The sequence below is a fragment of the Vipera berus genome (genome assembly GCF_964194415.1).
Source record: "Vipera berus genome assembly, chromosome: 3".
In the NCBI taxonomy this organism is placed as follows: Eukaryota; Metazoa; Chordata; class Lepidosauria; order Squamata; family Viperidae; genus Vipera; species Vipera berus.
The window spans coordinates 89,527,090-89,815,447 of record NC_138204.1 but is presented as its reverse complement, the minus strand read 5'-3'; the positions used below and the strand labels follow the sequence as shown (position 1 = coordinate 89,815,447).

At 39.5% G+C, this 288,358-nt stretch overlaps 5 protein-coding genes across 13 annotated transcripts; 2 read left to right on the top strand and 3 right to left on the bottom strand.

Annotated features, from left to right (window-relative positions):
* Nucleotides 1-75,184: 75,184 nt before the first annotated feature.
* Nucleotides 75,185-81,759, bottom strand: S1PR1 (sphingosine-1-phosphate receptor 1). Of its 5 annotated transcripts, none has more exons than XM_081322552.1 (2): nt 81,160-81,759; nt 75,185-77,596 (listed from the first exon to the last, which is right to left on the bottom strand). In XM_081322552.1, exon 2 carries the CDS (start codon nt 77,468-77,470, stop codon nt 76,331-76,333), a length of 1,140 nt encoding a protein of 379 aa, XP_081178678.1. In that variant the 5' UTR covers nt 77,471-77,596; nt 81,160-81,759; the 3' UTR covers nt 75,185-76,330. The 5 variants fall into 5 exon arrangements, with proteins under 5 accessions (XP_081178678.1, XP_081178679.1, XP_081178680.1 ...); XM_081322553.1 differs by having other exon boundaries at nt 81,454-81,554; XM_081322554.1 differs by lacking the exon at nt 81,160-81,759 and adding an exon at nt 80,588-80,685.
* Nucleotides 81,760-97,050: 15,291 nt separating this feature from the next.
* Nucleotides 97,051-179,671, bottom strand: LOC308665855 (putative oxidoreductase ZK1290.5). 2 transcript variants are annotated; one of them, XM_081324164.1, is made up of 8 exons: nt 179,461-179,671; nt 158,516-158,764; nt 148,599-148,700; nt 128,447-128,538; nt 124,347-124,529; nt 123,056-123,115; nt 115,982-116,084; nt 97,051-97,628 (listed from the first exon to the last, which is right to left on the bottom strand). In XM_081324164.1, exons 1-7 carry the CDS (start codon nt 179,543-179,545, stop codon nt 115,989-115,991), a joined length of 867 nt encoding a protein of 288 aa, XP_081180290.1. In that variant the 5' UTR covers nt 179,546-179,671; the 3' UTR covers nt 97,051-97,628; nt 115,982-115,988. The 2 variants fall into 2 exon arrangements, with proteins under 2 accessions (XP_081180290.1, XP_081180289.1); XM_081324163.1 differs by lacking the exon at nt 115,982-116,084.
* DPH5 (diphthamide biosynthesis 5) lies at nt 179,251-217,211 on the top strand. Of its 4 annotated transcripts, none has more exons than XM_081324159.1 (8): nt 179,251-179,314; nt 183,709-183,890; nt 184,959-185,083; nt 189,278-189,386; nt 205,550-205,670; nt 211,842-211,881; nt 214,032-214,135; nt 215,856-217,211. In XM_081324159.1, exons 1-8 carry the CDS (start codon nt 179,287-179,289, stop codon nt 216,059-216,061), a joined length of 915 nt encoding a protein of 304 aa, XP_081180285.1. In that variant the 5' UTR covers nt 179,251-179,286; the 3' UTR covers nt 216,062-217,211. The 4 variants fall into 4 exon arrangements, with proteins under 4 accessions (XP_081180285.1, XP_081180286.1, XP_081180288.1 ...); XM_081324160.1 differs by lacking the exon at nt 179,251-179,314 and adding an exon at nt 179,719-179,775; XM_081324162.1 differs by lacking the exon at nt 179,251-179,314 and adding an exon at nt 179,726-179,779.
* An 864-nt stretch (nt 217,212-218,075) lies between these two features.
* On the bottom strand, nt 218,076-255,266 carry SLC30A7 (solute carrier family 30 member 7). The gene is made up of 11 exons (XM_081324959.1): nt 255,093-255,266; nt 254,151-254,252; nt 250,177-250,290; nt 247,931-248,018; nt 246,661-246,787; nt 245,144-245,281; nt 241,865-241,915; nt 237,619-237,754; nt 225,271-225,361; nt 224,338-224,487; nt 218,076-222,368 (listed from the first exon to the last, which is right to left on the bottom strand). The coding sequence occupies exons 1-11, from the start codon at nt 255,170-255,172 to the stop codon at nt 222,321-222,323; spliced, it is 1,125 nt and encodes a 374-aa protein (XP_081181085.1). The 5' UTR covers nt 255,173-255,266; the 3' UTR covers nt 218,076-222,320.
* A 3,919-nt stretch (nt 255,267-259,185) lies between these two features.
* Nucleotides 259,186-282,162, top strand: EXTL2 (exostosin like glycosyltransferase 2). The gene is made up of 5 exons (XM_081322465.1): nt 259,186-259,520; nt 261,075-261,141; nt 271,397-271,824; nt 276,673-276,743; nt 279,887-282,162. Exons 2-5 carry the CDS (start codon nt 261,137-261,139, stop codon nt 280,376-280,378), a joined length of 996 nt encoding a protein of 331 aa, XP_081178591.1. The 5' UTR covers nt 259,186-259,520; nt 261,075-261,136; the 3' UTR covers nt 280,379-282,162.
* The last annotated feature ends 6,196 nt before the right edge of the window (nt 282,163-288,358 follow it).

Genomic DNA, 288,358 nt, shown 5'->3' with positions numbered 1-288,358 from the left:
TTGAGTAAATTCCACTGCAAGGCATCAAACTGAATTTGCTGTTCTTAGGAAAAGGGAATCAGCTGTATGATGCTGATCCCCACTTCTCTCCCACTCATTTTTTTTCATGAATCCTGGTGGCCACATTACTGGTGTCCATTGTCTGAAGTTATTAACAGGTCTATCCATAACAAGATGTTGTTCATCCACATTATAGTGGTGGTAGAAGAGATGGACCTGGAATGTCATACTAAAATCACATTGGACAAGGCAGGGGTAGCAATGTTGCCCTATAAAATAGCTATCTTCCTGGATTGGGACCTATAGCAACTGCAAAATTTCTTGCCTTTGTCTCTAAGGGGCAGGATGACATTACATGTGTATCATTAAGCTATAGGGGTAAAATAGGGGGTCCCTTTCTAAGCTTTTGAATGTAATCTTGGGGCAGGTTTTAGAGTCGCCTCATCTGCTGATAGCACTTAGACTTATATACCACTTTACAGTCTAAGCAGTTTACAGAGTCAGCCAGTGGTGGGATTCAGATATGTGAAAAATCAGTTCTCTGTGTGGATGCCACTTCCAGAAGTCCATTCTGGGCCTGGGCAACAAAAAATTAGCTACCGGTTCTGCTGAACTGGTGTGAATTGGCTGAATCTCACCACTGGAGTCAGCATATTGCCTCCAACAATCTGGGTCCTCATTTTATGCACCTTGGAAGGATGGAAAGCTGAATCAATCTTGAGCCAGTGAGAATTGAACTGCTAAACTGCAGGCAGCTGGCAGGCAGTAGAAGCAGCCTGCCTCCATGGCAGCCATTGGTTTTTTTCCAAGTATTCTGTGGTGTGATGCTTACAGACAGATACATTGGACCTCATTTTCGTCTCAGAGTAGTTGCACAATTATCTAATACAGAGGATATCATACACCTCACTTTGCCATAGTGAAATAATTTCTTGGTCCAGATGAGATTAATTATCACCTTGGATCTCTATAGGATGAAAAATAGATCAGAGAAGTTTGTTCTGACTTTTCATAGATCCGGATAGATTTTGATGGATACTTGGAGAATTTGATAGGAAGTTCCAGTGGTTGCCTAGATAATCATGGCAACAGGAAATTAGTCAAGGTCTTGAAATGATTGCTTCCAAGCAATCTCTTTTTGTTTGCTGAACTTGTTGGTATCTTGGTTTACTTAAGAACTCTGGAAGATGGTGAGGAAAGATGAGAAGTGAACCAGATTGAGCATAGGAACAAGCACAGCTTCAGGCTATATTGTGGTAATAAAAAGTTATCTTATTTCTCCCATATTATGTTGGCATGTGGTCAACCAATGGTCTTGTTTAGAATATCTAACTCTCTCAAAGTAAAAGGTATGAATGATCAGCACAGATTCAACAAAGAATATTGCAGATATAAGTAATCTTATCCTGCCTTTTCTCCAAGAGGCACAATTAGTGATTTTCTCTTAGCATCATACACATAAACACACACACACACACACACACACAAGAGGATGATTAGTTTAGGCTTATTGCATATGATACAAGGCTAAACAGCTTCAATCACAAGACAAAAACGTGCTGTGGAATGGGCACAATGCACGTCTGCAGAATAGGATTCAGCAGTAAATTTTTATTGTGTGACTTCACATACAGTAGCTTAACCAGGTTGCTGGGTTCAGTTTGGCTAAAACCTTTCAGATACACAGTACACACAGTAAGGTAAAAGTCTTTATTATACTCTACACTGAAACTACATTAAATAGTTGCTTGTGCCTTGTCAATGTGAGGGTGCAGTTCCTCTTTTTAAACCTCTTACTGTTTCTTCTAGCCTCTTCAATATTTTGACTCTGTCCAGTTTTTTTATAGCCTTGAAACTCAGCAATTGTGGGTTGTAGACATATCTGACATCTGAGAATCACTGGCTCCCAGCTTATCTCTCACAAACTGGTTGAATCCAAAATTGTACTTCAAGTACCTAGGGCAGCTGCTTTAAAGATTCCATGTGAATGCCCCATTCTCCAAAATATTTTTTTGCCAATGAGTCTACGTAAAATGCTACATTATCTTAATATGAAGATTACTAATCCCAAAGCACTAGACTAGAGAGTTTGGGGAGTAACATACAATTTCTTATCTGCTGGGGACAAAAATGTGAGAACGTACATTAGGTAAGTGAATGCCTATCTACTGAATACATTAGCAAGGATGACATGCAAAAAATGAAAAAGCAATTGTTTGAAGCCTCCACCTAAGAATTTACCTCAAGGGTTTAGTATATAAGCTTTCCCCGACAGCCTTTTACAAAATTATTGAAGTATAACAGTAGAAATATATTAAATTCAGAAGAGATAATTAAGTATCCGTAGGTACGTTTTATATGTGTGCATCTGTATATTCCCTGGCTCTACTTACACCTGTGGGAAGGCAGCAACCAGTTTGCAATTCTGAGTCTAAAATATCTTTCAGCCTTTTCAGAATTATCTGTTTTGTGCAGATTCTAGTCTTAATCAGCATTGCTTATGGTGGGGGAATGCATCTTGAATACTGGCATTCATCCTAAGCTTGGAGTATCTGACTGTTTAATCAAAATTATTTTTTCTAGTAAAAGTACTTAGACATATATACTGTTCCATAGTGCTTTACAGCACTCAATGAATGGTTTACAAAGTAAGCATATTGCCCCCAAACAATCATGGCTCTTCTTTTTACTGACCTAGGAAGGATGGAAGGCTGAATCAACCTTGAGCCAGTCAGGATCAAACTCCTGGCAGTTGGCAGAGTTAGCCTGCAATACTGCATTCTAACCACTGCGCCACCACGCAGAAAATATTTTTTCTATTTTTGATACCATTAAATAAAAAAAAGTATGTTGGCCAGCATGTTAAAAAGTATCTCCACAAACCTTCTAATATAAATTAATATTAGTGGAAAGCTCATTGTGACTATGGTACATAATAAGATATTCCTCGGGAGCTATTTATCCAATGGAGTTCCTTCAGTCCTCCCTATCTACCAAATTATTTCCTTCATAGTACAGAACAGAAGAGTATCACCTGCTGTCCAAACTTCTATCTCTATTCTGCTATTGTTAAGTACATTAAAATTGGATTAAACAAAAGCCCCTCTGGGACTGTTCATACTAATTATATTCATTATTTTTTCCAGTAGTCCTGGACAGTTTTGTTTTTTTTTCATACAGAGCTATAGAGATAATGTAAAATCTTCCCTGTTCATATCTTTCTTTCTTCTTGTCTTTTTCTGGTCTTTTTTTAATTGAAAAGTTTTATCATACATTTTATCTTTAACAATCCCCCCTAGCCCTCCCCTATCCCTCCCTCCCTACCCCTCCCCCCCCTCCCCCCCCGACTTCCCAGAGCTAAGTACAAGGTATAAAAAACCAAAAAAAAACCAATCGTAGACATTCATATGCTAACAACCACAAACTCTGAAATCCATCTCTCTCTAGCTCATATAAGGTAATTACAAACACTATTAATATAAGATATATAAAAAAAAGGGAAAAGAGAAAAAAAAGAGGAGAAAAAAAAAGGAAGACTTATTCAAATGCTACATGAAACTTCTTAGTCCCATATTTGTTCTGGATATACTCAATCCATTTTCTCCACTCCATAATGTAACGTTCTTGCGAGTGATCTTTCAAATAAGCCGAGATCTTTGCCATCTCTGCCAGGTCAGAAACCTTTAAAGTCCATTCTTCTACAGTCGGCAGTTCCTCCTTCTTCCAATATTGGCCTATTAAGAGTCTTGCTGCCGTAATTAAGTTCAACATCAACTTAGTGTCTACAACCGTAGCATCTGTAATTATTCCCAACAAGAAGAGTTGCGGACAAAACTTTATCTTTTGCTTGAAAATCTTCTGCATGTTCCACCAAATTTTTATCCAAAAGGCCTTAACCTTTTTACAAGTCCACCATATATGAAAATATGTTGCATCTTCTTCACCACACCTCCAACATTTAGGCTGATAGTTCGGATACATACTTGCCAGCTTTTTAGGATCTAAATGCCATCTGTAAAACATTTTATAGAAATTTTCTCTTAAATTTTGAGCTTGTGTGAATTTTACGTTCCTCACCCAAATCCTTACCCATGTGTCCATTGTAATAACTTCTTGGATATTTTGGGCCCATTTAATCATACAATCCTTAACGAGTTCTGTTTCTGAGTCAATTTCTATCAAGGCAAGATATATCCGTTTAATATGTGCTGGACCCTGATTTCTGATTTGCTTCATCAGATTTTCATCAGTCATTGTAAAACCATTTTTCTGATCTTCTTTCCACCTGGCCCGTAACTGAGTATATTGAAACCAAGTCTGAACAATCTTCTCATCTCGCAAGAGACTATATGGTTTCAAACACCAGACATTTCTTTCCAAGCTTAGAATCTCCTTGTAGGTAGTCACATCGTGTTTGAAACCAGCATGTATATTTTCTATTGCGTGTTTTGGGATTGCCCACAACGGCATCTTGTAATCTAACTTATGTCTATACTTCTTTTTCTGGTCTTTTGTCCTCTTTTGCCAGTCAGTTTGTTTTTAATGTTTGCTGAAGTTTAATAAATATCAAGCGGGGGTGGGGGGGTTCTAGCTAATCTAAGTGTAACATGTGCTTGCTCTGATCTGGATATAGGAATTGACTGGGACTGTGCTAGGTATAAAGACTAGAAATTTAGTTACTTTTCAACAAATTAAATCCTGTGGGGTCTTTGGTGCCCTCTGAGTTTGGTTGTTTTCTTGCAGATGTTTCATTACTAAACTAGGTATCATCATCAGTGCTAGTATGGTAATGAAATGTCTACAAGAAAATAACCAAGGTCACCAAGGATCCCAGAGTTCAACCCTGATCTACAAATATCCTTTTCTATCGAGATCAGTTCCTACTTCTTTGCAAGACCACACTGGGTTTCGCTCTACAAGGGTATTATTGAGGCATAGGGATAGGTTGAGGACCTATCCCTGAGGACAGTGAACAAAAGGAAGCCATTTCGCAAAGCTGTCAGAGATGAGTGCATATTTGTGTGTATTAAAACCTACATTTCTAATTCTAGTTCTGTGCTTAGCAAGTATGCCCTCTGCAGGCTCTAATTTGAAACATGACCCCAATTTTGGGAAAGATAACTATTCTCTTTATAGATTTCAGGAGAGGCAACTGAATTGTGTTTATGGACATGCCAAATGTCTACAATTAGTATTCAATGAAGCTGCTATGCTATTTGCAGAAACCTTGTGTAGTTCTCCACAGCTTTGGATTGTAAGTCTCTCAGGTGTTACTAACAGATCAGCTCACATTCCCAATTCAGGAATCTATTTAAATCAACAGCCTGGCCTGGCATTCATAGTTAGCCCTCCCCCCCCCCCCCGATTCCAATTATCCACTAATTTCCCCCAACATAGCCAGGAAGTCTAGTTTGTAAAGATACCAGGCATCGCTGTCAAATATAATTAAAGGGGGATTGTTATCCTTAGAGGTCTACAATGGGAAACTAATCTAGAGATGCTGCAAGACTTAAGTTATAGTTAGGTCCGAGGACATTTTTTTTTTAAAAAAAAACAGTTACTAAGCTAAATGAATCAAGAAAAATAACCTCAAAATGAATAGCCCAGCAATTAAAAAGAGAGGAACAGAATTAGGATATTAAACAAAAAAAACCTTTCCAAAAACTTTGATCGTATTGTTTGAAAACCTTTCTCTTTGCTGCTTGTTTGGGAAAAAAACTGCTATTCAAATGATACCTACCAAATATTTACTGAGATTAATCAGGTACAGGTTTCTCCTTTCAGAGTCATATAATAATTCTTTTAGCCAATTTCCTCACAATATCTACAACATATGCTATCAATTTCATTGACTTCTTTAGCCTTCTAATAAAGACATACTGCTTTAGGACCCACAGATAATCCCTTCAAGATCATTAATGGACCAAATAAAATGGAGTATAAATTACCAAGAAATACCCTGAAATAAATCATTCATCCTTTAATTCTACACACACACACACACACACACACACACACACACACACACACACACAGAACTGAGCAGATCCAAATTAATAATACAATAACTAGAGGCCTGGTTTACTCCCAAAGTCAGATTTACACACTATTTTTAACCTGTAATTACAATGTACAATGTAAATTTGTCATGGGAGAATAGATTGAGGTTTATCTATAACCTCATATTTGAATAAAAGGTAAAGGTAAAGGTTCCCCTGCACATGCGTGCTAGTTGTTTCCAACTCTAGGGGCCGGTGCTCATCTCTGTTTCAAAGCCAAAGAGCCAGCGCTTGTCTGAGGATGTCTCCGTGGTCATGTGGCCGGCATGACTAGACGCCAAAGGCACACGGAATGCTGTTACCTTCCCACCGTAGTGGTCCCTATTTTTCTACTTGCATTTTTACGTGCTTTCGAACTGCTAGGTTGGCAGAAGCTGGGACAAGTAACAGGCGCTCACTCTGTTACGCGGCACTCGGGATTCGACCCACCAAACTGCCAACCTTCTGATAAACAAGCTCAGCGTCCTAACCCACTGAGCCACCGCGTCCCTTCATATTTGAATAGGGTGGCATATATATTTAATAATAAAAACCTTCGGACTTCCGGTGGCGCCGCAGCGCCGGAGACAGCCTTTTCGGGCTGCCCGCGGCTCAGCTGTGTAGTTTTCACCCGAAACAGCGCCGATCAGCTGTTCGGGTGAATTTGAAGCCCCCTCCTCGGGAGAAGAGGAGGGGGTGAGGCCCCAGGTAGGGGTCGAGTTCTCCGGGGCCGCCTGAGTTTAAAGCTTGGGCGGCTGAAGGATCGAACTCCCCTGTAGCCTGGGTTGCTCCCAGCTGGTCAGCGTCTCTGCTCCGGATTTCTTGGAGCAGAGCCAGGCGTTTGCGACCACCCCTGCCAGAAGGAAAGACTCTGGAATAAAAGGAGCAGGCAGAGCGGTACAAGAGGAAAAGGTGAAGAGGATCTTTATTTTTACTCTCGAGCTTAATGGACTTTTTAAACTTAAAGTGAAAGTGCGTCACAAGTGAAAGTAAAAGATGGCGGCTAAACCTCCCTCAAAAACTCTTCGGAGTGCTGGAACTTCTCCGGTGCAACAGACATCGTTGCAAGCCTTGCTTCCTCCTGCTGCATTGACATCGAAGGATTTACAAGATGCCCTTGAAAAGCATGCCCAGGTAATTTTAGAAACATTGGGTGATAAATTGGCAAAAATGGAGGAGAGAATAGAAGAGAGGATGGAAGAGAAATTTAGTGCAATGAGGGTAGACATTTTGTCTACAGTGGAAAGTGTGGCTGAATGTGTGCAAGGTTTGGAAGAAAAAGTGGAAGATTTGACTCAAAAAAATGCTGTACTAGAAGTAAAGGTATTGGAGAATGAAGATTTAAGAGACAAAATGGACAGAGAGTTAAGCCTTGTTCAGTTTCACCAGATGCAGTATGCTGTTAGAATCAGAGGCTTAAAAGAAAATATTAAAGAAGACTTAAAGCAGCTGATTTCTGAAGCCCTGGAAGCAGTATTGGGTCAGCCAGCATCTGAAATAAAGGGATGTATGGATAAAGTTTTTCGTGTTAACTCATGGATTGCCAGACAGAGGAAGTTACCTAGAGATGTGGTGGTTTATTTTACAAAGAGAGAAATCAGAGATGAAGTTATACAAGCTGCCTATGATACTAAAGTAGTGGTTGCTGACCAAGAAGTTTTGGTTTTAAAGGAAATTCCTCCAAAGATTTTAAGGAGAAGAAAGGACTTTGCATTTCTTGTGCAGGAACTTAAGCAACGTGATATAAGGTTCAGATGGGAGATTCCAGTTGGGCTGGTGGCGATGTATGAAGGTAAAAGATACCGTCTGGTTACTGTGGCACAGGCGCGTGATTTCTACAATAATGTTTTAAAAGCAACCCCACTATCACTTCTGGAAGCGGCAAAGGGATTTGGTGAAGAAAAACCTCATGAGGCTGAAGATGGTCAGACAGAGGAGGATGGTGCTGGAGGGGATCAAATTACAACTTTGTTGGCTGATGTTGGAGAGCTAAGGGTGACGCGTGCTGCTTTAAAAAGAGCAAAACAAATAAAAGAACAAGACCAGCAGAAGTTTATGGAACTTTCAAAGCGCACTTACAGCGAGGCAGTGGGAGGAGCGCGGCCCAAAGGAGACAGGGCCATTGAAGAGGTGCTCCAGAAGCTTCGGGGCGATAAGTATGGCGACTAAATTTTTAACTTGGAATGTTAATGGATTAAATTCGCCTCAGAAGAGAAAGAAAGTTTTTCAATATTTAAAACAATTTAAGACTGATGTTATATGCTTGCAAGAAACGCATATTAGGGCTATGGACCAAAAGTTTTTACTGAATTCAAGATTGGGTAGGCAATTTGTTGCCTCTGCAATGAATAATAAAAATGGAGTGGTTGTTTATGTTAAAAGTGCTATAACAGCGGACTTAATTGAAGTAGATAAGCATGGAAGATACGTAATGATAGATTTGTTGCTAGAAGGCAAAAAAACACTTTTAGTTGGACTGTATGCTCCTAATCAACAACAACAACAGGCTGACTTTTTTAGCTTACTTCATACAAAGCTTACTCAGTTGGATTACAAATCGTTTATTTTTATGGGGGATTGGAATGGCGTTTTGGACGTACAGATGGATAAGGCTGGTTTTTTTAAGCGTATTCCGTGTCATGCCAGACTGCCTAAGTCTTTTTTTGAAATGAAGGATGATCTGGAATTGCGAGACATTTGGCGTGACACACACCCGCATGAAAAGGATTATACTTTTTTTTCTGATAGACATCAATCTTTTTCTAGGATTGACTTTATTTTGCTGACTAATGATTTTTTTTCTAGGATCAAGAAGGTAAAGATTTGTGCAAGAGCTATTTCTGACCATAGCCCAGTATGGTTAGAGATTAATAAGGACAACAGAGATAGGCGCTCGTGGCGCGTAAATGAGAATTTGTTTAGAAACCAGAAAAATGTGGAAGAGTGTAAACAGCGAATGAAGGACTTTTTTGAAATTAATATGAATAAGGATACTTCTATGGATATGGTTTGGGATGCTAGCAAGGCCTATATGAGAGGAGTGTTGATATATATGAATAACAAATATAGACGTACTTTGGAAGCTAGAAGGAAAGAATTGGAGAATGAAATTAAGGAAAAAGAGAATGCTTTGATTTTGAACCCATTGGATGTGAAGACTAAGGAGGCTATCAAGCTATTAAGAGGACAATTTGATAAATTAATGGCTGATCAAGTGGCAACCAACTTGAGGTTTGCCAGGCATAATACTTTTTGCAATGCTAATAAGCCAGGTAGATGGCTAGCTTATAGACTAAGGAAAAAGCAGAGGGCTTCTAACATAGACAAAATTGAACATAAGGGGAAGGTAGTGTTTCAACAGGACTTTATTAAGGAAGCCTTTGTGGATTTTTATTCTAAATTATATGCTAAGGAGAAGATTAATGAAAAAGACATTGATGAATATTTGGAGAATGCTAGCATCCCGGTTCTTACGCAAGTACAAAAAGAGGAGATTAATCAATTGATTACAGAAGAAGAAATATTTACAGCAATTAAGGAGTTGAAGGTCGACAAAGCGCCAGGTACAGATGGTTTGACTGCGGCCTACTACAAAAATTTACAATTAGAGATGGTTAAACCGTTAAAGGAATTGTTCCAGACAATCCAGAGAGGGGGAAAGGTGCCTCCATCTTGGAGAACTGCTTTTATCTCTCTGATTCCGAAGGAAGACCAAGATGCTACTCAAGTAAAAAACTATAGACCGATATCATTATTAAATACAGACTACAAGATATTTGCCAAGGTGCTGGCTAATAGATTGATGAGGGTTCTGCAACGGGTGATTCATGGGGATCAAACTGGGTTTATTAGTGGTAGGCAAATGAAAAATAATGTGAGGCATATAGTTGATGTGTTGGAATTTTTGGAAAGGAACAACCAGATCCCTGCGGCGCTATTTTTTTTAGATGCTGAAAAAGCTTTTGATCAATTGAATTGGCAATTTTTGATGAAAGTTTTAGATAAAATGAATTTTGGGGATAAATTTTTGCAACCAATTAGGGCATTATATCAGAAACAAACAGCTCGAATAATAGTTAACAATAGTTTGTCAGAAGTATGTAGTATTGAGAAGGGCACAAGGCAAGGGTGCCCGCTATCGCCTTTGTTATTTGTGTTAACATTGGAGATATTATTGGTAAAAATACGAAATTCGGAAAGAATTAAGGGTATACGGATTGGAGATCAGGATTATAGATTGAGAGCGTTTGCAGATGATCTGGTTGCTACAGTGACCCAGCCGGAGAGCTCTGTTGTGGACCTGATGGAGATAATAATGCAATATGGGAAGGTTTCTGGATTTAAAGTTAATGTACAAAAAACTAAAATCTTGGCCAAAAACATGACAGCATCGCAAAAGGCCCTTTTAGAAGGGTTAACTGGATTTGAGATTGTCAAAAGGGTCAAATATTTCGGGGTGCTTTTGTCGCCCTCTAATACAAAATTATATAAAAATAATTATGAAAAATTATGGGGAAAAATCCAAAAAGAAATGGAGAGTTGGGAAAAATTGCAATTGTCCTTGTTGGGGCGAATTGCAGCAGTAAAAATGAACGTCCTGCCTAAATTCTTATTTTTATTTCAAATGATACCGATTCTTAAGAAAGATTCTAACTTGGAGGAATGGCAGAGAGGTATCAATAAATTTGTTTGGGCAGGGAAAAGGCCACGAGTTAAACTTAAGATCATGCAGGATACTCGTGAAAGAGGTGGTCTTAAAATGCCTAATCTTAAATTATATTATGAAGCTGCTGCGTTAGTAGGTATAAGTGATTGGATTAATTTGACACAAGAGAGATTATTAAATCTTGAGGGCCACGACTTGTTGTTTGGTTGGCATGCATATTTGTTGTATGATAAGAAGGTAGATAATGTGTTTAGAGTGCATATTTTAAGACAGGCATTGCTGAGAGTTTGGAAGAAGTACAGACATAAGCTAGACTGTAAGATACCATTGTGGGCAATTCCAAAACACGCAATAGAAAATATACATACTGGTTTCAAACATGATGTGACTACGTACAAGGAGATTCTAAGCTTGGAAAGAAATGTCTGGTGTTTGAAACCATATAGTCTCTTGCGAGATGAGAAGATTGTTCAGAACTGGTTTCAATATACTCAGTTACGGGCCAGGTGGAAAGAAGATCAGAAAAATGGTTTTACAATGACTGATGAAAATCTGATAAAGCAAATCAGAAATCAGGGTCCAGCACATATTAAACGGATATATCTTGCATTGATAGAGATTGATTCAGAAACAGAACTTGTTAAGGATTGTATGATAAAATGGGCCCAAAATATTCAAGAAGTTATTACAATGGACACGTGGGAAAAGATTTGGGTGAGGAATGTAAAATTTACACAAGCTCAAAATCTAAGAGAGAACTTTTATAAAATGTTTTATAGATGGCATTTAGATCCCAAAAAGCTTGCAAGTATGTATCCGAATTATCAACCAAAATGTTGGAGGTGTGGTGATGAAGATGCAACATATTTTCATGTATGGTGGACTTGTAAAAAGGTCAAGGCCTTCTGGATAAAAATTTGGTGGAACATGCAGAAGATTTTCAAGCAAAGGATAAAGTTTTGTCCGCAACTCTTCTTGTTGGGAATAATCACAGATGCTACGGTTGTGGACACTAAGCTGATGTTGAATTTAATCACGGCAGCAAGACTTTTAATAGGTCAGTATTGGAAGAAAGAGGAACTGCCGACTATAGAAGAATGGACTTTAAAGGTTTCCGACCTGGCAGAGATGGCAAAGATTTTGGCTTACTTGAAAGATCACTCGCAAGAACGTTATATTATGGAATGGAGAAAATGGGTTGAGTACATCCAGAACAAATATAGGGTTAAGAAGTTTCATGTAGCATTTGAATAAGTCTTCCTTCTCTTTTTCTTTCTTTATTTCCTTTTTTTTTCTTTTTTCTTTTCTATATATATTTAATATCATTAAGGTTTGTATTATCCTATATAAGCTAGAGAGTGATGGATTTTAGAATTTATGGTTGTTAGTATATGGTTGTTTATGATTGTTTTTTTTTTCTATACCTTGTATTTAGCTCTGGGAAGTCGGGGGGGGGAGGGGAGGGGGGGAGGGGTAGGGAGGGAGGGAGAGGGGAGGGGGAGGGAGGGAGGGAGAGGGGAGGGGGAGGGGGGACTGTTAAAGATAAACTGTATGTTAAAACTTTTCAATAAAAAAAAATAAAAGAAATAATAAAAACCTTCATGATGTGATTGTGGGCCTTGTGTGCTCTGAGGGAGATGACAGAACCTATGGCAAAGTTTCAATCATATTGGACAGATGAAGATTGTCTCTCCATAAATAATATGGTGAGACATAATTTACAGAAACCCATACCAAATAGGGTCATTACAGAGGACAAGGATGAGACTAAGTGTTGGAGTACCTGGACATCTGCTGGAAGAAAAGTTTTTTACTGATAACAAATATATGAAGATTGAAAATAAAGAATTAATGATTTGCTATTACAAATCAAGTCTAATAAGATGATATCTGCAAATAATGTCTATTGAGATTCTCAATCATCCAGGTCATGGTTGTCCCAAAGGTGCTTTTTCAAGAGGCAATGGGACTTCCTTGCTTTTCTTTGAAGATGTTTAGCTTCTCATCTCATCTGAAGAAGAAGCTTCTTGAATGAGAAGCAAAATGTCATCAAAGAAAAAGAAGAAAGTCTAGTTGCCTCTTGAAAAAGCACCTTTGAGACATCTGAAAATAATGCACCAGTTCTGGAAAGAACAACACTCAGAATCAGAAATAATGAAAACAGATCGATGTTGATTTATAATAAATACAAACTAAAATATTCACAGAAGAAGAATTTGAAGAACTGCAAAGGACTACCCAGAGCAAAGAAAACAAAGCCTTGACAGAAATGGCTCCTACTATATAGACAAACCAGGAGAAGTCAGCAATAGAGGAAGCCAACATAGATACTGAATCATTTTTATTCCCATACAAAAATTGATAGGACCACAAAGCTGATAATGTCATAGAAAATGAAAAACCTAAAGTGTTCTGGGTCTTAAGAATTCAAACAGGCAGCCACCTTTCACATAGCACTCCAGACTTAACAATTTGTTCTGTAGTGGGTGCCACGTGTCATGACCAGAGAGACAGCAGTCAGGGTTTATATCTTTATTGAACACAAGATGGAACTGAGTCCTTCTTCCCCAGGTGCCCCTTTTATAGCTTCCCCACATCCCCGCAGTCAGCCAATCCGCTGGCTCTATTTTCCCGCCAGACAGGTGACACCCAACCCGGTGTCCTGCTTTTCCCGCCGGACAGGTGAACCAATCGGATGCCTGACTCGTGCCACCAGGTGTAGGGTGGCATACACAACACCATTGTTGATAAGACAAAAAAAAAGTCTGGATAGGAGACATGGAGAGACCAGAACAGAAAAAAAAAGAACTGGAGAAAAATCACAAAATATAAACAGCTGCAAATAGAACAATTTTGGTAAAAGAAAGTAAAGATAATACCAATAGTAATAGTCTCATTGGTGCAATCCTAAGACATCTGGAACACCACTTGAACATCATCGGTATTGACAAAATCGCCACCAGTCAATTGCAAAAGGCAGCTTTTACTCGGAACAGCTTACATCCTGCAATGATACCTTTAACACCATCAAACAGTAACATTTGCCTATATCAGATCTTTGGGAAGGACTCAGTAGATGGATAAAAATTCCAGATTCAGTCTGAACATCTAGCTCACTGTGTGATGAACCATAATAATAATAATTCCCACATATGCCTTTCAGCATTACGTGGAAGAATCTAAATCCTCTCCAGGATTTTAGTAGATCAGACAATAACTCCTAAAATAAGCCCAAAGTGAGGCTGAATTCTAAAGTTCTGTATTTAAGATGGTAATTGGTCTGAAAACATGTAATCCAGAAGCTTCCATGAATGACTCCAAAGTCAGACATTGGGCAAATTTAAATATGTCATAGGTAACCAGATCATCAAGGCTGCAACAACCACTCCACACCTAATTTTAAAGAAAATAGGTTCCCAAATGTGAGTAGCAGATTAAGTTTCAAAAATCAGATAATATTTTTGTCAGTATCTCTCCAATGTACTGTATGTATCAGAGCAGGAATAAGCCTGCCCCCTTCTTTAGTGGCACATCTTCAAAGACAGCATCTGATTGGTTTATTCACCTGCCACACTCACTTAGAGTGTATGGGTTGGTTTTTTTCAAATGGCAAGTGGGTAATTCCTGACAATTTTGATTGGTTGACCAATAGTGCGATATTTTACAGCATATGGTGGTGGACTGACTGGCTGGACAATGGGCAGACAGCCAAGCCCACAAGTCAAAATAAAAAGAATTGAAGGTGAAAGTAGTGCTGTTAACATTACAAACAAGACAAAGCTATCAAAAAGAACTAGATTTTAGCAACAGTTTTTAAAAAATGATCTAGGTTGCAGGATAATCAAATTCAATAATTGCTTTAAGTGGTTCCATCATTTTGCAGTAACATAGCAAAGGTGAAGGCAATTTCCCAGTATATATATACTATTTTAAGCTATGTTGCAAGATAAAATGAAACATTTTCATGCCACAAGCACCTAATTCAATTTCTTTTTGCTTTCTCCACGTAATATAAAAGTCATGTATTAATTTTGTCTGGACTCACTCAATTTTTTAACAGTAATGTATCCTTTTGATCTAATCAATAATATGACTCGTTCACTTTCCTAAAACAAAACATTCTAGCTTCCTAAATACTTTTTGCTCTATCTTTAATCCCTGACTCTTTATCAGATTACATAATTTTGAATTCATTACAAAAGTGTACAGCTACCCTTCTGAAGTCTTGAAAAAATGTATACAAGGATGTGATATACTCATGAGACTATAATTTTGTGTTCTCATCTCCTGTTCTCATTAGTCAGCTTAAAACATATTAAAGCAGATGTCATCAACTGTGCTGTCCTGCTCACACACACAACATATTGAGTTTTTATCAAGGCTTCAAGCCTGAATTGGTATTCCACAGCAATTCCGTATGCTAGCACCAGCATAGTTCCATAGGCTACTCAAATGAAGCCAACACTACTCCTCAAGGCAAAGGCAAGTCCAGTCCACTAAACAAAAGCAAGTTCCCAAGGCAAAGGCAAGTTCCATGACAATGGTAAGACCACAAGACAAGGCAAATCCACAGGGCAAAGGCAAGGTCACAAGGCAAGGCAGGGCAGGGCAAGGCCACAGCTGAAGAGACACAATCTGAAGTTCAAGGCAAAAACACACAGCTAGGAAATGAACACATTCTCAGCATCGGCTCCATACGTCTGCTGTGCTAAATAGCCAGCTTCTGGTGCAGCCCTTTCTCCTCACAAGTAATCTGGCTGACCTTCTTTGCTCCTGCCTTTTCTCTGCCCTATGTGTTCTTGGATCAGGTGCAGAAGGAAGTTCCTCTTCCTCATCCCTAACCAGCTGCAACTACATGCTTTCCCCAGCTGAATCCTCAGGGCTGTCCTGCTGCAACTGTGCTTCAGCCAAATCATTTCAGATGGCTGTTTGGAGCCATGGACCAACTCCTCTCCTGATGTGCCCAGAACTGGTTCATCCTCCTCCAAACTGACATCTGGAGAGGTATCTGGGTAAGCATCTGGGGGAGTCATCCCATCAGCAAGACAGATAGAGTTTGAATGTCTTGCTAGGAAATGCAAGCTTAGCACTGTGAGATGTTCTATGTGTTTATTTATTCATTTTTCACTTATTTATAATTCACCTATCTGCCCCAAAGGATACTCAAACCAATATATATCTTTAAAAACAGTCCTCAGCTTACAACTGTAGTGGACCTTGCCCATTACAGTCATACGTTGTGGCGGTCATAAATCTGGTCAGCCTGCTTTTACCACTTTTTTGTGGCAGTCATTAAGCAAATCACCATGATTCAGTGAATCCACAGTTATTAAGTGAGCAATATTATTCACTACAGGGTGCTTTTCAGCAAAAAATGTCATAAATTATGCTCACATGACTGAGATGTTGCAAACTACCATAAATTCAAGCCAGTTGCCAAGCATCCAAAATAAAGTCACATGACATGGGATAGGGCCCTGTTGTAAGAATTCAAAACCAGTTCATAAATACCTTTTGGGGTGTTTATCATAACTTTGAACAGTCACTAAGCAAGTTGGGAATGGCCTGTACCTGAACTAAAGAAGCAGTGAAAATCATTTTTCAAAACAATATAAGCATATTTAACAACTTGCCAAAACCAACATAGATTAAAACAACTTAGGTTAAACATTGTTTAGATTAAAACAATGCAGGTCATTCTCAGGGCCTCTACCCACATGTGAAAGACTGATGCCTTTCAGATGTGTTTAGATTAGGGTTCAGCAATTCAGAAAACTGTAGTCCAAACACATCTGGAAACCAGCAGCTTTGGAAAAGCTAGTTTAAAGACACCCTTTAAAGACACCAGGAATAAATTGAAATGTTTTTCTAACCCAGTCCTTTCACATAAGAATGGAGAATGTTGTAGCCTCAATGAAAAAGGGAGAAAATGGCATGCAGAAGTTCTTATTTTCTTCACATCATATGATTTTCTTCCCACATCAATTGCCCAACAATATTTTGTTTAGAAAAATGATACTGTAGCTTCCTTGATCTCCTCCAAAGGCTGTGTTTTCTTCTTCAACTATACAAAAGAGACAACAGAAAAATCTAGCTCAACCAATAGAAAATACAAAGAAAAAGACCAAAGGAACCTCTGGGATAGGATTTTTTTTTCCTGTGAATCAGATTGCATGTTCTAAAATACCAGATGGTTTTCTTTGGCTGCTTCAAAATGCTGTCGGGAGGGAATGCCACAAATTAACTTCTCCGCAAATAGATAGCCACCATATTTTTTTTTATAAAAGGCAAAAATCATTCTTCTTATTTTATTGGCATTCTGGAAGCAGTAGGTGATTTTTTTTTCCTGTCTTGCAATTGGAGGTTATAGACTATGTTATCTTCCATCACCTGTAATCTGGAAAGCTATACCCTAGAACAGACATGTCAAACTCATGACGTCATGTGATGTCACGCAATGTATCAGGACAGTTTTGCCATTGTCGGCAATGGAGTGGGTGTGGCTTCCACGTGACACGTCCGGTCCGTGGGCCAGAAGTTCGACACCCCTGCTCTAGAATGTAGTTCAGTTACATAGCAAAACAAACTCTAAATTCACAACACCACCCCAGCTGTGCCTCTACTCAGCTTTTATAAGCAACAGTTGTTGTACTGGCTAGAGACCTTAAAAATACAGGGCAACAGCAACACAGAAGTCGGCCATTTTGTAAGCAATCTGTTATCTCACATTCACTCAGATTCACTATAGTTCACCTGACCATGTTTGTTTCTCTGGCTTATAGTACTAAGAGTAACAGTGGTACAGGTAGTTCTTGACTTACAACCATTGAGCCCAAAACGTCTGTTGTTAGAGACAGTTGTTAAGTGAGTTTTGCCTCATTTTATGACTTTTCTTGCCACAGTTAGCAATAGCAATAGCACTTGGACTTAGATACCGCTCCACAGTACTTTTACAGCACTCTTTGAGCAGTTTATAATGTCAGCATATTGCCCCCAGCAATCTGGGTCCTCATTTTATCAACCTCGGAAGGATGGAAGGCTGTGTCAACCCTAAGCAAGTCTGGATTGAACACCTGGATGTGGGCAGAGTCCACCTGCAATACTGCATTCTAACCACTGTGCCACCACGACTTAGTTGTTAGAGAAATCACTGAAGTTATTAGGTTAGTAACAAGGGTGTTAAGTGAATCTGGCACTTTGCTTGTCAGAAGGTCGCAAAAGGTGATCACATGACCCTGTCATAAATATGAGTCAGTTGTCAAGCATCTGAATTTTGAACACATGACCATGAAGAAGCTGCAATGGTCACAAGTGTGAAAAACAGTCATAAGTCACCTTTTTTTAGTACCGTTATAACTTTGAACAGTCACTAAATGAATGGTTGTAATCCAAGGGCTACCTATAGTATTTAACCGCTTACATTTAGAATAACCGTAAAAATCCAAAGCAAAATCATGTATCTAAATTTGCAGGGATTTCAGTACCAAAGACTGCTGGAGCACAACATATCATGTACTAATTGGCTCATTGTTACTCATCTTTTAAATACATTATCCAAAATTTGGCTATGTCAAGCCAATATAAAAGAAGGAATGGGAATCCAGTTGTGTCAAAAGATGGTTGCAATTATCAGATTTTGTTCTTGAAAGACAATATTGTACTTTCAGTTCAAGTCTGTTATTGATTGCTGCTATTTGTTGCTATTTTGGTGTCCAACCAGATCATGAACAATGCAGTAATTTTCAGGACCAGGGAGATGGTACATTTTGATACAAATGTGTTTTATTCAAGGTCAAAGAAGAAACAAAACAAAATTAGGCCTATCAGACCATATTGACAGAAAGACTAGTGAAGCCACTGAAGGAAATCATCAACATTGACTAAATTACCAGCACATCTTTTTTTTCAATAGCACCAGTTAGAAGATTAAGGCTTTCTAAGTGAAGCGGTCAATTGCTAAAAATCCAAATTAGGTTCTTTCACAATCAGCGAGGCAGAATTCTATCTGATTTATAATTGCTGCAATAGGATTGTTCGGGCCACAATTATGTTATTATTAGGAAACAGAAAAGTGAAAACTGTGCTAATTATGCCATAGAGCTGGGGTGGGGAACCATGGCCCTTTTATGACTCATGGACTGGCTCAGGAATTCTGGGAGTTGAAGTCCACAAGTCATAAAGGTTTCATAGTTCCCCACCTCTGCCTTAGAATAAAAGACTGCAGGACACAAACTTCCTCCTACAGAAACCTCCTATCCCTTCCTACCTGATCTTTCCTTCTATTTTGGGAATAGCAACTTGGTATTTCTCACTGCTACTGCTCTCTTCCAAAGGGCCTTGTATTCACCCCTAAGCCCAAATCGCAAGGAAAATAGCTTCACATCCTTTGCTGCATTTCTACCAATTAAAAAGTCAAAATTGTAAGTTGACATTTAGCACCATTTTCTTACCATGTAACATAGAGGCATAGTGACTAGACAGGATTCAGTCTTCCTTCTCCAAACCTCAGGGAGATAAACCATTCTTACAAGATGCCTATGGAGATTCTCAGTCATCCAGGTTATGATTGTCCCAAAGGTGCTTTTTCAAAAGGCAACTGGACTTTGTTTTTCTTTGAAGACATTTCACTTTTCATCCGAGAAGCTTCCTCAGGAACTGAAAAGCTTCTTGGATGAGAAGCAAAATGTCTTCAAGAAAAACAAAGTCCAGTTGCCTTTTGGGGCATTGTCACAAGAATTAAACAAAAATCAAACTATTTTTAAAAATGAAATGTAATTCCTCCCCCCCCATCTTTTCCATTTATAAACTTTAAGTGTGGAAATCAAGTACTGCTACCGATAAAGAACTCTCTGCCCCCGAACTGAATATACATATTACTTACTTCTATAGAAATAAAATGTGGGACGCAGTGGCTCAGTGGGTTAGGATGCTGAGCTTGTCGATCAGAAGATCGGCAGATTGGCGGGTCGAATCCCGAGTGCCGCATAGCAGAGTGAGCGCCTGTTACTCGTCCCAGCTTCTGCCAACCTAGCAGTTCGAAAGCACGTAAAAATGCAAGTAGAAAAATAGGGCCCACTACGGTGGGAAGGTAACACCATTCCGTGCACCTTTTGCATCTAGTCATGCTGGCCACATGACCATGGAGACGTCCTCGGACAAACACTGGCTCTTCGGCTTTGAAACAGAGATGAGCACCGGCCCCTAGAGTCGGAAACGACTAGCATGCATGTGTGGGGGAACCTTTACCTTTACCTTATAGAAATAAAACAAATCTTGTTGCTTCTTTTTCTGGACTTCTCCGGCTTCTTGGAGATTCCAAATGTTTATCAGAGGCTGTTGGGAAGATAATAACCTTTTTCTACAGATTTCTCCTGATTGTTTTTTTAAAAAAGGAAATGTTCTATATATCCATAGGGGAAGAGTCTACATATCTCACTCATGGGGATATAAAATTGGACTTTCTGGCAGACTACTTTCCCAAGAGATTTGGCTTTTTAAAAAAAAAAAAGTTCATCAGTTGGCCAATTCCAGCTTTTATTATTGTGAAGTATTAAATGAAACACATTGCATAATAGAGGGAGTCTATAATTGCTTGCATGGCTGAAGCATTCCAAATCTCCTAGCAGATGGCTAAATATATACATACCCATTTCCTTAAAAAAATGAATAGATCTTAATGCTACTGTTTTTAACTATCCATACAGATGGTAGAGCCAAGCAGAGACAACTAAAGCTTTCTTTGCATTCTCATTTAACTCTCTGCAGTAATGTTGGTAAGATATAATTTTACCATGTATAAAAGTTTTAACTGCATCCCAGGCAGTCTTCACATTTGCTAATCATCTATTTATTTGAAAATCAAAATCATTTTTTATTGATCGTTAAACTAAGGATCATCTAGCAACGCCATTTGAAAATACTACCTTACATCAAAATGGATTTTCTTACCCCAACCCAATAATATTGTAAGTGAATCAATACAGATACAGCAGTCCTCGATTTATGATTGATCACTTAATGACCATTTGAAATTACAACAGGAAAATTACTTCTGGCCATCATAAAATATCATACCTCTAACTCACTCACACATACATACACACACATGGGTTCCCACTTATGACCAACACATGGGTTCCCACTTATGTTTACTTAATGACCATGGTGGCTTGCTTAACAACACCATGATAATATCATGAAATTGGTTCTGATCACATGGGCACCTTGACTTAAACTGTAATGAGTTACAACTACTGTATAAATCTGGTAAATCTTCATAATTCTTGTCTGTTAATTATGAACTGAGGTATTTAGAAATAATCTAAATATAAACATACATTCCACAGATCTGATGAAATTCCTAATTAAATTTGTCTTCATATACAGGATTGACCAAATTAATTTCCTGAACATATGCATAGAAAGCACTTCAACTCTGGGAGGGTTTTTCCCAGAAATTTTGTCCCAATTGACTAATAGATTCAAAACTAAATTAAAATCCCTAGCTACATGCTCTACCCATAAGCTAAAAGTTGTGCAAAATGTTTGGTCATCCATTGTTACACTATAAAAAATTACATAAGCCATCTGACTGTTTCTATAATTGATCATCAAAATTATATAATAACCATTAGTATTCAAAATGTCCACTTCACAATTAAGATTCCATAATTAATATTGCTACTTCTCTATCATTTTTCAGTTTCCATTTATTATACATGAATCTGATCCACCCAATTCTTACCCAGTAGATCTTTTCATCAGGAAAAATATGAGTATTCATGCAAACACCAACAATAAGTCTTCCCCCTTTTAGATGTACCTCTCAGTCCTTTAACATTCCACAATACACAGAATGTCATCATTTTAAGTAAGAAGAAATATTAGAAATATATAATTTTATACTGAAAAAACTGAACCTGATCCCATGTCAAGGTCAGAAAGCAAATTACAATCTGGAAAAAATGACTTATACTGTATGGTGGTTGTTAAATAGCAGGTTCTTTGGCGCAGGAATGAAAACGAGGAACTGAGTACAGGGTAACTCATAGTTTATTTCATGAAGAAACTGTACTGGGGAAATGGCTGCAACTAGCCGCAATATATAGTCTAGCCTAGGCGGCAGCCAATAAATTTAAATCAACCATTGCCACCTGGATATAGCCAATTGCAGCACAGGAGACTTGTAGTCTGGGTTGCTGGAGAGCCGTTAGCTGCTCCAGCAACCCACGTGGTATTCCTCAAAAGCCCAGTACATAACATTGGTTGGTGTGATTGTTCAGGTATGGTTTTGCCAAACCTATCAAGTTGTCTTTCTGTTGCTCAGATTTGGGGCTACCATTTATGTTGGTGAATCATTTCTTGCTGCTGATGCTCCTATCCTGTATTATGGCTTTAACATGAGGCAAAATACAGATTTATTATTTTTAATCTCATTTTGTCCTGTCACTTCAGGGTTATTTTGTTATGATGAAAGGTAGGTAATAAATTTTCTAGATTTCATTTCACCTAAAGACTGGGACTGGAAATTCTTATTGCTGAAGGTAGAGATTAAAGTACCAACAGCTACTGCCATTAGATAATTATCTCCTGCTTTGGAGATAATTGTTGACATTTATAGCCTTGTAACCACAGAGTTTCCACTGTGCGCTGTGAAAATATCTTGAAATGAATCCCATCTTCGGTGTGTTCTTGACTTTTGTTTCTCTGTTTAAGGCTGACCTTGGTTATGCCGACACTTTAAAATAGATTGACCACGATAACCATCTCAGGTAGCTTTCACACATGCAATGGCAAAGTCTCTATTAATAGATATTCATGACATAACCAGCCCCACAAGCCCCAGCAACATCATCAGTGGAGAGGAATGCTGGGAGTTGTAGTTCAGTGAACCTAGATGGGTGGCTATAGAGAAATTAAACCTTACAAAAACTAGTGTGGGTAGAAGATTAGGCTGATATCAGCAAGGTCTGAATTCAAAACCCTGCTCCACCTGGTGTCTTGGATCTCTGTGCTCGCTGCTCAGAGGAGCAAGGAAAAGGAAAAGTTATAAAGGAAAAGTCAGACCGTTACTATTTCTTCCTGAATTCCTTTGAGGTTGGGTAGAAATAAAAATAGAATGTGGCATTAAAAATAGCAAAAACCAACATTTTCTGGAGAATAAAATATATAAATATGCAAATTCTTTGCCTTTACTCATTGTGTGTGTCTGTGTGTGTGTGTGTGAGTGTGAGTGAGTGTTGCAATTTATGCTCCCAGTTAACTGAGTAGAGCCCCAAGCCCTCAACTATGTGAAAGAAAGTGCTTGCTAACGAAAAAGTTTCAATTGCTCTGTCTCCTGCTTGTCATGATAACTGCTGTGGTCTAAATCTGTGAATCTTAAAACCACAGCTATTTTTAGTAGAGCTTTTTGTAACCCCCACCCCATCTCCATCACAAATATCAGACTAGCATTTACAGCAACCTGTCATGTTTAGTAGAACAACCTATTCATTTGTTGCTTGATACCCATACAGACAGCAGATTTTTCTATAACAAGCATTATTTCTGTCAAGGTAATTCCAGGAAAGGTGGAAAAGATTGGGATGAGAATGGCATGCTTGAAAATCATGTTATCAGTTCAAGTAGACAGAAGATGCTTACGGAGCGTTAATGATACTATTGAGGGAATACATTGTTGTGAATATATGAACACTGATATAGTAGGGGAATGGATATTTGTTTTGTTTTTTTCTTAAGCCACAAACATCCTCCTTCACCAGGTCTTTGCTTTGATATCCTCCAGTTTCTTGAATTTGGATAAGGAGGACTGAATAATGTCTGAACAATAGTAAAATTAGGCTACTCTCAATACGAATGCAGTCATAATTGGACAACTGATGCCACAATAACCATAAATCAATGCTAGACTTCATCATTTGCATGCAGAAGATTGCAAATTTAATATTCAGCATCTCCAGGTATGGGAACAATGAAAGCAAAGTAAGTATTGTATAATGATTAAAAAACAAGAGCAGATTAGGGAGATCCAGCTTCAGATCCATCATCAATCATGGATGCTCATAGGGTGACTTCAGTCTAGTCACTATCTCAGTTCAATCTAAATTGTCCTGTTGTATAGAGGGGGGGAAGAGTATGTAGTGCTAAATAGGGTACTTTGAAATCTGGAAGGAATAGCAAGATGTAAATCTAATCCATAAATAAATTAGCAGCTTGAAATCCCAAAAAATCACTGCTAATCAACTGTAGAAAAAAAATTGAGTTAGATGAATCAATAATTTGATTCAATATAAAGCTGCCTCATTTATCTACTTATAGCAGTGATGGCAAACCTTTTAGAGACTGAGTGCCCAAACTGCAACCCAAAACCCACTTATTTATCGCCGGGTGCCGGGTGGGCATGGCCCACTGGGTGGGCGTGGCTGTGGTGGTCATGGCAGATTGGGTGGGTGTGGCCAAGGTGGGCATGGTCACCTCAATGTTGCTTATGGGGATGGATGCCTGTGGGTGGTGGGCATGGATGGAGGAGATCCACGGGGTCTCTGGCAGGTGGGGTGGTAGGCAGGAGGCTCATCCTGCGGGGTGAGGCGAGGCAGGGTGGGGGTGCCATTGCCATGGGGCAAGGCAAGGACAGGGGCGGCTGCTGTCTGACACCATTGGTCCCCACACACAGAGGCCAGTGAGCGCATGGGGGCCAACGGTGTCCCTCAGCAACCACAGCCTGCCGACTCCTCGACTGGTGCACTCTGGGGCTCCGCAGCCCACCGCCAGCAGTTCAAAGAAGTCGCCTCTGATCTGAATTGTATCAGATTAAGCATTTTAAAAACATGCTTAACACTGAATTGTTATTCATGGTTATCAAATACTAACTGCTTCAAATATGTATGCATATATAGATAGATCCATCTGATTGGGCACGTCCTTCCACTCCTGTTCATCATTGTATTTTCACTTGAGGAAAAGAAACAATGAAGATCCCTGATGGTGCAGTGATTAGAATGCAGTATTGCAGGATAACTCTGCCAACTGCCAGCAGTTCAATCTTGACCTGCTCAAGGTTGACTCAGCATTCCATCCCTCCGAGGTTGGTAAAATGAGGACCCAGATTGTTGGAGACAATATGCTGATTCTGTAAACCACTTAGAGAGGGCTGTAAAACACTGTGAAGGAGTATATAAGTTTAAGTGCTATTGCTATTCTTCCTTTTAATTGTCTGATTGTACCAAAGTATAGGACAATCTTTTGAATGAAAAGGTTTAGCTCCGGGCCCTCTATGGTGAAGGAAGCAGACCAAATTTAGTGACATTAAATCACACATAAAAGGTAAAGGTAAAGGTTCCCCCGCACATGCGTGCTAGTCATTTCCGACTCTAGGGGCCAGTGCTCAACTCCGTTTCAAAGCCGAAGAGCCAGCGCTTGTCCGAGGATGTCTCCGTGGTCATGTGGCCGGCATGACTGGACACCAAAGGTGCACGAAACGCTGTTACCTTCCCACCGGAGTGGTCCCTATTTTTCTACTTGCATTTTTACGTGCTTTCGAACTGCTAGGTTGGCAGAAGCTGGGACGAGTAACAGGCGCTCACTCTGCTACACGGCACTCGGGATTCGACCCGCCAATCTGCCGATCTTCTGATCGACAAGCTCAGCATCCTAACCCACTGAGCCACTGCGTCCCACATTTTATTTCTATAGAAGTAAGTAATATGTATATTCAGTTCGGGGGCAGAGAGTTCTTTATCGGTAGCAGTACTTGATTTCCACACTTAAAGTTTATAAATGGAAAAGATGGGGGGGGAGGAATTACATTTCATTTTTAAAAATAGTTTGATTTTTGTTTAATTCTTGTGACAATGCCCCAAAAGGCAACTGGACTTTGTTTTTCTTGAAGACATTTTGCTTCTCATCCTCTTCTTTAAGCTAAAAATACCAAATTGCACTCACAATTCTTCAAAGGATTTAGCTTCCAAATCTTCATGTTCATCATCATTTTCTTTGATCTTTCCAGTTCCTCAAAGTTCTCCTTATATTATGATAACCAGAATTGGATTCAATATTTCAGGTGTGGAGCCTGAACAGGGCAGCAAACAGCTATCAATTATCAATTCCTGTGGACAAAAAAGCATGTATAAACACAATCTAGAACTTCTACATATTCCAACATGATCTTCCTTTAAGAAAAGTATGCCAACCTCTACATTCAGACGACCTACCGTTGTTTTATCCACATCTACAAAGTGAAAAGCTATAATGCTCAAAATATAAATTGACTCAGTTCTGAAAATAACTAAGAATCATGGCTACTGGTCAAAGGCTGTTAAGTAATGATGTCATTGTTGAATTTTCAGTACAGCACTATGCCCTTGTAGCCTTTGGAATAACTGGACTTGTGAATGCATTCAAACTCTAAGAGGGGACAACCAGAGTACAGTTTTGAGCAAAAGAGTTGGGAGGAATACAACCTAACAGAGATGCACCGGGGGGGGGGGGGAATGAGCATTAAATCTAATTCAGTCTCTTACTTGTTGATTGGGAGAGAACAGTCAAGCCTGGAGATCAGACAAATATCCTTCCCATATCAGTCACAGGACAAAGTTAAAGCAGCTCCCACACTTTAGAAAATACTTGTTTATAATTGACAGCCAACCGGATACACTTGATCCACAAAGAGCCCAAGTGGAACCTTGCTTAACAACTGGCAGCTTCTGAATTAGCCATCGAAACTCTTCAGCAGTCATCACCAACTGTGAAAAACCTCAAAGCAAGCTTTGCAGCAAAAATGAGAGCAGGCGAGAGAGCCTTAATTCATAATTTAATGCGATTCATAACAAAACCACCCTTGCAAGATACAAGAAGCCACACTGTGCCAACTTGGCTATTCAAAGCCCAATACAAATGAAGGTCTTTCGGTCCTCTTCCTCATGTGGAAGAGCAGGGGGCAGCGCGTGACTTTGCATTAAATCCACTTCACGTTGTTTCTGTCACACTGCAGGCAAACGCCAGCGTTGTGTAAAAGAAGATAGCTCAACCTGACTGTAACAAATCTGCGCTTCTCTGTAACACTGGATGATTTTGCCTCGGGCAGACTTTTTCATTTGAAGTGCTTCACCACTACCAAGGAAAAACAAGTGGCAATTTGAGGCACATTTCCCCAAAGATGGAAATTTTAGAGAAGTCTCTTCTCTGAAATATAGGAGCCCTGTTCATTCAGTAGAAATAGTTCAGCATTGTCGGCCAGCCCCAGGACATATATTGTACTCTTATGAGGGTTCTTCCAGAATATCTCCCACAGAGAAATACAAAAGAAAAAAAGAAAAGAGCTAAGTTGAGATTGAATTTTTCAGGCTACAATGTTCTGGAAAGCAAAAAAAAAAAAATCCTCTGTAGGTGGCTCGTGAAGAATTGCAACCTGGAGGGGTATTGTTCAGAGTTGAGACATCAGGTCCCATTGGAACTCAAGCCACGAAAAACACCTCCATCTCTTTCAGTAATTGTGCAAAACAGTTCTTAGGACTCCACTAAGCCTGAATTGCTATACCAAATAAAGTCACTTCCCTTTCTCTTTATCCAAACAAGGCCGTCAGTCTTTGGTGGAAATGCTCAGTGATGATCAAAGGGCATCAGGTTTATCCGAATCTCATTTCAACGTTCTCATATTCTTCCCCACTTTTCTCTCTCTCATTTATGCCAGTATTGTCTGAGATTCTCAGACAATGATTCTCCACGCCGCATAACCTTGCATCAGGTTCCCTCGTTGTGGAAAATAAATATGGTGAAATAGAGTGATTATTTCTAGGGTGGTGAACAACTATAGAGGACCGGTAAGCAACAATACTTGCTTTTTAGCTCAGTGATCAATGGACATACAAAATAGAATTTGGCATTTTTGGAGATGAAACTCGAGAAAGGAAGGGAAGTCCAATGGCAGGCTGTTGCTTTGAGAAGTGTTTGAAGATTCTCATTACCCAGTTGTCTAATCCAAAGTATATGAATATTTTCCACCACATTCCATTTAGTTTTTTTCGCTTAAGCGGCATAAAAAGTGTGGGTATGTATGCATATGTGCATATGTGTGCAGATATGTACAGTATGTGTTTGTGTGTATCAAAGATAGTCAGATAAATAGATAAATAATAGACAAATAGATCTCATCACATTCATGTTGGAAGCACCGAAGCGCTTTCGAGTTGAAAGGATTAGCTAGTGACATCATTGTTGCCCAGGAAATGCCCAGTTATGAACTCCTTTCATATCCCTGCCAGGAGCAGTAATGAAGGACAGGAACTTACCCGCCCCACCGCAACGCACAGATCTCAAACACAGGCTTGCTAACTTGCAATTCAGTGTCCTAACCACAAAAGCCACTGTGTTCCTAGACAAATAGATGATCTTCATTTATTGCAGAGCATGGTACTACAATAGTTTTTTTAGAAAAGATTTCCATACAAATATCAAAGAGAAAATAATCTGACTTTCCAAGCAATGAAATTGTCAGGGTTTCAGTGTTGATTCATCACAGTTATTAATTTGCTATTGAAAAGGAAATCAACAAAACAATATGGCACTTTAAGCAACCAATATATAAAATGAATTAAATATAAGTACTCTGGTATAAAGGGATGCGGTGGCTCAGTGGGTTAGGACACTGAGCTTGTCGATCAGAAGATCGGCAGTTTGGCGGGTCGAATCCCGAGTGCCGCGTAACAGAGTGAGCGCCTGTTACTTGTCCCAGCTTCTGCCAACCTAGCAGTTCGAAAGCACATAAAAATGCAAGTAGAAAAATAGGGACCACTCTGGTGGGAAGGTAACAGCGTTCCGTGCGCCTTTGGCATCTAGTCATGCCGGCCACATGACCATGGAGACGTCCTCGGACAAGCGCTGGCTCTTCGGCTTTGAAACGGAGATGAGCACCGGCCCCTAGAGTTGGAAACAACTAGCACGCATGTGCAGGGGAACCTTTACCTTACCTTTACCTTTACTCTGGTATAATTTTTAAAAAGTTAGACAAGGCTTCTTTATACAACACACAAAAGGAGAAAAATTGCTTTGATAAAAAAATGTGATTTCAAGAATTCCTACAACATTATTATACTATATTGATTTGCAGAATCACACTGTTAACACTTTTCTATATCAGACAGTTCTTCCCATTGTTTTTGGATTGTTAGATAAATTAACAATTTTATTTTTAAATGTCTATCAAGTTTTCCTCTACCAAAATCAGTGTACTGCTTTTTTTCACTGCTTATTTGGGGAAGAACTGGTACTTAATGTTGTTAGTCACTGCAAAATCTTCTATCTCCACACGCTCATGAAACCCCATAATATAAATAAGATGAAAATAGAACTGGGGTACTCTAGGAGCCTTAGAAGTAATTCATGGATTTTTTTTCCCCACAGCCTAATATACAGGAAATACCCCAAAGAACAACATAGCTAACCAATCGGCATAATCTTTAAACAATCTGGACTTCAGCAATCTTTGCAGTGCTAGACCAGTTACTGATTTATTACTCTTGACAAGCTAGAACATTTCCCTTAATGCTGATTGACACATCGTAGCTGCATCTTTGTATTCCTGGCCTTCCAAATGAATCACCTATTTGTCCTCTTAAATAAAGGGAAATGGAGGATTATTCTCCACAGGTTTGTGGCTGCATACTGAATAACCAAAAGTTGACTCTTAATGAGGCTCCGTGTATATAATTTTTTATTCTTTCCATTCAATGGAACTTCTGGAGAAATTGCCCAGAGGGGCCAAGGACTCTGTTCATCAGCAGCATAATCCTCCAAAACCTGAACAATATGAGACCAAAATGGAGATGGGGAATGGCAAAAAGAAAGATTGAATTTAAAATGGGCTGGATCTGATTGGGGGCTGCAGAGAAAACAATTCGGGGGGGGGGGGAGTCTACCAGTGCTTCCCTAGGAAGAGACAATTGGCAGTGGCTTGGAACACTACCAACAGTTTAATTATTAATTCTACCCATCATCTTTCTTTTCTTTCTTTCTTTCTTTCTTTCTTTCTTTCTTTCTTTCTTTCTTTCTTTCTTTCTTTCTTTCTTTCTTTCTTTCTTTCTTTCTCTCTCTTTAATTCTTTCTTTCATTTTCTATCTATCAAATTACTGTATCTATCTAATTTATATAGTAGCCCATCTCACAAACAAGTGACCCAGAACAGACCTGCTATTGACTACTAATAAGTTAGAAAGAATTCCAGAAGCCTGCATAAGATCTTCTTCTCTATCTTGTTTTCCTTTGCACATCCCCAGGCCTCTGGATTTAGAAGTTAGTCCAGCCACTCTTGCTGGAAAGGCTCCCTCCAGCTCATGATTTTACTTGTTCCCTTCACCCAGATATACAAATATGCAAATGTTGTCTCTCTTGCTTGCTTCTCACCTGTAGGGCAGCCCCAGTACCCTTTTTTGGGAATTGGAAGGTTAAATCAAAGAATATAGACTGATTTGTCAACACTGCCTTGCAGCTACTTGTTTGCAGAAAGCAAAACAAAAACACCAGGGTTATATAGCCTGACAAGGATGAAGGAGCATGAACAGCAATTGATGGATTGATTATGCAAGTTGGTGTTAACGTAACAACCTTATAGATGCAATAAGTCGTCTCCAGGATGAAGATTTCTCAACAAATTTTGGGGGTTCCAAATATCACCACTGTAACTAAGTCCTTCCACCATCTTGCTGATCAACCTCTTATTCCCTTTCTTTTCATCTTTCCCAGCCTTATGAAGTTCTTAAGAAAACTGGGTTTTTGAGTAATATGTTTAAAATATGACAATTTGAACATGATCAAATGAGAACTCTGAATTAATTTCTTCCATTATTTGTTTATTTCTTTACTTGGCTGCCCAACTCTTGGCTGTTCTCAAGAATTTTCTCCAACACAAAAGTTCAAAAGAGTCAATACTCTTCCTATCCATGTTAGGATGTCCTCAAAACGTACTGGGAAGAACAAACCCACAAACACTTGTAGTTTCCTCTTTGTGAAATATAAATTCCAGCTGTTAATATTAAATCTGTTGCTAAAACATCAGTCTTGATTATTTAAGAAGCCTTTTTTTCCTTAGTCTAGTGTTTTCCATTCTCAACACCAGTAGGATGTGTGGACTTCAACTCCCAGAATTCCCCAGTCAGCATGCTGATTGGGCAAAATATATGCTGTCTGTACAGTTCTGGGAGTCAAAGTCCACAGTTTTTAAAATTGCTGCAATTGAGAAGCACTGCCTTAGTCAATGATAAATCTACTGGGGAGGATCTTTGCTCAAAACCTAAAGAGGAATGTCCTATAAACAGTAGCTCTCTTCATGCAACACCAACTGAGTTATAACAATTCCTCCCCTAGTCAATTCACTCACTTCTGTGCATCAGCAATGTACAAGCTGAGATTTCTGGATCATTCATCCCTTAACTATTATTGTAGCCCCACCCAGCTGTTTGATGGCCTTAATTTCTTTTCCCACTTGACTTTAATTGCTGGAACAAAAATCATTGCTGACAAAGTGGGGGGAAGGGGAGATATCAGTTTTTGTGGATCCTTTATACCTCCTAGTTTTCTATAGAGAAAGGAAAATAGCCTCAAGAACAAAAAGCCTAAAGATACTCTATGCATTTATCTTTGCTCCAACGAGAAATGGATTAGTACATCTAGCAACTGGCTGTTCAGAAGACCCAAGTGATTGAGGAAGAGGAGTTATTTAATTTCAGACAAACTCAGGGCTATTTGGGGCTATATCTAACCCCATTAGAATTATCCCCATCAGACTAGTTGGCTGATCAATTGTCAGACATTTCTTTTTACATGTCACACAATTCCCTCCAATGATGAAGTCAAGTGGTTGTGCAAACAAAAAGCATGTCCATTTGTCCTAAAAGAACAGAAGATCTCCAAAATCATGAATGTAATTGTCCAGGTTTGCCCCTTTTCACAGGCTAAGACGTAAGGGTGTTTGTTTTATGAATCCAACTATTGTGATAGGTGAATCATGGTTTATAGCTTAATTATATGAACTTAGCCACTTGTGGAATACCTAACAAAGCAAAGTTAAAAAAACAATGTAAAGTGTGAAATAAGCCAAAACAAGAGCCGATTGTTATCATAAAGGCCTTCAAAACAAGAAACCTCCAGATGAATTGAAGCTGCTATTCAAGAATTGACATTGATAGTTGGTAAGCGACATTCTAAAACATCTGGAGGATACCATACTGAAAAAATCTGGTAGAGTGATAACTGTATTGTGGCATATGTTTTCATGAGGTAAAAGATCATTCATGAGGTGTTCCTTGTTTATTGGGATCACTGTTAAGGTATAGGGCAGGCATGTCAAACACATGGCCCACTGGCCGCATCTGGCCTGGGCAGGCCACGACCACCCCAGCCCTGCAAACAAATCGCAATACGTATCCCGTCACAATAAGGCCCATGATGCAATCGGGTTTGACACCCCTGGTGTAGGGGATGTTTACTAAGAAGGGAAGAAGATGAAATACCAAAGCACAATGAGCTCTGTTAGATGTCAGAAGTTAGCAGAACCAACACAGCAGCAAAACATACACTGATGGTAATGCAGGAGTCCTACTATTTAGTATTTCACCTATGTTTAAACTTGAACATAATTATCACTGGAGGTATTTCATGCATTTCATTTCCTCTTACTTTACAGCTTCCACTTTCCCTGTCATCTGATAAAGTGCCCTTCAGTCCATGAAAGCGTAGGTGACAATAAATTGGTTTAGCCTTTATGTTGCCACAAGTCTCTTGTACTTCTAAAATACTTCAGATGAGGACTGCTCTGCAAATATAATTCACTATGTTCCCTCCTCTCTCTCTCTCTCTCTCTCTCTCTCTCTCTCTCGTTATCTTTCTCTGATGGGCACATACAGACATCCACAAACACACCATTCTGGGACTGCTCACCTTAGATTGTGGGGCAATTCAAACTGACAGATGAATTTAGCTGTAGCATGATGTGGCCATTTGGGCTAATTAAGAATACAGGAATTGTTGACAATAACATACATTCCCATCACATTGTTCCCTTTCTGGGTAAGCAACGTCATGCAAAGGGCAGGCCAAGAAACAATAAGCAAAATAAAGGTAGGATGTAAAAATAAAATAAATAACATAAAATAATAAAATAAAATAAAATAATGCTAAATCCAAGTTCATATATTACATGGCCTGGGTCCGGGCTATTTGAGGGAACACCTGCTGCCGGCATCAAACGCCCTTCGCCCAGTGCGCTCCCACAGGGAGGGTCTGCTCAGGGTGCCGCCGGTGAGAGATTGCCGGCGGGTGACACCCAGGGATAGGGCCTTCTCGGTGGGAGCGCCTGCCCTCTGGAACCAGCTGCCGGTGGAGCTGAGGACTGCCCCCGACCTCCGATCATTCCGCCGGGGCCTGAAGACCTGGCTCTTTGAGCTCTCAGGCCCAGGCTGAGGAGAAATTTTTAATTGGGGTTTTAATGTATACAGGGTAATTTAATATTTTTTAATTGGTTTTTTAACTTTTGTATGGTGGATTTTAATTCCCTGTAAACCGCCCTGAGTCCTCAGGGAATAGGGCGGTATATAAATGTAACTAAATAAAATAAATAAAATAAAATATATTATATCTCTCTATAACTTTCTGTCTTTGACAATTATTCTTGCTGTCCCATGTCCATACGCATTGCCTTTTTGCTTTAACTTGACGCACTTGTCTTTTCTGAGACTTATCAACTCAACGAACCAGGATTTTCTCACTATTCGCCTTTCTTTGAACCCAACTCCATTTCTTTACATATTTGTATTGCAGTTTGATCTACATTTATTCACTATATATGAGCAAGCCACAACAATGCTTTTCTTTAATGCTCACTTTTGTATTCAGTCCACATTCATTCAATATCCATTCATTCTTGGCCCCATCTTTTCTTGTTGTAGTCATGCACTTCTTAAATAACCCCGATGCTTTTATGCTTCTCTTTTTTTTCCCTGTAACAGAGTAGGCAGAGACATGCCTACAGATATCCTGTAATTTTCACTTCTTATAACAAATATTCATTTCTCACAATAGATCATATACTACCCATTACATTTCTAACAGCCTTTACCCATCTCAAAATGTTTTGATCCATTTTCCTGTCGTTAGTAAATACTCTACCAAGGCACACAAATTAATCTGATTGCTTTAGTTTTTCTCTGTTTCTGGATAACTTTCAATCATTCACTCCATTTTCCCATCAAAAACAACTACCTTAGTCTTTGATAAATACATTTTTCAGGTTCAAATTCCTCCTTGCATCATAGTGTTCATCTAACATTAGCTGCAAATCATTTCCATTTTTATCCAACAGCACCGTATCATTTATGTGCAAGATGATACCTACATTGAGATATTCACCAGCACAACTCTATATCACACAAACATTCCTAACACATCTATCCATAAACAAATTAAACAACCAAGGAGACATGATTCTTCCTTCACTTATTCCCAGCTCAATGCTGAACTATTCATCTAGTATTACTTATTCTGACCATACTTTATTTCCCTCGTAGCATATTTAGCAAACCAACCTTCAACTCTTTATTCATGGAAACCATTCCATAATTTATGCCTTGTTTCTAATATATATATAAGTATACGAAAACTTATTTTATATACAGTAGGAGGGAAGAAAGGATAGAGGAAGGAATAGAGAGAAAGGAATCCCAATGCATCCTTCCTGATCCCACACAATTTTGCCAAGCCATGCCACTCACCTTATGACTTCCACAACCCGCACAATCCCCCACATGCTGAACCTGATTTGAGAAGCACCTGCTACATGCCCTATTGACATCCATGCCCTTTTCTTGATCCATGCTGTCCCTATGCACCTGACCTGACACGCAGCACTTGCACATATCCCCAGGCTAGATGAAAAGAGTTAAACAAGACTCCTTGTTTGGCCCCTTTAACCACATCCAAAATAACTTTTAATTGTCATCAATAAATTGGCTCTGCCTTTTTTAATCTTAGAGGGCAGTGTCATGGCTCAATGGTTAAGGTGCTGGGCTTGTTGGCTGGAAAAGCCAGCAGGCCAGGTTCAAGACCTGAGCACCATGTGACAGGGTAAGCTCCCGTTCCTTGTCCCAGCTTCTGCCAACCTAGCAGTTCGAAAGCATGCAAATGTGATTAGATAAATAGGTACCACCTCTGTGGGAAGGTAACAGCACTCCATGATGTCATGCTGGCCACATGACTGCAGGAATGACTTCAGACAGTGCTGGCTCAATGGCATTGAAACAGAGATGAGCGCAGCCCCCTATAGTCAGCAATGACTCTCTTTTTTACCTTTTAATCTTAACAATTCCTTCCTTTCTTTACAGCTATCTTTTTCCTCTACATTTATGCTACACGATATCTTTATTTCATCTTTATTTTTGCAACAACGGTTCTCTCATATAAGTATCCATCCATAGCATTTTACATTATTCCATCAAGTATTTCTTTTCCCGCTATTACTCCTACACTTCTCTGGCACTCTATAAAAAAAATAATTGTAAATAATTGTCTTCACTCTGTTCCAAGAAGCTTCTACAGTCTTTTTCCTCACATCCATTTTCCATTCACCTTGTTGGGAAATTTAACTATTTTCTAATACTATTACATACAGGATATTCTCTTCCTATGGTCCTTCTAATTTTACTCTTATTTCTTTCATTTTTTTTCTTCCATTCTTGACATTATGAAAATAATGTCCAGCCCTCATTCAGAGTCACTGATCTTCTTTGTAAGCTTCATTAATTATATCACTCTTTCACTGTAAGCAGTCAAACCAATTATGCCTTTGAATCCATCCCTTTTCTATGCATACACACTAATGGCTTTATGATTAAACCACATATTAGAAGCAAACTGACATTTTTCTAAGGAGATACTCAACAATCATCATAGTCTTTCATTGTTGGATCTCTGAATGCCCTAATCATTTTTTTTCCAGTACTATCTTATCCCCATTTATGCTCTTGTGCCATCTAACAAAATTTGTTTTCCTTAGGTTGCATTCATTCAAAACAGTGCACAGGTTTTACCCCTTCCAAATTCACCTCTGGTTCTTTCACAATCATCATTTACTGGAACATAACACACAACTATCAGTAAACTCTATATTCTTATTTTCACATGCAACCCTGCAATAATTTCCAACAAATATTCCAGTCCTTTTATTCACATCTACACCTTTATGTGCCTCCAATCCATAGGACTAAACCACCTTTACCCATTCATATTTTCCTTACTTTCATTTTACTCATTCCTTTCCACTTTCTCATATCTTTCATAAATGCACCCAACAAATATATTTGTCTTTTTCTTTCATTTATACTTTCTGCCATCCTAGATTCTAAATTCCACTTTTCTGGATCATATATTCATTCATCAGGCCCATAACTATTGGCCTCTACAGGCAGTCTTCAACTTACAACCACAATTGGGACCAGAATTTTTGTTTCCAAACCAGGTAGTTGTTAAGTGAGCCATGCCTGATGTTATCACCTTTTTTGCCACCATTGTTAAGCAAATCATTGTAGTTATTAAACGAATCATACAGTTGTTAAGCAAATCTGGCTTTTCCCATTGACTTTGCTTGCTGAAAAGGTTGCAAATGAGGATCAGGTGACACCACCACCACCACAGATATTGTGACCTTTGTAAATTCATGCCAATTACATGAATTTTGATCAAATAACCGTGGGGTTGCTATTATGGTCATACGTATGAGGACCAGTTGTAAGTCCATTTTTTTCCAATGGCATTGTAACTTCAAATGTTCACTAAACAAATGGGTGTAGGTTAAGGACTATCTGTGTGGTCCATCTTGGCTTTACATGGCTTACGGTGGCTGCCTGATCAGAGTACAGTGACTGAACAAGCCAGATGTGGGGTGGTGGATATTCCCAGTTCTTTGAGGCAGTTCCAGAGCTTGTCATGGTCAAGACAGACAAAGGCTTTTGTGTAGTGGACCAGAGGAATGCTGTAGATATAATTTACTTGGATTTCAGTAAGGCATTTGATAAAGTAGATCACAACCTACTACTTGATAAGATAGAAAAATGTGGGTTAGATAGCATCACCACCAGATGGATTCGTAGCTGGCTGACAGGCCGTACTCAGCGTGTGGTCCTCAATGGAACTGCATCTACATGGAAGGAAGTGTGTAGTGGGGTGCCCCAGGGCTCTGTTCTGGGCCCAGTGCTCTTCAACATCTTCATCAACGATTTGGATGAGGGGATAGAAGGGGAACTCATCAAATTTGCAGATGACACCAAGCTGGCAGGAATAGCCAATACTCCAGAAGATAGGCTTAAGATACAGGAGGATCTGGACAGACTCGAACACTGGGCACTATCTAACAAGATGAAATTCAATTGTGAAAAAAGTAAGGTTCTGCATTTAGGCAGGAAAAATCAAATGCACAGGTATAGTATAGGTGGTACCTTGCTCGATAGTAGTAACTGTGAGAGGGATCTCGGAGTCTTAGTGGTCAATCACTTAAATATGAGCCAGCAGTGTGCTGCAGCTGCCAAAAAAGCCAACACAGTGCTAGGCTGCATTAACAGAGGGATAGAATCAAGATCACATAAAGTACTAATACCACTTTACAATGCCTTGGTAAGGCCACACCTGGAATACTGCATCCAGTTTTGGTCGCCACGATGTAAAAAAGATGTCGAGACTCTAGAAAGAGTACAGAGAAGAGCAACAAAGATGATTGGGGGACTGGAGGCTAAAACATATAGGGAACGGTTGCTGGAATTGGGTATGTGTAGTTTAATGAAGAGAAGGGTGAGGGGTGACATGATAGCAGTGTTCCAATATCTCAGGAGCTGCCACAAAGAAGAGGGAGCCAGGCTGTTCTCCAGAGCACCTGAGAGCAGGACAAGAAGCAATGGATGGAAACTAGTCAAGGAGAGAAGCAACCTAGAACTAAGGAGAAATTTCCTGACAGTTAGAACAATTAACCAGTAGAACAACCTGCCTCCAGAAGTGGTGAATGCTCCAACACTGGAAGTTTTTAAGAAGAGACTGGACAGCCATTTGTCTGAAATGGTATAGGGTTTCCTGCCTTAGCAGGGGGTTGGACTAGATGACCTCCAAGGTCCCTTCCAACTTCTTCTTCTTCTTATTATTATTATTATTATTATTATTATTATTATTATTATTATTATTATTATTATTATTATTATTATTATTATTATTATTATTATTATTATTATTATTATTATTCAATGAAGCACCTATAAAGATCTTTTTAGTAGTCTTTTGGGGTTTTTTTCTGTCTTCCAGTATAGATGGGCAATATGATGACACATTCCTTTTCCTTCCCAAAATCCTGCTTATACATCAGGCAGTTCTCTGTCAGTGGTTGAATTCCAATGTTGCTGGATTATCTTCAAGAGAATTGTAATCACCTGTGGTATCAAGGCTGTGGTTTGCAGGCTGGAACCTGGTATCATGATAGATGTTGACTTTTCCCATTCTTTTGGCCACTGACCAGACTTCGACACATTTTGGCAAAGCACCGTCAGTGCTTTCGTTGGCAGCGGTCTCAGCAACTCTGCAGGAATTCCATCCGATCTTGGGGTTTTGCAGTTAGGCAACTGGTTACACTACCTCCTCCAGGATAACTGATTCCATTTCTGGTAGGTCATTTCCCCTCTTTTGCCGTGGTCTTGTTTTTTGTTTATGTAAAGTTGTTCTGCATATGCCCGCCATCTTTCTCTGATTGCTTGTGGGTCATGCAATTTCTGCCCATCGTCTATTCTGACCATAGCCTTTATTGACATAAGGGTGTTTCTGGCCTTCTTCACAAAAGTGAAACACTCTCGTGTCTGCTTCCTCCAGTTTCTTATATTGCTCAGCCCAGTACTTTTCTTTATCTTTTCTTGCCTCTCTCTCTCTCTCTTGCCTTTCCATTTGGTCTTTCTTCCCTGTCACCAATGGCTTTTGCCTTCCTTCTCTCTTCTGCACTCTCTATTGTAGCTTCTGATATCCATCTGGCCAATTTTCTTGATTTCTTGTATGTAATATGTTCTTAAACTACTTCAGAGATGGTTGTTTTTATTTCCTCCTATAGCTCATCTGGTTGTTGTTGTTGTTGTTTGTGATGTTGAGCAGTTCAACTCTGATCTTAACTACAACTGCGTATGCCGGGCGAAATCTTCTCGGTGTCAGATTTCTGAATCATGGGTGGCCATTTGACACTGCAGCCCTGAACTTCACCTTGGCAGCTAACAGTTCATGGTTTGACCCACAATCTGCACCCAGGAATGTTTTCACAGCGAAGATGGAACTTTTCCACTTCTTTTGGCATAGTAAAGGTAAAGGTAAAGGTTCCCCCGCACATGCGTGCTAGTCGTTTCCGACTCTAGGGGCCGGTGCTCATCTCCGTTTCAAAGCCGAAGAGCCAGCGCTTGTCTGAGGACATCTCCGTGGTCATGTGGCCGGCATGACTAGACGCCAAAGGCGCACGGAACGCTGTTACCTTCCCACCGTAGTGGTCCCTATTTTTCTACTTGCATTTTTACGTGCTTTCGAACTGCTAGGTTGGCAGAAGCTGGGACGAGTAACAGGCGCTCACTCTGTTACGCGGCACTCGGGATTCGACCCGCCAAACTGCCGACCTTCCGATCGACAAGCTCAGCGTCCTAACCCACTGAGCCACCGCGTCCCTTCTTTTGGCATAACATGTAGTCAATTTGCTTTCAGTGTTCTCCATTTGGTGAACTCTAAGTGTATACCAAGGGACACGGTGGCTCAGTGGGTTAGGATGCTGAGCTTGTCGATCAGAAGGTCGGCAGTTTGGCGGGTCGAATCCCGAGTGCCATGTAGCAGAGTGAGCGCCTGTTACTCGTCCCAGCTTCTGCCAACCTAGCAGTTCGAAAGCACGTAAAAATGCAAGTAGAAAAATAGGGACCACTACGGTGGGAAGGTAACAGCGTTCCGTGCGCCTTTGGCGTCTAGTCATGCCGGCCACATGACCACGGAGTTGTCCTTGGACAAGCGCTGGCTCTTCGGCTTTGAAACGGAGATGAGCACCGGCCCCTAGAGTTGGAAACGACTAGCACGCATGTGCGGGGGAACCTTTACCTTTACCTTTAAGTGTATACCAATATTTGCTGCTTGGGTTGTTCATACCGTGTGTTCATTATGCTTAGCTGTTGTTCACGGCACATCAGATGTTCTCCTGCCTCATTTTGTTCACCAAGACCAAAGTTGCCCATGATCTCTGTTTCTTCTATGTCTCCCACTTTTCCACTGAAATCTCCAATAATATAGGTAATCTTTCTTTGATATTTGTTTCAAAATTTCCTGAATTTCAGCATAGAATTCTTTGATGTTCTCTAATGCTGAGTCCCCAGTGGGAGTGTAAACTTGTAGCATTGTCGTGTTGAAAGGTTTTCCATTGATACGTATTGCCATTATTCTATCACTGACTGTTTGAAAACTTTCTATGGTTCTGCCCACTTTTTTATACAGTAAGAAACCTACTCATCTTCTTCTGATAGTTTCATTGCCAGAATAGTATACAATGAGAATTGAAGAAGCCACAATCAGTCCAATGAACTTCACTGATGCCTAGTAGATCAATACTGAGCCTATTCATTTCATTCTTAACAATGTTTTGGTTTAAGTCATTGACGTTCCATGTTTCTAATTTGAAAATCTTTGCACAACAAAGAGATCCATTTTCTCTAGGACAGGGGTGTCAAACTGCCGGCCCATGGGCTGGATGCATCATGCTGAAACCACGCCCACCCCAGCTCCAACAATGGGGAAAAAGTCACAATATGTCGCGACACATCACGTGACGTTGAGAGTTTGACACCCCTGCTCCAGGAGCTGTATCAGTGGGTGGAGGGCCATTCAGATTTACCCCATTCACATCATGGATGATCCTGCTACTATAATAGTCTCTTTGCTCTTCCCCTGTAGTTTTATTGGTACCTCCCAGCCAGGGGGACTCACTGCACACCATCATATCTTCCACATCTTTGAGTCGATCCATAAATGTTTCTTGGCGGGGAAAACTGGAGTAGATCACCAGGTCTTTCTCCAGGCCAGAGATATGTTGGCTTATATAACAGGCTTATATTGTTTACTCCACCACTACAGTGAGTTATGGTTGGGCTATGGCGGGGTCAGCTAAATTCCTGCATGTTAAATGGTGTTTAAGTGTCCTAGAGCACCATTGTGTTTTTGTTTTAGGAAGTACAAAAGGCTTAAAAGACAATGTAGCTAGAGACTCCCCTTCTTTCTGTCTGTCTCTCTCTCTCTCAAAAAAAAACCCTAAACAAAAGCAATTCAATAGTGATATCAAGCATTTTACATTTAATCCAGATACAATTACAATAAATACAGTGCCACCTAGTGGCTAAATAATTTATCAACATAGGCAACAATTCCTACTAGAAATATATATATATTTCTAATACAATTCCCAGAGGTGGAGGTGCAAGTTTCTTCCCCTGAACTTGGTTGTAGGAAGATTGTAGGAAAGCCAGTCATGAAATCTCAGTGACTAAGAAAAGTATACCAGATCAGATGCTCATGTCTTAAACATCTCCTGAAGCAATTACTGCAACACACTCCACATGGAGTTGCCCTTGAAGAGTATTTGAAAGCTTCAGCAAGTGTAAAATGTGGTGTTGTGGTCAGTTATGGATGTCGATCATTTGGCACATGTGATATGTTTGTTCTGCAAATTGCATTGGCTACCAGCTTATTTCCAGGTCCTGGTGGTTTCCTTTAAAGTTCTTTGTGGTTTGGAGCAGGGTTACTTATGAGATTGTCTCTCCCCAGTGGTGTCTATCTATCTAGTTATATTTGGCAGGAGAGACGTGCTCCAGGTGCTCTCTGCAAGACAGCATTTTTTGTTGGACCAGGAGAAGAGTCTTTTCTGCAATGGGATTCACTCTGTGTAGTAACATCACCTCCCAAAATTAGACAAGCCCTACACTACTGACCTTTCAGAAGATACTAAAACCTGGCTTTGCCATTGAGCCTGGATACTTCACTTGATCTTAACCAAAAGGCTGAGAAGGCTGGGCCCCTGATAGCATAGATAAACCCGTATCATAGTTAGTTGAAGTGATTGTAGGTCTTCTTGGTTTCTGGTTTTATGTTTGTGTTTTTAACTCTGGTTGTTTTTATTGTTTTTTATCCTGTTTTAATTGTGAGCTGCCAAGAATGAGGCAAATGAGATGGGCACCCTATAAATTTACTAAATAAATAAATTTACTATATATTCAGAAAACCAGATAATGCAGCAAGCTCCATTCTCAACATAGCCCCAAATCTGAACAAATTTAGATTTGGCAGGGCAAAATCAGAAATCTCCTTTGGGGAAATGGACAGATTTTTGGTACAGAAATGGACAGATTTTAGCTATACTAATACCTTCTGACAAATAGCCAGGAAAAATAGAATAAAGCTAGAGATGATGCCCCAGGACCCAAAACTGGAGCCAGCAGTGCTTTAAAAATGGCACTGGATGCATTTCACATATTTTTAATATTGTTTCTGGGGACAATATTTTGGAAGATTCATTTTAATTCTCAGAAGGAAAATAAAAGTTCTTTATCCACAACTGAATTTGGTTGGTTTCTCCCTGCACCATTCATGCTCCACTTCTAACTTGGCAGAATGAAATCACCAAGAATTGTTGACTTCACTTATTTTCCTTCATGTTAAATACTTGGCTTCTAGCTGTGCATGGCATGCTCATTACCTTCACCATTCTCTACTCTATCATTTGCTTTAAAAATTAAAATTCAGTAATTGCTACATAATTCTTCTTCAATCCAATTAACTCAATTAACTATTCTTAACAGATGGCTGGAAAAGAAGGTTGCATAAAGTGCACCTTTCAATAGCAGAGAACAGAAAGGATAAAAAACCTCTATTTCATTATATAATGTTATGATGGAAGACATTGCACTCAGAAGACATTAGTCTTCCTCCAACAGACAAAGCAAAGTGGAAAACAGCAGCTCCACCTACATTTGAAGATATGTCCTTTCTTGGAAAATGTCCAGCATGCAAGACTGGGATACTGAAGAATACAATATTATATTACTTCATCAGGGCATTGTTTAAAAAAACAATGCTGACAGTGATCACCGCATCTAAATGTAGAGAAAATTGTAGAAGGGAGGTATGGAATTGGAGGTTAGCACTGGACTTCTGGAGAAAGGGTCTAGAGTCCCCAACCCTCGGTTCATGGATTGACACCGGGCAGCGACATGCCAGAACCCGGACTGCATAAACAAGCAAAGCCCCATCCATGGGATGCAGGTAGCATGCAAAACCACACCCCTTCTGGTCCACAGAAAACTCCTTTTTCTCAGAACTGGTCCTGGGTGGCCAAAGGTTCAGCGCTACCAGTTTAGAGCACTATTTTTCAACCTTGGCAATTTTATATATGTGTACTTCAACTCCCAGAATTCCTTCCTCTAGAAGCAGAGTGATGGAAAGGGAGGATATTAGAGAGTAGATGTAGGCAATCTGGCAAGCACTCACCACCATGGCCAATGATTTGAGATCATAGAAATTACTTTAATACCTTCAAGAACACAGTGTAGTTTAGGCCTGGCTTTAAAAAAAAAGCAATTAGGCTGAAAAATAAATATAAGGAAAGAAAGAGTGCCTGCTTTAACGCCATCACTTGATTTTCTCTGTCAAATGGGCTAGATCTAAGATGGCGGCGCCTAGGATGGCTGCGGCTGCATTGGCTCTTGAAGGCGAATAGTTTTGGGAGGGATTTTAAGGGATATAGTCCACATGATCAGGAAGGTTTTAATGTGTTTGAGCAACATGGTGGAACTCAGGTAACATGCAATCCATAATCTTTGCTGGCATGGCAAGTTTCTAGCTGTTTTGGAACTGTTGGTGAGACCGTTAAACCGTTGGCACTTCTTTGAAATTGTTCTGCCAGCAGCAAGATCTGACTGCTGGCCCAGCAATGGATTCTATTGCAAATTAGGGCTGTTTCCAAAGGAGGCCGAGGAGGAGAGGTCCTAGGGCTTATGGAGTGAAGGAACTGGATGAGGCTCTCAGCAGGCCCAGAGGAAGAGAGAGAAGCTTTTGGAGGAGTTGGTGGCAGTGTATATCGGAGGTGGTGACCCTTTGAAAGCTGTATGCAATGAAATTTCATTTTGATGTATGCCGATTGGTGTACATTCAAAGTGACAATAAAGTTGTTGTAGTATAACAAAAATGAGCTTATAGGTTGGAACCTGACATCAATGATAGCTTTGCTGTTCTGGGTGGAAACTGGAAGCATATAGGTGTGCCTGGTGACCTTAGGTTTCCTGCATAATGTGATGTTTATATGTCCACTGTATAATTTTACGGTGGCCTAATGGAAGTGGACTGGTTCTGTAAAAGGTTCTAGGCCGAGGTTGATGGTGGCAAAGGTTGTTGAAATAATGATGGAATTTGGTGACAAATTCATTTCTGTGAATGTAGATGGTGAATAAGGAGAAAGTCAAAAGCCTGGTGGCAAGGTGTGCCATTTGGGCATCAGTATGTATGTTCCAGATTATTGAAATCCGTGTCTGTGCAGGATATTGATTTATAGGGCCTCAAGACCCAGAGTGGCTAAAATGGTGTTGTTAGGGAGATTGCCTTAGAGTTCAATTTTTTATGAAGTCTGTCTTATCACTTATTTATTTATTTTATTTTATTTTATTGCATTTATATACCGCCCTTTCCCTGAGGACTCAGGGCGGTTTACAGGGAGTTAAAAATCAACCATACAAAAGTTAAAACCCAATTTAAAAAAAAATATTAAATCAACCCTGTACTATTAAAAACCCCAATTAAAATGAATGTCTCCTCAGCCTGGGCCCGAGAGCTCAAAGAGCCAGGTCTTCAGGCCCCGGCGGAATGATCGGAGGTCGGGAGCAGTCCTCAGCTCCACCGGCAGCTGGTTCCAGAGGGCAGGCGCCCCCACTGAGAAGGCCCTATCCCTGGGTGTCACCCGCCGGCAATCTCTTACCGGCAGGACCCTGAGCAGACCCTCCCTGTGGGAGCGCACTGGGCGAAGGGCGTTTGATGCCGTCAGCAGGTGTTCCCTCAAATACCCCGGACCCAGGCCATGTAGGGCTTTATAGGTGATAACCAGCACCTTGAATTTCACCCGGAGGGCAACCGGAAGCCAATGCAGCTCGCGGAGTAGAGGTGTTACATGGGAGTATCGGGAAACCCCCATTACAACTCGCGCGGCCGCATTCTGCACCAGTTGAAGCCTCCGAGTGGTCTTCAAGGGCAGCCCCATGTAGAGAGCGTTACAGTAGTCCAAACAGGAGGTCACAAGCGCATGAGTAACTGTGCGTAGGGCGTCTCGGTCCAGATAGGGACGCAACTGGCGCACCAGGCGAACCTGTGCAAAAGCCCCCCTGGTCACGGCTCCTATGTGATAAGAGTGCTGGTGACACAATGTATTATTTATTCAATACATTAATTCAATACATTTCAAATGAATAAATAATACAATAATAATAATAATAATAATAATAATAATAATAATTTCAATCATGCATTATTATTTATTCATTCAATACATTCCACTATGATCAAAATTACACCTAACAATTTACAGACTATATCAAACAACAGTTTACAGACTATATCAAACAAGAGCTAAATCATCTTTATTGAATGGTCAGTAAATGAACCGTTGTAAGTCGAGGACTATCTGTAGTCAAGGAACTGCTTTGCCTACTGAAGGCTAACAAGTGAGGTGAAGGACCTCTACCTAAGACTTGGAGAATGAAATAAAGGCATTTTTTAAATAAAAAATCCCTTGTTATGCTTAGCATTGAGCTGAAGAAAGCTCAGTTGCTATTATTCATCCTGAGTTTATCCCCTTTCTTTGTGGACCATAGATGACTTGCCACTGTCAGCACTCTGACTGAAATGTGATTGATCATTGTAAATCCATAAACAATTAATCAGTGGACACAACCTCCTCCAGAAGCTGTGAATGCTCCATTCACTGGAAGTTTTTAAGAAGAGACTGGACAGCCATTTGTCTGAAATGGTATAGGGTTTTCTGCCTGAGCAGGGGGTTGAACTAGATGACCTCCAAGGTCCCTTCCAACTTTATTATTGTTGTTGTTGTTATATGGTTGGATTCAACCTGAAATATTACTGCTATATTGACAAGCTTTTTTCAATATGTGAATGAAAGGCAGATAATCCAAATTTGGCAATCTCCTATTTATTCATGTCATTCAGTAATTTATTATGGCCCATCACCAGGATTAAAATGCTCTGTATTCATTCTGCAAAGAAATTTCATTAAAAGGCAAGACTTGTTCACTCCATCAGATGCTGCTCACAAAAGCATCAAGCAACTCACAGAAACATAGGTTTTTAGTAAAATCTGTGAGTCAGAAAAGGTGCTATCAGAATCCTGATTTTTATTTTTATTTTTGCCACCATAAGCTAACATAACTGTTCTTATAACATATTCTAGTGCTTAACTCTTATCAGAAGTTTTGTTTGGAGCAACTCAGTATAATACCAATCATTTGCTGATAGGACTTAAATGAGCTAAATCAATTCCCCCAAATGGCTTAAGAATAAATTCCATGCAACTGGGCCAGCAAGTAGTATCAGGAATCTAATTGTTAATAGGACCTAATAGTTGAATGTAAGAGTCAGTGTATAGCAATTAAGCATTCACTTAAGAGCAGCTAGACCCAGCCTTTGAAGCTCCCTGAGGCAGTCAGTCATTCTCAGCCCAATCTGCCTCTTAGGGAATTGATAGGAGTGCTATATACCACCTTGAACTCCTAAAAAAAAAGATGCAAGAGTTTGGGGTGTATAGCATTAGGAAAATGATCTTGACAGTGATATTGAAGCTCTGTTGCCAAAGCAAAAAGACAGACAGATCTCCCCAATTACCCTGGAACATAAAAGGGAAAGGAGCACAATCAGAATTGCAAGATTCTCTTTTTATAGTCAGTCTCAATAAAAAGTAGTTTTTGCCTTCCTGTGAAGTTGATTTCTTCATCCAATGTACCTAGTGAGAATATAAGAATATAAGAGAATTCACTTTTACCAATGATTCCTTACAAGCCTCAAAGAACAGATTTTGAGCACCCTTGGCTTTTGTGAACACGTGGGCACTGATAGGAAATGGCAGTCACAGATGACATGCCCATTCACAAACTGGCTGCCACAGTGGATTCCGTCAATCAGAACACATCAATTTACCCGTGTTTGAGGATAGTCCTTGCCACTTCCTCCAGTCCTCCAGGATATTTATTGTTTTTTGTTGATTTGGGGATGTTTTGTTGCAGAGGATATTCTAATTTTGTTTTTACTGTTGTAAGCTTCCCAGACTCACATTTTTACAAGATGAGTGACTGCATAAATCCATAAACAAACAAACAACTCCGGAATCTACAATATGTGGAATTTAGATGCATTTGTGGAGTATGGTGATTTGCTTTGCAGCATGCCAGATTTTTCTGTAATTGTGCTTAAAATTAAAATATTTAGAGCAGGTACCAAGATTTGGCCACCCTTGGCTCTGTCCCCAAATCCCAAATCTATAGTTTAGATTGGCATGATGGATTTACCAAAAAAATTATTGTTTCAGGAAATACTTTATTTATGAAATTAAAATAATATAAAAGGGAGACAGAGACAAGGAGGCTGATAAATACAAAAAAGAAGTCTTCAGGCAGATGGAGATTAAGCAACTCCCATATTGGGGTTCTAGTTCTAATTATCAAGCAATTCTCTAAGGTTTCATTTAGGAGCCAGGCTGTATAACCATATTATTCTGACTCAAACACATGAAATTCCCCAACCCATATTTCTGGCACTATTGCTTTGCGCTATTTCTATTTGGTTTTGTTTTTCTAAATAAATTTTATGAGGGTCCTTTGGGCAAGTATGGTTTCCCTGTACTTCTGGAAAGAATGTGCAATATTATAATTCTTATGGGTGGAAGTGAGAAAAATAAAGAGAGAAACATAAAAGCCATTTCAGAAAGCCATTATCTAAAATGCAAGATTAAAACGCAGGATAATAACAGTAACTTGCAGCCCTAAATACACTTATTGGACTAGTAGGCCTATAAAATGTAATTCTGAGTAAAAGTGTGCAGGGATTTACTTAGTTTTTTTAAAAAAAAAATGGCATATAATTATGGTAATCATAGTTTCTTGGAAAAAATAAAGGACAAATCTGGAAAAGGGGCAAATCTGAAAGAGGTTCATAAAGATAGAAAAATTAATTATTAATGTTTAAAGCTTTGCTTTACAAAGGAAAATTCAAGAGCAAAGTTTACAAAAATGCATATTCTTATAATACAATGTTTAAAATGAAATAATACACGTAAATTTATTTTTTAAAGACCATTCAGTTTCCCAGTATTTCACATGAATGTGAAAGACTATGTATGAAGTGGTACTATTTATGCAGTAAAAGTTAAAGGATCAAAATAAAGGGGGAAATTGTAAAATAAATCAGTCTAAAGGAGAGCTTTCTGAAATAAAGGACTGCCCTTTATAATAAAGGATATATGGTCACCGTATTAGATAAGATTTTTTAATATCATTATTTTTATAAACAACTCAAAATAACAAACTACTCTTTTCTCTTCCTGTTTTCTATACAATAACAACCCCGTGAAGTGAGCTGGAATGAACCAGCCAGCTTTCATGGTTAAATTGGGACTATTCAGCCATGAAAGTCTCCTGGTTTCTAGTCTTGATACCTTATACACTAGACCAAACTGGCTCTAACTAAACCATATTGGCTCCATACAGTATCCAAATGCACAGAAATGCATACATTACAACTCTCTCCAATGATAAAACAAGGTATTCTATTAAAAGGAAATATCACCATGGTCTTGCCAACACATTTCCCAAATTCTGGTTAGCTACACTCCATGTTTCTAAACCTTGGCAACTTTAAGATGTGTAGACTTCAGGTTCCCAGAATTCCCCATCCAGGCAGGCTGGCTGGCTGAGGAATTCTGGGAGTTGAAGTCCCCACATCTTAAATTATCAAGAGAAACACTACACTACAGTGCTCCCCCATACCTACATCTGCCTTCTGCCATCTATATCTGGAGAAGAGGCCACTGGTGCATGGAAGGATTGCTCTCTTGCAGGAGCTCATGGGATACCAGGAAGAGCAAGAGGAAGTATGCAGAGATTCGTTGTTTCTTCGAAGGGCACCCTTTAACTTAGTTAATGCAATGGTGTGCTGCAGGTTCAGGCACAAGTCATGAAGACTGGGCTAAGGGATTTGTTAGATCAGAATCCATCTAATGAGGGTTTAAACAAATCATGTTGTGAGAGATGCAAGATGATTAAATCAAGGCATGCTGTGACACCTTTTCTATAATATTGAAAGATTCCATTGCAAGACTGAAAAGCTTTTATATATTGTGCTGAGGTATGGGATATCATATTCTTTAATTTTTTTTATTTTTTTATTTTATTTTAATTCCATTTATATCCCGCCCTTCTCCGAAGACTCAGGGCGGCTTACAAGCTTAGCAGTAGCCTTCATTCTATGTATATGCCTGCTTATTAGGGCTTTCACACAAACCCCAAGCGGCATTATTACAAAGTCAGCTTAACTGCCCCCAACAATCTGGGTCCTCATTTTACCTACCTTGGAAGGATGGAAGGCTGAGTCAACCTTGAGCCTGGTGGGACTCGAACCTGCACTAATTGCAGGCAGCTGGTGTTACTTAAGGAGACATTAGCCCACTGCTCCACCAAGGCTCAACATTATCAAATGTTTAATAATGTTATGAAATTTTTTACATATATTCTTGACTTTCTTGGAAAGCCAAGTATAGTTCTATTACAACACATGAGGCAAATTCACACTTGCCTGTAGTGAATTTAACCACCCCATCAGAACCTTTTTTTGGGTAGTTGTTACCCAGCCGGGTTTCTAAAGTTTCATTTTCTGTGGCCTAAACCACGGTTTTGCATAGAAGTACCGCAATCTCTAGCGCATTTATTTTCTCATGTAAAAATGAAATTATTAAATTGAAGCGTATGTATGTTTGGTTCTGTCAAAAAATTAATTTGCAATCAGTCCCCAGAAAATAAAAACCAACAGCCCTTAGCTAGGGTCTGTGGTATTATCATCTAAGAAATATGGAATCTCTCACAGCAGTGAGCATATTCTCATAGCATAACTAACCCACTCATTGAAGACATGCTCGCTACCATTTCACCTCACTTCATCCTGCACTGTAGCTTAATCATAACTGATAGATAACCTGAGATTAAGTGTGCCACCTGAATTCAGAGGAACATCTGTTGCCTGTTAACTGATCAGAATAACAGAATAACAGAGTTGGAAGGGACCTTGGAGGTCTTCTAGTCCAACCCCCTGCTCAGGCAGGAAACCCTATACCATTGCGGACAAGTGGCTATCCAGTCTCTTAAAAACCTCCAGTGTTGGAGCACCCACAACATTCGGAGGCAAGTCGTTCCACTGATTAATTGTTCTAACTGTCAGGAAATTTCTCCTTAGCTTTAGGTTGCTTCTCTCCTTGATTAGTGTCCATCCATTGCTTCTTGTCCTGCCTTCAAGTACTTTGGAGAATAGTTTGACCCCTTCTTTTTTGTAGCAGCCCTTTAGATATTGGAATATTACTATCATGTTACCCTTCATCCTTCTTTTCATTAAATTAGACATATCCAATTCCTTGCAACCATTCTTTATATGTTTTAGCTTCCAGTCCCCTAATCATCTTTGTTGCTCTTCTCTGTACTCTGGCGTCTCAACATCTTTTTTACATCATGGTGCCCAAAACTGGATGCAGTATTCCAAGTAGGATCTTACAAGGTATTATAAAGTGGTATTAACAGGGCTTTTTTTCTCATAGAACGCTCAGAACGGAGTTCCGGCACCTTTTTTGGATGGAAACTTGTAGGGTAGGCAAGGCAGGTTGTATGACATGTGTGAGTTCCGGCACCTTTTTCTTTTACAAAAAAGCACTGGGTATTAACACTTCATATGATCTTTATTCTATTCCTCTGTTAATGCAGTCTAGGACTCTGTTAGCTTTTTTGGCAGCTGCGGCACACTGCTGGCTCATATTTAAGTGATGGTCCACTAGGACTCCAAGATCCCTCTCACAATTACTACTAATGAGCCAGGTACCATCTATTTTGTAACTGTGCTTTTGATTTTTCTTGCCTAAATGTAGAACCTTACTTCTTTCACCACTGAATTTCATTTTGTTAGATAGCGCCCAATGTTCAAGTTTAGCTGAAAGTCTCAAATTTGTTTTAATGCTGCCTGCAACTGTCTTATGTGAGTCTCCGGCCATGAATTAAAAATCACAGAAGATGGATCTACACAAATTCCTATTAATCAACAAGTTGGCAGACAGTTTCACTTGCCAAAGGGAAGTCAATATGGAACAGTCAAACAGGAACCACAGCTCAATATAAGGTGCTCTTCCAGACAACAGTCCTTTCTGTCTCCCAGCTCTTCTGTTTAAAGCACACTTAAAACTGATCTGGACCATTTCAGTTCTTTTCAGATTTATTTAGACATCCAGCTACTATGAAGATGAATTGGTATGTGGGTCTATAGAACTCACAGAGTATTGCCAGACACTCAGCATTGCTCCATTCTAGCCAATAGTCAGTGAATAACTATCGACCAATCAGTGCTTGTTTGTCAGCCAGGAACTGAATAACACATCCCTTTCATTTTTCACCCTAAAGAACAGACAAAACTATAATAAACATAGCATTTATCCCTGTTACTAGGTTTACTATAGTGACAAATCTCAAATTTCCTTCAAAACGTGCAAGGCTAATGTAATGTATTGGGATTTACTTGAACTGCTTTCATGTGTCTTTTGAATGCTGCTTAAGGTTGCTCAATTGGTGTGTCTGTGGCCAGACATGCATGTCTGAGGCCAGACATGCAGCCTCCAAGAAGATCATTGGATGATTTGGGGCGGGAATGGGTTCCTTTAAACCTATTGGCCGCCGCCTAGTGGCCAACCGTATAAGTAGCTGTGCAGAAGCGTCTGTTTCAGTTCTGTTCCTGTTTGCCTCAATAAAAGCAATGTTCCTGTTTGCAACCTCTCGTCTTGCTTACTGCCTCCAAAGAACTCACTACACAACAGCTAACACATTGGTAGCTTTGCATTTGATCTTCATGATTGCATCATGCTGATAACCTACTTTGATGGATCCAAGGAAATGAGATCAGGGCAGGCCAAGAATCTCCTTGATCAAGAGCAGTAACTACCTTCTGAAGCCTTGGATACCCTGCCATTTCTGAAGTGGCATTTTCTTCCTTGAAATAGCAATTCTCTATCCATGAATACAATGCCACTTTCACAGGAATATAATGAAACGACTTACATTCACAAGCCCTACCTACAGGCTCATTTCTTGTGGACCCTGCAAGAATTGCTTCATCTGAAAAAAATCAAAATGACTCTTTCTTTTCTGATGAACTTTGGATATTTGGGCATGTGCATCAAAATGTGAATTCTGGAGTAAAGCAAAGACGATCTGTTATTCATTATTTCTTTCTCCCACTTTGTTTCTTCTCCAGAAAAGATAACTACTTCTGAAGTGCAGAGATTTTGCTTAGATTGTCACATTTTCTTTTAACAAAACAGTGGAAAGGGGGGGGGAGGAAGTGGGTTAAACTGACTGGCCACAGTTTAACCATAGATAATACTAGACATGTCACAGTATATTGTTCAAATATGCTTTAAACATAGACTAACTTACCTAAATAGGGAAAGAAACTGTTAAACGACCCAGTGCCTCAGGTTTTATCTGGATGACTGCATTAGACAGAAAAGATATATTGTGAAGGAAGATAATACCTTTCAACATAAAAGTCTCTAAATTGTAAAAATCAAATAAAGAGTCTGAGCCCACTTGACAGATGATTAAGTTATTTACACTGCATTAAGGAGCTGAAAATATGAAATATGTCACACAGAGGGAGACAAACTCATTTTCCATCTGAAATGACAGTTGGGCATCTATTGTTGCTATTGCAGGTATTATGTGCATTTTGACAATGATCACATACTTCAGTTGCTTCTGTTTAGAAGCTATAAATTTTTCTAAAAATATAATAGAAACAGGTAAATTGCTATTCTTAACTATCCCTTTCCATGAATGTGCAGTTAGAAAATATTCTAGCACATAGAAAAATATCATTGTCCTGCCTTTGTGTCAGTTGTGTCTAGGCCAAGAATTCCCATAAGCTTACCTACCCCCACCACCCAATTTATTTATAGTAGTCCTCAACTTATGACCATAACTGAGCCCAGAATTATATACATAAGTTGTAATGGTCATAGATCAAGGCACAGTGTGACTGGAAGTAATTTTCCTGCCTCTTTCGTTGCAGTTGTTAAGCAAATGCAGAGGTTGTTAAGCAAAGCCACTAAACATTGTGACTCCAATAAGCAAATCCCAAAACCAAAGTAGATCACGGTAACGTAACTACCGAATGCCAGGACGGATCATAAAGCTGTTCTGCTCAACGTGCAGTCACATGACCATAGAGGGACACTGTGACCTTTTGCAATCACTAGGAGTGCTTTATGACTCCTAAGTACTGGTTCTTTTCCTGTCATTACTTCAAATGGTAGCTTAAAAAAAAAGCTGTTAAGCAAGATTTACCTGTATTATGGATTTTTAAAGTGGTTAATTTTCTTAATCCCACCATATATATAGTCAATTCAATGTGGCAAACATATCCAACAACCTTCCTCTTCTTATTTTCCCCACAACAACAGGTGTAAGGTGGGCTGGGCTGAGAGAGAGAGAAAGAGAGAGTGACTGGCTCAAAAGTCACCAGATGGCTTTCTTGCCTGAAGGAGGCCTAGAACTTAAGTCTCCTGATTTCTAGGCCAGGATCTTAGTCACTACACCAAACTGCTATTTAAACAAAAGGTTTTGTACTAAAATATGCTTGCACAAGCATTTACAGTATGTTGTATAATGGGTCTCATAGGGGAATTACTAGATGTTCCACCCACAGACTTCCTTCCCCCCCCCCTGGGAACTCCTGAAGGAGACTGTATTCAGGTAAGTGGTCCTCCATTCTCTTTATTCCAGAGAAAGTCCTTTTGCACACCATTTATTCAAGGGCAAAAAACAGCATGCCTTCTGCTTCTGCTTCTCCTTTCTTTTTCTTTTTTTTTCTTTTGTCTTTTTCAGTAGCTTAACTTAGTGTGTGTGTTAAAATCCTTTCAGGATAACATGCTGAGTCAGTAAGGAATGCAAATCTTTATAATATATACCAAGGTTAGAGAACTAAAGGGCGGGTGAAAAGCAGAAGAAGAAAGAGAAGCAAAAAAGAAAATAGCAGTAGCACTTAGACTTATATACTGCTTACTAGTGCTTTACAACCCTCTCCAAATGGTTTACAGAGTCAGCTTATTACCCTCAACAATCTAGATCCTCATTTTACCGACCTCGGAAGGATGGAAGGCTGAGTCAAGCTTGAACCAGTTAGGATCGAACTCCAGACTGTGAGAAGAGTCAGCCTGAAATGTTGCATTCTAACCACTGTGCAACCAGGGCTCCAAAAACTATTGATATCTACATAGTTTTCCATCTCAGAATACATATACCATTCATACATACATGCAGAGACAGAGGCACCTAGCCAGTGGTGGGATTCAAATATGTGAACAAACGATTCTGTGTGGATGCTGCTTCTGGAAGTCCATTCTGGGCCTGAGCAACAAAAAATTAGCTACCGGTTCTGCCGAACTGGTGCAAACTGGCTGAATCCCACCACTGCACCTAGCTCTAATTATTTCAATTCACTAACTTGAAAAACCTTAAACCACCCCAGTTCTACTATTCTCTAGAATGCTACTTTTTTTTCTTTTTACTGTATCTCCAATCCCAGTTTCTTGAGGGCTGGAATACTGTTTACCTGACTTAGAGCAGATGTGGTGGAAAAATGGAGTTAAAGTTCCTTCAAGTTTGCTTGGAAGGAGTATCTTGCTCCTGATTTTTAAGAGTTTGTGCTTTGACTAAGAAGCAGGCGAGACAGCTAGTTAACAGTTTAACTTTTTATTCTGAACCAGGCAAAGAACAAGGGAACATGACATCTATTTATACTGACAGCTGCCGGCGGATCGACCAATCCGGGGTGAGTCTGCTCCCGCGCCGTGGTCGCCGCCAATCGGGTTCGTTTGGTTTTGACAGCTCGGAGCTGTCATCTGTAGCGCGTGTTGAGCTGTCAATGGTTGGCGCTTGCGCGGTTTCGCCCGGCAGCTTTTGACAGCTGTCAAAAGCTGCCGCGGTTTTACCTCAGCTCTGTAACTTCTGTTTAACTTAATGTAATAACAATTAGTAAATACACAACACCCCTTCCCCCTCCCTCTGATTGAGTTGATTTTACCCCAACTGTTTCTTTTTTGGTTTTCCCCATTCATAGTCTTTCAGGTATGTGGGAGGTTTCCTTAATCTCTCGGAGCGCCGGGGGGTAGCCTCGGTAGTATGTTCTGGTTCTCTTGGCGCTTCTTGGGTTGGCTCCGGGGGTGGGGGGTTTGGCTCTGCTGGATCTGCGTTGATTGGAGTGGGGTGTTGAAATGGTATGTTCCGATCAGGGGAGTCTTGTCGTGCCAGTCTTTGCGCCGGTGCTTCTGTTGGTATTTCGTCGTCACCCCTTCCCCCTATATTTTGAGGACTGCGTTGGCGTAATTGGTCTATGTGTCTGCGGATATGTATATTTTGTCCAATGTCAATGATGTATGACAAGGGGCCTGTTTGTTCGATGACCACCCCTTGTGTCCATTTGTTCCCTCCCCCATAGTTTCTAGCCCAGACAGCTTGCCCAGTGTTGAGAGTTCTATGATGGAGGGGCAGTTCTGGGTCTGGAGGGGATCTGTCTGGGTGGAGACGGTCCAGTCTGGTGGTCAATCTTTTGCCCCAGCGAAGCTCTGCTGGGGACTTTCCGGTAGTTGTGCAAGGCGTGGTGTGTTGGGAGAGAAGAAATTGTGCCAGTCTTTGGTGCCAGTTGCCGGAGATGATCTTGCGTAGTGCCTCCTTGGTTGATTTTACCATCACCTCTGCCAAGCCGTTCGACGATGGGTGAAAGGGAGCCGAGGTGGTGTGCCTAATAGAGTTCGCCGTTGTGAAACTCTGGAATTCGTAGGAGGTAAATTGGGGCCCGTTATCGGAAACTATAACATCAGGGAGGCCATGTGTGGCGAATAATCCCCTTAAAACTTGTATAGTGGCCGAGGAAGTTGTATTGGCTACTGGCGCCACTTCTAGCCATTTTGAAAAGCTGTCTACGACAATTAGGAATGATTGTCCCTGGAACGGACCTGCATAATCTATATGAATGCGAGACCAAGGTGACTTTGTCGTTTCCCATCTATGTATGGACGCCTGTGGCTGGGCTGCTCTAACTAGCTGGCAGGAATAGCAGCCAGCTACGTGTGCCTCAATGTGTTTGTCTATACCCGGCCACCAAACATAGCTCCTGGCCAGAGCCTTCATTTTGACGGTGCCCGGGTGCCCTTCGTGGAGGCTCTCTAGTACTTTAAGTCTGTGTTTGTCAGGGATGATTACTCTGCTGCCCCATAAGAGACATCCCTGATGGGTGGATAATTCTTTTTGTTTTAAGAAGTAAGGTTGGAATTGTGGTTCCCGGGGTGAATATTGCCAGCCCGTTGTGACATAGCCTAGGACTCTGCCTAGGATTTTGTCTGCCGTGGTAGCTGCGGAGATATCTTTGACAGATAAGGGGCATTCTGGCAGCTCTGAGATAGCCAGTATTCTTCCAGCTGGTGCTGGGTCTGGGTCCACAATTGGTTGCGGCAGTCTGCTCAGGCCGTCTGCATGGCCCATGGTTTTCCCTGGTCTGTATTCTAGTTTGTATGAATAGGCTGATAGAAATGTAGACCATCTTAGGATGCGGGGAGACAATATTTGTGGTGTTAGCCTGTTTACTGTAAAGAGTCCTAACAGGGGCTTATGATCAGTATAAATAGTAAATGGTCGGCCATACAGGTAATCATGAAATTTTTTTACGCTGGCTACTATAGCTAGAGCCTCTTTATCGATTTGAGCGTAATTCCGCTCAGGTTTTGACAGCGTTCTCGAATAGAACGCTACAGGGGTCTGTATTCCTTCTTTAGTTAAATGGCTTAGGACCGCTCCGATGCCGTACGGGGAGGCATCGCAGGCGAGACATACGGGCAGCTGATCGTTAAACAGGGCTATCGTTGCGTTGCTGGAGAGTAAGTTTTTTAGGAGGTTAAAACTTTTATCATGCTCAGGGGTCCACGTCCAGGGTTTGCCCTTGTCTAATAATCTATGTAAGGGTTCTGCAATGGAGGCTTTATGCAGTAGGAAGGTGTGGTAAAAGTTGACTAACCCTAAGAAAGCCTGAAGTTCTTGTTTGTTTTTGGGGGTCGGTGCTGCTTTGATAGCTTTAATTTTTGTGTCCGTGGGGTGAATTCCCTTAGCGTCTATTTTAAACCCTAAGAACTCTGTTGAGGGCACCCCGATGGAGCATTTGTCTCTTTTTAATTTGAGACCGGCCTTCCTGAACCTTAGGAGTACCTTGGTTAGTTTGCCAGCCAGGTCATTTTCTGATTCCCCTGCAATTAGGACGTCGTCAAAATATGGGCAGACCCCGGGAATTCCCTTAAGTGTTTTCTCCATGATTTCCTGGAAGATTCCCGGGGCTGCAGAGATGCCAAATTGAAGGCGGTTAATTTTGAATGCTCCCTTGTGGGTGACTATTGTTTGAGCCAAAGCGGTGTCAGGGGTGACAGGCAACTGTAAATACGCCTGCGCCAAGTCTAACTTGGCAAATATGGCGCCTGACTTAATGGCCGCGAGGATGTCTTTGACAGCCGGGACCGGGTAGGCATGTGCGTTTAAAGCGAGGTTGAGGGTCGCTTTATAATCGGCACATAATCTAATTTGGCCGTTTGGTTTAACTGGGGTCACTATGGGAGTCTCCCACTCGGCCCCTTCTACCGGTTCGAGGACCCCTAAGTTTGTTAATCTGTCAAGCTCCGCTTCTATTTTTTCCCTCAAGGCGAAGGGAACCCTTCTGGCCTTGATTCTGACAGGCACCACATTTGGGTTCAGTTTAAGTGATACGGCCGGTCCCGTGTATTTCCCTAGTGAGCTGTCAAAAACGTCCGCGAATTGTCGGCAGACGGATTCCAATTTTGACAGCTGAATGGCGTTGACACCTGTCAACGCTATTCCTAGTGCCTCGAACCAGTCTAATCCTAGCAGGCTTATTCTGTTTTCTTGGGTCACCAAAATAGGAAGGGATCCTTTAAATTTTTTGAACTCTACGGGGACGGAAGCTTTTCCCCGGAGTTTAATGGGCGTTTTCTGGAAGTCGGCTAGGCGGAGTTTGGTGGGTCTAAGGGCGGGCCCTTTCCTACTTCGGTTACAAATGTCCCTGTACGTTTGCCATGAAATTAGTGAGACGGAGGACCCAGAGTCCACCTCCATCTCACAGGGAATTCCCTGAATCCGTACGTCCACCTTGATTTTGGGCTTAAGAATGCTGTGGACTGTATGTTTCTCCGCCCTCCCCCTTACATTGGACACTGGGGTTCTGGGGCTGTGCCTAGCTCTGAGTGTATATGGGGCCATACCTTCGGCTGTCACCTCCAGGTCGTGCAGGTTTTCCCGGCTCCGGCTGCGGCACACTGCTTTGAGGTGGCCTGTCTTCCCGCACCCGTGGCATTTGGCACTGCGGAACCGGCACGTTGCCCTAGGGTGGCTTCCCCCGCAGCTGGCACACTTCGCCCTGTTAGTCGGGAAGTTGGCCCCCCTCTGATTGTTGGCAGGGCCCCCCTTGTAGTTGCGTTGCATCCTCAGTTTCTCGAACCGCCGTTGCACCGCGTCTATATCTGTGGGGCCGTCGTCGTCCTCAGAACCGCTGAACCTGCCGTCTTCCTGGTGCACGGACCCCCGTGGTCCGCTGTCCGGTACCCGTCGGTCGTCTCCGTGGCAGTCTTCGTATGCGATGACTTCTCTAGCCACATCGGTCATTGTCATTTCAGGCTTGGCGATCAGCTTCTTCCTCAGCCGTTCGTCCTTGAGCCCTATGACAATCTGGTCCCGGATTCGGTCTTCCAAATCCGGGAACCGGCACCGACGTGCGGCATGCCTGACCCTGGTTATGAAGTCATTTGCTGGCTCGTCAGGCAGCTGGAGTTTCCGAGCGAAGTTCACTCTCCAGTAGAGTTCTGACTTGAGGGGCATGAAGTATTTACTCAGCCCCTCAGTGAGGTCTGCATAGGAGATGGTGGCGACCGGCTCCGGGGTGAAGATCCCCACAGCGGCATCATAAACAGCAGGGCCGCTGAGCCAGAGGAGGGCGGCCGCCTTGGCCCGGTCATCTGTGATCTTCTTAACTACCAGGTACCCTTCTACCTGGCCCAGATGCGATTCCCAGCCTTCTGGGTGGCGGGTATCGAATTCTCGAATGTGGCCGTGGTTCGTCATGCTGTCTGTAATTGAGGTGCCGCTGCTTGCGTTGAATGGAAGTTTGACTTCCAGTGACTTCAGCAAGTGACCAGCTCAGCTAAGGGAAAAAATCTCTTCTCCCCTTAGGTAGTGACTTCAGCTAAGCAAGCAGCATCCCACCTTCGTCGCCAGTGCTTTGACTAAGAAGCAGGCGAGACAGCTAGTTAACAGTTTAACTTTTTATTCTGAACCAGGCAAAGAACAAGGGAACATGACATCTATTTATACTGACAGCTGCCGGCGGATCGACCAATCCGGGGTGAGTCTGCTCCCGCGCCGTGGTCGCCGCCAATCGGGTTCGTTTGGTTTTGACAGCTCGGAGCTGTCATCTGTAGCGCGTGTTGAGCTGTCAATGGTTGGCGCTTGCGCGGTTTCGCCCGGCAGCTTTTGACAGCTGTCAAAAGCTGCCGCGGTTTTACCTCAGCTCTGTAACTTCTGTTTAACTTAATGTAATAACAATTAGTAAATACACAACAGTTTGTACATTGGGGGATGAGATTTTTCCCTATTCGCTACACTAACAAAAGCTTGAAAAAAATATAAAAGCATAACACAGAATTAAGAAGCAAACCAAAAACAAAATCTGAGGAACACAAATTGAGAGGTACTTATAGCTTGATGGTGAAAAGCAAAGTTTTAAACATCCTTATTCAATATCTTTGTCCAAAAGTTGGATTTGTTTAGATAGAGATAATATATTTATAATTACTTCATTAATGTAACTAGGAAATGTAAAAATCTTAACTGAAAAAGTTTTCAAGATTCTGGGTTGTATTGATTATTCAGCCAGTGCTATTCCCCACATATTCTTTGATTTGAAGAAAAAGCATTTAATACAGTCAAAAGTCATAACACCTTTAGTGTCAGGTGCAAGAAACTAGGACCCAGGATAGAGTTCAAAAGTACTACGAGTTTATCCCATGCAATCTATGCACAAGAACCTGATCTACTAATGGTCAATGCAAATTTGCACCAGATAAGAGTCAATGGACTTCAAGGGGGTGGGGGGAATGGACTTAAGTCTCCGGACAGAAGATGCATTTGACCCCTCCCTTGGGCTCAGCCTAGTCTTCTCCTACATTTAGCTTCAGACCATTTCTCAAAACCAGTATTGCTACATGGAGACGTTTTGCAAATAAACAATTGCTTGCATGCTTATGGTGACTTGCTAGACTAGCCCTATTGCACCAGATATGGTATTTATGTAGACAATCCCCCAGTCTCTCTCTTCAAATCAATACATACGCTATCACTTACTCCCAGAATACATAGAGCTCACAGATATGAGGACCGACTACAATCCATACCCTTGCACAGAAATGATAGTTTGCAAAAATAGGAAATTATTTTCTAATCCACTTCTTCGGACATGAATTTAGTAAAATGCACTCTGCATTTTACAAAAGGATAAACATGATATTCTTCTAGGCTGTCAGTTGGGCACCAATGTTCTGCTCTAATTTTATATTGATGGATTCTTCTTTTGCTTTTTTGTCATTCTGTAAAATATAAAAAAGAAAAAGTATTTGAAAATAAAATAAATCCATGGAGAATCATCCAGGAAAGAATCTAATAATAAGCCCACAGAACTGAAATGGTATTGCATATAAAATTGGAATAGATAAATGTACTCATATCCTACTGCTTAGAGTAGGCAGGAAGACGGAGAATTAGATACTAATTTAGTACTGCAACCTTTTGAAGAAGGTAATACACCCTCAATGATCTCAGAGTCTATCAGATCATAAGAGATCATGCCCAGGACATTGAATCTGCTATTCTCCCATTGTAGTGCAATTATTAACTTGTTGAATTGGACGTGGAAAGATCCAAGTGCAAGTTCTCTCTTAGCCATAAAAACCAAGCTAGGACAAGTATAGTCAGGATGGCATGCAGAAAAAAGTTCTGGGAAATTATTATTTATCTCATTAATAACTCATTTTTCTTCAGAGAACATGAGGGCCTCCCTAATTTAATGTCCATAATAATGTTTTTCCCCAAAGGTAATGATTATTGTTGTTGTTTATATGTCACCTCTCCTTCAGCTGGTTTATTGATTATATACTTTTTTATATATATTTACATGTATTTATTTGGTATTCTTTTTTACCGCTATTACTTTATCTATTGCAAGCCATCCAATGTTATATCATTGGGGCACCAACGAAAAAGGGTGAAAGAAACCAATTTGCAGAAATTCACTGTCACTAGCAATCTTTGGTATAGGCTTCTTCTGGAAACAAGCTGGTATAGCAAAAGCCTGAGCTTATTTTACCAAGGTCTTTCAAGGCTTTTTAGGGTCACCCAGCATTCAAATTGTCCCTGAAAGGAAAAATCACCACAAATGGGCTGTCTTGACTGTGGCCTTCATTTTATCTTCATAAAGGTTCTGCTAATCAGAGATATTATTACCCTCATGCATTATGTGCCAGTATTTGTCTGGTTGGTGTCCCAGTTACGATATCCAAAAGACCAATGACTTAAAGAGGTCATACCAACCCTTTCTACATGACAAAGCACATTGCTGGTCATACTTTCCAACCGCTCTCAGTTCTTTGGAAAGAGGGTGTAAAGGACAATGGGTTTTTCCCACCTTCTGTGTCAACCGAAGCAGGAAACAATAAATACTTTTGGGAACATGGAGAATTGGCATAAAACTGCTTAAAGTCTGGGAGGGAGATAAAGCTGGTGTTGTGAGATCAGAGAGAAACATTTCAGTTGCCAAGGGATTCTGGTGCCAGTGTAAACGTCAAGCAAGGAAAGGGCCTCAGTCTTGCAAATAAGCTTCAGCCTTTCAAATCCCCTTGTTGTGTTCAGGAGAGAAAGAGAGAAGAGAAATATGCTTTACTAAGCACTCTTACTCCGTGAAAAGCTGTGCCCTGCAAGACACACGCCAGCAGCCTCTGCACTCCTACGTCCGAATGGTACAAGAGCCCGACTGTAATTGGTGAATTCCACAAATTTGCTGAGATCACAGGGGCACCGATACTTCAAAAGCACCCTGCTCCTTCCCTCTTCGCCTCTCTGATGCAGAGATCAGAATTCCAGGAGGAAATATAAGAGAACAGATTCAAAGAGAATAGCTGTTGGGGAGCAATGGGAATTGGTACAATAGAGTGGAGAAGAGCAAAGGAGCTGGAGAGAAGAAAAACACAAGACAAAAGGCAAAGAGAAGGGAAAACCACCAAGCAGAGAAAATGTGTGGGGGTGGGCGGGTGGGAGGGGAGAACAAATAACAAAATAGAAAGAAAAATCCCTTGGAGAACAACCAAGTCTGGGGAGGAAAGAACAAGGGTAGGATTGCAAAAGGATTGCAGGCAAAGAGAAAGACCAGATGGTGTCAGTATTGTTAAGAGGACTAAACCATCTTACCTTCGAATCTAATTGGATAAATACAGCTTTACTTGGAATGACTATCACTGATACCACCTACGCTTTGTGCATTACGTTTTCTTTCATCCCTTCTAATGACAGAATTATTCACAATGTTTGTCATTTTCCTTTTTTTTAAAAAAATACACTTTAAGAGGAAAAAAAAAACTGTGCAAGGCTTCAATCAGGAAATGGACACCGGCATTCCAATTCTTTTAAGAGTGATCACTCATTAACCCTCATTCACATTATATCCTACTGATACAGAGCTAACAGATCTACTTGACTACATATTACCAAACAAACTTTAGGGAAATATATTATAGAAAGCAAAGCAATGAAGAACACTTCTAAATAAACATCAGTGGACAAAGGATGGGGAGGCCAGCCAGTCTGCATAAGGTCCATGTGTCTATATGAACATATATTAGAGACAAAATATTTATTGCCAAATGAAGGTGCTAAATATACCAAAAAGATAGTTAAATGCTGAAGTGCCTCTCTTGCAAACCCTTTCATCTTTCTGGAAAGAACATAGAAACATAATGATCATTTATCAAAATACTTTACAAATGTCCACCTAGATGGCAGCACCTAGCTAACTTGTTCTGATCTTGGAAAGTTAAGCAGAGGCAGACCTGATTGCTACTGTATGTGGATGGAAAATAATATCAGGACTACAAACCAGACTAGGAACTGTAAAGAGCATTCCATAAATCATCCAGGAGACTTGAATTGTTGCCAAGAAAGTTATATGGACATGTCCATACAACTCACCCAGAAACTGGCCTCTACACAAAACAGATTTTATCTTTCATCCCACAGAATAAGTTGAAACAGGAATTGAAAAATAATTAGAGTTGGGTCTTCAGATGAACCTCTCCTATCCAGCTGAGAGACATCTTTGCTGCTTGGATGACAAAAGTCTTATTGATTCATCAACTGATTGAGTGATTGAGTGATTGAGTGGTGTGATTGTGTGCCATCATGTCACTGTCAATCTTTATCAACTGCAAACATAGATTTCCTGAATGTTAATCTATTCCTAACCTTGTCTTCCAAATCTTCTAATGTTCTCAGTGCACACATTGTCACTACTGTATAACTAAATCAGTGGTGGCGAACCTATGGCACGTGGGCCAGAAGCGGCACTTGGAGCCCTCTCTGTGGGCACACGCACTTTCGCCCCAGCCTCGCCTCATCCCACGGCCCTCTTCTCACCAGCATCCCCCCCGGAGGAGAGTCACCCCCAGGTGCAGCCCAGGTGAAGCAGCACAGCCAAGGACATGGTAGCCGGACAGCGGGGACAAGACTCTGCCCTTGCAGTCCATCGCACACAGATGAGGCTGTGGGGCACGACCAGAGGACGTGGCCGCCATGGTGCTGCTGGGCCACTTGGGTGATCTTTGGCAGGTCGTGGAGTTGGTGGGTGGCCCAGCGGGCAGGGCAGAGTGAGGATGGCGGTGGGGGGCAGTTTTTGGGCACTCAGTCTCTAAAAGGTTCGCCATCACTGAACTAAGTTGTTTCTTCTCTTTCCTTCTGCCTTTCCCAGCATTACAGATTTCTCCAGAGAGTTAGTAAAATGTGTCCAAAATAGGACAATTTGAGCCTTGGTGGTCATTTGAACCTTGAGTGAGAATGCTAGGTTGATTTGTTTGATGATCCATATGTTTGGACTGTGTACCTGTCTTTATTTCTTATTGGATTTATTCTATTATGAAGAAAAATGGTCTTGGTCCTTAACAATTTTTAATATTTTAGCAAGTACTTTTTAAAAAATATTGAGTAACAAGAGGAATGTGTAGCATTTTCATATAACAAGGTACTTTTAATGTAGGAAGTTAAATTAGACATCATCAAATACTTAAATAGGCACTCAATAGAATTTCATTCTATGATCTTTTTATCAAACAATAGAAATATGCATGTTTTTGAGAGGTAACTCAAGCAAAAGTATTTAGCAACTAAAGACAGAGAGTGAAAGGGCTAACTTGATACTAAAACCCCAAAACACCAGAATGAAATGTGAGATATGGAAGCTAATAACTATTTTGCATGCCTTGAACTTCTGGGGTTTTAAAAAAGGGTAGATTCCCCCTCTGTTTTGAAACTATAGCATTAGCAATAAAAGGAAGTACCAATCATGTCAATGTTAGAGAATTAAAAGAAAAAGCAGAACATGTCAGAGAATTTGTAGATCTGCTCAATCTGATCCTTTGGTTGGATGTTAACTATAGGGGTTGTTTGGTTGGTTGTTTTATGTTTGTTTTCTGAGATAATACAAATTTCTGCAGAACCCATCATATGCTCATTGGGAAGATGCCTATCAATAATTTGTGCTGTGATGTTAATTGTTCAACTCTACGGTGTGAGTTCCTGCAACAGGAAACTGTATATAGATGATCCTAAACCATGAACTATCTGCATGGAAACTTACATAGGAGCTTTCACATATATAAACTCTACACCAGAGGTCCTCAACCTTTTGAGCACCAGGGATAGGTTCCATGGAGAGAGAGTTTTCTGCAGACTGGAGGGTGCGTGGTTTTGTGTGCTGCCTGCATCCCTTGGATGGCGCTTTGCTTGTTTGTGTGGCCTGGTTGCTGGCATGCTGCAGCCCAGTACTGGTCCACGGACCGGGGGTTGGGGACCCCTGCTCTACACAATAATACTTCTCACTGCAGACAATTATACTCATGAATAAAAATAATATTGTTATTAAAATGTCATGTCAACAGTTTAAAGGGGCTCCTAAAACTACTTGTGTGAGATTTGATTTATCTGTTAAATTGCAATTAAATTGCAATCTCCATGCCAGAATCAAAATTCCTGTAATATATAATATTATTCAATAGCTCCCAGTTTGTAATACAGTGAAACCCCAATTTTTCACACTTGGATGCAACAAGGAATGGACTACATTTCACTGCAATTTGCTCAAGGATCTTGTTACACAAATGATGTAAACTGAGGATCTGAGAGAAATGGCCGGTTCGTTGGTGTATTTAAATATATCTGGGATTGGAGATCAGAGATTTAACAGAGGGAATAGGCCATAGGGAATGTCAGTAGTTTGTAGATTCAGGAATTCCATCAGAAATTCTCAGAATCTTCATTCCTTCCTGCATTTGGAAGTCTTTTTTTACTTTGTGAGGACGCTATTTATTCCTCAAAATGAGAGTTGGAATAAAGGCAAAGGCAGCCTCCCGAAGAGTTAGGTGTCTATAAAGTAGAGTTTGCAGACCACTTCTACAACTAACTTAATTTCGGCAAAGGCTTGAAGTCAAGTGCTCAGCTTCAAAGTCTTTTTTTTATGTACGCCTGAACAGTATTCTGAAGCACCATCTTTGTCCGGTCCATTCCCATTAATTCATTGGAAGACAAAAGAATGGCATTTATTACTGCTCAGATTTTGTTCTCACTTCAAGTTCTAGTTTGCTGGATTGAGTCCTCTGCTTTCTACAGCAATTTGATCTAGAGATGAATTTTTCTATCTACTTCAGTTCAATAGTACAGTATTTTTTTTAAAAAAGGAAGTGTTTCTTTGTGGGTTTTATATGACAGGTGGCTTTAAATTAACTAAAAAAACCCCAACCCCAACTCTGAGGGTTTTTTTTTTCTTCTCCCTTCCCCTAGAACAGGAACAAAGAAAAGTAGGGGAAATACCTATTTGACGCCCCTTTTTGTTCATTCAGCTATCCAGCTGACTGGAGAAAAAACTGTTGGCCATTAGCTTGGAATGAATGTTCTCATACTACACAGCTGACAAAACTTTGAATGGGGGGGGGATAGAGGGAAACTTTTTCCATTCACTGAATGAGTCTCAAATAATGAAACCTATAATTAGAAGCCATACCAAGGGATCAGCCAGGAAATAAAATTGGTAATGAGTTCAGATTGAAAAAGGTCACCTGAAAAACTGGCTCCTCGGGACTTCAGCATGTCCTTGAAAGAAGAATACTTGAATAGGATAGATTTGAAAAAATGACAACCATTTTTCCCCAAAACAAAACAGGACAAAAACCACTGAACAAAACTTTTTTTAAAAAAAATACATTAAGTACATGATTTGTACTTAATTACTGTGCCTACTGACAGGCAGATGCTCCGTGAAAGGATCCACTCTTTCTTCTTTCTTTCTTTCTTTCTTTCTTTCTTTCTTTCTTTCTCTTTCTCTTTCTCTTTCTCTTTCTCTTTCTCTTTCTCTTTCTCTTTCTCTTTCTTTCTTTCTTTTTTTTTCTTTTCTTTTCTTTCTCTCCTCCCTTCCTTCCCTTGCCTGCTGATCTTTTCATCTGTGCCATTTGGGCCATGTTGGCTGGGAACTTTGAAAATGAATTCCTCAATTCCAGGAGTAGCATTTGATTGGGAAAGCTGAACTAAGTCTTCTTTGATTTCAAAAGCAAATGCTTTTTCTTGGGAGGGCAGGAAGAAGGAAGAGAAAGAGAAGATATTTTAGTAGCAACAAGAAAGCTGCCTATGTGAAACACTCTTCTGTAATTCAGCCATGTTCCCCTGTAACACGAGCAGGTAGATAGGATATGCAAACCTATAAGCAAACCACTTATGGCTTTTTGCTTATTATCTTAATATTTTTAATTATCTTATTACCTTAAGCAGAGAACTTCTGCATTCCATAATTTGTTTTTCCATGATGGGTCAACCACACAAAATATCTGGGAAATTCAGATGACTGTTAAGATTGTCAAGATTTGACTGACTGCTTCGAGTTCTCTGAACATATTACCAACATATGCTTAGCTAGTTCGTGTTTAACCTGAGGTTTACTTTCCTCTCATTCCCCAAAGAGATCATGATGTCAGCGAAGCAGCATTAAAGAAGCTAAATGTGGCTTACAATAACACACCTAGCTGTTGAATGATTCCTATAGTAAAGCAGGATAAAGCAATGACCATGTCACACTGACAATGCCAATCTTGATCCTGGATTTAAATCAGAGACGTCATAAAGGTAAAGGTTCCCCCGCACATGCGTGCTAGTCGTTTCCGACTCTAGGGGCTGGTGCTCATCTCCGTTTCAAAGCCGAAGAGCCAGCGCTTGCCCGAGGACGTCTCCATGGTCATGTGGCCGGCATGACTAGACGCCAAAGGCGCACGGAACGCTGTTACCTTCCCACCGTAGTGGTCCCTATTTTTCTACTTGCATTTTTACGTGCTTTCGAACTGCTAGGTTGGCAGAAGCTGGGATGAGTAACAGGCACTCACTCTGTTACGCAGCACTCGGGATTCAACCCGCCAAACTGCCGTCCTTCTGATCGACAAGCTCAGCGTCCTAACCCACTGAGCCACCGTGTCCCTTAGAGAGGTCATGGTTGATGGTAAATATCTAGGAAAATGATAGAACCCATTTAGAAAGCAGCCATAGACTGTGGAATCCACAGTCTATAGGCAGCTGTCAATACATGCAGTAAACAAGAGCTCAACCCTCCCAAAGTATTGGATTCTATTGTTGAATTGTTATTGATGTGTCTTGTTGTTTTCTAATATTCAACTCAATTCTAGCTTCTTGTAGTCATTATTCCATTTGTTGCACCCTAAGGAACAGGCCATGGCTAACCTTTGTCGAAAAGAGGACTATTACATCCTTTCCTCAGTCATCCTTTCTGAAAGCTAAACACCTCTTCCTCCCTAACTTTTCTTATCCTATTTATTTTCCCATGCTTGTTTTCCTTTTCTGAACCCAGTTCATGATATCAGAATTATTATTATTTTTTTTGAGATTTTTTTTATTTGTGCAAAGATTTATTTTCTACTCTGAAATCAACACATCAGGCAAAATAATACATTTATTTCAAACATTTGTCTTGCTTCCCATTTAAAAGAAACCCAAATACAGTAGCTCACCATTAAAATAAAACTGATCTTAGGACCAGAAGTTAAAATTATCATAGTATGGCGCTGAAGGGGTGAGAGAAATCTGTAAGTAGGGATAGTCCCTATTGTCAATGCCCACTTTACCAATCCAAGAATATGGAAGAGGCTTTCCAAGGAAGATTTCAGTGTTAGATCAGGTAGCCAAAAAAAAAACAACAACCCTTGATAGGGAGGGATCAAAGTAGGAATCAGCCAATTATTGTCACTGACACCATCCCTACTGATGCAACTGATGCATGAGGAAGTTGACACTCATGCAGGCAATTGCCAATATGGCAGGTAATAAGCACATTTGCCAGCTTGCTATCCCCCATTCCATCAATCAATGCAGCAGGATTCAGTTGAACATTATGGTTCTTCTTTTGTTTTCCATTCCTCCAGAGGCAACTGGTAACAGCCTTTTAAACTTGCATTTGCAGGTGGTCCAGCAGCCAATAGAGCAATACGAACGTTTTTCAATTAGACATTTTCTTTGTACAGATAATCCCATTTGTTTTGATTTTGTCATCTTGAGAACTAATTTGAGATCTTGGCTGAACTGAGCTGTGTTGAAAATCAGTTTGAGATGTTGGAAGATTCTTAGCAATGTGACGGTAGTCCTTGTATCTTCTTTTTTTTCCATATATTTTATTGATTTTTTTTAAAACATAGATCACTTAATGGTGAACAGTGTGTTTGCTGGGTTTACATTTGTAAAGAAAAATCATTAACAATTGGTTTCTATAATCCATAATCCACATAGTACATTTAGTCGATTTCCTCTTTTCCCCAAAATGCAAACCTTCAATTAATACAGTTCTTATTATTTTGATAAATAACAGTTACATATATGATTTTTCCCAATATTCCTAGAAATAATGATCACATCAATATTTCTTTTCTATCTAATCATTCTGGTTGCCTCATCTTATATCCTGTTACAGTCCTTATTTAAATTTATTTCTCCCATAAAGTTCAAAGTATTCTTGCTGGTTAAGATCTTCTCAACAGTTAATTACACTTAAAGATTTAAATCCATTTTTTCCATATAAAACATCTCAACATTTTTACATTTCTTAAAGAATAGATAAAACAGTAAACAAAAGGAAAAGAGAGCAAAAGTAAAGAACATAAAAAGTAAAATACTACATAAAATATATATTCCTAAGCTAATATATACTGCTCAAAAAATAAAGGGAACATTTAAACAACACAATGTACTGTATTTAATAGTAGGATGTCTTATCTTGTGTTCCCTTTATTTTTTGGGCAGTATATATTCATTCCTGAAATTTCTTATTCTTGTTAACCATAATTTTAAAAAAAAATCTTTAAATATTCAATTTAATGTCAAGTCATCTAATCCTTTAACTCTTATTCAAAACATTTTTTTTCTTTTTTATACATTATAATTTCCCTAAATTCAAACACATTCAGTTATCTAAAACATTTCCTTCATCTAAGCCATTTCAACAGTATTATATTATTTATATCTGAGGGAACACCTGCTGCCGGCATCAAATTCCCTTCGTCTTGTGCGCTCCCACAGGGAGGGCCTTCTCAGGGTACCGCCGGCAAAAGATTGCCAGCGGGCAACACCCAGGGGGAGGGCCTTCTCTGTGGGTGCGCCTGCCCTTTGGAACCAGTTACCCGTAGAGCTCGGGACTGCCCCTGATTTTCGTTCGTTCCGCCGGGACCTGAAGACCTGGCTCTACGAGCTTTCCAGCCAGGACTGAGAATTTTAATTTTTAACTTATTGTAATTGGGTTTTAATTAGAGTTACAGGGGTTTTATATTTTACTCAAGGATAATTTAATTATTTTAATTGTTATTAACTTTTTTGTATTGTAGTGTTATTTTTAATTGCCTTGTGAACTGCCCTGAGTCCTATGGGAGAAAGGCGGTATATAAGTTCAATAAATAAAATAAAATAAATAATAAAATAAATATATCAAGAAATAAAATAAAAGGGGGGGGAAGCATACAGTATTATTTAAGGAATTCATCCCTCTTAGAATGACATATGTATTCCAAATCTTTTCTATTTCTTTAACCATATTCAAACAAATATTTCTTTTTTAAATATTCTCTCTGGTAGATCCCATCATCTATTTTCCTAATTTTCAATTTGCACCAAACCCAGCCAATCTGGCTATGATTCAATATATTGTGTTTACCTAAAAAATGTATTTGTTCATTAATGAAATTACGTATAATTTGCAGTACAAAGCTGCCCATTTCTCTGAGCATTTGCATTTATTCTCATTTTTCCATTGCATATTTATTAGAAATTATAAGCATGATTATAAATAGAATAATAAAACCCAGGCTTTTTTCTGTAGCCTAGATTTATAACTGTCTCTTTCTCTCTCTTTGAAGTTTAGATTGGTATCTGTTTTGTTATATGTTAGATAAGCCATTGAAATGATGGTGTTATGGTCATTGAAGAATGGTTCTTAAAGAATTCCAAATTTCAATAATTCTCTTTTCTCTAAGTGTGGCTTTCATCTTGAAAAAATTTGTAAAGCACAACAGCAGTTCAAAAACAATATTATAAAGAAATAAATTGCCAAGGCCATTCCCTAGGTCACGGTTAGCATCCAAGTTACAATGGGGTAACCTGAATTTTCATTCTTCTGTATTTCCTTAAAATATATTAAAGGTCACCCATGGTAACACAACCAGTGAAACAGTCCATAAAAAGCAAAATCAGGCCTCCTACAACCTGGAAACTAATATGTACTAATACAAATCCCAGAATCTCCAAACAACGTAACATTGAATAGGAATGACACAGCAGTCCCAATACATCTAAAGAGTATTAGGTTGGAGAAATTAATCTTCAATTTTTTGCGTATTTGGACCTCCCACTTCCAAACTTTGCCAAAAACACTCTCCAAGAAAAGGAAATGATTGCAAATGAAGTCATTTCTTTCATGCCAGGAGACAGATGGAGAGAAATCCCAGCCTTCTTCCGTTTTTTGTCTTCAGGGCATTTTTGGAATTTCCTTCAGGAAGTAAAAGGCTGCAACCTAAGACATTTCTTTCATTTGTCAGGCAGCTGAGTTTTCCACCAGAAAAGGTTACAGAGAGATGACACACAACCTAAGAAGGTGAGGGTTATCTTTCTAACCCAACTGTATCCTGTACATTTCAATAAAGTCTGAGGAATTACCTGGGGGGGTTGGGAATGAAGAGCCAGCATGAGGCACAGAAGAAAAACCATCTAAATCTCCTGTTCCCTCCAAACCAGCCGTCTCCAACTTGGTGTCCTCCAGCAGTCATTGGTTGGAAATGAGGGGAGCTACAATTCAATGCCACTGCACAACTTCACCTTTACTGGAACATTTGTAAAGTGTAAGTTCTCACTGGTTGTGCCTCCGCCGAAAATCTGCTTTGGGTTTCAAATGTTTTGATACACCATAAAATGAGAAGTTCACAGAAATGTTTTATAATGGAATAAGTCTAGCAAAACTCACAAGAGGCAATTGGCTTATAGTAGACTCAGGATTTTAGCTTAGCAACAATTCCTATATAGAAATAAGATATATTGTGGTCAATAGAGGCTTCCTCCAGTTGGGTGGATATAATAGGATTGAAACTTACTTTTTACATTGGGGGCAGAGGGAGAGAATACTGTGTATTCTTTCTTTAAAAACTAAAAACAAAACTATTCAAACCAGAGTGAACATAAAGCCTTGTAGGAAATATTAGTTCCCCATTTTATTTCTTTTGTCCCTTAATTTGAATGGGGTGGTATGTATACTGGCATGCATGGAAAACAAACATTTCTTTTCTTTTCTTTTTACACAGTTGTGAAAGAGTTGTAGTTCAGAGATATTTTCAAGGCCCTCACCTACACATGTGCTTGAGATTTCTGTAACTATATTTTTCTCAACGGTTGAACACGGTATTTAAAAAGAACTACTTGATCCTATTCCGTGTAACCTACCTGCAATCAAATTATTCTTGCAGTCATAATTTACTTTTTCTCATTCAGCTTCTCTGGCCTGGTGTCTGTCAATTCCTAGCTAGTTGGCTAGCAAGGAAAGGAGTTGTATCCCAGAATATCTGGAAGCAATCAGATTGGGAAATGCAGCTCAACTACTATTTATTCTCATTTTAATCTTGGCTTGCTGATCTAAGAACCAATATTAGATATTTGGGATAAACCCTACAATTCAACACTTTCAAAGTAACACTTGCCTGTAACAAATGAAATTGTTAGGGTATGTCCATGTGTGCCATGCGTAGATACCATGATTAATACTGAGCTGTCTTTTCAGTGCAGAAAGGAAATGAACATTTTCATAGAATTCTTAAAAAGTATCCTGCCAAAACTATAACAGAGCCATGTATGACATCAAAGGAAGGGTAGCTCAATGTACAGTTTATACAAAATCCCAGTTTATTAATACTTAAAGGTCAATGAAGCTATATTGTACAACCAAGTCAGAAACATTTTACATATTTTTTAAAACAAATTGCACTGAAAATAATGCTAAAAGGGCCAATAACCTTGTTTCTAACATCCATCTATGAATTCAGCCAATATTTGTACATTAATCTGTTGGTTGCAGCTACTTTGCATACGATTAGCTCAATAATTCAATATTGATGGATTAACAGCCACAACAGTGGAGACACTGCTGCCATTTTCATTTTTTTATTTAAACTTTGGATCCTCCCAAATGCAACACATGGACTCTTCCACTGAACTCTGATGATTTTAGGAGGTACCTCACTCATACATACACAAAGACACTCACTCATTGACTTCATGTTAAACAGCACCTTCAGAAATTCCTTCTTTCACACAACTATTGTAAGTACACAAATCCTCAATATCCTCCTTTGCAACTGAGTGATCTTAAGTGGAAAAGACAAATGTATGTCCCAAATAATTAACATATGGACCCTCCCTTCAGGTTGGGATGAAGCATGAATTTCTCATAAAATTGAAAACAACCAGTCAAGATATAAAATAGCATCTATGCTTATTAGCATCTCTACATTTTATGTTGACTCAAATTAAAATATACACACACACACACATAAACACAAAATAGCAATTAATGCCGTAATAAAATACATTCATTTAACACAAATAATATTTTCCATGGATGGACATGGATTTGCAGTCAGTGGACATTTAAAATGAATGGACGCACAATGATTATACAAGGATTTTAAGTGTGGACATTTGGCTGAAGTTGCAGAATGGCCCAATCTTATTTCTTTGTTCATTCTTAAAAATCTTAAGATCTGTGATTCATCTTTCAGCTCAAAATATATCTCAGAAATCAATACATAAAATGTTGCACATTGAGGTAACCCCCCCTCAATCACGTATATATTTATATCTCCAACTAACAAAAAAAAAGTATGGTCATAGTGGACAACTAATAAAGTTAACTAAGTGTGTGGCAACTGTGAGAAAGAAAATAGTCTGTGCTAGGGATTAAAATAAAACCATCAAATTGTAATATTCTTACAGAAATCTAGGGTTCATCCATATTTATAATGCAGTGCAAACCTCTGGGTGCTTTTCAAAAAAGATGTAACGCAACTGGAAAAATTGTAGGAGACGGCAACAAAAAAGACTGGGGTTTCAATATCTTCCTTAGATGATTATGAGAAATGAATAGCAATAGCACTTAGAGTTATATTCTGCTTCACAGTGCTTTACAGTACTCTCTAAGCCAGACATGTCAAATACAAGGCCCGCGGGCCGGATGCGGCCCGACATGTGGTTCCATCCGGCCTGGGGACCTGCTCTGAAGAGAGCGAAGGACTGGCCCGCTGCACCTTGGCCTGGCCCAGGCCAACCGGGCGCTGATCTACAACCTGGTTGCAGCCATCAAAGCCAAATGCGCTCAGCGTTAAATCCACGGGGCAGCCCCGCCCTGCCCCCTCCGTGCACGCGCAAGCAGAGTCCAGTGTCCCTGCTGGCTGTCTTGCCCTGCAGGCTAACTTCAGCCAGGACGCCGGCACTGGCCATCTCCTATGCGCACAGTCAGGAGGTGGGGCAGAGGTGGTGGGGCAGCTCCTTGCTAGTTCCAGTTGATCTTAGGCTGTGTGTGTTCTGGCTTTGATGGACGCAACCAGGTTGTAGATCAGCGCTAACCCCCACCCCCACCAGCACTTCCAGCCTTGCAGCCATGAGGCTTTCCTTTCAACAGGATCGCCCCCACCCACCCACATAGTATAGGAATGGCCAGCAGCAGCATATTAGTGCTGACAATCCCTCCCCCTCCCATCACACCTTCCTGAGTGTGGGGGAAGGAAAGAGATGAGAAGAGGGAGGAAGGGACAGTGGGAGGGAAGGAAGGAAGGAACAGAGACAGGAAGGAAGGGTGGGAGGGAGGAAGGAAACAACAGAGGATGGAAGGGAGGGAGGGAGGGTGGGAGGGACCATGTCCCGGCACTCACCCCGGTCCCATCCTTCTCTGCCAGACCCTCAGATCTGCCCCAGTCCTACCCAGGAACCCCTGAAGCAAGTGATGTCAAGCTGGCCTTGCCCACCCAGTAGGCCACACCCATCCTAGCCACACTCCCCCAGTAGGCCACACCCATCCCAGCCACACCCACCTGTCCCACCCCCAGGGCAACCACAATGCTGATGTGGCCCTCAATGAAAGTTGATTACAAGGAGAAGAAAAACAAAAGAAAGTATTTTGCCACACAGCACATAATTTACCTGGTTGTATTCATTACAAGACAGAGCAATGGCCATTAACTCTAGTGGCTTTAAAAAAGCAATGGATACATTCATGGAGAATCAGTCTATCAAGAGTTATTAATTTTGAAGAGCTATAGGTTAGAACAGCCTATCTTCAAATATTAGTTGCAGACCAACAGTAGTAGAAGGGTATGGCTCCATCAATGTGGGGACGAAAAGAATAAGGAAAAATATGTATCCTACACTAAGATATGGGAGGTCACGCAAAATTTACTGGAAGGAAATTAAGGCCTCCAGCAGGGCCGTTCTTAACATTCTTATGATTACCATGAGCAGAAATGGGACATGGCTGATGGTTAAAACTATTTATATAAAGCTGCTGTTAAAGTTTTTAAAATACAACTCATTACTGAAAGCAGCATATTTTATCAGCTTTTTTTTAAAGGTTCAAATGACATGTCTATTAAGTTCAAACAGCCCCAGTCTAATTCACACATATCACAGTCTCACTAATTCCTTGAGGATTCAACTACAACGAGGAGTATGGGGCTATATTCCTCAGGATAACACACAGCAGTCTCCAGCACCTAATTCCCATTGACTTTCCACTGATGATTAAGTGCCAAAGGGATACATGCACCTGAACAACTCTTGACATAAAATCCCATCCCGGTTTTCTTTCTAATACTCAGATTATACTAGCACATTTGCTTCCCTTGACAAGGGAGTTAACTGAAGAAGACTAAGAATCCAATAAAGCAAGAACTTCGTTTCAGGGTTTCAGAAATTTTGCCTTGGGGGGGGGGGGAAATTGAAGATATTTCTCTCCTTCCCCACTCATACTCCCATTCAAAGGCACTGCTTATCCAAGTGTCTACTTTTCAGAGATGTATAGAGTTTGAATATCCCTTAGAACCCTAAGCTGCCTCAGGGCAAACCAACACACAACATTCTCCGAGAGAGGAAATATTTTCAAATGATACCATGTGTCGTATGCCATCAGCTGCACCCCAATCAGTACTCTATTTCCCCTTCAGACCAACTCATTCTCACTTTCCTCCTTCCGTCTGGAGACATGCAAGCAGAGCTATCCCCCAGGTGTCAGCCTTCAAGGGGCTCAGGCCTCCATTTTGGCAAAGCTCCTAAGATGACGAGGTGACATTACCGGAGGACACGATTGTTTCTGGAGGATCCCCCTCATCTTTCTGAGGATGGGAGGAATTGTCAGATTTACTTCGGCTGAATTCTATCCCTCCAATGATGGGTCTCTTGACTTTGGTCCCAGAGTCTGTGGTGGGACACGTACAGCACCGTACAATCTTGAGAAAGGCCCTCCGCATCTCCTTGTTGGTAAGTGTATAGATGATTGGATTGGTGGCCGAGTTCAGAACTGCTAGTACTAAGAAATATTCAGCCTTGAAGAGGATTGGACAAGCCTTGACTTTGCACCTCACGTCCAGCAACAGAAGAATGAACAAGGGAGTCCAGCAGACAATGAACACACTTAAAACAATAATCACTGTCTTCAGCAGAGCCAATGACTTCTCTGAGCTCCGGGTTGCTTTGGCCACATTCTTCCGAAAGGTCAGCCTACGGCTCCTTGTCCTTACCAAGATGTAGATCCTACAGTAAAGGATCACAATGGCCAATAAGAGGCCAGTAAATATACTGGTGCAAAAGAGGATATAATGCTTATGATAAAGAGGCAACACTGTGGAGCAGTTCTCCAGGGAGCCAATGCAGTTCCACCCCATAATAGGGAGACCCCCTAATATCACAGAGATGACCCAACAGGCACTGATGAGCAGGAAGGAGCGGAAACTATTGCTGCCATTATGGAGCTTCATCTTCAACATGGTAATATATCGCTCAATCGCAATAGCCAGCAGGCTGAAGACCGAAGCAGACAAAGCCACAAACATGCTTCCTTCTCTAAGAAACCACTGGGCAGGGGTGAGGGTGTAAGTCGTGGAGCCGGACATAAGTATGTTACCGATGTATGCCACTCCTGCCAGCAAATCTGAAAGTGCCAAGTTACCAATAAAGTAGTACATGGGTCTGTGGAATTTCTTGGTTTTCCAAATAGTCAGCAGAACAAAGATGTTCTCGAGGATGATAAAACAGCAGATAATGATGAAGACCACCGATGTTGCTTTGATCCCACTTTCGGCATTGTCATTGAGCTTCCCGGTATAGTTGTAATGCCTGTTAATGATGTCATAGTTGAGGTAGTCACTGACATCGCTCCGCACCTTCATGTGGGGGGTCCTGGCAGAGTCCATGGTTCCAGTCTGGACCGCAGGTTTCCAAGCAGCTGGAGAGGTGGCGTAGAATGACAGTCACTTGCTGCCCCTCCTACTATATCTGAGGTCTGCAGTTCCTCTTGGATAACCTCAGAAATCAGGACCCTTAAAAATCAAGGGAGACAAAGCAAAAGAGTATTAGCTAAAGGGTATTTGATTTAACCCAGCACAACTCAAAATCCTACAAGCTGAAAACCCAACATCAACTGCTGCAAGGGTGCTGCAGTCTTAATTATGCAGAATGAGAGACTACGAAGAAACAGTGGTTTAATTCTATTCTAGGCACTGCTCACATTTGACTGGTTACACAAACTACACACAAGGCCTGTAAAAATAATAGCTTGTATCCTATGTGACTATCTAGTGTACTATCCCAGCTAAGATAAGCTGTTCTAAGGAATAGCAGAGGCTGCATGTTAGAATGTACAAGCCGCAGCATCCACAGCCTCGTTTCAAAGCCCAGGCAACTGGATACGCTCACACATTAATGTTTGTAATCATGAGGAGATAAGAGATCTATTTATACTGTACATAACAAATTGTTCTGATTTTTTTACAATGGTGGCTAAATTATATCACAGCAGGTGGCAGCACCTAGCTATCCTTGGCAGATTTTGAGAAAGCAAAGCTAGCTGGACCTAGATAATAATTAGATAGGATGCCATCAGGAAACCCTTGGAGTGCAGACCTAACTGGGAAGTTAAAAGAAAACAAACAACCCAAAACCACAAGGAGGAAACAGCAAACCATTTCTGTACTTCTGCCAAGCAAAGCACATGGATATGCCCCCATAGTTACCTGCACTTATCTGCAACTCAAGACAGCATTCCCTTCTTAGCCAAATTATGCAGTTTGCAAGCGTAACGTTAATAATTTGTTTTAAAAAGATCACCCAGGACCATACAAATGAAATCTTTTTCAATCCGCACTGATCTCACTGAACGGAAAAACCCGAGTGCCGAGCACAATTCAAACGCATGAAATCAAATCCCGGCTCTGAAAGGCAAAGCTTGAAAACAATGAAAGGAAACAGGAATCACTCAGAATTTCTGAGGCAAGAAGTTCCCACCTAATTCCACGTCAACTTCAGTTGACAAGTCACAAGACAACTTATTCCTGTCTATGCATAAGCCAGGGAGACTAACCCCAACATCACTGTTTATAGCCAAATAGGAAACTTTTCTGCTTTTCAAGTGCAATGCACATCAATTTCAAGACCTTAGCTTACCTGTCCCTGGTGGCAGCCTAAACAATTTTAATTCCTGAAACATCTTTCTTCAGGTGGCTGAAGTAATGGAAAGAAAATTGCTTTGGTTGGTTCCACATAAACAAAAGAGGCAAGTTAAGCTTCAGAAAGACTCACTTTGTAGAGGAGGCTTAGAAAAAGGTCATCTTTGAACAATGGACTAATTGTATTAGTTAAAATAAAAATGACCAGTAAACTGGAGGAGTTATTTTTTTTCCCCATCACCAGTTTCAGATCTCTGGAATAAACTCAGCAAAAACCTAGAGGACAAAAAGAAAGGCACTTGAACTTTTATAATTGGGAGCAGAGAGAGAGGGGAGAAAAGGCTGATTTTGGGCTACAGCCTAGCATGTAGTTTGGAAGCTCATTTTCAACAGCTTAATTAGTTTGCACATGGCATTTACCAGATGAAAGAAAGTGTATGGAAAGATATGAGTAAACATTCGTGGTGTTTACATTAAGTATTTAAAATAGCAGATCAGTCCAACACAGAAAGCAAAGTTAAAACTTTTACTGGGTGCAGATGTTATAGAAAAGAATGAAAGTTAGCATTTGTGTTCCATTCCTTTTGTTGGAAGATCTTACAGTTTTTTCTTTTCTCACTGAGCCAGGATAAATGGGGGGGGGAGGGAATGGACTCTTCAAAGAAACACACTGGATTTCTTGATAGACGATCAACTCACATATAAATCTTTGCCCCTGAACACACACCATGCCAGCCTTTATGCAAATAGCTTAATAGCTATTTATGCTTAAATAGCTGGGTTACCTAACAAAGAAATGGAATGTATCTGTCATGTTCTGTGTAAGATAACCCAGCTATTCCCCTTACACAGAACACGATAGATACATGCCACTTCTATGTTTGGCAGGACACAAACATTTCACCATTTTAAATTTGTCCACTTTTTGTCCCCAGATGTAGAGCATCTGTTTTGAACAGGGCTGTGAACCAGCCACAGAAGTTTCCTTTCTGCAACCATTCCCTTCTCAACCCAAACCAACCTCTTCTCTCTAGGAAGGAAGAGTCATGGGTACCCATATAAAAAAGAATCTTGCCATTTGGAATCACTGCAGTTTCTCCAAGGCATCAAACATTTTGTTAAACTATGTGCTGATTTACTTTTTTAAGATATATTCTTAAGACAGTAGAGAAGGTCCAGTGTGGATACTAAGCACTTTGTTTTGAAACACTGCTGAACACAGACATATCTCAATGCCACCCCCCCTTTAAACCACTACACAAGACTTGTGAAGGGAATTTAATTAACTACAGGCTGAAAGACTTCTTAAAGATGATCAGGTCATCAAGCTTACTGAAACCCGACTTTCTGCAACCAAGTTTTGTTAAAACAGATTAGCCCTCCTGTGTCAAACTGAAACTTTTGTGGTACAGAGGTTAACAGCAACAGCCAGAATCAACGAGGGGGGGGGAGGAGGGGGGGAAGAAGACTGACTTCAAGCCCAAACCTTTCCAGAGATTACAGCAGAAATAAAGTCCTGGTCTTTGGATCCTCCAAAACGGTCTGGTTTTTAACTCATGTTCTTTAAAACATCTCTTCTAAAACTGCGCCTGTTTTCAGATGGGGGGGGGAGAGAGAGAGGCTGCTGCCTTTCGAGTTTCATCAAATATTCACGTGTAACTTTCACCAAAGGAAACACCTTTGGGCCATTCATTCTGGTTGAAGACCAGAACATGTCTATTCCACAAATTTTACTAATGAATGGCTTGTATTCTACGCTGATAGTATCTGCATCAGACAGGAGCGGTAAATTGCGTGTTGGAGTTATTTTGCTTCCCCCCACCCCCGCCCAAACTTTGCATTCCCGTTAGCTTCAACATTTTTCACCTTTTTAGCCGTATTAATTCACCGCTACGCGCACGAATCCAGACAGCGAATATTCCCAGTAGATTCCCCCCAAATTCTCCAAGTTAACCGTCCAGGGCTGACTTTTTACTAAAAACGTTCTGTTACCTGCTACCTGCTGCAGCGCTAGATAAGAGACTGGCAAGCGGGGCAAAGCTTTCCCAAATCAGATGCCAGCACAAAGTTAGCTGGCAGTTAGCTCAAGCACAAGATCCCACCGCTTTCCCGGGCTCGGTTGTTACCGGTAGGAGTCCAAAAGTTGAGAGAGGGAATTTCGCCCGGGTTGTGCTCGCGCGCCCGCGCGCGCGCAGAACTCTTCCAGGGAACTTTGCTGGGTCAGGTTTAGCACAACGTAAACCTTTCCGCCACATCTCCCCGATTCCCGATAAAATATCCGGGGAAATTCCCAGGAAATAAAATTTAACAAAAAAGAGGGAGAGGCAAAAAAAAAAAGGGGGGGGCAAGTGTCAACGCGGGCAGCTGAAGGCTGCGCCCCTATGGAAGTAAACTTCTAGTCCAAACAAAGCGGGACTTCCAGCCCAAGGGACACGTACCGGGTAACCACGACTTAAAAAGTCCACCGATTCCCAAGGTTGGTCCCGCGAAGTGCTATTTCCCAAGGATTCGGAGTTTGGCCAGCCAAGGCACCGCCAGCCCGAGGAGGTGTGTTGTTCCAAAGCCCCTCGCCGGCCAACCGACTCCTGGGCTGCCGCCGCCTTTTCCCACTTGGCGAGTTTCAAAGCGTCCCGGAAAGGCGGAACGCCACGAAGCGCTTCACTCCCGCTCTGCAAAATCCTGGCCGGATTCCTGCAAAGCCCGCGAGACCCTCGCTAGGGCTCGGCTCTTACCTCGCTCGGCCGGGGCGCCGCTCTCGCCGGAGGAGGCTGCATGGCTCACCCTTCACCTCGCGCCCGGCCCACCCGTCGCCCCCCTTGCCGAACAAAAGCGGGGCTGGCTTCTGAGCTCATTGGAAGCGCTTGCCTTCCCAAGCGTCCTCGGGGTCTCCACCCTCCCCCCCCTCCTCCTAATTTCCCATTTCTTCTCTTGCGCGGCCCAGGCGACTTTCCCTCTGGTTTGGTGTTTGTGTGTTTTTGTGTGTGTGTGTGTGTGCGTCCTCCTGCCCGGCTTGAAGACCGCTCCGATTTCACCAAGCACCCTCCTAACCCGGGCGTAGCCTCGGAAGGGTTAACACCTGTTTCCTGCGCCTCTGGCTGCGCTTTCAAAGTTTTGTCTGGTTTATTTTTTTTATTTTTATTTTTATTCCCTTGATATCCCGCCCTTCTCCGAAGACTCAGGGCGGCTTACAAGCTTAGCAGTAGCCTTCATTCTATGTATATGCCTGCTTGTTAGGGCTTTCACACACACACCCCAAGCGGCATTATTACAAAGTCAGCTTATTGCCCCCAACAATCTGGGTCCTGGTTGGGGGTTTCTTTAAAAAAAGAGAGAGAGAGAGAGGGGGGTGAGTGTAAGCGAGGGAGGAGAGAGGCTGGCGACCGCGGTGGGGGAGGGGGAAGCCCGAAAACTGGCTTGCTGGACGCCAAATGCTGGTCTCCACAGCCTCGTTTCCCTAGATTTTTGCCCAAATTTCCTGCCGCCTCCTTCTTTCCCCGGCTCCCTGCTGGGCTAGTCGTTTTGCCTTCCCATTTTCTTTTTTAATCCCGGTGTACAAAATGAGTGTAAACAAGTGCAAGAGAAGAGGCGCAAAGAGCTGGTCCGTTGCGCCCTCCCCCCCCCCTTTAAAAGTTTTAACTTTTCCGTAGGTGCAAATTTTGGGGAGTCAATTGCGAAATTTGGGGCGCAATTTAAGTTATAAGTGGAGGAACACCTCTCCCCTCCCCCCCTCCGCCGCCATCAGGAGGAAATCCAGAGAGCACTATAATTTTTCTTTTTTAATCATCTGGTTTTCCTTTATCTAGTTTTGTCTGATGTGGAGAATCTAGATCACCTGGTATTTAGACAGAGATAGTGAAAAATCCGGAGTTCACCAGTTTTTAAGCACCACTGTATATTAATATGATAACAATTCCCCTTTCCAAATATCTCAGCATGATAAATCGCTCTATCAAATGTTCATTTGTGTGCTCTTGCTACAATCTGAGGAACATAAAAATGCATTAGAATAGCAGATTAAAAAAAATGACAACCAGATACTTCATACCCTCCTTGTTCCCAAGGCCCTGCTAACAATTATATTATAGATAATCCTCGACTTACAACTTCAACTGAGCCCAAAATTTCGGTTGCTAAGCAAAACATTTGTTAAATGAGTTTTACCCCATTTTACAACCTTTTTTGCCACTTGTTAAGTGAATCACCGCAGTTGTTAAGTTAGTAACACGGTTGTTAAGTCAGTCTGGCTTGGGACACTGCAACCATCATAAATGTGAATTAGTTGCCAAGCATCTGAATTTTGATCACATGACCATGGGGATGTTGCAACAGTTCTAAGTGTGGAAAATGATCATAAGTCACTTTTTCAGTATCATTGTAACTTCAAATGGTCATTAAATGAACTGTTGTAAGTGGAGGATCTGTATTTATTAGATTTTTTTTAATCCCACTTTTATTACAAATAACTCGCAGCAAACTTAAATACTCCTTCCTTCTGCTATTTTCTCTTCAACAACAACCCTGTGAGGTAGATTGGACTGAGAGAGAGTGACTGGTCCAAAGTCACCCAGCCAGTTTAAGGCAGGACTAGAACCCCAGACTCCTGGTTTCTAGGCCAGCACCTTAGCCACTTCACCAAACTTAGAAATGGAAAGCTTGCCCAGAATATTGTAAAAAAAAAAAAGTACCGTAGTTCATTAGCTGTAAATGAAGGCATTTCATTTTAATGATTTACAAGCCTGATTTGTGAGACAAGATGTTTAACAGGGAAGTTGTAGGAAATGACTGTGTGTCTACAGCCCTCCTTTCCCTCTGAAACCAGGGAGAAGGCACTGTAGATGTTGCATCCGGGTGGGCACTCACATGTACATTATCAAAAGTTCTTCACGGCAGATATTTACCCCAATTTGATATGTGGAATTGTTAAGGAGGTCCCCAGTTTCTCCATGTCAAGCAGCAAATGAAGATAACCCTGCTGTGAAAATTCTGCTTCTTTATTGTCCAAATTCAGTGAAATGCTCTCAAGGTGCCCAGTGGAAGGATGCAGGGGGCACATATGGCCCATGGCCTGCTCATCCTTATGCTTAGCCATTAAGATTGTTTACCAGCTGTAATGGTTGGATTCCTATCACACTTTAAGCTCAAACAAGATACATTTAGCATGATCCAATCCATGGGCTTCTTCCACAAACTCTTAATTAAAACAAGCCATAGTGTGACGATTTGGATTTAGCATAGCTTGAGATAGCAACTCAATGAATGGGTCATACTGAACTACCCGAGGGTAACTGGTCAGGACAACAGGCAGTGGCATTCTCCCCTTCCCCAAGCCAAACCATTATTTATGGTTAGAAGCCCAGGAAGATGGCTATCGCATGGCTTCCCTTTCTTCCTGTGAAAACATTCTGTTCTTTCCTCTTATGCAACCTCCTGTGAACTAGAATCACCTTGGTCCTTATTTAGGTTATTCAAGATGTTTTATCCTGTTTCTCTCCACACTCAACTAAGGCATGTGGGAATACTGCCATCCTCTCATTGCTCTGAGCTGGAGAAACCCACTTCTGTTTAGCAGTCAGTGAAAGCCTAGCCATATCTGTAGCAAGGTGAACTGGTGTAAGGAAAACAGCATAGTTTTAAATAGTGGGAAAACCAAAGAGATCATTGTCAATTTCAGAAAAGGCAGACACAGCCACACTCCTCTGTACATTAATGATTCACCTATGGAGTTGGTTACCAGCATCAAATTCCTAGGTGTGCAGTTAACAAGTAGACTGGTTTGGTCGCTCAACAGTGAGAAACTGGTGAAGCGGGCACAGCATCGCCTGCATTTTCTGCGTTGCATGAGAAAAGCACAACTTCCTTCCCCTGTCCTGACCACGTTCTACAGGGGGACGATTGAGAGCATCCTGCCATACAGCATCACAGTCTGGTTTAGAAGCACCACTGCTTCAGACAGGAAGGCGGTGCAGAGAGTGGCGAGGATGGCTGAAAAGATCATTGTCAGTTCCCTCCCTTCCATCCAGGACATAGCACAGAAGCGTTGCTTGAGCAGGGTCTGCAGTATTGTGTGGGACACAACACATCCTGTTCACGACCTGTTTTTCTTGTTACCTTCTGGGAGGAGGCTTCGTGTTATCCGAAGCAGAACATCCAGATTCAGTCACAGTTTTGTGCCATACAGTATTAACCTTGTGAACTCTAAAGCTTCCTCCTTCAAGATGGACAGTGATTAATATTTATATGTTACTTATGTGTAAGGGTGTAGATCTATACATACATTGTATATAGTATGTTTAAATGTGTGTTATGTGTACACTTTGATAGCAAGCAACTAAATTTCATTTTTAATGTGTGCCGTTGTGCCCACAGTAAAAAATGACAATAAAGGTTATCATCATCATGATCACCAAATGGCAAGGACTGGATACAATCCATCTTATCCTTTTTCCCTCTCTTTCTCTTTTATGGAAATGGGATTCCCAGAAGTCAAGCGCTGATAATGGCTACATCAGGTGCACAAGAGAGTTGTTGCCTCCTCCATTCAGCAACTTGGGTTCAAAGTATGAGATAAGGGCAGCATAGCGGCTTTTTGAAGACATTGTAGGAAAGGAACCAGGCTAGTCTACAGTAGTCAAAAATCAGGCTGTGGTGGTACCTTTTCTGATTAGCTTCTCATGTGAACTGCATCTCTTTGACTATGTATCTGATAAAGTGAGCTATGCTTCTTAATAAAAAATTGTTAGTCACAAAAGTTATTACCACACTTCTCCCTTTTGAAGTAAAAGACAAGCACTGTCCTTAAGGAAATCCTGTCTCCTTAATTCATAGTCAGGCTGTTCTTTCTTGTATACAACATTCACAAAAACTTCCTGGGAAAGGACTGAATGTTGTCAGTTAGAGAATACAGGCATTGTTGGCAAGTTATCCTGAGTTCAGTCCTCAACATCTCTTGTTTTCAGGGTGGATACAAGCAATCTCTATTTTAGAATGTGGAAGAGCTGTTATCAGCCAGAGCAGACATCATTTTATTGTTGTCATAATCTCTTCATAACAAGGTGAAGTCACAGCTGCCAGTTCTTGGTTTGTTTTGGCCTTCATATGCATCATTTCTTCCCAAGAACTTATGACGTAATGTATTAGTGTAGTATATGTGAGGATCCAAGCAGTGTGGCCTTTTACAATTGGCAGGTGGAGATTTTTTCAGTGCTCAGATTTTGTAAGTGCCATCCAAGATTTTTGGTATGCCAAGAACCATTGGGACCACCACGGTCATTTATGCCATGATCTTTCAATTTCAATTTTCAGATTTTGATACTTTGTGATCTTTTCCAATTCTTGGTTTTCTACTATTTCCTGGTATTGCCACATCAACTATCTACATATTTTCTTTTCAACCACATTAAATCTGGTGTGTTGTGAGTCAAGATGTTATCAGTCTATATTCAGAAAACCTGCAATATTTTAACCTCATTTTTTACTACTGTTTCAACTTTATGTTCCCACTAACTTCTCTTTACTGGTTCATGATAATATTTATAGTTGTTCCAGTGAATCATTTGGTGACTGTGTTATGTCATTGTTTATAATCAGTTTGTGCAATCTTCTTGCACAAGGTGAGTGTATGGTTTACTTTTTTTCTGCTTATTTACACAACCTGCACTTAGAATCATTTAATTCAGTTCTGGCCTTGATTGCATTAGTCTGAATCTTGAGCACTCAAAATTTAAGCCTTCAGTTTCTTTTTTAATATTCCAGTTGTAAGCCATTGTCAGATTTTATATTTATCCACATTCTCAAAATTTGTAAAGATTAACCATTTAATGCTTTTCTGTGCCAGCACCATGTTTGTATTGCATTATTTCAATATTCACTTTTTGTTAAGTTTCAATTTTTAACTTGGTCAATGCTTATTCTTGGCTATCTTTTACATAATCAGCCAATGCACACTTACCATCTTCGACAGTTTGTTTTACCTGAAATAAACCTCTGCCTCCATTTCTGTGGGGCAGATTTAATCACTACAGGGATGTAATGCATAGTGAATTGTCATGCATTTTCTTATTTCTTGAGCTTGTAGCATTCAGTTTTCCCAGCTATCGCTGTTAGGATTTCCAAAGCTTCTTCAATTTTTGGGTGCTAAGCCAATACTTTTTTATTAGTTCATTTATTTATGTTTGCCTAGATTCTTACATTCTTCAATTTTTCATCTTCCATGATTTTTAAATTACTTGCACCTGATCTTATTTTTTTATCTCGCTCTCCAATCTGATTTTCTATTGTGGGATTGAATATGATTATTATTAATTTACTAAACTTGTATGCTATTCAACTCTGGAAGCTTCACACAATCAATGAAACAAATTTCAAAAATTAGAAGATTCTTACATTTCCTTAAGATCCCTTCCTTCCTTCCTTCCTTCCTTCCTTCCTTCCTTCCTTCCTTCCTTCCTTCCTTCCTTCCTTCCTTCCTTCCTTCCTTCTTTTTAATACATGCATTATAAAATCTGAAATTAAAAGGATCATTTGTAAACCTAAGGCTGTTTTATGTGTTGTTCAACTGTAATTTGTTCTAGGAAACTTTATTAAGAATAAGTTATTGGTGCTTTAAATGAATGAACAAGTTGGTTGATTCTGCTATATATAACTTTATTTTCACTATCAATATATAATATTGAGATCAGTTTTAACTGTCAAGATGGGGTGATCCATTTAACAAAGTCTTCTGAATCAGTTTTATGACATTACTATCCTGTGATTAGGGGTTTTGTTTCTCACCCCGAACAAAAAGACGACAGGGGTTTTTTACGCAATCTTATACAAATAACTTTCTATCTATCTATCTATCATCTATCTATCTATCTATCTATCTATCTATCTATCTATCTATCTATCTATCTATCTATCTACACACACACACGGTATTTGTTAGCTAGCTCATAACAATTGAGGGGGAGACATGATGTTTCTGATTTTTAAAGCTGATTCTGAGCTGTAGCCAAGGCAAAGTATGAACCACCTTGAACTGAACTGATAGTATCTTCTCAAACAAGTATTTCAACCTCATCTTGTTTTCACTGTGTGCAACTAGAAACAGCAATATCCAATTGAAATTGGATTGGTTGATATAGGTGTGGCCATTTAATCCCCATTTCAGTGCAAATACAGCCCTCCCTTGAATTTATCTTGAAATAAATTCTCTGCTGAACTCAATAGAATTCATTTACAAAGCTTCATCCTTAATGAACACTGCCAATGTCCCTATCCCTGACCATAAAAAGAAGGAAAAAAGGGGGGGGGCGCTACTATGTGAAACATTGAGCAAAGATCCTCACTTTCCCTTCTTTGAGCAAACCAAAACTCTGTCAACTTTACTGATATGAAAGCATTAAAAAAAATCTGGCTATCACTGCCCCCACTTTCTTGGGTCCCCCCCCATCTCCTTAGTTCAGAATTAGGAAAAAATTAACAGCAGTGCATTGCTCTATAAGCTCTCAAAAGGGACCAGAGATGAATGCAGGTATGGCACTTTCTCTTGAAGAAGGCACATAGAATGTCAGAAGACCGGATGAGATAAGAATCCCTTTTCTTATCCACAATGGGTGCTTTTTGCCAGAAATCAGAAGTAAAAGCCCGTTTCCAGCAAAAAAAAAATCATAGTCATGTGACCACAGGACATTGCCAATGGCTGTAAATGCAGGCTAGTTGTTAATTATATAAGATTGCCTAAAAGAAACTGTCATCTTTTTGTTTTGGGTGAGAAACAAAACCCCTAACCACAGGATAGTAATATCAGAAAACTGATTCAGACAGAAATTCCGGTTTTGTTAAATGGTTCAACCCATCTTGACAGTTAAAATTGATCTCAAAGCAAAACTTTTAGAGTTCGTTTTTTGTTTTGTTTTGTACTAAGAGTTTCAATTGTTCCACACCTCTTTCTGAATGACCACAATATATACCCTCACTCTTTTGAGATTAGCAGAAAATGAGGCCCAGACAAGAGAACCGTTATTCTGCAACTGTCAGGGAGGAGAAGGGATGAAAAATGAATCGGAAGACCATCTTTGCAACAGCCACACAATCAGGAGCTGCACATGTTTTGCTATAGTATAAACAGAAAGACAAAGAAATAGGAGATAGCCTTTTCTTTGGAAATCTGGTCTCAACATAAATATCTGGAGGGAATAATATATCCAAGTAAGGAGTCCCATACCTGAGAGATTTCCTGACAGTCAGAACAATTCATCAGTGAAACAACCTGCCTCCAGAAGCTGTGAATGCTCCAACGCTGGAAGTTTTTAAGAAGAGACTGGACAGCCATTTGTCTGAAATGGTATAGGGTTTCCTGCCTGAGCAGCAGGTTGGACTAGATGACCTCCAAGATCCCTTCCAACTTTATTATTATTATTACTATTATCACTATTATCACTATTATTATTATTATTATTATTATTATTATTATTATTATTATTATTATTATTATTATTATTATTATTATTATTATTATTATTATTATTATTATTATTATTATTATTATTATTATTATTATACATGTGTCTCAAGGAATCTCATAATCAAATATAAAGTTTTATTTATAGAAAATACGATAATCCTATGAATAAAGAAAAAAAACCTGTCTTGTAGGAGTTAATTGGAAAAGAAAGTAGGCATACATTGCTTCTGTAAATATGTTATTTACAAAGTTAAAATACAAACTCCAAAAAAGGGGAAAAAATACAAGAACAAAGCAAAGCTAAACAAGACTGCATTTAAAAAAAACACAGAGGTTGTCCCACCTAGTTGAATACTGCTAAATATATTTATATATACCCATTGCTTCTGAAAAATAAATATATCAACCCTGTTTTGTCCCAAACATAAGTACAGATAGTCCTCAACTTACGACCAGAATTCAGCCCAAAATTTCTGTTGCTAAGTGAGATAGTTGTTAAGTGAATCACTGCAATTAAGTTAGTAACGTAGTTGTTAAGTAAATTTGGCTTCCCCTTTGACTTTGTTTTGTGAGAAGGTCACAAAAGGGGATCACATTACCATGGGACATTGCAACTGTCATAAATATGAGTCAGTTGCCAACTGTCTGAATTTTGATTGTGTGACCATGGGGATACTATGTAAAAGTGTGAAAAATGGTCATGAATCACTTTTTCCAGTGTCATCATAACTTTGACCAGTCATTAAATGAATGGTTGTGAGGACTATCTGTATACACAATTTGGTGCCATTGAGCACTAACATGTTAAAGCACACCTGTTGCTATATGGTACCTGTCTGGTTCTCAGTTTTAGATAGGTTACATGATTTTTAGATTATTTTAATAAGCAAATAAACAAGAAAAGCACCATCCTCTTGCATCACCTCTATTTATAAGAATTCTGTTGTGATTCAGGGTCAGCCTGTGGGTTCGGCAGTTGGGTCGGATGACTCAGAGGAGGAGGAGGGGGGTGTTGAAGACCTTGCTGAGGGGGTTGAAGATCTTGCTGATGAGAGCCCTCAGCCAGGCCCCTCCTACTTGGTCACCACGGAGACCCAGCTGTGTGAGCCTGACAGCGTGGATGAAGATGACCCACAGCTGGCCCTGTTCAAGGACGCCCGACGCAGGAGGCAGTCAATTAGGAGTAAACAGAGGAAGGCAATGGGGCTTCTCGGAAGGAGGCAGAGAGAAGCCACGCCCTGAACTCTATATAAGGGGAATGTGTGGGGAGGGCTGGTTTGCTGAAGGCAACCGCTTGGATAGTTCGTGTTTCTTAAAGCTCCTGTTTCTTGGTTCGTGTCTTGTTTGTTTTTGTAGCTATAAATTTGGCAGGCGTAATTCCAGCCTCTTGCCGTTTGTAAAGGGGTTGTCCCTGCCTTTTCTGCAGGGCCGGTAGCAGGCTGGTACAGAACAAATTCTTCTGAGCGCTATGTACAATAGGTACACAAAAGATTTATGTATGTATGTACAGGTCATCCTTGATTTACGACCTTGATTTACAACCAGAATTTAAGTTGCTAAGTGAGAAATTTTTTAAGTGAGTTTTGTCCCATTTTGCGACTTTTCTTGCCATTGTTTGTTAAGTGAATTGCTGCAATTGTTAAATTAGTAACATGGTTGTTAAGTGAATCTGGCTTCCCCCATTGACTTTGCTTGTCAGACATTTGCAAAAGATGGTCACATGACCCCGGGACACTACATGTCATATGAACCGACTGTCAAGCATCCGAATGTAAGTCACATGACATTTTTAGTGCCGTTGTACTAACTTTGAACGGTCATTAAACGAAGTATTGAAAGTTGGGGACTACCTGTACTAGCTTTCCCCATCCAACCAGATATAATCTTATGTTGCATCAGTAGCAGTATAATCTGTAGACTGGGGGGGTGGGGAATCATACTGGAACACCATATCTGCATCTGGAGCTGCTGACAATTTGAAATACAGTATGTCCATAGAATAGCATCTAAGATAATAAAGGTCTTGGATTTAAAAAGAAAAAGTATGAAGAACAGTTAGAGGCATTGGGTAATTTATGTTTATATCTGCAGAGAGATATGATAGCTGCCCCTAAATATCTGAACCACAGTCATGTCGAATAACAGAATTGGAAGCGATGGGGCAGGACAAGAAAGAATGGGTTTAAATTACAAGGAAGTAAAGTAGATTTTAGTTAAGACATCAAGAAAAGTTTTCTAACAGAGCTGTTCAACAATATAAGGTGACCTTGAATGAAATAAGACCTCTCCTTGCTGGAGATGTTTAAGCAGCATTTGGATAGCCCTCAGTTGAGGATCTTTGTAGCTGTCCTGGACAGGCAAATAGGCTAGATCACAGGTCTGCAACCCGCGGCTCCAGAGCCACATGCGGCTCTTTCAGCCATCTCCTGCGGCTCCCAGTCTTCTGCTATGTGTAGTCCCCCCCAAAAAAAAGTGGGACTAAAAAAGTTTAACCAATCAATTCAAATATGCAGGGTAGGTGCATATCTCGCCTTGGCTCCACTCTTCAGTCAAACCTTGTTCTGTGCATGTGCGCATGTACACGCATGCGCACACCTTTTTTGCGGCTCCCAGTTTTTCCTTTTGTGAGGGAACCGGTTCCGAGTGGCTCTTTCACTGTTTCAGGTTGCTGACCCCTGGGCTAGATGATGTCCAAGGTCCCTTGCAAGCTTTATGTTCTATTATTCCACTACAGACCAGCAGATTGGCATCCATCTACATCTGGGTTCCTCTATGTCAGGGGTGTCAAACTGCCAGCCCGTGGGCCAGTTGCATCATATGGAGGCTGCACCCACCCCAGCTCCAGCAATGCAAAAAAAGTTATGACACATCACGACACGTCACGTGATGCGGCGAGTTTGACAGCTGTGCTTTATGTGCTACAGAGAATATGGCTGCACTACAGAATTCAGAAGCAAAGAATCCCCAGAGATGTAAGATAAAAGTATGTGTAATTGCTACAGGGAGAAGGCAAATGGAGTTGAATAGCTTTGTTTTTAAAGCCCCATAATGAAAACAGTGTAAGGGTATAAGACCTATGGAAATATTTAATGTAACCCTTTTGTTTCTGTCCATAGGGTAGAACAGGAGTTGGCATGTTAGTGCTTCACAGTAATTTAGTAATTGTTCAAGCGGATATTTCCTTATAGAGTCAATGGCATGCTTACTGATGGATGAACGGTACAGTTCCAGGTAGGCAAAGATTCCTTCTGATGATTGTGATGGTCAGTGCTTTTTTTGTAAAAGAAAAAGGTGCCAGAACTCACACACATCATACAACTCGCCTTGCCTACCCTACAAGGTTCTATCCAAAAAAGGTGCCGGAACTCCGTTCTGAGCGTTCTATGAGAAAAAAAGCCCTGGTGATGGTAGCTACAAGATTATTTCTTTTCTTTTTTTCCCCTTTGTCAGTGTTGCATAGAGCAGGAGTCCCCAACCTTGGCAACTTTAAGACCTGTGGACTCTCCACAGCAGAATTCTGGGAGTTGAAGTCCACAGGTCTTAAAGTTGCCAAGGTTGGGGACCCCTGGCATAGAGTGACTTAACTGAATGAAACCACAGTAGTCCTCAACTTACGACTATTTGTTTTGCAACCTTTCAAAGTTACAATGGTGCCAAATAAAATGACTTACAACCAGTCCTCATACTTATGACTATTGCAGCAGTCCTGAGGTCACGTGATTAAAATTCAGACACTTGACAATCCGTATGTATTTATACTGGTTGCAGCATCCCAAGGTCACATGATTGCCCTTTTTAACCTTCCCAGCTGGCATCCAACAAGCAAAGCCATTGGGGAAAGCTGGATTCGCTTAATGGCAGTTAATTCGCTTAACAAGCACAGTGATTCATTTAACAACCACAGCAAAAAAAGGATCACATGACTCACTTAATGACCTCCTTGCTTAGTGATTGTAAATTGAGGACTACCTGTATGCCCATTCATCCCTGCCACTACTTTCCTTTTTCCAGTAAACTGAAGTTTTGCAAAATACTGTTGTGATTGATGGTCTTGTCTAGTAAGAATAGCCAGGCAGAATAAATGGGAGCCAGGAAAAGAAGTTTCATTCATTCCAGTATGAAACAGTTCATAAAAAAGGAACAAAGTGCCTTTTCAAATTCTTTGTATCTTTCATTCCGTGATAACACAATGCACATATAATAGGGGAGGGGCTTGCATCACACTGCTTGTGCTGTTCAGACCCCTACATTCAGATGATGTTTGACCTTGAATCTTTGTGGATTTTCTACCTCATCCAGTTACATTGACCAGCAGTTGCACTGGTGGGGCCCACTTTCTCTCTGTTTTTTGAATGTTTATTTCCCAAAGCAGCCTTCCAAAACCTACAGCTGTATTGGATGCAACTCCTGTAACTCACAGGGCAAGAAAGTTGTCTGAAAATACGATTGAGAGTGGCTGTAGTTACTGACAAAGTTAAGACATTGGATGGTAAAATGTGTTATTTTTGATTTATGACAAAATGTAGTATCATCTGTTTTTGTTTAAGCTGATCCCAATTGGCATGTCCATTGTTCATAAGGCAAGAAAGTTAACTTGTTGAACTCCAAAGCCTCATAAGACCAGCCGCCAAGTCTGCAAACATTGTAATCTAGCATTTGGCATTATACAGGATCCACATCTTTGCTGAAGTCAATCAAAGCTCTAAACTGGTGACAGATTCTTAAAATTAAATACGGCTCGAGTCAGACCCAGAACTTTACATTTAAAATTATAAAACAGCGCATAAGCAGGTAGTCCTCAACTTTGATTTGAACCAGATTTTCTGTGGCTGAGAATGTTGTTTGTTGAGTGAGTCACACCTGATTCTACAATCTTTTTTTGCCACAGTTGAGTGAATCACTGCAGTTATTAAGTGAATCAGACAGTTGTTAAATGAATCTACCTTCGCCCATTGTCTTTGTTCATTGGAAGTCAGTTGGGAGGGTCTCAAAAGACAATCACAAGCGCTTGGGATAGTGCAACTATTATAAATACATGCCAAATGCCAAGTGCCTGAATTTTGATCACATGACTGGAGATGTTGGGATGGTTTAAGTGCGAGAACTAGTCACAAATCACTTTTTTTAGTACTGTTGTAACTTCAAACACTCACTAAACAAATGGTTGTAAGTTAAGGGCTGCCTGTACTCAACTGTTTTCCACATATTTTATTTCATCTGGGCTACATAAATGATAAGAGTTCAACTTTGCAGAGGGAAACAACAAATAATAACTATGAGATACTTTAGCTTTTTGTCCCAATTCAAAAGTACATCTTAATTTTTTTTTATTGAAAAGTTTTAAAATACATTTTAAAAACATAAACTCCCTCCCTCCCCCTGCCCCCCGGACTTCCCAGAGCTGAATACAGGGTATAAACTTTAACCAACTTAAGCTAAAATATGCTAACCAACTAAAAAAGACACTTTAAATTCTATCGCACTTTAACTCCTCTTAACATAACTAAATAATAATAACTAATTAATAATGCATCATATAATACTAATACTTATTCATATACTAAATGATACTTTCTAGTCCCATATTTATTCTGAATATAATCGATCCATCTTCTCCATTCCAAAATATATCTCTGTTGCAATTGTTCTTTCAAATATGCTGAAATCTTTGCCATTTCCGCCAGGTTTGAAACTTTTAAAGTCCACTCTTCTATAGTAGGCAGTTCCTCATTCTTCCAATATTGTGCTGCCAAGAGTCTTGCTGCCGTAATTAAATTTAACATCAATTTAGTATCTATAACAGTACAATCTGTAATAATACCCAACAAAAATAACTGTGGAGAAAACCTTATCTTTTTCTTAAATATCTTCTGCATATTCCACCAAATTTTAATCCAAAAAGCTTTAACTTTTTTACAAGTTCACCATATATGATAATAGGTTGCATCATCACAACCACACCTCCAACATTTAGGCTGATAATTCAGATACATACATGCTAATTTTTTAGGATCTAAATGCCATCTATAAAACATTTTATAAAAATTCTCTCTTAAATTTTGTGCCTGTGTAAATTTCACATTTCTGACCCAAATCTTTTCCCAGATATCCATCGTTATGGGCTCCTGAAAATTCTGGGCCCATTTTATCATGCAATCTTTAACAAGTTCCGTTTCTGAATCTATATCTATCAGTGCATTATATATCCTCCTTATATGCGCTGGACTTTTATCTCTTATTTGTTTAACCAAATTTTCATCAGTTGTCGAAATACCAACTTTCTGATCTTCCTTCCATCTAGCTTGTAACTGCCCATACTGAAACCAAGTCCGCACTATTCTTTCTTCTTTTAAAATATTAAATGGCTTTAATTGCCATACATTCCTTTCCATTCTAAGAATTTCTTTATATGTAGTCACATCATGTTTAAATCCCACACTTATATTTAAGTACATCTTAAATTTGACTTTGAATCTATTACTTCTATATATTAAGGGATCCAACATACACTCCCCAAATAGCATGAAGATTAAAAAATGTTCAAGAAACCTGTTCCTGGTGGACATGCCCTTAGATGTGGTTATTCCATAGGATATTTCAACTCTCTACAAACACCCTTTATGGAGGAAAAAATCCAGAACTTTGGAAGAATTCAGAACTTTGCATGATACAATTCAGGAAGAGAAATATGTGTCTATAGACCATAGCAGAACCTCCTATGCTAGCTTGCAGTCATATAGTACAATACTGTGTATTTCTAGTTGTATGGAAGTGAAAATACATAATGTAATCGCTAGCAAAACAACATTTTAGATATACAGTATATTCACAGAGAGATCTCTAGCACTTAAGAATAATCACATCCATGTTTACTACAACCCACAAATGTACCATGTTTCCCGAAAAATAAGACTGGGTCCTTTTCTTTCTTTTTGCCTTCAAAAGAGGCACCAGGTCTTACTTTCAGTCTTTTATACTCAACTCTGGCACCAACAGCCCCACCCAGCTGGCCCACTTCTTCTGACGGAAGGAGCAGCTTCATTCTGCAGCTGTACTCCAGCCTGCATTTTGCAGTCAGGCCTTTCTGGAAGTCCTATGCAGCCGAGTAGCGAGCTATGGATTTAATCCATAGCTCGGTTCTTGGCTGCAGTAGCCTTGTGACTGAGAAATGCAGGCCTGGCTGCAGAAGAGCCACAGAAGAAGTGGGCCAGCAAGGAGAGGCCTGGCTGCAAGGTGAGTGGGTGCGGGGCGCATGGGGCAGTTCCACATCCCCAGCCCCACCCTAGCTTGATTTTTAGGTGTGTGCCTTGCCCCAAAACTAGGGCTTATTTTTGGGGTAGGGCTTATATTAGGCCCATCCCCCCCAAAAAATCAAGCTAGGGCTTATTTTCAGGGTAGGCCTTACTTTCGAGGATACAGGGTATTACTGAGTTGATGAATTCTGTACAATTTGTCCAAATTTGTCATTAAAGTATGCAGATCTGAATTTTGAAGTTAGAATTATATCAGAATGTCAATGGACACAGATGCTTCTTAAGGGGCTATCACATGGAGCATTGGGGGTGAAGTATTTCAACTACAAGATCCCTGTCTTCCTTTCTTATCACTTTGGCTGCTTCTCCCACATACTATCAGAAACTCTACTGATCTGGATCAAATTTATGATCTCTTGTTAAAGGAAAAAAAATAAAACAAAATATTCTACTGCCATGAGATGAAGAATGAATAGTGACACTAATTGTCTCCTGGTCTGAATAAGTTGCAGTATAGCTATTGTTAATATCTGAAAACTTGTAGCAATTATTTTTCCACAAACTGCCTTGATAAGTATCTGTTCCTCAAAACAATTTTGATTAAAATAAATCTTCCCAGAACATTGGTTTAAACATGTTTATTGACAATAAAATGGACTGCAATTGTGTAATAGTAATTTTTGGTTCTAAACTCATTTGGTTACCTTCATGCAAAAAAGAGGAGATAGAACAAAATATTAATCAGACATTAATGTTATTAATTAACTACATTAATTTTCATTACCATCCAGTTCCAAACTCCAAATTGTCTCACACATGGACAAAACCAACAGGGCTGCAAATGTGTTAAGCTTAGCAATAACTTTTTTTATTCAGTTCTAGTTAGGCTCAAGAGTGACTTACAACTTCCTGAAAAGTCTTTTAGTGAGAGCTTGGAAATGGGAAGACTCCATACAGTAGCCTAATAATAAGGAAAGATAGGTTTGTGCAAAAAGTACTCAAGTTGTATTAGCTCTGAATGCATTAAGTAAATAGCAGAGACAAGCTTGGGGGAATCCAGAAGTCATCATGTTTACAGCCACTGTATTCTGTAACTACTTCATGGTTATCCCTTCCATAATGGATAGGTTAGATAGATCAATTTTCTGTTGACGTTCATGGAGTCAAGCAACTCCATATCTTCTTTTGCAAGCCTAAAATCAAAGACCTGGAAAACAATAATGGAGGAATAATTTCAATACATTAAATTATATTAAATGTTTTTGACAATCAACCCACTGCAACATTAATTTGTGTTCTGCATATAAACTACTATTACTTGTATTGGGGATATAGGATAGGTGTTTTTCCTTCAAGCTTGGATATGGAAGTCTTGGAGGAAAATTGCTGTTGTTCCTGGTGAAGAGACCTGTGATATGTTCAACTCCAGCAAATATGCCCCCCCCAACTTTGCACAGCTTCAAAAATCTGCAAAATGAATTTGATCAGAGGTCATAGCAAGATGAAAGAACTGTCCATTTCTGGGGAAGCAAAACTTTACACAGGTTTTCAAGTGTCTTAAAAGACTGTCATGTCCAAAACTGAGTGGTTAGGAATCCTGACTGCCCATTTGAAGAAAAACTCAAATTTACTTAAAAGATGCTCAGTTTCAAAGGCTACTTCATTTTTGTTTAGGCATTATGAAAGCTTAAATAAAATTTCAAGTTATAAGGCATCATTGAATCCCCTTTGATATACTACCTTTTCCATATTGTTATGATTATGGCATTTTTATATTTGAACTATAATGATATTAAGTATCTAAAATGAAATAAATTTATTTGTTACAAAAGACAGGTTTTCCAAATATATTGCTGTTATATTAATAGTATCTGATAGTTATCTTTAGAAACAAAAGAAACAAAAATCATGTAAGTAAATGTCTTGTTCTAATTAAACTCTTTTGTAAGAGTTAAAAGAAATTTCTCTCTGGTCCATAAACAGTAGTTCATCAAATAGAAAACAAAGCCTTAAAATAAGATAAGACAACTGAAAACTAAATGTCCATCAATCTTTCAAATAAAATGGAAGAGAAATGATTATTAAAAACAAAACAATAGTTCCAAAAATGTTCCATTAAAAAAAAGGATCACAATAAAAATGGATGATATGACAAGTTGCGTAAGCTGAATGCAACTTTTACCACCTGAAATCTTCCAAGACATTGTGATTCAGATGCAAGCATTACATCAAAGAAATATTACAATTTCTGTTAATATTGTCAACCTGGCATCTAGCCAGCTGATACTTCCAACTTTTGCCTTCAACTCAAATTGCATCATCTGAATATCGTTGCTTCAATTAGCCTATTAGGGATTGACATTTAATTCTCTGCCTTCTTAAATAATCTCACCCTACAATCCGAATGAAGCAGTATGAAAATGAAATAAAAGCAAGGCTTCTTCAGAACTAAAAGGCTGTAATTTGCTTTTCAAATGACAAAAACAAATGGAACCCCTGTCATGGAAGATTACTTCAATATATGTTTATGGCAGCAAGATTACTACATGTACCAAGAGGGAAGGATTCAACACTACCTATTAAGGAGGAATAGTTGGTGGAATTGACAAAGCTTGCTGAGATGGATAAATTAACTTCTTTGATTAGAGAAATGACACTGTCTACATTTACTGAAACTTACATTTACTAGAAACTTCTCAGGGAATTTTGCATTAAAATAAAAAAATGAATTTGTGATTTATGGTTCTGATTTTTAGACAATATAATTATAGAAAAAAGCATATTATGATGTAACTTTAGAAATATAAAAATATAATTGTCCTTATAACTGTGAAGAATATCGGAAGCCACTGCTTTGTATCTTTTTCCTTTCCTATTTTTCCTATTTTAACTTCTTTCTTTTCTTGCACTTTTTGATTTCTCTTTTTTTTCTTTTTCTCTTTTCTTCTTTATTTTATGTTTGTGTTAGTTTGTATCTTTTTGAAAAGTATTAATACATATTTTACCCACAGAGACACATGTACAGATGAAGCCCCCATACTACTGATACATCGAAATAAAGTCTAATCCCTGATTCTAACGTGTCTGTTTTGACTGAGCTCTCCAAATCTAGTGATACCGGTGTAAACATCTATTCTTCTAAATCCAGCTTCTTTCAGATCTAGAGACTTTTGAGGGGACTTTTCAAACGGATGAATGCCAGATACCTATTTTAATTCTCCAAATGAGATATTGAAAGAGAAAAGATGCTCCTGTGAGGGAAAGATAAAGGAAGGTTTCCTCAGATATTTCATACAACTCTGAAGACTTATGGGAATAAATTCAACTTTTCCCTCTGAAGGACTGCATTTTTCAGAAGCCTGAGAAGCATATTCAAGAATCTGATTTTCCCAAAGCAGTTGGCTCCATTGGAGCCTTCCAGAGTAAAGCAAGAGCCGTCTGAAAATAAAACAGGCTCATTCTTGGCAGATAGTACAAAACGTTTTGACCATGGGCAGGCTTTGTTTATACATCTACAAAACAATTTTTATCCAGGAACAGAGCTTTCAAAAAAGAGTTGTCACTAGCTTTCCTGTCAACGTAACTTCATTGTACCACTTTAAAAGGAAATAGACTGGTATTTACCAGAGCATATCAGGCTAGTAACACATATATTTTGACTCTGAGGGCTTCTGAACTTATAATTACTGCAGCCTGTTTACTGCCTATGTAGCAGTGACATAATTATCTTCTAGCCTCAGTTGTGGGCTAGGAAAGAGGCCGGAGCATCTTCAACTCTCTGCAATCATATGTGAGCTTGGTTAGAAATCCCTTATGTGTGCATTTTAAAGCCACCATTGGTTTGGTTTGGGTTTTTTTTCAACTGAGGGTCTGAGGTACATTTCATCCAGAATGGGGATGGAGGAGGAGGAGGGGGAGATTATTCACAACCAGCAGCAACAAAGATGGAGACCAAAAAAAAAAACCAGGCCACATAAACGATTGAAAGGAAAAAAAAGGAGAAAATTAAGATCCAAATGGGAATAGAAAACTCTGGGTGAACAGCCTCAGAAAAGGGCCACATTCTTCCCCTTCACTTTTTAAAACTAATTTTGCTCTTTTCTTCTTTCACAATCATTGGTAATACTGCTCCAGCTAAAATTTGTAATGTTTTCCACTTCAATATTCGAAGAAAGCAGCCTTGCCACCATATTTCAGAGCTCTGCATAATTCCAAGTATCATGATTAAAATGCAATCAGTCTTCTAGTTTCCTATGTGCAAAGCCTGAGAAGAGACCTAGATGTGCATCAGTTATGTTCAGCTGATTTATTTAATTGTGCTACCTCAGAGGAGTTTCATTTAGATGGAAACAAACAAGTAAAAAAATAGAGCTAAACCCAAGGAACTGAAGGAAAAACTCCCAGAAAAACCTTCGGTTCAAAATTGTGGGCATCCCAAAGCTCTTCTCCTCAAACTGGAAAAGCTGCAATCCAAGCCTAACCACATTTGCATCCATACAAAGAAGAGTGCTACTCCACCCACTATTTTGTCTGTTTTGACCCCCTTATAGATGTCACTGAATTGGAATTTGATTTGGAAAAAAAAATATTATTCCCAAATTCATAGGAACTAGGCCTCATGGAATCACCCTTGAAAAATTTATGTTAATCCTGCCACCATAGGTGGTTAAAAAACAGGCTTTGATCAAATGATAGTTACTATTTCTTATACTTTCATATACATTGGAGTTAAACGATATCAAACATTCTAGAGAAAAAAGGAACCACATTAATCCAGTACCTGAGTTTTTATATTGCGTTTTTTAAAAAAAAGAGGGAGAGAGAGAGGGAGAGAAAGATAAAAGCTGTTGTGCTACAACTGGAAAGATCCAGGCCACCCAAAAGCCTTTCAAATAATTCCTCTGCAATTGCCAGAATACACCCTCAAATACACTGCCTTTGAAAGGGATGATAAATATGGGATGTTCTCATCCAACCCGAGAAAGAAATGTGCCATTTACCACTGATGATTGTAATTATCACTCAGAAGGTAGACTTTTAGAAAATTTATCCTGTCTAAAAAACTGGAGAATTGACAGATCTAATTTTAAGTTGGCTGTGGGAAGGGGATGTAATTTGAATCGGAACATAGTTTTTGGTACTGACACATCAATATTATAAAAATATTCACCATTCAATCATAATCTGATTTTTCCATGCTCAGAAAACCTCATGTTCTTTTCACAGTGTAGTTAAAAAAAACCTGGTTTATCTTATAATAAGCTGCAGAACTACTATGGAAATAAAGGATGGGCCATATAGATTAAGTCTGGCTCCATGCTTAATAGCTCCAACAGAACTAATTAAACAGACTGCAATCTGACAAATACAAAAAAAGAAGATAACTTTGTTGTTCCTCGTAGGTGAATTCATCAATTGAAAAATGCCATTTTTAGGGGCTAAGTCACGGTAGAAGCCAGCATTATGAATGGAAATCTCTACCAAGTCAACAGAAAATATTTTGTAATAGTCCTGTAAAATTTTCAGCCACAAATGTATTGTAATAGTCAATTCACTAATATCATAAAACAGTATGTCCACAAATGGAATAACGAAAGCCAACCTCCACATTTTGGAATTAAGAAGCAAAGCTTCATATTTAAATTCAAAGATCTAGATTCAAAGAAAAGAGCACCCAAAGGTCCAAAGTACACACGATTGGATCGTCAATTAGCTCCTAAGAGACACTGAATATTAGCTTTCATGTCTGTCCCTCAGGAATATTAAAGGGGGCCCTGGGAAGGTATTTTCTTCTAAACAGGAGTGGGCATCTTAAACTACCTTTTGTGGCATCCCCACTCCATGGGATTATATGCTTTTACGTTTTTCAGAAAAATGTGACCTCACTTACTTGTGGTGTGTCATAAGGTATCCAATCTCTGAGAGTCCCTGAACCTCTTTGCCAAATAGTACAACAATGAAACAAAAAATGGGGGCTTCAGGTCTCCAAAAAAAATTGTCTAAAATGAATCCCTCTTCAATGCTTAGCATGCAGAAGAAAATATGAGATGAACACATTAATGCATTTCTTTAATTTAGATTTTGGTTGTCCAACCTTTTGGCCTGCCTGAGTCGCAATGAGTGAAAACGAATTGTCTTGGGCTGCATATAAAATATATATTATATTGTTAATGATATAAATAACAAACTCCCTTTATTTTTTAGATATTTTTTATTATCTTGCGGAGTAGCATTATCTTGTGGGGTGTCTAGGACCGCATGCGGCCTGCGGGTTGGACAGGCTTGATTTAGATGGTATGAACATTTCAGTCATGTTAATTGCTCTGATGAAAAGGTTCCCTAAATGTAAACATGCCTGCCTATGAAGATTTACTCAGATGGGTGTCATTTGTTTTATTTATATCAAAATATGAAGGCTATAAACAGATATACATAAAATTACAGCTTTTGTAGGTAGCCTCAGGATAAATAACAACCCACATTTGATGTATGGATGGTTATAATGAAGCTGAAACTGATTCTATATGGGAATAATATGTGTATGTGTTTTTTTGTCATATGTAATAAAATAATCTTCACCAATGAATGATATTCTGGGTATTCTGTTAGCAAAAACATGGTGGAGCTTGTTTTTTAGCCTGCATATTTAGAATTGTCTTTTAAAACAGCTGGCTCCCTTAGCAGTGTATTTTTGCTTCCAATACAGTTGGGATTTCATACTGCTTGTGCATAACTTGAACAGCAGCACTATATGAAACTAACAGAGATTAGGAACTCTGTTCTTACTCTTTTATTTAACCCTCTCTTTCAGATTACTCAGAATAGTGATTAGCAACTTGGCATCCTCCAGATGTTTTCAATTACCAAACCTATAGTCTTCAATCACTGGTCATGGTGATTGGTTTTTATGAGAATGGTAATTAATGAACACGTCATTAGACATTTTCAAGTGAAGGTTAGATAGTCATCTGTCTCAGATAGCAATAGCACTTAGCACTTAGACTTATACACTGCTTCACAGTGCTTTACAGCCCTCTCTAAGCATTTTACAGAGTTGACATATTGCTGGCAACAATTGGGGCCCTCATTTTACCAACCTCGGAAGGATGGAAGACTGAGTCAACCTTGAACTGGTCAGAATCAAACTTCTGGCAAGGAATAGTGAGTTAGCCATACTTAATGCTGGCCTGAAACATAAAAGTATGTGGAGCAGCCACATCACATTTTAAGTTACAAGATCAGAGATGGGATCTTTAACTGGGTAAATACATAAACTTGAAGGATGGGCTCATATTTTAGATCCATCAATGAATGTCTTCTGAGGAGATATGGTCAGAGTTCCACATTAGGCCCAGTACTCTTTAACATCTTCATCAATTATTTGGATGAGGGGATAGATGGGGAACTCATCAAATGACACCAATCTGGTAGGAATAGCCAACACTCCAGAAGACAGACTTAAGAAATAGAGCACAACAATGATGAAAACTGTAAACTTGAATGTATTTGGGTCAATATAAAAGGGGGGGAAATGACATTGCTATAAAAAGGTAAAGGTTCCCCCACACATGCGTGCTAGTCGTTTCCGACTCAAAGCCAAAGAGCCAGCGCTTGTCTGAGGACATTTCCGTGGTCATGTGGCCGGCATGACTAGACACCAAAGGCGCACGGAACGCTGTTACCTTCCCACCGTAGTGGTCCCTATTTTTCTACTTGCATTTTTACGTGCTTTCGAACTGCTAGGTTGGCAGAAGCTGGGACGAGTAACAGGCGCTCACTCTGTTACGCGGCACTCAGGATTCGACCCGCCAAACTGCCGATCTTCTGATTGACAAGTTCAGCGTCCTAACCCACTGAGCCACCGCGTCCCTATGACATTGCTATAGGTGTATACTATAGGCCGCCCAACCAAGCAGAGGAAATAGATGAACCTTTTGCTAGTCAGCTAACTAAGGTATGTAGGAAGCACATCACAATAGTAATGGGGGACTTTAATTACCCTGATATCAACTGGGAGACAAACTCTGCACCAAGTGGAAGATCAAACAGATTCCTGACAAACCTAGCAGACAACTTTGTCTCCCAAAAAGTAGAGAAGGGAACTAGGGGATTAGCCATATTGTATTTAATTCTCACTAACAGAGATGAAATGATAGAAGGTGTCAAAGCCACAGGAACCTTGGGGGGAAATGATCATGCAATATTGGAATTCAACATTCTAGAAGCACAAGCAATAGAACACAGTCAAACTAGAGTCTTGGACTTTAAAAGAGCTAATTTCAATAAACTTAGAGAGACCTTGGGAAGAATTCCATGGATGAGAATCCTAAAGGGGAAAACAACTCAAGAAGCTTGGGAAATTTTGAAAAGTTAGATAATAAAGGCCCAGTCTAGCACAATACCAACAAAGAAGAAAAATAACAGCTCTCAAAAGAAACCAGCATGGCTGCATAAAGAACTCTCTGATAAATTGAAAGATAAAAAGGACAAGTATAAGAAGTGGAAAGAGGGGCACATAACTAAGGCAGAATATCAGGAAATAGCTCGTGCCTGCAAAGATGAAGTGAGGGAAGCTAAGGCTCAAAATGAACTAAGGCTTGCGACCAAAGTCAAAAATAACAAAACAAGCTTATTTCAACATATAAAAAACAAGAAAAAAGTTAAGGAAATGATTGGTCCATTAGTGGGGGAAAGTGGTAAGAAAGTGACAAGCAACAGAAAGAAAGCAGAACTATTTAACTTATTTTTTGCATCTGTCTTTACACAAAGGGAAAAAACAGTCCAACCTACCAAAAACAGTGCCATAAAAAAAAGAATAGAAACGCAAGTTAAGATAGGCAAGAAAATGGTAAGTGAGCACCTGTCCAGCCTAGACGAGTTCAAATCACCAGGACCAGATGGAGTACACTCCAAGGTTCTCAAGGAACTGGCAGACGTGATCTCAGAACCACTGAACTATATTTTTCAAAGATCCTGGAGCACTGGGGAACTACCAGAGGACTGGAAGAGAGCTGATGTAGTTCCCATCTTCAAAAAAGGGAAAAAAATAGATCCAGGAAACTACAGACCTATCAGCCTGACCTCAATACCTGGAAAGATTCTGGAAAAGATAATCCAGCAACGAATCAGCAAACACCTAGAGGCAAACAAAGTCATCACTAAAAGCCAACATGGATTTGTCAAAAGCAGATCATGCCAGACAAATCTTATTTCATTCGTTGACCAAGTGACAACATTAGTGGACCAGAGGAAAGCTGTAGATATAATTTACTTGGACTTCAGTAAGGCATTTGATAAACTAGATCACAACCTACTACTTGATAAGATAGAAAAATGTGGGTTAGATAGCATCACCACCAGATCAATTCGTAGCTGGCTGACAGGCCATACTCAGCGTGTGGTCCTCAATGGAGCTGCATCTACATGGAAGGAAGTGTGTAGTGGGGTGCCCCAGGGCTCTGTTCTGGGCCCAGTGCTCTTCAACATCTTCATCAACGATTTGGATGAGGGGATAGATGGGGAACTCATCAAATTTGCAGACGACACCAAGCTGGCAGGAATAGCCAATACTCCAGAAGATAGGCTTAAGATACAGGAGGATCTGGACAGACTCGAACACTGGGCGCTATCTAACAAAATTAAATTCAATTGTGAAAAATGTAAGGTTCTACATTTAGGCAAGAAAAACCAAATGTACAGGTATAGTATAGGGGGTACCTTGCTCAATAGTAGTAACTGTGAGAGGGATCCTAGTGGAGAGGGATCCTAGTGGACAATCACTTAAATATGAGCCAGCAGTGTGCTGCAGCTGCCAAAAAACCAACACAGTGCTAGGCTGCATTAACAGAAGAATAGAATCAAGATGACGTGAAGTATTAATACCACTTTACAATGCCTTGGTAAGGCCACACTTGGTCATCATGATGTAAAAAAGATGTTGAGACTCTAGAAAGAGTACAGAGAAGTGCAACAAAGATGATTAGGGGACTGGAGACTAAAACATATAAGGAACGGCTGCTGGAATTGGGTATGTCTAATTTAATGAAGAGAAGGACGAGGGGGGGGACATGAAAGCAGTGTTCCAATATCTCAGGGGCTGCCACAAAGATGAGGGACTCAAGCTATTCTCCAAAGCACCCAAAGGCAGAACAAGAAGCAATGGATGGAAACTAATCAAGGAGAGAAGCAACCTAGAACTAAGGAGAAACTTCTTGACAGTTAGAACAATTAATCAGTGGAACAACCTGGCTCCAGAAGTGGTGAATGCTCCAACACTGGAAGTTTTTAAGAAGAGACTGGATAGCCATTTGTCCGAAATGGTATAGGGTCCTAGTGGACAATCACTTCAATATGAGCCAGCAGTGTGCTGCAGCTGCCAAAAAAGCCAACACAGTGCTAGGCTGCATTAACAGAGGGATAAAATCAAGATCACGTGAAGTACTAATACCACTTTACAATGCCTTGGTAAGGCCACACCTGGAATACTACATCCAGTTTTGGTCACCACGATGTAAAAAAGATGTTGAGACTCTAGAAAGAGTACAGAGAAGAGCAACAAAGATGATTGGGGGACTGGAGCCTAAAACATATAGGGAACGGTTGCTGGAACTGGGTATGTGTAGTTTAACGAAGAGAAGGGTGAGGGGTGACATGATAGCATTGTTCCAATATCTCAGGGGCTGCCACAAAGAAGAGGGAGTCATGCTATTCTCCAAAGCACCTGAAAGCAGGACAAGAAGCAACGGATGGAAACTAGTCAAGGAGAGAAGCAACCTAGAACTGAGGAGAAACTTCCTCACAGTTAGAACAATTAATCAGTGGAACAACCTGCCTCCAGAAGTGGTGAATGCTCCAACACTGGAAGTTTTTAAGAAGAGCCTGGACAGCCATTTGTATGAAATGGTATAGGGTTTCCTGCCTGAGTAGGGGGTTGGACTAGATGACCTCCAAGGTCCCTTCCAACTTATTGTTGTTGTTGTTGTTGTTGTTGTTATGATTATGATGATAATGATGATGATGATGCTACAGAAGGATCTTGACAAACTTGAACATTGGGTGCTATCTAACAAAATGAAATTCAATGATGAAAAAGTAAGGTCCTACATTTAGGCAAGAAAAACAAAATGCATAGGTACAGTATAGGTGGTACCTGGCTCAATAGTAATAACTGTGAGAGGGTTCTTGGAGTCGTAGTGGACAATCACTTAAATATGAGCCAGCAGTGTGCTGCAGCTGCCAAAAAGCCAACACAGTTCTAGGCTGCATTAACAGAGGGACAGAATTAAGATCATATGAAGTGTTAATGCTACTTTATAATGCCTTGATATGGCCACACCTGGAATACTGCATCCAGTTTTGGTCACCACAATGTGGGAAAGATGTTGAGTATATCCAGAAACAGTACAGACAAGAGCAACAAAAATGATCAGGGGACTGGAGATTAAAACATATAAAGAACAGCTGCTGGAATTGGTTATGTCTAGTTTAATGAAGAGAAGGACTAGTGGTGACATGATAGCAGAGTTCCAATATCTCAGGGGTTGCCACAAAGAAGTGGGGGTCAACCTAGTCTCCAAAGTACTTGAAGGCAGGACAAGAAGCAATGGATGGAAACTAATCAAGGAGAGAAGCAACCTAGAGCTAAGGAGAAATTTCATGACAGAATAATTAATCAGTGGAACAACTTGCCTCCAGAAGTTGTGAATGGAAGTTTTTAAGAAGAGACTGGACAACCATTTGTCTGAAATGGTATAGAGTTTCCTGCCTAAGCAGGGGGTTGGACTAGAACAGGGCTTTTCAACCAGTGGTACGGGTACCACCTGTAGTACATTGGCACCTGGCAGGTGGTACACGACCATCCTAGAAAAGTGGTAGTGGGGGAGGGGAATGAGCTGAACCGGTGGCAACACCGCACAAGCCTGAGCGAGAGATGGCTGGAGCTGCAGGGCTGTTCGGGTTCAGTGGAAGTGCCAGGATCAGCGCCAGGCTCCAGCTGCAGCTCAGCGCTGATCCTGGTGCTTCTGCTGAGCCCAGAAGTGCTGATCAGCTGGAATGTTGCAGCATCTCCAGGGTCTTGTGATTTACATTCAGAAGATTGGCAACTGTCTCATATTTATGACGGTTACAGTGTCCCAGAGTCATGTGAAGTGACCAAACCCTGCTGCAACCACCCAGTAGACGGGGGGAATAAAACCAAAAACCCACCCCACCCCACCCCCGCTGTCAATCCTCAGCAGAAATGCTCACAACAATGAAAACCTTGGACAGGAGGAAGAGCGCCGCTGGGCGGGCAGGCAGGTGTCTTGCTCGGCTGTGGCTTGGGGGACACTTTTTTCAGTGCCATTGTAACTTCAAACAGTCACTAAGCAAACTGTTGTAAGTCAAGGACTATCTGTACTTCCATCACTTTTTTCCTTTTTTTTTCTTTGCTCATCAAGTTTTTGACATCTTGCTAGGCAACTGGTGGTACTTGGATGTTGCCATATCCTAAAAGTGGTACAATGGATGAAAAGGTTGAAAAGCCCTGGACTAGAAGACCTCCAAGGTCCCTTCTGACTCTGCTATTATATTCTATATTATACATGTATTTAGAAATCTGAATTCATACTTAATACAGTTTGTTGTGCAAAGTTTTAATGCTACCACAAAATATGGTGGCTATATAAACAGTGTCTTCATGGTCCCTCTCCAAAGAGAATCAATCAGTTAATCACTCTCCATGTAGCATGTTTCTTGGTTCATTTAATTTTTACATTGTTACAATGTTACAAGTGGGAATGAGACAGCATACAGGGCAGAGGTACAAAAACTATCCATATGGTGTTGTAACAACAACTGAGTCCTTTGGGAGATAGGGCGGCATATAAGTCCCAAAAATAAATAAATAAATAAATAAACACCTGAACATTGGCAAGACGAAAGAGATGGTGCTAGACTTCCGGAGGAAAAAGGAGGAACCTGCCCCACTTTACATCGGGGAGGACTCTGTGGAGAGAGTTTCCTCCTTTAAATTTCTGGGAGTCTACCTCTGCAAAGATCTTACCTGGAAAGTTAATTCAACCCAGGTGGCCAGAAAGGCCCAACAGAGACTTCACTTTCTCAGGGTCTTGCGGAAGAACAGGGTAGAACAACGGCTTATGACCCTCTTTTACCGGTTTACTATAGAGAGCGTCTTCTCGTATGGTATTGTGGTTTGGTATGCTGGCCTGACTGCTGCGGATAGGAAAGTATTACAGAGGGTGGTGAGTACAACACAAAACACCGTGGGCTGTCCCACTGGATGACATCGCCAGGGCTCGCTGCCTTGGAAGAGTGAGGAAAATTCTCAGGGATAACTCACACCCTGGACGGTATCTCTTTACTCACCTACCATCGGGTAGGAGATATAGGAGTTTAGCCAGCCGTACCAACAGGCTGAAGAACAGTTTTTATCCATGGGCTGTTAGGCTTTTGAACGGGAAATAATTTTATAAATTTTATGCATGATTGACTTGCGAGGCCGGTGCATTGTGCAATTAGCTCACATGGTGTAATAATATGGAGGGTTTGTGTCACTGTAAGTTGGGGGTGGGGGCACGAAGGGAGGCTCAGCCAATCTCAATGTATACATGGTTGTACTTTGACAATAAAGTTTCATTCATTCAAAAGACATTTGGCAGCCTACAATATAGTTCACAAGTTATATAAGGCTTAAAACAGTGGGGTAATATGTTCCTTGCTGAATAGATAAACTGCTGGATTATGTGTCAACTATGGCTTAATACAAGCCCCATATAAATGGCACTACAATAATCCATTTGACTAACAATGAGGGTATGAATTATGGTTGGGAACTTCTCCTACCATACCAGAGAGGCAGCAACTGGAGCTGGGCAAAGCCTCCACTTAAGCATCTAGCAACAACGATGAGACAAGAATATTCAAATTAAAGACTTGGATTCTTGGGGCACTGCTATCCCTTTCACAGTTGACAGTAAATCCAGTTTGCTGAAACCTGACTGAAAGGAATCCAATAAACCATTTCTTCTAGACCAGGGGTGTCAAACTGCCGGCCCATGGGCCGGAGCGTCACGGAGAAACTGCGCCCATCCCATTGCCAGCAATGGGAAAAAGTTCTGATACGTCGTGCGACATCACGTGACGTCGCGAGTTTGACATGTCTGTTCTAGACCATTCAATTGTTGCCTCTCTTCCAAAAGGAGAAGGCTGGAGACCCTGACCATAGTGTCAAGTATGGGTGGATCCAAGGGGGAAACCTTTAAGGAAAGGATATACCACTACCCATTTCAAGATAAATATCTTTCTAGAAACACAGAATGTAAATACAGTACGCACTGTAAGTAATTTTATGTGTCAACAGCTAATTGCTCTGTAGATCATTCTTGAGTGGATAATCCTCACTATCTTAGCAGGTGCCCCAGCCTCATTTGTAAAAGTGGCCAGCAGCCTTTTTTAAACAAAAAACAAAAAAACCTCTATTTATTAGAGATGGCTAGAAAAGCCCCAATCTACAGAGTCACTCTATAAACTATAATCTTTGTTCAGGCAATAAAAAGTAACCTCCTTTTCTGCCTGACTGGTATAAGGTAAGTAGTTCAAAAATGTTTGGGTTTCTTGAGGCCCAATCCTGACTATAAATTACCAGATTTCTCGTTCTGTTTTGCATATTGTTGTATTTAAATGAATGATTTAAGTGAGTCCAAAGTAACCCTGCAATCACATAATGGTTCCATTTGGCATAGAATAATGAGTAAAATTGGCAACTATGGCTTATTGGTTAAAAACAGTATGGTTAAACATCCTAGCTCAATATTATGCATAAATATAATACGTAGATTATTTTAAGATACACTAAAAGAGAAAGAAGGGGGGAGAAATGAATTTAATCATAAAGTTCTCTCCTAAAACATGAATACATATATATCTCAAGAGACAATCTTGAACTTTCTTTGAAATGCTGACAAAATCTTCTAGAAAGTGTAATCAAGGGGGTGGGGGGAGAGTCTCTGAAGTCTGTAATAAAAAAGCTTCAGGGACAAACAATACCAACCCACTGCAAGCTGGACGTTGATAAAAAGCAAGGAACATGTTTTGTTGTGATACGACTAAAACAGCACAGCAGTGGGAAAACTGCTCCAGGAAGTCCTAAAACAATATAAATCACAGTCAGACTTTCCATATTCTTCTGGATACAGGAACTCCTAAAATACCAGGCCAATGCGACTACTTACCAAATACCAAGTTGATAATCGAATAGAACTTTCTAAAGGTTCATTGCATTATAAGCCATCAATGTATGCTTTTAAATAAGGCTGTAAGAGCACTACCATATTAGACCCCAAATCCACGTTGAGTAAAAGCTAAACTAACTTTTAGTGAAACTTGAAACACAGCCCATCATGATGCTGAGAGAAGGTTTTCTACCAAGATGCCCCCAAATATGTATGTACTGTATTTGACTTCATGCCTACCAACTCATGAAGTACAGCCGTTGTAAGCATGGAAGAAAATCTGCTGCTTTCTATCTAAGAATGGAAACTAGTTCCAATATACAGTACCTGGAGGATTTGCTGAAGGCCAAGAAGGTTGAAGTTTTATGACAGACTAAACAAGTGTAAATTTACCTAGAGTGATATTTAATGGCAGTCTATATATTCAGGTGAAATAGCTATAAACAATGAGGAAAGAAGGGCCTGCTGAGATAGATATGATACTAATAGCAAGTTCTCTGGTTTCTCTAATATTTGCCTGCCTGTTTCAACCCATGCTTCCTCCTGTGGCACTGGTTCATTCTTCCTGAATACTGTTAGCATATCACATACTGATGCATATCCCTCTTCTTTTTAATTTTAAATTCTGGAATTGCAAGATCACAAGAACTGGATGATGGATAACTGAAGTTTTTTGTCAGATTTTACACAAACTGATGAGGCACCTGCACAGATTCTTACTGAATCTAAAATGTGAGGAATTACTGGAGCAATTACCCCTAGTTATAGAACTAGGTGCACTTCCTGCTGAATCCTCTTGATTCACAAGACATAAACCACAGAAAATGATTACTTTGCTCTTCTTTGCCAACACAGATTCAGTCTACTGTGTTGGTCTGGAAGACTCAGTCTAAGTAGTTGTGCAACTTAATTTTGCTAAGTGTTGTGTAGACATTGAAGGAATAGAGACACCTGTTATGGCTGAGGTACTGTGAAAAAAGTAAAGCAATAAAATAACCCGGCTCAAATGAAATGCAAAGTGATACCCATGGACACAAAGAGTTTTGACACTAACAGATTCTAGACCAGGACTGCTTCAAGAAATAATTTAGGTTATGAAATTCAGTGTAAATCTAAGTGCTATCTTTCTTGGAACTGGTAAAATATCGTTCAATTTCTAGAGAACATTTTCACTTGTCACTTTTTGTAGAGAAGAGGAGAGAGAGAGAGAGAGAGAGAGAGAGAGAGAGAGAGAGAGAGAGAGAGAGAGAGAGAGAGAGAGAGAGAGAGAGAGAGAGATCTTCTAGTATAATTCTTAAAGTATCCTAACCCAGTGTTTTTCAACCTTTTTTGGGCAAAGGCACACTTGTTTCATGAAAAAAATCACGAGGCACTCCACCATTAGAAAATGTTAAAAAATTTAACTCTGTGCCTATATTGACTATATATAAAGTAATTCTCTTGAATAGGAATCAAATAAACACAAAGAAAGTATTTTATAATTACTTTTCAATTTTTCCCACGGCACACCAGGCAACATCTCGCGGCACACTAGTGTGCCGCGGAACAGTGGTTGAAAAACACTGTCCTAACCCAATGTGGTAGTTCAATGTAGAGTTAGCTCAAAATTCAATAAAGGAACCTTAGAATACATTTTAAGATCTCAGAGGACATTCGTTATGGATGCCCACATACCTTGAATGCAGCTTGTTCAATAAAACCCTGAAGTGCTGGATGATGAAGCCATGTCTAGGGGGAATCCCTGGATGCAATGCAGTATATATGTTAGAAAACCTAACTGCCAATGAGCAAAGAAAAAGTGGGACCCATATTAGTTGCAAGAAGGGACAAAGCAAGGTTTGCTGTTGTGTATAACTTATGTCCAGGAGCTGATCAATATTATTATTGAATAAGCCACCTTCACAAATAAAAATCCTAAATTCTAGTCTTCATTTCTGGTATCAAGCGGGACTGAAGTCAATGTGGGACAAAGAGCAATGGAGAACCTTATTATTCTGGCTACTGACAAACTGCTTAGCTTTTATCAGCAAAAACAAAAAAAGAACTATCTGCTCTTTGTTCTCTGGCAAGTGAGATATGAAATGGGGGTGCTTAATAAAAATAAACATATTTCATTAATGGGCTATATAGGGAAAATAACCCAAGAGTACAGCTTGCAGCCCAACCTTCTGCCACAGAATGTTGTTGGCTACAGGAAACTTTCAGAGACGCCTTCACTCTGACAGAATTAGCAGATGGAATGTTGGAGTGAAAACCAGCATCTCTCTTCTTTCAATTTATAAATATTCTCAATACATTAAGAGGTGAATGCATAGTAGTTAAGGGGTCTCTTGCTGTTTTCACTAAGACCAACAGCATAGGAATGAGAATTAGAAAAATTGGGCATGGCTGTCAAGTAGAGAGAGACTGTGGCATCCTATTAATCTGTTCAATCTAGGAAAGGAAGCCTTGAGGAGAGCTGGGCGTTTGGTCGTTAACAGGCACTGATCTACCAAAAAAAAGCTGAATGAATTGACGTATAATCACTGCTTTCTGAACACTGGGCTAAACCTACAAGGTAAGAAACAGATGGATCCCTTGGTCTAATGACAGTATCCATTTCCAAGAATAAGGGACCCTAAAAGATATGGACCTCCCTGACTGAAGGGTAGATGGTGATTTAGTGTGTGTGTGTGTGTGTGTGTGTGTGTGTGTGTCCCAAGACAATTCTTCTTCACTCCATGGGGCCCAGGCAAGCCCAAACTTTAGTTAGATGGAAGAAAATAATGCTTTTGTCAAAGGGGAAAGGACCTTGGGGAATTCACCATTTGCGGCACTGAAAATACCCCGTATTAACAGCAACACTGCATAACTAGAGGCTCATAACACAAAAAAATGGCATGCAGGAAGAGAATGCTTGTAGGAAAGGAAGGACGTACAAGCTAAAAGAAAATGAAAGAGAAAAATGTTTTTTAAAATAATTAATGAAGGATCTGATCTGGGTCGGTCATCGGGGAGCAAAGGTTTAGTCTTACAAGCTTTCTGACTCATGCTAGAGCCCATCCTCAAGGAACCTCTCTATCACCAGTGATATTAATTATTAATAATCATTAATCAATAAAGAGTAAGAGCCTTGGTGGAGCAGTGGGCTAATGCCTCCTTAAGTAACACCAGCTGCCTGCAATTAGTGCAGGTTCGCATCCCACCAGGCTCAAGGTTGACTCAGCCTTCCATCCTTCCGAGGTAGGTAAAATGAGGACCCAGATTGTTGGGGGCAATAAGCTGACTTTGTAATAATGCCGCTTGGGGGGCGAAAGCCCTAATAAGCAGGCATATACATAGAATGAAGGCTACTGCTAAGTTTGTAAGCCGCCCTGAGTCTTCGGAGAAGGGCGGGATATAAATGGAATTAAAATAAAAAATAAATAAATAAAAAAACAGAAAGAAAATAGTATGCCAAGAAGGAAAAATAATGGGGGGGAAAATGAGATAAGGAGAAGATGAATCAAATATTTAAAATAGTAAAATTCTCAATAGAACTGGACTAAGAGAATATGCCCAAGGACAAAAAAATGGAAAGGAATGAATGTTTCACAATGTTACCACCTGAAGTAAGATCACAAAGTGGTTTAAATTTAAGAGGGGAGGGGAAATTGCTGAACTGAAAGATCTGCTATCTTTGCAATCCCTGGCACGTGCAGACGGAATGGGCAAAGCTCCTGGCTAAGTGGCTGCCATTTAATGTAGGCAATACTAGGCAAGATGTACCGGTACTTGTCTTTTTACTATGTATTAAACTGGTCCAAACAAAGAAACATCAGGAAGTGCAACTTAATTAAAATGTTGGAGACACAACTATAGACCTCCCTTGGCCATTTTTTCTTAGTCCAACCTCCCTCACAGGGCTGTTTTTCTTTTGTTTGCTTGTTTTGTTTTGGAAAAATAAGAAGGGACATTGCTATGCAGGCTATTTCAATAGAACCAAATTTATATTTAACAGTTTATTTTAAATGGTTGGGATATAAGCCAAAGAAATAAATCAAAACGCAGCATGAAAAAAGAAAACCAGTGAACCTAAGAGTTCAATATAAGCACATGCTGTATGCCCCTATTATGAAATTTAGAGCCCAACTGTAAGTGAAATGGGGAAGTTATGCTTCTGTAGCAGGGCCCTGCTTCAAACCGTCTCCCTCCGATATGTGTAAGCTGGTACGTAAAGCTGGTATAGAGAAAACAGAAGGTATGGGTTGATCACGGAAATTCTATGATCTCTGTAATCTTGCAGGAAATGCAAAGGTGAAAGCCCTAATAAATAACTTGCCCAGTACTTGCAATAAGAAAGCAGACAAACCTTGCACTTAAACAATTGAGGTTGGATCCCAGGAAACATGTCTCCCATCATGCATTCCATTCAGAACTGCAACATCATCAAAGTCTAGTGAAAAATCAAAGACCTAAGGAGAATGCATAGAGATTAATGGAGTATATACATAGGCAACACTGTGTCTGCTGCTTAAAGCTAACCAGCATGCTTAATTGTTGTTTTGATGCAAGGCTTTCTCTCTAAAGCCAGAGCAGCCAACGAGTTAGAAAAGCCTTCCTCAGTTTGTTCCCTCAATCCCTCTAAAACAGACATGTCAAACACAAGGCCCGGGGGCTGGATCCGGCCCGCGAAGTGGTTTCATGTGGCCCACGAAGCCATCCTGGAAACAGTGAGGGAACGGCCCCCACTGCCTTGGCCCTGGCCCAGAGACCCTCCTGCCAGAGACCCTCAGATCTGTCCCACTCCTGCCCAGGCCCCCATAGGCACCCTTGATGTGAACGATGTAGACCTGGCCACGCCCACCCAGTAGGCCATACGCACTCTAGCCACGCCCACCCAGTAGGCCACGCCCACCAGCCCCCTGAGGGCAACCACAATGCTGATGCGGCCCTCAATGAAATTGAGTTTGACACCCCTGCTCTAAAATGTGACTACAACTTCAATCAAACCCAGATAGAAGAATGGCTAAGTTTGCCAGCAGTACTACTCCAACACCAAGTTGGGGAAGGCTGTTTAGAGTGACCAGTCTTTATTTAATTGGAGGGGAAAAAATGACTTAAATTACATAATGTGACGAGTTTGTTTGCTTGATTACTAAGCTGGTTTGTTTATGCTGGCACAGGAGAATATGTTTGCTAATATATCTTTCTTTAAACACACAAACTGATTATGGCTTAATTTGTAAGGAAGAAGACTAATGTCCCTATGGTTTCCTAGAAGTACAGTTAATTTCTTAAGTCCCAAACCCTAACTCCATAATCTATGTTGCTGGATATCTTCTGCCCTCCTGTCCTGCAGCTTTCTGCAAATCTTCATTAATCATGTCAAAAGAATGTGGACAAAAACAAAGAATGAAGTTGAGAACAAAAGAAAAATGAAATCAGTAACTACTCCTTTGAGGCCTCTTTCCTAAGAGAGATTGATAATGACTAGAGATTCCGGGCCAGAGGGGTTTCCCTGGCTGGGAATTATTTTTTTGCTTTAAAGAAAACTTTCTCTTTTCTCTTGGCCAGACCAAACAGTCATCCCTTTTCGTAACACAGATTCTGAGCTGCGTATGCTTAGCTCCTGGAACACGGCAGTTGGCACGTAGTACTGCTATTCTTTTTCCTGGGAGGATAGACTGAGATGCAGACGCTAAGGAGGTCTCTTTCCTAGTGTTTACTAAGTGTAAGGACAGGCATGGAAGAGGGAAATGTAGAAAAGGAGTAGATGTCACAGAATGAAAGGCCATTTCCTTGTCTGCCTCCCCCCCTTTCCTTGCCTGCTCCCTAAGGAGCTAGGAAGTTCCTGTAAGTTGTATGCATAGATGAAAACCAAGCCAACATCAGATAGAGTTTCTGCGTTACACAAGAATATTTGCATTCTTGAAAAGTCCCTCTAATCCTTTTATGGTCTTAGCAACAATGATATCATTCTCCTTCAGGACCACCTATGCATCAGTTTTTCACAATTCTACAACACAAGGACCACAAGCCTAAAGCTGATTTGGTTGGAAAATAATCAGCTAGAGTGGTTTTGATTTTTAACTGGCAAGGGACGGTTTTAACAAAAACTTGGCTTCCCCACCTCTTTTGTGCCAATGAAGGGGGTGGTCATCACCATATCTTCCAGCAATAAATTTCAGAAGTAATTGATAACCAGAGGACATTAGAAAGTGTGAGGGATGGAAAGAAGGTACTGTTTTATTGGCTAGGTTAGGTGGCTGAAGTGGTGATCTTGAAGTTGGTATGAGGTGTAGTGACGTCATTAGTGGCGCACTATGAAGCTGGGAGTTATGTGCTATAAGAAACTGCAGCAAGAATGTGGTGAGAATGAAGTTGAAAAATGGAGGATTACTATCTGCCTTCTCTTGATGAGGAATCTGAATACAGCTCAGGAGTACATGGCTGTCATGACAGCCAAGGACCTGTCCCATAGTCCTCAGAACTCTTTGTCAGAACTCTTTGTCAACTGCTATACCAATACCTAATTTTTTAACTGATCAGTTCTCTGAGTAGATCAAAAAGCTACAAAAACAATACAGAAACAATAACATAAATTCATAATGAATTGTTATCCCTGTATTCTCTACTTGCTTTCCTTTTTTAAAACTGATCGGACACAAGAGCTCACCATATTTCAAATGCAACTTGAGCATTTATATAAAAATAATTATGACATTTGCAGTTCTATTTTCATATTTCTTCATCTGCAACATAAACTTACTTAAGAACACTTCCTTTGTATACTGCACAATTTTCAGTGACTTGTCATTTGCAAAACTCACTCTTCAGTATTCACTCCAAATCCAGATCATTTATGACTACTTCAACTTTAATTGATTCGAGTATTAATTCTCTAGGAAACCCATATCTTATTTAAAGATAAAAACTGCTAATGTATTCCTAACAGTACTGAACCATCAGAACACCTTCATGATTCAAGAGTCATAGTAGAACTTTCTTTCTCTACATGCCCAAGACTATTACATTGATTCTGATACAATTTAGCTGGTACAGAATTAAGCAAAAGGGTTTATGATCAGTTGTTATATTAGCAACCATCTTGGGAAAGTGCTCATTTTGATGCCAGCTTCTATATTTTAATTAGATCAAGTATTCATTGATATATGTTTACGTTTTTTGTTTTAAAAAATGTATTGTCTATCTAATGCTTACTAGTTTGAAATATGCCCATCAGTTTTGAAACCGTGTCATAATTCTCTGCATTTTCATGGAAGCAGAAATTGTTCCCAGAATATACAATGAATCATACTATCCAAATTGGGATTGCAATCTTATGTTCTTCAAGATGCCTTTCTGGAAAGAATGGGTTCAGGGGTACACCTTTTCCACAGTACAGGTAGTACTCAACTTATAACCACAGTTAGGACTGGAATCTAGGACATTTAGTGAAGCCGCTTTTATGCAAGACATCACATGACTGACTACATGGCTATTTCACTCAACAGCTGCAATCCTGATGCTCTAGGTTCTGGTTAAGTGATATTGCAGGTTATTAAGCAAACTGAGTCCCACATAAGGAGAGTCGGGTGTTTTGTGGAGTGGGGGAGACCTGGGAGGCTCTGCTCAAGAGTTGAAAATCCTCCCTCCTGAAATCCAAGCAGGGTTTTCAGTTCTTCAGCAAAGAGATACTCACATGTGGCCAATACCTGCACGACATGCCTGAGGCACCCCATGCTTCTTACGTTACCACTCTGTCTCTCCACTCTTTCCTTGGATTTTGGGTCCTTCTCATCTCTGTGGACTGGCTGAAAGAGCTGCCTGCCAAAGGATTTCAGCTCCCCACTGTGCACAGAAGGGAATTTTTTGTGGGATGCAGGAAAGGAGCTCAAGTTGTCAGGATTTGAGCTCCCATTTTTGCCAAAGGAATTCAGTTCCCCTCCATGCCTAGAGTTCAATTCCCCTCAGCAGGCAGCTGTTTCAGCCAGCCCATAGAGACAAGAGGGAGTTCTGTCAGCAGGCGGCAACAGTTTGCAAGCTTTCCTACTGGTTTCCTCATTGACTTTCTGGGAAAATTGGCAGAGAATATTGGAAATGGCAATGACATGATGGTAGGACACTTGGCAACCAGTCATAACAAGTCACCAAACACCCAGATCATAATCACATGACTGCGGGAGTGGCAGTGCAGTGTTTTGTGATGGCCAGAAATGCTTTATGGCCAGTAAAGCACCATTTCCGAGGCCATGGTAATTCCAGACCGTGGTTAAATGAATGATCGTAAGTTGAGGACTACCTATAAATGAATTGTTTTCCTGTAGTTTTCCTCTCCTTTCTGTCATACTTTTAAATCTTGAGACATATTAGTAGACTACCCAAAACCTTCTCACTCTGAATTATATTCCCCCAGCACTACTGACTATGCAGAGAATGATGACAATTGCACTGAGGTGCACAATTGGGGAAAATCTGTAATAAAACTGAATCTTCTACAAGGGAGTTTCTTGCTTTTGTGGTAGGTAAAGAAACACACATTGGTTCAGTCCAGTAGTCTTTCGGCTATATTGCAAATTGGCATGCATTTGTCAGTGTTGATGCCTCTGTCTATTTTCATCACTTATCCAGTGATAATCCAGGTTATTTTTACCTTATTTTTACCTTTTCTATTAAATGTATGCCTTGTCAAAATGACACAGGATTGTTGGTGGCTTTACAGACCATGCAAATAACATCCAGGGTACAAAAAAGTAGTAAAAGTCTAGAAACTTTAAAAAAAAAGATCTAAAAATTAAATGCCCTCCAAAAGAACTCAATTTTCACCAGCTTTTGGAAGATGCCAAGGTCAGAGTTAGCTTGAATACTAATAGGAAGCTAGTCCAAAAAGCAAGCGCAGCTTCTCCATGTTTTAGCTTCCCGTTGCTCCTTAAAGTGGGGTGTCACCATCAGTTTCTCCCAGCAAACCCAAATTGTTCAGTTTAATTTTTGAAGGAATTGTTTTGCTATTCTTCCAATATGTTGATCTTTTTACTAGGAAATGGACATGAAGTATCTCATCATATTAATATGATATATTGGAATGTGTTGGTTTTATGATATTTATACCTTATTGGATGTTGCTCATTACCTCATGTATCTTTCGTTCAACCATTTCCCTACCTGGAGATTCCTTATTTGCTTTCTCTAGATCTCTATTATTTTGGCTTTAAATAATCTTGAATAATCTTTATCCTTCTGATTTTTTTCCCCTTTAACTTGTTTTTAACACTCTTTCATTTGGGGAGAATGTTCCCTCCTTTAGAAGTTCAATGAAGCTTTTAGACTTTCTGGGCAGCTATCCACTAACACAGTTATTGAATGTAATAGGACTGTAGCCAGTGTTCCTGTGTGGCTGAACAAAGATTGGTCAGTCTTGTGACTATTCAAAAGTGAAGTCATTTGTTACACATAGAAATGCTGTTCATGTGCGGGGAAATCTGCTTCAGCTATGGAGCTATGTATTACTCCTTATATTTTCCCGTTTCCTCTCAAAATATGGCCTTCAGTATTATCTTCTGGAGAATTCCTGGGATATATTTTCTGGGTATGTGAAAATACAGAAGAGAAAGCAGAATCGCCTCCTTTTAATTCTACGAATAGAAGATGCTTCTTTTAGAGCCAATAATATATATTTTTTCAGACTGTGTGGATGCTAAAGTTACTGATATTTATCTCATTTTATGTGTTTTCCACATTTGTTGCTCCATCTCAGAATTATGGAGGTTGGACAGGTGGAGATGGATGTTTTTGATAGATTTCATATTAATGTATAGTAGTATTCTCATTAGTTCTTATTTTTTCATCATACTCCTGATTTAATCATTGAATTTACTTCTTCTTCTTGTGCCATAACCGTTATCGGACGTTGGCGATTATGTTGGCAATCCTGTTTTTATCAGCAGCCGGACGAAAAAGTGCTGCTGAGTTTTGTCCAAACCAGTCCCTGAGATTTTGAAGCCATGATGTTCTTCTTCTGCCTGGACCTCATTTGCCTTCAATCTTTCCCTGGAGGATTAAATGGAGTATGCCGTATTTTTCTGGGTGTCGCATCACATCACATGTCCAAAATATTCTAACTTTTGTTTTTTAATTGTTTTGATGATTTACCTTGGCCTTCCCAGGCGGCTTATCACCTCCTCATTTCTGATCTTGTCAACCCAGCTTATACGTAACAGCCGCTTGTAAATCCACATTTCAAATGCTTCTAATCTCTTCAGGTGGCCTTCTGTCAAGAGACCAACTCTCTACTCCATAGAGCAGGATAGAAAAAATATAACATCTGACAAGCCTGATTTTCAATCTTGGGCTTATTTTGAAGAATGCTGTTCAAGCTTTCTCTATCCTTGTCTTTACTTCAGTGGTCATGTCCCAGCTTTCATGTAAATTAGAACCGAGGTGCGTGATCTTTTCAACTTTTTCTAATGGTATTCCTTCCAAATTTATTGGTGGTAAATTAATTAATTGATGGTAATTGTTTGCTGATGACTATGATCTTGGTTTCTGAGGTGTTAAGCTTCAAGCTGTATTTTTCAGATATTTCTGTGACTCTGTTGATGAGGAGCTGAAGGTCTTCATGCTTACTGGCAAGCAGAACTGTATCATCAGCATATCTTAAATTGTGAACCAGAGAACTTCTGGTTCTCTGTGTGGATGCCACTTCCGGAAGTCCATTCTGGGCCTGGGCAACAAAAAATTAGCTACCAGTTCTGCCAAAGTGGTGCGAACCGGCTGAATCCCACCACTGATTAAATTAAAACTATGTCAGTTAGACACCTCTGCAAAAAGAATTGGGTATGCAGTGTTTTGGTTTGAACCCTAAAGAGATTAAGTGACTTTGTTTTATACTCTTGAACAATTAAAGTTCAAATAAAAGAGATTTAAAACTGCTAGTGAGAAGCCTTTAAATAAAAAGTACAAAAAGATTTAGTTCTTTCTGAGGGGAATGGGGGCACTTAGCTTGAATTGCTGAGAGAACAAATTGCAGAAGAAATTCAGTACTTGCAAATAACTTTAATCAACATTAACATGAGTTGGTCTTGTCTAGGTTCAATTTGGTTTCAGGGACTACATTAGTATAATTTGGGAAAGAAATGCAATAATTAAAGACATAAATGTGATATTAAATCATGTTTCTACATATTTCAATCCCACCACTGGTTTTAATCCACTTCTTAAAGGCTTTGCTATTATGCTATCATTTTTCATAGTTTAGGCCAAGCAGCTAATTATTCTAATTAAATGATTTCCTACTACATATGCCAAATGTTTTTAGATCTCTCATATCTTCTCTCAAGGTAATTTTTACACAAATAGGGTTACTCAAAATTGCATAAATAAAAAAGTATGCATGTCAAATATTTGATGCTAAAAGAACAACCAGCAAAAGGGGATCTGGTCTTACCTGACAGTTTTCTTGGACTCTCTCTGGTTTCGTAGATTTTGGAATAGTGACTATGCCATTCTAGAAGAAAAAATAAAATCATTATTGACAGAAGCAAAGATCTAATTTTTTTAAAAAAAGGAAAGAGAAACAATTTAGGAGTTTACACTACTGCAATTTGGTAATAAATCATATCCTTATGATGTGTTATGGGCATGTTTAGCCCCAAAACATGTCTTTCTTTGACAGGTTATATTTTTATGTACAGATGTATATCTTATAGAAAATGTTATGTCATTTGAGTTCCCATCTCCAATTTCAACAAATAGAGTCAAATACATAAGTTTATTACCTTATCACTCTTTGGAAGAATGAAGCCATAAGTATTTATACACAAAAAGAAGGACACAGATAGTCACTTAGGTGTGTGCAAGGTAGAAAATTTAATGTAAAAATTAAGATGGATATATATCTTCAAGAAATACTAGTGCTTTGACAGTTGAGGTATCTATTATAAGGCCTATAGGACCTTGTGAATTTATCTTTGACTGTGATAGATCATACCTAGCTAAGACAGTGTGGCCACCCTGTTTAATTGTAATTAATTCAACTTTGTGTGTGAGAAAGTAAGAGTGAGAGAGTGTACATGTGTGAATGTGTGTTCAGAACAATATATTCTTGTGGCTCTGTAGTATGCCAAAATTTTCATGGGTGATTAATAATGCTTCCTCAGGTTTTTTTAGTACTACCTCCATCTGAGACATTTAAATACATGGGAAGGAAGCCCCAATGAAGTTTCATCAGAATCTCGGTTATTTTCTCCCAAGACTAATTCATGTAACAGACTTATTTCTAGATGCTACTCCATAACTATTTACAACATATAAATATTATCTTTTCCTGAACATGTATACACTACTACAGATACATCTTTCAGTCAGAACACACTACAAGCATCTCTGTTCTGATTCACGACAGCCTCAAATGTAACAGATTTAAAATAAGGCCACATCCCAAACTACAATAATTACTCAGTGAAAACGGAACGGAAGTTAAAAAAACTCCAGACCTACTCCTGATAATTATTTACTACAACAGAACTGAGACCAAATTATTTTTGAACAGTTTCGGATACTGCTCTACTATCAGTTATTGCTTAATGAGAAATCAGCTATTCAGTGGACATAGAAAACCAAGAGACAAGCAAAGTGTATGTATTACTGCATGGGAAGTTTTATGTGGCTAGACAGGAAATGCGTTCTCTTACTTGTCATTAATTGTTGTTTAACAGAACTGAAAGTTCAGGACTTACCTGGATGCTCCAGCGAATACAGATTTGTGCAGGAGTTCTGCCATATTTCTTTGCAAGCTGAACAACGTTGGGATGATTAAGAGCTTCACCTTTGGCTAGTGGACAGTAGCCTTCAAAAACAATATTCTTGCTTTGGCAATACTCTACTAGCTCTTGAGGCCTTTGGAAAGGATGATATTCTACCTTTTTTAAAAAGAAGAAGAAAATTTACTTCAACATTCTTGTCGGTTTATAACCTATTGCAATATAAAGGTCAAGCTACTGAATGTTGCTACACTTTTGGCATAACGCTGTCATGCCAATAACATTTTATTAACATTTTTTTCCTTCCAAAAGCCAAGGGAAATTCCCTTGTGAGGAAACATGAAATTCTGAAAAAAATGGGGCATGGTTACTAGCATTCTCAAGAGTGCATAAAAGAAAATGCTAGTTCATAATCTCTGTACAGTAATCTACGTCACTGCTTCCTGGATAAATCAGAATTCTAGACAGAAGTTATAGGACAATAACTGCATCAATTATATTGTCTCCTCTTCCAGGATAGGATTCATGTTTTTATCTTCACAGTCTTGTTCTCCAGAAATAACAATATGGTGATAATGGAAAGAAATCATAAGATATTCTCCTTCCTCTTAATTTTCTGCAACTGTCCCATTTTTCTACACCTACAAAGAACATGCAAAACATGCAGCATGCACTCAACTGAAGGAAGCTCACTAATGTTTCCATTAGAATCCTCCATTAGATTATTTTTTCATTATTCAGCCAAGGATTACAGGTGAAACAGTGAATCCCTAAGAGGCTAGTATAATAGAATAAAGTGAATCCAGTTTAAGAAATAGCCAGCTTAAGAAAACAAAAGCATTCTCAGAATCTGCATTCTGTATGGCTGAGATAGCCTTTAAATGCTAAGGTCGCAAAAAAATGTATAGCTATTAATTGGAATTTGTATTTATCCTTCCCCCCGCTTTTTAAAAAAATTCTTTCCAATGAAGAGAATAGTAGAAAATAATATAGGGGTCAGGTCTCTATCAATCAGCATGATAACTCTCCAACACCTACAATTAAATTTGGTGTAAATAGTGAAGCCAGCAAATGAAAGATAGATTGAAAATGAGTCAGATCTGTTTGATGGTTATGGAGGAAAAATATTCTTGGTATATACCTATAGAATGTTGTTGGCAGCTATCCCCTTCTAAGCCCAATCCCAGTCATGAAACAGAGTGGATAATACACAGCTCATCCTGTACTTGCTGGGGGTAAATATGTAGTAGCATAGATTTAACATAAGAAAAAGCAGAAAAACAGGACACTCACAAATGCAATATATTTCTTTATTATCCAGAAGAAAAACATAGACCCCTTCTATAGCCTCTGCTGGCAAAAAGATTAGAAACAATGCCAGAAGCCATTTTTCCTAGATTTTGTTGGATTTCTCAGTTTTCATTGCCTCAGTTATTCAAGCTCTTCAAATTTCACTAGGATTCAGGTTCCTGACTAGCTTCTTCTTGTTGTTGTTGTTAGTTGCGAAGTCGTGTCCGACCCATCGCGACCCTATGGACAATGTTCCTCCAGGCCTAGCTTCTTAATTACATGTAAACATTTAATAAATGAGACTTCTTATCGTGTTTAGTATTAGGACAAAATAAAAATAAAATGCTGGTGTTTTGCAAAGATATACCAGATGTTTTATAGGATGGAAATGAAAATAAAAATATTTTATTTAAATATAGTTGACATTTCAAAGATAGCCAAATTCTGAAATCTCATAAGGAGAATATTCTCAGTTGTTATGAAAGCTGAAACTTCTTTAAAAAATTGATTAATTTTTATTGAACGTGGAGATGATACAGTCACAAAACCTAGCATTGTCAACACCTGGCTATGTGGCACTCCACAAAAGTTTATGGCTATCAAGTAATGATCCACATAACAATAGAAAGTTGGAAAACATTGATTTAAAATATACGTCTATGATGAAATCTCCGTGAAGGAAAAGATTGTGAATATTTTTCTTTTTTAGCAGAGTTTAACCTTGTGTAGATAGTAGTCGAGTAGTAAGAGAAATATGACACATTTTGTGGGCAGTATTGGAATGGAGAAATGTTTAAGAAATATCATAGGCCAAGGAAAAGTGAGTATTTTTATAACAAATTTAATATACAGCTTGACATTTTTGGACAACTCATACTATATTTGTGTTTTTCCATATCATTTCTTAGTAGTTTAAGGGCTGACTCAAGAGCTTTCTGTTTCTTAAAATCCATATTCAACCTGGAAAGTGATCCAAGGAAAATATGAGCTCAGAAGTTGATAGAAGACCAGAGAAATGGGCAAGATAAATATGAATAAATACATGATGAACATGAATTTACTGATACAGTGTCCAAAGGAATAATTATGTGGTAAAACCTACAAAAATATGAATTATCCTGGTGTTACCTCTCTCTGTAATTTTAGCACAGAAGATTAAAAAAACAAAACCTGATACAATCCCTGCACCGAAGGAGCTATTTTCCCAACATATGCAAAAGACAATAGAAATTCTGTAACAGAGTCAGTTCATAGAGAGCAATCCCAAACTGCCATCAAAGTTCTTCCAATGACCTAAATACCTTATGTATTTTTATGATGAAGCAGTAGCAACAGCAGCAAGAGTGTTGTAGTTCAGCACAAATGACATCAGCATGAGGAATATGGAAATTTTCATCCACCCTGAGTAGGATGAAAGGCTGTTTCCTGTTTCTCATCTTTAGGACATGTTGTCTATTCAGGCAACAATAGTCAGAAACAATAGGCTGGCATCTGCTCAACACAGGCTCTGAGAAACGCAGGCACTCCAGGGCTAGACTTGGTCAGCCTCAACCTACTGTGGTCAAAAATGACTGCCTGGATGGGAAACAAGGTTCAAGCAGCAGACACATCCATTTCTTCAACCTTTGAAGTTTCTTGACCTCTCTGTGGCCTTCTTCACCACAGGCTTACAACTGCAGAGACACTGTACAGAAACATCCACTTGCTCATCTTCTTCCACCCAAAAAGACTACAATAGAGACCATTTCCAGTAGTTTCACTGGAGTGTTTTGAGGAAGAGGGAAGTGGCAGAACATCCGGGTGTACCTTTCCATTTCATAGAATCCCTAAATATTAGAGAGCGACCACTGGAGATTTATGGGACGGAAAATCAGTGGGAAAGAAAAGGTCAATCCAAACATTATCTGCCTATTGGAAGAGCTCACTTCTAAGGAAAAATCAAACTGTTTGCACACTATAGTAGCTTATACAATTACTTGAATAATTAAAAAAGGAGATTAAGCTGTTTTCTCCGTTTTTCTTAGTGTTATCATTTTCTGTGGATGTTCTTGAGTATTATTATTCCCTATTTTTCCTTAAGACTAACTAATGAAATGAGAAAGATTTTGCAATAATTTTCCATTTAGGATCATCCAATAAATCAAATCAAATGACTTTATTGAGGTTGTTAACTGGTTGAGATAAAGAGGCAAAGAAGAAAAAAAATAGTTTTCAAATATCCAGAACATCCAAGTGTAAATCAGATATTTTTACAAATATCACTTTACTGAATTTGGAAATCACATTTCTGAAATTGAGTATCGTGGTAATTTAGCCATCAACCCAAATTGGAAAGGAGAGGATTCTGTTCTGCATCCTCATTTCAGAGAGTCATTAATTTACCAGAGAATATATATAGTTCAGGGTTTTATTGTTTACTTGCAGACATTTCATTACCAAACTAGATAATGTCAACAGTGCTAGAAGGGAGTGGGGTTTGCTCTGTTTATATAAAAATGGCTTGTTCTGTCAGTGTTATTTTCTTCTTGATAGTTTCTTGATTAGGCTACTATTTACAGTTTTACAGTTTACTGGTATTGATATTGTTGTTAATTTCTGCTTATCTGGGGGTTGATTGCTAGTGAGGAGATGTTTTGGTCTTTTTGTTTCCATTTTAGCTTTTAATTTTCTCTTTTGAATGGAATGTGAATGCTGTTTATCTCTATTCCATTAAGTCATTAAGTCATTAAGTCATTAATTTGCTGGTCAAAGCTACTGTATATAAGCACTATATATAACATACTCACCTGATTTACATGTGGAGTTACCTGACAGTCCTCCCTCAGCTGTTCCAAGTGTTCAATTAAAAAGTTGCTTACTCCGATTGACTTGCATATACCTTAATGAAAACAGAAAAGGAACTGCACGTGTGTAACAATTTGTTGTGGCTTTCTAAAACAAAACAAAAGGACAGTGGGTTTAACTGATGTACCCCAAGGAATGTTGAACTTAAAAGACAGGCATTCCAATTTGACCACTTTTCTTCAAATGACTAAAGCCAATGTTACATTTTAAAATTGGGAACTAAAATGCATACGGCAAAGGTGAATAGCAGAGATGAGCTTAAATATTTGAAATCCAAATCTTTCCCTTGACATTAAATTGCAGACTCCACACATAATTGTTGAAAATACATACTGATTCTGCATTTAAGTTTGAATATGGTCCACATAAGAGTTTCAGAAATAAGCCAGGGGTGTCACTCTGCAGGCCCACGGGCCAGTTTCATAATACCGAAGCTGCGCCTACCCCATTGTCGGCAATGCAAAGAGTCACAATACATCGCAACACATCATGTGATGTGGCGAGTTTGACACCCGTGCCCTAAGCAAACCAGCCTACTTTAGCTTCAGTCTTCTTCCTACCTCTCTTTTGATTTATAAGGCAAGAAGGCTCAACCTATTCATTTCAAGAATGAAGAATTCAGCATCAACCAAAAGACATGAGGAAGAGTGATTACGTACACATCAATGTTTGTAGAACACTCTGCTTGAAAACATGATGGGGAAGGGGCTGTTTGTTGAAAATCAAGTATGACAGTATTATCTAAGGATGCTGTCCAATCAAGATGCTTTTAGGAAGCTGTTTTATAATCTAAACACATTGAGGATTCCCTAGTGGTTTCAAGTTTCCAGGCTAAATTCTGGGAAAAGCTGATGTAGTGTAAGCAAAGAACAATTGGATTTCACCAGGTTGAAAAGGAGGAAACTGTGTTCTGAGCAGTGTGCCAAAAACTAGAGAAAAGTGGAACACTGGTAGAATGGGTATAAGGGGGGGGGGAAACTTCAGGGACAAACAGTTCAAACATATTTCCGACTCCTTGTAGGTTACTGCTGCAAAAAAGTTCTTATATAATTATGTAAACTATGTTTAGGAAGTCAAGAATTAAGATCTTGAAGCGCACAGATTTTATACTGAGATTTGCATTTCTGATCCTGCCTGCCACTATAATATCCAAGTATCTGAGGTTATAATGCTTTCCAATATACTGTAAATGCAAATAAGCGTGCAGACACACACATGTGTGAAAGGGAATGTATTAATCTGAATTACATTTAATAGTCCTAAAAATGAGGAAAATGAAAAGTATGATGAAATTTAACAAGAACAGTTTCCCTAATATTACATGTCACATACTGTAACCAGGCAAACTTGGAGAGTGAAGAATACAATTTTTAAGAAGGAAATATCTGGATGTAAAGACAGTAACCAGAAGCATTTTTAAACTTTATGAATAATTTGATGTAATCAACAATCAGATATAACGGGAAGGGATCTAGAATTTAATATTGTTTTTGCAGGTTTTTTTCATATTCATTGTTCATTTTTCTTCTTCCTTTTTATAAGGTTACGGGCATTTATTTTAGACAATAGTGGTGACATCAAAATAAATATTAACGTTTAGTCTTTTGCAGTGATTTACAACTATTTCCCCCTCCTACTAGAAGAAATGGAGTAGCCTTCATAGTCAATAAAAGAGTAGGAAAAGCAATACTGGGATACAATCCTCAAAATGACAGAATGATCTCAGTTCGAATCCAAGGCAAACCATTCAATATCACAGTAGTCCAAGTCTATGCCCCAACCACCAGTGCTGAAGAGGATGAAATTGACCGGTTCTATGAAGCCCTACAGCACCTTATATAACTAACACCAAAAAATGATGTCCTTATCATCGTGGGGGATTGGAATGCTAAAGTAGGAAGCCAAAAGATAACCGGAATAACAGGCTAGTTTGGCCTTGGAGTACAAAATGAAGCAGGGCGCAGGGTGATAGAATTTTGTCAAGAGAATACGATGGTCATAGCAAACACTCTTTTCCAACAACCCAAGAGACGGCTCTACACATGGACATCACCAGATGGTCAACACAGAAATCAGATTGACTATATGCTCTGCAGCCAAAGATGGAGAAGCTCTATACAGTCAGTAAAAACAAGACCAGGAGCTGACTGTGGCTCAGACCATGAGCTTCTCCTTGCAAAGTTTAGGCTTAAACTGAAGAAAGTAGGGAAAAGCACTAGGCCACTCAGGTATGAATTAAATCATATCCCTGTTGAATATACAGTAGAGGTGACAAATAGATTTAAGGAATTAGATCTGATAGACAGAGTGCCTGAAGAACTATGGACAGAGGTTCGCAACATTGTACAACAGGTTCGCAACCAACCAACAACTATGGACAGAGGTTCGCAACCAAAACCATCCCAAAGAAAAAGAAATGCAAGAAAGCAAAATGGCTGTCTGAGGAAGCTTTGCAAATAGCTGAGGAAAGGAGGGAAGCAAAAGGCAAGGGAGAAAAAGAAAGATACGCCCAATTGAATGCAGAATTCCAGAGAATAGCTAGAAGAGATAAGAATGCCTTCTTAAATGAACAGTGCAAAAAAATAGAAGAAAACAATAGAATAGGGAGGACCAGAGATCTTTTCAAGAAAATTGGAGAGATGAAAGGAACTTTTCATGCAAAAATGGGCATGATAAAGGACCAAAATGGGAGGGACCTAACAGAGGCAGAAGAGATTAAGAAGAGGTGGCAAAATTACACAGAAGAACTATACAAGAATGAGCTTAATGTCCCTGATAATCACAATGAGGTGGTCACTGACCTTGAGCCAGACATCCTAGAATGTGAAGTGAAGTAAGTGGGCCTTAGAAAAGCTGAGCAACAACAAAGCTAGTGGAGGTGACAGTATTCCAGCTGAGCTATTCAAAATCTTAAAAGACGATGCAGTAAAAGTGCTACACTCAATTTGTCAGCAAATTTGGAAAACTCAACAGTGGCCACAGGATTGGAAAAGATCAGTTTACATTCCAATTCCAAAGAAAGGCAGTGCCAAAGAATGTTCAAACTACCGCACCATTGCACTCATTTCTCATGCTAGTAAAGTTATGCTTAAAATCCTACAAGCTAGACTCCAGAAGTACGTGGACCAAGAACTACCAGAAGTACAGACAGGATTTCGAAGAGGCAGAGGAACTAGAGATCAAATTGCCAACATACGTTGGATCATGGAGAAAGCTAGGGAGTTCCAGAAAAACATCTACTTCTGCTTCATTGACTATGCTAAAGCCTTTGATTGTGTGGATCATAACAAACTGTGGCAAGTTCTTAAAGAGATGGGATACCAGACCATCTTATTTGTCTCTTGAGAAACCTATATGTGGGCCAAGAAGCAACAGTGAGAACTGGACACGGAACCACTGATTGGTTCAAAATTGGGAAAGGAGTCCGGCAAGGCTGTATACTGTCGCCCTGCCTATTTAACTTATATGCAGAGCACATCATGAGAAAGGCAGGGTTAGAGGAATCAAAAGTTGGAATTAAGATTGCCGGAAGAAATATCAACAACCTAAGATACGCAGATGATACCACTCTAGTGGCAGAAAGTGAAGAAGAACTAAAGAGCCTCTTGTTGCGGGTGAAGAAGGAGAGTGCAAAACTTGGGTTGAAACTTAACATTAAGAAAACCAAGATCATGGCATCCGGCCCTCTCAATTCCTGGCAAATAGATGGGGAAGAAATGGAGGTAGTGACAGATTTTATTTTCCTGGGCTCCAAGATCACTGCAGATGGGGACTGTATCAAAGAAATTAAAAGACGCTTGCTCCTGGGGAGGAAAGCCATGGCAAATCTAGACAGCACACTAAAAAGCAGAGACATCACCCTGTCAACAAAAGTGCGTATAGTCAAGGCTATGGTCTTCCCAGTTGCAATGTATGGCAGAGAAAGCTGGACCATAAGAAAGGCTGAGCGCCAAAGAATTGAGGCCTTTGAACTATGGTGCTGGAGAAGACTCCTGCGATTCCCTTGGACTGCAAGGCGATCAAACCAGTCAGTCCTAGAGGAGATCAACCCTGACTGCTCTTTAGAAGGCCAGATCCTGAAGCTAAAACTCAAAAACTTTGGCCACCTAATGAGAAGGAAGGACTCACTGGAGAAGAGCCTAATGCTGGGAAAGATCGAGGGCAATAGAAGAAGGGGACGACAGAGAATGAGGTGGCTGGATGGAGTCACTGAAGCAGTAGGCGTGAGCTTAAATGGACTCCAGAAGATGGTAGAGGACAGGAAGGCCTGGAGGAACGTTGTCCATAGGGTCGCAATGAGTCAGACACGACTTCGCAGCTAACAACAACAACTATTTCCCAAGGCAATACAATAAATCTGGTTTTATAGATTCAATTATTTAATTAATGCAGCAATGAATTTAAAATTTCATGACAATTGTCAGTTCCGCTTATTGATGTTTTATATTCCCATCCATCATGTCCATTCTCTGTTGTTTTCTTCTTTCATGCAGTTATTAATTTTTTCCCCTTAAAATTAAAAAAAAACAGGAAAAAGAATTAAAAAGAAAAAATACTCTATGGAATAAAAATTACGTTCTCTTAAAAGCCAATGGATAAAATCCAGTTTGCAACATCATGCCTCCAGAACTTCTACAATTCCCCAGGTGTCCCAATGTAACCCAGCCATGAACACTATCAAGTTGAAGAAGGGGTTTTTTTTTAAAAGACAATCTCTTTTATTAACCCACTTTATTTTATTTATTCAATTTAGGCAATGTCTGACTCCAGACTGACTCACAGTTCAGAGCACCAATTTCTTTACTAGGAAGCTTCTACACAAAAGAGAATCCTGTTTTGGCTTAAAGTAATTATATGGTAGAACGGGCAATCTGACATTTTCATACTCTGCAGCACTGCTGATTTAAATGTTATCCTCTGTGTACTACATAATATTGGAATGAACGTTTTCTTTGTGCCCTGAACAATGGCAGCAGTATAGTGATTCTCTTTTTTATGGTATTAAGGAATAGAGATCAAGCTCAGGAATGGAGGAAATTTTGCTATATAAGTAACAAAAAATATGTTATTTCTATTACAGTCCTTTTAGCCACATTTGCAAGACATAAAAAGGAATTACTGAGAGGCAACAGAAGCATTTTAACTTTCTTAAGATAGCAAAAGCTAATTCAGATTTATTTCTAAGTATATGCTATGAGCACAGAATAGTATGGTAAAGGGAAACTGTTGGGACTTTATCCCACTAATGTTTTAGAAGAGTTCTATGTCTTCTACCAAATTATAATTGGTATAATGCTCAAAAAAAGAATCTTAATATTTCAGAACGGTCTTGAGACTATTCTGCTCAACCTAAAAAGTGTCTTACTGACATTTTTGGAAACTACTTTTTCTTTTATAAATAAAAATAATGAGTTATTGGCCCTATCAGTGTTCATAATCCACATGCATATGAGCTCAGAGTAAATAACTTATTCAATGGAAAACTTTTAAGTGTTTTTAACAAAATAGATTTTGTTTTGTTTTGTTTTTAAAGTAATTTTGCTACTGGTAGAACATTTACAGGTATTTTTTTAAGCTTTGTTGTTGTTGTTGTTGTTAGTTGCGAAGTCGTGTCCGACCCATCGCGACCCTATGGACAATGTTCCTCCAGGCCTTCCTGTCCTCTACCATCTTCTGGAGTCCATCTAAGCTCACGCCTACTGCTTCAGTGACTCCATCCAGCCACCTCATTCTCTGTCGTCCCCTTCTTCTATTGCCCTCAATCTTTCCCAGCATTAGGCTCTTCTCCAGTGAGTCCTTCCTTCTCATTAGGTGGCCAAAGTATTTGAGTTTTAGCTTCAGGATCTGGCCTTCTAAAGAGCAGTCAGGGTTGATCTCCTCTAGGACTGACTGGTTTGATCGCCTTGCAGTCCAAGGAACTCGCAGGAGTCTTCTCCAGCACCATAGTTCAAAGGCTTCAATTCTTTGGCGCTCAGCCTTTCTTATGGTCCAGCTTTCACTGCCATACATTGCAACTGGGAAGACCATAGCCTTGACTATACGCACTTTTGTTGACAGGGTGATGTCTCTGCTTTTTAGTGTGCTGTCTAGATTTGTCATGGCTTTCCTCCCGAGGAGCAAGCGTCTTTTAATTTCTTGGCTACAGTCCCCATCTGCAGTGATCTTGGAGCCCAGGAAAATAAAATCTGTCACTACCTCCATTTCTTCCCCATCTATTTGCCAGGAATTGAGAGGGCCAGATGCCATGATCTTGGTTTTCTTAATGTTTAGTTTCAACCCAAGTTTTGCACTCTCCTTCTTCACCCGCAACAAGAGGCTCTTTAGTTCTTCTTCACTTTCTGCCATTAGAGTGGTATCATCTGCGTATCTTAGGTTGTTGATGTTTCTTCCGGCAATCTTAATTCCAACTTTTGATTCATCTAGCCCTGCCTTTCTCATGATGTGCTCTGCATATAAGTTAAATAGGCAAGGTGATAGTATACAGCCTTGCCGGACTCCTTTCCCAATTTTGAACCAATCAGTGGTTCCGTGTCCAGTTCTCACTGTTGCTTCTTGGCCCACATATAGATTTCTCAAGAGACAAATAAGCTTATGAGACAAATATATGGTTTCCTGAAAAAGGTCGGCTAAAGCCAGAAAACTGCATGTAAATATTATTAGCTTTATAATAATGGAAACGGTTTAATTCTGTGTCTGACAGATGGACACAAGTAAATCAAATCTACCAACTAAGATTTCTATATTGTGTATCTATACATGGCCAGAGAGACTGCATGCTAGGTAATTAAGAAACTCTTGAGTATCTGGCCAAACCTGTATCCTTTACAGTATCTCTGAAAAATCCTGGCAAATGGGTAAACCATCTTATAACTGGAAGAGGTAATTGATGTCCTTATTTTATAAATGGGATCCCATAAATGTAGACCATTTGATCTTTAATCAGCTTTTCAGAAAATTCTAGAGCAGATAATAGAGTAATGGCTTTATTAGCATTTTGAAACACTGTGATAATAATCAGAGTCCATCATAGATTTGCCAAGAACTAGTTTGGTCAATCTTAATCACAATTTCAATCTCTCACTCCCTCTCCTAGGAAGCAAGCAATGGTACACCATTTCCAAAATGTTTGAAAAGGCATTTTGAACATCAACAGTTCCTCATCAAATTGGAAAGAGATTAAGTATCAAAAGGTTCAGACCTGGACCCAATGTTCTCTAACATCTTTGTAAAAGATTGGATAAAAGGTATAGGAATTCTTATAAAAAGCTCACAATCATACAAAACTGGGCCAATAGCTAATAATAAGTAGAAGGCAAACAGCATTCAAAATTCTTTATAGGTTAGAGCAGTGGTTCTCAATTTTTTCTTCACCACAGACCCTCCTTTAAATAAATACTTTTTGTGGCCACTGACCATAGCCATGGACCCTCAAGACTTAACTCAAGTTTTAAATCATAGCATTTCTTCAAGCCTTCGCAGACTCCCTGTGGTAACATTGCACCCTCCCCTCCCAGAGGTCCACGGACCACAGGTTGAGAATCACTAGGTTAGAGAAATGAGTTGAAAATAACAGAATGAAGAGAAGAAACACAATGGCTAGATTAATGCAACATTCAGCTATAGGCCACAGTTCACAAAACATAAACAAGATTCATATAAGCTAAGCCAAGCCAAATACTCTGTCTTTGTGTAAGGATTTGATGAATTGCAAAACATAATATATGGCTTAGGTATATGTGAACTAGACCACAATGGTTTGTTCAACAAACCACACTTAATGCAGTATATTAATTAGTTCTTTATTGGTGGAGTCCAGTGTTTTAATGTGGATTTGCAGGAAAAAAATTCTTTAATATGGATTTGCAGAAGCCATAAGCACATTTCCCAAAACACTAAGCTAATGCAAATTCAGCACTCTTTCTTGTGAAAACAGGAACTGCAGACTACAACCAGATAACACAGGAAGATTATTAACATACTAATGAATTGGCACATAGCCATTTGATGCATGAAATCACTAGTGATTTGTCTTGTCACCAAAACCCCACATAAATGGAAAGAACCTGACCATTTGAAACAGCTGTGTTGTCAACCCACTATGTCTCATGACTTCTATTAATACTAATAGGATCTCAGAATATATAATGGGATGAAAACCTACCTTAATCCAAGATTTAAATATAAATACCTATTAGCATAAATTAAAAATTTGCAATTCAGATTCACTCTCCAGCTTGCACTTGCATACTAAATAGAAGCAGCAACATATCATCTTGGCTTTTTACATAACTATAATTGAACACAAAAGCAGAGATTCTGTGACACTTAACATTCACAATTCAGCTATTATTGCTGACAGACGGACCCTGTGCCTTGGCACAGCATTACTGATTTCACAGATTTGTTGTATGGATAGAATAGATCATAAATGGAGAAGGCTGGCATCTTTAGAAAGAGGCAAAAATATAAATACAATGAATACATAAATACATGTAACTAATTCACTGGTGGATGTTCCTGTGATTAGAGAATGCCAACGCTCTTAGGTACATATACTGTAGATCCGAGACTTGCCACATTTATAATATGCACTATATAAAAGATACATTAATCGAGTTTCCTACTTGTGGCAAAGTTGTACACTTCAGAACTAATATCTGAATGTTTTTTTTAGTAAAAGAGCTTAAGAAACTCTTTGTAAATTGAGCCTATAAAGCTTCCCTGACCTGGGAGGCCTCAGCTTGCTCCCTATCTGGTCTACTCTCCCCATCCTTTAAAAGCCTCCTCGTCCAAATTGTGTGAATTAGACTAGGAGATTTCTGAGGCACCCTGAGAATTGAGCCCACTTGGAGAATGGCACAAGGCGGCCTCAGTAAAAAGGCCATGTCTTGCATAGGTGGAGTGCGCCTTCCAGCAGCTGGAGAAAACGCTAAAAGATAAGCATTGGTGGAGAGAGAATCCTCCAGGGCCTGGTGGGGAAGGAACAGCCTGAACTTCTTGTGCTGCGAAAGCTTTGCCAAATTCTATGATGGACCTTCCCCACCCCGGGAGCCCCCATGCTCCTTATATGAGACTCTGCTTAATAACCTGTAACTGGCAGCACCAGGATTGTGATGGTTGAGTGAAGTGGTCATGTGATGTGATGTCTCATTTAAGGATCACTTGTTCAACCGAGACGCCAGTCCTAATTGTGGTTGTATTAACTAGACTCCCTGATAGGAATCACTCAAAACTAATAACCATATTTCAATTTGTGTCCGTTAGCTAGGTTTATAATCCACAATACTGCAATTTATTTATTCTGTTAGTACAGGTCAGACTCCCAAAGGGTAAATCTATGGTTAAAAAAAAAGAGGCAACAGCACTGTAAAAAGTAAGCCTAGTATAGACTATACCAGACATGTCAAACACAAGGCCCGGGGGCCGGATCCGGCCCGCGAAATGGTTTCATGTGGCCCGCGAAGCCATCCTGGAAACAGTGAGGGAACGGCCCCCACTGCCTTGGCCCTGGCCCAGAGACCCTCCTTCTGCCAGAGACCCTCAGATCTGTCCCACTCCTGCCCAGGCCCCCATAGTCACCCTTGATGCGAACGATGTAGAGCTGGCCACGCCCACCCAGTAGGCCATACACATTCTAGCCACGCCCACCCAGTAGGCCACGCCCACCCTGGCCATACCCACCCGGCCCCCTGAGGGCAACCGCAATGCTGATGCGGCCCTCAATGAAATTGAGTTTGACACCCCTGGACTATACAAATAAATTAATTTCCCCAAAATAGTCTAAACAGCCAGTATTCTATTGCAGCATGGAAAGATATGGGTTAGCAAACTCTGTAATATTTTTCCATTAATTGATATTGCCTCAAAGAATTACACAATTTACAATAACATTGCAGCAGAGAACAATGGATGCTGTATGAATGCAGATGCTTGTTATATACATATAAAAATACACTAAGACAAATACAATTACCTCTGTCCTACAATTAGAACACCAGAGGCAGTAATTTTGATAAGGGTACATCAAATCAACTGTTCTCTTCCAGCTATGCCATGCCAGTATCAATGACCACCCTTGCTTACTTTATTAATCTATCGTATGTACAGTACTTATTATAGCACTATCCTTCCAATGGACTCGTATTTCTATCAAGCAAATGTTACACAGCAGTAATCCACAATTGAGAGAAGCAATTTGCTAAGCACATTGATTTGTGCTTTAAATTGTAAGCCGCCCTGAGTCTTCGGAGAAGGGCAGGATATAAATGGGATTAAAAAAAAAAATTCAGCGACAGCTCAAATAAAACAGCACCTATTAGCAGACAAAACAAAGAAATTGTAATATTTCCTTTGATGGTTAGAGAAAACTGGGTTATGTTTATTTCAAACAGTTTATTTATCTGCTTGCTTCTCTCAATATGTACTTATATCCAGATCTGCTAATTTTACACATATGCTAACGCTACAGGTTACATACTAGCTCTTTTTCCTAAATTTCAGTGCAAAGCATATAGAAAAATGGCGCCTACAAGCGCCTACAATGTTAACTTATGTTAAGTAATTGTTTTCCATCAGACACCAAACAATAGGGCGGAGGGAACAATAATCTGCTTTTGCAGCAGAAGGCAATACAAATCAGTGTGAAATATTTACGTAATATATAGATATACCAAAATTTATTACCGTAACAAGTATGCAAAAGTAGAATCTTTTAAAATTTTGATACAAATCAGACATAAACATATTTACTTATGTGTAAGAAGATACATATTCCTACCCTCCAAGCTTCTAGACAAAACAACTTTGCCAGAAAAAATATGACCAGAAGATCAGAAAAATCAATTGGAAGGACCACAAGCTGGTTTCTACAAATTTGTCTGGACTACAATTCTCATCATCTCCATATAAACATGACCATGATGAAAGCTAGAAGAATCAGAGACAGCTCATGATTTACAGATCTTCTTCTCTTCCAGAAGATCAGCAGTATTGCTTTATTTAAGAGTCTCTGAAAACCTGGAGATGGCATTGATTGTCTTAAATCAGCCTCTCTGAATCTGGGCTTGCCAGGTGTAAGACAATCAATGCCATCTCCACATTTTGGGAGACTCTTAAATAAAGTTCACTGTTCCAGTGAACCTCTGGAACAGAAGGAGATCTGTAAATCATGAGCTGTCTCTGATTCTTCCAGGTTTCATTATGGTCCCTTGTTAAATAAGGAAATTCATGCTGTTATAACGGCATCCCTTTTCTGTCATCGGATCTCAAGCAAATACTTGACCTCACTCCCTTCCAAATCTGTATTATTACAAGTGATAGTTAGCTGAACACTATGCAATATTTGTTGTACAGAAAAAAATGGTCTTCAAACAAACTCCACGTAAAGATCAAAAAGAAGAGGGAAGAACACTCCGTACACAAAGTAAGAGAGACACGCTGATCCTTTTAACAGTAAGATTCATAAATAAATGGTCTCAGTAGCAAAGCTTTGTTTGACTACAATAGCAAGCCTTATCTTTCCTAAACACTGCTATGGGTGTGTATCAAGAATTTGAAAACTTGAACATTCATAGTGCCATGTTCATACATCAAAAATACTTTTTAAAAGTTTTTCTGAATCATATTATTTTTATAATATTAGAAGCTCAAAAGGTACGCAGTATACCATACTGCCTGACTCACTACAGGAAGAGTAAAAAAAAACCTTACTCAAGAAATGCCCCTTCTGTTCTCAGATCATTGGCTTTTTTTTCCAACAGAAGCTTTATGACAATCTGAATAATGGACAGTCAACAAGCATGCAAATAGAAATGATGGAGATTAGAACCTGTACTGTGGAACAATCAACGTTCTCTGGAGACTGTGTATTCTTATGGTCTACGGCACGCAGAGAAGAATTCCATGGAAGAAAACAGGAATTGGCTGGGAGGAAACAAACTGAAACTTAAATCAAGATAGAGTGTCATGAGTTAATGAACTGAAGGAAAAGGCACTATTTAGTTATTCCTGAAAGGGATTGCCCCTTGAAAAATTAAGAAAGAATGTGAGAGCTTCTTCTTCAGCAGTGTTTTGAAACAACAGGCAGCAGCAACCACTAGGAATATGGGTAGACCTCGCTTAACAAGTGCTCTGTTTGAAGTTTGAAGCTGAAGTGAATATATCAGATCTGGAAGCTAAATCCATAAGTGTTACTCGTTGGATACGTTGGATGTCATTCCTTTCACACAATCCATTGATAGCAATATCTCCCTGTGACCAGCTGTTGAAGCAAATGACCCAATCTCAAGCCCTTTAAGAAGACATAACTCCAAAGAGAGGGAAACAGGAAGGCACAAATATCAGCAGTGCACAACAAATTCCTCAAGTGTAAAGCTCATAGGAACTACAGAGCTGGGGGAGGGCAAATGTCAGTATGCACTTTATTCCCCTCCTGCTATTATATTCCCTAGTTACAAAATATTGCTTATATTACATATCTCAAGACTTAGAGGCTATCAAAGGTCATCTTCGCTAATTTCCTCAAGAGGAAAAAAGGCATTTATAAACATTGAATTGGACCGAAGCATCTGCAAAACAGCCACTTTCACATTAGCTTTTTATGGCTTGAGTAACAACTTCATTTTATCCATCTATGGAATTTCCCATTTCCTTTAAATATATTTTCTTGTACAGTATTATGATTTATATTAGGCCTTTGAGGTAGGCCAAGTCAAGACACAGGCCCACAAGGGTTCCAGAAATAACAGACTCTGGAAAGCCCATCCAAGTTTTCTTTCTCTCCCATTTTACACTGAACAAAATCAAGGTAGAATTAGTCTGAGTTTCTTTTACATGCTTTTCTTTTTCTTTCCTTCCTTCCTTCCTTTCTTTTTCTTTCTTTTTCTTCTTTCTTTTGTTTTCTTTTCTTTCTTTTTTAGGACTGTATTAACTTTTCTGCAAGTCCTTTCCTTAATACTCATCCAATATATCTCATTCAACCTTGAAGAGCCTTGGTGGAGCAGTAGGCTAATGCCTCCTTAAGTAACACCAGCTGCCTGCAATTAGTGCAGGTTCGCATCCTACCAGGCTCAAGGTTGACTCAGCCTTCCATCCTTCCGAGGTAGGTAAAATGAGGACCCAGATTGTTGGGGGCAATTAAGCTGACTTTGTAATAATGCCGCTTGGGGGGGGCGAAAGCCCTAATAAGCAGGCATATACATAGAATGAAGGCTATTGCTAAGCACATTGGTTTGTGCTTAAAATTGTAAACTGCCCTGAGTCTTCGGAGAAGGGCGGGATATAAATGGGATATTTTTTTAAAAAAAAATCACCTTAACATCTTGCTCAATCCTTCCCTATCATCAAAGTCAGCTCTAAATTCCTTTACATTTAGTTCATTTGTTGATTTTTATGCCAATGTTCTTCCAAAAGCTCAAGGCAGCTTACATGGGGGATATTCCTTCCTTTCACCCTCAACAACAAACAACCCTGTTGCATATATTTCTTTTAATGTATTTCCCAAACTTATAGGCCACCAATCTCACAGAATAATTTCACTCCACTATAACAGCTTTCATATCTCCTTTTTACAAATAACTTTAAAAGATTGTTTTATGACAATCAAAAAATGCTGCTTATAATGAGCCACAGTAGGAGAACTCGGGAAACATCCTCCTCTTAAATGATTGGTAGATATAAAAATTAATTAAGTGCAAAGAAACATAAGCTTATGTAGTCTCCTCCAGTTTGGTAACCTTCAGAGATACGGAGCTAAAGCTCCCTTAGCTCCAGTCAACATAACCAACTGCATACAATGGAAAGAGTTATACGAGTCATAGACTAACTATCTGGAGGATACCAAACTGAAGCAGGCTAGATTTTCAGTTTCTAAGTAAAAATGCTTGAGTCTACAGGTAGCGTGTTCATATACTTATGAGATAAATGGATCTACTAGATCATAAAAGTGTAGACTTATAATCTCAGATATATGGGGAAATGCCATAAATTAATAGGGCACAGTTAGAGGAAATGAAATCCAGCCGTGCCACCAGTGGTAATAAAGTACCGTATATACTTGAGTATAAGCCGACTCGAGTATAAGCCGAGACCCCCAATTTCACCCCCAAAAACTGGGAAAAGTTGTTGACTCGAGTATAAGCCGATCCGCCGTTCTGCAAGCCTCCGCCGCTGGCGGAGGCTGGATCCGCGCTCTGCAAGCCTCTGCCGCCAGCAGAGGCTCGATCCGCCATTTTGCAAGCCTGAATACACAGGAATACCCTGTGTGGCCGCGGCTCTCGGGGAAGCCCTGGCTGTCCGCTTCCTCGCTCCACGCTGCCATTCGGGGCTCGCGCGTTCCCCGGGCAAATCGCGGTGCCCAGCAGGCGAGGAAACACGCCCGCTCCAGTCGCCCCCCCTTCCCTCAGGAGACGCGAAGCAAGTGACCGCCCGGAGCTTACCGAGGACTTGCGCGCGGCCGAGGCTTCGGTGCTTCCAGGATCGCGCGCACCTCTCCCAGGCCGCCGCCGTCCGGAGACCTGCCGAAGTTTGGGGAGGTTTGGGGAGGTGCGCGCGCACCTCCCCAAATCTCCCCAAACGTCGGCAGGTCTCCGTTCCTCCGCGCAGACCTGCCGACATTTGGGGAGGTTTGGGGAGGCGCCCAAACCTCCCCAAACGTCGGCAGGAGGAACGGAGACCTGCCGACGTTTGGGGAGGTTTGGGGAGGCGCCCAAACCTCCCCAAACGTCGGCAGGTCTGCGCGGAGGAACGGAGACCTGGGGAGGTTTGGGGAGGCGCCCAAACCTCCCCAAACGTCGGCAGGAGGAACGGAGACCTGCCGACGTTTGGGGAGGTTTGGGGAGGCGCCCAAACCTCCCCAAACGTCGGCAGGTCTGCGCGGAGGAACGGAGACCTGGGGAGGCGCCCAAACCTCCCCAAACGTCGGCAGGAGGAACGGAGACCTGCCGACGTTTGGGGAGGTTTGGGGAGGCGCCCAAACCTCCCCAAACGTCGGCAGGAGGAACGGAGACCTGTCGACGTTTGGGGAGGTTTGGGGAGGTGCGCGCGCACCTCCCCAAACCTCCCCAAACTTCGGCAGGTCTCGGACGGCGGTGGCTTGGGAGAGGTGCGCGCGATCCCGGAAGCACCAAAGCCTCGGCCGCGCACAAGTCCTCGGTAAGTTTTTTTGTTGACTGGAGTATAAGCCGAAGTGGAATTTTTCAGCCCAAAAAGTGGGCTGAAAAATTCGGCTTATACTCAAGTATATACGGTACGCGGTGGCTCAGTGGGTTAGGACGCTGAGCTTTTCGATCAGATGGTCGGCAGTCTGGCAGGTCGAATCTCGAGTGCCGCGTAACAGAGTGAGCGCCTGTTACTTGTCCCAGCTTCTGCCAACCTAGCAGTTCAAAAGCACGTAAAAATGCAACTAGAAAAATAGGGACCACTACGGTGGGAAGGTAACAGCGTTCCGTGTGCCTTTGGCGTCCAGTCATGCCGGCCACATGACCACGGAGACGTCCTCGGACAAGCGCTGGCTCTTTGGCTTTGAAACGGAGATAAGCACCGGCCCCTAGAGTTGGAAACGACTAGCACGCATGTGCGGGGGAACTTTTACCTTTACCTTTAATATATTTGGAATGAAAGATGCCACAAAGGATTTTCAATATCCACTGTCTTATTAAGCTTGCCATTGGGCTCGTCCTCGAAATGAAACTGGTTTTACCAGGCCATTCCTTATTTGCCTCAAGTCTCACCCACATTTGCAAAGCTTGAATGGCAGAAAAATTCTCAGAAGGTTGCCACTGCTGCTTGTTTTACTTAAATATGCCTGACCTGAAGAGATAGGGTCAAAAGTAAGTAAAGGTAGCCTTAGGATAAGATGACATATCATGCTCCAAAGGACAAACCATGGGACCAGTCAGAGCTTTTGGATAAGCAGTGGCTTACTCCCACACTGATAAAGCACTGTGTCAGGAAGGGATGCACATAACAGGAATGAACAAGTCTCTTCTTCTGCTTATCACAGCAACTGATAACAAGCTGTGAAGGTTTGACATGTCTAACGTCTCTTGCATAACACCTGCTGGTGAATTTGCAAGCATGCAAAAGATTTTCACAAATCTCACCCCCTTTCTTTATGCTGATTTCAACATGTAGTCTACACTAAGATATTTTACCAAGTTATTTAGATCTTGGAGTAGTTCCAACTTTAAAATGACCATTAAACTAAAAATCAAAATTTAGTGCTGTTGGAAATTGGTGCCTAGTTATTATCCTAGGAAGGAAGGAGAGCGTAGCAAGCAGGATAGTGCTCAGGGCAAGATTCAGTGTGCATAATGTTATTATTACTAAGATAATACATTCCGATAGTTAATCAGGGATATGTAAAGCACCATTTCAACAAAGATTTGTCATAGTTTATTGAGATATAGACTCAGATCTAATAGTCAACTGCAATATGCACTACCATATGGCAAACAATACCATAGAATAATCAGCAGCATTATATCAGAATCATAAGCACAACTTTGGAATTTATTTGTTTGTTTGTACCCTGCCTCTTACAAATAAATCAGGGTAGCGAACATATCCAACATCCTCCCTTTTCCTGTTTTCCCCACAACAACAAAACCTGTGAGTTGAATTGGGCTGAGAGAAATTGACTGGACCAAGTTGTTTAGGACAGAGGTCCCCAACCTTTTGGGCATCAAAGACCGGTTCCAGGGTGAGCAGTTTTTCTGTGGACTGGAGGGGGCGTGGTTTTGTGTGCTGCCTGCATCCTGCAGATGTGGCTTTCCTTGTTTGTGCGGACCAGTTGCTGGCATGCCGCAGCCCAGTATGGGTCCATGGACCGGGGGTTGGAGACCCCCGGTTTAGGAGACCCTTTTAGCTATATCCTGGATGTCCACTCTGGAGCAGTAGCACATAACTAAAAGCATCCCAGGAGAGAGGAATATGTTTTAGCAATTCAATAAAAGGAATCTATATGATTTCACATCCATGTACCTAACTTTCTTTGTAGGAAAGATCTGAAATAAAAACTTCTTCAGCCCTCTTTCTTCAAATGTAATCCAATAGATATTTACCCATAAGTAAATGAGAATGTTCAGTAGTACTTACTCTTTGCATGCATATAAGTAAGGATTGCAAAGGCTGAACAATCAAAGAATGTAAATTAAAAGTCAGTTCAAGAAATCCCAGATCAGTGCCATAAGACAAATAGTACGATTAAGTATTATCTGAATGTCAACTGAAAGTTTAGTGGTTAATTATGCAAATGAATTATTTAATCCTTTTTTCCCTCACAGGCTACTGCATTTAAACCTCTACATTTATTAACATTTGCCTATCATTTCAGAAACACATGGCCAGAGGTTCTAAAATTCAGCTTCACACAAGGCAGAAAAATGATGATTTGTTGAGCAGATGAGACCAGAAAACACACAGGCTATTTTAACCCACATGAGATTTACATGCCATTAATTTGAATAATGTAAGAAGAGGGAAAATAGCAAATAGCATGCAAGGGTGGATGGCTCCATAAAAAGTAAAAAGCTCTGAATTATAGTGATAAATTAAGGTAGCTTCCAACATCCAATTTTAATTCCTCATAAAATATTCAACCTAGTACAGGCAGATAGTCTAGTGGAATCAATACACATAAGGAAATGGTAGAGAGGAACAGCTAAGGTAGAGGTATTATCTAGCTGATTCATGAAAACTAATGATTAATTTTTGGACATAAAGCAGCAAAACCAGAATCTAACTTTTTTCCTGTTTGTCTAGACAGAGAAGGAAGGAAAGCCCAAAGTGAATCTGATATAGATTGGGCTTTGCATACAAACAAAAAGCTACAGACTTTCCCAATAGCCAAGAAGAAATACAATATTCTGGCTTGTTTGTTCAAACAAAAGCTGGGACTTGAGAAGCCAATAAAAGAATCTAACTTCTACTGATTCCTTTTCAAGTGAAACTGATATGCATAGTTATGGTTTATAGACAAAACCTTCTCTCAAAAGTTAATGTGGACATGGAGAATTCTTGGGCACAATAGTGTATTATCTCAATTAACTTCTTAAGCAGAAATGTGTGATCAATAAGTTTAGGAATGCAGCTGATCCCTTTTATTTCCTATTTATTTATTTTTCACATTTTTTTAACCATCCATCTCCCTCAGAGATAAAGGCTTTTATCTATAAAGCTTTTACTATTGTTTTAATTATTGATTTATCACTTCAGCAACATTAATAAGAGGAGAAAAATAAGAGGAGAGAAAAGAATTCCCTTTTCATTGGCCATGATCGTCAAGGATATAAAGTTATGCCTCCCTGTCTTTAGTTCAACAATCAGGAATAAATCTAACAATCTTTCATAAACAAGAATTAACCATCCTACTGAAAAGGGCTTCTTCTTTTAGAAAATATTTTTGTTAACATTCCAAAACCACTGCAGTTTTCAATGGTTTCAGTTAAACTTTGGAAAAATTGCATAACCTAGAATAGATTCCTGAGTTTGTGATATCAAGATGATAAGAACCCTAAATTCAGTTATATCTAAAGCTTGAGAGGATGAGGGCATCATGAAGTCTGAGAATCCTTTTCTTACTGTATTCTTGTGGCTCACCGTGTTTTTCATTTTTGTTCATATAATGCATCTTTTTACAAAATGTCTTGGTATAACCCATTTAACTATTTAGATATTTCTCATTCTGAAGGACTAACGTGATGAATTATTGTCAGAACCACTTATGATTTAATTTGAGCAAAGGTTTGAGAAAAGAAATTCAATCCTCACCCAAAAAGATACAGGGGTCCCCAACCTATGGGTCTCAGCTCGGTATCGGGCCGCAGGCTCTTGGCCAGCAGGCCGCAGAAATGGCTGGCCAGGGCATGCATGGATGGGCGTGCATTTCCTCCCCATTCGAGCTAGTGCCCATGGCCATTTGCACATGCGTGCAGGTCTGAATGGGAATGCCAGCATGGGGGGGGAGGCATGCACGCTCCGTTTGTGCATGCACGAACAGGCTGCTAATGCAGGGAATGTGTGTGGCCCATTTGTGCATGCATGAATGGGTGCTAGCCACCATGGAGGTGCATGGCCACTCATGCATGTGCATGGTACCAGCGCATGCTGCATGCGCAAATGCGGCCGCTACGACAGTGGGCGTGGTCCCATTTGCGTGTGTGCACGGGTGCACACACACAATAATTTGGAAGCTGCTCTCCCCTCTGGGCCGCGAGCCCAGAAAGGTTGGAGAACTCTGCTGTAAAACACAACTAATAGTCTTCCCCTTCAATTTTACTTCTTTGCTGAATTAGCAAACTAATGCCCATGTCTTAAAAACCACAAATACGAAATTGCTGCACAGATAAAATTTTCATCCATCATCACAAACCCTCTTTGGGACCTATCAGAATTCCCCTTTGATAATACTAGAACTCAGAATGTTCAAGAGACTACAAACCCAAGAGTAACTGAAGCACTTGGGTGTGGTGCATAAAACCCAGTCATCTGTGTTGTATTCCTCTCTTTGTTTCAAAGGACATACGCAAAGATGAGAAAATAACCATTGAGGTTGTCTTTTTCCCCCAAAATGCTTTTCCATATACAGCACAAGAATACTAAAGCATGCTGTACATTTACTGACAAAAAAGAAGACATCTATAATCAGTACCAGAAGATGTGACAACGGTTACACTCCGTTTTGGCGTGGAAGTCATACAGTGATATATGTCAGAACTTTTGCATCATGGAAGATACCAAACCTCTGGTTTTTTACAAGAATTAGGGGTGGGAGGAGAGACAGCTAACTGCGGAAAGAAGTTTCTCCTCGTTCCTGCCATCTTATTACATGCACTTCTTTTCCATGACGTTAAGTGTTCACTAGATGAAAAATGTGCAAGCTTTCTCGCAATTTCAATTCAGATGATTTAAGGAAGACAGTAGGGACAAAAAGAAAGCTGCCAGTGAAGTACGTAATTCAGTGATATTACCAAGGTTTAGGATAAGCAACAGAATTTAGATAAACAGAATATAATGGTAAAATTGGATAGAATAAAACCTATTTGAATATTTCATGTGGAAAACCCTAGTACAAATGCATTACGGAAGTCATCTTACCTTTCTCATACAATTCTTCCATGGCCTGCCAGGTTTCTGCTCTGACTTCTCGACTGCTCTTTCCAGGGACTTGTGCATCTGGCCAATGTATTAAATAAAGATCTAAACAAACAAACAAACAAACAAACAAACAAACCTATTTCATTCATACTTTCCATTAACCAACAAGCTTGATAAGATATGCAGAACATATAGCACTAAGTCCTTTTTATACAACTCCAATTCACGTGTCCTTTCTTAAAATCCAGGAAAACCACTTTTCTAGATTCTTTCAAAAGTAGCTATGCTAAAGATAACCATGTACAAATATAGCTTCAAGCCATGCTTGCGTCATTTGACTTCTCGTTCAAAAAACTGAATGACTAAGTATTGTAGTGGTCCCAAGAATATTCAGTGGTAGCCGCTGTAATTTATGTAGCATTTACACAACAGGACTGAGCATGCCCAAGATGGCGGACGTGCTCGGCTAAGCTCCGTTTGGAGCTTCAGCAATGCGACGACCCTGGGAGCCTCACAGGAACATTCTTTTCTGTGAAGGACTTGGATGGGGGACGAGGACGAGGTGAGCCTCTGTACTGCTGTCTTTTGGCCCCGTGAGCCTTGAACTCTCTGAACTCTCCGAGGTTTTCCCATCTGAGCCCGGAAGAGTTTTAGAGGCCTTAGAGGATGCGGAGGAGGCTCGGTGCTGCATGATCAGCTGTTCGTCGGACCAGCTGTTTGTCGGGAGGCTTGCGGACTTGGCGAACTCTAATGGAGGCTGCTGGAGTGCCTGGAAGACCCAGATATTCTGCGGAGCTCTACTCTGACTGTTGGGGCCGGGAGTTTTTTCTGAGAGTTTTGAGAGCTTGTGTAAGAACTTGTTGGAGCCGACCAGCTGATTGTCGGCCCTGATAGAGTTTGCGGATCCGGGAGGCATTCTCGAAGCCTGTGGAGCCCGGGACATCTTTTTAGAGCTTGGCGGTGTTCCGGAGCGCCCTTCAGCTGCTTGGGGGAGCCGCGTGTTGACTGATTAACTATGAATCGCGGCTTGGAGCAGCGTTGGCGTGGAAATGCTGAAGTGTTTGTCGGCTTTTTGGAGGGCCCTGGCTGCTCGGAGGAAGTTTGGGAGAGCCGTGTGGGCCCGGAAGATCTGATTGAGCCCCGTGTTGAATTTCTCGGCGCCGACCAGCTGACTATGCTCCGCGGTACCGACCAGCTGTCTGTCGGCTTTCCGGAGGGTCCCGGCTGTTTGGAGGACTTTGGGGAGAGCCGTGCAGGCCCGGAAGAACTGGCAGAGCCTTGTGCTGTGCTTTTTGGCTCCGACCAGCTGTCTGTGCCCCGTGGTGCCGATCAGCTGTTGTCGGATCCCGGGACAACTCGACGGAGCCGGTGACCTTGAGGGGAACCTTCCAGTTGCTCAGGAGCCGGATGCTGGTTGAGTTACAACTGCTATTATGAACTACGGTTTGGAGCAGCGTCAGCGTTTTAAGCTGGAGTGGTGGAGACGGCCCTGGTTGGCATCTGAGACGGTTGGCGGTGAGGGAGTTGGAGCGCCGGGACCGCCTTGGTACGGTGACTATGGCTGGGTGGAGTATGGACTTTTATGCCTGGACATCTGGAGGCATGGACTATTATAGTTCATTGGACCATATCCCTGAGCCCCACTCCGTGACTTTACGGGTTTTTACCCTAATCCATCTCGCTGACTGGTTTCCCCTATTGTCCTCCCTTTTTCCTTTCCCCCTGGGCTGTGGAAGGCGCCGGGTGTATAACCACTGTGAGAGAGTGGTTATGAGCTAAGAGTTTCCATCTGTTCCGTCTTGGAGGTGAGAGCTCTAGGCGGTATCTCTCTCCCTGGCTGTATATCTCAGGCTGCTCCCCGGTTCTTACCGTTGTGAGAGAACGGGGATTGTCCCGGGGTTACCCAGCTCTAGTGGCAGAAGAGCTGGGTTTGCAGTCTGGATACTCTCCTTCCATTTTTAAGATCCTCCCATTTTATTTATTCGATCTGGGTCTGTTTTTGCTGTTTTACCCAATTTTACCATGGTTTTGAGGTATTCCAGCACGGTTTTACTCGCTCTCAGGGGTGCCCCCCCATCCTGGGAGCGACCCGCCTTACCTATTAATTTGCCTCTTGATGACGGGTCCGACTGTTGGGTCCCTGAGAGATGGCCGGGCAGTAACAGGGGCCTAAGATATAAATTTAATAAGAGGCCCCTGATTACTTTTTTAGCCAAATTTTTTGTAGGGTTAGGGAGGGGGGAGGGTTGTGGTTGGTTGGAGAGGGGGGGTAATCCGCCAACTGCTGTTCAGACCAGGCCTAGGATAGATCGCGTTGAGGGGGAGCCGGGGTCGGTCATCTCTGGAGCTCTGGAGCGGGTCGTGGGAATGCCAATTCCCACGACGATAGGGAATGGCAGCAGGTGTAAGATCAGAGGGCCGTACCGACCTCCGGGAGGGCCTCTCCGCTACCTACAAGCGGTGAGGCGCTCCGACCCTCTGCCTTTGACCCAAGGTTCTGGGAGCGGGGATGTGCAGCCACCTGAGCTCCGACTGATGTACTTGAATGCCAGGTCCGTTGCTAATAAGGCTCCCCTCGTCCGGGATTTAGTCGAGGGTGAGCAAGCGGACCTGGCCTGCATCACGGAAACCTGGTTGGGCCCAGAGGGTGGTATCCCCCTGGTTGATCTTTGCCCACCAGGCTTCCGGGTGCTAAACCGGCCTCGGACTCAGGGTAGGGGTGGGGGAGTGGCTGTGGTTATGAGGGAGACCTTATGTCCGCAGGAGGCCACCGTTCCTCAGATAGTCGGGTGTGAATCTCTCTTATTGAGGTTTGGTCCCAGGGCGCAGTTGGGCTTGCTGCTCGTGTACCTTTCACCTAGTCGCGTAGCAGCAGCCCTGCCTGAGCTTCTCGATATCCTCTCAGGGCTGGTGATTGAGTTTCCCAAACTTATGGTTTTGGGAGACTTCAATCTACCATCCCTGGGAGGAGCATCTGAGGTAGCTCGGGAGTTCATGGCTTCCATGACGGCCATGGACCTGACGCAGGTAATTCTTGGACCGACTCATGAGGGAGGTCACACCCTTGACTTGGTTTTCTTATCTGGTCGGTGGTTAGATGATCTTGGTGGGGGCTCCCCAATTGTTATGCCCCTGTCATGGACCGATCATCATCTCCTGCGGCTGGTCTTCCGTTTTGCCACTCCCCACCGTGGGGTTGTTGAGCCAACTAGATGGTTCCGCCCCAGACGCTTAATGGACCCTGAGAGGTTTCAGGCAGCGCTGGGGTCCCCACCTGCCTCCTCAGCTCACAGCTCGGCAGATGCCTTAGTGGAAGCCTGGGAAAGGACGGCCACGGAGGCACTTGACCGAGTTGTACCCTTGCGGCCCCTGACCCGGCGCAGATCCCAATGGGCTCCATGCTTCTCCGCGGAGCTCCGGGAGATGAAGCGTCGGAGACGGGGCCTAGAGAGCGTTTGGAGGTCCACCCGATCTGAATCCGACCGATTGCGACTAAGAACCCATATTAGGTCTTATCTCGCAGCGATGAGGGTAGCGAGATCTAACTACTACGCTGCCCTCATCGCGTCCGCAGATAATCGCCCGGCCGCCCTGTTTAGGGTGACCCGCTCCCTCCTTAATCAGGAGGTTAGTGGGGAACCCTTGCAGGGGCAGGCCGAGGAATTTAGTCAACATCTGTCGGACAAAATCGCTCGGATTCGGACCGGTTTGGACTCCGACTGGGCAGTATCGGACGATCAGGACACGAGCGGTCTTGTCAATGTCACCTGGGAGGAGTTCGATCCTGTGACTCCGGAGGAAGTGGACAGGATCATGGGGAGGCTGAGCTCCACCACATGTTTATTGGACCCGTGCCCTTCCTGGCTGGTTTATGCAGCCCGGGAGGGGACACGAGGCTGGTTCCAGGCGGTTATATCTGCTTCTCTGAGTGAGGGTAGTTTTCCCGCCGCCTTGAAAGAGGCGGTGGTGAGACCTCTCCTCAAGAAGCCTGCCTTGGACCCGGCTGTTTTGAATAACTTTCGTCCGGTCTCCAACCTTCGCTTTCTTGCGAAGGTTGTTGAGAGTGTGGTGGCGCATCAGCTCCCTCTGGTCCTGGATGAAGCGGATTATCTAGACCCGTACCAATCGGGCTTCAGACCCGGGTACAGCACGGAGACGGCATTGGTCGCGCTGGTGAATGATCTCTGGAGGGCTCGGGACAGAGGATACTCCTCTGTTCTAGTCCTATTAGACCTCTCAGCGGCTTTCGATACCATCGACCATGGTATCTTGCTGCGGCGTCTCAGGGGATTGGGAGTGGGAGGCACGGTTTTTCAGTGGTTCTCCTCCTATCTCCTGGGACGCTCGCAGTCGGTGTTGGCAGGAGGGCAGAGGTCGACCGCGAGGCCTCTCGCTTGTGGAGTCCCTCAGGGGTCGGTCCTCTCGCCCCTTCTGTTCAACATCTACATGAAACCGCTGGGTGAGATCATTCGTGGTTTTGGAGTTGGGTATCATCAGTATGCTGATGATACCCAACTTTTCATTTCGACCCCAAACCACCCCAGTGATGCCCTCGACGTGATGTCCCGGTGCCTGGAGGCGGTCCGGGTCTGGATGGGGAGGAACAGGCTTCGTCTCAACCCTGACAAGACGGAGTGGCTGTGCATACCGGCATCTCGGGATATTCAGGATATCCCACCCCTCATTATGGGGGGTGAGTCTTTACCTCCTGTAGATAGGGCTCGCAACTTGGGAGTCCTCCTAGACTCACAACTCTCCTTAGAAGATCATATTGTAGCTGTGACTAGGGGGGCGTTAGCCCAGGTTCGCCTGGTGCGCCAGTTGCGGCCCTATCTAGACCGGGATGCCTTGCGCACGGTCACTCATGCGCTCGTGACCTCTCGTCTTGATTACTGCAACGCTCTCTACATGGGGCTACCCTTGAAGACCACTCGGAGGCTCCAACTGGTACAGAATGCAGCCGCGAGAGTTGTATTGGGAGTCTCCCGATACTCCCGTGTTACACCTCTGCTCCGCGAGCTGCATTGGTTACCAGTTGTCTTCCGGGTGAGGTTCAAGGTGTTGGTAATGACCTACAAAGCCCTCCATGGCATGGGTCCAGAATACCTTGGGGAGCACCTGCAGCCGGCGTCAACTTCCCTCCGCCCAGTACGCTCCCACAGAGAGGGCCTCCTCAGGGTGCCGCCGGTCAAAGAATGCCGACTGGTGGCCCCCAGGGGGAGAGCGTTCTCTGTGGGTGCACCGGATTTATGGAACCATCTTCCGGTTGAGCTCCGGATGGCGCCCGATCTCCGCTCCTTCCGGCGCGACCTTAAAACCTATCTTTTTAAACAAGCTGGCCTGGCCTGATGGGACGGGGTGGGATTTTTATTAACGACTTCAATTTTAAACTTGTATTATTTCTGGGCATTGTTTAATTATGTTTTAATAATCTAATTTTAACTTTTGTATCTAATTTTTATGTATTGCCCTGTTCACCGCCCTGAGTCTCTTGAGAGAAGGGCGGTATATAAATTAAATAAATAAATAAATAAATAAATAAATACAATTTTAACCAGCTAAGATGATTATGACCAACCAACCATACATGCTTTTCAACCTTTCTCTCTCTTTTTTGTAAGGCCCAAGCAGAAAGCAAAATCAAAAGGTTTATTAAGATGCTTGTACCCTACTATGTGTAACTGATGGGATACATTTAGCTTGATATGTTGCATATTATGCCAGGTTATTGTATAACATTTAAAAATGGCCACAATAAATCCTTGTTTAAAAAAACTATAGAAGAAAATTTGCCCTCACTGCAAACTGCAAATATAATCTTTTACTTTTGTATGCACAAATAAATGGCAGCCATTGGTTTAAATAGGCTCTTTTAGTAGTAAATTAACAGCAATTTTATCCCCAAAGCTTCAGATACAAAAATGTTAAAGGATGTTTAAAACTGGGCCTGCCAATCTAAAGGACGGGCAGAAACCAACAAAATCTAGAAAATGCAAACTCTGAGCAGTCATTATGGACCAGGAAGTTTTCTTTCTTTAAGGTAAACATTAGAAAATCTAGAGGGATTGGAGGATCAGAAAGAAAATAACCATTCTAGAGAGTAGTAGAACCAAATATTTATTAAAATCCTTTTATTATTTTATTAATTGTTCAAAATTGTGCCCTTCTATCTTGAGTCTTATTCTGTTGTACATGTATTACATATGCACTCAGATATATCCCTGTCTAGGGACGTGGTGGCTCAGTGGGTTAGGACGCTGAGCTTGGCGATCAGAAGGTCGGCAGTTTGGCGGGTCAAATCCTGAGTGCCGCGTAACAGAGTGAGCGCCTGTTACTCGTCCCAGCTTCTGCCAACCTAGCAGTTCGAAAGCACGTAAAAATGCAAGTAGAAAAATAGGGACGACTACGGTGGGAAGGTAACAGCGTTCCCTGTGCCTTTGGCCTCTAGTCACGCCGGCCACATGACCACGGAGACATCCTCGGACAAGCGCTGGCTCTTCGGCTTTGAAACGGAGATGAGCACCAGCCCCTAGAGTCGGAAATGACTAGCACGCATGTGCGGGGGGAATCTTTACCTTTACCTTATATCCCTGTCTGGAAAAGCAGGCACTGAGTATAATCCTACAAGAGATATGATTTCTCTTTTTCTCTTTTTCCCATTATCTTCAATTCTCATTTAATTCATTAATTTTCATTTACCCAAATAAAAAAACCTGATTCTTTCTTCTGAAATCAGTAGTTTCATTCTGATATGGAAATTAGCTTATTACAGTCCTATCTCCTCTATTATGTGAGTGGCATGGTAGCCCAGTGGTGAAGATGCTTGCCTCCCATTTGGAAGTTTGACAGTTCAATCCTAGGTAGCAGCAGATGTTACTGTATTAGTAAAATAAAAAAATAATAAAAGGACATTCACTAATCCCTAAAGATTTATGAAGATTGGGACATTCTTCTTGTATTAACTGAGATATGAGATGAATGATCAAAGGCATTTGCAGAATACCAAATAGCAGAGTTGGAAGGGACCTTGGAGGTCTTCTAGTCCAAACTGCTGTTAAAGCAGGAGAGCGTATACTGGGGTAGGCAACCTCAGCTCTTTTATGATTCATGGACTTCAACTCCCAGAATTCCTCAGCCAGCCATGCTGGCTCAGGAATTCTGGGAGTTGAAGTCCATGAGTCATAAAAGAACCAAGGTTGCCTACCCCTGGCCTATACCATTTCTGGCAAGGGCTGTCCAATCCCTTCTTGAAAGCCTCCAGTGTTGAAAAGTGGCTGTCGAGTCTCTTCTTTAAAGCCTCCAGTAAATAAAAGCATTTACTGAATCTATGAACTTCAGTCTCTATGGACTAGATATAAAGCCTCAGAGAAAATATTGAGCAGTTGTAATTACCTTGAAGAAAATATGGAGCAGTTGTTTTTTTTTAAAAAAAAAGTCAGCTAAACCCAGGAAGACATGAAGGGGTGAGTGAGAAACTCAGGATTGGCCTACCTTGATTCTCTTAAGTAAAAGAGGGGGGAAAGAGCAACTCTATCAATTAAGTAGTACTGTCAGTGTCAGATGCAAAGAATCAGGACCATTTGTATAGGTTGTAGCACTGAAGCCTACACAGAAGAATCTGGTTAAGTAGTGGTCAGCAGTAAATTGGTGCTAGATATGGGTCAAGAGAATTCAAGGGGGAGGGGCTGGACTTGAGTCTCTAGTGGCAACACAAGAACTCTAAAGTGATGAACTGCCCTCCAGTTCTGCCTGCTCTTCTCCTAAAATCAGCCTTGTGAAGTAGGCCAGACAGGAAACACACCCAGATGAACTAATTTTACTTCATTTCAAGGTTATATTAATAGAATTAATATTAACCTTGCAAGTCTGAAAGTACATTTTTGCTCAATTGCTTTTATAGCCCAGGGAAGCTAAGCCATAGTCATATTACTTATGCAGGTTAAACTGCCTCTTATCTGACCATTCCCCTGGTTATGGCTCTTTCCCTGTCTCCCAAGGTCATCCCCACATATCATTACATATTTATATATTGGTTGTGCTATATTTATGGTAGGTTTTAGCTTAGGACAACAGTTACCTGCCAAACACCTGCCAATGAAAACAGTTTCTTGAATTTTACATGTCCATTCAATCAGGATAATCAAAATGAAGTTACACAAGGGTAAAATAGGATGTCCATCAACAAAGAAACAGGAGAATAAAACATTTCATTGTATATAGATTTTCAACCAGATAATCTGCCTTCTCAAGACGCCCTTGGTATCTCATTAATTTTCAGTGACTGCTTATTCCCCAGGCACTGTCAGGGCTGCATTCACAAAACATGCTAGGCCACAAATTGCCATTACAATGGTTATGCTATGCCAAAACATATTGGCTTGAGGGCCCAATATGAACCAACTGATCTCCCTTGGGGGAGGATTAAATCCATACCAATTTCTGATGCAACCTGGAGGGGCTAAGTATGTTTTCCTCACGTTAATTAATCACACTCTTGTAACAAGGAATTGTTTGCAACAGATTAATTATACAATTGGTAGGTGTGCCACTAAGTCTTATCAGAATCTTTCTGGAGGTTCTCTGTTTGTAAGAAAAATTAACAAAAACAGACCAGTACAAGTTAGTGCTATTAAATGGCACTAAGATTGAAATTATTCTAGCTCTGTAAAGATTTTACGATAGCATAGCAGCTAAATACTGGTTTAAGAGCTATAACAGATAACATTGCTATTTACAGCAGCAATCATTTAAGGCAGCGGTCCCCAACCATTACTACTTGGTGGTCCAGTGGGAAGGAGAGGGCAACTGGCCCGTCCCTCATGTAATTTGAGCTGCCCATGTGCCCGCCAGCCTGCCACTCACTTAACGTAAGCTGTGCATGTGCATGCCGGTCCGCTGCTCATGCGATTCAAGTTGTGCGCTGGCCCACTACTCATGCAACTTGAGCTGCGCAAGTACATGTGTGTGTGCGCCATCCAGCCACTCACATGGCCCAGTTCCAAACAAGCCACAGCCTGATAATGGGCCTTGGCCCAAGGGTTGGGGACCCCTGATTTAAGGTAAGAAGTACAGATCACATGACCCTTTTTCTGAATTGTTCCTTTCTGCTTTAACTGAAGGGGGATGCTTTAAGAGTACTGAAATTAGCATTGATATTAAAAAAGATTAAGGTAAAGCACGATATAAAAGCACTGAGACATTTTCATGTTGGCAGTGGAGAAGAGTTCTGAGAATACTATGGATAGTCAAGAAAACAAACAAATGGGATAGTTGAATAAATCAACTCAGAGTCTCAATCAAAGCACAATTGACTAGGCTTCAATTATCATGTTATGTGAAGACCTGGGCCTCTAGAGAAGTGTACAATGTTGGGAAACATTGACTCAATTACAACACTCAATTACAACATGGATACAGTAGCAATGGGTGCACCTGAAGGAGCAGTTGGGGAATAGATCATTCAAGAGAAAATCTATGTAGTCACTAAGAGCAGACACCAAGTTGATGGCACATAATCAATCATTCAAGGCTAAGCAGACAAATTCTCTTAATAACCTTCCAATCCTTGTTAAGATGTGTTTTCTTTCTTATGGTAAAAAGATTAGCTAAAGAATCTAAAGGAATAATCTCCCTACTAAAAATTCTTGTTTGTGTTCCAGAGCAATCATAAAAGCATATTGTTGCAGGCAGGGCTTTTTTTCTCATAGAACGCTCAGAACGGAGTTCCGGCACCTTTTTCAGATGGAACCTTGTAGGGTAGGCAAGGCGGGTTGTATGACATGTGTGAGTTCCGGCACCTTTTTCTTTAACAAAAAAAGCACTGGTTGCAGGTGATGCAATAAGAAAAACACATTAAATGTTCACCAAGATTTATGACTATAATAATCTGAACCAGAATAGAAAAACCAGCTCCATACCTAGATATTCCACTCCAAGTCTGTTGCAAGATTCCAAGCAGGCTTGTTTTGTTTTATCATAGCCATAGTCAGCATGCCAGAGTTTGGTTGTTATCCAGAGATTCTCCCGTTCTATTCCACTCCCTTTGATAGCCTTCTGCAGGAGTGATTCACAGCCATATCGTTTTGCCGTGTCAATATGACGAATGCCACATTTCTGAAGGGCATATACCACTGCCTCGTGAGAATAGCCACCTTGATGGGATGTTCCTTGAAACACCAGAGGGGAAAAAGACATTATTTTGGTAATATGCTCTGTATTTCATACAGACCATTACAGAATTATAAAGTAAACTACATGGAATGAGCTGACTAGGAATGATTTGGTTTCATTATTTGGCTCATCTCTCTATCACAGCTGTTTTAAGCAACTTATTTCATTAATTTTTTTTATTTATAAATTTGCAGTCAAAGAACAACGTAAAAAATTTAAAAAATGAGATTAGTGAAAGCAGAGAAAGAACAAATGAGGTAGAATAAGACAGGTAAAGTAGGAAAAAAAGTGATTTACACATATATTAAAGGGAAAATATGTAGGACAGGGCTTTAAGCAACTTTTCTGGCATTTTGCAAATTTCGTTTTGAAGGGGCATTTATTTTTCCTCTGGGATCATAAGATTTTTTTTGACTCCACTTTATATCCCTTTAAATCTTCACTCCTTACTTTTTCTGACATAGCAGACAACCTGGAAAAGATACTAGTTTTTCCCATCTTTGAAACTTTTGTTCTTTTTCTGAAGCTCCACTGCAGAATCAAAGAGTCTCTGCTTTCTTTGAAACTTCTAGATAATAATTCCACGTATACTTACTACAAGCAGTCCTCGACTTACAACCATTCATGTAGGAGTGACTGTTCAAAGTTACAATGCCATTGAAAAAAGTGACTTATGACCGTTTTTCACGCTTAAAACTGTTGCAGCATCTCCCTGGTCACATGATCAAATTTTGGACTCGGCATGTATTTATGATAGTTGCTCTGTCCCAGGTTCCTGTGATCACCATTTGTAACCTTCCCAACCAGCTTTCAACAAAGAAAGTCAATGGTGGAACCCAAGATTTGCTTAATGACATGATTCACTAAACAACTATGGCAAACAAGGTTGTAAAATGGAGCAAAACTCATTTAACAACTGCCTTGCTCAGCAGTGCAAACTTTGGGCTCAATTGTGGCTTAAGCAGGGCTTTTTTCGTCATAGAACGCTCAGAACGGAGTTCCGGCACCTTTTTTGGATGGAACCTTATAGGGCAGGCAAGGCGGGTTGTATGACGTGTGAGTTCCGGCACCTTTTTCTTTTACAAAAAAAGCACTGGGCTTAAGTAAAGGACTCCCTGTACTGTTCTTCTCTCCTTCTCTCTCTTCCTGTAAACTGTTCAGATCTCATTGTCACTTTTGCCAGCCCAATAAATATTTTTCTAAAGATGCCGATCAGATCGTCCATTTGGCATTTTGCAACACTAGATTATTAACGGGGATCAACAGGGTGGAAAAAAAGTTCAAAACAGTTGTTCCTCCCTGGCACTTGCTGGAGGTTTAAATCAAGTGCAATATGTATGCCAGCGGGAGAGGAAGTGGTTTAGCTGGGAAAAAAAAATAGCAGGAGGCCTGCAAGATAAAGAACGTTGGACCCTAAGAGTAGAAGGCTGTAGTTATCTTATCTTACATTTTCCTTCAGCTGTTTTTTCCTGCCAACAGCCCACTTGTCTAGAGACTTCGGCACTTAGGGAAGCACAAATTCCTATTTCAATCTTCTGAGTATAGCCAGTTTTCAAGGTCATCTGTTTGATGTACGTTTGGTCGGCTTTTTAATTGACTACAGTACTTACTGAAATTGAGATTTGTACAGTACTTAAATTTCTCTATGAAAGCAGGTTGATAAAAGTTTCAGAACACTGTGGGTTTACAATGTAAAAACCTTTGTTCACCCATAGTTTACTGAACAAGTCAGAATTTGTTGAGTTTGTGAGTCACATTATTTATAAACTGTGAGCCAGCTCAATAACATAGCTGTTAGCTCACATACACACCAACCAGTTCAAGCATCTGGTTCTCCCTATAACATATAGATAACTCTACACATATTTATTAGGACTACCAAGTTTGGTCTGCAAAAATCCAGCAAACCACTGGATGTCAGCAGAAGAAATGTAAATATATAAATATTTTTTCCACCTTCTTTTACATACCAGATCTGGTAGACCTATATAGTTAATTCTTGCTTAATGACCGGTCACTTAGCAACCATTTGAAGTTACAACAGACATTCCCCCCCAAGTTATTTATGACTTAATTCATTCCCCCACCCCATCACATGATTGCATTTTGAGCAGTTGACAACCAGATCACCTTTATCATGGCTGATTATCCTGTTGTCTCCCTGAATGACAGGACAGTCAGTTAATGATTATTGCATAATGATAGCTGCAATAAAGGTCATAAAATTGGGTCAGTCACGTGGGTGCCTCAACTTTTGGCTTTCATGACTTACATTCGAAATTCCGGGCTGCATTACAGTCATAAATTGAGGATTATCTATGCTTTATATAGCGTAAACTAGCCCCGAGAAATGTTTTCAAAGACACAACTTTGCACTACCAGTTTCTATTATATTAGCCCAGTTCCTGAGATTGTTCACTTTGCAATGTATGGTTTCCTGAGCTTTGGTTTTAATAGTGTCCCAAGTTTGGTGTCATCTGAAATTGTCATTAATTCACTCCTATTTTCTCCTTAAAAATAGATACAGGAAAAGGGAAAATAAGCTTGATCTATGCTAGTTATTTATCCAAACTAACACATCAATATAACATTCAAATGTATAAAAATGAGACACAACACTTCACTTTTTAGATTACCTCCCCTTTTATTGCTCAAAGGAAGCTACAGAAGACACCCCCAGATATACTTTTCTCCACATTTCTTGCCACCCAACCCTTCCCACAATCCCTTCCTATCCCCACCTCAACATACAAAGTTTTTATGAAATGTTGGAATCTTTCACTCTGTTTTCTTCTATTCACTTCCTCAGATTCTATACATACACAAACACACACACATACACACACCTCCATGGTTCTACGCTTCTCCCACTACTGCATATTTCCTTTCTTTTCTCACTTTGTGGTGATGAAGCTCTCTGGCTCACACGAAGGAAAGGAAGTTCCCAAGTAGTAACAGAAGCCAATTTGACCTAGTGGTTAAGGCACTAGGCTAGAAACAGGGAGACCATGGGTTCTAGTCCAGCCTTCGGCATAAAAGCCAGCTGGGTGACTTTGGACCAGTCACTCTCTTTCAGCCCAATTTACCTCACAGGTTTCTTGAGTTGTGGAGAAAATAGGAGGAGGAAGGAACATTGTGCTGGGGAAACTCTGGATAGGAAACAACAGGTTTCATCTGAACCCTGACAAGACTGAGTGACTCTGGTTTTGGGGGGCCACCAGTTCCAGGATGTCATCCTTGGTGCTGGATGGGATTACACCTCCCCATAGACACCTGGTATGCTATTTGAGGGGTTTCCTAGACTCCAAATCGACCCTGATTAAATAAGTATACAGTCTATCCCCAGAGAAGCCTTAATTTTGTCCTTACCTTTTTTATTAACTTTATTAAGTTTAAGAAAGAAGTAAAATATAAAATAACAGAAAAGTTGGGGGAGAAGATTAAAAAGGAGGAAAAGTTAAAAAGCGAGTTCTGCTCTTACTATTTGAATAATCCCCCAAAAGGGTGTCCTTTGTATCATTAATCACCCAGGTGAAAAAACAAAAATAACAAACCAGGTAAAACCACTTTCAATTTTCATTGAATATTCAAAAACTCATATATCAGACTACAGTATACTGTACATGTAATTAAATCCAATATGGATGTTATAAAGGATATCAGAAAGTATCAATGATGAATAAAGGCATTACAGAAGTATTAAGGGAGAACTACCATACTTTGTGCATAACAAATCCATCCCAATTAATAAATTGTTATCAGTGCCAATGAAAGTATGTTGTGATTAATTTGTTTCCAATTCAAATTGTCATTTCTAAGAAAACAGAATGAATGGGTTCATTTAAAGGTCTTGCAAATCATCTCAGTTTTATGCATCACAGAATCCAGTAAAGAAAATATGAGACACACACACACATAAACACACACACAGAGAATTCACATTTTTTGCACTTTAGAATAATTAGTTATGTAATATATGTATAAATGAGATGACTGCTGTTGATTCTGAATACCAAACAAAAATATGACCTTATTTCTTTTTAACAAAAAACAATCCATGAAATTTAATTCATTTTTTTCTTTTAAATTCAAACAATTATTAAAGTAAGTCAAGTGTATAGCCCTTGAGTGCCAGCTATGCAATTCTAATGTTTCCTGTTGAATCAGGAAGCAAGAAGAGGCACTACGGTTGCCAAGCAACCATCTACCCATCTTCAACTTGATTTCCCTCAAGTTTTCCTTTTATTTTGAGTCTAGATTAACCACATTCCAGTTAACAAAGGCTGCCTGGAAAGTCACACAGTAGCAGTAGAATTTTAATTTAAAAGTTGCACAGTAGCCACAAGGCATTTAGGATGGTCTTGAATATTACCTCTGGGATCAGCTGGCAGCATCTTGTAGTTCAGATTCTGCCTGCAGGAAACTTTTGTTTACCAAACCCTTAATCCAAATTTAGCCCAAATCAGATGTAGGAATATAGCTTCAATTCTGGAGCCTTTTCTTGTTCACTTGTTTAATGGATAAATACACAAATGCTAATGTTCTTTCTGAAAAAAATCTCTTAATGATTTATCTCATTTTTAACAATCTTGCACATACTTGGGAAGGAATTAAACAAAGTGGATGTGTTTACAGACATGCAGAGGATTCTGCTACAATGCTTGATTTAGTATAAAGACACATTTCCTTTTCAAATAAATTTTTAAAAAATTGAGTATCATCTGCAAGCAGATTTTTAGAGATCTCACACGGTAAGCCCCCTGTTTATTGTCTCAAGCTTTTCTCCAAAACCTGGTTGTATGCTTTTAGTTCTGTGCACTGTTGAAGATTAAAGGAAAAGAGTTTCATGGGGAGAATAAAAACCTTGCAGAACCCTTGAAAGCTTTACAAATAGAAATGAAAATAAAATTGTGTGGCATTAAATCCTAATTATAACTAATCATTCACTAATCTCCACACCGCAATATATAAATGAAAATGGCTGTCTATTAAACTTTCAACAGCTCCATAAAGTTTTATACATTTACTTGGCTTCTGCTATGAATAGGCCATTACTCTGTTTTTCAGCTCTCAGAATTAATTTCCTGCCTGAAAAGCGTCAAACATTTTAACTATGTGCAATTCAGAATCATAACTTAGGTATTTATCCTCTGGAAGTTCTTTGTTGGCATAAAAACAGGTTGTGTGCTAAGGAAGCCTATGGATAATTATCTGAGTTACTTTAATGCTGAATAATATCACCTGATCTCAAAGACTGAGGAGTCTTTGCAGGACCTGGATATGTAAAATGAAAAATAAATTTGGCACTCTTTATCTGATATTTCAGGTAGCAAAGAGAAGACAGACCTGTTCTCAAGTTCATATCCTCAAAAGAGAAAAGGATTAAAAAACAAGAGGGGAAAGCACATTCTGATGGTAAATCTTATCATGTTTTCCTGATAGAGGATAAAGAAGTGAAGTAGGAGCAGACTGGTTTTCTTGCATGATGATTTTTCAGAAAAAGAAACTCAGTTTTCTGGCTGATGGATGAGGCCTGATTGTGCTATCCTTCAGTTCTAAAGTTCCACAGCAAATGGGGTTTGCTTTCCTCTGAGTTACTTAACATTCAGGCATCATAGGAATGCTTTCACAAAATATCACTTGACTTTTCAGCTCCCTTCTTTTGTTTAAGAAACTTATTTCTAAATCAAAACTACTGTCTAAAAAAAGAAAGTGACTTTGTTAGTTTTTTTTTAACCATCTACCTTGCTTTTAATAAATCAGGAATGTATAATAAATGCCACTTTTAATTAAAATGAAAAAGCTGTAATTTCTCTAGCAGAGCGGACGCTTCAAAAGCAAGTTCATCTCTAACCACACAGGAAAACTATGGCTAGCCTAGCACTATGAAAAGGTCACTAGATTAGCGGTAGGCTTTTTTCTTTTTTCCTAACAAAGTAAGCCATGACGTGTTATCATGAGTGGTGTGTGTGACTTTATGGTATTTAGAAATGAATCTTGAATTGAGATTCTGAATGTCAGCTTGTCAAAGGAGCAAATCTATTTCTTCATTCAAGTGCAATAGTCCACAAAATATTTGAAACTGTCAATAGAATTTAGCAAACAAAACCAGCCCTCAGAAAATTCCTTTCTTAAGATTGGGTTGTAACAGCTGTTTGCAAAACCCTACTCATAGGAGTGTCTTGTTATAGCAGTTTTTACATGTGTGTCTGGAAAACCAGGGTTTTTGTAAATAGTTACTTCACCCTGTAATGAAATGAAAAGCTTTTGGGCAGTGTTTTCATCGCTATACAATGTATACATCTTTCCAATGAACTGTGACAAAACTTCAAGGGAAATGGAGGATTCATTCCAGGGCTTAGCTATCTCCTCTGGGAATTCCCTGAATTACACAGAAATATCTTAACAATTGTACAGGAATTATTTAAATGAAGATTCCAGTTGAAACCTTCCATTTCCTCTAAAAGAGTGTATAACAGAGGCCATCAGTATGAGAACCACAATACTCCTAGATGGCACCTAAAGAACCAAATTAAATTATGGTTTAAACATTTAATAGTGGCTTCCATCTCACAAAACTAATATTTTTCAGGCAAAACCATCCAATATACTGGGGATGAGATGTGACAGTTTTACAAGACTTTCACTATTTAATTCTTTGATCTATAATTTGAGAAGGCATGAAGCTTTATTATGAGAGATTTTGTGATGGTTCTTTTTACCTGAAAAGATTACTTGTCCCTTGTATTAAAATATACATGTAGATATGGCTTCATGTTCGTTCATTGTATATGGATAACTTATCACAAGGAAATATTATTTTAACAAATAGATACAGGTGGTCCTCTACTTATGAGCACAATTGGGATAGAAATTTTTGCCACTAAGCAAAGCAATTGTTAAGTGAATCATCATGTGACTCCACCCAATTTCTTGATCTTTTTCAGCTTGGTCTTTAAATGAATCACATGGTTGTTAAGTGAATTTAACTCCTCTGATTGACTTTGCTTGTCAGAACCCACTTGGGAAGGTGGCAAATGGCAATCACTTGACTCCAGGATGCTGGATGCTGTAATTGTCATAAATGCATGCCACTTACCAAATGCTTGAAGCACAATCATGTGACTGCGGGGATGCTACAACGGTTGTAAGTGTGAGGACCGACCGTAAGTCACTTTTTAAAGCACCACTGTATCTTTCATTGGTCAGTAAACAGATGGTGATAAGTCAAGGACTATCTGTAGACATCTAGTCATTAGCTGCCTTCAAACATTACACTGAGCTGAATTTTGTTTAATATGATTTTTAACAATTGGCCAAGATCACGTGGTGCTAAAGCATAAGCCATTATTAATAAAGTACCATGACAGGTTCACAGAATGTTGAAACCAAAAAATAAAGGCAACAGCTTTTGCTTATCTCCATCAAGGTCATCATTCTTACTCCATCCACATTCTCACCTTGTGAGAGCCCAGCCATTCACAATATCCCCCAAATCTCAGAGAAAAAGAAGACAATTCTCCAAAGAAACAACCATAAAGGGCAAACCTCTTTGAGGCCTCTCTTCAGTCAGCCCCACATCAAGGGATCAGCTCTGCACACAGCCTGCAACATGATAAAGGCCTGGGCCAAGCACTGCATCCACCCTTTCAGCTACTTCTAAATGGTAATATAAATATCCAGTTATTTGAGGTTCTCTCTACCTAAACCTCAGATGGGATTCAGGCAGCTGCTGGTGACAAAACTGCAGGAAAGCAGAGAAATTTGCTGCTATGGCTGCTTTGGGGGTCATTTTACATGTGGGGCTAAATGTCTCACCTATCATTACACGGCCTCCTGCCCAATATTAAGACCGGGCTAAAGTGGGAACGCTTTTCCTTACCCAAGTCTTAAGATTTATTCAGGAATAGAATGAATATCTACCAGCCGTGTAGCATATACAGGTAGTCCTCGACTTACAACAGTTCATTTAGTGACCGTTCGAAGTTACAACGGCACTGAAAAAAGTGACATGACCATTGTTCACATTTGTGATGGTTGCAGAATCCCACATAATCAAAATTCAGATGCTTACCAACTGACTCATATTTATGACAGTTGCTGTGTCCCAGCATCATGTGAACAACTTTTGTGATCTTCCGGCAAGCAAAGTCTATGGGGGAAGGCAGATTCACTTAACAACCATGTTACTAACTTCACAACTTCAATGATTCCCTTAACAACCAAGGAAAGAAAAGTTGTAGAATGAGACAAAACTCAGTTAACAAATATTTCATTTAGTAACAGAAATTTTGGGTTCAATTGTGGTCGTAAATCAAGAACTACCTGTAACTGAATTTATACATTAAGTCAGAAACCAAGCCTTAGAAACTATAGTTGCACACAGCACAACATGCCAAAACCAAACAAACCATACTATGGCTTAGCATGAAATATAGACCCAGCTTTTATACCATACTTCTTCTCTGTTCCATACTGCCAATTTTCATCTTTTTTTCTTTTTAAAAGGAAGCATAAGGCACAGTTTCTTTAAAAATTTTATCTACAGGAAGGAGGAGGAGATCTGAAACCAGAGCAGAGACAATTGAAAAGCAGGTAATGAAAGCCCACTCCATGTAGGAAATTTCATAAGCTGTGCTACAGCAGCAGCAGCACACTTTTATTTTCAAATGTCTTTCTGGAGAAAGTGCCAAAATCTTGAAGTCTTTTCTTTCACTCAACACTTTCCCACCGTTGTGAGAACTATTTCTCATTAACAACCAAATTGTTTTCAGATGCTCAGCTATAAGATGTTTCCTTAGAAACCGTTTGGTAAAAGGCTGTGGCTTTCTTCCATAGAAAATCTCAAGCAGTGAAAAGGCAGATTTTCTGGCATAAATCAAATCCAATTTCCAGGGTTCACTAAACCTTTTCTCCTCAGAATAATGTTTTGTGACTAGATCTGAACAGTTAATAGTTCACGAAGGATTGCTGGTGTGAACCAGTTTAAAATTATTTCCACTCTATTTCTTTTGTTACAACTGAAATTACTTTTCAGGACTTCCTACAGTATACCTGGTTAGATTTTCAGTCTCTCTAATTTTCTTTTAATTTCCACCATGAAATACAGAGAAACCTGAAAAAGTATGTTTGTACACAGTCTTGCAACAATGAGACGAAAAGAACAGGATTATACGTTTCAAGCAATTATTTTTTTCCCCAGAATGATCTATTAAATTGTAAACTACCTGTCCAGTTTGGTCTGATTGTTAAGGCACCAGGCTAGAAAGCAGGAGTTTGTGAATTCAAGTCCTACCTTAGCCATGAAAGCCAGCTGGGTGACCTTGGGCCAATTACACCCTCTCAGCCCAACTCACAGGGTTGTTGTTGTGGGGAAAATAGGAGGAGGAAAGTATATTGAATATGTTCGCCACCTTAAGTTATTTATAAAAAGAATAAAGGTGGAATACAAAAAAAAATTAGAAACAAATCCACTGTATTATATTAGTACTTAGATGCACAGATAGACTAAAATAATCAGACAGAATTACAAATATAGTTGAAGAAAATTGGCACTTGTTATTGTATCTGTCAAATATCAACATAATACAGTATGAATGAATGAACCTTTATTGTCAAAGTACAACCATGTATACATTGAGATTAGCTGAGCCTCCCTTCATGCTCCCACCCCCCAACTCACAGTGACAACAAACCTCCATCTTATTACACCATGTGAACTGATTGCACCACACAAGTCAATTCTGCATAAGGTTTATAAAAATTATTTCCTGTTCAAAAGCCTAACAGCCCATGGATAAAAGCTGTTTTTCAGCCTGTTGGTGAGGCTGGCTATACTCCTATATCTCCTACCCGATGGTAGGAGAGTAAAGAGATACCGTCCAGGGTGTGAGTCATCCCTGAGAATTTTCCTCACTATTCCAAGGCAGTGAGCCCTGGCGATGTCATCCAGTGGTGTCAGGGGACAGCCCACAATGTCTTGTGCTGTACTCACCACCCTCTGTAATACTTTCCTATCCGCGGCTGTCAGACCAGCATACCAAACCACAATCATACATAGTTTTAAGAATGAGAATTGTGAACAACCTGAGGAAAATTTACCACCATTAAAAAGTACTAGTTACAATTCTATTACTAGATATGAATGGATTATTTTGATAAATAAACATATTTTTAATTTTAATCAGCTTCTGTGTTTTATTTCTATTTGATTTTTGTAATTAATTACAGATCCATCAATAGAAAATTATTGGAGAAAGAGTATTATTAACACTTTAAAAATACTGCACTTTTGTGGATCCATAACATGCTATAAGATAAATAAAAATGTAGGCTACAAGCCTATTTTAGTAGAAGAATCAAGCAAGAGAAACATATTGACTATATTGGAATAAAATGAAGTCCAGTTAATCTTGGGTTCCCCCATGCTCCATTTTTTACAACACAACTATTCCTATTTTGGGTTATCTGCAGTATAAGTTATGATTTGTCAGAACAAATAAGTCATAATTTATTGTCAATTTTTATCTGAGCAATTTAGCTGCGCAAATATACACAAATACAGTATTTGAGATAGAAACAAAGGACAAGTGTAATCAAGAAAAAACTGAGATGGAAACTAAATTCCTTTCTAATGATTATTCACTTTTTTGAAGAATACTGACTTTCTCCTTCTCTAATAGTCCTGTCAATCTATTCATTGTGGACTATAAAACTTAATAAGATTTGGTAAGAGCCCTATTGGGTCTGTGAAATTGCCAAACGAAACTAAAATTACGACCTTGTCCTACTTCAGTGCATCCAGAAATGTACAAGTTTGCAATGGTGGCAAATATAGCTCGGGTGCAGGATGAGGATGGAGATTCATTCTTCGAGCTTGTGGGCTGGTTTCCAAATGTTTTCTTACCAGGCTAGCCTGGTAATGAAATGTTCAGAAACCAACCCATAAGCTCGGAGAACAAACCTCCACCCTCATGTACAAGTTTCTTAGCTACTGGGTGAGGTGGAAGACTATCACCTGAGAGGCCAATTAATTATGCTTAATTTATCATTTTTGTAGATAAAACACAACTGTATATGAAAGTCTCTGCCAAAGATAAAGAAGAAACAGAATATTACCAAAGCTGGAATTTATTTTACAAATGGCTAGAGGAGAGAACCAAAGAGTAAGAGTTGATTATGTATTAGCGTTTTTTGAACCCAGATCACACGCTGATTGAAAAATTAACATATGTATGTAGAGAGAAAAAAAATAAAAAGCTAAAATGAAAGTCTCTGCCTTCCTAGGATGGATTAAATGAATAATATTACAATTCTATGCACATCAGATATAAAACTCCATTGGTACTTATTTTGTATTAAACAAGTAGGCTTCTAATACACTAAAATAAGCATGACATCTGTGCAACCTCACATTTAATGTTCTTTTAGCTTCAAGATTATAAAACAAGACACATCTCATGTTCAGAAGCTGGAATCTCCCTGATAAAAGGCATCCTACAGTCTTTGTATACATTCATTTTCTTCCATACCATACTAAAACGCAAGATCTAAGCAAAAGAGAATTATTCCTCTAATTCTTCACAGTACTTAACACATATGCATTAGTTGCAAAAGGAAGTTTTTAATCCAGAACTCTGCATGGTTGCTTCTTTTGATGAGGCATATCAAAACCTCCCAAGGGAAGCACAAAATCAACATTTCCACACACATTCCCCACTCAGCTGAAGATGCTATGGCTGCAATCCAACTTGTAGTTTCACATGATGCAGCCATTCAGCTCTTCCAGATTTTCCCAAGATCCTGGCAAAGAAAAGCAGTTTTGAATTACAATTGTGATAAATGCACAATTTTGCTGAATTTAAGAAATATTGTACAAATACAAGCCTGTTAACATTACTTAGAGCAGCTCACAACCACAAAATCAGGAGCCTCTCAAGTTCAGAACAAGTAGAGTTATTACAAGGAAAAAGAGGTTAGATTACAGAATCTTGGAAACTTGCTCTCTACACCTTGAGCTTCATTTATTCATTTATAAGCAAATTAAGGCAAGATTTCTCTTGTGCCTTTGATCTATTTTCTAATCGAATCTTGGGTTAATGGGGAGGATGTTAATTGTCTGATACCACAAAAATGTCCATCTGTTTTTCTTGTGCAATATTTTGGAAACATTCATTTCACCGGACAACAAAGATTTTGCTTCCTGAACACTTGACTCTATCTTACAGATTTTTGGCTGGTAATCATGAAAATAACCTGTAATTTAACCTATCATGTAACATTTTATAGAAATCTGTGTTTTTTTTTCACAAGAAGGAAACCATTCCATATGAAAATATGTTGCTGATTTCCAGTTGGCAGCTCAGGATGCCAGTAGAAATAAAGGAAGCCAATGACCAATTGAATGAGGTGCTAACAGGCAAAATAGAGGATTACAAAGACATTGTCTATATTAATCCAGCTATGCTTGGGGATTGATGGAAGGCCTGAGGAACTGTGACAGAGAATGGATGGCACACACCTAAAAATCAAGCTAGGGGAGGAGATGCCTCATGCGCCCCGCACCCACTCACCTTGCAGCCAGGCCTCTCCTTGCTGGCCCACTTCTGTGGCATCCTCTGCAGCCAGGTCTGCATTTCTCAGTCACAGGCCTTTCCGGAAGGCCACTGCAGCTGAGAACCAAGCTATGGATTGAATCCATAGCTCAGTACCAGGCTCAGTACTCGGCTGCACAGTATTTCCGGAAAGGCCTGATTGCAAAATGCAGGCCGGAATGCAGCTGCAGAATGAAGCTGCTCCTTCAGTCAGAAGAAGTGGGCTGGCTGGGCGGGGCTGTCGATGCCACAGTTGAGTATAAAAGACACCCCCAGAAAATAAGAGGCAAAAAATAAAAAATAGACCTGATCTTATTTTCGGGGAAACGCAGTATTAAACATTACCAAAGTCTAGCATGAATACCTATCATACAAAGTTCCACCACTTTTGCATGGCAAACAGTTCTGCTATTACTTGTTTCTCTTCCACAGGTTTGCTTTTTATAAAAAGAAGTTTACACAAATACCTTGCTAATCAATTTTTGTCATGCCACAATATCCTGCTACGTCTCTGTCCTCGACTTTCAACAAGAACTGTCACACTAAATGGTTTCTAAAGAACTTATTCAGCTAATAAAGCTTCTCTAGTCAATAAGTGTTTTTCCAACTATTCTTAGATCTTTTGTTAAAATGACACATTTAAAAAGAATTTATTCAAAATCACAGAAGAGTTAATAAAGACTAGGAAATGATACTTTCTCACATATTAAAATGAAGCGAAATGTAGAAGAATATGTGGTTCCTTTTCAATAGTTTTTAAATTAAACTAGGACTTTTTGGATTCTCCTCCCATCCCCTTCATTGAACTTAGCAAACCTTTAAATTCACTGCAGACAAATCAGACTACTTGAGAATGAACAGCCTCAAAAATATATTGCTCAAAATGATCAATCTTCCTAAGTTGAGGTCAAGCATAGAAACAATGTATGTGTGTTTCTGCATTGGGTTTGATGCCTTTTTTATTTTTCCCATTAAAAAAAGTAACTGTCAACTTACTTTTTTCCTTCTCTATTTACTTCTCCTTTTTATCAAAAGGAGGATGCTAATCTCTGAAAACTAACCTCAACGAACACCATCTGTTTATTCTGTTTTATTCTGATTAAGAAAATTCTGCCTGCAGACTTCCACAGGCACAAAATACAGGTAGTCCTCAACTTATTACAATTTGTTTAGTGACCGTTCAAAATTACAAATGGCACTGAAAAAGGTGACTTATGACTGTTTTTCACATGACCATTGCAGCATTCCCATGGTCAGAAATCAAAATTCAGATGCTTGGCAACTGACTCATATTTATAATGGTTGCAGTGTCCCTGGATCATGTGATCACCTTTTGAGATCTTCTGAAAAGCAAAGCATTGCCTCTTATTATTATTATTTATTGGATTTATATACCGCCCTTCTCCCGAAGGACTCGGGGCAGTGTACAGGGCAATTAAAACACAATATACAATATACACTATACAAAGTTAAAATAAATTAAATTAAATTAGCCCTAATAAGTAAAACACATTCTAAAAGTTTAAAAATTAAATGCAGCAGCCAAACAAACGTTATTTCCTTGTACTAGCACAGATGATGTTGAGATCTTCTGATAAGCAAAGTCAATGGGGGAGCCAAATTTGCTTAAAAACTATGTTACTAACTGAACAACTGCAGTGATTCACTTAACAACTGTAGCACAAAAGGTCGTAATATGAGGCAAAATTCACTTAACAAACGTTTCATTTAGCGATAAAATTGCTATAAAAAATTGCAATAAAAGTTCAAGTTTGTGGTCGTAAGTTGAGGACTGCCTGTATTATGGCTTGGGATTGAAATGAAAAGTCCTTGGTGCTCTCTCAGATTGTTTTCCTACAGACGTGATGATGATGATGATGATAATAATAATAATGTTAATTTTGCCTCATTTTACGACCTTTTGTGCTACAGTTGTTAAGTGAATCACTGCAGTTGTTCAGTTAGTAACACAGTTATTAAGCGAATCTGGCTCCCCCAATGACTTTGCTTATCAGAAGATCTCAACATCATCTGTGCTAGTACAAGGAAATAACGTTTGTTTGGCTGCTGCATTGATAAGAGACAGTTTTTCCATGCTTCAAGATGAAATATGCCCAAGTGTGTGTAGGACTGTTACCTCTTACACACTGGCCAGTCTTTCAAACAGAGCCAATATCCTTGCTCTGCCAGTTATTTTTTTTCTGTCTACAAAGTTGAGAAGGCAATGGAAGATGGGCCAAGGCAGGAGACTACCATTTGCAATGCTCCAGAATGGCCTTGTCCTTTTCTTGAAATTCTCACTTACACTCCTTTCTTCTCATCCATTCTTGATGAAGCATTTTCAAGACTTCAGCCTCTTGTTTGGGTCACCTCGTGAAACATTTTCATCTGGTGGATCTTGGGAATTGTGACTTCTCCATCATGATGCCTGTCTTATGGAACATCACCTCCATGAAGATAAGGACCCAAACCTGTTGACCTTCCAGAAGACAATGAAGTCTTTTCCCATAGGCACTGGAATGTTAGTGGAGATCTAACATGTGTAAGTGACATGTTGGTAAGGAGATTTAGAGGCCTCAACTTGGTTTTTCTCACATGTTCAAGGAAATAAGAATTGACAATTAAATGTCCTTATTCCAATTTTAAAAATTACGCAAGAATTAAGGGAAAGGTAGATAGTTTGGGAAACTTGAGAGGAACTCCCAGTCCCTTTTTATTCATTAAAAGTTGAGTCACTTTGGACATTTTGATATCTTCTTCCTGGGCTTTTTATAGGCCCGATTGAGTGCCATTTGACAAATAAGCTCCTAGCAGACTTTTCTATCATTTTTTTGGTTGTTTACATCTAGAATATGTCCTGTTTAATTCTTGGTCTCCTCCCAATCTCTCCCAATAGAATCCATACTGACTTCCAATGGTTTCCTCTATTGATGGGCCTGTTTCTTTGAGCGTGAGCCCAGAGACTTTTGTGCAAAATAGGGCTGATCTTGGATTGACTGCTGTTCACTCTACTTTGACTGCTTTCTCCTTTATGGACAATTGCTGTTAATTGACCAATCTGGGTTATACTAATGTTTGGAAATGTTTGACACCCATACCCATTGCCCTTAAGAGACTTCCTTGGCAATCTGTTCATGAAACATGAGATATGACCTTCCACATGATGGCCACACTAGGGTCAGTCCCTTCAGCACTCCACTAATAACATCAGTGTGGCAAGTACCACTTCCTGTTGGTGCAACAATTCTCAAGTACAATTCAGAGACAATATTCATTCCTTTCTTCTAAGGACTGTAGAAAAGGATTGTTTTATTTCCACCTACCTTTTAAATCTCAGAGATGAAGCTTTTGGCAATGGCATAGTCATATCTTCTTGAAGCTTCAGTCCTCCCAAAATCAGTAGTAATATTCATAGAAAAATAAACCCTTGCCCAAAACAGAGTTTAGTGTCCTCTCAGAAAGCAATGTACAACCCTGATGGAGACTTGCTATTTAGAAACCTTTAGTTGGGGAAACTAGGGAAGCTAAGATTTCTACTCTCTTCAGATTCAAACTCCTCCCCCATTGCTTTAACCATAATTTCTAGAATGTACGGATAACAGGGTTTGTAAGAACTTAATCTTGTATCAGAGAGTCCTGAGTTTATTCTCAGAGAGACCTGATGCTTCTTCTCAGAACTCCAAAAAAAGGTAATAAACAATAAATACCTATTTATTTTACATAGTTCTCCTCTAGTGAAACTGAGATCTTGGAAGCATTACTGAGAGTTAGTGTGATTGTATAGATGAGTAAACAGAGAGGTGATGGATCAGGGGCTTGTTTTTTCGTGGTTTTCTTAGCTTTACTGGTTTTATATTGCTATGAGCTGCTTTGAGTTCTTTCTGACAGGATAGGCAGCCATAAAAACCTTTTAAATAAATAAATCCTATGGTCAGGTTCAGTGATAATATTCTATTTCTGAACAGCAATCAGATCAGAAGCATCAAAGACAATGCCTCCCTATTAGACTAATGCATTTAATTTGTTAAAGGATTGTTCAAATAATGAAACACTCTGAAAATGTGAAGGATGCTATATAAAGTCTAATTAGCAACATTTAAGCAACTGTTTTGCTACTTCTTGACTGATAAAATAAAATCTCCCACATGTTAATTACATCAAGAATAAATTTAATATCATAAGCATAAAACAAAAATATTTCTTTTCCTACAATATTTTGTTTTTAGAGGTAGTAATTATTATACATAACAGGGAAAATGACTTGTTACAGAGCACAATATAGACAATCTAAATTTTCCTTAATACATAAACTATATTTACATGACACACCAAACCACAAACCAGCTAACCACATTTAATCCTAGCATAAAGTGCAAACTCAGGGGGTTTTTTTGTTTGTTTTTTTGGGGGGGACTCTTTATGATTCTCTGAGTCATTCAAATCTATAAATATTTGTTAAAGAAATGTGGTTAAATTAGTTAGCAGTACATTTGCTATACAATCACTGCCATAAACTGCTTAAATTCCCAACTATTGTACCACCTTATTTATTGAGGTTGATGGAATGTATACTTTTATTATTTCAGCATATTCAATATTAAAGGAACTGATTATCTGCTACACATAGGAAGGGCTTTCATCTCTGCCATATCCTCAAGCTGAAGAAATTTGCATTTCTTGCTCCTAGTTGATAAAACTAATGCTAAGCATACACAGTTGTCCCCCACCCTCACAGCCATTCAAGAATTTAAGAATTTAAGCCATTCTTAAATTTGTATCCGATAACAGACTGACTCAGAGTTCTGTAAACTTTACCATTCTATGAATGAATAAAACTTAAGATTTCTGTAAGACAGAGTGAGCAAGGTATAATATACCTTTAACTAAAGCATAAATATGTTTCAACATAATTTCTTGACTTAAATTTTATTATTCTTTAGCTTTTCCCCCTAGTATCCATCAAGAACCTCCATTTTGAAAGGCTATTAATTTTAAATGATGAGGAAAATTCTGAACTTCTTTAACACATACACATTGTAATCACTCAGTTGACTCAGAGTGCATTCCACACTAGACGTCACAAGCACTGCTGTGACCGGTAGATGATTTTGACCGATGTCTAGACCCACTGGTTCAGCCATCTCACAAGTCTAGCCTTAAGCTTTGCTCACTGTTTCGTCTGTGCAAATCTGCCATACTTTTGCTTATGTATTATAGGAGTAGACTTTGACAGATTCCTGCTTTGTTTGTGCAAATCCCTTGTCTAGGCAAAACAGTATTATTGTTGAAACCTGTTGTGTATTTTTCTCCTCATTTTGGCCTTGGAAATCTGGGGCTGGCTTGCACAGGCAAAGTAGGAGAAAGTTTTGGTACTTCTCCCACATTGCTTCTGTAAGCTCGATCAGGTTCAAAAAAAAATGCAATCTGTATCTAAGTTACTCTTGATTCCCACCGTCTGAGAATCCCTCCACTAAATTAAGCAAAGATTTACTTAGGAATAAATCTTATTGAATGTAATGGGACTTTGTTAAAATGGATTGCTTTTGAAACATATGAGAAGAGGGTGTTTAACTGTATGCAACATGCCTCCTTGGGAATAGAATAGCATAATTTTATTGTCACTTTAAATGTACACTAATCAGCATACATTAAAATGAAATTTCATTGCATACAGCTCTCAGAGGGTCACCACCTACAATATACACTACATAAATATGACAAAAAATACATAATGGAAATGTGTCAGTATAATACAGTAAACAAACAAACAATAAAAATACTCCCTCAAAACTTTGGAGAATGAAATCTCTTGAAAATATTTCCTACTAATAAGACAGAGCTCCTATCCAGAAGTCGTAATAAAATCAATGGGAACTTTCTTAATGTTAAAAATAAGACTGCAGCATATACTGTTATAGTAATAAGAATTTCTTACTCAAATTTAAGAGAGGAATTTTCATTTATAATTTATTTGTATCTAACCCTTTATTATTCCTACAAATAAGGTGGCAAACAATACTTTTCAGTCAACCACATTAGAAGTCCTCAACATGCAACTGTAATGGGGATTACCCACTAGAGTCATATGACATGACAATCATAAAATGGGTCACATAATTTTACAATGATTTTTGCAGTGGTTGTTAAGCAAATGTGGCTGTTGTAAGCGTGAACCCATTGTTCACTATCAGTGCAGTACAATTGGAAGTGCCACTTTCTGGCAAAACCATTGTAAAACTCAAGTCAAGGGATGTTGCATATGGCTGTAAATGTAACCCATGTTGCCAAGAGCCTGAAGTCAGTCACATGACCACAGATGGGGAAGGAAACTGTCAGAATTTCAGACCCAGGTCATAAGTCTCCTTTTTCAGATACATCATAACTTCGACCTGTCACTGAGCAACCGGTCATAAGTTTGGTAATAATATAGAGATCATAAAGAGTACATTCAACAGAAAGGACAAACTAGGGCAAGGGTTCCCAACCGGGGGTGCTCACACCCCCTGGCGTTCAAGATAATATTCCAGGGGATGCGAAAACTTGGGTTTTCAAAATTATAGTGTATATGCATAATTTGTTGCCGTTATTTTGAACTTTTGTAAGGGGTGCGAGAATATATCAGAAGCGTTCTAGGGGTACGGGATATAGAAAAGGTTGGGAGCCGCTGAGCTAGGATTACTGTCTTTTAAGTACGGTAATACTTTCCAAAATGCATTGTAGCAGAAATAAATTAAACTAAAGGTGGACAAGCTAAGGACTTTAGCATAATTTAGGAAATCTTCTTCAAAATATTAATTCAGATGCATTAGGAATTACCTGTTCTTCTTCTGACAATACCTGGACTGAGAGGGGAAAAAACAGTTTATATAAAAAGCTAAGCTTTGGCCTTACCCATCACCAATGCTCAATTCCTAATATATATCCAGTCCAGTATTTCTCAAAGTGTGGTCTGCAAAATCAAAATTTGCCAGCTCATATTGAAAACAGAGCCAATATTAAAATCACATCAAACAATCATGAGACATGGTAGTGGCAAGAAATGCATCAATTTTAAACTTTAATGTGGTAAATATCAATAAATATAACCCATCCAAACAAAAGTTCTTTGGGGTTGCTCTATAATTTTTAAAACTGGGAAGAGGTCTTGAGAAAAAAAACTTTAAGACACTACAATCTAGAAGAATGCAGTTTAAAAGAAAAATTAAGTACTCCAAAAACCAAAAATAGTTACCTAAAGATGGAACATGTGTAGTAAATTTCTATAGCACTATTCTGCAAATAGGCTCTTCTAGTCAGCTTGCCCTCTGAGTTATGGTGCTCCTTACCCAAGTACAGGGGTAGGCAACCTCGGATTTTATGACTCATGGACTTCAACTCCCAGAATTCCTGAGCCAGCTTGGCTGGCTCAGGAATTCTGGGAGTTGAAGTCCATGAATCATAAAAGAGCCGAGGTTGCCTACTCCTGCCCAAGTACATACAACTTGCCAGTTTGTTCAAAAACATCCAGCGCAAACATAAGCTAAATGATCTTATAGTAAACTGCTACTAGATTTCTAAATGAATCACATCTCTGAGTTTCCAGAGAGGAAGCTACCTGATTTAATGACTCTTGGCAGAGAAGTGCTGCCCAGGAAGAGGACTACTGTTTTGACACTGCAATCTTATATATAATTACTCAGAAGTCTTAAGTGAAAGAGATTTATTCCAAGGTATAGAGTACAAAATCACTGCCCCTATCTAGAATAAGTACATTAATAAATATATATAGTTGCATAGCAGCAATTGCATATTGTCAACCTGATTTTTTTTTTTCAAATGTGTCCAGTACAACATCCTGCTTAATTTGGGCGGGTAGCAGCTTGATGTCAGACATTATTACTCTTGAGCAACGATGATGGAAGCTGTAGTTCAGAGCATATGGAGGAATGCACAACGTTGCTTTACAGCAGGCAGGTACGGGATGAATACTAAGGCGAAATGAAGCTCAAAGGCAAGGAAAAGACGCATGCACCTGGGCGATCATGTTTTATCACATTTAGAATTGCTCCTCTTGTTTTCGCAATCAGACGAGCGGGGGGGGGGGGAATCCGTGCACTTACCCAGCCCCAATATGGGGATGTTTAAGCCATTAGAAAGGGGAACCGTAGGCACCCCCAATACTTTGCCGGACTCCCAGGTGCTCATCCTGATCTGCCTGCACCTCAGCAGCAAAGGCACGATCCAGTCCCTCCCGTCATCACCTCTCCGGGCGGAAACAAGCCAGCAGAAGCCCACCGAGAAAGCAAAGAAGCCAGAATCTTGCTGCCGTAAAATTGTCGCAAGGGAAGGGCAATATTTTTTTACGGCACTGAAAGACCCCGGAAGCGAAGGCGAAAGCATGGAAGCATGAAAGCTAGACGAAGGCTAGCTGGAAGGCAGGTGCAAGCGGGAGGGAAAGGGTACCGCTGCGTCGGGCAGGGGGGGGGGGGGTTCTACGGGGTCTCAGCCAATAGGAAGGGAGGGAGAGCTTCCGACGACACGCTAAGCAGGCCTTCATTTGCATAGGTATAGAAACTTGAGCGTTCTACGCCGATGAATGAGAAGGTGAGGTTCCGCAAAATGGAGCACATCTGTATAAGGGCGGGGGAGGGGGACGTCGAATTTCTCGCCCAGAGGCTTTACGGTTTATTTATTTATTTATTTTTATTTTTATTCCATTTATATCCCGCCCTTCTCCGAAGACTCAGGGCGGCTTACAAGCTTAGCAGTAGCCTTCATTCTATGTATATGCCTGCTTATTGGGGCTTTCACACACACCCCAAGCGGCATTATTACAAAGTCAGCTTAATTGCCCCCAACAATCTGGGTCCTCATTTTACCTACCTCGGAAGGATGGAAGGCTGAGTCAACCTTGAGCCTGGTGGGATGCGAACCTGCACTAATTGCAGGCAGCTGGTGTTACTTAAGGAGGCATTAGCCCACTGCTCCACCAAGGCTCCCGTGTCTTGTCTTTCTGTGAGGAGTCCTGGGTTGTTTACACTCATTGTTCCGCCAACCTCCCTGTGAGGTCGATTAGGTAAAGAGAAGGAATGGGCAGTAGTCCCAAAGGTGCTTTTTTTTCAAGAGGAAACTGAGCTTTCTTGTTTTTCTTTGAAGACGTTTCGCTTCTCATCCAAGAAGCTTTTTCAGCTCAGAAGCTTCTTTAAAAAAAACACCAAGGAAGTCCAGGACCTTTGGGACAACCATGACCTGGGTGACTGAGAATCTCCATAGATGAGTGGCCAGTACATTCATCCAATGAATAACCTTGGTGGAATGTACTACCTAGACTTGGGTGGAGATTCGAGTTAGAAACAATTGGATTCGATTGACCTTGCTCTTAAAAAAGCATTTTTAGAGATGAAGCTCGTTTCCCAGAAAACCCAACGACTATCAAGCAGTAATTGTATTATCCCAAAAGGATTTAGCTTCGTTGGAACTTTGAAAGAACTTGATAACTGAATTTCAGTGCGAAAGGTTAATCAGATACAGAGCTGAATACAGTATGTTCTTTTATTAGTAACAGAGTGTATGTGCATTCAAACGCTATACATTCAGACAATATTTTAATACTTGATTTTAATATATTTTGCTTGTTATGCAGTTGCAAATATGATTTATTATTGAAACCTACTTTTTAATAAAAATTATGGGAATTCTTTAATTCTCTAGCTCATTTCATTGGCTGGAGAGAAGTACCTTGACTGAATTTCTCCAGCTGAGATCTCAACACGTTAGGCTAAAATAGAGAATATTGTGTGAACTCTGGCAATGTGTTGTTAATTAATTAATTGTTAATTAACAATGGGTTGTTAATTAATTCACTTCATCAGGAATGAGGATAATGTGCAAATACAGCCTGTGCTTAATACAGAGCAGGAGAACTTTGGAAACAAGGATGTCTGGAAATAGATTGGACTACATCAATGTTGTTTTTTTTAATTCCATTTATATCCCGCCCTTCTCCGAAGACTCAGGGCGGCTTTACAAACTTAGCAGTAGCCTTCATTCTATGTATATGCCTGCTTATTAGGGCTTTCACACACACCCCCAAGCGGCATTATTACAAAGTCAGCTTATTGCCCCCAACAATTTGGGTCCTCATTTTACCTACCTCAGAAGGATGGAAGGCTGAGTCAACCTTGAGCCTGGTGGGATGTGAACCTGCACTAATTGCAGGCAGCTGGTGTTACTTAAGGAGGCATTAGCCCACTGCTCCACCAATGGGTCAGAATCCCAAAATTGCTAGCTGGAAAGCTGGAAACTGCAGCCTATCATATTTGGAGGGCATTAACTTGATAATAATTTTTAATGGTAACTGTGACACATTACATTGACAACTTAATGAAGCATATTAAAATGCTTTCATCATCCCCTCCTAAGTGCTTTTTAAATTTCACAAAAATCTGTCGAATTATGTATCTAGTCACACGACACTGTGTGACTAGAAATAGAGGGAAATGTAGGCATCCTGTAATTACACTTTACAATCATTTGCTTGCATATGCCAGATGTGATCATAAGCAAATATATATTAGGAAGTGAGCTCATTAAAATCAATAGATTTTGCTTTGGAGTAAATTAGATTCACATGGGATTCTTCACACATTTTCAGTTTCGTTTTATCAATGAAGATTCAACAATATTCAGTGAATTTGGAAGAACAGAATATAGGAAAGGCGATCAGGAATGCAGTTATGTTCCAGTCTTTTCATTATTAAAAAAAAGATCCTTGTCTCTGGAGGATAACATCCAAAGTTGGTAACTAATATTATTCAGCTGGAGCAGGTCTCATTTTTAGGAGCTTATAAACTCCTGGGAGTTCATAAATATTGTCAGTATGATGAATTATTGATAAATCATTTTTTGCTTTGTAACAGTTTCTTATGGATACAATTTACAAATTAAAAGAAAATGATGTTCTGATAAGAAATTTCAGAATTAAATGAGAGTTGCAGCTGATGGACTGCTGAGTGGTTAGACACCTGGTTTTGGAACAAAGAGTACATAAATTTTATATGAAAGCCCAAGGGCTTACTGGAAAAAAAATAAACCTAAGAAAAGTGGACAATATATTAAAATGGGGAATGCATAGGATTAGGGTTAGAGTATAAAACTTTTAAATGAATTAAATAAATGCATGTGTAAAATGAATATTTTGCCTTTGGTAATGGCTAATGCACAGGTGTCAAACTTGATCACATCACGTGATGTATCGTGATTTTTTTTTGCCTTTGTGGAGCTGGGGTGGGCGTGCCCTGCGTATGACGCATCCGGACCGTAGGTTGCCAGTACAACATAAGTCATAAATTTTATAAGGCGCTGTCAATTTTTTTTAGTTATTATTTAGATTTATATACTGCTAGTTCTTCCAAACTAATGGCTGCTTATAACAATTGCAATCATGCAATATAATGGTTATGGTAAAATTAACCCAATTCCCAGACAATATAATACAAGATAGAATGTACATAATAGCAGCAACGATTAACCAATTACTACTGTACCATTCTTTTCCTTTTTTTTAACCAGCAGTGAATGATAATTAGAAAAGCCTTTTCAATTTCACCACATCAGCTTTACACTCATTAATGGGATAAAGTAATCAGCATATTGATTGTGGTTGTGTAGGTATCAGACACGTGAATAGAATTGATGTAATGGTTAATGTTGAACAATATCTGATCCATATTTTGGAATATTAAATTTTAATAACTATATTTCCTACATGCAATTGTATTTCATATCTAAGTCTATTGGTTTTGTTTTTATAACTACAGAGCTTTAAAGTAATGCATTGTATTGTCAAGATATTCCAAGAACTTTTGCAGTAATTTTTTCCACTAGATTTGAACTACAGGTAGTCCTCGACGTACGGCCAACATTTGTGTTGCTAAGTGAGACAGTTGTTAATTGAATTTTGCCCCATATTATGACCTCCCTTGCCACAGTTGTTAAGCAAATCACTGCAGTTATTAACATGGTTATTAAGTGAATCTGGCACCCCCATTGATTTTGCTTGTCAGAAGGTCACAAAAGATGATCACATGACTCTGGGACACTGCAGCTGTCATAAATATGAGACAATTGCCAAGCATCCAAATTTTATCTGAATCATGTGACCATGGGGATGTTGCAATGGTTGTAAGTGGGAAAAATAGTCATGTCACTTTTTTTCCAGTGCCATTGTAAATTTGAACAGTCACTAAATGAACTGTTGTAACTTGAGGACTACCTGTATAGAATTTCTCAAACTTCCTATGTTCTATTACCTACCATCAAGCTTTAATATTTGATTTTCATTGTATTTTTGTCTGTTTCATTGACAGGTGTAAAAATCCTCCATACCAAAGCATTTCTTGTCTTGTTTTTAAAAATGCTTTACTTGATTGGTCTTGGACTTGGAGATGCCAAAGATATTACAGTAAAAGGGCTGGAAGTAATAAAGCAGTGTAGCAGAGTATATTTGGAAGCCTACACTTCTATCCTAACTGTTGGAAAAGAAGCACTGGTATGTGAATAAAAGCAGGGCGAAGTGTAAAATAATATCAGAGCAATAGAAATGGTATTCTGATCCCTAATCTGGTGTGAAATGTTCTAGATAATATTGCATCTAGTTACTATATCTTGATTTAGTCCACACATAATGGGACCACCTCTGTGGAGGAAAATTAGAATACAGACACAAACAGGCAACGAACATAAAAACTTTATAAATTACAATTTTGTTTCCTGATCATTTATATGCATTTACATAATTCTGAGCCAAAGAGTTTGAATGTTTTAAAAGTTTGGCATTAGATTATCATGATCCTTTAATGATAAAAGTATTATGTTCTGACTGATAGGATATAGGCTTGGCATTAAAGTTGGGTGCCCAGTTTCCACATCCCCAGTTTGTTCCCAACCCATAAGATTGGAAACACAACAGGGCCAATTATATGTATCTTTATAGTGTATAAGAACTCAAAGCTACGTCATAAGGAGGATAGCTTGGCTTTCACTTAATAGGCTATGAATGCTAAGTAATGTGCTTTGTTAACAAAAGTTGATGACTTAACGCAAAAGGCAAAACCACCCATTTGTAATTTTTGCAATCCACCATTCTTTGGCAATCCACCATATAGCCCTCAGCCGAGGCCTCCTGCAGTTGAATACTACAGTTGATCAGTAGGTCACTGAATGCTTAGCAGTGTGATTTCCCCCTGAATTAAAATAGCATAGCTTATGATTTTCTAAGTCTTTCAAGTGGATTTAGTGTCATTTAAACTGTGAAAGTAATTTGAAAATTAAACATGCTGCCCTCAGTCCTGAAAGACATGAAAAGGTCTGGCCCATTTGCTATCCTTATTGGTTGAAAATAATATTTAAAAGAACGTGTGCTCATCCTCCCAAGTTCAACCACCCCAAAATTGTCTACCCTGATCCTTGGGACAGTTTCTTAAGCATCTTCTCTATTTCATTCTAAACTGCTTTGCAGGATAGCTGTGATGGTATCATAGTGCCATATCTTTTTGCATGTCACCTTACTTTCCTTTAGAACATATAAGAGACAGATATAACCTTTTTCTTTTTGTAGGAAGATTTCTATGGTAAAGAGCTGATCCTTGCTGACAGAGAAATTGTAGAGCAAGATGCTGATAGTATCCTGAAAGATGCACGTCAAACTGATGTGGCTTTTCTCGTAGTTGGTGATCCTTTTGGGTAAGAAGAGAAAACGCCAAATAAAATCCCACAAGCTATGGTTTTAAACATATCTCTAGTGTGATTACACTGAAAAAAGTAACTTTCCAACTGTAATGTTTGCTTCAGAATCTCTTCTGCCTAACTTTCATAACTTTCCTGATTAACACTTTAATTGTACATTGGTGGAAGCTAACATCAGAATTTAAAAATAGGCTCTAAAATGGATTTGGAGACTCACCTTATTTATTTACAATAATTTTATTTATTTACCATATAATGGGTACAATGAGTGATCATAATGACATGTGGAAATCTTGTTAATAATCAGTACCAGATTCCTGGGAAGGAAGGCAGTTCATGAAGAAGTGAAGAGAAATTATAGGAGAAGCATGCTCCCCATTTCTTAGCCCTGATGCAGTCAGACCTGCCAAGATGATCACCTGTGTTGCACCTTTTAAAAGGAAATACACACTAATTTGCATGATGTATTATAATACCTTGCTCATCAGTAATGAAGTAAATTGATTGTTGATGTCTTGACTGCCTTCTAAAAAAAAAGATATTTTTCATACAGGCTATTCCTTATTGGTTTCACAAGAGATTCAGGAAGGCTTGTCCAGACTGTTTTGTCAATTTTCATGTTGCATCTACAACCCATGTAATGCTGCAGTACAAGTTGCACAGTCTATCCATACTGTAGACATCTGGGTCATTACAAATGAGTTTGACCTATTAAGTTTCCCATTTATATTTGCACCCCTTTCTTTCCCCAGAACACTTCCTTCTGCCTTAGCCAGTTGAGCATCATCAATCTACAATGTAAAAAGGAAAGCAGCTTTTGTTTCCAGCTGGGGCTTTAAAATTAATATTGCCCTTCTGATGAGAGTATTGAGAAAATGTAATTGCCATGGGCATCATCTGAGAGATTCCTGCTGTGAAAGAAATGTATGCATATACATAAATGGGGACTGATCTACATCTTTAGCAACATGAAAAGGATATTTTCTTGCTTTCTGCCTGCCTTTTTAAACAAATGGCACTTACAGATGATACCAACCATGGTGAATTAATATAATTACTACACTCAACGCAGTGACATTATTAAATGCGTCTTACTGAATCTTTGTGCTGAAACACAATGAAAAGAACCCTGTTTGATATAGCCAAATGTTTCCATATAAATCATTTAAACACAAACTTCACTCCAAGATTATTTCCAAATTTGCTGGGAGCCAACCTCAGATTTTTAAATGTGTATAAGCCTTTGGTGGTCTGGCATTCTGACAATTAAAGATTAATCCAGATAAAATGTATTAATCCAATAAAAACAATCCGTATAGGTTTTGAAGATTTGGGTATCTTCCTATCTGCACACAAATGTTAATTTAGTCCTGAAAGAGGCTGCTGTGCTGCAAAATATTCATTGTGAATCCTAAGATATTCTTGGACTTGCGGGCCAACAAAGCAGGTAGTGGCAATGCAGTCTGGGTTAATCTTATCTATCAGTTATGGATTTTCTAGCTTCTGTTAATCATATGTTAGTTATCTCCATACTAGAGTGCTGCAATTGCCTTTACTTAAAGCTGCCTCTGAATATTATATAAGGAAACAAACAAGCTTAATGTTTAGATTCTAATGGAGATCCAAACGTCTAAAAAATGCAACTGGCAGTCTTGTTACAATTGCATTGGCTAACAGTTGCATTTTTGACATTAAAATATTTTGTTTTAAATTTTATTCAGTTTGGAATGAAGTTGAGTAGACTAGAGTACAAAAGCTTTAGCCATGCTCTATTGTGGTTACTATGTGCCCTAGTTCCCAGTCAATTGCCTACTTGGTTTTCCTATTGTGAAAACTTTTTGATTCTTTATAATGAGTTCTAAGGGGAAAATTCTATTTCTATAAGCTGCTTAGAGTCTGCCTGGTTTCAGGTGACTAGTTAATTTTATAATTAAAATTATCCTTTGCTATTCCCTAACTATTGCAGTTGTCATATTATTCCTATCACTTTTTAAAAGGTAGTTACAAAAAAATGATTAATTTTTACATAGAAAGATGAGAATATGTACACCAACACAAAATCTAAACAATTGGGTAACTTATATTATTCTGAGTGCAAATGTTGCTATATTATGCAATGTGTGGTTGGAACAATCAAACAGAACCTCCAAAAAAAAAAAATAATAGAAGGGTTAGTCTCAGCGAATCTTGGATGTACCTCAATGGGAATTAAACATCAATGCCAGAAAGTGGATTGCTTAATCACTCTGTTCAGCCAGATGCTCTTTCTTTTCCCTCTTTCTCTTCCATCCAATAAGCAGCATTAAACTAAGATTCCTTGGGGAAATGGGAGCAGCTGAAGCCATTGCTGAAGTTTGGCCGTCTTATTAAATTAATTTCTACATTTGGGTGGATAGTACAGTAAATGTGATTGATGCAGGTTTGATTAGGAGCTTCTTAGAGCTTTGAGGGGTCAGTTGCTCCAGGAACATCTCTTCATCAATGTCCGGTTTTGCATTCAAGCACCTTAATTCTTGTTGGCCAAGTACTTCTAGCCTACTCATCTTAGTATCTGAATGGTAGGCCATATTAATTCTTTCCAGCGGTACATTTATCAGTGCTTATAGGGAGCTGCTGCTCTTTTAACTAAAAGCCTCTGACAGCCTTGATTTGCATGTTTTCTGTACGCCTTACTGCACTTCTCTTGATTTCTTGCAATCTTTTGTTTTCTAAATCCCTCAGAAGAGATCTTTCTTTAAGCTAGATGTTTGCCTGGCACATGCAGTGGAAATCCAGCACTTATGAGGGGCTACCATTCACTTTCCCCCTGAAGTCTTCTTGAATAACAAATGTGAATGTATCAGAAAACAAGCATTTTGCATACTATTGCAAGCACAGAGCATGAATACCAAGTTTCTCATCTGCAATTAAATGAAACTCCGTTTGCCCAGTAATTAAAAGAGAGCATTGGAGTTACGCCAGAGTTGCTCTTTGTGCCAAGTTGCTGTTTGCCAGCTAACAGATGTCTTGCAGTTTTCAGAAAGGGACAAAGAAATGGAGCACCTAGTTTTCAGATGCAATCGTTTATTAAAGTTAAAATGCAAACGGCTGTAATTTTTAGCTTTCTAGTGTTTGAACTAGCTTTGGTATAGGGTCGCGTGGATTTTCTTTTTCCCCCCAGATTTAGTTGGTTGAGTTCAGTGTGGATTTTCATCCCTCTTGCTGTTTCACTAAGGACCATCTGAAAGCATATACTTCTCAAGTGTCCATATGTGTAATACAAATTTACGATAAGGTTTTGCAACTTTCTTAGGCTCTGACTGGCACGCCAGAGGCAACGTGAACCAGGGGGGAGGGGGGAGTGAAAATGTGGCAGGAAAAAAAAACACATCTTGATTTGATTTTGTTTCTGTTTCCACAGCAGTACATTACATAGATAGATTTGAATGAATTCCCTGAATGATAACAATTCAGAGGAACATTTATTTCTTGGACTTACTGATTCACATGTTAACCTTCATTTTGGGATAATTATCATCCCATCTACAAGATGCCATGAGGTCTTAAGGTGTGTAGATTTGCAACAGGCCATGGATTGCAATCAAACACACAATGGTGCTTGAGGAACGGAACTAGTTTGGAAATGGGTGTAAGCGACAGATACATAAAATTCTGCATTTGAATTGGAAAACAAGAATTTGGATAGCTTCATGTTTTGGAAAAGGGTTATTAGGGAAGACAGCATTTGGTTATTGCTATTATTACATAAAGGTAAAGGGATGCGGTGGCTCAGTGGGTTAGGACGCTGAGCTTGTCGATCAGAAGGTCGGCAGTTTGGCGGGTCGAATCCCGAGTGCCACGTAACAGAGTGAGCGCCTGTTACTCGTCCCAGCTTCTGCCAACCTAGCAGTTCGAAAGCACGTAAAAATGCAAGTAGAAAAATAGGGACCACTATGGTGGGAAGGTAACAGCGTTCCGTGCGCCTTTGGCGTCTAGTCATGCCAGCCACACGACCACGGAGACGTCCTCGGACAAGCGCTGGCTCTTTGGCTTTGAAACGGAGATGAGCACCGGCCCCTAGAGTTGGAAATGACTAGCACGCATGTGCAGGGGAACCTTTACCTTTTACCTATTATTACATAATTGCAGTGCTACAGAAAATTATCCAGTAGGCTACCATGTTTTATAACTTGCTTTTTTTTTTAACTGCAGGGCAACTACACATAGTGACCTCATTCTCCGAGCTGTGAAGCAGGGAATTCCTTACAGAGTGGTCCACAATGCTTCCATATTGAATGCTGTTGGCTGCTGTGGTCTACAGGTATATATCATGAGTGCGTGCATTCTGTTCTGAAAGAAAACCACAGCTTTATCCTTCCTTTATAAGGGAGGTTGCAGAAAGCAGGTGTTAACAGGCCATTAACCTGTGAGAAATAGCAGACAGTTGTGCACTTTCTGGTCTTGTGTTTCAGAATCGGTTGTGATCCTTCCTCTTTTTTCCTTTCTTTTCTTTTTCTCCCTTTTTCTCATATACTGTAATGTATTCCAGGTAGTCCTCAACTTATAACTGGTAACTCAGTGACTGTTCAAATGATGATGGATGGATCTCCCAGTAGCTACTTAAGACCTGGTTCTGGATTTCTGAGGCTGCTCAATCACTCACACACACACACACACACACACACACACACACACACACACACACAGACACACGCACAGGATGACATGACCACATTTTGGGAACATGGCAACTGCTCAGCTTTACAGCTGGTTGAATGTTCCAAGGTCACATGACCATAGTTTTCAATATTTTTTTTCCAGTTTCTGGCTTTTTCAGCTGGTTTCTGACAAAAATACCCCATGGAAATAAATCCATTATTTGCTTAACAACTGTGGCATTTATTTCCTAACTACAGCATTCATTTAACAACCACTACAAAAAAGTTATAACACCAGATCTGGTGTTCTTTGACTTACAATCGTCATGATTTATGATAGAAATGTGAGGCTCCGTTACAGTCGTAAGTTGAGGACTATCTGTATAACTGAATTTCTAAACAGTAAAGTGTTCCTTTTTTTCGCCCCTAATGGATAAAATAAGAATGGGTGGTGCTTTTTCCCATAGACCTTGGGAAAACTCATAATCTAAAGATCACATAATCTAAAACATATAACCCTAATATTGGATCAGTGTATTTTTCCTTTTGTTTTATTTCTATTTTATATACCTCTTTTCTGTGATATATGTTGCTACTAACACTTTCTTTTTCACTGCACTAAACAGACTCATTATCAGAACTATGAATGTATATCTCTAATAAGGGGATGGTATAAGGCAGGGGTAGGCAACCTTGGCTCTTTTATGACTCGTGGACTTCAACTCCCAGAATTCCTGAGTCAGCCATGCTGAGGGGAAAGAGAGAGGTTTCCAAGTTGAGCCATGCTGGCTCAGGAATTCTGGGAGTTGAAGTCCACAAGTCATAAAAGAGCCAAGGTTGCCTACCCCTGGTATAAGGTATTCCTTGTCTTATGATCACAAATGAGATCAGAATTTACGTTGCTAAGCAAGGCGGTTGTTAAGTGACTTGTGCCTGATTTTATGATCTTTTTGCCACAGTTATTAAGCTAATCATTGCTGTTAAGTGTACAACACAGCATGAATCTAGCTCCACCCAATGACTTAGTCAGAAGTCAGCTGGAAAAGTCACAAATAGCAATCACACAACTCTGGAACACAGCAATCAATATGCCAATTGCCAATTTTGATCATGCGATCACAGGGATGCTGCTACGGTTGTAAGTGTAAGGACCAGTCATAGTCAGTTTTTCAGTGTTGTTGTACATTTGAATGGTTACTAAGTGAATGATTGTGTGTCGAGGACTACCTGTGCTTCAGATCCAAAACAAAGGATGCTTGAGGGGGACATGAATGTACATACTGCTATCCTTAGCGACTCTTTAAAGAAATGTCATCTCATTATATTAAGGGCTTGCCCATAGAGCACCCACTCTCTTTCTGAGGCATCTTGATATGCCTTTGTCAAGGGTAGTCGGTAGTCGGTTTATGCTCATCACCCCAGATTTGATGGGAAGTACCCCAATCTGATGCCTTTGGGGTGTTTTCCCATACAGATAGTCCTTAACTTACAATACATTGCTTAGCAACTGTTCAAAGTTACAACTGAACACCCCCCACAAAAAAAAGATACTTGCAATCCAATTACGAAGATCTAATCTGCAGGCCACTTCCCACATTTTGGATGCTGGGCAACCAGCCCATATTTATGTTCTCAGCATCCCACTGTCATATGACCAAAATTTACAGTGTTGTTTTTTTTCTTTGAAAAGTGGCGGTAATTTCCAGTTTGGGGCAAAAATGCCCTAAAGTGACAATGTGTTCACTTAATGACTGCATTCACTTAACAATCATGGTGATTAACTTGCAAAAAAGTTCGTAAAATCAGGTCACATAATCACCTGCTTTACGACCATCATGACTTGCAGCCATAATGGGCAGGCTCTGTTATGGTCATAAGTAAAGGACTATCAGTAATCATATAGTGAATATGGTTAAGTTGGCAAAAGCTGATGCAGCTATTAGAATCTAGATAATGATGGGGGAAAACAGAGCCCTAAAGAAAATAACTTTGCTAAGTGAAATAGTTGCACTGCTTTAGTGCTGGAAATAATTATTTGACCTATTCTGGTGTAACCCTCTTAGGGCTTTCCTTAAAATAGGATATCTAGAACTATGGCATCCAGCATGGCACCTGCTTTCCTAGTGATATAAAAGGGAAATCCAGGTGTTCCAATATGTAGCTGCAAAACAGGGAGGGAATTCAAGACCTGACCTAGGTATGAAAGCCAGTTGGGTGACTTCGAGCCAGTCACTTTCTCTCAGCCCAACTCACCTTACAGAATTGTTGTTGTGGGGGGAAATAGGAGGAGGAAGTTGTGTTGGATATATTCCCCGCCTTTTGTTATTTGTAAGAATAATAACAAAAGCAGGATAGAAATAAGGGCCCACATTTTAGGAGATTGAAAAATATCCCAAGATTTTGGCAGTTTCCCCCCAGATGGCTGTGTTAAATCAAAATTTCAGACAACTTCTGTCAGTCTTTGCAAGATTAAAATATAATAAATTCTTGTTATAATTTACCAATGCATATGTACTTTGCAAGTATAGATGCAAAATTAGATCAGCATTTTCCAAACTCTTTCTTTTTTCATTGAAATTACTAATTCCGCTGTCATGTATTTTACCATTATCTTATAAGATCAATATATATTGCAATGTAGTTTACAATTTTATAAATAAATTTCTCATTTACTTGGCCAGCGGTTCAAGATAAAGAAGGGGGGGAAACCTCTTTGATCTGTGCCTAATTTATTAATGCTTAATTTATTGATGGAATTGTCAGAAACTAGCAAAGGTTTGTAATTAAAACAGCTTTTAAAATGGATTAAAAGAAACTAGTCAGAAAGATCTTAGTTATAATGGCAAACTCAAGATGCCGATTGTTTCTAGAAGTCTCCCTTTTTGAATCACACATGGCCAATAAAGAATATTCTATTCTGTTCTGTTCTGTTCTGTTCTATTCTATTCTATTCTATTCTATTCTATTCTATTCTCCTGCCTTCATTAATTTTACAAATAACTCAAGGTGATAAATATATCCAATACACCTTCCTCCTCCTATTTTCGCCACAACAACAACCCTGTTAGGTGGCAAGACACTCTCTCAGCCCAACATCACCCAATTGGGTTTACATGGTAAAGGGGGACTTAAACTCACGGTCTCCTGCTTTCTAGCCTGATGCCTTAATTACTAGACCAAACTGGCTGTCCTTAATCGTAGTTGGCAACATGTAAGTTTAAATAAAAAAGAAACATCAAAAGAACTCCGATCATTTCAGACCTTTGACCATTTTGGCTGGGGATTAAGAGAGTGGGAGTCCAACAAAACTTGGAGAGCCATGTGTTCCTCACTCCATCTTTTTTGCACTTCCCAGAATAAGAGCTTGTGACTGTATGTGCTTGTATTGAAGACTGGTCTTGATGCAGAGGCTCATACTTCAGTAATGAAAAACAGGAAACACCTTTACCTTAAAAAAACAAAAAGCTTACAGAGGGTGCACTGAAGCCTATGATGTAATTCTGCCTTGTCGGAGAGCAGCAGATGTCTAAGCAAATGACATTCTGAGTTCCAGTTTTAACAGTTTTGCCAACATGACTAGCGTTGGGGGAAGCCAGTTTGAAGCCAGTTGCACAGGAGCCATAAAGGGGGGGGGATACCTTGTGCATCATGAGTACTTGAGAGTGGCAGCTATTACAGCTAGTCCTCACTTGATGACAGGTCATTTAGCAACCATTTGAAGTTGTGATGGACCCCTCAAAATGTATTTATGACCTAGTTCCAAAGTTCCGACAGCCTCAGACACCCTGCTTGGCATTTTCTGCTGCTTTTCGGCACTTGTTTCCAGCAAAAAAAGTGCCCATTGGGTAAAATGAATTTGTTTAACAATTGCTGCAAAAATGGTGGTAAAAATCAAGGGGTGGTGATATGGTGACCCATTCAATAACTGTCTTGATATACAAGCATGATTCTAGGCTCAGATACAGTTGTAACTTGTATGCAGAGACAAAAAAGTGTCTTATATACCGAAAAACATGCTGCAATATATATCTTTATGGTTGACAATACAGGATTTTCAAATGAGATGGGATGAACACATTTTAATCTCATGACTTTCTGTCATTATCTGTGCAAAATAACATAAAAAAAGCTTTTGGTATTGTAGAGTCAAGGTCAAGGAGTTTAGCTTTGAACTTAGCAAAAGAAAACCACATGTTAATTCCTTCATACATGTTCCACTTGTCGATTAAAACAGGGCTTTTCAACCAGTGGTACGGGTACCACCTGTGGTACATTGGCACCTGGCAGGTGGTACACGACCATGCTAGAAAAGTGGTAGCGGGAGGGTGAGGGTAAATGAGCTGAACCAGTGGCAGCACCGCACAAGCCTGAGCGAGAGACGGCTAGAGCTGCAGGGCTGTCAGGGCTCAGTGGAAGCGCCAGGATCAGCGCCAGGCTCCAGCTGGAGCTCGGTGCTGAACCTGGCGCTTCTGAGCCCAGAAGAAGCACTGATCAGCTGGAATGTTGCAGCATCTCCAGGGTCCTGTGATTTACATTCAGATGCTTGGCAACTGATTTATATTTATGATGGTCATAGTGTCCCAGGGTCATGTTTAAGTGACCAAAACCTGCTGCAACCACCCAGCAGAAGGGGGGAATAAAAACCAAACACCCCAACCCCAACCCCGCTGCCAATCCTCAACAGAAATGTTCACAACAATGAAAACCTCGGACAGGAGGAAGAGCGCCACCAAGCAAGCAGGCAGGTGTCTTGCTCGGCTGTGGCTTGCGGAGCACTTTTTTCAGTGCCATTGTAACTTTGAACAGTCACTAAGTGAACTGTTGTAAGTTGAGGACTACCTGTACTTCATCACTTTTTTTCTTTTCTTTTTTTTTTGTCATCAAGTTTTTGACACCTTGCTAAGCGACTGGTAGTACTCGGATGTTGCCATATCCTAAAAGTGGTACAATGGGTGAAAAGGTTGAAAAGCCCTGGATTAAAAGACCAAGTTAACATTATGTATGTTATACACAGTTGAACCTTGCTGGTAATTCTCATCTGATGACTATTTATTCACTTAAAGGTATCAAGAAAAGTTTAGGATAGTTCTTTCTCTGTGAGTTCACATTTGTTTTTATAGGAGATCTCATTAAAAATTTCAACTCTCCCCTTTGGATATAATGAAGGTCCCATTAACGTTTTCACAAAAATCATTCACCTATTTGATTTAGGTATTGTGATCTGATTAGGTGGAGCGTGATGGGGTTTCTTCTCCAAATTCTTGTGCCTATGTCAGTTGACAGTATTTTACAATAATCCAGTGGGTGGGAATGTTTTAGTGCCAGGCACAATTGGAAGTATCTGATCTCTTTGGAGAGCAGATACCAGTATCTGCTTTTATCTCTTTCTTTGCAACAGACTGACAATCATTTCTCTGTTTGTTCCTAAGTACTTACAGATTGCTGTAAACCTCTGTTTATTTATGGAATGACATACTGGTACATATCTTGTTTTCTTGACCTCTAATCAGGAGTTAGATTAATTCCCAGAATTCTCATGCTGGGAAACAACAATCTAGATAATTAAAAACTAAATTATCTAGATGGTTGTTGTTCCCCAGCATGGGAGTTCTGGGAATTGAATCCAGAGCTGGCAAGGTTGACAAACACTGTTTTTGACCCTCACTGAAAATGGGAACCATGAATGCTTAAGATGACCTGGAAAAATGCACTGACCATTCTTACAGCTTAATGCAGCAACCATGCTGGGAAAGGATGCTGCAAAAATACTTGCTTTTGAAAGGTTACTTCATGATTTCTGTCAAGCTATTGCATTATGGCATGTGAATATACATCCTTTCCTCCCCCCCCCCCCCAATTTCTGGTTTTAAAATGTCAGAGCAGAGTTGAGAAGGGCATAGTTATTTCTGAAAACTTTTTTAATGGCTGTTTTGGAGTGATATTTGGGCTTAAGCAATCATGGATAGGAGACCACAACACAGTTTAATTTCTACATTTGCTATGAGAACAGATGTTACATAAACCTGTGGCTGATCCTAGCATTGGCAGCCCTATATGTGTTGTTTTTTTATTCCTCTACAAAACATTTATCTGGTTGCAAAGGTGTAGAGTACGTATCAGTGTCATTCAAGCTTGACAACTTTAAGATAAGTGGGACTTAATTCCCAGAATTACGCATCTTAAAAACTGCCAAGTTTGAAAAACATTGATCTAGGGTTCAGGGCTGTCTCAGTTGTTTTGAATGCCCGTTTCTGTATCCTCACAAATGGGTTGTGATGTTGATTCATATGACATAGTAGCAGGCATGACACCTCCTTCCCAGTGGTGGGATTCAAATATGTGAACAGTCGGTTCTCCGTGTGGATGCTGCTTCCGGACGTCCATTCTGGGCCTGAGCAACAAAAAAGTAGCTACCGTTTCTGCCGAAGTGGTGCGAACCGGCTGAATCCCACCACTGCTCCTTCCCCTATCCTGGCCCTGTGTCCTCTTTTATCTTTCAACATTTTATCTCTCCCTTTTTTTCATTGCTCCACTTGCCAGCTTGAAGAAATCAAAATTGCTTGCAAAGATGCAGGAATGTATAACCGTATGGATAGCATATGAGGATTGTTTCATCATAGTAAATGCATCTTTTATTCCACATGTATCCTATTCTACATTTCAGTCAGGATGAGGCAATTTTTCCAGCTGGTAAATGCACTTAAATTGCAAGGGGACACTTGACGCTGTCACAAATGAGCTGTCACATGAGGATGTGGCCAGTGCCAGAAAGCCCATTTACCAGATGGAAAGCTGGCGATGTGGCTCCCTGCTAACTTTCAAGTGAAATACTTGCTTCAGCCACTTCCGTATTTATTTTCTATATCTGTCTCTGTGTGAGATTCAAGGGTATTCTTGTAAAGAAAAGTGAATTTAGTAATGGGCATTTTGCCATTAGCCAGTTTTCCAGACACATGCTGTACTAAAAGTTAAAAGATAAGGTAAGAAAAGGTAAGGTAAGGTAGCCTTTATTGTCTTTTTTTACTGTGAGCACACTGTCACACGTTAAAAATGAAATTCTGTTGCCTACTCTCAAAAGAAAGTATACATCTACCCGTACACATATATACACATACCCCCCCACACACACATATATAAATCATTATTTAATATATTTCATTACAAATTGAAAAGAAGCCAAAATATAGGTATTATTAAAATAGAGAATTATTTTGAATAGAAAACTGTGAACAACAAGCAAGCAGGACATTCCCTCATCTGTTTTCCTTCCTTCCTTTATTCGTTTATTAAATTTATATGCCACCATCTCACTGTCTGAGGCGATATATCGTAGGCTTTAAATCTCTCCCACTTTAGCAGGTGAAATCTAGGCTGAATTCCACCTTCTCTCTATGTTATGATATCTAACCTCTCTCCATCAATCATTCCTCAGATGTTATCTGAAGGATCATCATACAGTTTGCAGAAGCAAAACCAAGATGTTTCTTAATTTAGTGACACCTGAATTCCTTTCCGAAAATAGAAGCAATTTATGCATCTTAAATGCCCAACTCAACTCAGATCTCATAATTACTCTGTACTGAAACCTACTCTTTCACTGCTTCAATCTCCAGCGGCAAAGCTGCCTGTGCAAAAAATTCATACCCTGTTTCTAACAAATTCTGTGGGTTTGGCATCCTTCCAGCGGAGTTCTGCATGAGCAGTCACCAAGAACATCTATTGAGGCTTTACTTTTTAGATAGCTTTTGACAGACACAAATGGGATCCTTTTAGTTTCATCTGGTTGCAGAATTAGTGGTTTAGATGTGCCCACCCATGGTAAAAGCTGGTAACGAAGGACAGTTTTTACAGCTATTGCAGGAAACATTGTTTTTTACAGTATGTTTCTAGGAACAAATGCATGCAACATAGGGAAGGGCACTTGGATGCACATGTCTAGAAAATCTAATGGGCCAGTTATACAACCTTGGCCGTACAATGCTTCCTGCAATATATGGAATATGTGGAAAGCCAGAAGTAAACAACTGAGAATTAAGCTTCCTGACATCAGCTTTTTGAATACGAAAGTATTTACAATCCTACCTGAAAATGTGAGTAATTATGTGCTATCAAGTCATTGTTGTCTCTTGGTGACGATGTAGACAGATTTTCTCCGTGACAACCATCTGCAAATTAGGGACATCTTAAAATTGTCTACTGATAAAAAAAATCAGAGCTCAATTCGATCTGGAAATTAAAACGACTGGTTGCAAAAGAAGACAGATCTTGCATCCTAGGAGTAATAAACTGAAGAGAAACTCCTAAACAAAGACAACAGCTACAGAGCTAAAATGCTGCCTGTTGTCTTTTACCTGGTTTTACAGGTCCAAAATTATATCAATATATCAGGGAGCAATTCAGGTTTACTGGATAAAATGCTACTTCAACTGAATGCAGTTGAATGTGTAGCATCGGTGACCTTATTGGAACAAAACTGTAGCTGAGATCCCCATTTTCCATGCATTCAGTTCATTTTTTTTTCCTCTTTGCCCTTCTGCTGTGGAATTTCAAGTGCTGAAGTATCTATTTCCATCAAAAAGTTGACTCCAAAGCTCTACACTGTCAAGTTCTATTTGAAGAGTTTTGTGAGGAGTTTTTAACTATTCTGTGAAGTACATTAGGATTAAATTTGTGCAGAAATCATCATAGCTGAGACAGTATTTGAACCCCCTATCTATATATAAAATACGGTTGTTTCCCTATAAGACTCTTAGACTAGAGCTTGAGTAATTTAATCCCTGAAGAATTGTTCCCATTATAGTATCATACAGTGTAAGCCCTATGATGTAAACCAGACCAGGAACAGTCTCCATGAAAGCCTAAATCTACTCTTAATAAGATGAGCCACTGTAACAGAATTTTGCAAGTCTGATTATGTTTTGCCTTGCTCCTTTCTTACACTCACTCTCTGAATTGCAAACAGGGAGGGGTCAATCCAAAAAGTTTAAACATTTCTTCTTATTGGTTTGGACTCAAGCTATATTTAACTCCTTGTTGCTTTGTTAAAGAGTTGCTTGACAGGTCAGTGAAATGGATGACATATAAATTTAACTATTTATTTAAATAACTTAGTAAAAAAGATCATTCCTCTCTACATCAAGGTCGTAGTCTTTCTACATGTGGTCACTATATATTCACATAGGTGATTTGAAGAAGAACATGAGGTAGCACACTGAAAGAGAGAAAGAGATTCATATTAATAGCATAATCCAACATATTCAGTGGGACTTCTCTGAAAATATATCCAGACTGTGGTTATGTTTGCTTCCCTGTTACTCTCTGGTAGATTAAAAACCCAGCAGGCCATTCTGGTGTAGGGCCATGGGATACAACCTAAATTTACCTTGCAGGTATGGTCCCTACAGGCGGAAAGAATACCTGAGTAGAACATCTAGCTCAAACAATAACTCTTCTACATTCTTTGCATGATTGATCTTGCTTAACCAGATGATTGGGGTTTTTTTGGTGTCTTTGAATCTCCTGGCAACTGCCCAGACTAGCTCCTATAGAGTTTTTCTATCCTTTCTTGAAGACCTCAAGCCGTTCCATTGGTTAATTGCTCTCCATGTCAGGAAATTTCTCCTTAGTTCCAAGTTAGATCTCTCTTCAGTTCCACCGGTCACTTCTTGCCTTGCCTTGCCTTGATGCCTAAGATAGGCTTAGAACTTGTGGTTTCTAGCCTGGTACCTAACCACTCCACCAAGCTAGCTCTTGCTGAAGTGTATTGTTTAAGAATGTACAGTTCTTTTCCGTCATTGTCTTTGATTCGTTTTACTGGATTGCACTGTAACTCTTACATCTATCAACTTTGGACAGTTCTCCTATTTTCATTTTCATTTTCCTTTCCACTCTAATTCGCTGCCCATATATTTGGGCCACGTATTCAAAATGTGCTAATTTCTTCCTTACCAATTGAGCTAGGTGTAGAGAAGAGTTGCATAAATCCCAACGATAAATCGGCTTCTAAAAAGGCATCCAGCTACACTTACAGTAGGGTAGGGGAAGCAAAACCAAGTATTTTGAGAGACAATGAAGAGTTAAAATTTGCAGTTTGACCTCCCCCCCCCACAAACTTAAGTAAGTTTTGGTTTTTTTCCTCAAGTTCCCGGCAGGGCAATTTTGGTTGTGAAACGCAAAACCTGGATTGCTCACTCTCGTTTGACTTACCCAAGTGTAGCATTTAAAATACCAAGAACCATCAGCGGAGCACTCTGTTCTAGCAGTGTGAATGAAGCAAAGTATTTTGTGCAAAACTCAAGGCGACTGGCTCATTACAAGGCAAAAGGAGGGGGTGAAAGTGTTTGAGGGTAGCGGGTTGTATATCTTCCAGGCAACAGTGGTTGGGCTGCATTGTGGCTGCAGTGGATAAGGCCTCAAACAAAGGAGTTAGGCCTGAAGGCAAAAGTGGCCCCGCCTCCTTTCATCCCAGCTCATCCATCCATTCTCACTTCCATTCAATTCCTCTCTCCCGGTTCCTGTCTCCCTCTACGCAATCCCCTTATTCTCTGTTGCCAGGAGGAAAAGCAAGAGTGTTGCCAAGAATGCGCAGGAAGCCACACACCTGGGGACCGCTCTTGAGTCTGCAGAGCTGTTATTCAGCAATGCTTCAAGTAGCACGCATGGGCTGTCTGTAGGAAGCAACACCTTCCAACTCAGTGGTGTTTTTCTCCTAGACTTGCTGTCCCTCCTTGGAACTGTTCAAGGAGGGGCCACCTGGAGGAAGCCTGCAGACCAGCTTTCCCAGATCACTGCTTGATAGCTGTAAATCCAAGATCACATGGTGTGGCCTTTTCTAACTCTGTTTTAGCATTGCAAGAGTTAAACCAGTATTCTCTATACGAAGTATAGCCCTCCGATATTTTTGTTTTTAAAAAATGTTGTTTAACGAAACCAAAGAGAGAAAAAACAAAGCAGTAACAGAAAGAAAAAGGGGTGTGTGTGTGTGTGTGTGTATGTGTGTGTGTGTTTGTGTGAAATATATATTGTAAGACTTTCTAGGCAAACATGCCCAGGCTTGTAAAGCTTTCCATATAAGATGATATTTTGTTGTTGTAATTGTCTATACATAATTTGAGTTTGTAAACAACTTATTCACAAATGGCGAACAACATCGTGTCTTCAATCTATGGATACAGGAAGCCCTCAATTTACAACCATTCGCTTACCAAACCATTTGAAATTACAGCAGCACGGGGGGGAAAAAACTTAATTAAGACTGCTCTTCATGTTTACAACCGTTGCAGCATCACCATGATCATGTGATCAAAATTTGGGTGCTTGGCAACCGGTACATATTTATGATGGTTGCAGCATCCCAGGGTCCTGTGATCTTCATTTGCAACCTTCCCAGCTGGCTTTTTACCAGCAAAGTTAACAAGGAAAGCTGGATTCGCTTAACAACCTTCTCTCTAAACCAGGGGTCTTCAAACTTGGCCCTTTTATGACTTGTGGACTTCAGTTCCCAGAATTCCTCAGCCAGGCTGGCTGAGGAATTCTTGAAGTCCACAAATCATAAAAGGGCTAAGTTTGAAGACCCCTGCTCTAAACCCAATTATTTTCCCAAATCCTAAGAACTTTGGCCCATTGCAAAAACGTGCTCTTCAAATAAGTGTCCTTCCGTTCTCTTCTCAAGCATGGCTTGTCCAGTAACCACATCTTGGTCTTCTTGCAGAAAGCAAGGATTTTTACCTTGCATAGTTTTAATATCTTAAAAATATTAATTATTTTTTAATAATTTCAATAATTATTTTAATTATTTTTCTATTTGTCTTTTATCCGTAGGCAGCCGGGAGTACCCTTATAGAGGAGATGGGCTGCATAAGGGAGGGAGGGAGGAATGTTTCAATATCTTAATAATACTAATTATTTTTAATAATTTAATTATTTTAATTATTTTTCTATTTGTCTTTTATCCGTAGGCAGCCCTGAATCCCCTTATAGAGGAGATGGGCTGCATAAAGGATGGATGATGGAGCAAATTTGAGCTGTAAAAATGTGATAAAATTAGGGCAGTGAAACCTTCCTACAGGGCCAATTCAGGACAGATAGCCTTCGACTTATCACCACAGTTGTGGCTGAAACCTCCATTGCTAACTGAGGCAGTTGTGAAGCGAGCCACACCTGCTTTTATGATCCGTTTTTGCCACGGTGGTTAAGCGAATCACCCCGGTTCTTAAACAAATCTGACTCACCCCCCCCCCCCCCCCCGTTGACTTTGCTTGTCAGAACCCAGCTGGGAAGATTGCAGAGATCAGCTGGCCCCCAGAATGCTGCAACTACCATAAACTCATGCTGATTGCCAAACGCCCCAAATTTTGATCACATGGCCCTGAGGAGGCTGCATCAGGATGGTCATTAAATGAATGGTTGTAAATTGAGGACTGCCTGTATTGTCTCCTGGGTACAGAAGGAGTGTTGCCTCTTCCATAAGAGTTTTGCATACCGTAGGTTTTTCTGTTTGAGCGGCATCTTCTTGTTCCTGGCCGTTGCAATGAGGGTTCCTTCGTGCATTATGATATCCCCTTGCATAGCGAAAGAGTTGTCACTTGAATGCCAGTTCAGACGCAGGACTTTGCCCTTGCTTTTCCATCCGTATGGCCACTTCTACTTCTTCTTTGAATTATTGCCATCCGGCAGATGGTACAGGATAATAAAAACAAAGATAAATAGGCTGAAAAATAAGTTTTTAATCCCAGAGCTGTAACCATATTAAATGCTACTGTATAGTTGCAACATTGAAGTCCGATATTAGGAGCAGCACAATGGTGAATAGAATGTGAAGGATGTGTAATATAATGTATGTTCTTATTTGTGGTTTTTTACTTGTGTGTAGACAGCACTTAATTTTGTTGTGAGTTACACAATGGCAATAAAGATATTCTATTCTATTCCCTCCAACACCCTTTTAATCCTTTTAATATTTTAATGGCTGGAAAATTTATGTTATGTTTAGATTCTACAGTGTTTATATTATTGTTATTTCAGTTTATATCTTCTTATTTTATCATGCTTTTCATAAGGTGTCTGAGATATGGGAGCCAATATTATTTAAATAAACAGATAAAATAAATGAATATTACTAATAAGCATCCTGTATTATAACCCTGTGTGTATAGATTGCAGGTTTGTTTCCTAATAATGGCTTAGTGATTAGATGTATTTTAAAACTTGAATTGCACAATGAGTGGTACAGATCCACCTTTTTAAACAAGGCAGATTTCCCCATGTTAAATTCAAAGCCTGTGATGCAAGCCAGTGTACTTGCATAGCCTGTTAGTAGTTACTCAGTGCCTGTTTTAGAACTTATTCCATCTTAAAATTCACTCAGTTGCTTTTTTAAAATATAATTTTACTAAGAATTTTAATTTTTAATCCCTTTATAAGGAATGGAATATGGGATAAAGAATTATTAAGAGTTAATTTGTATTGGTTTTTACTAATTACAATAGTAAAAGCAAAACAGAGTAAATTTAGAGAAAGAAAATATAATGGAAAGAAAGAATAAAAAGTGCAGGGAAAAAGCAAATGAAGGAAGAAAAAGAAAATGAAGAATAAAGAAAAAGAAAAGAAATATATAAGGAAGTGATTTGCAACCTTGACCACAAGTATAAACAAACTTTATAACGCTTCAGATCCTTAGTCAGATATCTCTTCATCCCATATCCCATTTCTTATTTTAACCTTGATCAAGTAAACCAATTTTATATTTTTCCTTTTACTTCTCACTGTCTGAATCTTTAATTCAATCAAATATGGGATTTGATTTATTTACAATTCTTTGTTATCCCATTGCATAGATTTTCCAAGGCTTTAAGAAACCTCTTTTGTAAATCCAACAAGAAAACATTATCCAGGTCATTCTGTGTTTATCATTTATGTTTAATTTTTAAAAGTTCAGCAAAGTTTGTATATCTAGTAAAGTGCCCTTTTCCAAATCATTCTCTTAGATTGTCATTTGTAGTTCTACATTCCATACTTTTATCTTCTCAGATAAAATTTGTTCCACATCTGTCACTCCTTTGTTAACATTTTTTAATAGATAGTCTATCTGTAAAAGCATCTTCATGAACTGACAGTGTTGATATTGTAATCACTAACCTTTGGTTACATTTTTCAAATATCTCCTTTAAAATTTCTGATAACATTTAGTGTCATTTTGCAAGTCCCAGTATTAACTGACATCATCTTTGTATTGTTTTTCTTCTGCTTAAAATCTTTAGTCCCCTCTAGTGTCCAGTTTCTAAAATCATCATTTATCTTTTATTATGACTTGCAATAACCAAGATACCATTTCCCACAAGAAGTTGTTTAGTTTTTGTACTTAATTCCAGCATCTTTCAGTAAAAGCCAATATTATAATTTATCTGGGTACTTACTCCATTTGATCCATTCTTGGATCAAAAACTTTCTTAGCTCTTTGCTGTTTATTTCAAAGTCTGTAAACTCTTCAACTTGTAATTAAGTTTTCTTTTCTTCGGAGTTGAAGATAAATTCAGCCTATGGAGACTTTTCAACTTTGTCCTTTTGAAGGTCTCTTAATAGTTTTAAGATGGATAGCAGGCATTTTCTGAAAGGGATTAAAAAATGAAGTTTGCAACTTCCAGTTGCCCTCCGGGTGAGATTCAAGGTGCTGGTGATGACCTATAAAGCCCTAAATGGCTTGGGTCCGGGATATTTGAGGGAACACCTACTGCTGGCATCAAGTTCCCTTTGTCCTGTGCGCTCCCACTTGGAGGGCCTTCTCAGGGTGCCGCCTGTAAAAGACTGCCGGCGGATAACACCCAGGGGGAGGGCCTTCTCAGTGGGTGCGCCTGCCCTGTGGAACCAGCTGCCCGTGGAGCTTAGGACTGCCTCCGACCTTCGATCATTCTGCCGGGACCTGAAGACCTGGCTCTTTGAGCTTTCCGGCCTAGGCTGAGAGGTTTTTTCTTTCTTTCTTTTTTTTCCCCTTAGGGATCAAATTTAATTATTTTAACTGTTTTTAACTCTTGTATTGTATTGATGTTTTTAAATGCTTTGTAAACCGCCCTGAGTCCTACGGGAAAAGGGCGGTATATAAATTCAATAAACTTAAACTTAAACTTAAATGTTTTTTTTAAAAAAGACTCCAGTGTAATTGCAAGCAAAATGGTGGATCCCATCATCTCCCAGTGCTCAAAACCATGGAAAATCTAAGGAACTGATCTACCCACCGGTGCCTGGTCTTTGCCATGGTCGTCAATGCCGCTTTTGCAGAGCTGACTTCTGTTTGCCATATTTCCTCTGGAGGTTCCACTTAGTCACTAATTTTTGATGGGACTTAAAAACCAATAGCATCTAGTATAGCAGTTCCTTCTTTTTCTCTATAGGAAAACCGTGCGAGATTGGTTGAGCTGAGACATTAGTGACTGGCCCAGAGTCATCCACAAAGGCTGATTGTCTGAGAATAGATTTGAGCCTAATTCTCTCTGGTCCTAATCCAAACTACTGCTACTGCTGCTGGTACTAATCCAAACAACTACTTTGCATTAAGTTATACCATTTCAAAATAGAAAGAATAGGCCAAGAAGAAATTGGAGCACTTCCAGGACATGTGTAGGAGCAATTATCAAAAACATCTCTGGCCAATGTACTTCATTTGGTTCCACTCGTTGTCTTTTGACATGTAAAAATAACTATAATTCAATGATTCTCGTACGTTTGAAGAGTCCCACAACACTGAATGTTTATAACCAGTTTTTGTATTACTTTATGGTTTGCAGTATAATGGTGATTACAGATTTTTCTTTCCTCTCTCCCTCCTTCACAGCTCTATAACTTTGGAGAAACAGTTTCTATTGTATTCTGGACAGACAGGTGGAAGCCTGAGAGTTTTTTTGACAAAATTATCAAAAACAGAAAAAATGGGATGCACACTCTGTGCTTACTTGGTAAGAAACATTTGCACCTGGAGTTTGTCTGTCTGTCTGTCTGTCTCTCTTTCTCTCTCTCTCTGAAACCATTGTGAGATTTCAATTCAAGCAATTGTTGGATGTCTTTTTAAATTGCTCATACTGTATATCACTCAGAATTTTTTGCATTACACGTTTGTCATAAATATGCTATCCATTATCGTGCTTCATTAGTGCGAACTCCTGCATTTTTGTGAATAATTGAATAATTCATTCTTTCTGATCAAACGAGAAGCATCAAATTGTAGACAAAAGTGAAATGGAGAAAGGGATGAGCATCTTTTTCCATGCATGGCTGCTGCCTATGCTAATATATTGCTTAGTTGCTTATGTTCTTCAAATGAAAAGACTTGCAAAGTAAAAAACAAAATAAAAAAACAACCCAATAAGAAATAAAAAGAAAAAAACTCAGGAAGGAGAGGAAAAGGAAGCCTCCCCCCGATTACCCCCCCCCCCCAAAAAAAAAGTGTCATTGTGATGGTGAAAGAGTCCTTCTATGGTGATCCAGCTCTATTTAGCCAGTGAAGGAATCCTCAGGGTTCTCGTAAGAGCAATCCCAACTTTCACTGGATCTTGAAGAAATATTAGTTAATCAAAACATAGTAATGATACAACTATTAAAGAAAGCAACTTTAGTAAATAGATCCTATGGATCAGTTTTTAACCTCGTAATAGGTCTTATAGGCTGTGTTCACATGGCGTAAACATTTCAGCTGAACATTGCTTACAATATTTATTAATTTATTTTATTTAGAAGCCATGTGACTCCACAATAAGTCCAAGTGATTTAAATTTTTAAAAGGATAGAAATTAATCAGGAAAAAAATGTATATGGCCAGGCAGACCATAGATCACAAAACACAAGCGGACTTCCTAAGATGTGGGAGAACAGCCACATTTTGAAAGATATCCAGAACATCTCCCAAGAGGGAGCCACTTGGATCTCTGGGCAGATATTATTCCAAATTTGACCACCTTTATCCCATCATAGAATTTAGTACAAAGGTGCCAAAAAATATATGTTATTGCCAGTCTACATGTATCCCCATCCTTTGCGAGCACTGTTTTAAAAGAAAAATCCAAATTCATATATCAGTGATTCCTAGATTAACAACACTGATTTACGCTTGAATATATCTAATACATCTGCAATTTTTTTGTGGGGGGGGGATGTACTATATTTGTGATACTAGAAGGAAAGTATTGTATTTGTTTGTTTTTTTATCTAAGCAAGCCAGTCATCTTTTTATTCACTGAAAAATATGAGCCAAAAATAGCATTTGCCTAGCCTTCCTCTTATATTTGCCCCAGGGCAGAATTTATTTCAGGCTTTTTTCTTTCCTTTATGGAAATATGCATCTAAAGTTTAGTAGAATAGGGTGGGGAAAGGGTTATTGCTAGACTTACATAATCTAAATTAGCCTGTATCAGTTGCAGTGTTCTCTTAACATTTGGAAGAAGTAGAAGTCTAAGTCTCCCCACCCACTAAATCCCTAATTTTAAGAAAAGCTGCAGTGAAATTGGAGTCTGAATAATAACTGAATATTGCAGAGTCAGGAGTTTTAAATTGCCCCAGAATTACACTATAAGAAGTCTTAAATTACAGTCAAGAGGGTCACACAAACGTGCTACCTAATAATGGTATTAGGGAGCTGATCCTAGAGTGTCTAAAAGAAATGTTTAAAATAAAGTTTTAGCAAGGCCATCCCTTCACTGGGATTGCTAAGCTACTTACTGATCCTGCTTCTGAGTTTTAACAGTAATATATAGAGAGAGACAAGTGTCATCTACTATAGAGGGAGAACAAAATTGCTCATTGTTTCTGATATTTGTGTAATTTTATTAAAACTATCAATGACTTGGTCTGCAAAAAAAGGAAGCAGCCCAGTGGATTTTGTAACTAGGCATGATTTTTTTAAAAAAAAATTGTAGCAGACTTTTCAGACAAAATTAGATTTAACATGTAAGTGAGAGACATTCTACAGAGCCAAACACACATGGAATTGTTATCAGATGGAAATTGGACTGATGTCATTAGCTCATTTGGTGTTCTTTAAATATTTGGGTTGATTTAACTGTAGCCTTTTCAGGAATCGTAGGTTGGTGGTGAGTTCTTGCTAGCAACTAGTCTTACGACCTCAGTTGCTTTTCTTGATTACAAGCCAGGAGTTCCACCATAATATCCCAAAACCTCTAAGTCCAAAGACAATTTCTCTGCATGTTTTGGAAAAAACTGAACATGATTGCTGCAGAAATTGGTCTGGAGATAATTTATACATTGTGGAATTGACTGGAATTGTTCCTCAATTATTGAAGTGCTGCAACAGCCATATAACTATTTCAACTGCGCAGATGTTGGCCATTTGGCATTTTCCGAGAGCTAGAGAGATTTAAAATGGCATTTCTTCCCTATCATTAATGCTGAATGAAAGAAGAGGTTGTGTTTTCTGTATACATAATCTTGTCAGATGTTTTGGACAATGCTCTGCCCAGCACATCTCTCTTCCTTGATACTTCCATTCCCAGTTTCCTTCCATTTTCTCAGCTACATGACTTCTTTCCTGGTGCCCTCAGGTACATCAAATTTAGATTCCCATAAGCCTCAACACAAGCCTCTATTTGAACTATAGTCCAGTCATTCAAAGGGCAAAAAATTAGGGAAGATTGAATCTGTCCATTGGATACAGTTTGTTTTTCATACATACATACACACAACTCACACATACGCACACCTTTTCAGTTCAAAAAAATATTGAGGAAAATTACTCAAGCATTTTATTAATTATCTTTCCACATTATGCTAAGCCACTCTAGGATATCCATTTGTAAATAAATCATGATTGGCTGGGTTCACATAAAGTGCTCAGCTGCAAGCCTGGTGTGCACAATACAGTTGCTTGGCCCACACATCAAGATCTAAATGTATTCTGGCTTAGCTTAGTGTATGAATATGGTCATTGATTAATTCACTTTATCATAGCAAAAGTTCCATGTCAGGAATGTTGATATGTGAAGACGTGTGAACAGCTGGTTAAAAATTAAAGTGCAATTATGAAGTCATTGGCTGTGTGTGGAAAATGAATTAGATCCAGAGTTTAAATGACTAGAGTGAAATAAACACTGGATAAAAATGGAACTAAAATACAAAGAGAGGGCAATTTGATTCTTACAGAAAACAAACAAACAAACAAACTTGGAATTTTCTTTTATTTATTATGTGTTTACCATCACATCACATAACTTTGGATGAGTCACAGTAAAAATCCATAAAACAAGTCCAGTAATCTCACTCAGAAGCAATTGGATAAAGCTACCATAAATAGCCCATTATAATACAGCACCACACAGTGCTGCTTTAAAGACTGCCTTCTTTAAATCGGGGAGGAGGAGCCTGGAGTAGCCATTCCAAGGGGGGAGGGGCGGAATGAGACCACTGAGCAAATCTGTTCTTACCCTACTTGGAGTGGGGGAGCCAGAAGCATTCTCTCTCTGATTGGAGTGCAGAGATTAGGCAGGCTCAGGTGGAAGGAGACAATCCCTAAGATAGCTAAGAGTTGAGTCCAGAGGGTTGTAGATGTTAATACCTGTTGGGAAACTCCCAGCCAGGCAGAGAGGAGGGGTCAAGCAGGGAACTAGCCTTGAGTCCTTGCACAGCCATAAAAGGCACAAGTTCCAAGTGGTTTGGGGAGACTCATAGATTATACATAGGTAAAAGTAAAGGTTCCCCTGCACATGCGTGCTAGTCGTTTCCAACTCTAGGGGCCGGTGCTCATCTCCGTTTCAAAGCCGAAGAGCCAGCGTTTGTCCGAGGACACCTCCGTGGTCATGTGGCTGGCATGACTAGACGCCAGAGGCGCACGGAACGCTGTTACCTTCCAACCGTAGTGGTCCCTATTTTTCTACTTGCATTTTTACGTGCTTTCGAACTGCTAGGTTGGCAGAAGCTGGGATGAGTAACAGGTGCTCACTCTGTTACGCAGCACTCGGGATTTGACCCGCCAAACTGCCGATCTTCTGATCGATAAGCTCAGCATCCTAACCCACTGAGCCACCGCGTCCCTGGACTATACATAGAACACAATAAGGTTGCTGACTTGAACCCCTCACAAGCGGATCTGGTTGCTTGCTCCTGATAATACCCGCCCTTTGAATTAGATTCATAAATGATTGGAGGCCAATGCAGTATCTACAGTTCCAGTTTTTATCCTGCTAATGTGGCTTGCACTGGCCAAGAAGCAGGCAGCTGATAGAAACAAAACAATACTTATATTTGCATCCATGGCTCCTCCTCATCCATACTGCTTATGCTTAATAGGGTATTAAATGCAGTGACTAATGATCTGAAGGAAGTATGACACCCAATATGTTTTCCTACTGGAAGATAAGATGAAAAACCTCAAGTATGTTATTGATGGATTCAACCTTAAATCCTATAAACACACATTTGGTTCCAGATGGTACAGCTTGAACTTATTAACGCTGCTGTCTACCTAACAGACTTCAATTAAGATTGGTAGTTAGGTCTAATGCAAAAAAAGAAATCTTTTTAATTATGAAAAATGGACTGTGTCTTACACGCCGAGTTATATACTAGCAGCAATTCATCCCCTAAGAGTAATCCTTATGAAGCCAATCCAAACACATAAGGATGTGTCAATGTCCATCCCAGTATTGGAAGAAGTCTGAGGAAAAAAGCCTAGCAAAAGCATCTCCAAAAGACAGAATCTGCTCATTACTATAGAATGCTTGGAGAGCCCCCTAAACAGATAACTGGGAAGGAGGAGAAAAAAATTAGAACTCCTTTGAGGAACTGATTGACATTGCCTGGGATCCTGAATACCAAGCAGTTTGTGAAAATCACTGCTTGTTATGTATTAATATCGAGTAGAGATATTCTGGAATTATTTTTGCAAAAGAGTTTTTGGAGGGGAGATTAATTAATGAATAGCCAGTTTGGTCTGGTAATTAAGGTGCTGGTCTAGAAACCAGGAGACTGTGAGTTCTAGTCCTGCCTTAGCCATGAAAGCTGGCTGGGTGACTTTGGGCCAGTCTCTCAGCCCAGCCCACCTCACCTCACAGTGATTTTGTGGTGGGGAAAATAGCAGGTGGAAAGAATATTGCTATGTTTGCCACCTTGAGTTATTTATAAAAATAATAAATGTAAGGTATAAATAAATTCCTTTCACCTCACATACATACAGTACATTCTAGAGCAGCCCAAAGACAATGAATATTTATTTATTTATTTATTTATTTATTTATTTATTTATTTATTTATTTTATTATATTATATTTCTATACCGCCCTTCTCCCGAAGGACTCAGGGCGGTGTACAGGGCAATAAATACAAAAACAGAATACAAAAGTTAAAAGCGATTAAATAAATGCCCAAGGTTAAAACAATAATTAAGACGTATTAAAACCCCAACCCTAACCCATCAGACCAGGTCAGATTGCTCAAATAGATACGTTTTTAGATCGCGCCGGAAGGAGCGAAGGTCGGGGGCCATCCGGAGCTCAACCGGCAAGCGGTTCCATAGGTCTGGCGCGCCCACAGAGAACGCTCTCCCCCTGGGGGCCACCAATCGACATTCTTTGATCGGAGGCACCCTGAGGAGGCCCTCTCTGTGGGAGCGCACTGGACGGAGGGATGTTGACGCCGGCCGCAGGTGTTGCCGTAGGTAATCCGGACCCATGCCATGTAGGGCTTTGTAAGTCATTACTAACACCTTGAATCTCACCCGGAGGGCAACTGGCAGCCAATGCAGCTCGCGGAGCAAAGGTGTAACATGGGAGTATCGGGAAACCCCCAGCACAACTCGCACGGCTGCATTCTGCACCAGTTGGAGTCTCCGAGTGGACTTCAAGGGCAGCCCCATATGTTACGCAGCAACAAAATGCTAACCATGGATTGGACAATACAATACAGCAATGAATATAATGGTCCTGGCTAGCTGGAATTAGTCCTATTTTTTAAAAAAAATACTTTTGGGGAACAGAGTTTGTAGGATCATACGTGCAGAAATGGGTTCGAGAGGACAGTCTATGGGCATATTTCTGTATCATGTGCAGGGAAAAAAATAAATTTTGAGTCTTAATAGTTTTTATAAAAATGAATTTCCAGTGTATGACACTTACATTTTTCTGCAGACATTAAAGTAAAAGAGCAGTCAATGGAGAATCTCATGAGGTAAGTTGTGTTGCTATGTATTGATTATCAGCATGTGGCAGTGAATAGTGTGTAGATCGTTTAGCACTTGAAAGTTGAATAACTATTATAGAGTCTGTAGGACTGCACACATACACAATTAATGCAGGAGATGGAAAGGAATTGTGATCATTCATACTCTGGGTTATGGGACAGATTAATAGTGAAGTTAAGTCATAACTGAAGTCTGCTGGAATCTTCTCAAGTGTATTTCTACAAGTATTAGGTTTAAATATTTGTAGGGAATCTGGAATAAATATGCACCCAGACCTTACCTTTGAATGAATTTTTTTAAAGATCCTGAAATTGGTTGCAGATATGTTTTTCTCATCAGCTGAATGCAGTTGAAAGCTTTGTGCAATCACAAACAATGCTGCAATCAATTCTCAGCTTCCCTGAAATGCAGAGGCCTGACTTCTGGTTGCATCCATTCCCAGGAGGCTTGCCACAGCTTTCAACAGTAGCCAATTTAGTTGTCTTCACAACAGCATGACCACATTGTAGGATGAAACACCATCTACTTCAGGAAGCCTCACCAGAAGTTGGTGTCCAAGAGACAGTACCGTTGGCTTTCATAACATCTAGTTGGATAGGGTCTTAAGGAATATTGAGTCCAACTCTTGCACTGTGCAAGATACACTAATCACTTCTGACAGACGACTGTTCCGTCTCTTTTTGAAGACCTCCAGTGGAAAATTGCTCATCACAATCAGGGAGTTCCTCCAGATAACTAGGCCAGACATTTCTCCTTGTGTTAAAGTACTTTTAAAGTCTTGTACTAGCTGGAATTGGAGGTATCACTTGCCCTTTGCTTCAGGCAATAAAATGTCATTGGCCAAACCTTTTTTAATCATCCTTTTTCTATTAAAGATAAACTGCTTCATAAGCAAATTTAATTTATATTGTATTTAACATGTATTAGCTGTCTCTCACTTTAAAAAAGTGAGCAGAGCAATATTAGCTCTGATCCAAGTCATTTTATCTGCGGTATAATATTTTCCCATTCCCAGTTGTTCAGTATTTCTAATCTGGGTGGATCAGTCTGCATCCTTAATCTCTTTGCCAGCTCATCTTATGGAACAGTTGACAGTTTCTGGACACATCCTTACTTTGGTTTAGCTTCATATTCATATGGACTGACAATCTTGGGGGAAGATTTATTTTGGAACTTCTTCATAACTCTGCTTGGCCAAGTCCAGGGTTGGCAAACTTTGCTGAAAACAACTCTTGAACACTGGATTTGAGGGTCTATAATTATGCAACTCTAGAGTATATGGTAGAAAAATACAGGCTTTCCTTTCAACTTGGCATGAATAGCACAGTCAATGATGCAGGGGAAGTAACACCACTTTTGAGGGGGGTTGAGGAATAGCCATGGCTGGGATTGTACTGGAAGAGTAAACATATGGCACCTCTTTTAGAAGGGGAGAATACATTCAACTGAATCACGCAGGCTGTAATTCCTTGGTTAAAAGCTTCAAAACAGCCACAGAACTGCCTTAGGATGATTTCTGTCCCCAGTGACATAAACATTGGATGCAGCTTTTAATGCACACCTACAGCTAGGCCAGTGAAGAGAAGAGTATATCAATATGTTTTCGTCTGCTGAATTTACAGCTTTTCAGTTGTTAGTGTGGGGAGCCAACCCAGCCTAAGTCTTGTGTTTAACCAACATGTTAGTGTGGGGAGCCTTGGTGGAGCAGTGGGCTAATGCCTCCTTAAGTAACACCAGCTGCCTGCAATTAGTGCAGGTTCGAGTCCCACCAGGCTCAAGGTTGACTCAGCCTTCCATCCTTCCGAGGTAGGTAAAATGAGGACCCAGATTGTTGGGGGCAATTAAGCTGACTTTGTAATAATGCCGCTTAGGGGGTGTGTGAAAGCCCTAATAAGCAGGCATATACATAGAATGAAGGCTACTGCTAAGCACATTGGTTTGTGCTTAAATTGTAAGCCACCCTGAGTCTTCAGAGAAGGGCGGGATATAAATGGGATTAAAAAAAATTTAAAAAATTGTTGAACAAAAGGCAGGGTGCAGACCAACTGGTACAAATGTCAGTTTGTTGTGCTCATGAATCCAAAATGACTTGGATGTATGAGCTCCTCGTTTTGACATTGTCAATTTTCTCCAACAGGGGAAAGAAAATCTTTGAGCCGCCACGCTACATGACTGTGAATCAAGCAGCTGAGCAACTTCTTGCCGTTGTCCAGAATCGCCGGCTAGAGGGCCAAGAGCCAGGTATATCTGTCTGTCCTTCTTCCAAATTCAAGAACTCTTATGCTAACATGGAGTTGGACCATCCTGAACTTGGCAAGATACAGCTTGCATGGAAACCAGAGTTTTACACTGGTTCATCATCATGTAGTGTACATCACTGGTCTGGAAGGACATATTTGAAGGCCGCAGAATGTTGGCGGAAACACAATCCAGCCACAAGTTCAATGACCCAGTTTTTTAAAAAAAAAAAACATTCCATATGGATATATTTCAGAATGAATCACATTAATTTTAATCATTTCCCACGCTCATAAGAAATTATGCATTTCCTTCATTTAGTGTTTGAGATTCTACTTGCCACAAAATGTCCCAAATGCAGAGTAGGAAAGCACTTTTAATAAAAACAAATTAAATATTACAGTCCTCAATCAGCACAAATAAAAATATGTATAGCAAAACTTGACTTCTTGTATTGAACTAACCATTTGACATTGCATGAAAGAATATAACCCAAAGTTGTTCTCTGTTGGTAAAACATTTCTATGTTGTAGAAAAAGAAACCTCAGAAGTAAATTGATCTTGGTTTGATCCTCAAGCATTTTAATTGTAAAATTGAAGGTCAGGGATGGAGAAACCAAGGATGCACTATGACTCCCATCATCCTGGTCATGATCCAGTCATGCTCAGTGGGCATGCCAGGAATTGAAATTCAGCAGCTTCTGACTGGCTGGAGATTTCTCATCCTAGCTTTAAGGTTTAAAATAACTGTATTGTAAAGTAGGGGTGTCCAACCTTGGCCACTTTAAGACTTGTGGACTTCAACTCCCAGAATTCCCCAGCTAGCCATACTGGCTAAGGAATTCTAGGAGCTGAAGTCCACAAGTCTTAAAAGTTTCCACCGTTGGACACCCATGTAGTAAAGCTTCTAGTTCTTCAGTGTTTGATCCCAGTAATTTATAGCAAACAGGCCATGGATACTTGCTTTTCCTACAAAGGCAAGATCCTAGCTCAGATACACTATTTATCAAAAGCAAACCTGGAAAACACAGTTTATTACTATGAAACAAAGGAACATCAAACAAGAATTAGGGTTAAGGAGAACTTTAACCACAATTTAATTCATCATCTTGATTCAAATAACATAAAGCAAAACGTAATCCAATTTACTGTGTTATGCAAGTTATGGTTAGTGAAAACAACCTTCCCCATCTAAACAGCAAGGAAAATAAGAGGGGGGGGGAGTAAAAATGACTCCCAGCAAACTCTCCTTCGTCTTCTCTGGTTACAGAAGCTTTTTTCCAGATATGAAACCCTGTCCACAGATATTTCAGAAATGCTTTTCCTTGTATTTTCACTTTTATATTTTTTTAGAAAATTCCTCAGTAACTAGGAATAGCATCTAGTCTTTCTGGTGGGCTATATTCACTTAAATAACTGCATGACTGATAACCTACCTAATTATTAAACTTGAAGTTCAGATTCCTGCTAGATCACCATATTTCCTGTGCCTGATCTTTACGCATTTTGCCACATCCTATTACGAGGCAGTGTTACAGGTATTGCTCCAATTTTCAGAGAAGTGATTGTAGATTCCGAAACCTTGAGAAGGTTTCCCGGCGTCGGTATAGGATGACGTAACTTCGAAGGAAAGGAGGGAAAATCACTTTCTCTTTGGATTTGCTGCAGGAATCGAGATTTTTAAAGCAGATTTCCCTAAATCATTGTCCTTTGTTTTTTGCAGAAGTAACCGAAAACACTATCTGTGTAGGCTTAGCAAGAATTGGTGCACTGGATCAGAAGATTGCATCAGGGACTCTACAGGATATGAGTACAGTGGCCCTCGGCGATCCTCTGCACTCTATGATCATCACTGGAATATTGCATCCCTTGGAAGTAGACATGCTTAAATTATTTGCAGTAGATAAATCCATCTTTGAACACCACTGAATTAGGAACTCTTTGTGCCTTACTGGGAACAGAAGCTGATAAATTCCTTGTTGGCAACAGACTACTGTGCAAAGAAGTCAACAGATAGCAAGCCCAACTGTGATTCCTTTGTGGCTCAGGCTCACCGCATACAATTTGTAAATGTTCCGTTACTTGACAGAAGTAAAATAAAAATTGAGAGCATTGTATTGATTCCACCTGTATGGCAGGTGATGGGAAAACCCTCAGTATGGCAAAAGAGAAAATTCCAAAGATGAAATATAGCACTTGGCTAGGATGGCTAATGGTTTTCAATGTTAGACTTTCAAAACAAAAACAAAAAATATTTCTATCTTGCTGAGGATATCCCAAGGAAGTAAACCTGGGCCTAAACTGTAACATTTCCAACTGCGGATAATAACAACAGTAGCAGTAGATAAAAGTTTGAATTGAACTTAAACCACTAGCTTTTGCTGAGCACTCTTATAAGGCTGTCAGATCAAAGAGACTTAAGGAAATTTACAATTAAAAATTCAGTAAAAAAAAACAAATACAGGAAATAAGCAGTGCTTTGAGGAAGTCCAAAAACCCAGTTTCAGCCCTTTTTCAGTGACAGGACAAGGCACCTCAACCCACGGCCTGATCGAAGTTCAGCATTTTCAGTAGCAGAGTAGGAATGGTATTCTAGCAAGTAGGAGTCATGACAGAGAAGACAGGAATTTGGGATCTCTCAAATGACACGGAAAGCAGCTTCTTACAGAATGGGCAGAAGAAATCGGGGAAAGTTAGTCCCACAAATAATCTAATCTTGAACCAGGAAGGGCTTTATGGATGATAGGGTGCTTGCTCACAGAGCAGAGTCATCACACAAGTGAGATGGGCAGCACTATCAGTCTTACTAAATAAATAATTACTTGTACATGCTGGACCAACTGTACTTTCCAAGTGGTCTTCCAAGTGCAGTCCTACATGGACCACATTATAGAAATCCAAATAAAAGGTAACTAAGCTGCGAGTAATCATGAGACTGGTCTCTCAGCCCAGGAAAGGGTTCAATTGGCACATACAATGAATCCATGCAGTGCTTTTTTTGTAAAAGAAAAAGGTGCTGGAACTCACACATGTCATACAACCCGCCTTGCCTACCCTACAAGGTTCCATCCAAAAAAGGTGCCGGAACTCCGTTCTGAGCGTTCTATGAGGAAAAAAAGCCCTGAATCCATGTAAAAAGGTCTCCGCTTCCTTTCTTCAAACAAGTAATAGGAAAGTGGGCCATGCACTGGCTGTATGGAGATGGGAGATTTTTGGACTAAATCCATGCAAATAATTCCTTGCAGAGAAAAATAATGTCTCTGCAGAAGCTGCGTTAGAATTGCAGATCTACAGCAATTCTGTGGAGAGGGTCTTGGGGACCCCATCAGTATATGCAGCCAATGGTTCATAATTCTCACGCAGCTCTCCTTGATTCCTTTTTTCTTTAAGCTCTTTTTACAGCATGTCCTTTCAAAAATGAAGAGGCTATGTCCTTCCAAATGAAATGGACTCAAAAAGATCTCTACTCTGCCTCTAGAGCAAGCCGGAGGTATCCATTTGCAACTATATATGATGTAGAAAATGGACCTTGGCAGTTGGTTCAATGTACTGTTTATATTGACGACTCCTTCTCTGTGCTGTTTTCCAGAGATTTAGAGGTTCCTCCAAAAGATTTTCAAGGGAGATTAAGGGATGCCATCTTTTCTGTGCCATTTCCATGAAGAGGTGCCTCAACTCAACATTGCCTTGAGTTTGTGCAGAAAGAGTGGGAAATAAATCTACCCAACCAACCTCACATTATCTCTGCATTTTTTTTATTCACATATTGTGTTTTACTAATACGTGGCTTAGCATGCTGTGCGAGACCAGCTGCTGTTGTGCATCAACCACAATGTACAGCTTATTAAGGTCTATGACACCTCTATCTTTTTTGCCAATTAGAAGAGAACTTAAGAATGCTCTAAAAACGTATTTCACTCCCAAGAACTACATAAACAATCCATGACCTTTTAAAAAAAAGTTTTATTGATAAGAAAAATTGATCCCAAATATCATGTCAAACATTTTTGCTGTTTCAATAAAGACTGTATTAAAGTAGAAGAAAATCCAATAAAATGTTCAATATTGCACTGACAGCAAATCAGACTGGCCGCTAGCTATATTATTTTCAAGTTTATGTCCAGTATATTATCTTCAGCTACCACTTTGAATTTATCGGTAACTAAATTCCTTAAATTGTACAAAACACCAGGGCTTTAGAAATTAAATAAAAGACATTTTCAGAAAGTAAGAGTTTCGCCATTTTCTCATGCAGAAGAATGTATGGCTAGGCCATAAATGCAATCTATAATCTTTAATTTAAATTGGGGCTTGGCAACAAGACACACCACCACTAAATAGTGGTTACTGATCTCAAAAGTTAAAAATAGGCAGCTGAAATCCTATTAAATCAGTGTTCTCAAGTCAGAATTTGGACTATTAGAAATTTGACAGCTACAGGTTGCATAGTGATTCATGCTGCCTGAACAGACTGCAGACCCCTGCATATATATTTTTTATTTATCAAATTTATTTGCTGCCCATCTTGTGGTTCAAGGCGACTGAGTGGCAAGTTTTGGGAATCGATATCATAGCAACCAGGCCTCAGTAAATAAAATCTGCAAACAATGCTTTTAGTATTTCATTACAGTGAAACTTTCCCCTCAAGACAGTAGGAGAATAAAAAGAGAAAAACCCATCTGTGCTAAAGCTTAGTCACAGGTTCAAAGTAAATTTACTCATTAGTGTGAGACAACCCTTTTAAGGTTATAAAAAAATTGCAAAAAGATCAGGTCAAAGTAGGAAGTAGTGGGAATTATAATGGAGGCGGGAAGCAGAACTCTGAGAAAAATGCATATTGAAGCACTTTCTGTGGCAAAATAAAAGCAGAATCAAGATTTAAGCAATTTAGAACAAAACAGGATAATCTTCTAAACTGGACAAAGTATGGGTTTCATCTAAATCAGGGGTAGGCAACCTCGGCTCTTTTATGACTCCTGGACTTCAACACCCAGAATTCCTGAGTCAGCTGACTCAGGAATTCTGGGAGTTGAAATCCATGAGTCATAAAAGAGCCGAGGTTGCCAACCCCTGATCTAAATCATACCAACCATATTTGCAAAGAAATACTACAGTTCTCCCCTGGAAAACATAATTAATTTCACTGGTTTCAGTCCCCCCCACCCGGCAAAACCAGCCAGTGATATTTCCACTGCCAGTCTCAATTTCTTCATCTGCCAACAATATTCATTTGATAAAGTGCAGCTAGCATCTCTTCTAAAAACTTTGGCCACAGTTAGACCAGTACTTTGTTTAGTAGCCAAGACTCTGAATAAAACTGCAAGTATTCAGTTTTAGAAATGAAAAAGCACTGGGGGGAAAAAAACCAGGTTATTCAAGTCGCTGGTTCCATCTGTAGAAAATAATGTCCTAAACTCTCAGCTACGTTGGGCAGCCTACTTTCCCTCAAGTATTAAACACCTCCTAAGATTAAGCCTAATACTTTGAACTTAAAAAGTATAAAGAACACTTTTTCGTTCATATTATCTATCTGGAGCTTAGTGGGCAATGAACCTGTTCTACAAATCTCCTAAGTTAAATGTCTTGTGATGACAGACCAAAATATACATTTGTTTAGGGAGTGAGCTCTCTGCTGCACTATATGGTTCCAAGGCAACACATTCATTCAACGTACGTTATTTTGCCAAAAGTTAGATAAAAGCACGTTTCAGTGCCACATATTTGGCAAAAGTATAATTTAACATGCTTTGCTGTTTGATATTTGGCTGAGAGAAGTCAGCAGCAATAAAGAGGACTACAGCCTGCAAAAACAAAACAAAGAGCATATTAACCCCACTAAAAAGGGTGAGCAGTTTCCAGCGTCTCTTATTTAAGGCACACCCAAGATTTAGAACGTGCCAACAAAAGCCACTGCAACAGTCATGTCAAAAGCATAAGCAAAATTTGGACAGATGCACAAATCATTGGAATAAGTTGATTTCCTTATTTGAAGAAGTGATTACAAGTATTCAACAACACGTTAACAACCTGTGTCAGCAAACCCTTTCTCTGAAAAAGATTCAGAGGCGATGGGGCTTCATATTAATCTACACAGAGCTAAATAATTACCTCCCTGGGAAAAAATAATATTTCTGCACCAAGTGAAAACAGCACAAACTTTCCCCCGGGGAAATCTGTTCCCATTGTCTTTTATGAATGAGGGAAATAAGAAAACAGAAATACACAAAACAGTTTTCATTGTGTCTTATGGAAAGGAAGGAGGCCCAATTACGCTACTGTGCAAAAATAATGAATCAAAACTTATATTAGGGTTTAAATTACAGGTTGCACAAAAATACATTTCTAACAGTAAGCAAAACAAAGCAGGGTTAGAAATTAAACAACCAGTAAAACATTAAAAATAATAAAAAGTTATTCCCATAAAAACAGAAAATCCACACTACAGTTTTTTCCAATATAAAATTCAGGTCCATTTTATGTATTTCTGATGCCCAATACAATTTCATGCAAGGAATAAAAAAAACAATTGTATTTTTAAAAAAACATTTCTGACCATGAGTAAATGCTAGCCTTCATTTTTCTAGGCAAGCTCATCTTGCTTGCATCACACAGTTTTATTACAATTGTCTTAAAAAGTATAGTGATTTCTGTTGATTTGACAAATAATGAATTGGGGCTTTCCATATTAACTTAAAAGGGAGACTAGCTTCTGATCAACTTCAGTTCCAACATTAGGAACAGCAAAATGCATATGTAGCATTCTATCCAAATAAAACCTTTAAATATTACACTTGCACAGTGGGATGTATAGACAGAAGACGTACTACCTAGACATGTTCCTGTGAAGTTTTGAAAGAACTTTAATTATGATGGAGAATAGCAGCACAGACAATATTGGCAGAGCCAGTCACTGAATAATTAAGTGCTAGAAAATGCTGCTGTAAGATTTATAGGTCCTACAAGAAACTGATGAAAAAAACCTCTTTGAATATGGGGTTTGATTTAGGAAAACTCCTTATATTCAGTTAAAATCTGAATGTTAAAACCTAAGTCAATGCAGATAATGGTGAAATTGCCAGAAGAATATCCTGGATTCACATTCATAAGAGGGTCAAATAATTTGTTAAGTAAACATACAGAATACAAAATAAAATCATGTATTGTCTGTTGGCTAATATAAAAAACCCCTTCTATCAAAATAAATGTATCCAACATAAAGGGTTCAGAAAGGAAATGGTAATGCAAGAAGAGGCAAATCCATAACCTTCCTTTTGAGCATTTCATAAAGGTTAAATTTAAAAAACCCTAATTATTTACTGCAAGACTTGGCCATGATGAAAACAATTAAAAGACATCAGATCGGAGGAAGACATTCTTGCAAGATATCCTTTTGCACACTGGCTACATGTAGTAACACCCAATTACTGTCAGGATGCTGCAGAATTAGCAGCCAAGATTTTAATTCACGGTGATGAAACATTCTGCAAGCGCGTTTCGCGTATCCATTTTAACTTTGTATTTGAAAACTGAAGAGTCGTCTCCCCGAGAAACTTTAAAATGTAACATTAACAGGGAATCCATCATCTCTGTATTCAATTACACATTTACAGCACACCAATTGCAAGCAAAAACTTTTACTGGTACAAGTCACAGCCATAAAAATTAATAAAAATCCCCAATGTTTCCTATCTGTGCTGACAGATACTTTGATAAAAAAAGGCACTCTGAAAACCCAATATGGTTTGGTTCATTAAGTTTGCAAAGTACAAACAGTCTCATAAACAGTTATGCTGTAGAATGTCAACCACTGTGACATTACACCCCAAAGTAATTTCTGCTTAATTTCTCCCTCTCTGCAATAATACCGGTTCTGTGGGAACAAGAAATCTCTGCCACAGCAGCAATTTTACAGAAAGCACAGTCAATGATTGCAACCACACATCTGTATTGGTAAGTCTGCTGTCGGCAGGAACAAACTTGGCAAAGAATCCACAAAGTTTTGGAGCTCCTGTAAGTCAATCCCAGATCATTCAAGATGAGGCCTCTTTTCGTGTTCTCTTCTGCTAATCAAACGGCAGGAGACTTTGCTGGGAAACGGAGACCAGGAGTTTCAATTCCAAAGGAAGAACAAAGTCTTAAAATGACATTACTAGAACGCTTTGGTCCAAAGAGGAGATGAAGAGGTTCGCTACATAGTGGCAAAGTCAATTTGTACGTACAGTTGCCTCACTCCAGCCTGCAAACACAAGGAAGAAAAGGCACATATATGAATAGAATAGAGCTGGAAGATACCTTGGAGGTCTTCTAGTCCAGCCCCCTGCTCAAGTAGGAGAACCTATAACATCTCAGACAAGTGACTGTCTAGCCCACAGGTCTGCAACCCGCGGCTCCGGAGCCGCATGCGGCTCTTTCAGCCGTCTCCTGCGGCTCCCAGTCCTCTGCCATGTGCAGTCCAAAAAAAAAGCGGGACTAAAAAAGTTCAATCAATTCAAATATGCAGGGTAGGTGCATATCTCGCCTTGGCTCCACTCTTCAGTCAAACCCTGTTCTGCGCATGTACGCGCATGTGCACACATTTTTTGTGGCTCCCAGTTTTTCCTTTTGTGAGGGAACCGGTTCCGAGTGGCTCTTTCACTGTTTCAGGTTGCTGACCCCCTGGTCTAGCCTCTTCTTAAAAATCTCCAGGGATGGAGCAACCACGATTTCTGGAGTCAAGCTGTTCCACTGGTTAATTGTCCTCACTGTCAGGAAGTTTCTCCTTAATTCCAGGTTGTTTCTCGCTTTGATCAGTTTCCAATGAGAACAAGTGAACCACATTTCCAATGCAGGGATGTCCAACCTTAGCAACATAATGGCTTGTGGACTTCACCTCCCAGCATGGCTGGCTGGGAATTTTGAGAATTCCAATCCACAAGTCATAAAGTTGCCAAGGTTGGACATCCCTGCTATAAAGCCACTCAATGTGATCTGTCATGGAAGTGACTGGCAAATCATCGGAGGTCTGCTCTGTTTGGGAAAAACAACCATTGTAGACCAATGGTTGAGATGTAGGATCGAAGAGACCCAGGTTCAATTTGCCAGAGATCACTGCATGACTGTGGGTCAGTTACTCTCTCATCCCAACTCTCCAAATACTGTTTCCAATAGAAAAGCAGATATAAATTCAATAAACATGACCACTACTATGCATGAACAGTTCCAATTAATAAGATGGCACCATAGCGAGCTCTTAATTTCATTATTCCTTGGTCTTACGATCATAAAAACAAATCAATTTTTCTGGTTCAAAATATTTTCTTGGCAACCTTTGCAACTTTATGACTTGTAGACTCGAATTTTGTGGTGTGCAACACTTAATGTAATGAAAATGAGAACTAGCCAATATGTAAGACTTTTATGATCCACAAAGAAAAATTTAAAAAATACACATACAATGACACAATAAACATCACTGGACTGACTCTATTTTAAAGTTCAGAATCTCACAGATTTACACTGTGTGCACAATTATTAGGCAAGTAAGTATTTTGACCATATCAGCATTTTCATGCATAGTTTCCACCTCCAAGCTGTATAAACTTGAATGCTTAGTGGATATAAGCACCGATGTGTATTTGTGTAATGAGGGAGGGAGATCAACACCCTATATCAAGGTGTGCATAATTATTAGGCAGCTTCTTTTCGTCAGGCAAAATGGGCCAAAAAAGAGATTTAACTGACTCTGAAAAGTCAAACATTGTAAAAAGTCTTTCAGAGGGATGCAGCACTCTTGAAATTGCTAAGACATTGGGGCATGATTACAGAACCATCAAATGTTTTGTTGCAAATAGTCAACAGCATGGCAAGAAACGTGTCAAGAAAAAAAGATGCACATTAACTGCCAAAGATTTGAGAAGAATCAAATGTGAAGCTACCAGGAACCCAGAACAAAAGAGGCAAATTTACTCCCTGTGAAGTGATCCACAGACCAAAACTCAACAGAAAAGTTATATTTGTAAAGCTAAACAGCATCTATCTAGAAATAAGTGTAAATAGAATTTAATATAGAATTTAAATTCATAAATAAGGCTTCTTGCAAATCCTGAACTTTATATCCCAACTTTATTTTTAACAGGTTAAAAACTGTTATACCTTAATGAAATTTTCCTCAGTTGCTAAAAGCAGGATCGTAACTTATAACTTAGGTATACAAATGCAAATTTTACCTGAGTAAAAATGTTGTGAGTTTGGCTTAATATCCACTTTGCATCAGCATCTGGAGCTACAAACAGTTTCAAAGTCCCTATGTAAACATCAGTACAAAGAGTCCAGAAATGAGGATCGTGCAAATTGTAAACTCCTTGCAATTGTTGAACCTAAAATACAGAATTTAGTATGTTAGTCTTTCCTTCTTTTTAACAGAGTGGTTTATAAGAACCAATTAATCCCAACCCTGAATAATTCTATGTACTCTGTTACATAATAAGCAAAATGAATTCCCTCAAAAAATGTCCAATTATTATTTTTTTCCTTTAAGACCAAATATAGTAAGTCAGTCTCAGTCTAATTTTGAAGACAGGGTTTCTTTTCCCAATTTCTGTTCCTGAAAAAAAAAAGTTTCCTTCAAGCTATTAAGTACACTATTAAAATCCCAGGTTATGAAAACAATCATAAAACCAGCTTTGCACAAAATCCTAAACAAAACTTATGTTCATTCTCACATTAACCCCAGAATAAACACATTGCATTAAGGCTTTAAAACTATATGAGGAACAGGGTTATAACTTAACAGTGTTAACTGATAATAATGTTTTTAACATAATTTGCCTTCAGATGTTTTAGACCACCTGCCAAGGTCCAAAAGACATCTGCAAGTATCACGTTGCGGAAAACTGTATTGGCGTACAAAATTGAAAGTTAGTCTGGTCATTAATGTTACTTGTTTGTTGATTCTTTCTACAGTTATGAGAATGAGGTTTCAATTTGTATAGAATGAAAATTGCCCACTTTTACAAATTTGTTTCATCAGATAAGAATTGTTAATTACTAAGAGAATTGAATATGTTTTCCTGGAGGACAGGTGTTCTCCAGATGTTAAACATCTGCTGCTGCTCTATTTGAGGTGTGTATTGCAAACCAATCAAAATACTATAACTTACCCGTTGATAGCATTGAGGCAAAGCACTGTCTAGAGAAGGAGGCGTTCGCTGCATCAAAATTCCAATGGATTCTCTCAGGAGTGGAACAACACTAGAAATATTATTTAAAGTTATCTGATAGATATATAGACAGACAGACAGACGAATACAACATACTGGAATTAAGTTCATTCTGATGAAGAGATATTCTTAGTTAACAACAGTCGGGAGTGCTGGGATAGTAGTCGGTAAGCAATGTGGTCACAACATCTTGCTTTACGACTGCATCATTTATCAACATAAATTCCACTTCCAATTGTAGTTATATTTGAGGACCACCTCTTTTCAAAACATTATGCTAAAACTGAATTGTCCAAATGTAACCATTGTTGATTAATTTACATATCCTAAATAGCCATCCCCCCCCTCTCAAATTTATTAACTAGGGTTATTTCTCATGGGGAAAAAAGAGGATTGAGACTACTATTCAACAACGTACAATTCTATTTTGACTCAGGTGCTTGACAAAAATGGCAACACAGATAGAAAAAAGAAATACGATGGCTCTGTAGGGTCAGTTACAATGATAGCTAAAACAACTCTCAAAATAGAGAATATATACATTATTAAAAAAGGATACTTGCTTCTGTTTCTGGTTTAGAAAAAGTTTTATTTATAATCCAAAATAAATAAGGAAAGGGGTGCAAGTAGGGGACAACACAAGGAGAAAGATCACAGAACGAAATTAATAGGTACATGTTCAGCCATAATTAAATGACTTGTCTAAAACAGCCATCTCTGCATTTCTTGAAATAAGGGAATCCAGGGATTTTAGCAGAGCTCAAGCAGGAAGCATTTGGAAACAATTTAAAGGCTCCATTCAACAACGGTAAAATAAGCATATTGAGGTATCAGAGGAGACCCACAATTCCCATGATAAATGATTTAGAATCACAGATCATATACAGCTGCACTGCTCAGAATACTGAGAATTTTAAGTCCCTAATATCAGGAATACTGACCTCACCACAGTTATCTGTGGAGTGTGGATGTACAACACAACACACATTATGTTCTTATGCTAACTTCACTACTTATGTACCTGTGTATGATATCACATTGCAAATACAAAACGATTGTGCTGTCACATCATGATGCACATTTTGTCAATTTGGTACTATTACGATTAGGATCAAATGCCGTGACTTCGCAATAGTATTTATTACATTTGGAATATTATCAGGAATCTTCAGAGGTCTGGTTTGGAATTTTTTAATAACACCATAAAATGGATGAAAAGTCTATGTAGTTTCCTATCCAGATTAAGCACTTCATTACTAGCTTTAATCCCACTTTAGGACCATCAGAAATATAAAGGTAAAATAAGGCTTAAATAATATCCAGGGGGAAGAAAGTGAATTAGAGACAAAGCTCTTAGGCAGAAAAGTTATACCTTCAAATTTTCCAAATTCTCCATATATCTCGTAATAACTTCTTTTCAAAAGGCTGGTATATGCACAGAATTAGAAAAATATGCTGTAAACATTATTCACATGATAATTTCCCACTACAAGCTTGTCCATAATGGAAATTAACCATTCAACATCAGCATTATTGCGTTATTATCTGTGTATACTTTCTCTGTGGGAAAAGTGATAAATGAATATTTAACACCAATAAAGGCCTCAGAATTCTATAAGGCTAAGAGATTATTGATTGCCAGCCAACCAAGTGGTTTTCCACAACTATCAGAACAGAGAAGGACCTTAATCCAAATAGCCTAATCAATTTACGGCTACCATGGCATGGACACGAAGGCAAGTAAGTACTCTTTGAAAAGAAAAGAAAATTTAGTTTCCCTAGAGCCAGATGGTTAATGGGAGGTTTAGTGGGATCCAAGAGAGGGTAGAATTTTTATTTTTATTTTTAATCCCATTTATATCCCGCCCTTCTCCAAAGACTCAGGGCAGCTTACAATCTAAAGCACAAATCAATGTGCTTAGCAGTTAGAATTACCCTCTGCAGTAAATTATTTTATTCTTAGTTTTAATAATATTTCAGGGAGACTTTAAAAGCAGAGCCATACAAGAAGACTTAAAGTGAAGTTCAGCTGAAACATGTGGAAAAAGTGAATCAGAGCAATTATTCCTTTAGAAACAAAGAACTGCAAAATCAATTCTAAACCTCTTTATCTAGATGATCTCATAAGCCTTTTGAGGTCATTTAGATCATGGGTGCTGCAAGTCTTGATATGTCCTAGAAGGACCTATCCAGATGTAAAGAATTTTACTTTCAGAAAGTGCATAGATAGCCCATCTGCAATGCTTAACAAAGACTCCTTTGTTATTTCTGCATACAACATTTTTAACAACAACTGTAAGCAATCTGGTTGTAGTTTCCCACATTTGGCACTTGCAAATAACAGTCTGGTGGTTATACTGCTTATTAATATATGACTGCATTGGAAAGTTATATTAGATGCTATTTTGGCTTATATATTTAAACAACTGATAATATTGTGGATATTGTGGTATAACTGTTTATACTACTCGTATGCTTGACCTTGGCTGATCTTGAAAAGCAAAGAAAGGCTGGATCTAGTTTAGGACTGAATGAGAGACATCAGAAAATGTCCATAATTATAGTTAGATTGGGATGTCAAAAAAGCATCCCATAAGAAGGTAATGGTAAACCACTTCCATATAGGAAAAGTATTTAGGCATGGCCATGAAGTCACAATCAACCCCCCCCCTCCTCTTGGGAGATTTTATTTTTCCTGAGTTTAAAATATTATTTTCATATATCAAAGGTATTATTTGTATTGCTGCTCTATGTTTTTGGAGTTAATTGGTTCCAAGCTGTGTGTTACCTGGATCTCCAACATAATAGTTACAGAAATCTCCCTTGTCCATCTGATTTTATTTTGCTCTGGATTCTTTTTATTTTCAACAAGAAGGAAGCTCACAAAGCGAAGGGTGAGCTTTAGTGCTTAGCATAATCTTTATTCCCAGTGTGTCCCTGGGCCTTTCACGGACACTCATAGAAGACAAAAATGATAAGGGTTACAATGGAGTGCTGACTGTGTATGCCCACTACCCAGAAAAAGAAAGCATCCTGAAAGGGTAGATCAGGGTTAGGCAACCTTGGCTCTTTTATGACTCGTGGACTTCAACTCCCAGAATTCCTGAGCCAGGCTGGGAGTTGAAGTCCATGAGTCATAAAAGAGCCAAGGTTGCCTACCCCTGGGATAGATGAAGTAGAGTGAACCTACTAAAGTTGCCTTTGATTTCAAAGGTGTTTTGTAATGCCCATTCAGAGCAGCCGTTTTGTTCACATGCAAGCTCCCACCTAAAAGAATATCTAGAAGATGCTCTCAAAAGTCCAAATATGCTCACAAGTCCAAAGTGGAGAATACTTTCATTTAATAAAGATCCGAGAAATATTGCTGTCCTGTGTAGCTATCCTTACCCTATGAGCTGCTTGAAGCACATGTGTGCAGAAAAGCAGTGTACAAATTAAAACAATATGACTCAACGGAGAGGTAAACTGCAGGAATCCTTGAATTATTTTACTACTGTGATTAAAATGCAAATGAAAGAAAAATAGGGGCTTTCCTCAAGTCACAAGCAGTTTGCACGATAAGGAGAGATGTTCCACCATATTCAGCCCAATAAAGGAAATAATTCAGCACATTAAATCTAATGTGAAATAACTGTAACAATATCTAAAGAGTAAAGTAAGTGGGTGGGAAGACAATCATGCCTAGAAAGGATCAAAGGAGGGCCATCCTTAATCCTTACACTTTGTGCCTACCCTTTTTTACTCTGGTCCTATTCAGTGGAACAAAGCACTATAGGAAAAGGAAAAATTGCCTGCATGCCTTGAAGCATCTTACCAACCAAACTAATGGGACTAATTTCACCTCAGAATGTGGAAAAATGTGTGTGTGTGTGTGGAGAGAGAGAGAGAGAGAGAGAGAGAGAGAGAGAGAGAGAGAGAGAGAGAGAGAATGAGAGAGAATGTGTGTAACATGGTGACATGCTACTGATTACTCCAGAAGTTTGGGAGTTTTTTCATGGAAAACGTAGACTGTTAAATAAAGGTTCTTGAAAGCTCTTCCATTTCTAAAGTCACATTTAAAAATTGCAAAAAAAATATTTTTTAAAAAAATAGTCCTGAGAATACTGTAAAACTGCAAATCTGAGATAGCAGATACTTGTAATTTCTCTTTGTAATTATTTGTTGTTCATCCAAATCAAAGTAAACAATACCACGATAAATATTTTACCCTATTAGGAATATTTCTTAAGAGCTATGCATGTTCATTTCAGGGACTTTATTTTGAATTATTAAGTTTTTAAAGTTTAATGGGCCACTTAATGTGGACCAAGGCAATAAAAGAAAGAAATGTTTGACACAACATTGTTATAGTGCTATATTTTTTGGCATGTATTGCCAAAAACTGATATTTGCTTGCAGTTTTCGACAAAAAACACCCACTGGCTAAAATACGTTGCTTTAATGACTGCTGCGTTTTATGACCACCACAAAAATAAGTCACAAAATCGGGCATGGTCACATGGTGACCCGCTTAACAACTGCCACAACTCAGGACTGTAATTGCAGGCTCAATTACAGTTATATGTTAAGGTTTACCTGAATTAAAACGTAGTATGTAGGGTAAATTCAATGCATAGTCGTCAGGCTAAGCCCAAGAATGACAAACAGCAACCCAGTCAGATTTCAGTTTTTTATTTGTTTACACCGGGGGTCTTCAAACGTGGCCCTTTTATGACTTGTGGACTTCAACTCCCAGAATTCCTCGGCCAGCATGCCTGGCCGAGGAATTCTGGGAATTGAAGTCCACAAATCATAAAAGGGCCATGTTTGAAGACCCCTGGTTTACACGCAGTAGAAAAGAATCTTGCCAGACTAAACCCGCACTACTCTCACCGTAAAGGATGGCTATCCTTACTCTCTTGCTCGGTCTCCTATCTTGCCTCTTGGTCGTGCTGCCTTTTGTCTCACTCTCTTTTTTGGAAATGTTGCTCCCACCTTCCTAAAAAACTGCCCCTTCACTGAAATCCCATCACACCAGCTCCCCCTCGGTGGGCACCATCTCTCACAATAGCACTTTAGTTCTAACAGAACAAAGCACACACTATCTCTGTCAAGGAAAGGAAGACATTATCATGGCAGGATTGGCATAACGTGCTAAGCTAAAATCAAAAGCACATGTGATGCCTTAGACCAGGGGTAGGCAACCTTGGCTCTTTTATAACTCGTGGACTTCAACTCCCAGAATTCCTGAGCCAGCATGGCTCAGCTTGGAAACCTCTCTCTTTCCCCTCAGCATGGCTGGCTCAGGAACTCTGGGAGTTGAAGTCCATGAGTCATAAAAGAGCCAAGGTTGCCTACCCCTGGCTTAGAATGATATATGAACCAAATCTTTGCATGATGTATACCTGCATGTTTGTTCAGGTAGTCATGGTTTGGCACCGAACTAAGCAGCCACAGTACACTCTCACAGATCCCATAAGCAGCCCTCCCTCCAAAACTGCAGCCATGAGCAACTACATTAATACAGCTTTCCTGTGAGTTTTCCCACTGCAGATCTTCACCTGTAAGGATATAATGGAATAGAGTTGCCATATTTACATCACTTCATGGCATGTAGCATACAGTTATATGCCTAATTCTGCTGTTATAGGCACTAATGTATCACAGCAAATATATCTGGAATGTATTAATGTAAATTCAGACCCAGATCAAAAAAGTGGAGAATGTGGAAAAGAATGAGCCATTACTTCCAAACCAAAGATGGAAATTTAAGTTGACCAATTTACATGGCACGGATTTTTTTTAAAGAAAACAATCTCTTCTGATTACGCAGGAAAAACCACCATTCTACTGTATTAAAAACAGGCCTCAGTTAAACTTCAAAATAATTTCCTTTCAAGCTAGTTCATTCCACCACTGAATAAATACATGAAAACAACTGCATGTTTCTAACAGGAAAATTAAATTTACTCTAATGTGAAACACTGAGTTTAGGCAAATTGGCATTCGGAATCAAGTGTCCTATTAACCACAACTTCCATCACTGCATGCTCTTTACAAATTCCTTTTCTGTGATGGACATTATTTTTAATCAAAAAGATTGATTTTTAAAAGTTTAGAATCAAGTTTTGTTGCAAGAAGTGAACTAGCACTGAATTCTAGGCAGAGTTATTGCCCATTTTATGTTGTTAAAATGACAGGACAGCTTGACTAGAATTCTTAATCAGTTAATCAAGATTTAAAAAGTATGCCTATGTCAATATGAACCCTGCAAAAGCAATATAAGAACTAGGACACATCTTTAGAAAATTGAATAAAAACGTTTTCTAACACTTGAGTCCCAAATCAATGTATTTTTATGTGCTTCTGGTTACTACCTTTCTATCATATTTTCAAATAAAAAGAACAAGTGAAACACAATATGAATCCTTATACTTCCCAGGCACAGCTATCACAAATAAATACATTTATTTTAAATTGCAATGGCAGATACTATTTTGCCAGATGAACACCAAGGGATGTAACCCTATCAAGTTTCATTTTCAGAAAAGAGAAATCTTCTATAGAATAAGATAATAGAAAGTTTTCCAGTTTATACCGTGGTGAATGAAACTATTACACTTCAGACTTTCAGAAAAGATAAATGTAAAAAATAGGAAAGACATTCTGTGCCAGCTTCCAAAACAATATTTTACTACCTCCTATGAAACAACGTATACTCCCTTCTTGCAACATATACTCCCTTCTTGCCATAGAACAGTGATGGCGAACCTTTTAGAGACCGAATGCCCAAACCTCCCCCCTGCCCGCAGGGCCACCTACCGCCTCTGTGGCTCACCACAGCAGATCGCCCAGGTGGTCCAGCAGTTACATGGTGGCCACACCCTCTGCCCTCGCCCTGCATCATCTGCGCATGATGGGAGCACAAGGGCAGAGTCTTGTCCCTGCTGCCCGGCTGCCATGTCCTTGGCTGCGCTGCTCCACGCGGGCTGCTCCCGGGGGCCACTCTCCTCCGGGGGGCTGCTGGGGAGGAGGGGGCCGCAGGGGGAGGCAGGGCTGGGGCAACAGCGCACATGCCCACAGACAGGGCTCTGAGTGCCCCGCTCTGGTACACGTGCCATAGGTTCTCCACCACTGCCATAGAAGGTCCACAAATATATATTGTTAAGTCATTCAAAGCATAATCTATCACTTCAGCTAGGCATGGGACAACAAAACATAGACAGTGATGGTAAGGCACTTGTATACTTGAAATTTTAGTCTTGGATCCAATTGGGCTAGTTCTCCTGGCAGTTGACATTCTGTCATCCAAACTGATCTTATTTATACAGGTAGTCCTTGACTTACAACAGTTCATTTAGTGACTGTTCAAAGGTACAACAGCACTGAAAAAAGTGACTTATGACCATTTTTTACACTTACGACCACTGCAGCATCCACATGGTCACATGATCAAAATTCGGATGCTTGGCTACGGACTCATATTTATGACGGTTGCAGATCACATGATCCTGTGATCAACTTTTGTGACCTTCTGACAAGCAAAGTCAACGGAGAAGCTAGATTCACTTAACCACTGTGTAACTGAACAAAGGCAGTAATTCACTTAACAATTGTGGCAAAAAAGGTCGTAAAATGGGGCAAAGCTCACTTAACAACTCTCTCGCTTAGCAACAGCAATGTTGGACTCAATTGTGGTTGTAAGTTGAGGACTACCTGTGTACTTCCCCCCCCCCTCTCTCTCTCTCACACACACACACACACGCAGTGCAAACGGAAGTGATGAACCTAATGATCTGGCATAAAAACTGTGTCCTACAGTAGATTGAGTGTGTTGTCCATAAAGCGGCTTTCCAATCAAGGTGTCACCCAGATGTGTGGGCTTCAATTTCCAGAATAGTCTGGATGCTGACTAGAGCAGACATGTCAAACACAAGGCCTGGGGGCCAGATCCGGCCCGCAAAGTGGTTTCATGTGGCCCCTGAAGCCATCCTGCTGCCTTGGCCCTGGCCCAGAGACCCTCCTTCTGCCAGAGACCCCCAGATCTGTCCCACTCCTGCCCAGGCCCCCATAGGCCCCCTTGATGGCAATGATGTAGAGCTGGCCATGCCCACCCAGTAGGCCATACACACTCCAGCTGCACCCACCCAGTAGGCCACGCCCACCCAGGCCATACCCACCAGGCCCCCCGAGGGCAACCACAATGCTGATGTGGCCCTCAATGAAATTGAGTTTGACACCCCTGGACTAGAGCATCCAGACTATGGAACGCTGGACTATATTAGGTCATTCAAATTGTTGGCCAGGAAACTAATAGGTAAAAGCTAATTTTACTCATAATATCTGGTATTTTTCCCAAAACTAGTGTGTCAAGTAGTGATTTATCACAAGACAAGGTGGCAAGATATTTTAACTTTTGCTCATTCTGGTTCTTTGGTTATCTTTTGCTAATAGTGAATCCTGGATGTGCAAAAGATAAAATAATTCTCATTAGTTTTTGCATCTGAAAAGGTTTTTGCTATCACCATGACCATAGGAACAGGAAATTTCACTAAAGATAAAAAAGAGAACTAGTGTGGTGGTTAAAGTGCTGGACCAAGCGCAGGCAGTCACAGTTCAAGTCTCCCCTCAGCCATGAAGGCTCACTGGATGACTTTGGGCCTGTCATTGTCTCTCAACTCAACCTACTCACAGGACGGCCTTGTAGGATAAAATAGAAGAGCAGGCACTATATACATTGACTCAGCCTCTGAACAAAAGCTGCAGCAGAAAACTAAGAGTCATAAGCACATGATTTTGAGTTTGAGAAGTATCCTTTGGATTTAATTTGGATGCCCAACTTTAAATTCAACCATTTTTTAAAATGCTGATGCAATAGTGTATAGAGAATGTAATTATTTTTAAAATTTTTCAATCAATTCTCTACATGTGCTTGCTGACATATATGTTTTCACCTGAAGTATCCTTCTAAAGAAATCCTCATATTCAATTACCAAGAATGCTTAGTTCAGCACCACAATCTCTCTACTTACTCATTTATGCCATTAATCTACCTTCTTTCTAATTTGCAAAAGCAAATGCAGTATGTTTAGCAGTATGCATGTGTGGTTCACCAGTTTGCAGTCTGATGTTTACACCAAACGGAATTTATGATCTAGCAAATGTTGAGCCTCTATTTTACAGCCTGGAAATGCTCTGCTGGAGAAACAGAGTGATCTCACTGTTCTCAGTGTTAAACTGTAATAATGAACAGTTTAAATCAATCCCTGTTATCAAAATACAGGAAGTCTGCAGAGTCAAAGCATAATGGTAATTAAGTTGAAGGCCAGTTCACCCAAACTTTGTTTAAACAGATGGGCTAATGCAATACAATGTTCTTTGTGCAATACACAAAAAATATGCAAGCCCAAGACTTATTCCTCTGCTCAGGGTCTTTTCAGAATCAGACCACATGGAAATGGGCTATATATTTCTTCTTGAAGCTGAATTTAAAAGAAGTAGGGGTTCTTCTCACAAGCTAGACAGAATTTTTAGTCTTACTTGCAACATCTTTTTATTCAAAAGCTTGGAAGCGTTAGCAATGTTAACTAGAAATTGGAAGAGGGGCTGCCTGCTTCTGGTTTTCTCTATTTAGATTGCTCCTTTACAAGGATTAGCAGCCAAACAATTGGGGATTATTATTCTTCAGGTCTTTCTCCATCATGTGTGCTATCACTCATTATTATTGCCTTTTTCCTGCTTATAACCCAATGGGTTATTCCTCCAACTCATGAAAATGAATGACATTCATTTTGATACTAAAATGGCAACATCCAGGCATTACTGGAAAACAGTTTCATAGTCCAAACAGAAAGTCACCAAATTCTATCAAGATACTGAAAAATTAATTTCCAAAATGGAATTTCAGAACTAAAATCAGCAGATCTGTTTTTATTTGGACTCTGGCTATTACAGACTGACTTAGATACAGCAACTAATAAAAGTATTATCATAATAATTGCACGTTTCTCTGTTATCTCACTTATACTGGGCTTCATATTTCACAACCTCTTCAAAATGTCTTCCCTTGTATATTAATGTGTTATCTACTATATGAAAGTAACTTCATACATCTGTTTAAATGTCCCAAGCCATAAGAAGATTATACAACAATCATGTGCTGGTTTTTAAAGGCATCATAAAATACCACTTTAACAACGCTTGAATTAAGAAAAATGGAAGAACAAATTTTTAATGTAATGCTTTCTAAATATAGAATTCTGCAATGTTATATTCTTCCAGAGAATGGTGTACAATTCAAATTAAAAGGACATGACAAAAATGGGAGCAAACATTCCCTGCAACCTATTGTAATGCAGTAATTTATATTCATCGGGTGGGGTTATGACTCTTTAAAATCGTAATCAACCTAAAAAAGAATCATGTAAAAAAACACTTGAAGCATATTATCTGACCATTGACTTCTCTGTACTACGTTTACAAATCAGTTCTCCATTGCTTTCGTCCTCTAGTAAAGGGATAAGAGTAGATCACCAATATTGTATTCTTCAGAATGTTATTTTGAAAGCAATTTTACACTCACATCTATTTTACAAAATATTTAAATTTATCTATTATATTTTAAGTTTTAAAAAACCCTGATGGGTTTGTAAATTTATCTGAACAAAGTATAATGTAGTTCATTATTAACATAAATTCAACTGCAACTGTCATTTCCACACGATGTTATGACACTGATCATGTGACAAATTATTATTAAATATTAGTGATACAGTGTTTGATTTAGCTTCTCAAAAATATTCATGTATCTTTAGCAGTGCCAGACAGCATGGCATTTAATAGGATATCTATAGACTCTGAAGCACTTGCACAAGTATTTTTATCTCCTATTTTAAATTACTAGCTTTTCAAAACAGAAAGAGTAAAGGAGAAAGAGTAATATAATTTTACAGCTCTTTTGTTATTGGATAACATGGCCTATTAGCTTATTTCAATAAAAAATAATTACAGAATGAGAAATGGAAGTAGCTATTTAAAAAATGTGAATCGAGATTTCAGGAATTAGGCAAAAGTATACTTCCCATTGAAAACATGATTTGCATATGATTTTCTTTTGGTAATTCCAAGCAGCTTTATAAAGATGTAAGGTTCTACTATTACCTTATTCAGTGGTGGGATTCAAACATGTGAACAACCAGTTCTCTGTGTGGATGCCGCTTCCGGAAGTCCATTCTGGGCCCAGGTAACAAAAAATTAGCTACCAGTTCTGCCGAAGTGGTGGAAACCGGCTGAATCCCACCACTGACCTTACTTAATATAAGTATTTTTTAAAAATATAATAAAAAATATTTATTTCTTGCCCAGCCTTAAATCCAATGCAATCATAATGGGTAGCTGTTTCACAACTAGTGTAGCCAAAGCCATTATTAGTAGTCCGAAGAGCTGAATTATTCTCCAAAAAAAGAAAACTTAAAATTGTACCAATAAATTAACAAACCCATATATAAACTGTTATTTATATTTTATAGGATCACCATCAAAAATAGTATAATTGTAACTTGCCTTTAAAAGGCAGTCAAGACATAATATGTACATTAATCCTAAATGACAAAAATAAATTGCATTGGCCTACCCAAAAAACTTTTGGCAAATTTGTATTTCAGAACTAAACCAGAAGCTTTTCATTTTAAAATTAAATATATTGTATCCATGTAGAATACTTAAAAATTATGTTGCCTTGCCAAAAATGTCATTATTACTGACATACAACAATGAAGTGTTAAAGCAACCAAATGTCTTGAAATCCCAGATTAAAATCTCTCCCAAAATAGGGATGGCCCTGCCCATTTTTGAATGGCAGCACTTGATATGCATGATAAATCTACTGCTGTCCTTGCCAGATTATTGAATGATTTTTGTACCTATGAGATCACCTCTACTGTTTCTTTGATTGAACACAATGCTACATAAACACAAATTCTGTATAGAAAGTGACCTCATACTAAAGCAAATGTATTATGTATAACCATTTTTATGTAGCACCTGGAAAATTAAAGGCAAACTACGCACTGAATCTGAGATCATTCTGGTTCTTTTGCAGCAACACGTAACTCAGTTGTGACTCAGGCACTTGACAGAAATAAAAATACCAATAGGGAAAAAAATACTGATGATTCTTTAAAACAAGCTTGGTTACAACAGTAATTAAAACAGAATTGTTATAGCTGGAACAAGTGACAACAAGGCCAGTGGTATTTGTTACAGTTCTAAACGCTGTGATTCTAAACCTTTACTGCTTAAAATGCTTACCTTACTCCAATAAGCAGAGCTATAAGCATCGAACAGATTGGATCAGCAATCATCAAACCATAGTTCTGCATCAGTATTGCAGATATGATTACACCAACACTTCCAAGGGTATCAGCAACAATGTGCAAAAATACACCTGCAAGAAAATACATATTGAGTAAAAGGTATCAATTTTTTTCCAAGATCAAATTTTCAAAGACACTTTAAATAAAGGGCCAGAGGATAACAGTACTGTACACCAGCGGCCCCCAACCTTTTGGGCACCAAGGACCGGTTCCGTGGTTTTTCCATGGACCAGAGGGGACGTGGTTTTGCATGCTGTCGGCATTCTGTGGATGGCGCTTCACTTATTTGCACGGCCCCGTTTTTGGCATGCCGCAGCCCGGTTCTAGTCCACGGACTGGGAGTTGGGGATGCCTGCTGTACACCGTCATTTACTTAATACACATTAACAATATTCCTCATATAACTAGTATCTGACTATTTGTCCCTTTTCTATTGCATTTTCAGCACAACAACCACACAATCTGCAGTGCACTCCTCCAAAAAATTTATTTGCAATACCACAAAGAAAGAAAACTTCCTTTTGGCAAAGGATTGCTGGGTTTTTGTTTGATTTTGGTTTTTTTGAATTAGCCTGGCAAAGAAGCAATTGTCTTAAAGTAAGGCATACGGTTGCTCTCCCTAGTGATAAACTGAAGTCAAAAATGCTATTCTATATGCTGCTATTTAATCAGAGAAAAATAAAACTGTAATAATCAAGTTAGTCATTTTATACGAAATGAGCATGTCAGAGGTTTTCGAACACAACTGTATGATACGCGAGTAGTATAGGAAGATCATTGAGCGCCCTCTGCAGTCACATAGTGGAAATGCAGATTAGAAAACAGGTTTTTTTTTAAAAAAGATATTATATAACACTTCAAAAATCAAATACTGATGAGGCTTGGGGATGGGGGATGGGGGGCAAACTGAGGACAGCTCTGTGAAAGTGGAACCAACAACTGCAGCAAAGACCAAGAAACCAGAAGTAGACCAGAAAGCCTCTCCATGTAAGGAAAGGATGGGAGATCACCTATGACAGAATCAGCTCTCAGCTCTCAGACACTGAAGACTTTTGAAGAACGGAATCAGAAAATAGGAACTACAAGATCAAAAATGTCAGTAACGGTCCATGCTTCTAATTTTAACTGACAAGATAGAAATGGTATTGAAAGTGGACTTAAACTGATAGGACAAGAGAATGTCTTAAAGAAGGATGTTTCACTGAATCTATAAAAGAAATTGCCTGAGGCTTTAAAATGTTCAAAGTGGAAATACTATGAAAAACCAAGAAATAACCTTGTAATTTTCTCCTACTCAGTTTACAAAAGAGGCTTGTAAAATATTTGAAGAACTCTGTGCAATGGGATAAAGAAGAAATGAAGAGAAATCAAATCCCATGACAATATTTGAATGAATTAAAGGTTAAGATTGTTAAAAGTTGGTTGATAAAGTGGGTGTGTTTGATCAAGGTTAAAACAAGACATGTTGTTACCTCTAGCAACCCTTTACAGACTTTCTGCTGACATCAGGACTGAAAGGATGAACTTTTATGGGTTTAGATTAGAGATGGAAAATGGAAACAAAGAGGTTGTTTAAGTTTTCTTTAAGCTTAGTTTGCATTAGATTATTCTTTCACTCTTCTTAATGGAAATTATATAAGATGATAGATAGATAGATAGATAGATAGATAGATAGATAGATAGATAGATAGATAGATAGAGATAGATAGATAGATAGATCACTAGCTTACATTTGTAAATGCAAATTAAAAATTGTAAATTTGTAAAGTGATAATTTACTTGCAATACATAAAGTTATAAAAAGGAAGTCATTTATATCAACATTGATTATAAGCTTAATTTTTCCACTGATTTTTTTTTCAAGTGTTCCAATGTCTTGGTAGTTAAAATATTGTTAACAACAGAAGCTGAAACAAGGATAAATGTGGTAGAAAATCAGAAGTTCTGTTGATCATTAGGAATTAGTCTGCTTGTTAGTGGTGCAAAACATTCTGGTTCTACAAAAATTTGAAAAGCTACACTGCAATATACAGGTGAAACTCGAAAAATTAGAATATCGTGCAAAAATTCATTTATTTCAGTAATGCAACTTAAAAGGGGAAACTAATATATGAGATAGACTCATTACATGCAAAGCAAGATAGTTCAAGCCGTGATTTGTCATAATTGTGATGATTATGGCGTACAGCTCATGAAAACCCCAAATCCACAATCTCAGAAAATTAGAATATTACATGCAATCAATAAAACAAGGAGTGTACATAGAACAATATCAGACCTCTGAAAAGTATAAGCATGCATATGTACTCAGTACTTGGTTTGGGCCCCTTTTGCAGCAATTACTGCCTCAATGCGGTGCGGCATGGAAGCTATCAGCCTGTGGCACTGCTGAGGTGTTATGAAAGACCAGGATGCTTTAATAGCGGCCTTCAGCTCTTCTGCATTGTTCGGTCTCATGTCTCTCATCTTTCTCTTGGCAATGCCCCATAGATTCTCTATGGGGTTCAGGTCAGGCGAGTTTGCTGGCCAATCAAGCACAGTAATCCCACAGTCACTGAACCAGGTTTTGGTGCTTTTGGCAGTGTGGGCAGGTGCCAAGTCCTGCTGGAAAATGAAGTCAGCATCCCCATAAAGCTCATCTGCAGAAGGAAGCATGAAGTGCTCCAAAATCTACTGGTAGACAGCCGCATTGACTCTGGACTTAATGAAGCACAGTGGACCAACACCAGCAGATGACATGGCTCCCCAAATCAACACAGTGGAAACTTCACACTGGACTTCAAGCATCTTGCAGTGTGTGCCTCTCCATTCTTCCTCCAGACTCTGGGTCCTTGGTTTCCAAATGAGATGCAAAGGTTGCTCTCATCAGAAAAGAGGACTTTGGACCACTGAGCAACAGACCAGGTCTGTTTTTCTTTAGCCCAGGTAAGACGCTTCTGACGTTGTTTGTTGTTCAGGAGTGGCTTGACAAGAGGAATACGACATTTGAAGCCCATGTCCAGGATTCGTCTGTGTGTGGTGGCTCTTGATGCACTGACTCCAGCCTCAGTCCACTCCTTGTGAAAGTCTCCAGCACTTTTGAATGGCCTTTTCCTGACAATCCTCTCCAGGCTGCGGTCATCCCTGCTGCTTGTGCACCTTTTTCTTCCACACTTTTCCCTTCCACGTAACTTTCTATTAATGTGCTTTGATACAGCACTTTGGGAACATCCAACTTCTTTTGCAATTACCTTTTGAGGCTTTCCCTCCTTATGGAGGGTGTCAATGATGGTTTTCTGCACAAATGTCACGTCAGCAGTCTTCCCCATGATTGTGATTCCTACTGAACCAGACTGAGAGACCATTTAAAGGCTCAGGAACCCTTTGCAGGTGTTATGGCTTAATTAGCTGATTAGAGTGGGACACTTTGAGCCTAGAATATTGCACCTTTTCACAATATTCTAATTTACTGAGATTGTGGATTTGGGGTTTGCATGAGCTGTACACCATAATCATCACAATTATGACAAATCACGGCTTGAGCTATCTTGCTTTGCATGTAATGAGTCTATCTCATATATTAGTTTCCCCTTTTAAGTTGCATTACTGAAATAAATGAACTTTTGCACGATATTCTAATTTTTCAAGTTTCACCTGTACTTAGACGTTAAAGTAATTGTATTTTTCCTAAGACTGTAAAATATTTCTGGTGCAAAAGAAGTCAGTTTAATAGAATTTTTGTGAGTTTTCTGCAGGTACTTTCTGTTTGCCTAATTTATCTTTTCCACTTGAAGGGTTACTCAAAGTATCTCAAGGTTTGGTAATATTTATTAATGTATTTTCAGAAGCAAGTCTATATTCTAAAAAATCTATTATTTCTTTACAGTATATATCAGCTCATGTACCTTTTAGGAAGAAAAGCATAACTAATTGAACTTACTGCCTTGATATAATTTAGTAGGATTCTGAAAGACAGACATCACCAACTTGCAAATATATGAACATTAGCTTGGAAATAGAAAAACTCCATATTTATTCATTTGTTTAATTCATTAACAGATTTTTTTAAAAAAAACTCATTTATCTGTTATTAATCTCAATAATTAATCTTATTGAATGTGTGGCATTAGATTTTCTCCAAACCCATACTAGATTTTTGTTTCACATTAGCCTAAATTTAACACAATGTATCTATATCATACCTTCTAAAATCTGTTTGCTGGATCCTGCAGCCATCTCAATGGGTTGATCATCTGTAAAAATGGTGCCAAGAAAAAAGACATTTATCCTTTCAATGTAGCTTTTGTTCTAAGAAATCATATTATATTTCAAACACAGCTTCCCAACCTTCATAGCCATAAGAAACCAGGCATTTACCGGTAAGTTAAAAATTAAAGTCTCCAAAACATAAGAAATTTCCAAAGTATTTTTATGCCTTGTTTTAATATAAGATAAAAACCAAACAAAGCGAGAAGTAATGTAGCCTCAACCACACTAAAAGTCTAATTGTTTAGTAAACAGAATAAATTCAGAGACAGGATTTCTAAGTAGTGAATAAGTCTGGATAGATTTTCAATTCACATTAAAGAATCAATAAGCACAGTTGCTTCTGCTTTAGCCAAATCAATCCCGGAAAATTATGCAGCTGCTTTAATGAATCACAGTCAGCTGTGGTACTCATGCTCCTGTGCATTTGAAAACACCTTTTTTAATCAAATTAAAAGTACTATAGAGTCACATGTGCAATACCCAAGTACAGTCAATCACTAGATTAAAAATCAAGAAGCCAAATTACAATCAAGATACTGTATAATAAGTGAAAATTAATATGAAAAGAAAATTAACATGCACAATTCAGGAAAGATTTCTCCTACGATATTACAAAGATTCGTACTGCTTTAAAGCTATACTATTAATATCTCATAGGGATGCGGTGGCTCAGTGAGTTAGTACGCTGAGCTTGTCGATCAGAAGGTCGGCAGTTTGGTGGGTCGAATCCCGAGTGCCACGTAACAGAGTGAGCGCCTGTTACTCGTCCCAGCTTCTGCCAACCTAGCAGTTCGAAAGCGCATAAAAATGCAAGTAGAAAAATAGGGACCACTACGGTGGGAAGGTAACAGTGTTCCGTGCGCCTTTGGCGTCTAGTCATGCCGGCCACATGACCACGGAGACGTCCTTGGACAAGCGTTGGCTCTTAGGCTTTGAAACAGAGATGAGCATCGGCCCCTAGAGTTGGAAACGACTAGCCCGCATGTGCGGGGGAACCTTTACCTTACCTATTAATATCTCAGTAGGTTCCTAGTACAATTCAGTATGTTAGTTTTAACCTCCGAAGTCCTTTATGGCTTTGCCCCAGGCAAACTCCTTCAAACGTTCTTCTCTATTCAGTCTTCTCATTTCAACAGGGATGAAGGTTTCCCCACCACTGTGTGTGAAATCTGGGGATGGCCTGTCACCAGATGCTCAATGGATTTTTTTTTAAAATAGTTTTTGTATATCTTTTAATCAATAACTATCACATGGACTTCAGACACTGGCTGAGTTCATCAGCATTTTATCAGTTTTCTAAATTATCATGGCTATTTTGATTCTGGTATAGCAAACCACCATTAGTTTTCTCAGAGTACATAAATATTACAACTAATTTTCTTTAAAAACAGAACGATGCAGAAAGGACCGTTAAACACTGACATGACAAGGGTTCTTTTTTGTTTGTTTGTTTAGTTATCCAGAGGGAAGAAGCTCTGCATATGTAAAGCTGCCCAATATTGCTCTTTCTCTAATAAATGCATTACATTTACTTGCCAAAATGTAATAAACAACAGCACAATTAGCATTATTTTCCTTCAGGGGTAGAAAGATAGTACTGCTGTATAATATTACTCTCAACACAATCCCATAAAAAATTTAGCTAAGTGACAGTACATAAATGTATTGAATAAATCCATGGAAATTAGAACCTAGATTTAGTTCCTTAACTACTACAGCATTCATACTGATCACAAAACACCTGCTTTACATAACAAAAATATGGTTTAAAGCAGAAGTAGAATGGCCGTTCTCTCCTCTGCATTTTTTACCTCTCTAAACTAAAATTCCCTGGTTCTTTTCAAAATGTGGTTAAAACTATCCTGTATCTTAAAGAAAATAAAAACAAGTGTAGTTTTAATTGCCACCTTTCATACAATATTTATATTTATATTTTTTATATTTAATTTAATTTCTATACCGCCCTTCTCCCGAAGGACTCAGGGCGGTGTACAGGGCAATACAATAAAAATACAATATACAAAAGTTTTTTTAAAAAAAATCCAATAAATTAGTACAGTAATATTTAAAATACCCCAAACCCATCAGACCAGGCCGGCTTGTTCAAATAAGTATGTTTTTAGGTCACGTCGGAAGGAGCGAAGGTCGGGAGACATCCGGAGCTCAACCAGTAAACAGTTCCAAAGGTCTGGCGCGCCCACAGAGAACGCCCTCCCCCTAGGGGTCGCCAGTCGACACTCTTTGACCGATGGCACCCTAAGGAGGCCCTCTCCGTGGGAGCGCACTGGACGGGAAGTAGATGCCGGCAGCAGGTGCTCCTGTAAGTAACCCGGACCCATGCCATTTAGGGCTTTATAGGTCATTACCAGCACCTTGAATCTTACCCGGAGGGCAACGGGAAGCCAATGCAGCTCGCGGAGTAGAGGTGTTACATGGGAGTATCATGAAACCCCCACCACCTCGCGCGGCTGCATTCTGCACCAGCTGAAGCCTCCGAGTAGTCCTCAAGGGCAGCCCCATGTAGAGAGCATTGCATATGTTTTTATGTTGATTTGTACACTACCCAAAGTTGGTCTATAAGGGAGATGGAGAGTTTCTAAATATGATACTTAAATATAAATACATATGGCACATCATATAGTCCAGGGTGTCAAACTGCCAGCCCATGGGCCAGTTTCATCATACCAAAGCCGCGCCCACCCCATTGCCAGCAATGCAAAAAGAGTCAAGATATGTCACGACACGTCGCGTAATGTGGTTTGACACCTGTGATATAGACAAATGTCCCAAAGATGCTTTTTCACGAGGCAACAGGACTTTCTTTTTTCTCTTGGAAGACATTTCCTCACGAAAAAGCATATTTGTGACAACCATGACCTGGATGACTGAGAATCTCCATAGACATATACACAAACTGAAGAATATGTACACATCACAATTTCTGTGGAGCAAACATATGATGCATGATGTAGATTAACCTTTTCTAGTAACTGAGGTAGGACCAAAGGTTTACTTACTATTTTCTTTCAAATCATTATTATTACAGAAACAACAGGAAATTGATTAGCTAGCCAAAGATAAAATTGAACAATTTTCATATCATCTTTGCTACTGGAAGGTTTTAGCATCTTTTTGTATCTCTAGAGGCATCCCATTTTGAAGACACATAGCATACAGATGGGCAAGCCTGCTACACATTCCCACATACCCACCATGGCAATAATCGTGAGAATGTCCATGCTCATGCCCATGGGAGTGTTCATGCCCATGCTTGGAATCATGACTGTGGCCATGTCCTCCATGACCATGGCTGAGACCCCCGTTAAACAGTGAATGGCTGTGTTCATGTCCTGCAGAAAGAAAATTATGTATGTTATTTATCATAATACATATCAAGATTGTGGATTTGATTAAGATAATAAAAAGCTTGTATGTTAAGAATCTAGCAGAAACAGCCAAATACATTCCAGTGTCCATGCATGTAGGTGTTCCCCTTATAAAAGGGAATGTGCTGTAATTAAAGGGACTGCAAAATCTACACTGGAACAATGTAACTGCATTTGTGGATTTTATTTATTTATTTGCACCACTGTTATACTATCCCAAGCTATGTAATAGTTCTGAAAAAATGTAATTATTTTTATGTGATGAATTAATGAATCACAGCAGCTATTTTAGAAGCACTGATCTTTCTTCCTTGCAGGAAAGGATGTCTTTAAGATGACACCAGCATTTGTCAGATTCATGAATATTTATATTAAATTTACATTAAAATGTATATTTAAAAAATGTCTGCAGATAAGGATAAGAGTGAAACAGATTATTACGAAATCTGGAACAAATTGTATAATTGGTTGGAAAAAATATATGGAAAAACTTTCTGATTCAGCAAAACACATTTATCAAGAAAGATACTGGTCAAAGGAAAAATATTAAAGTGAAAATTAAGAATATAGATGATGGGATCTACCAGAGAGAATATTTAAAAAAGAAACATTTGTTCGAATATGTGGATTATGGATTATAGAAACCAATTGTTAATGATTATCTTTACAAATGTAAACCCAGCAAACACACTGTTAACCAATTATTATGTGATTTATGTTTTAAAAAATCAGTAAAACATATGAAAGAAAAATGTCTGCAGACCAGTTTAGTCTCCTGACTGAAAAGTGCCCTTGATTAATTGAAATTAATTAATCCATTAACACAGTTTAAGTGTAATTACATTGTATCAATAAGCTATCTTGCTTTTACTTATTACTTTTGAAGCACCAACTGAGCCACACTTTTTGGATAGATACAAATGGAAAACTGTGGTTCAATAAGTCAGAATACAATCAACATGCCAAAAACACATGGAAAGAAATATGGGGGGAGGGGGGGAAACATGGCTTTATTCTGACTTTACCTATAACCCAAAGCACACCATACCAGTTGAAATAAAAAAGTTCACATTTCCATATCAATTACTCCTTCATTATTGCAAACTATAAAATTTTTCACTTTAAGCGCCACAATAGGCAAAGGATTTTCCATATTTTATACACTTCTGAGACAAATTAGATTTTTAAAAAAGTTCTATTTGTTCAAATGACATAATAGCGTCAATTTAAGCTTCTATCCTGTTTTGACTAAATTAAAGAGACATGGCCTCAACACAAGGGACAAAACAAAGGTATTTTGAGGCCTCTCAGGGACAAATCAGTGACTTGGTAACATTTCCTACCAGAACCATGGGAATGGCCATGTCCACCATGTTGGAACACAAAGATTCCTATCAGATTTACAATCAGGCCAAGTATGGAAACAGGAAGGAGTCTTTCATGATGCACATCAGGAGGCTCAAGTGCTCTCTGTAATAGAAAAACAAACTGTTTCAGTGAAACTCATACATACTGCAGATCTCACCAATGAGCTTTTCTCAACTTTTCATAAAACATTGGTACAGTCTAATTCAGAATATTACTTATTTTTGCTAGAAACCAAAGGTAGATTGCTAAGTATTCACAGTATAATCTCATTTAACATTTTAACTCAAATCATTCCAAGAAACAGGCTGATGGGAGATTTGGGACATAATCACCAAGTGCATAAATAATGTATTGGCATTCAATGAGGAAAAATAAGAAGGATGGTTGCAACTTAGATGGTTTTTTAATTGGCACTAAACATACCCATGATGAAAAGGTAACTAATAATTCTAGATACTTCTGGCTACATGAAACATTCAGGTTCAGAAAAATTACTGCTTATAAGTACCAGTTATAGAGAGCAGCTGAATGAAGAACCCCTATGCTTTCACGTTCGGGTTCTTAAGGCCACTTGATTAGCTACAGAAGAAAACAAGATACTGGAATAAATGGATATTTTTAATCTGATCCAAAAGTGCTTTTTCCAGGTAAACTATACTGTTTCTGACATAATTTTTACATGAATTACTGCATATCAGAGAAGTCGCATATAGCTTTGCAGAATGAGAGAAATTTTTTCACAAGTGTTGTAATGTTAAGTGAACGTAATAAAATTAACATATTGTGGGATCAAAAGGGCTACATTTTTAAAGACTTGAAGATTTGAGAATGCCAGATTTTCAACATTATGGGGGAAAAAAACGATGGGATGATATTCCCTGAAGAATTAGTGTTGGTAGGTAAGGCTACCATTCTCTGCACAATTACTACCGTACTGAGTAAATCTCGCTGAATTTCATGCCAATTGTTTCTGCAACTTATTTAAAACTGAATTGTCCAATCCTGAAGACATCCTAATTCATTTCCTATCCAACTGATTCACTTGCTAGACAACTAGGCAAGACTTATTTATCTATTGAACTTATACTCTGCCACAATCAAGTGATTCTCTTTTACATTATCTGGGCTGCACTTAGCAATAACTTCATCCAAGTGAGCATAACTGGATTTAAAAAAACCTCACTTGCTGCGCAAAAACCTCTTCCTTGAACAGAGAAAAATATTTTAACCATCTTCAAAACATACCTCAACCCCTTCAGAGAAAATGAAGAAAGCAGTGAAGATCAAAAATAAACCATTTACAAAACCAGCTAATACTTCTGCTCGAACGTACCTACGATGAAAAAGCACATAATTTCATTCTAGATTAATGCAAAACCACAACTTATTTCATGCCTTATTCTTTCTTTGCCACTATTCTGGCTAATACAGAGTATAAACACTATGTGCTTTGTTTGATCAGTCATCCAAATAAGTAGAACATAAAGAGGGAAGGGGTGGGGCTCTTATCACTAAAGAGTACATACTTAAGTCTCCCCTCCTTAGTCTTGAAATACAGTATTTCAACTATTTCAACTCTTCCTCATTCCATTTAACTTACACGTTATATTATAGCAAGAGATTGGTAGAATAAAAACAATATAAAAGGAAAGAAGTAGACAGGTTGATTTTCATGGCTTCACTCTTATCTCCCATATATTGCCTTCAGCAATAAAAGTACACTGCACACCTTTACTTTATACCAAAATTAAGTGCTATACATTTAGTATAGAGATCAACAGATGGGAAGATCAGCATCTAACAGTAGATCTCTTGATGATGTGATGTAGATATCATGAACTACTGACATCCTACTATTGAACAACAATTATGAAGCTCATCACTTTATAATTATATTAGAAAATAACTATTGGGGAGTAAAAAAAAAGGAATGGATTTTTGTGTGGGAAGATTGCATCTGCAGTTTACTTAACAAATTCCTGAACTCAGGATTCTTAAATTCAATGTGTATTATGTTATATACTTAATGTGTATTACTTTTTTGTGCATGATTCAGAAGTTAATGACAAACCATTCCTATGTAATATTTACAAGAAGACTACATGGATGTGTTTAAGTAATCACCAGAAGTCCAACGAAAAAGGGGGAGAGAGACTTTACTTTTAGGAAGAGAGAACATATATATGTCATATACATACAGTATGTATGTATATGTGTGTCTGTATGTATATGTGTGTGTGTATACACACACACATGCTACACACACACACATTTACAAATGTAGTTTCTATATCAGCAACTAAAAGCTATCATGAAAACAAATACAGAGCCTTGGTGGAGCAGTGGGCTAATGCCTCCTTAAGTAACACCAGCTGCCTGCAATTAGTGCAGGTTCGCATCCCACCAGGCTCAAGGTTGACTCAGCCTTCCATCCTTCCCAGGTAGGTAAAATGAGGACCCAGATTGCTGAGGGCAATTAAGCTGACTTTGTAATAATGCCGCTTGGGGGGTGTATGAAAGCCCTAATAAGCAGGCATATACATAGAATGAAGGCTACTGCTAAGCTTGTAAGCCGCCCTGAGTCTTCGGAGAAGGGCGGGATATAAATGGAATTTAAATAAATAAATAAATAAATAAATAAATAAATAAATAAATAAATAAGGCTTGCAGGTAGCCTTCTACTTACAACCACAACTGAGACTGGAATTTCCATCATAAGCTGATGCAGTCATAAAGCAAGATGTCATGTCACTGCATCAATTTATGACAGAAATCCCAGCTCTCTCTACTGTGAAATATCCACCCCAATCCAAATCATTCAGGGCTTGGTCCCTCCCAGTCCCAAACTTCATTAAGATATGGACTGCCTCCAATTTCCCGCACCCATCCATCTCTCCCTATCACATCCAGGCCCTGGTGGCCTCACTGTTACCCTGACCTCTAAGAAGAAAGTTGAAGTCAGTGCAAGGATGAAAGGAGAAAACTTCTATAGCATAAAGAGAAATGTTATTATACAACACTAGAGGAAGGCCAATAGCAGCTATAAAATGTATCCTGTAACTCTCACACAGGGTAGGAAGTGACAATCCCACAAAGAAGAAAAAGCCAATTCGAAGGAAGATTATAGAAGTTTCAAACTTTAAAAGCTCAGCAAATGTTTTCTGAGTTTAAAAAACAGCACTAAGTAACAGTTGATGAGTTTGGCATGGTGAACTTTACTACATTGTTGTGAATATCAAGAAGGAAACTACTCAAGGCACGTATTGGAGATTGGACTCCTCTCCTGCAAAAATTTACTAAAATATAGTATATTTTTCAAACACATTAGCCAAATTACACAAGCAATATTTATAGCCTGATTCCATTAACCATTATAGTACAAATCCCCTGCTTTTATCAACATGTTACAATAAAACTACATGGTTTTTTTTTCAATTCTTGTCAACAGGTGACTGTTTCAACAAATAGCTTTTCAGAACTTGAACACTTACCCATAGGAAAAAGCATCATTTGATCTCCACTTTGAAATGACTGAAGCTGCAAGCCCAGCTAACAGAGCAGTACAATCAAAAAACATGTGAAATGAATCTGATATTAAACCTAGACTGGGAATATAAAGATAAAAAACAGAAGGTTATAGAAAGTAAAATACATTAGAACATTTTTTAAAAAAATCCTGGTAGTTAAAAAAATTGATAGTAACGGTGACAATGTCCCTTTGGACCTGTATTTACTGAAGTTGTTATTCCCCCCCAAAAAAAATCTCTCACAATACATAAGCAGGCATATACATAGAATGAAGGCTATTGCTAAGCACATTTAATTTGTGCTTAGATTGTAAACCACCCTGAGTCTTCGGAGAAGGGCGGGATATAAATGGGATTAAAAATAAAAATAAAAATATACACCTCATTTTAAAAAGGTGCAATCCATTCAAGACCAATAACCAATTTAAGTGAATTTATCAATAAGTACAAGTTTAGTTTAATTTAATTTAAAAAACAAATACCAAATAGTACTATTCCATTCCATGACTTTGTTATAAGGTCACCAATGCAAATGATGCTATACCTCACTGTTTCTTGAAAGATGAGACATGATTTGATTGGGCTGGAACTATTATTCACACCAAATATAAATACATACATATATATCCTCTTAGTAGATTTTGCCTTCATTTCAAAGTGCAGCTTTCATTTTCACTTCTTACAATGAATTATGTTATCAAGAGTTACTAACAAATCCTCAAATTTACAGCTGGATTAAAAAAGGAATAATACCTTTCATTAGGCTCATTTCATAAACTTGAGTCAAATGGAATTAATTGGAATCCATTCTGAGACACTGACAGAATGCATTCTTAGCCAACACAAAGCTGCCTCAATATGTTTGTTGCATTAGCTTTGGAGTTCTTCCCTTCCCAAATTTCCACCCATGAAGCAAAGAAGGTATTGATTGAGGAAGAGCTTTCTTTGTCAAAGAACATTAATTATGGAACACACTCACCATGAATGCTTCCCACTTCTTGACCATTTTTTCAGGTGCTTTAAAGTTGATGTACAGTAGTTCAACTTTAAACCTTTCTGACACAAGTACCCTCCATCCAACAATCCAATCAAGCTAAAATCCACGCCAGAAGTCTGATATATTGTAATTACAAAGTAACCTAGTTCAAACACTCTCCAAAATTTAATAGAAATACACAATTTAAATATCACCTTTCCCTGACCATCAATTTATCAATTGTTTAAGCTTAATTCCACCATTGCTGGTGATTATTTAGGCTGGATGGCTAAGAAAAAAAGAGTATTTATTATGAAGATATTACTTCATACAAAGGCTACACTTTCTATTCTACTTTGGCGTTCAAGAGGTGATAGGTGTCATAATACTCTGGGACAATTTTCATTTCTGTTGCTTCTAAGTCTGAAGGAAGCCAAACTGCTTAGTATACTCATGAAGCATCACACTAGCTAGGGCAGGCCAAAGTGCTGAAGGTTTAGAAATATCACAATATCACAATAAAAACCAATCTAGTATTAAAAGTAAATACGTATTTATTAGATTTCAACTTATATATCCTAACATAAAGTTATCCAGACTTTTCCCTAGCATCTTATTTTAAGCCATACCATCATAACAGATACATGCTCAAATGAAGAATCTTATTTGCAAAATGAATTGTGATACTGATTTATGTAGTACAGTATGCTTCTGTACCAGCCAAACCAACAAATGGATGAATACTGAATAAGCTGCTCTGGTATGTTACCTTTGAGTTTAACCCAAAGTGCTAGATTTTGTTTTAAAAATATTGTTTCTTGTTTTAATGAGATTTACTAGATGCTTATAGAAATAAGATCATCTTAAATATGATGATCATGTCTAATTTTTGATAATTCAACAGACCAGCTCTCTCCACATTTTCTGATTGGGTATGGCTTCTTTCAAGTGTTTTATTTTACATATATTTTCCTATTTTATGGGGTGACAATTTCCTAGAAATGGTTTGAACTTTAATTCTGATCATCCACAGCCAGTATGGCTGCTAATGAGAGAAGACGCAAACTGAAATCTACCGTAACTATATCTGGAGGGTCATGGATTGCTTATTCCTGCTGTCCCTAATATTCTTGGCATACACAAAGTGTACACAATATAGCATTACTGCACACATGCCTAAATAATGAAGCTGCTCTACCTCCTTATATTGATAATTATATATTTTGAGGGGGAGGTTCACAGAAACAGGCCTTAGCATACAAGAAATTAAAAAGAGCCTATGCATAAGGATCGGTGGGAAGTGGGGAATGACTCCATTGCAATACAAGCTACCACCCTTTTCTACATGTGCTGTAACATCACACACACACAAAGGGGGGGGGGGAATCTTGCATCATGCTCCACAATATCAATTTTATTATTTTAACAAAATCACTGGATTCTACAGAACCATTTTGTGTCATGATTTCTCTTGAGCTGCTAATATCTTTGTCAGTTTGGGGACATGAAACCCAGATAACTAAATGGGTGATAATCTGATACACGTTCACACAATTTTAGTTTTGACCTGAACCTAAGATGTAAAGGCACCTCTTTCTTCCAAAAAATAAATTTTGGCTTCTATAGGAGCACACAAGTCCCAGCCACCAAAACCTACAATTAATCTTCTTTATCTTTTATCTTTTATTAAATTTATATACCGCCCTTCTCCCGAAGGACTCAGGGCGGTGAACAGGGCATATATAAATAGAAAATACAAAAATTAAAAGAGAATTAAACAATTGCCCAGATAAAAACAGTGACAGTATAAAAACCCATTAAAAACCCTAACGTCCCCCATCAAGCCAGGCCAGCTTGTTCAAATAAATGGGTCTTCAGACCGTGCTGGAAGGAGCGAAGGTCCGGTGCCGTCCGGAGCTCAACCGGCAGTTGGTTCCATAAATCCGGAGCGCCCACAGAGAAGGCCCTCCCCCTGGTGGCCACCAGCCGACATTCTCTGACCGGAGGCACCCTGAGGAGGCCCTCTCTGTGGGAACGCACAGGGCGGAGGGAAGTTGATGCCGGCAGCAGGTGGTCCCCGAGGTACTCCGGACCCATGCCATGTAAGGACTTAAAGACCATAACCAAAATTTAATTTATGTAAAAATCAATATCTGTCAAAAAAAAACCATAAAAATACCTATATATTCACTAAGATCTAGTTCAGACATGTCAAACTCGCGACGTCACGTGACGTCGCACAACGTATCAAGACAGTTTTGCCATTGCCAGCAATGGGGTGGGTGTGGCTTCCGGATGACGTGTCCAGGGCAGTTTGACACCCCTGATCAACAACTTAATAAATGCAGTGCAAATGGCATCACAATTAAGACACTTTACGGAGCAATTATATTTTACTAAATAAGAGCTGTTCATTACTGATCCTGTTTAGACACCTCAACAGTTCCGTCCAGACTGCATAAACTGTAGCAGGACAAGTTAATGAATAACAAATGACAATCCCTTTAGGAGTAATTGTTTCTTCAGCTCCTGTACATTAAAAAAACAAACTGGATCAGCAACAATCATCTAAATATGGCAGAGAAGACCTGATATTGGAGTGCAGAATTTTCCCAGGTACATAGGAAAACCTGAGTGATCTGCCCAAACCTTTCTGGTTTTTTCCCCTTGCAGCTTAAACAAATCGGCTTCTACTAACTGGTATCTAAGGGGGGAAAAAGCCATTGCTCCATGATCAGAGGTCTCAAGTAGCCCAGGAGAGGAAGCCTGAACATTGGCTTTCCCAAAAGCTTTCCCAAAAGCCAATGGCACTTCTCTCCAGAGGCGGCCATCCCCTTCGGCCCCGGACCAGAAGGAGACGTGGCAACACCAGCAGCAGCGCTGAACTTGACTTTCTAGGCAGAAGCGCCGCCTCTCCCTCCGGCTCGCCCTCCCTCCCTCGCCCTCCCTCCCCCTTTTGTACCTGTTGCTCCAGATGCCGTACAGCAGCTCCACGAAGGCGAAGGAGAGGTTGAGGCAGAGGAAGAAGAAGAGGTTGCGCGACGTCTTATCCGAGAGGATCGACCTGGAGAAAGAAGGGCGGGAGAGGATCAAGCCAGGAGGCCAGACCCGGCTCCTGCCAAGCCCAGCAAGGCCTCGCAGGGAAGCAGAAGAAGAGAGGAGGTGGCCGGGACCGTCCCCACGCCTGAGAAGCCTAACGACAGTCGCAAACCGCATTCCTCTCCCCCCCACCACACACACACACACACACGCACGCACGCACACACACACCCCTTGGCTCCTGTTTCCACGTCCCGGACAGCCAAGGCCTCGAAACTCACCCCCGCACCCGACCCGCCTCTTCCCTGGCTTAAACCCCTCGCCCGGCCGAAGAGACACCGGCCCCTTGCTCTCGACTGCATTCCCACCCTGCAACGTTGCCCGGACCCCTCTCCTTTTGCCAGCTAACCTCAGCCGGGAGACGATGGGAGTTGGAGTCCGCGCCAAACAGGGAGGCGGATGCTGCTAAAGGCAAACCAACCCCACGGTTCCCTCCCTCCTGGCCAGCCGGCTGATCCATTTATAGGGAAACGGAAGAAATCCCCGTCCCGACCTCTCCAACCCCCGTAGATCCGGCTCCCCCCGTCTGCAAGCCCCGCAGCTAAATTCGGTTTCAGTATTCAGCCCAGCCGAGGAGGCTCCTTCCGTGCCCACTCACCAATAGTCAAAGCCACTCAACCCCGGCCTCGAGTTGAGCACGGAGGGGTTCCCCCTGCCCCATTTTCTCCTCTTTCTCGTCCGCCTGTTAACCTCCCACCCAGGGGAGGCTCCCAGCTCCCTGACACCCACCCACCCCCAGGCTTTGCCCGGCAGCTCGGCTGATGTGTCCGCCTCCCCCCCTCCCTCCCTCGCAACTCGCTCTCACCTGAACCATCCCGAGACCTTTCGGAGCAAATGGAGCTTGGGAGGCTTGTACTCGTCGTCCTTGATGGACAAAGGCAGCATCTTTCCCAGCGGCGGAGGGGAAAGACGGGGCCGAGAAAGCAGCGACGCCCCCCAACTCTCGCTCGTCGGCCAGGCAGCCCGCCTGCAAGGCAAAAGCCGGCCTCTCTCCCGAGCACTGACTTCCGGCCTAGCCGGAGCCAAGCGTCGCTAGTGAGCTTGCGCAGTAGGCGGCGGGGAGGGGTGGGGGGGTTTGGCTAAGTCATGTCACTATGAGAAAAAGGAGGAAGGATGAGTTGCTCTGTTTAATTTTACTCCGTACAAATAGTGGCGTGATATACTGTATAAGCGATCTGTGCTTCGACACTGGTGCTGCACTAGGAAGACGGAAGTATATATATATATTGATTTGAAGTAATACAGGTTTACGGTCGATCCTTAACGTGCGCTTCGCGGTAACCTCCCACAGTGGGAATACGTCTACACGACACTACAGATATGCAGGCTACAAAGCAGTAAATTCCATTAATGGGTATTATTCCCAGGTCAACGGCTCTAGGATTGTTGCCTAAGAATTTTTACTTTACCAAGCTAAGGAAGTATTTATTTAATTTATTTATTTATTTTATTTTATTTGTATACCGCCCTTCTCCCGAAGGACTCAGGGCGGTGAACAGGGCCATAAATACCAAAATAACCAAAATACAAAATTAAAAACAAATTAAACCCTAGTGCCCAAATGTAAAAATAAATTATATTAAAACAATAATTAAAACCCAAACCCATAGGATAACCTATGGACTTCAACGTGAACTTTCCAAAAGAAGCAGTAAGAGTCCTTGCTGATTGGATGCCACGTCATTAATAAATCAATCCAAAATAAAAATCAAGTGCATTAACAGGAATAAAAGAACGCCATTTCAGAAACATGTTGAACATAGTTCAGACCCCTGCCAGGGAATAAAGGAGAATTGGTTTTCCTCTGTAATGAGATCCTGGGGGGAGAAGAAGAAGCTGGGTAAAGAGTACAATACCTCCTCTAGTCTCAGTAAGCGGTTATCCATAGTTCCTCTGCTGGCCATAACCAGCACCAAAGGAACCATTTTCCACCTCTGGTTTCCACCAGCCTACTTCACTTTTCCATCCCACTCTACCTCCACTTCTCCTGCCACCTTTTGTCATGGGGAGTGGTGTGGGCTATAGAGCCTGTGCATGCACACACAGATGCAAAATAATCCACATATACAATGATTGAAGATTATTTGCTCCCACTTTGCTTTCCAGAATAGAACCACTACAACCCCACCCCCAGGGAAATACCTTTCTGTGTGAACAGAAACAAGAGAAAGCAATTCTTCAGCTAGATAGAAGAAGGTCTTTTGGGGACAGGTAGAACAGGCATTAAAAAACCTGTTTCTCCACATTACCTCCTTCTGCCACTCATAGATTAATCAAAGGCACAGGAGAGGTGACTTTTCAGCACAACAGACGCTCAATTATCTTGGTTTAAAGGCAAATAAAAGGGTATGTCCCCGGCACGTAAGTTGTGGGCAGGAGCAGCAAGATAGGTACTGGCCTTAATTTTTTTTCCTTCTCTTCAGTTGTATCTGATTTTTAGAGACTGCCTGTTAAGTCCCTGCAGTTTTCCTAGCAATGTTTTGGTTTGCCATTGCTTTGTTCATAGGGCTGAGAGAGCAACTAGCCCAAGATCACCCAACAGGCTTTGTCCCTAAGGTAGGACTACAACATACGGCCTTTTAGTTTCTAGCCTTATGCCTTAAACCACAACTGGTTTTCGCCCTCTTAAATTTACCATGAAACAATTGCTGCAAACTGATTTTGTGGGAAAAATTAGAAAGTGCTACTTTTGAAGGAGATCAAGAAAAAACAGTAGGAGGCTGCCTTTGCAGTGGGCTGGATGCAGGTTGAGGACATTTTGCATTTATGACTTCAGCATATAGTTAGTGTGGCATCTTTTTATTGGGACAACTGGGGCATGCCAAATTATGATTATAGTTTTTCCCAGTTAGCCAGATGTTTAAACTGGATTTGACATTTTTATCCACCTATCCAGTCCTTCCCAAGAACCTGGAATAGGCAGAAGTTATATGATGATGTTAAAAGTAGGTTGCAGGATATAAGCTGTTTCAAGTAAAGCTACCTTTTACAATTGATTTATAGTGATTTTGTCAATGCTGATAGTGTTCCAGTGGTGCTCTAGTTCATGGCTTTTCAACTGGTGGTATGTGTACCACCTGTGGTACTTTGCCACGTGGCAGGTGGTACGCGACTGCTAGCCAAGTGTAGCAGGGGAGGGGAATGAGCTGAAGCAACCCAAGCCTGAGGGAGAGGCAGCTGCAGCTGCAGGACTATCTGGACTCAGTATAAGCCCAGGAGCTGGCAGAGCTCCAGAGGATTGGCACTTCTGGAAGCAGCACAGAAAAAGATGGGGGGAGGAAAGGAGAGGCTATAAAAGGAGGTGGTTGGACAGGAAAGGGGAAAAAACACAACAGGAAATAGGAGGAGAGTTCAGCTGGCAGGGAGGAAACAGGGACAGAGAAGAAGCAGCTGCTGTTGCCAGGAGAATGCAAACAGTGCTGATGAAATGAAAAGCCAGCATGTCAGAAAGGAGGTGGGTTTATTTAGTTCTGGATCAGCTGGCAGCTTGATTGGGTTACCATAAGGATTTTTGTACAGTTTTTACAGCGTTTTGTAATTTAGAGGCTCCTTTGTGTGCTTTGGTTATTGGAATATTTTAGTCTGTATTTTAGGCTAGCAATGAATCCAAAGTGTTGACTTCCATAGGTTTAATCCCTTTAAACAAATGTAATTAGTTTCACCTCCTTATCTTGAGTCTGTCTATGGCTTTTAGAAAGTTTTCTTTGAAGGTAAACAGGTTTAATTTTAAAGCTAAAGCCTCTCGCAATTGCCAGAGCCTTTCAGTCTGGGTTGCAACATTGTGACACGTGACACACCTGAGGCAGCTTAAAGGGGAAAAAACAGAGTTTGTGTTTATTTTGTGAGCCTTTCTTGCTTTGCACTTGATTACTGTGTCTTTAAGGATATAGGGAAGGGGTGCGGTGCATTCTTACTACACTGTGGAAGGAGAGCTAAGAAGGGCCGACCAGGTAGCTCAGGGGTCTACAAACTCAGTAACTTTAAGATCTGTGGACTTCAACTCCCAGAATTCCTCATCCAGCCATGATGGCTGAGGAATTCTGGGAGTTGAAGTCCACAAGTATTAAAAGTGCCAAGTTTGAAGACCACTGAGCTAGCTGGTAGTAGTGCATATTAATAAACATGGATAAATTCATCATACATTTGTCAGTGCAAAGGGAAAGTGATTCAGCAAAGGAACAGCCACCAAAGAAATTAAAACTGGTACTTTTTTTACTTTTTTCCTACAGTTTGTAATATTTTATTAGATTGTAAAATAAATTAGAAAAATACAAAAGCAAATAGTAGGACACAGTGGGGAGGAAAAAGGGGGAAAAAGTGAGAGGGAGAAGAGGAAAAGAACAGACTTCCTCTGTTGCAGTAGAAGGAACATTAACATTGAACCTTAACTTTTTATTTTTCCATAATATTATAAACTAGCCATTTCTATAACAACAAATGAATCTAATCAGTAAAACCCAAAATCTCCCCCCTTTTTTTGTCATCAAGTTTTTGACACCTTGCCAAGCACTGGTGGTACTCAAATAATGTCAAAGTGGTACCATCTGTGATAAGGTTGAAAAGCCCTGCTCTAGTTTTTGGAATTGCAGCCAGAGTGCCTATCACTATCGGCACTGTCTTTGCTTTCTGATGCACAGTTCTATTTCTATTTGTAGATCACTGTATTATGCAGACCTTTGTATTATTATTTTAAAAGGGGCTTTCTTTTAATAAAATGTGTTAAGTCTGAAAAGGTGTTACCAGACTCCTGAATTTTGCCTGCCATAGACTTAACACGGCTCTCTCTCCCTTTACAGCCTTTCCAGAATAGGAAAGGCTGCAATAAGGAGGAGACGCCCAAAATAGGCTTCACGACTGAAGAAAAATCAGTCTAGCTGGGGGAAAAAGAAGAAGGACGGAAATTCCTTATTCTATACCTGCAAGATTATTACCGACTTGCCCCCCCCCCCCAGCACTGGGAACTGCCGGAGCCTGGAGGAGGGGCGCTTTTTCCCAACAGGAAGCAGAGGGAGACAAAAAAGGAAGGGACGGCGATGCCGGGTCCAGCCCCCTTTTGCGTTCCTCTCACGTTGCGATGGATGTTTTTTTTAATTGCGATTGAATCGAGCGGGGCAGCGCTAGACGTTTGCAAGTCGGAAGCGACGCCTTGGATAACGGCATCCTAATTCCCGAGGTGATCGCTCCTGCTGATATGTGAACTCTCTCTCGGGCCTCGGCCTCCCCTTGTTTGCAGGTGAGCAGGCGACAGTCTGAAATTGTGATTGTGGTGAAGAAGCTATGCAGTGTCATATACATTGCGAGAGGTGTGTGTGTGGGGGGGGGACGGGACAAGAAGAAACATTTTGTGGTTCCGTAGAGGGACCCCACGGGAGGGGTCGAGGAAGAGACGTAATTTTTGGAATCAATTTTTTTTTATTATTCAAACAATAGTCTACTGGATTTTTTTTGCGTTTGTTTTATGGACTTACAAGGGGACGAGGAAAAATAAATACTATAGTAGGGTATTGCGGGGATTTCATAATGCCCAGGAGAAGGAGTTGTATATTCGTCTTTGCGTCACTGACAACCCTATCATACTGTTTATCGTAAAGAGCTTCCTTACAGACTTGGATCCCTATAAGATAATATTTTGCTCTAGAGTCTAATACATCTAGAGTCTAAATGTATTAAAAGCAGGTTGGTAGCCCCCTTAAAAAAGAGAGGTGCTGCAACCACAGTCTTTCCCCACATTTGTACCTACACTATCCTTTGCTTTTAGGGAAACTGGTAGATGTTTATTCAGAATAATAAGCCTTCCCCGTGCTGATTCCCTCCACACATCTTGGACTCATTGTTTGAATTCTGGGATTTGAAGTCCAATACTAAGAGTGCAGCAGTTATGGAAAGCTGCTCCAAAAGAACTAATCAAGCATACTTTGGCTTATTTATTTATATGTTTAATTGATTCATATCTTGTCTTTTGTACAGGAATGAAAGGCAGTGTTCATAATGCTTCTTAAACCATGCAGTTTTATATTACTGTCACATTTAACACAAAACTTGTATAAATACACGTTTGGGACTGCAACCTACTGAGATTGTTGGGCCTTTTCCTCAGAGCTGCAAATAAAAAATATTAAATTCATGGCTCTAAACAGATGAGAGTATCACGAAACCCAGGGACAGATTTTCCACAAACACCTTTGTCCTAAAGCAGTTGCCTTACTTCAAGATGAAGTAAGGTAATGACCACTGATCAATACTTTCCCTTACAAGATTGTCAGTTTTTTGTGCAAGAGAGGCTACCAGTTATAGTTAACCTTCCTAAAATAAGAACTGATAAATGTATTGATCCAGATGTGATGTGTCAGCAAAAAATTAAAACCATCTGGTGGACAAGACAGAACATTCAGTTCAAAACAGTCAGTGTGTCTGTTCTTATTTACTAAATGTGTGGTCTGTTTGGAAGTGAATTTATATTCAGAGGCTCTCATAGAAGTTGCTGTATAATGAAGACAAGATTGCACATTTTGGCAGAAAGATGTATAAAAACAAAGATGTGAGATCTCGTCTCTTTGCAGTGATAGACTGTACAAATGTTAATAACATCTAACACACAATTTGAATGAAAAAGGCTTTGCTTACAAATGACTTTGCTAGACCCTATTATCTTATACCTGCATGCAAGTTAGAAATTCAGTAAGTTGCAGTCTCAGTACATTGGGAGGTCATCAAACTGGGAAAGGATGGCATAGCTCCTAAAGCAATACGGCAATGCCTAATTTTAAATTACTTCATTTTCCAACAGAAGTAAAGTTTATCCTAAACCAAGAACCCTGATAAACACAGGAGAAAACTTCCTTTGCAGGAATGAGGTAAGTTCAACCAAATAGGATTCCTCTGTTGGACTGCTTTTTGTGCTTTTTAGAAATTAAAACATTATTTGTTTCTAATGCCTAGAGGAAAAACATAGCATTGTCCATGTTTAAATATTTAGAAATGTTACTGCTACTTGGCTTCCTATATAGAGATATTTGGATAGAGTTGCTGAACCACAGTGTATACATCATTTATCAGTCGCTCAATTCACTGCATAATCTCTTCATTGAAAATTATGGACCACAATCTACCATGCTTATCTACAGCAGAGGCAGATGTTTTTTAGATGTCCAAGACTAGGACTGAGCATGATTCCCAAAGTTATTTAACAGGCACTCATGCCTAAAGAGGATTAGAACTTGGGTATCCCTACTCCTAATCCAGAAACACTTTAACCATCACAAAGTTGAACATTTATTTTAGCATGTGGTACTCGAGTGAGTGCCTGTTACTTGTCCCAGCTTCTGCCAACCTAGCAGTTCGAAAGCACGTAAAAATGCAAGGAGAAAAATAGGGACCACTATGGTGGGAAGGTAACAGCGTTCCGTGTGCTTTTGGCGTCTAGTCATGCCGGCCACATGACCACGGAGACGTCCTTGGACAAATGCTGGCTCTTCGGCTTTGAAAGGGAGATGAGCACCGGCCTCTAGAGTTGGAAACGACTAGCACGCATGTGTGGGGGAACCTTTTCCTTTTCCTTTACCTTTTTACTTCTTTATTTTAAATGTATTTATTACATTTACTTCCTGCCTTTCCTCTTAAGAGCTCAAAGTGTCTTTTTTCAATATTTGTCTTCATTTTATCTTCATAAGAGCATCTCTGTGAAGTACGTAGAGGAGAGAAAACGCCACTGGCCCAATCAATTGAATGTTGGCTTCCCCCATCCCGACCAACACTTGAACTACTATATCTTTTAATATGCGGGAATTGACACTTAACTGGGTTATTAAATTATCCCAGTCAGTCATAATCTAAATGAATTGACTAGGTTCATGTAACACATAATCTTGTTAACCATGTTATGTGAACTCAGCAGTTAATAGTTAACTTGTGTGGAAGTTAAAATGTTTTCAAGAAGATATTTCCAGAAATGCTTTGGACAACCTTCCCCATTCCAGTATTATTCAGATATGATAGGATGATAAGTGCCGGAACAATCAACACATGTGGCAGTTGTAGTTTGACACATCTAAAGTGTACCACATTAGAAAGAGCTTGCACACATTATTGTTGTTGTTGTTAGCTGCGAAGTCATGTCCGACCCATCGCGACCCTATGGACAACGTTCCTCCAGGCCTTCCTGTCCTCTACCATCTGCTGGAGTCCATTTAAGCTCATGCCTACTGCTTCAGTGACTCCATCCAGCCACCTCATTCTCTGTCGTCCCCTTCTTCTGTTGCCCTCAATCTTTCCCAGCATTAGGCTCTTCTTCAGTGAGTCCTTCCTTCTCATTAGGTGGCCAAAGTATTTGAGTTTTAGCTTCAGGATCTGGCCTTCTAAAGAGCAGTCAGGGTTGATCTCCTCTAGGACTGACCGGTTTGATCGCCTTGCAGTCCAAGGGACTCGCAGGAGTCTTCTCCAGCACCACAGTTCAAAGGCCTCAATTCTTTGGCGCTCAGCCTTTTTTATGGTCCAACTTTCACTGCCATACATTGCAACTGGAAAGACCATAGCCTTGACTATATGCACTTTTGTTGACAGGGTGATATCTCTGCTTTTTAGTGTGCTGTCTAGATTTGCCATGGCTTTCCTCCCCAGGAGCAAGCGTCTTTTAATTTCTTGGCTATAGTCCCCATCTGCAGTGATCTTGGAGCCCAGGAAAATAAAATCTGTCACTACCTCCATTTCTTCCCCATCTGTTTGCCAGGAATTGAGAGGGCCGGATGCCATGATCTTGGTTTTCTTAATGTTAAGTTTCAACCCAACTTTTGCACTCTCCTTCTTCACCCGCAACAAGAGGCTCTTTAGTTCTTCTTCACTTTCTGCCATTAGAGTGGTATCATTTGCATACCTTAGGTTGTTATTTCTTCTGGCAATCTTAATTCCAACTTTTGATTCATCTAGCCCTGCCTTTCTCATGATGTGCTCTGGATATAAGTTAAATAGGCAGGGCGAGAGTATACAGCCTTGCCGGACTCCTTTCCCAATTTTGAACAAATCAGTGGTTCCGTGTCCAGTTCTCACTGTTGCTTCTTGGCCCACATATAGGTTTCTCAAGAGACAAATAAGATGGTCTGGTACGCCCATCTCTTTAAGAACTGGCCACAGTTTGTTATGATCCACACAATCAAAGGCTTTAGCATAGTCAATGAAGCAGATGTTTTTTCTGGAACTCTCTATTTTTCTCCATGATCCAGCATATGTTGGCAATTTGATCTCTAGTTCCTTTGCCTCTTCGAAATCCTCCCTGTACTTCTGGTAGTTCTCGATCCACATACTGCTGGAGTCTAGCTTGTAGGATTTTAAGCATAACTTTACTAGCATGAGAAATGAGTGCAATGGTGCGATAGTTTGAACATTCTTTGGCACTGCCTTTCTTTGGAATTGGAATGTAAACTGATCTTTTCCAATCCTGTGGCCACTGTTGAGTTTTCCAAATTTGCTGGCAAATTGAGTGTAGCACTTTTACTGCATCGTCTTTTAAGATTTTTAATAGCTCAGCTGGAATACTGTCACCTCCACTAGCTTTGTTGTTGCTCAGCTTTTCTAAGGCCCACTTCACTTCATATTCTAGAATGTCTGGCTCGAGGTCAGTGACCACCTCATTGTGATTATCAGGGACGTTAAGCTCATTCTTGTATAGTTCTTCTGTGTAATTTTGCCACCTCTTCTTAATCTCTTCTGCCTCTGTTAGGTCCCTGCCATTTTGGTCCTTTATCATGCCCATTTTTTGCATTAAAAGTTCCCTTTATCTCTCGAACCTCTGTCCATAGTTCTTCAGGCACTCTGTCTATCAGATCTAATTCCTTAAATCTATTTGTCACCTCTACTGTATATTCAACAGGGATATAATTTAATTCATACCTGAGTGGCCTAGTGGTTTTCCCTACTTTCTTCAGTTTAAGTCTAAACTTTGCAATGAGAAGCTCATGGTCTGAGCCACAGTCAGCTCCTGGTCTTGTTTTTACTGACTGTATAGAGCTTCTCCATCTTTGGCTGCAGAGCATATAGTCAATCTGATTTCTGTTTGACCGTCTGGTGATGTCCATGTGTAGAGCCGTCTCTTGGGTTGTTGGAAAAGAGTGTTTGCTATGACCATCGTATTCTCTTGACAAAATTCTATCAGCCTGTGCCCTGCTTCATTTTGTACTCCAAGGCCAAACTTGCCTGTTATTCCGGTTATCTTTTGGCTTCCTACTTTAGCATTCCAATCCCCCACGATGATAAGGACATCATTTTTTGGTGTTAGTTATATAAGGAGCTGTAGGGCTTCATAGAACCGGTCAATTTCATCCTCTTCAGCACTGGTGGTTGGGGCATAGACCTGGACTACTGTGATATTGAATGGTTTGCCTTGGATTCGAACTGAGATCATTCTGTCATTTTGAGGATTGTATCCCAGTATTGTTTTTCCTATTCTTTTATTTACTATGAAGGCTACTCCATTTCTTCTCAGGGATTCTTGCCCACAGTAGTATACCTGATGGTCATCTGAATTAAATTCACCCATTGCTGTCCATTTTAGTTCGCTGATACCTAAAGATGTCGATGTTCAGTCTTGTCATCTCTTGTTTGACCACATCCAGCTTTACTTGATTCATGGATCTTACATTCCAGCTTCCTATGGAGAAAAAATATTTACAGCATTGGACTTTCCTTTCACCACCAGACACATCCACAGCTGAGTGTCCTTTCGGCTTTGGCCCAGTCGCTTCATTCTTTCTGGCGCTACTAGTACTAGCCCTCCGCTCTTCCCCAGTAGCATATTGGACGCCTTCTGACCTGAGGGGCTCATCTTCCAGCGTCATATCGTTTTGCCTTTTGGTACTGTCCATAGGGTTGTCATGGCAAAGATACTGGAGTGGGTTGCCATTTCCTTCTCCAGTGGATCACGTTTTGTCAGAACTCTCTGCTATGACCTTTCCGTCTTGGGTGGCCCTGCACAGCATACCTCATAGCTTCATTGAATTATGCAAGCCCCTTCGCCACGACAAGGCAGTAATCCATGAAGGGGGCACACATTATAGCAACTATCTTTATTTCATGTGTAACTTTGCTGTGTTATCATCTGTCCCTCAGAAGCCAGGATTGCTCGTCATCCTACTATACTCACAGCAAGTATCATGATATCCTGTAGTTCACAACAGTTCTTCATTGGGAATGGGTTTGTGAGAATTCTTCATTATACATGTTGAATAACAATAACATAGCTCCCCCCTGAGCTTTGGATGGCCCAAGATCTCCAGTCCTTTCACCGCGGCCTCAAAACACTCCTTTTCCACCTGGCTGACCTGGACTGACAAGGATTTTAATTATGTTTACAATTTTAACTCTAATCTTTAATTTATTTCAATTTTTAATTTTAATTTACTGTACAGAGACCTTTAATTTTTGTTGTTGTTAGCCACCCTGAGTCCCTCAGGAGATAGGGCGGGATATAAGTCCCATTAATAAATAAATAAATAAGCATCCTGTCCTCTTTTTTTTCAAATTAGGCTTAGAGAAGAAGATTTAAGGAATCAAAGTTGTGGGGGTTTTTTAGAGAAAAGATTGCAGTTTCAGTTTTTATACAAGTCAAAAATGAACTTGTATCTGTCCTTTGTCCTAAGTGAATGATGTCCCTTTTGTCCCTTTTGTTGCATTGCATTGAAATAGCTCAAGCTTGAAATCCATCCAATATTGTCCTACAGTACTGCACTGTTGTGAGCCTTATTCCTTGTTAATATTGCTCTCAGTTGTCAAACTTCATGCCTGAATTCATCAGTAAGTCTTAGCTCCCCACTAGACAAAAAACTGAAAAACTAATTTTGTCCCAATGAATGTGCAGATTGTGAATCTGTAGTTAGTCTGCCCTGGTTTATTGAAAATGTAATGGGAAGACTAAGTAGAGTTGCAGAGATTCCTGGGAGTGTTGATGGTGATTTGTACGGTTGTTGTCTTTGACAGACTCTGAGCATAAAAGCTGATCATCAAAAGTTTCAGCCTAACAGGAGGTTGAACGGACTAAGTGGGTAAAACGTATTTGAGTGCAGTGGAGGATTCAGTGAAGATACTCATGGCATCATTGTCCCAGAGATGCTTTTTCACGAGGCAACAGGACTTTCTTGTTTTTCTTTGAAGACGTTTTGCTTCTCCTCCAAGACAGCTATGGCCTTGGATGACTAAGAATCTCCATAGTCATGGCATCATTATTGATGAAGGCCTATAGTGATTTAGTGCCCCCACCTTACAAGGACAAAGCCTTTCAGTGGCTGGCATTTTGCAGTACTCCAACACTACTGACACTAATGGCGATGATTCAATTTGATATGCAATGCAGTAAAAAAATTAGAGTTTCCTATTTTGCACAGACAATGAAAAGAAATGTTAACTTAAATATCAAGTTCTTCAATAGATTATAAATTATATCTTATTTTTAAAAAACAAGACATTTTATTTAGGAACTTTGTTTTGTTTATAAGCAAAAGGCTTGATCCAATATCTTATAATTACTATTTTGGGGAAGAAGTTGCTACGTATATAATTGTTACCACATATATAATTGTGAGACACGATTTAATAAACTCAAATATTTATATATTTATGAACGCTGTTCCTGTTGTATGGAAGTTGACACTAGATGAAAAAACAGATTGTTTATATGCTCTACTTACAGGTAAAAGACTAAAACAACTCTATGATTTGTGGAGATTTTATTAACAATATACAGATGAATTACTTTACTAACAGAGATTAGCTATAGATTATTCTAATGAAATATAGCTACCATTTATTGAAATGTTTGTGTAGAATTTTCATTTCATCTCAAGTACAGGGCCCAGGATTTTTGATTTTTTATTTTATTTTTTTTTGAGAACAGAGTGTTCATTCATTGGTTGTAACAGGAATTCCAAACCATCTTATTGCTTGATCCTAATGCTGTGACTTACGAGAGAGTGACTGGCCCAAAGTTACCCAGCCAACTTTCATGCCTAAGGCAGGATTAGAACTCATAGTTTCTAGCCTGGTGCCTTAACCACTAGACTAAATTGGCTCTCAACCTAGTGTTGATCCATCGGTTTGGATAAGAATTGACTGATTTGCTTATTGCCCAAGCCTGACATCGTGGGCTGAGAAAATATAGAATATCCATGAATATATGTCTTGTATATTTTTGTTTGCTTGTCCACCTAGCAGTTGAAAAGTATATAAATACAAGTAGATAAATATCTATGGAGATTCTCAGTCATCCAGCTCATAGTTATCCCAAAGGTACTTTTTCGCAAGGCAACTGGACTTTTTTGTTTTTCTTTGAAGACATTTCACTTCTCATCCAAGAAATTTCTTCAGCTCTGACTGGATGGTGGGGAATAGAAGGATTGATGCTTCTTGGAGACAGTTCCTTTCAGCAGTTCCAAGAGGGCTCCACACCCATTTGCACTACTCAGGTGACCCTGATGACACAGATAAACCTCCAGGTGATCTCCCATTCCCCACCATCTAGTCAGAGCTGAAGAAGCTTCTTGGATGAAAATTGAAACGTCTTCAAAGAAAAACAGTCCAGTTGCCTCGTGAAAAAGCACCTTTGGGAGTAGATAAATAAGGTACCACTTTGGCTTTGGAATATAGTCATGCTGACACATAGCAATAGCAATAGACTTATTTTCACAGTGCTTTACAGCCCTCTCTAAGCGGTTTACAGAGTCAGCATATTGCCCCCAACAATATGGGTCCTCATTTTACCAACCTCAGAAGGATGGAAGGCTGAGTCAACCTTGAGCCCATGAAGATCAAACTCCTGGCTGTGGGCAGAGTTAGCCTGCAATACTGTACCACCACGGCTCCTAACCACAGAAATGTCTTTGGACAATGCTCGGCTTAGAAGTGGAGATGATCACTGCCTCCCTAGAGTCGGATATGACTGGAAAAGGGAAACCTTTACCTTTATATTTTTGTTCTTTTCTTTCTACCATAGATAGCTTTTGTATTCTTTTTGACAACTTTGGGCTTCCTCCCTCCCCTGTATTACATTTTATAGTCATAAAAGCAAAACATGTTTCTAGTACAGAAGGTGGCATTGTGCAGATCACCAGTTTCTGCAAAACATCTTTCGCCACAGTAAGGATCCCATTGTGATGGTAAAAAGCAGTTCACCATCTGGTGAATGGATGTTTTGTGATCAGCAAACCATGGCAGCCATTTTGTAAGAACACCTACCGATTGCTTTGAGGATTTCAAATAGTTCCTACCTCAAAGGGGTTGTCTGTCTCTGCTGATGAACGCACGCATTTTCTCTCCATATTTTTTTGGGGGGGGTTAGCTTTTCATTTCTATGGATTTTGCTCTTTGTAATTGTCTTATCCTCAGCCTGGTTTTTTTTGGCTTGCTGTTTAATGAAAGTCTTGCTTTGTTCCTTGGACTTCATTTATCATATCTATATGCCATCTTGATGTGGTTCAGAGCAGCATGCATTATCTCACCTTCACAGTAGTTGCTGGTAGAGATAGGGCCTGAGCAAAAGTCACCAAATAAGCATCATAGCTCAAGTGAAGGTTTGAATCTAGATCTCTTTCTGCCCAATCTGGTAATCTAATCATTATACAACCCTATTTTTTTTCTTTGAAACCTCTACTTTGATTTGAAATGAGCACCTGAACCCTGGGCAGTCTCTTTTCGATGTCATTCCCATGATTATAATAGATTATAACATTTTATAATTAAATATACACCCCCACCCCCACCAATATTGCAGTGTATTGTCGCATAAATCTTTTTTGGATAGAATTTTATGTAAGTTGTTCCTGTTCTGAAAATAGCATCCTGCTATTTCTCACTCAGCACATTTTTGTTCAGATGAAAGTATTAAGTTTCTGGTAATTCATATGCACCCATTATGTATTCTTGAATCACCTTGGGCCTTCATCAGTAAGCTATCTAAATTTAAATTCTCACATCTTCATTGAATAGCTCTCCTTGATGGTTTAGGATGTAAAAGTGTACCTGGTACTAAAGTGTTATATACCAAAGGCTAGTTTTTCTAGCATTGTAATGAATGGCCCTTTGCCAGTTTTGTCTTATTTCCTCACTGATATCAAGAATGCCTGTTCTGAAATAATAGACTGAATGATGTACAGATAGTTGTCAACTTAAGATGGGTTGCTTAGGGACTGACTGTTCAGTGTTACAGCGCACCCAGAAAATGGGAAATACATCCTGGTACATGATCTCAATTTTGGGTGCTTGGCAACCAGCCTGCATTTACAGCTATTTGTAGTGCCTCACAGTCATGTGACTTACTTTGTGACATTTTTGCCAGAATTTGACATTTACTCCGGTTTCCGGCAAAAAACAGCCCTAATATTTGGAGGTACCAGAAGACCCACAAGACTTCCAGAAGTCCAAGAAACCTCCCAAAAACTGCAAGGCCACACAAGAGCATTATCTGAAGTTTCCAGGCTTCATGCAACCTGGAGCTTCCTCAGATAAGCATTTCAAAAATATGTATAATTATGTGACTATTAAATAATACAGTGAAATAATTTAATACCCTTTTTTAATGAATTGTGCACATGATATGCTAGCAGAGTCAAGGAAGGCATTTCTGAATTTTTGATACACCAAACCCAAAAGGTTCGACATCACTGCCATAAATGATGATATCCTTCTGAGCTGTCTGGTAGGATTGAGTCTTGAAGTACAGTCTGGTCCTTCCTATCATGCCACATCCAGAAGATGAAGTCGGGAGACAACTGCTCAGTGCAATCACTACTTTTGATCATTATCTGATCTTGATGATGGACGTGATAAGAGAAACCAAGCTGAAATTAAACCCAGGCAAGAAGAAGATGCTGTTAATAAGGAGGAAACTAGAAGTGGGGACTGAAGCAAAGTCTACTTTAGGTGGAGCTGTGCTCTCATAGAAGGAGTTTATCTACTGTTTGAAAATACTTTTTCATTCCTAGCTATAATGAAATTCATAGGTCATGGTTAAGTCCTGGAGTGTGTTTACATAACTATCAAGTGATACATTAATTACAACTCCTTCTAAGCTGGGTGAGAGTCATCCTGGTTTTAGTTGCAATCCATTGTGACTACTGCAATGAGCTTGAGAAGTGTCTAGAAAATAAAATGGGTGTAAAAATTGGAAAAGTCAGGTATCATGTACTACTCTTTGTATTAAAGAATCTGCACTTGTGCAATCTACTCATTGTTGGGCACAACGTAAGGTGTTGGTGTTGATTGTTAAAAATCTAAATAACTTAGGGTCTGACTTAAGAGTGAACACTTCTCCTGCTATGAACGTGCCTGATAACATAGAACAGTAACAAAAAGACTTTTGAATATATGTCACTGACTAAAGTTTGTACACTTGATATATGGGCCAGGGGGCTTCCCTGTGGTCCCAGGTTATGGAATGCTCTTGCTCTCTGAATATTTAGAAAATAGCATGGACGTATTACTTCCACAAATTCTTTAAAATACCGGTACTAATTTTAATGCCATGTTCTGTTTTTTATGTTTTCATTCAGATTATTGCAAGCCATTTTGGTGTATAAGCAGAAAGATGCAGTATATATTTAATAAATAAATGTGCAGATTGGTCTATCCTTGGTTTATTGTTTATTACTGTGTATGGTATGCAGATCATCAGGCTAAGCTGAAGTTATCTTGGTGGAAAGGCCATTGGGGAGGAATCTCAGTCTTGATGACTAATACAGTACTCTAGACCAATATGTGCTCAAATGTGAGAAGTGAGTATGCTATAATAAGCCACCAAAAGATCAAGGAGAACCATCCATCCCAAGTGATTGAAGGTCATATACAAGCACGAGTAATGTCATGAAGTCCAACTAGAATTGTCCAACTCAAGCCGTACAATCAGTCCTGGTCTTCTATACAGTTGGAAGAATTATGTAGCTGTTAAGACATAGCCCAAGTGTTATTAGATTGTACTTTGGATATGGCAAGATGGGAATGCTTTCTTTCATTATCTAAATTTCAAGCAACCAACTTAAAGAAACTGCTTAGCTCTTGTGTTACTTTTGTATATAGCATTATATGATCGTGAATGATTGACTAATTTTCACCTCTTACATTTTTTTAATACTCAAGGTTTTACCATACCTGCAAGCTACCTGGAAGAATTATGGGTATCCGGCTACTTCACTTCTCCTCTATAGTGATTTTTTTGCTGCTTCTGGTGGCAGGTGCATTAACAGCTTTACTACCTAATATTAAGGAAGATAAAATGCTCACTCTGCGAAGGGAGAGAAAATCCCAAAGCCAGTTGGCTTCAGATTCATTTACTCTTATTATGCAGACATACAATAGAACAGACTTACTCTTGAAGCTTTTAAATCACTATCAAGCCATCCCTCACCTCCAAAAAGTGATAGTTGTGTGGAATAATGTTGGGGAGAAAGCACCTGAAGAAACATGGAATACTTTGGGACCTCATCCTGTCCCAGTCATCTTCAAAGTGCAAACAGTAAATCACATGAGGAATAGACTTCAGGTTTTCCCGGAGCTGGAAACAAAAGGTAATTACTGTCTCCCTTATTATCTCATTCTACCTCCTCATCAGTAATTATAGTACAATAAAAGGGTTATTGATGAAAGGGAGGAGTTATTAATGAATAATTTATTCAGCGCACAAGGAATGTGAGAAAGTCCTTGAGCAAAGGATTGAAGGGATGCTTCCTAGATGACGATTAGATAAGATGTACCAGGTATGCCAGAGCTACATAGTTTAGTTTAGTTTAGTTTAGTTTATTAGACGTATATACCGCCCTTCTCCCGTAGGACTCAGGGCGGTTCACAAGGTTTTTTAAAAGAAACAATACTACAATTACAAAAGTTAAAACAATTAAAATGATTATATTAAAACTTGAATATAAAATAACCTAGTTAAAAACCAGTTAAAACCCCAATTAATACCCTCAGTCCAGGCCAGAAAGCTCAAAGAGCCAGGTCTTCAGGTCCCGGCGGAATGAACGGAGGTCAGGGGCAGTCCTAAGCTCTACAGGCAGCTGGTTCCAAAGGGCCGGTGCACCCACAGAGAAGGCCCTCCCCCTGGGTATTTTCCGCCGGCAATCTCTTACCGGCGGTACCCTGAGAAGACCCTCCCTGTGGGAGCGCACAGGATGAAGGGAGCAGGTGCTCCCTCAAATATCCCGGACCCAAGCCATTTAGGGCTTTATAGGTCATCACCAGCACCTTGAATCCCACCCGGAGGGCAACTGGGAGCCAATGCAGCTTGCGGAGGCAAAGAAAGAATGGACCCTTCCTCCAGACTTCTCAGACTGTAAGAGACAGCAGGGAATTTGTATAGGTAGTCCTCAACTTACAACAGTTCATTTAGTGACCGCTTGAAGTTACAATGGCACTGAAAAAAGTGACTTGTGACTGTTTGTCACATTTATGACTGTTGCAGCATCCCCATGGTCACATGATCAAAAATCAGATGCTTGGCAACTGGCTCGTATGTCAGTGTCCTGGAGTCACGGGATCGCCTTTTGCAACCTTCCTGACGAGCAAAGTCAGTGGGAAAGCCAGATTCACTTTACTAACTTGAAAACTGCAGGGATGCACTTAACAACTGTGGCAAGAAAGGTGGTAAAATGGGTCAAGATTCACTTAACAGCTGTCTCACTTAGCAACAAATTTTGGGCTCAATTGTGGTCGTAAGTTGAGGACTACCTGTACTTTCAGACTTGGAGTTAAAGTAACCTTGCAATAAAGCATTAGCGTTAGCACATCTGATCTTGTTTCCTGTCTGCTCCCCCAGGGAAGGCTGACAATTGATTATTTAATAACTGCAACAACATCATACAGTGACTTTTACAGGTGAACAAGCCATCACAGATCAATATAATCACATTTTCATTTGGCCTTTTTTATCTTTCTTACTGACAATTATTTGGGTGTTACGGGGCAGGGGCTTGTCTGTTTGAATTCTAAAGTCCCAGAACACTTTAGCTTGTTCATTTTCTGTCACTCTGTCTATTTTATGATTCCACCAGGTCTTGCAGGCAAATGTATTCCTTGCAGATATTTCAATGTACTATTGTTGCTACTGTGTCCTGCCCTTGTTTGTAGACAGACTGTGTGATCCTATTGCAGCAGCTAACTAGCTGGTCCATTGTTTCTTCAGCTTTTTTTTTGCAGAGGGGGCATTTGCTCTCTGTTGCAGTCTTCCCAGTTCTGGCTTTGTATGCATTTGCTCTTAAGACTTGGTTATTTTACAGGCAGAATCAGTCCCTGTTAGATGTTTTGTGCCAGCCATGGCAGTTACCCAAAAAGGTCATCAGATGGGAGCAAAGAGGCTTCTTTGCTTCCACTGATGGGTCAGGGGTCCCCGGCCCCTGCAGCCCCATTGGCGAGAGAGTTTTATGGTTAGGGAGGGGCTGAGACCCCCCATAAATACCTCTGCTCAAGGGGCTGCTCTTTGTTCTGCTTCTAGTTCTTGTTCTGTTCCAGTTATGCTATGCTAGCTTGCTCTCTGTTCTTTTGTTCTCTCTCACATGCAGGCATGGATGCCTCCATGCCAAGTAATTCTTTCTCTCTAATCTATCGTTAAATAAAGCTTCATATGATTGCATCTCTGCGTGATGCCTTTTACTTGGAAGCACCTTAACGATCCATCGACCTCATGAGACTATCTCACAGTCCCTCTGTCTCTTTCTTCAATTTTCCTGCTCTTAGCCATTGCCAGGTCTTGTTGTTGGCCATGAAATACTTTGCCTTGCCATATTTCTCTTTTCTGTTCTTCATTTGGTGTTTCTTGTACACCAATTTGATCTCTCACATACACAGTAAGTGTTCATGGTTTACTAGTTTAAGTGCATCATCTTCATTGTCCTTCACATATTCTTCCAATGCCTTTTTTTTCCCCTTGAACTGTCTGGTGTACTTGCAACATTCCACATTCACCTATTTTCCTGCTGTCAACATCGCTGCATGGATCAAGGGCATGATTCATTGTCATTATTTTTCTGGTCTTCCTATCCAGGGCTTTTAGTTCTGCTTGAGTGCAATCTACTATTCCAGTGGTGTATCTAATGACTGGAATTCCCCAGGTGTTAATTGGTTGATGATATCTCCTCCACTGAGTTTGCACTTTCAGCTCATCTTCACTTTTATTATGTATTCCAGGGGTGTCAAACTCAATTTCACTGAGGGCCGCATCAGCATTGCGGTTGCCCTCAGGGGGCCGGGTGAGTATGGCCAGGGTGGGCGTGGCCTACTGGGTGGGTGTGGCTAAAGTGCATATGGCCTACTGGGTGGGTGTGGCCAGCTCTACATCGTTCGCATCAAGGGTGCCTATGAGGGCCTGGGCAGGAGTGGGACAGATCTGGGGGTCTCTGGCAGAAGGAGGGTCTCTGGGCCAGGGCCAAGGCAGTGGGGACCATTCCCTCACTGTTTCCAGGATGGCTTCGTGGGCCACATGAAACCACTTTGCGGGCCGGATCCGGGCCCCGGGCCTTGTTTTTGACATGTCTGATGTATTCACTTTTAACTTTCTTCTTGATTTCAGTATGCTTGATGTAGTTAGCTTGAAAGATGCCCAAGTATTTGTAGTGATCGTCCTCATCCAGACTCTTGATTTATTTCCATAGGACATCTTAGTGGGTGTGCCACATTTGTCCAGTCTAAACTCCATTGCAATATCTTGGCTGTATATCCGGAAGGTATTGAAAAGTGATTTTAGATAGTGTTTTTCCATACAACTTCATATTGTCCACATAAAGGAGGTGGGATAGACTGGCTGATGTACTTGATGTTTGATAGCCATGGCCTGACTTGTTGAGTGTTTCTGAGAGGAATCAGAGCAATAAGAAACAGTTTTAGTAATAGTGAGTCTCCTTGAAAGATTCCTCTCTTGATATTAACCTCTTCCAGTATGTTACTATTGACCAGCAACTGTGTCTTCTATTGTGCCATTGAACTTTGCACAAAGTGCCTGATGTTTTTATTGATTCCTGTTGTTTTTAGGCACTTGTTTATCCAATCATGTGGCAGGGAGTCAAATGTCTTATTGTAATCAATCCAATCTACATTCAAGTTGGTCTTCCTTCTCTTGCAGTTTTCTGAAATCATCTTGTCAATTAGGAACTGATCTTTTGTTCCTCCAATGTTTGGGCCATATCCCTTCTGCTAAGGTGGAAAAAGCTTGTTTTCAACTAGATACTGTTGCACTGCATCAGCTGCCACACCAGTTAGCAACTTGAAAGTTGTGGATGAGCAGGCAATTGGTCTGTAGTTGCCTGATGCTACCTGTTTTACTGGATCTTTCATTATCAGGTAGATTTTACAGATGTTAACCAATCTTCAATGTCATCTCTTGTGGTAAGTGGTTAAGCTGCTCGGCAATGGGCGTGTGTAGCTTAGTCAGATATTTCAACCAAAAGTCATGCAGGTCATCTCCACTGCATTCTTTTCAGATATCCTCTTCTTGCTGGAATTGGTTTGCAATAACAGATGGTTATTTCTTTTTTCATTTATGACCATGTGGTTCACTTAAGGACCATGCTGCCTCACATTGTCATAGGAATGATCATGCTTTACAACTGCAACAACCTCCGATCAAAATTCCAGTCCCAAATACTGTATGGTTGTGAGTCAAGGACTACCTGGGGTTTTTTTCCCCTCCTTTCTCCACAATGGTTGCCAACACTATTCCCAACCACCACTGTTACACTTGCTTGCAGTCCTATTTCTTTTCTCTCAGTTAATTTAATACTAATTTCTCTCAGCCAGGGCTCTGATTCTGCCCCCCCCCGGCACCATAAGCAAGTTACAGATTTGGTACCTCTATTCTCATCACACACACACACCCATTATCACCTACTATATATCATTAAGATTGGATTCTCACAAGACAATGCCCAAAAATGTGTTTTGCTCACTTTGTGCTTCAGTGTGTTGGGGGAACCTAGACATTAGGTTTACAAATCAGGGCTTAAGGGTAAAGCCTTCTAACTAGTATATTCAGAGAATGTGATAAAAATATAAGTTGCAGCAATATATGAACCCTGCCTACCCTTGAAATCATAAACATTCTTACTACAAAGTTAAGCCCTATTGAACAAAGTAGAACTCACTTGGAGTGTAAAAGCTTGAGATCATGTTCCACAGAATGAAACAAACTTCTTCTGTGATTGTTACAGTATAATGAGAACCAGAGGGTTTTTTCCCCACTAATTATTCTTCACTTTGAGGACAAGAGAACAATTTAGCTACTGATATCATATTTTGGGTTCTCTTGAAGTTGGCAAGATCCTGTCAAAGAGCAACTGTATTTTCCAATCACCATGAACATTGTTTAATCTGTTGTAAATATTTTGCTCAGTAAAAGCACTCATTAAAATGCATTTTTCTCCATTCAGCTGTTTTGATGATGGATGATGATACCCTAGTTAGCGCCTATGACCTAGTTTTCGCTTTCTCCATTTGGCAGGTAATGTTAGCATTCTGCTTTGCATGTTCATTTAGTACAAAATGTCTTTTGAGTTATGTACTGTTCTTGTCTCCAAAGATCCTTTATGTACACTTACTTAGAGATTACACTTGCTTACAGTCACACTTAGAAATTAAATCTCAAAGAACGCAGCATACATAGATAGTCATTTTTCTTAAAATTGATGATTTTCAAAAGTGCCAAGATCTTCTAAAGGAGATTGTATGTCTGTAAGGTATCCAGCAATGTTTTGAAATTCAGATTTAAATCAGATTTAACCAACATACTGAAAGCCTAACTACATATTCTAAAATTTAACAGAGGGGCCATACATATATTCATTATCTGGTGCAAGTGACAAATTTCTATATATTCAATATTTGGTGCAAGAGACACATTTCCGCTGTACCAGTGGAACAACCATCATGACTTCTAATTGTCAAGTCCAGGAAGGGAAAAGGAAAATACAGTATAAAATACAGAAACAGCATGTACGCTAACAACAATTCAAAAAAACACTGTTGACCATGTAGATGAGAACATCCATCCCTATAAAGAAAGAGTGAAGGAGCTCCTGATGAAAGATTATCCTAGAGACCATAATCTACTAATCTTAATAAGGGAATCTGTAACAATTCCACTTTTGCCAGTTGCCAAACTCTACATATACATATCCGATGTTGAGTTCTGTCATGTACCTATGAAGCAATTGTTTTGAACAAAACATGCACAGTAAGGCAGGATGACACTTTGGATTCCAAGGGGGTGAGAGAGTGCAGCTCTGTGATATAGCTACATCTGTTCCCAGGATTGCAAGGCTGCTTTTTGATCCCTGAAAAGGGTATTGGGCTTGAGGAACTGCAAACAGCTGCAATGAGCGCATAATGCATTTGAAACTGAAGCACTGCACGGCCCTAACACAGAAACCGTACCAGATAGTTCGCTGAGCAAGCACACTGTCAGCCCTACTAGGTAGACTAAATTAAGAAATCAGCTTCACAGAAAGGCTAAAACTGTTTTTGTTGAGATTGGCTATATCAATAAAAGAGCCTGATTGTCCTTTATTTCCCACTCCCCCGCCCTTATACTCATGAGAATTAAAGAGGTGTCTCTCTAGAGCCACTTCTGCATTTCTTCTGCCATGTTTTTCTACTTGTCTATTGGTAAAGGATGTGGAGTGTCTCTGTCAAGATCATCTGCCTTACTCTTTCTACACCTATAGCCTTGCGAGGATAAGATACCCAGAATAGGAAACTATTCTTTGAGCAAGCAGTCCAAAGGATGCAAAGAAATCAAGCTCTTCTTCCCACCTCTTCTAGCCCCTCCACATAGGCTGCAGGGCTGGGAAGTCAAATATGAGAACGAATACATCTAGTCCTCGGGTTATGACCCTTCGTTCAGCGATCAGTGAAACTTATGATAGATAGATAGATAAATTTATGTATATAAAGTGTGCCATAACTTTTTCCAATTGTTTATCCATCAACCCCAAAAGAAAAATCTCTGCTTTCAATTGTATATATGTCTTTAAAATCTTTAAAATACAAAAATATTGTATGTAATTGAATCCAAATTCTTTTGCCTTTTTTACACATCCACTGAGCATAATAAAATGTCCCTTCATGTTGGTTACATTTCCAGCATATATTTGAAGAACCTTTATACATTGTAGCCTTTTTTTCCAGCGAATGTACCAACAATATAGCATTTTATAAAAATTCTCCGTAAGATTACAATATTATTCTAAATTTCCATTATATCAATGCATATTCTCCCACTGATCCATTTGTATATTATAAACAAAGTTTATAGCAATAGCACTTAAACTTATATATCACCCCAAAATGCTTTACAGCACTCTGTGAGCGGCTTACAGAGTCAGTATATTGCCCCCAACAATCTGGGTCCTCATTTTACCGACCTCGGAAGGATAGAAGGCTGAGTCAACCTTGAGCCCATCAGGATTGAACTCTAGACTGTGGGCAGAATTAGCCTGCAACACTGCATTCTAACCACTGGACCACCATTTTAATCTATTTTATCATATAGTTCGTCTTGTGTTTTTATTCTACATTCTCCTTGAGAAAATTGTAATATATCACTCAATCATTTTTATTTAATAATCGTATTTCTTCTATAAAATGCTTTTGTGCTGAGAGCCAGGATGGTATTTTCAGGCACAGCCTACATTTATCTGTTCCAAATTTTCAGTATGTCAGGCTAACAAAATGCTTTTTGAAATCTACATTAACCTTAGACTTATACCATAGATACTATGCCACCCAAATCTCAAATCATACCCTTCTAATTCCAAATGTCTCCTGTTTCTTAGCAACCTCTATTCTTTCATCCAGACCAAAGAAACAGCAAAATATAATTTCAAATTAGGTGTGCCAATCCTCCTTTCTTTTGCATCTTAACTCATGGTTTTTCCATCTGCCATACAAATATATATATTAGCACTATTTTTGTTGCACGTCTGACTGAAACTGAATTAATTACAATTCTGCATGTTTCTGAGAGTTGGTATAGCATAGTAACACCAGTTCTAAAAATCAAGCAGACCTAATTTAAATCTTACCATGATTATGTAGAGGCAAGTATTTCAGCTGCGCTCTTTGGAAATTAATAATACTGATGCTTTTAAAGTAGTTGTTAGGATTAGATTAGATTATGAATTTGGTGCATTTTGAATATGCGAATTGTTATTTAAATTGGGGTATTCCTGCTGTGGACCTCCCCAAAAGACCAAACCTCTTCTGGATTTCCAGAAGGAATCTCAGTGCTCAGCCTAGGAACAAGATGTACGAGGAAAAAAAAATCCTGTTCTTTTATAATATATCACAGAAGACACATAAATGGCTGTAGAATACATAGGCAAACTGGACCCTGAGTGCATAAAGCATGCCAATATAAAAACAAGGGCATTTTCTGAACTCCACTCTTCAACTTTTTAACTGTATGTCAGTTCTTGGCACAAAATGTGACTAGATTTGAAGTGATAGTAAACCTTAACATGGGGGACATCTTATAAACAATTTTTAATGTATATTTTTGTTATTGTGTCATAAACGTTTTGCAATTGTTTTTATTTGCAATTAGGCACCCAATAGCAATATTATGACATTTTTCTTTTCCTACAGCAATTTCCAGATCAGATTGTTGGATTTGTTCCCAGAAAGCACATACCCAGCCCTGCGGGGATATTCAGCTACGGGAGCTTTGAACTTCAGGGTCCTGTCGTCAGCAATGGAGACCAGTATTCAATGATCCTAATAGGAGCTGCCTTCTTCAACAGTGTATATCTAGAACTTTTTCAAAAGCAGCCTGAAGCTGTTCACACCATGATCGATGAGACTCAAAATTGTGACGATATTGCCATGAATTTCTTGGTAGCCAAGCATACTGGAAAGCCATCGGGCATGTTTGTGAAGCCAGTAGACATCAGGAATTTAGAAAAAGAAAGCAACAGTGGTTATTCTGGAATGTGGCATCGGGCAGAACACTTGCTGCAAAGGTCCTACTGCCTTAATAAATTGGTTAGTATCTATGGCAACATGCCTTTAAAATATTCTAATATTATGATTTCCCAGTTTGGTTTTCCAAACTATGCTAATCACAAGAATAAAGTATAAGGATATGCTCCAATAAATGCTTCAACGTGCTTCTCGGCAATTCAAGTAATAAACCAAGTAGGGAAGTGTGTAAAGAAATCTGTAAGGGTACACATTATATGGAGCTCTTTCTGCAAGAGCTCTAAGGGGATGTAAAGTCTGGGTGAAACATTCCATCTCTTGTACTCAGCATGTGAAAGCTTTTTAGTTGGCTTTGCTATTTATCCCCATTTCAGACAACCTTCCTCCCCCAAACACTTGAATGTTGTCTGAGAAAGCCATGTGCATTCACGTAATCTAAGTTGCAAATATACTATATCTCCAGCCACAATGTGTAAGCCAACAACCATTTTTCATTTCAGCCTGCCTGTTCAAATATGCCTGTTAAAGGATGCAAAGAATAAATTCTCCATAAAATGTAGCATTAATTCTTCACACATCTGCACAACGAGGCTACACTTGATTTATATATCAGATATTGCTCCAGTGACACTGAATAGTTTCACTCGTAGAAATATTTTCTGTGGAATAACTTGATTTGAGAGCATCTGCAATAACATTATTTGCTTCCCCTTTCCATAGCTAAATAATATTTTTTTTAAAAAAAAAGCAAATGGTGAAATATTTGTCACAAATACATTATTTTGATCTTGAGACATGTGAAGAGTTTGCCCTCATCTTCCACTAATCTCTTTATTTTAATAAAAGCTGTTTGAATTTTGAAGACTGTGCTATTTTATGTCTTTAGCCAAGCGCTAAATAGTTTGCAGTGCTTTTTTAACATAATGATAAAATGTTTCTGAACTTACACAACTTGTAATATCTATGTGATTATTCAGTCTGAAATCTTTCTATATTTCAAAAATATTGTAACAGTTTTAATCCCTTGCCTATCAGTAAAAGTTAATAAAGGAAATTACAAGATTGGGAATTTTTTCCATGCAAGTCGTAATTCAAGACACAGAGAATGTGGCACTTGTGACAGATACAGTGAAATTTGGAAAGCTCCTAGCATTTCAAGTTGCTGTCTTCTCTGCAAGCTACACATTTGTATATTCGAGAACAGTAATTTCTGTTTTCAACTATATACATTCGACAGAAACCAAGTCTGATATCCAAAGATCCTATATAATTTTTTTTTGCTTTTTCAAAGAATCAAAACCCTCCCCCATGCAAAGCTGTTCAATCCATATTTTAATATCCAACTTGTTTAAACTGAAAATTTGCCACTACCAAAAGAACCCCCCATTTTATCTGTGCAATATTTTGATCGGATTAAAAAGATTAAGCATAGAAAAGCTGCAGCCAACATCTGCAACAGTGATCTGGGGCAGCTCACAGTATGTTGGTAGAACATAGAAGCCAAAGTAGGAAATTGTATCAAAGATTTCTCAGCCTACAATCAATCTGAGTTCAATTGCAATTTTTTTTATTTGAATGCACATTTTTTCAGGCTTATTTATCTGAAGCTGGTGGCTTATTGCTGCTTTCAAGGAAATAAAATGAATATTAGTATTTGTTTGGGAACAGGTTGTGCTACCTTGTATGTTAAGGTGCCATATTTCTGTTCATTTAGTTAAGCTTATTCTGTATCTGAGTTTGTATATTTCTTTTCCTTCTGCTTAATAATTTTCAATCTGTTGGAAATACATATGATTTAGAATTCAGTGATTCCTAGAGATGTGACTGCCTAGTTCAGTTGTATTTTGATGTATTTTGTAAATGCAAAAGGTGTGCATTTCCCCCCTCTTTTATACTCATATTGTTGGGATAATTGTTCTTTCATCCTTATTTTCTAAGAGAACTGCTAATAAAATGTGTAATATTGAGAAATGTTGCATGGTTATTTATTGGCTGAAGTGAGCTGTATTATAGAGAAAGTAGACTAATTCCTTCTTTTATGCTCAGGTGCCAATGAATTCCAACTACTGGAATTAAATGTACATAAGATTACAGCTCTGAAGGTTGATTAGAAATGACTGAGTTGTAATCTTTATCTAGGATTGAGCTGTGTTATTTTAAATAAAATACGGTAATATCTTGGAAATAAAATCCTACTTGAGATTTATTTCCAAAGAAACACTATATGTCCACTGCACATTCCTTTATTCACAGTCTTAAAATGAATATTCCCTATGTATCTGAAGTACATTGTTCAAGGCTCTGTCTTAATATAATGTCATCTCAGCTAGAGGAGACATAAAGGATTTTGGATACAGAGTACCATTTAGCTACAGATCTGTGATTTAGATTTCAGTACAGCAAAACTGCCTTTCTGGTCCAAAATTCCCCAAATGCTAAAGTCTCTTTCAAGTTAAACATTATTCTTGATGACTTCATACATACAGCTACATGATTTTCCTGCCCCCACTGAAATTAGTGGAACTTTAACAGATGTACATGTGCAACTCTAGGTGATCATATGTGTTAAAATTAAAGACTTCCTCAAGTTTAGTTATTATTCACTTGTTGGATTTTATATCCTGCCTTTTTCATCATGCAGTTCAATGCAGCATTTTCTCCACTTTTTTTTTCTCACAACAACCTCAACAGGCCTAAGGTTACAGAGTTTCCATGGCTATGGGTAAACCTGAAACCAAGTTTCCCTACTTCTACTCTGTTATTTTAACCCCTGTACTACAGTGGTTCTTCAGTTAATCTTCCAGTGACTAAATATGTATGGTTTGCTTGGCAGTGTTACAGAAGTGGTTTGCCACTGCATTCTTCCAAGAAGTTTTAATTTCCTAGTCTAGCCAACAGCCCTTTAATTATATGTAGAGAGAAAGAGCGAGTTCAGTAAACCTCTGCTTTAGACCCTGCAGAAGAAGATCCAGAAATACATCCATGCAATAAACAACAAGTGCAGCTAATGTTTTTTACTGGAGTTAAAGACCAGAGCTTGTTTGGCTTATAAGGATGGGGCTTATTCAGATGCTGGAGCCTCTGAACCACTTTTAGACAAATTAAATGACGCTGTAATAGAGGGGATTACTTTAGTGAAACTTGGCATGTCTTAAGGTCATTATATTTATTGAGCATAATCCTAAAATGGGAGGAAAAAAATCTTAGCTTGCTTACTAAATCCATGGAAGTGTTTTTCTCCATACTGCTGTTGACCCATTTTAGATTAAAAAAATAATGGAAGTATTGCAAGCATCACAAACCTCATTACTGTATTTAAATAACTGCCCAGGTTTCAATACACCAGCAGATGGCACTCCTAAGATCTTGCCAAGCAGTATTAAAAAAGAGTAAGACGGTTGAACTTTGAGCAGGGATATATGGAACAGTCAGCACAGCGCTGCAAGTGTTTTATAAATATAGTGTTATTTATATAAATATGATTTCAGTTATTAATGCAATATTTGTGCCAGTTCAACGAGCCGCACAATAATCACAAGTGAAAGAAATATTAGCTGCTGTCTTTAAAAATATGAAACAAACCATGTGATTAATGGCTACAATAGAATAACTGAACAAAGAAAATAAAGGAAAGGTGTTTTTGAAAGTAATATTTAATAGATGAATCTGAAAATAGTTATAATTATTAATTTAGTTATAATATTAAAGAAAATAACACAAAAAATCCCGTTTCCTGGGGAAAATGTCCTTGTGACCCATCCATTTCCACTGTCTACTCCATAAAGTGGACTCACTGATACATTCAAATTAAGAATAGGACTGACAGTTTTAGTTATCTAAATTATTACTTTAAGATAAAATGATGTTTGACCAGAACCGGTGTAAGAGACCAATCAGATGCCACAGAATCTAGATTCTTATGCCTGATCAGTATTCTTAGTGCTTATGCTGGTCAGTTTGTAACTGACATTGTGAAGACAAGTATCTGGAAGGCCTAAGGGAAAAATAAGTAAGTTCTTGAAAAGTTTTTATAATTTTAACTGTTAATTTGCTAGCTTCCTCTGAGGTTTATCCTGGTGATAGCAGAACGCAGTATTTTCCTATACTATGGGATAAAATACTTTCCAACATGGTCTTGTAAGAGAAATATTGCTATCGTTCCGTTTATACCTTCATAAAAAGTTTGAAAAAAAGTAATTTCTGAGCAGTCAGTAATAATCATAAGATCATAGTACTATATATCTAACTTCCTAAAGGTTATATTTCTTCTCTACTCTTCAAGGTTGAACACAAAAGCCAGACTGATGTTTGGTCGGTTGACAGAATATATTTTTATCACATGTAACTACCATGAACTTATGTGCAAAATGTTAATTCGAAATAGTCAAAAGGCATTTTATACAATTTTACATAGGATTTCACTCAGTTCACAAGAGTATACTTTTAAATCATCCTGCACACAATCAGCTTGAATGCTTGGATTCCAAAAATAGAGGATGGTTCCCTGTTTATGCCTTTATTTAATTTATGGGACAAAAAAGATGCTAAATAAGCATTATCATTCCATTCATAAACATGGGAAAGCCTAGCTTATTAATTAAATTTTTATGGTGCCCCTCTCATTGATATAGCGACTCTAAGTAGCTTTAGTAATGTACTAACACTTTGAAATGTGCAGAGGTGTAAACATGGCATCTATCAGTAACACACATAATTCATACAGGAAAATATGCAATTGTTTTAAAGAGTTGCAGACAAGTGCTCTCTGTGCACCAAAAAGCTCCCTTCTGAAAATGAATCCAAAGTGCTGCCCAGCCTTACATCCCCCATAAAATAATTGTAAGCCATGGAACAGATATTGGTCAAAATTAAAGAAAACATACTCCATGTGCAGCACAAATCCTGGAAAGGAATGGAAAAGCAGCATCATGCCATATAAAAATAGGGTCCTGCCACTCAGGCTTCACAAATTATTTGGAAGAAGTGGTTTAGTTTTGTGTGAGGGCAGCACCTCTCTTCAGTTCATGAAAGAAAACTCTTCTCAAACTCAAGAAGACACAATCCCATAGCAAAGACTTTTAAGAAGTGTCACCAGATGTTTATATTAAATTATAGTCTCTTCTAGGTGCATTTCTGGAAGAATTCTTGTCATATGTAATGAATGGAAACTAATAATCTATACCAACCACAATTTAATGGATTTGACACCAGAGGACATCACAATGACTCTTAGTGTATGCTACCATGATCTCAGTCAGTTGTTACCTTACTAATAGTGACTATGTTTGAAAGAAGGGTGAAAAATTCTAGCCCACTGATGTAGCCTGTGTAGCCACTGTAACCCCACGTCCCCAAATTCTTTCTCCTCCTCACATGTATAGGTAGCATCATGAAACTAATGTTTTAGGCTTCCATAAAATAAAAACAAAGCTCTTTTTTCAACTTTAGTTTTTAAAACGTTCTTAGTTGGATATGGCTTCAACATGTTCTATTTAAACACCAGTGTAGCCTTTCAGTTATGAAGTACAATCAATCACAATGGACATGTTCATATAACATGCTAAATCCAAAGAAACCACCTTGTAATGTAATGTGATGGCTGCTTCACACAGCATGCTAAGATGTAATACAGTTTGGTTTTTAAACAATAGTATATTGTACACATATATATTTAAAATTTTAGCAGCAGTAACAGCCTTTTTAATTCTCTATCAGTCCCCAGCACATTGAACTTTTTAAAATCAGGAAAAAGGGATTTTTTTTAGGTTTTCACATTAGTTTGTGATAAAACAATACGTTGCTGTTATTGTCACCATGGGTTAATGTTAACAAAAGTATCGCCAGCTAAATAAGAAATGTGAGCTATGTGTAGAAGAATCCATTCCAAGACACTTGAAGGAACTTATAGCTTCTATTTGCTTAAATTAACAAGAATTCAGGTCTTCTTTGTGGGATATTGGAAATATTCCTGACAGCAAGTTAATTTATTTATTTATTTATTATATTTTTATACCGCCCTTCTCCCGAAGGACTCAGGGCGGTGTACAGGGCAATAAATATAAAAAACAGAATACAAAAGTTAAAAAACGATTAAATATAATGCCCAAGTTTAAAACAGTAATTAAAAACATATTAAAACCCCAACCCTAACCCATCAAACCAGGTCAGATTGCTCAAATAAATACGTTTTTAGATTGTGCCGGAAGGAGCGAAGGTCGGGGGCCATCCGGAGCTCAACCGGCAAGCGGTTCCACAGGTCTGGCGCGCCCACAGAGAACGCCCTCCCCCTGGGGGCCACCAATCGACATTCTTTGATCGGAGGCACCCTGAGGAGGCCCTCTCTGTGGGAGCGCACAGAACAAAAATAAATGCATTAAAAAAAAAGAAAATACACATATATTGTCCTCCCTTACTGAATACTGATAAATATATTACAACACTAGCAGTTTTTCCCCCTTGCAAAACAGGTCTACAATATATAAGCTTCTACAACTGTATTTACACAAACAATTTGACCTATCATTCATGTACTGTAAAAGGAAACAGGTAACAGGTAAGCCCAACAACAGAAACTAAATACAAAACCCTCCGTTAACAATCCCATTATTGTGAAAGTGCTTTGATTTATGCTGTACTGTTATAAAACAGGAACTTTTCCTTTTGTTTCAAAATTTTATTTTTTTATTCCAAAGTTTAAATACAAACTCACAAAAAACAACCAAGAACAGAACAAAAATATGGCGGCATGATTTTGCTCCTCGATTTGACAGATAGGCCATCTTTGCAAAACGTTTCAGAATCTAATCCTTAAATCTAATCACAGTTTACCCGTTGTGTGAAGACATTTCAACTATTATTGAGATGGGCTAGATCCGTGGTGGCAAACCTATGGCACACGTGCCACAGGTGGCACAAAGACCCCTCTCTGTGGGCACGTGTGTCGTCGCCCCAGCCCTAGGCCTTCAGCTGGGTTTTATAAAACCTTTTCAAATTAGGCCTCTGCCGCCATATGCAAAAAAAAAGTTTAAATCAATCAATTTCAACTTCTCACGGGGAAAAAAAAGATCTTGCAAAGTTGGAATTGATTGACTGAACTTTTAATCCCACCCAGTCTGCCGTTACCATCGCAGTCATGCTCACCCAGTGGGCCACGCCCACCCAATGGGCCACAACCACCCAATCAGCCATGCCCCCCCGGCACCCGACGATACATAAGTGGGTTTTGGGTTGCAGTTTGGGCACTCAAGTCTCTAAAACGTTCGCCATCACTGGGCTAGATAATGCCAAACCTGCCTTGAAAGGTAGGGAACTCAAGTTGCTAGTTTCTTCAGCATTTTGAAGCAAATATCATTAAAGATCTCACTTACTCCAAGTGATCTTCTGCAGCTTTGATGAAATTCCTTCAAGACAATTTCAGTTATGTTTAATTGTGTGGGAGTGCAGTTCAGGCAACCAGCTTTCAAATAAACAGAAATAACATGGTTTGTTAAAGAGATTCATACCTATCAAGATGTCTCAAGGAAATCATCAAGGATTGTCTTTCCTTTACTCTTTACTTCATCCTATCTTGAACGCATCCTAAACTGAAACACTACAAGTAGTCCTCGGGTTATGACCACACTTGAGCCCAAAACTTATATTTGTTAAGTGAGTTTTGCCCCATTTTACAACTTTTCTTGCCACAACTGTTAAGTGAATCGTTGCATTTGTTAAGTTAGTCATACGGTTGTTAAGTGAATCTGGCTTCCCCATTGACTTTGCTTGTCAGACGGTCTCAAAAACTGATCACATGATCCCAGGACATTGCAACCATCATAAATATGAACCAGTTGCCGAGCATATGAATTTTGATCGTGTGACCATGGGTGATGCTGCAACGGTTGTAAGTGTGAAAAATGGTCCATCGCTTTTTTTTGTAACTTTGAACGGCCACTAAATAAACTGTTGTAAGTCAAGGATTACCTGTACTCACAAGTTATTATATGCTATTAGTTCTTTTATGTTACTGGAGTACTACGGTCAGGGCTTTTTTTGTCATAGAACACCCAGAACTGAGTTCCGGCACCTTTTTTGGATGGAACCTTGTAGGGTAGGCAAGGCGGGTTGTATGACGTGTGTGAGTTCTGGCACCTTTTTCTT

Coding starts and splice junctions, on each gene's coding strand:
- S1PR1 (XM_081322552.1), bottom strand. CDS start 77,470: ATGGACTCTGCCAGGACCCCCCACATGAAGGTGCGGAGCGATGTCAGT.
- DPH5 (XM_081324159.1), top strand. CDS start 179,287: ATGCACAACGTTGCTTTACAGCAGGCAG. Junction 179,315..183,708: donor CGTTGCTTTACAGCAGGCAG/GTACGGGATGAA, acceptor TTTCATTGACAG/GTGTAAAAATCCTCCATACC. Junction 185,084..189,277: donor GTAGTTGGTGATCCTTTTGG/GTAAGAAGAGAA, acceptor TTTTAACTGCAG/GGCAACTACACATAGTGACC.
- LOC308665855 (XM_081324163.1), bottom strand. CDS start 179,545: ATGAGCACCTGGGAGTCCGGCAAAGTATTGGGGGTGCCTACGGTTCCC. Junction 158,765..179,460: donor CATCCCCATATTGGGGCTGG/GTAAGTGCACGG, acceptor TGGTGTTTCAAG/GAACATCCCATCAAGGTGGC. Junction 124,530..128,446: donor TAACTCCACATGTAAATCAG/GTGAGTATGTTA, acceptor TTTTTAAAAAAG/GTAGAATATCATCCTTTCCA.
- SLC30A7 (XM_081324959.1), bottom strand. CDS start 255,172: ATGCTGCCTTTGTCCATCAAGGACGACGAGTACAAGCCTCCCAAGCTC. Junction 248,019..250,176: donor AATGATGCTTTTTCCTATGG/GTAAGTGTTCAA, acceptor TTTTCATCGTAG/GTACGTTCGAGCAGAAGTAT. Junction 245,282..246,660: donor TGGCCATTCCCATGGTTCTG/GTAGGAAATGTT, acceptor TTCTTTCTGCAG/GACATGAACACAGCCATTCA.
- EXTL2 (XM_081322465.1), top strand. Junction 271,825..276,672: donor CCCGGAGCTGGAAACAAAAG/GTAATTACTGTC, acceptor TTCTCCATTCAG/CTGTTTTGATGATGGATGAT. Junction 276,744..279,886: donor TCGCTTTCTCCATTTGGCAG/GTAATGTTAGCA, acceptor CTTTTCCTACAG/CAATTTCCAGATCAGATTGT.